This window comes from Myotis yumanensis, unplaced genomic scaffold, assembly GCF_028538775.1.
Source record: "Myotis yumanensis isolate MYYU_CA2020_CCGP unplaced genomic scaffold, mMyoYum1.0.hap1 SCAF_10, whole genome shotgun sequence".
NCBI lineage: Eukaryota > Metazoa > Chordata > Mammalia > Chiroptera > Vespertilionidae > Myotis > Myotis yumanensis.
This window is the reverse complement of record NW_027223761.1, coordinates 125473-393177: the sequence shown is the minus strand read 5'-3', so window position 1 is coordinate 393177 and position 267705 is coordinate 125473. Positions and strand designations below refer to the sequence as shown.

Here is a 267705-nt window from a genome sequence, read left to right as displayed (position 1 = left end):
AGCTGCTCCACCTGGGACTCATGTCACCTGCCCCGGCGGACACTCGACCTCGCCCCCCAAGACAGGCGAAGCCGATGCCACTGGGAGCCCCTCCCCTGCCCACTCTGGCCTTTGGGGGTCCTGACTGGGGCTGGTTCCCCTGCTGCGTGCACCCCTACGGCGAGGCTGGCACCCAGGGTGCTGGAGGCCTGACCTGCCCCTTCCCACCTCCGGCCTCGGCTGGTGTCCCCACTGTGGGGAGAGGGGCAGCGGGGGCGGGACCAAGGCAGTGGGGGCTGTACCCGGGTCCCGGCAGCTTTGGGGGGCTGTGCCCCTTTCCAAGCCAGTCCTCTGGGGTCTGGGGTGACATCCACAGGGGCCGCCATGTTGCTGCCTGGAGGCGGTGACGTCAGCCTTCCAGATGAGGGGCTGGAAGGGGGCAGAGAGAGTGGGGGGCTTGTGCAGCTCTTGGGCCAGGCAGGGGCCTGACAGGCGAGGTCTGGGGGCCGGGTGGGCGAAGGGCCCTGGACCCAGCAGTATTGGACCCCCCCACCCCCCGTGGGATGATCAGAGGCACTTCAGGGGCGTGGGCCCAGCTCAGGACCCTCTGTCCAGCCCTTGGACCAGAGTGGAGCTTCTCTCCCACACGCCTCATGCAGGACCTGCCCTCGGAGGCCCACCGCGGCCCTGCCCCCTCCCAGGACCCCCGATGCTGGGCTCGGGGTCTCCCTTCCTCTCAGCTCTGTGCCAACCACACCCTCTCCAGCACCAGCACCCGGCCCGCCTCACCCAGGGCCTCCCCTCACCCAGGGCCTCCCTGGGCAGCCTCCTCACCTCGCTGCAGCCCCCACCGCCCCCCTGATCTCCACTGGTCCCCAGCAGCCCTGGGCATCGCTGTCCCCTCGCCAGCCCTCCTGCATGAGCCTGGGTCCCCGTCAGGCCGCTGCTGCCCCACCCCCACTCTGCTTGGCCCAACGGTATCCCCGATATTCTTCCTCCTTCTCCCTGCCCTGCAGACTCTCAGCTCACCCCGAGCTCCAGCCAGCCACCCGCATGCGGGACGGGCACCCCCACGTGCAGGGCGCCGCAGGCTCAGTGTCATGGAGGGAAATCTTGGGGTGCTCCTCTTGTTCGAATCCTCACCCGAGGATACGTGTTCATTGGTTTTAGAGAGAGAAAGGGCGAGGGAGAGAGAGAGAAACCTCCATCAGTGGCCTCCGGCAGGCACCCCTCCTGGGCATCGAACCCACACCTGGGCATGTGCCCGGACTGGGAATCAAACCCACCACCTTTTGGTGCACGGGACGAGGCGTTGGGGTGCAGGCTGCAGGGGGTGAGGGCCGTGAGGTCTCTTGGAGGGGGGACGAGGCAGGTCCCGGGGACCCTGAGCAGAGGCTGCAGCCGGGGGGAGGGGGCCAGTGTGGGAGACGAGGCCAGAGTTGTAACGGGGGGCCCCCCAGGCCATGGTGGAGAGCTGAATGGAGGCTCCCCACAAAGACGTGCCCGTCCTACCCCTGGGACCTGCGGCTGTGACTTTATTTGGGAAAAGGGTCATTGCAGATGTGACCAGCTGAAGGATCAGGAATGTCATCCTGCGCTTGGGGGGGGGGGGGTGGCTTAACCCAGGGACGGGTGTCCCTATAAGAAGGGAGCAGGGGCTGAACGTCCACCTATGAACCAGGAGGGCACGGTTCGATTCCGGTCGGGGCACAGGCCCGGGTTGCAGGCTGGATCCCCAGTGCGGGGTGTGTAGGAGGCAGCCGGTCCATGATTCTCTCTCATCATGGATGTTTTTAGCTCTCTCCCTCTCCCTTCCTCTCTGAAATCAATAAAAATATATTTAGAAAAAAGAAAAAGAAAGAAAAGAAAGGAGTGGGGCACACAGGCAGGACCCACCAGCCCGGGATGGACCCTGGAGCCCCGGAGGGTAGCGGGGTGGCAGGACCTGCCTGGCACCTGCAGCCTGGGCACCTGGACCTCAGGCACGCGCCTCCGGACGGGGAGACAGCGAGCTTCTGTTGCTTAAAGCTGCCCAGGCCCTGCCCGTTTGGAAACGAGCTACAGGAGGATGCAGCCGCTCGGCCGGCCCTGCTCCAGGTGCTGAGCGGCCTGCAGTGAGCTGAGCAGGAGGCCACACCTGGTCCAAAGCTGCCATCCGGCCTCGTCCCAGCACCTCCCGCCTGGGAGGTTCTTGTCTGCTTGTGCTGCTGACCTCCACGCCGAGCCAGGTGGGCCTTTGAGACCTCAGGCCGGGTCCGGCCTCTGCTCTTCATTCTCCTGGAGACAAGTGAAGTCCTTGCGACGGCCCGGAAGCCACCCTGGCCTGCTCGGCCCCGGGTCCGGGCGGACACACTTGCGCGGTCCTGCCCCAGGGCCTTTGCACGGCCGCCCCTGCCCGGGTCACTTGCCCTGTAGGCTGCCTGGGTCGCGCCCTCGTCGCCTGAACGCTTTGCTGAATTGCAGCACCTCAGGGAAGTCTGCCCTGAGCGCCGCCCACAGGGCAGCCCACGTTTGCGTGTCCCCAGCGACGCGCTGAATGGCCAGGTCCGGGGAGGGCAGAGGGTGACACCGAGGCTCTGGCCATGAGCGACTGGAAGGACAGCTGCCGCTTGCTGAGCTGGAGGCGCTGGACTCACCTCCTGGGCTGCTGACACCCACGTGGGTCTCCGTCTGGCTTTTTTATTTTCTTTAATACATTTTTATTGATGTCAGAGAGGAAGGGAGAGGGAGAGAGAGATAGAAACATCAACGAGGAGAGACAATCATTGATCGGCTGCCTCCTGCAGGCCTCCTACTGGGGATCCAGCCTGCAACTCAGGCAGGTGCCCTGACTGGGAATCAAACCGTGACCTCCTGGCTCATAGTTCGACGCTCAACCACGGAGCCACGCTGGCCGAGCCCATCTGGCATTTTCACCGGAGCTGCAAAACGGCACTGCGGCGGCCTGGCCAGATCCCTCGGACGGACGGGCGGACGTGCTCCAGGCCCCACCCCCGGAGTTCTCACACCCGCCTCCCCCAACAACGGCTCCAGGTCCTTCCCCTCCTCCTTCCCACAAGCAATTGGCCCACAAGCTCCGCCCACCACCAGACCTTGTTGCCCTCTGGCCGGCCTCCAGTCTGGGCCCTCCGGCCCAGGTGAGCTCGCTCTCCCACTCTCCCCCTAGGACTCTCCGTGGCTCCCGTGGGCCTCTGGGGAAAGCAGAGATCCAGGCCAGGCTTTCCCGGGCGCTGCCGCACCTGCCCCCTGCCTCCCACCCCACACTCCGCCCTTCCTTCGCTCCTGGGCCCTCGGGCTCTGCGCCCACCCTGGCACCCCCACACCCCCCCATCGCTCTGCCGTCCTGACCCCCAGCCTGGCTCTCTGGTCTCAGGAGCCGGTCCTCCCACGTGCACCGCACTGGCATCCAGGCCCTGCTCGGCCCCTGGCACGTGCCCGTCTCCACAGGTGCACTGCCAGCGAGGGAGAAGGCCGGTGCCTTGCCAGAGGCCTCCCACCTGGGCACGCTCACCTGGACCCGCTCTCCCCCTCCCCCCTAACACCCCCCGGGGGTCCCGTTCCTCCCAGCTGCCCCAGCCTGGCCCCCGCTGGTGCTCCTGTGCAGGTGTGGCCAGAGTGGGGGCCACCGGCCCAGGGCCACCGGGAGGCCCGGCCTCTACCTGCCCAGCCTCCCCTGGCCAGGCGGGCAGCCTCAGGCCTCTCCCCTCCCAGCCCAGCCAGCCCAGGCCTCGGCCGGCCAGAAACCACAGAGAAAATGCCTGTTTGTGCCAGTTGTGCCGAAAGCAAAACAGTTTGTGGTTTGTGACCCAAATTTTTTGCCTTTTTTTTTTTTTTCAGAACATAACAAAGCCCAAGACAACTCCCTCCCCCAGCCCCCACCCCCCAGGCAGACAGAAATGATCTGTTTACACTGGCAGAAAGCAGCCCGCCAGCCCGAGCCGGCCTCTCCCCAGGCTGTGCCCTCCGCCCCGGCCTCCTGGCCAAGGGGGAGACAGGAGGGGCACGGGCTGGGGTGTTGATGACCGGAGCACCCTGGGGCCTCTCCATCTGCTGGAGGGCCCTGATGGGGCGGAGGGGTGGCGCCACCCCAGATGCTCCCCTCCGGGGGAGCCCCCCCGAGTCTGCCCTCAGCCCCGCAGGCCCACCCCGTCATGGTCACAGGACTCAGTATCCCCTAACTCCCAAGGCCCAGCGGAGCCCGGGAGCCCATCAGAGGAGGGCGCGTCCCCTGCCCTGGGGGCGGGCACCCAGAATGGCCGGTCTGTGGTCTGGTAGGTGTGGAGCTGAAGGTGCCAGCCGAGACGGGGCCAGAGCAAGGCGGGGCCCCTCCTCGGGCTGGGGGCTCAGGCACTTGTTGGAGCCCAGGGGGGCGGACAGGTGGGGTGGACAGGTGGGTGCCAGGTGCCCTGGCCTGGAGGAGGGACAAGGCCCTTTCCCTTCAGACCGCGGCCAGGCCTTGGCCCCCAGGTCACACGCAACGATCCCATGGTCCCCCGGGGCCTCCCTGCAGCCCCCTCTTCACGCCTTCCTCTGCCTCCCCGCTGTCCCTGCTCCTCTCCGCATCCCCGCGCTGGCCCTGCGTGCGCGGGTTCTGGGAGCCAGAGCCGCAGAAGGAAGCCCGGGAGCTGGCAGGGCTCCGAGCTGGAAGGGCGTCCGGGAGAGGGAACAGCCTGCCGTGTGCACCAGCAAAGCCCAGGCGGGTGGACAGGACGCCAAGGGGCCGGGCAGCTGGAGAGCCAGGGCCCTGAGCGCTCAGCGGAGCAGCTGAGCTTGACCTCGAGGGAGCTCTGGGCAGCCGGGTTCTCAGGGGAGGGCAAGCCCAGCGGTGGGGCTCAGGGGTTGAGCGTCGACCTATGAACCCAGAGGTCACGGTCCGATTCCGGGTCAGGGCACGTGCCTGGGTTGTGGGCTCCATCCCCAGCGTGGGGTGTGCAGGAGGCGGCCCATCAATGATTGCCTCTCATCATGGATGCTTTTCTCTCTCTCCCTCTCCCTTCCTCTCTGACATCAATACACATATCTTTTTAAAGGGGGAGGCCGAGCAGCTCTGGTGCGAGAGGGTCTGTGTGGGGGCGCGCTGCGGCCGGGGGTCAGGCACACCAGCGTCTGGAGCCTGAGGTGGCGGGGGAGCCACTGGGAAGGGCTCCACATGCCCCAGCGCCCCAGCTGCATGCTCTGGTGTGTGTGTGTGTGGGGGGGGGCTCCTCACCCCTCTCCCAGCCCGCAAGTGGGCAGGGCTGGCTCCCCAGTGGCGGGGTGGGGGGCAGTAGAGGCAGGGGGCTCAGGGGCCCTGGAGACAAGCCTGCCCTGCTCACGGCTAAGGGGCAGCCCCCTCGCCTGGCCTGGCCACAGCATCACTCTGGGGCGGTCTGCCCCCCCCGCCTGGCCACCCCGGCCTCCCTCCATCAGGACCAGCTGTGCCTGGAGCAGGAACGTGGGCGTCCACCCCTTCAGCTCTTGGTTAGTCTCCCATCCATGGGCCCAGCACCTGGGCCTACAAAGGGGACTCAATGCAGCCCATGATGGACAGGCAAATGGCGGGCTGATGGGTGGTGTAGAGGTAGGTGGACAGATGGGTGCATACATGTGTGTAACATGTATATACACATGTACACATGTATTAATTAGGGGTAGATACACTGTGTGCAATGTGTACACATGTACTTATGTATGGAGAGATGGGCGGATGTGTGTGTGACGTGTACATATGCATACACACATGTATGTGTGGGTAGATATATATGTGTGCAATGTGTATGCATACATGTGCACACGCATGGGCAGATGGGTGGCTATAGACAGGTAATGTTGTGTAATATACACATGTGTGCCATGCATGTATGGGCAGGTGAGTGGGTGGTTGTGCGTGTAACATGTATGTGTGTTTGTACATGTGTATGGACAGACACATAAATGGGGCAACGCACCTGCAGGCCCACAAGTATCTACCCGTGTTCTCACCTGAGCCGGTCCCAGTGGGGATGAAGGATGAGCAACGGGACTGAGAGTCACTGCGTGTCTCTCCTCCTAGAAACCCCAGGTGCCGAGTCAGCTTGCAATGCCCTGCATTAGAGTCCGGCGCGTAACAGCCGTAAGCAGCACTTGTTGGTTAGCGGGGACGCCGAGGTCTTAGTGAGTGCATCTCTGGGGATTGTCTCTGGAGGACCCAGCGCGTCGGAACCTGTGGACACGCAGGTCGCCGAGCAGCACCCCATCCTGGAGAAGGCATGGGCTCAGGGCGTTTTACGAGCAAGTTTTGTGGGGTTTTTAATGCTCATGGTCATTCCTGTTCTCTACACAAATGCCCCACATCTGGAAGAGGGACAGCACTTCCGTTCCCTTCCTGTGCAGTAGAACCCGGTAACAGAGCCCCGTCCTGACAGCAGAAAGGAAGGGGAAGCCACAGACCAGGGTTACGTGCGAAGATAGATGCTCAATGGTCAATAGAAGAACCAGCAAGTTAAATCCAGGGGCTTTTATAATATAGATGATAGAAAAAATTACTGGATGATATTAGTAGCACAAGGTGTGTGACAAAGAAAGTCTGTGAACCTGAAGACAGGTCCATAGGGTTATCCAACGTGAACAAGAGAGAGAGAGAAATTTTTACAAGAACAGACTCAAGGTCATCTGGATGGTATTAGTAAGTTTAATCTACACTAATAAAAGAGAAACATGCAAATTGGTGTCACTCCACTATGCCCACCAGCCAATCAGGATGAGCATGCGAATTAACCCAACACAGATGGCGGTTAATTGGCATATGCAGGCATGGAGCGAAGACTGAAGACTGAAGAGGCTTGGCTTCTCCGCCGTGGCGAGAGCGAAGGCCTGGGTGCCGAGTCTGGAGGAAAACCGGTGCCGGCAGCCAGGGGAAGGGAGGCCTATTGCACGAATCTCTTTGTGCAACGGGCATCTAGTATATTCATAATAGGGGTCTCAGAAGGGGAGGAGAGAGCAATTGGGGTGGAAAAGATTGAAGAGATCATGACTACAACCTCCCAAATGGATCGAAAACACAGACTTCCCAATTCAAGTTCAGCAAAACCCACAGAGGACCAACTTGCAGAACATCACGCCCAGACTCCTCAAAGTCAGCGTGATGAGGAAGGAAATCTCGGAAGGAGAGCACAGCACACGATGCAACAGGAAGCCGTGCCTTGAGTCCTCATCGCTGACTTCTCACCAGAACCGTGGAGACCGGCCGACGATGGAACCCATCTTTCAAGACCGCCAACGGGCTCTCTCCTTGGCTGCTGGGCCACCTGTGGTGGCGGGGAGGGTTGGTCTCCCTTCCTCCAGGGGTGGTGGGCCTCGCCCTGACCTGGGCATCTTCTCCCTCCCCTTCCCCGGACTCCTCCTCCTGAGTGAGGGCCGCCGCTCCCACGGCTTAGTGATCACGCACGTCCTGAAGAGCCCAAACATGGATCCCTGGGGCCCCTCCCTGAGGTCGGGAACATGGACCCACGTCTGCTCAGTTCACCCACTGGCACCCACAGCTCTTCACGTTTCAAACATGGCTTCCCTCCAGGGCTCCCATCTTAGCCACTTAGGTGCCCGAGCCGGGAGTCTGGGTGCCGACAACCCCCCAACCCTTCTACCTGGTGCATCCCAGGCACCTGTGACCGGCCAGTCTTGCCATTTACAAGGCGACCTCCACCCCTAAGTTTCCACCGATTGGGGGCCATCCCGCGCTCCCTGCTGTGCACCTGTGTGGTCATTTCATCCCCCACGTGCAGTCTCCTCCATCGCAGATGGTCACGCCGGGTGCTGGCACTGTGCTGGGCATCGCCCTGAGGCTGGCAGGCTGCCCACCCTGCAGCTCACCGTCTGGAGGGAGAGATGACTAACGAGGCGTCTAATGAGCTGATTGCATCATGACGGCCGTGGAGAATCACAGGCTCACAGCCAGAGTCCACCCCCACCCCGGGCCAGTGTCTTCCAGGGAGTCCCGGACACAGCTCAGACCGCCCTCCCCCCAGCAGAGGTGCAGCGGGCAGCCCCCTCTCCCCCTGCCCCGGCCGGAGCCTCGGGAAGGTGCTCGAGAGGCCAGTCTCCCTCGTGGGGGCATTTCTGGGCCCTGAATCTGGGAGACGCTGGGGGTGGGAGTAGGAGGAGCGTGGCATCATGTCCAGGGTGTGGGGCACGTGCAGGGGGGCCGGAGGAGCAGCCCCCGTGCCAGGCCCGTACGGTGCGGTCAGGTCCGGCCATGTCTGTCCTCTCTGCTGGACCGAGGCCCTCCCACAGCCCTGGTGCCCCCACCTGGATGCATCGTGAGCCGGGTCCCACGTGCCGGTGTCTGGGAGACGCCCTGCATGCAGCTCGGGGGCGAGGGGCAGGCACTCAGCGTGTTCTCTTCCTGGAGGTGACGGGGCCTGGCGAGGAGTGTTGGCGGCCCTGCCCTGGCGAGAGCCACAGCCAGGCACAGCCGGGCCCTCGTGCAGAGAAGGGGCTCCTTTGGGCCCGGAGCACGAGGCTCCCTCCGCGGCTGGGGCTCCCCTGTGCAGGCACCGCCCTGGGGCCTCCTGGGAGAGGCAGGCGGGGAGGCAGGGCTTTTCACCCAGCTCGTTCCTACCCCCTCAGCCCCGTGGGAGCCCTCCTGCGGGGGGTGTCTGGTCCGATTCCTCGGGACATTCTAGGGAGTTCATTACTGAGCCGGGTGCTTGAGCAGAAGCCTGGGCGGGGCCCATGGGGCACTGGGTGCTCCCACCACCCTCTGCTTGCAATTAGCGCTCAGCGGGTCACCAGGGGGTCAGAATTCCCAGAACCGAAGCGGGGTGGGGGGCACTGCCAGGCTGGTGAAAGGGCTCCGGGGTGGCCCTGGGCTGCAGGAGGGAGCTCAGGGGGCACTTCCCGCCCCAGTGATGGGAGACCTCTGCCCCTGACAAGTCCACACCCTGGTCTGGGGGACATAGGACACCATGGGATGGTCAAGGGGGGGGCTTCAGGGATTGGGTTCCTCTCAGTGGGCTGGTCAGGGAGGGCTTCCTGGAGGAGGAGAGCCCCAGAGAAAGCCTGGAGGATGCAGGGTGATTGAATCAGAAGGGGGGAGAGGGACGAGAAGAGGGCAGGTCTACCGGGGACCGGGGACTGGGGCAGCTGCCCCCCGGGACTCTGTGCAAAGGGGAACTTTGGTTTGGGGCGCGGGGTGGGGCTGGGGGAGTCTCCCAGAACGTGGGGTTCCATCCCGAGAAGCTTGCACCGCGAATGTCCCTGATGAAGCAGAAAATGTTCCTCCCGCGAAATCTCGACCCCGGAGAGCACCTGGAATGTTCCGTGAGGAACGCGGGCGCGTGAGGAAGGCCCGCGGACTCTCCGAGCCTCAAGCTCAACCGGCTGTGGGCACGAGCGACCGGCAGACACGCGCTGGGTGTTTTCTGGAAGGAACAATGCTGTTGCCTCCAGACGCCGATAGATCTCGTCTGTTCCAGCAAAAAGCAGAGCCGTTGGTACGTGCACGCCCGCCAGCCGCCCCTCACGGTGACGACAGCGCGGGGCTGGGGCAGGGGTTGCACAGCGTCACGCTCAGAAAACCCACCTCCGCCCGGCCGGCTGCCCGGTGGCTCAGGGGCTGAGTGTCGACCTAGGAGCCAGGAGGTCAGGGTTCGGTCCCCGCTCAGGGCACATGCCCGGGTGTGGGCTCGGTCCCCAGTGTGGGGCCTGCAGGAGGCAGCCCATCCATGATTCTCTCTCATCACTGATGTTTCTCTCTCTCATTCTCCTGTTTTCTCTGAAATCAATAAAATACATTTTTTTTAAAAAAGAAAACTCACCTCGGTGCCTACAAGACGGACCAGTGAGTCTCCCTCCAATAACCCTCTGGTTGGGAATAATTTTGTTTACAGACAAGTTGCAGGGACAGGGAGTCCCCGATGGCCGCGCTGTTAGGACCCGGCATCGCGGTGGCGCTGTGACGATTAGGAGACGGACGGACGGACGGACGGGGGCCCCTGACTCAGCTCCGGGCGTGTGGAGGCCCCCGTGTCCTACGTCTGCTCCCAACCACGCCGCGCCCCCAGTGGGCTGGGCTGGGGTTTGCTGTCACGGCCCCGGGAGGACCCGTCCGTGCGGCCGCAGAGCCCAGGGCACCTCCCGGCTAGGCAACTGCCGCTTGCCGCCTTCTGGTGGCGGATTAAGAAGAATTCCAGGCGCATCTGAGAAGTCCATTATACGCCCTCCTCTGGCCCCGGCCGGTGTGGCCCAGTGGATAGAGCTCCAGCCTGCAGACTGAAGGGTCCTGGGTTCGATTCCTGGCCCTGGCGGGGGGTGGGGGGCGGGTGCATGTGGGAAGCAACCAATCGGTGTCCCTCTCTCACGTTGATGTTGCTACACCGTATCTGGTCGCGTCTTTTAAATTCGTTCAAAACGTCGATTCCGTTTCTAAAACTTTAAGCGTGGAAGGAAGTGTCATGTCTTCGCTCTGACTGCTCAGGATGAACCTCGCTCGGCAGGTGCAGCCCCGTCCGCGTGCGCACAAGCTGCTCGGGGTCCTCAGTGACGTTTAGACCCTCACGGCCTCCGGGGTGAGGCCACAGAGAGCGGGGGGACACAGAGCCGGGCTCGGGCGCCGCAGCCCTGGGTCCGAACGCCGGCTATCACTCCGACTCTCCGGGCCTGGCTCTCCGGCACCGGCAGGCCCTGTCCCCTGAGCCCGGGGCCGACCCCTCGTCCGAGCAGCCTCTGTGCTTTTTAACCTTTTCAGTGACGCTTGCCAGACCCGAGGTGTGCCTGACCCCCCCCCCCCCCCGCACCCCCGGAGCCAGCCCATCCCGGACTCAGAGCCCATCTCGGGGGGGGGGGGGGGGGGGGGGGACTCCGGCGCCCCTCCCCTCGGGGCCCAGTCTCCCATCTGCCTCCACTTCTGAGCCCCATCGCTGCCAGGGCTGAGCCAGGAGTGCCGGACGGGCACCACATCTCGAACGCTGTCCCCACCACGGGGGCCCAGTCCATTTCTCCGTGGGGCTGTGAGGGGCCTGTGGGGGACTGACAGGTGGTCCCCAGAGCCCAGCCTGCCTGTCCGCTCTGCCCAGGGCCCCCGTGTGTGAGCCTCCCTTTGCACACGCCCATTGCAGGGACCTCACTCCTACCCACGGCGGACAGTTGCCTGCCAGCCCCAGCCCCTGGCTTTCCTCCCGAGACCCCGCTCCTCTCCCCTCCCCCTCGGTGGGAGCCTCCTCGGGCGACCCCGGCTGGGCTGGGCCGAGCAGCCTGCTCCTCACTGAACCCACTTCCCTCCGAGTTCCCTCCAGCCGCCCTCGCTCAGCCTGGGGGCAGCTCTTCACCCCAGTGGTGCTCCAGGGGCCCCGGGGGCAGCCGGGCCCTGCCAGGACCCCGGGGTGAGGGCGGACATGCAGGCAGGTAGGAGGGGCTGTCTGGGGGAGCAGCCTTTCACAGGCCCGGCTGGCTGTGCCCCCCTGCCACCCGCACCCCCGTCTCGCCCCCAGAGGAGCCCCTGCTTCAACTCACTCGCCCTGGGGCGGGTCTCAGCCGCCACCCGGGGAACTGAACCCCCACACTGGGTCTGCTGCGGGCTGGGAGCCCCATCCTCCTTCCCCGGCGCCTGGCTCCAGTCCCACCGGCCCGTCCGCGGCCCATGCTCCGGGGACCCCAGCCCAGCCTCGTGGGGGAAGAGCCGCTCCTGTGGGTCAGAACGGCCTCTTCTCCCGCAGCCGGAGGCCCGCGCCCAACGCTCCCGCCTTTGCGGGGCCTGCTGTTGCGAGGAGAAACTTAATCACTTTGTTTTCTTGTTTTAGGTTTTGCTTTTTAATAAAAAAATGACCCCACTCAGCTCTGGCCCCGGGGCCCTGTGACGTTCTCTGCACAACAGGCGTCCCTTTTACGGGTACACGCTCTGCTGGGTGGGCCGGCCGGAGCTCCCGGTGGCGGCGGCCTCGGTGATGCTGTGCCTGGCCCTGGGCTGGCCCTGCCCCTGGGGAGGCTGGAGGAGCCAGACAAGCTCTAGCCCCCCCCCCCCCCAAAGCCACGGTCAGTGCTGGGAGAAGGGCCCCCCAAGGCCAGGTGGGGACCCTGGACACCCGACTTACAGGCCAGCCCCTCAATGAGTCAGCCTCTCCCCTCCTCGCCTTCCTCTCCCAGGGGCCTGAGCCCTCAAAGGGTAGGGAGGGACCCCCAGCACCCCACTCTCCCTCGACACTCCTCCCTCAAAGGCCCTGGCAGTGGGGCCTGGGTCCCTGGGGTCCTAGCTGAGGGGTTTCCTCCTGGCGTGACCCCCGGGCCTCAGACGCCCCCTCTCCCTTCTGCCATTGCACGGCCTCCCAGCCGAGCCCTCACCCACCCAAGGGCCCCGGACTCTCCCTCCCCGTGGTTGGCGAACCCACAAAGTGCTTGAGCTAAGACAGCATCGAAGGGGTTCCGTGTCCGGGGCCCCTGAAGCCCCCCTAACTGAGCTCCTGGCACACGTGGCTCCCGGCACGAGGGTGTGGCCTCTCCCCCAGGTGCGGGAGAGGTGGGCCCATTGCAGACAGAGGCGGGTGGCGGGCTGCCCCGGGCTTGGGTGATGGGGGAGGTGGGCTCCAGGGGCCGGAGGGGCAGCCCCAGATGCCTGGCCCACGGCACCACCCTCCTTGTCGCATCAGCACCGTCTCACCCCGCGTGGCCCTGCCCAGGCCGCGTCCAGCTCTCCGTCAGGGTGAGACCAGCAGGACCCCAGGCTCAGTGTAAGCTGGGTGGGTGGGAGGGACTGGGTGGCAGGAGAGCACGTGGGGGGCCAGGCCCCGGGCGGCCATTGACCTGCGGCGGCTGGAGAGGCTGGGACCGGGCGCAGAGGAAGGGGCGTGTGTGGCCTGCGGGGGGGCAGGGGCCACGGGGTGCTGTGGGCATGGAGGCCCATCTTAGGAGGTTGGGCTTTGTCTTAAGGAAGTTCGAGGTTTAGAAAAGGGTGGAGCAGGATAAATGTGTATCTTTCGAAGGGCTGTCTGTGTGTGTGTGTGCGAAGACGGGGGTTACAGGGGGTCTAAGTGGCCAACCTGGCACCTCCTAGACCAGCGGTTCTCAACCTGTGGGTCGCGACCCCCTTGGGGGTCGAACAACCCTTTCACAGGGGTCGCCTAGGACCATCGGAAAACACATATATAATTACATATTGTTTTTGTGATTAATCACTGTGCTTTAATTATGTTCAATGTGTAACAATGAAAATACATCCTGCCTATCAGATATTTACATGACGATTCATAACAGTAGCAACATGACAGTGATGAAGTAGCAACGAAAATAATTTTATGGTCGGGGGTCACCACAACACGAGGAACTGTATGAAAGGGTCTCGGCATCAGGAAGGTTGAGAACCACTGTTCTAGAGGTTAAGAAGCCAGGTGGGTGGGTGGCTGAGGAGGTGGGAACTGGCCCTGAGGGAAGCGGGAGGTCAGGGCCAGAGGCTGGGGAAGAATGCGTCCACCCATCCGTCCTTTGTCCTTCATCCATCCATCCATCCATCCTTTACCCGTCCACCCATCTGTCTGTCTCTCCGTCCATGCACCCATTCACCCACCCACCATCCATCTATCCCTCACCATCTATCCACCTCTTCATGCATCATTTACCACCCATCCCTCTTCATACACTCGTCTCCCATCCATCCATCCATCCATCCGTCCATCCATCCCCAGCCAAGTACCACGTGGACTTCTGGGGAGAAGGTGCCGTGGCAGGAGCACCAGGTGCCAAGGTTCCCATGGAGGCGGCGGGTGTCGGGTGGAGACGAGGGAGTGGGGGGAGGCAGCATGAGAAGGAGGGGTGCTTGGGGGACCGTCCGAGAGGCCTGGGGACCTGGCACCGGGAGGGCCCAGGAAACTGAGGAGGAGGTGGCTTTTGCTCTGAGGTGGGAGCAAGGGGACATCTGAGTGTGTGTGAATGTGTGTGCACAGTGAGTACACACGTGGCCAAGGGCCCTCTGGCTGTGAATAGACTGACAGGGGCCCGGAGAGGTGAGGGCACTGAGCAGGGGGTAGTGGGGGTCGGTCGGTCTTGAAGGGGGGCTGGAGGCTGAGCTGAGAGCATTGGCTGGGGGACAGGAGGGGCCCAGGATGCTGCCGGGTTGGTCCCGAGCCCCCAGAAGAACGGAGTGGCCGTGACGGAGTGGAGCAGGAGGAGGTGGAGAGGGCGGCAGCTCAGGGGGGTCAGGGGGGCTCAGAGGGGCGCAGGGGGGTCAGGGGGGCTCAGGGGGGCTCAGAGGGGCTCAGGGCGGACATGGCAAGACGGCCTGGGACACCTGTGAAGGGACGAGAGGTAGACAGTGCTGCTGGACAGGCTGGGCCCAGCCGGGGAAGGGGTCAGGCCCTGGCTCCCGTCAGCCCCCACCGCCAGCCATGGGCACCCCACCTTGGGCCAACCTCTCAAAACCCCACCTTGACGCCCTGTGTCCTGGTAGCTGCCCCTGAGGGCTGACCCGTGTCCGGCCAGAGCAGAGGTGGCGGGCGAGGGGCCCAGGAGAGGGGTCTGGAGTGGCAGCCCTCGCTGGGCTGGGAGGCCCCCGCTCCAGGCTCTGGGGGAGGTCGGCTCAGCTGCTTTCTGCATTATTGGGGGCGGGGCTCTCCCCACTTTCCATCCAGGCACCGAGGGATCCGAGCACTTGTTTTCATGCCAACCTATGGAAAGTAGCCGGTTCTGGAAGCCTAAGCCTTTCCTGGGCAGAGGGCTCTGTGGAGGGGCACACGGTGCTGGGAGGGGGGCTCCGACCCACCCAGAGGCCAGACCCGCCTTCCAAGAGCAGCCAGGTTGCCATGGCGCCTGTGAACCAGCGTGGGGTTCTGGAAACTTGCTGGCTAATCTGGCGTTAATCCTAGCAACCGGGGGGCCTGGGCATGGCAGCCTGGGGTGTTGAGCGGCACCAAGACCCTCCTGGTGGGGCCGGGCCAGTGCAGGGGCTGGGCCCTCAGGGTTGCAGCCCGAGGTGTCCCCTGGACCCCTTCCTGGGCCCCCTCGGAGCTGCCTGGGGTCCCTGCAGCTCCCTCCCCTTGAGGTTGTCAGGATCAGAGATTAGCAGGTGTGGGGGCCATGCACAAGGGCAGCGTGGCTCCCTGTGGGCAGGGGGTGGAAACCCCGTGCCCTGGGAAGCTCAGGGACCTGGGCATGCTCACTCGGGCCCTGGGCTCTGGGTCCGCCTGGCCCCCGAAGGATTGAGGAAGGACAAAGCTCTGGAGGCTCTACCAAGGCGCTTGCTGCACGCTTAACTGTGTGTGTGAGTGTGTGTGCACACGGGAGTGAGTGCACGGTGAGAGTGTGTGCGTATGAGTGTGTGTGCACACGGGAGTGAGTGCACGGTGAGAGTGTGTGTGTGTGTGCACACGGGAGTGAGTGCACGGTGAGAGTGTGTGCGTATGAGTGTGTGTGCACACGGGAGTGAGTGCACGGTGAGAGTGTGTGCGTATGAGTGTGTGTGCACACGGGAGTGAGTGCACGGTGAGAGAGTGTGTGAGTGCACGGTGAGAGTGTGTGTGAATGTGTGTGCACACGGGAATGAGTGCACGGTGAGAGTGTGTGTGCATGTGAGTGTGTGTGCACACGGGAGTGAGTGCACGGTGAGAGTGTGTGTGTGTGAGTGTGTGTGCACACGGGAGTGAGTGCACGGTGAGAGTGTGTGTGTGTGAGTGTGTGCGCACACGGGAGTGAGTGCATGGTGAGAGTGTGTGAGTGTGTGTGCACACGGGAGTGAGTGCACGGTGAGAGTGTGTGTGTGTGAGTGTGTGCGCACACGGGAGTGAGTGCATGGTGAGAGTGTGTGCGTATGAGTGTGTGTGCACACGGGAGTGAGTGCATGGTGAGAGTGTGTGCGTATGAGTGTGTGTGCACACGGGAGTGAGTGCACGGTGAGAGTGTGTGCGTGTAAGTGTGTGTGCACACGGGAGTGAGTGCATGGTGAGAGTGTGTGAGTGTGTGTGCACACGGGAGTGAGTGCATGGTGAGAGTGTGTGTGAGTGTGTGTGCACACGGGAGTGAGTGCATGGTGAGAGTGTGTGTGCACACGGGAGTGAGTGCATGGTGAGAGTGTGTGTGAGTGTGTGTGCACACGGGAGTGAGTGCACGGTGAGAGTGTGTGTGTGTGTGTGTGTGCACACGGGAGTGAGTGCACGGTGAGAGTGTGTGTGTGTGAGTGTGTGCGCACACGGGAGTGAGTGCACGGTGAGAGTGTGTGAGTGTGTGTGCACACGCGAGTGAGTGTGCTGAATGTGGATACATGTGGGTTAGTGCACACACACGTGTGTAAATGTGTGCACGTGTAAGTGATGTGTGTGTGCACAGGTGTGTGCACAAGTGTGGGAGGAGAACTGGGGGGAGGGCTGCCCCCCCGGCCGCTTTTCCACTGCGCGCAAGTGCAATCCGAAGGCTCTGGTCTAGTCCCCCTCACTCAGCCTTCCCTCTCTCCCCCCGACTCATTCAGCAGGAGGTAGGCAGTGCCGCTGCCTGGCTGACGGGCCTGTGGTCAGCTGTCCGCCTGGCGGTGTGTCTGGTGGCAGGGCGGGTGGGGGTGTCTGCCGTGCCCCTGCCCCCCTGACCGCTCTGGGCTGGGCACAGAGGCCTGGGCGGCGGAGGTGGACCGCACTGCTGGCCCCGGCGCGGGCCAAGCTTCCCAGCCGGGCGAGTAGGCCCCAGGAGCCACTGTTAGGAAGCTACGGGCAAGACACTGACTCCGTTTCCCTCCTCCCATCCACTCTCCCCTGGCGTCTGGGGCGGGGAGGGCAGCCTGACTCACTCTACTCTTCCACTAACTGGTGGTCAGCAGGGGAAACCACGGATTGGACTGGCCATGGTGGGAGTGGGCAGGGGTCGGGAGGGGTGGCGACCTTAGGACGAGAAGGAAGGAGAGAAGAGGGTCGTGTTGGGCCTTCAAATTAGTGACTCTGAGAAGAAAGACACAAAGGACCCAAATGAGGACCCAACACCGAGCCCCAGACAGTGGGGGGGGGGGGGGGGGAGGGTGTGTGTGGGAGGCCTCACCTGTCCCCTTCGGTACCCCGCGGGAAGGCCGGTCTCTTCAGGGGCCTGGGCTGGGAGGGACGGCCCCTTCCCCACAGCCCATGCCCTGCAGGCCGTGCGGGGCCCTGGTGTTTGCTGCCCTCCTGACCCCACCCGGCTCCCTGGCATCCAGCTCTGAGGGCCCCAATGCCCCACTGGTGGTGGAGGCAGCTTGGGTGGAGCGGGTGGTGGGGGAGAGGCGTGGGCCAGGGCCATTGTTTAGAAAAGAAGGAACTGACTTCAGCTCCGGGAGCGGGGCCTCCCGCTCCCCCCGGCTTCCTGCCCCCCGGCTGCCAGAGCAGACTTTGTCCACCTTATTTGGGGATCGAGAAACCACACTGCCTGTGTGTCCCTGGAAGTCACAGCGCGGAACCCCAGACGCACGGGGTGGGGGCACCTTCGCAGCCACTCTCCATGACTCACTGTCACATGAAGGGTCCCCTTAATCCTCCATCTCACAGCCCATCTACCCTCCCCTGTGCCCACCAACCATCACCCATCCCTTCCTGCCCGTTCATATGTCTACACCTGTTCTCATATCTACACTCACCCACCATTCCTCTGCCCCTCTCTCCATCCATCCATCCATCCATCCATCCATCCATCCATCCATCCATCTATCCATCCATCCATCTGTCCATCCATCCATCCATCCATCCATCCATCCATCCATCCATCTATCCGTCCATCCATCTGTCCATCCATCCATCCTTCCATCTATCTTTCTATCCATCCATCCATCTGTCCATCCATCCATCCATCCATCCATCCATCCATCCATCCATCTGTCCATCCATCCATCCTTCCATCTATCTTTCCATCCATCCATCCATCCATCCACCAGTCTGTCCATCCATCCATCCTCATCCTTCCTTCCATCCATATATTCATCCATCCATCCATCCATCCATCCTTCCATCCATATATTCATCCATCCATCCATCCATCCATCCTTCCATCTATTTGTCTGTCCATCATCTGTCTCTCTGTTCTTCCATCCTTCTGTCCATCATCCATCCATCCATCTATCCATCCATCCATCCGTCCATCCGTCCATCTATCTTTCTGTCTGTCTATCCGTCCATCCATCCATCCATCCATCCATCCATCCATCCATCCTGTCATCCTTTCTTCCAACCATCCATCCTTCCATCTATTTTTCTGTCAGTCCATCTGTCTATCCATCCACCCATCCATCCGTCTATCCATCCATCCATCTGTCCATCCATCCATCCATCCATCCATCCATCCATCCATCCATCCTTCCATCTGTCCATCCATCCATCCATCCATCTGTCCGTCCATCCATCCATCCATCCATCCATCCATCCATCCGTCCATCTGTCCATCCATCCATCCATCCATCCATCCATCTATCCATCCGTCCGTCCGTCCATCCATCCATCCATCCATCCATCCATCCATCCATCCATCTATCCATCCATTCATCCATCCATCCATCCATCCATCCGTCCGTCCGTCCGTCCATCTATCCATCCATCCATCCATCCATCCATCCATCCATCTATCCATCCATTCGTCTCTCCATCTGCTTTTCCATCTAGCCAGCCACTCATCCATTCACCCATTCACCTACCATTTTTTCCATCACCATTCTGAAGCATCTTGGTTTGACACCTGGAAGCTCGTTGCTGAGAAAACCTCCTGAATAAATTCCGTGGCACGAATCACAGTGCCGCCTCCTTCTGTCCTCTGCATTCGTGGCTGGTGGGTGTTGAGCCCTCACACAGCCTGTCTGAGACGAGGGCCAGGACAAGGGACGGTCCCGTCAAGACTCTGATTTCCCAGGACACAGATGACGGAAGCAGGTGGGGCCCCGGGGGCTGGGGTCCCAGCGAAGAAGCTCTCTCCTGGCTCTGCGTGACGGGGAAAAGCACCCCCTCCTGTGGTCCCAGCCGCTCCCCTGTGCACTGGGCCACCGAGATGCTGTGTCGTCCTGGGAGCAGGACTCTGCCGACTCAGCATTGTCAAGGTGTCCAAGCAGAGGCTGGGATGGCACCGCATGGCGGGCTGTGGGACGCTCTGTGCGGCCCTGTTTCCCTGGAGCCCATTCCAGAAATGGCACCTGCAGCCCTGGCCGCGCAGCCCGTGGCCGGCCCCTGGCATGAGTGTTAGCGGGAGACAGAGCCTCAGACCGCAATGGGGTGGCCACAAGTCCAAGTTATGTCTGCTTCCCAGCACCAGCATTCATAGGCCCCTCTTAGCTTTTAAGAATCTTGGACAGTGAATTGTATGTGGTGGTACCCAGAGCTCATTCCATCTAAACAGAATTTTGAAGGATGAATAGGTGGTGGTGGCAGAAAGGGCAGGGGCAACGCAGGTGGGAGAGGCCCTGGCAGGGGTTTCCAGGAGGTTGATAACGGCCGGAGCTGGCAGGCAGCTATGCCCAGGCCTGGAGCGGCAGCTATGGCGGGCAGAGAGGAAGTGGGGGTGGCCAGTGCAACCCAGGGTCTCCTCGGGCAGCCGGAAGGTTCCACGTGGCTGGAGCCCGTGCCGGCGATGGAGGGCCGATGTGGCTCCTGGGGGAAGGGGCATGAGCGGGCCCGCTGGCCAGCAGCAGCTGGCTCCTTGCGGTGGGAAGCGGGGGGGGGGGGGGGGGGGGGGGCGGGGAGGGCAGTGAGCCCCAACCTCCGGGGCTGCCGAGGGGGCCCGAGAGGAAGGGCGGGGAGCCCGGAGCCCCGCTCTGAGCACCCGCACCGCTGCCAGGAGGCCGTGCCAGGAGGCGTCTTCTGGGACGGGCGTGGAAGGCCCGATTCTCCTCCCCGCTCTCCCGAGTCTGGCCTGGGCTCTGTCTCCGACTCCAGCCGCTCCCGCCAGCCGGTCAGGCCACCCTGACCCTCCTGCCCGCCCACCTCGTGTCTGTGAAGCCGGGCCCTCCCACCACACCCTCCTCCCAGCTCCGTCCCCCGGGCCCTCCCAGGAGCTGCTGGCTGCAAGCAATGCCCTGCAAGCCCCTGGTGCCCAAGGCCGGTCTCCACGTGGTGGGCACGAGCATCCAGGCCCGTGGTCCAAGGCCAACTGCCCCCCACACCTGGGCTCAGGGGGCTCCACAGAACCCGTGGGGCCAGCAGCTCCCTCTAGGCCGTGACGGGAACGGCTGCGGGAGGCTGGCCCGTGGGACCAGGAGCCGAGCAGGTGGGGCCCGGCTGCCCTGAGGTGACTCCTGCATCCGTGGCTCTGGGGCTGAAATATGGGCCTCCCACCGGGCAGGGCGGGCTTCCTGTCCGGCCTCCTGTCGGGCCCAGGAAGTGACCCCTGCTGCCCCTAGCAGAAGTGACGTCAGCCACTGAGGTGACCAGGCCTGGTGCTGGCACCTGTCGCCCGTTCGTGCAGTGACCTGCCTGGGCCCCGCGGGGACAGTGGCCGCCCGGGCGTGGGGAAGGCCGCCCTCAGGGCCGGCTTCTGGTTGGGTTGCAGCAAACACGTGTGCAGGTGCCTGGGTGGGGATGGCAACCTGGGCTCTGTCATCCGTCACGGGCACACGGACCTGGGTGGGGCCCAGCAGGTAGGTGCCTGGTCAACGTGTGGATGAATGAATGAAGGACCGGACATGGTGAGTCCCAAGTTACAGAAAAGCAGGACAGTTCGGGGCTGGGAGGGGTCGGAAGGGACCTGGGGGCCTGGGCCCCTCTGTGGGGGGTGGGCTGGTGACACCCAGGGCACAAGGGTCTGGGGAGTAAATGCCCGGAGTGGGTGGGCAGGGCTCTGTCCCTCCATCCCCCAGGCCAGCTTCCCGCCGGGTCCAGGCCGGGCCAGCTGGTGGACTGTCAGGCAGTCACACCTGACCTGCGGGCCCTGGTCCCCCTTCCCCATTGCCCACCCCCTGCCCCTGCACTAGCCAGGGGGAGGCAGAGGCTGGGGGCACCTGCTGGCACTATGGCCAAGCAGGCAGCCTGGTCCCAGCCTCCAGCAAGATCAGTGTGTGGTGGCCAGGCCTGGCACTTGGGGCAGGTGCTGCAGTGAGGGTGTGGCTGGCAGCTGTGTGGGCAGAGGATCCTGCTGAGGGCCGGACCAGCCCAGCAGCCACGCACCGGAGGGCCCTGTGGCACCCAGAGGCCACTCCCAGGAGGATGCCCCCTGCCAGCGGGCAGGGTGGCGTGGGGATGTTTAGTTACAGGTCCCAATAAAAACGCGGGAGTAGGAGCCCTTCCCCTGGGGACCGGGCAGCCCCGAGGGTCCTGATGCTCCCAGATGGGAGGGCGCCCGGCAAGCGTCCCAGGCGGGGGGCACGGAGGCCGGTCCAGACCGGGTTCTACTCTCAGGAGGGGGCGGCTCCTCTGAGCTGCCCCCCCGAGTCCGGGATGCTCGTAAGGAGGGGCTGCTCTGGAGTGTGTGGTACTGAGCCCAGCAAGGACAGAGTGACGACAGGGGGCAGGGGGCCTGCAGGGGGGCACAGCCCCCAGGAATGGGTGGGGAGCTGGGAGGGGCTCCAGGTGGAGGGCTGCCGGGCAGGGGTGAGGCATGTCCATGTGAGGGTCAGAGCGGGCTCCAGGCAGAGGAGGAGTGTCCTGCAGGCCGGGGACCTCAGCGAGGGCGGAGGGACGAGCCAGGAGCCGTGACACAGCTTGGCAGGGCAGGGACATGAGGAGTTGGCTCGGCTGCAGGAAGGCGGCGGGGGAGGGGGGGTGCAGAGGAGAGGCGGGCAGAGGGGAGGGCTCAAGGCGGGCAGGGGTGCCATGGCCCCATGCTCTTACTGGGGACAGCCACTTGGGGACCCGTGTGTGACCCGCTCGGGCATGTGCCGTGGACTGTGGGTGTGGTGCCGACCACCCCACACACACGCCTCCTTTTTGCACCTGCAGATGACTCTTCAAGGTCCAGCTGTTCCGGGGCTCCCCAGGCCAGCCTGGGCCACTCTGTCCCCTGTGGCACGTGGAGTCCGCGGCCATGGCCAGGGCCCGGGTTCGGACCGTTTCCGGGCATCGTGGCGGCTTTCTGAGCTGCCTGGGCGGAGCGGGGCCCTCGGGCTGCCTGGAGGGCTGGGCTGGGCTGAGCTGACCGCAGGGCCGAGAGAGCAGGAAGCCGCGGGTCAAGGAGAGGAAAGGGGTGTCCGGCAGCAGCAGGGGTGCCAAAGATCCACTGGGCGCTGCTGGGCTGTGGCCCGGAGCCAGCCTCGGCCGGCGGCAGCTCCCGCCCTCAGCCCACACCCTTCGGCCCACGCCTTGCCCGCTCTCGCTCGCTCAGCTCCGCGGAACTGGGTTGCAGCCACACGCAGCAGGGCACACCATATGCCTGGAGGGCCTGCCCCGTCAGCCAGCCCAGCTCAGCCCAGCTCAGCCCAGCGAGGGCAGCCTCCTGCAGCCCAGTGGACCCAGCGAGCTTGCGCCTCCTCTGCACCAAACACGGGGCAGCCCACATTCCCGGGCCCACGCGAGCAGCCGGAGGCGTCCTGGGGATGCGGGAGGTGGCAGGACGGGGTTTGGCAGGCTGGGCCCTGGCACTGTGCGGGGGGAGGAGGGGGTGACGCTGGGCGACGGAGGGGAGCCCAGGTGAGCGTGCACCCCTGTCCCATGAGCACTGAGCCCCAGCTCTTGGTGCAGAGCCCGAGAGAATCATCACATGAGCAGCCGGCCTCCCGCCCCAGCCTGGACCAGCCCCAGCGAGTGTGGGGTGCTGCGGAACCCCGGTTCCCCTCGCCCAGCCGGCAGGGGAGCCTCCAGTGGGGTGGCCCATCAGGGCCATGGGTGTCCCCTCGGTTGTGTGATGGGGGCTGCTCGGGGCCGTCGCCAGCGTCCAGGGTCTGGGTGGGGCAGGGTGGGACACAGCCCTGTCCTCGGGCCTCCGCCTGACCCCACACGTGGCCTGTGCCCCGCGGGCCTGGCCCTCCCGCCCCCCCAGCCGCAGGGGCTGACGCGCCTGGACTCAATTTGTCCCGAGGAGCGTGTGTTTATTCTTCGTCACTGAGGCCGTGCGCAGTGGATTAATTTCCTGGTGTAGTAAACATTTCGGACGGCCAAGATCCTCGCCTTCCTGCCTCTGCGCCAGCAAGTTCCCCACGCGCCATCCTTCCCCAGCGGCCACTTGTGCCCCGGAGGGCAAGCCCGGCTCCCACACCCTCCCGTCGCCCCAGAGTGTCCCCACCCAGACCTGGCCCCACCCCTGCTCCCTGTGCCCCCGGGGCTCCCCCTGCTCCCTGCACAGAACGTCAAAGCCGGTTGTCAGGCCACAGGCAGTGCCTGGGAGGATTGGGCACAGGAAGGCCTGAGTTCAGTTCTAACTCAGTTTCTGAAAGCTCTGTGACCTCAGCGGGGACCTGTGCCTCTGGGGTCGGCTTCCCCGGGCAACGCCGCTCCCTGACCCCCACCCCAAGCTATTTCTGCTTGTAGCCAGGACAGGGGAAGTTCCCCCCACAGCAGTGTGTGCTCACGTGCATGCCTGCATGTGTGTGCATGCCTGCATGTGTGTATGTGTGTGCATGCCTATACATGCATGCCTGCATGGACGTGCACAGATGTTTGTGAGTACATGTGTGTGTATAGTGCATGTGTGCACACATGTGTGTGCATATACCCATGTGTGGTGCATATACCCATGTGTGTGCATGGGTGTGCGTGCCTTTGCATGCATGTGTGTGTGTGTCCGTGTGTGTCTATATGTGCATCTGTGTTTGTGTGTGCAGGCACATGGGTGTGTGCACGAGTTTTCAGATATACACACGTGTGTGCATGTGTGCACACGTATCTGTGTACGCTTGCTTGTTTGTGTGTGCATGTGTGTGCGTGTGCGTTTCGATGCCCCTTGCCCAGCTCTGCTCACACTGCTGTTTTCTTATACATGTTTGGCATTTTTTGGTGCTGAGTTGGGGGGCAGTGGTTTGGGGGAGGCCGGGTGGGGGGGGTTGTTTATGCCAGCCATCCAGCCAGGCTACACATTCTTGTGGTTGTGTCTTTAACTTGGTAAAAATTTGGGAAATTTCTAAATAAAACAAAACAAAGGAAAAACATTTTCAGAAGGATTTCAAAATCGGTGCCGTTTCTTCCCCCATCACCAGACCGGTGGGGCCAGGAGATGCCCTGCGTGGGGCGTCGGGGAGCGAGAACTTTCTAACAACGGAAAAGGTGTGTGCGGAGGAGTGAGCTCCCCGTCAGAAGTACACAAGCTACTCTGACACCCAGCCTTCTCCGGGGCAGGAGTCCAAAATGCCAGGATTGGGGGGAGAGGCTTGAGGTCTTCCAGGACAGGGGGTCCTGGACCCCAGTCTCTCTGAGGCTGATGGGGGCGGCAGGGTGGCTGGGCGGGGACGCTGTGTCTGTCCGGGCAGCTGAGAGCCAAGAGGGCAACGGGGAGGAGAGAAGGGGGTGTTGCTGAGGTGAAGACCCCAGGGGTGGACGTGCCTGGCTGAAGAGGGTCTTTGTTCAGGGGAGGTAAAGGGGGTGTGGCCATGGGCTGCGGGCGGGCCCCAGGTCAGGAGGGGGGCTGGCTAGCACACAGCAGGACCCCACAAACCTGTGAGCAAGTTGGAAGCTCCTCAGGTGGGTGTATGGGGACTGGAGGCTGTCACTGCCGGGGTGGGCAGAGGTGGGGGTCTGGCTGGGGAGCAGGGGCTGCAGAGGGGTTCGGGGGTAGTGGGATGGCAGGACCCCGCAGGACGGTGCGTGCGGCCAGTCGGTGTCTGGGATGGTTGTGGGGGCGGGCGCCCAGGGCGTGGTGATTGTGGGGCCTGGATGAAGGTCTCTGTAGTAAGACCAGACACGTGGGCCGCTGGCGGGTAGAGGTGGACAGGGAGGCTGACGGGGCTGGGCCTCCCTGGGTGACATGGCAGTGACAATGGGGACTCCCAGGGTCCGGTGGGCCCTGAGGGACAGCCACGCAGGGCACCAGCTGTTTGTGGGGCCGGCGTGTGCAGGCGAGGATCCCATCCCTGCCCTGGCCGGTTTGGCTCAGTGGGTAGAGCTGTGGACCAAAGGGTCCCGGGTTCGATTCCCATCCAGGGCATGTACCTTGGTTGCAGGCTCCTCCCCTGCCCAGGCCCTGGTCAGAGCGTGTGCAGGAGGCAACCAATCGATGTGTTTCTCTCACATCGATATTTCTCTCTGTCTTTCCCTCTCTCTTCCGTACTCTCTAAAAATCAATGGAAAAGTATCCTCATCTGAGGATAAAAAATAAAATAAAATAGCCCGACCGGCGTGGCTCAGTGGCTGAGCATCGACCTATGAGCCAGGAGGTCAGGCTTCGATTCCCGGTCGGGGCACAGGCCTGGGCTGTGGGCTCGATCCCCAGTGTGGGGCGTGCAGGAGGCAGCCGGTCCATGAGTCTCCCTCATCATGGGTGTTTCTATGTCTCTCTCCCTCTCCCTTCCTCTCCGATATCAATAAAAAAAAATATTTATAAAAAAAAGAAATGAAATAAAGTAAAAATAAATAAAAAAGAAAAATGCAAGGCTGGGTACGGACAGCCTCGGGGGAGTGGGCGATGTTCTGGGGGGACAGCGGCTGTGGCAGGGCCAGGGCCATCTGTGGGTGCTGGGGGGCTGGGGCGCCGGGGCCCACGGCGGGAAACCCGTCTCGCTCCCGGTGGACCCCAGCCAGACAGAATCCCCCAGAGGCCGGCGACTGATTAGATCTTGCCCGGCCTAAAATAAGGCCTAATTCAATTTCTCCCCCAAATAAATGGGCCTTTTGTCCCCAGAGAGAGGGACCGGCTGCCGCGTCTCCGGGCCCGCGGGCTCCGAGGGCACCAGCGTTTGCTGTCAGGACAGACGGCCGGACACGCTGTCCGGGTTCAGCGCCCCTCTGCTCAGTGGCTGCCCTTCCCCGGTGACGGGAGACAGGGCCCAGCCGGCGGCCACCCCGCCACCCACCCCTCCAGTTCCGAGTCCACAGGTCTGAGCGGGAGGGAGGGAGCTGCCCCCGGTCAGAGGCCCCTGCTCACCCTTCCTCCTGCACTTGGGACTGGCCAGAGGCCCCTGGGACAGTCCTGCCGGGGACCCTTCCCGGAGCCTCCCAGCTCCCTCCTCACGCCCCCTCCCCTTGGGGCCACTCTGGCCTCTGACCCTGCAGTGAGTGGGCCCTGCAAGGCCCGAGGAAAGGGCCTGGCCCCTGCCCCTCCCAGGTCACCCCTTTCCCAGGCCTTGCTTGGGGGCCAGAACAGGTGGCTGCCCGGCGCCCCGGCCAAGGACACGGAGGACAGCACAGAGGCCTGCTGTGAGCCAGGGGTCGTCTGGCTGCAGCCACTCGGGACTCGGTGACCTGTCAAGCCCCCCAGACAGTTCAGGGGGCCCACACCAGGGGCCGGTCCTGGGGTTCACAGAACAGGGTGTCCCCTGGACCCGCTCAGACAGGGAGGCCCTTGCTGGCCCCTGGGGCCTGCCCAGAGGACCTGCTCTGCTCCCGCCTGCTGGGCGCCGACCCTCAGACAAAAGCCGGAGCCCGAGGTGAGGTGCAGGCCGCCCCCGGCCCCCCGAGGGGCTGGCTGGCAGCCACAGTCAGCGCAGCGCGTCCCAAAGCAAACACGCGCGCAGGGCGCACCACGCGTCTCAGAGCCGCTTTAGGACAATATTGCTTTTAACCCAAACCCCTCGACCCCAGCTGGGCCCAACCCCCAGCGAGACCCCTCTGTGCGCACAACACACCCCGGACCCTGAGACGGCTAAACGTGGGGGGCCTCTCTGGGGTCCAGGGCGGGACCCTCAGACCTGTGTTTGGCTGATGCGTTGAGAGGAGGCGATGGCTTTATTCTAGAAGGTTCTCTCTCCTGCTCAGGGCCTGTTGTCTCCCAAGTGGGCGCCTGCTAGGGAGGAGGTGTGTGTGGTGGCCGGGAGCCCAGCTTTAGGGGGTTTGGGATGGTGGGGGGATTTCTGCACTGGTCAGCTTCTTTCCCCTCGAGGGCCTCCCCCGCTGGCCCAGCCGCCGCTGGGTCTGACTGCCCAGGCCCCACCAGGCCTGAAGCAAAGGAATGTTCTGGATCTTTGGGGGTCAGAGAGCCCTGGGGAGCCTTGCTGACTCCAGCCAGCTCAGCCCTCAGAGACTCCCACGTTTCCAGTGCTCAGGGCACCCCTCAGGGCTCCTGTGGGCACAGAGAGACCAGTGGCGCAGAGCAACATGTCCCTGTCCGTGTCCGTGTCCCTGTCCGTGTCCCTGTCTGTGTCCGTGTCCCTGTCTGTGTCCCTGTCCGTGTCCGTGTCCCTGTCTGTGTCCGTGTCCCTGTCTGTGTCCGTGTCCCTGTCTGTGTCCCTGTCTGTGTCCCTGTCTGTGTCCGTGTCCCTGTCCGTGTCTGTGTCCCTGTCTGTGTCTGTGTCCCTGTCCCTGTCTGTGTCTGTGTCCATGTCCCTGTCCATGTCTGTGTCCCTGTCTGTGTCCCTGTCCCTGTCTGTGTCCCTGTCCGTGTCTGTGTCCGTGTCCCTGTCCGTGTCTGTGTCCCTGTCCCTGTCTGTGTCCCTGTCCGTGTCCGTGTCCCTGTCTGTGTCCGTGTCCCTGTCTGTGTCCGTGTCCCTGTCTGTGTCCCTGTCTGTGTCCGTGTCCCTGTCTGTGTCAATGTCCCTGTCTGTGTCCCTGTCTGTGTCCATGTCCGTGTCTGTGTCCCTGTCCCTGTCTGTGTCCATGTCCCTGTCTGTGTCCATGTCCGTGTCCCTGTCCCTGTCTGTGTCCCTGTCTGTGTCCATGTCCGTGTCTGTGTCCCTGTCCCTGTCTGTGTCCCTGTCTGTGTCCATGTCCGTGTCCATGTCCCTGTCCGTGTCCCTGTCCGTGTCCCTGTCCGTGTCTGTGTCCCTGTCCCTGTCTGTGTCCCTGTCCCTGTCCGTGTCCCTGTCCCTGTCCGTGTCTGTGTCCCTGTCCGTGTCTGTGTCCCTGTCCCTGTCTGTGTCCTTGTCCCTGTCCGTGTCTGTGTCCCTGTCTGTGTCCCTGTCCCTGTCTGTGTCCCTGTCCGTGTCTGTGTCCCTGTCCGTGTCCCTGTCTGTGTCCCTGTCTGTGTCCCTGTCCGTGTCTGTGTCCCTGTCTGTGTCCCTGTCCCTGTCTGTGTCAATGTCCCTGTCTGTGTCCCTGTCTGTGTCCATGTCCGTGTCTGTGTCCCTGTCCCTGTTTGTGTCCCTGTCTGTGTCCCTATCCCTGTCCCTGTCCGTGTCCATATCCGTGTCCCTGTCCGTGTCTGTGTCCGTGTCCCTGTCTGTGTCTGTGTCCCTGTCGGTGTCTGTGTCCGTGTCCGTGTCTGTGTCCCTATACCTGTCCCTGTCTGTGTCCGTGTTCCTGTCCATGTCCGTGTCCGTGTCCATGTCCATGTCCGTGTCCATCCGTGCTCAGGGTTGGAGGGCCTGGCTGCTCCCACCCAGCCCCAGGTCTGTCCGTTCCGCGAGCTGGAGCCCCACGGAGGGGCGTGTTCTGGGGGACCCATGGCATTCCTGGGCTCGGCCCATTGAGAGCAGCCCAGGGGGCCCCGGGCGCTTCTCTGAGGGGCTGCCGATCCAGGTGGGCCCAGGCGCTGCCCCCGAGGCCAGCGGCTGGGAGGGCTGGGAGCCAGGGGTGCTGTGGTGGCAGCTGCCCCCCCAGGAGCAGGGGAAGGTGCGGCCGCTTAGTTCCATGACTGGGTGCCGTGGGCACAGGTGGTGTGACGTCCCCTTTGCTTCCAGGGAAGCGCAGAGGCGGCCGTGAGACGGTTCGTCTTCAGCACGTGAGGGCCGGGACCACGGGACCCGACACGATTCAGCGCCAAGCCTCCCGCACACCATGGATCTCAGACCCAAGCGCAAGGCCCCAACGGTAAGGTCCGAGGCGTGTCGTGCCTTCATGCCCGCGGACGGGGTGACTTCTCAGCTCCGACGGCGCAGCGAGGGCCGTGAAAGGACCGGTGGACACCTGGCCGTGGTCAAAGGGGACAACCGGTGCCCTAGGAGGACACGTGGATGAGGCCTCCACCACATCCAGCACCGCCGCGGGGAGCGGACGGATGGACGCCCTCCCCCCCCGCCCACCATCTCCCCGCTCACAGCCGCCTCCTGCCTGGGACAAAGAAGATTTGCCCTTAAGACGACTGAGCTCAGCAAACAAACAGAGGACCCTTGGCAGCCCCTCCAACACCGTCCCAACACACCCCGACCTGCACCTCCACCTGCTCGGACCTGGCGTGCAGCGCCCTCCCAGTCCACAGCACGCATCCCCCCCCCCCCACCCCCAGCGCACAGCTGGGCCTGCAAAGAAAGCCCTGGCCGGCCTGGGGCTGGGGAGCTGCTGACAGACGGGGCAGGTGCCCCAGCCTCCCTCCCCCGTGGCCCCCCAGGGCTCCAAGCCCCCCTCAAGGTGCCAGAAGTGAAGGCTGCTGGGGGGGGGGGGGGTGGGGGGGGGCATGTTGCACAAGCCGGGAAGGAAAGGTGAGCGGAAAACAAATGGATGAGGCGGCGGCTCTGACCCCTTTTCCACGAAAGGAACCCCCTCCCCACCGCGGCCGTGCGGCCAAGAGGGAGGCGGCCAGGCTGCCCACCCTCTGTCCCAGCCCTGGGGTCCTGGCCCAGTTCCCCTCGTCTCAGCCTCAGCCCCAAGGACCACCTGGCAGGGAAGGGACCCCACGGACCTCCTCCTTCCCTGTGCTGCCTGCCTGCCTCTCAATGAAGAGTGACAGCTGGGGAGTGGCCCTGGGGAGCCCAAGGGGTCCTCCCCCGGTCCCTCCACGCCCCTCCCTCCACACAGTGCCAAGACCACAGGACCACAGCTCAGGGCCCGCCCCGTGACCTGGACCCCAGGCCTCGGTTTCCCCTGCTGTGCCCGCTCCCAGCGTGTGGGAGGGAGCCGGCGTGGGGACGGAGCCCACTCGGCTGGAGCTTATTGGGCTTGGCGGGACAGCCGTGCACGTGTGTGCGCTCAGGACTGGCCTGCGACGACGGGTCCGAAGGGGGCGGTGGGCTGGCGGGGAGTGAGGCCTGGCGGGGGTGCTGGGGGGGCGCCAAGCCCTCGGCTGACCCTGTCCTTGAAGTTCCTCCAGCCGGCCTCCCTGCCTCCGGCCTCTCCCCTGCCTTTGCCCAGCTCCTCCCATGGCGCTCCGGTACCTGGAAGAGAAGGGGCGCCCCTGTCCCTGCCCCTCGCTCCTATCCCCGGGGGGCGTCCTCCTCCCCACCTTCCAGGGGCCTCCTCTGAGGGCCTTGGGCATGGCAACCCCTGTCCTGGGTGCCCTGCTGCCCCTCCCGGGGACCCCAGGATTCCTGTTTCTAAACACGCTGCAGCCCCTCCCCCAGGCCTGCCCCTGCCCCATTCCTCCCTGGGCTCTGCCAGCATGTCTCACGGCCCCCTCCCCACCCAGGGCCTCACGGGCTCTGGGGCTGTGCCCGCCCAGCCTCTGCTCCTTCTGCAGGAGGCCTGGCCCTGGAGACAGGGAGGGAGACAGGGGAGGAGGAGGGAGAGCAGCTGTGGGGGGAGGGGGAGGGCCGAGGGGGGACATGGTCAGAGACAAGGGCAGTGGGGGGACTTTTATCAGCAGGCCCTGGGTTTGGGGAGACGCTGCGGGGCAGCCTTGGAGGGAGGGGCAGGGCTGCTCATCTTGGGGAGAACGCTGGGACCCCTCGGCTGGCTTGGCCTCCCGGCTGCCTCAAAGGGTCTCCCCATGAATGCGGAAATTTTGTTGTCTCCTGCGCCCCCTGGAGGTTGGCAGGTATCATGACACCCACTTTGGCACTGAAGTGGGGTTCAGGCCAGAGGTGACCCCAGCCCTCCTCCCTGCTGCCCCCCAAGTTGAGCCCTTCCCTCTGGCCCCTCTGCCAAGGCTGCCCCGGGGCCTGAGAGGAAGGTGGATTTTTGCAGGCAAGACCCTGCCGCCTCTCCCTTTCCTGGGACGGGGACCCACATCCCAGCAGACGGGGGCGCCTCAGCTCCTGGGCCCCCCAGACCTGCGGCTCGGGCCCAAAGGAGGCCCCAAATCTGGCCTCAGCAGGACCCTAACTCCAGCCCCCGCAGCAGCCCCTGCCCTGCCCTGGGCTCTCACATTTGCTAAAGGTTTCGGGGGGCTCGGCCCAGCCCCTGGCCTTGCTGGGGTGGAGCCTGGGGTCCATCTCCCTCAGTGCTGACCACCTCCAGCCAGGGCCTCCCCAGCCCCCGGCCTGCTGGCGAGTCTGCCCAGAGACACAGTGGAGAGGCTCCTGAGAAGGGAGGAGGAAGCGTGTCTGCCCCCCACCCTCCCCACAGCCTCCCTGCCCCCCGGCATTCCTGGTCTCCGTGGCAGGGGCGTCCAGGAGGCGCTGCCCAGCTGGCGAGCAGGCTGTGCCTGGAGGGCCTGGGACCAGGCCCAAGGTTCAGCTCAGAGACCTGCAGGCTAGGTCCTGGGTCTGAGGGTTCACCGGGAGAAAGACCAGTGGGTGTGTACCCCAAAACGCAATGAGTTCCTTCTGGAAACGGCCTGAGAGCTAGGGGTCGGCATCCTGCAGGCCCAGGGGGTGGGGGGTTCGAGAGGGCAGAAGCCAGCGCCGGGTCTCACAGGACAGCCGGTGGCTCGTGCGGGGCAGGAGGGGCTGAGAGAGGGTGGAGGTTCTGGTTGGGGTGCTGGTCACAGGTCAGCCCCCCGCAGGCACAAGGCAGACGGAGAGAAGCTCTCCCCAGAGTGGGAGACGCGCAGTCCCTGCCTTCTCGGGGTCTCACCAGAAGAGGAGACTGAAATCGCCCCCCCAAGCCCTCCTAGCTGTGCCTGGAGGTGTGGCTGGTTAATGGTGGCGAGGAGGGGGGTACGACAACCCCAGCCTCCCAGACACCCCGAGAAGCTGGGACCCTGGAGGCCGAGCCTCTCCCGGAAGAGTGCTCTGTCCCTGTCCCAGGCCTGGCTGCTGGGGGGCTCTGTGCTCAGATATGGCAGGGCCAGAGCTGGGACAGAGGGGGGGCGGAGGGCTGGGCAGAGAGATGGACTTGCTCAAGCCCAGCTGAGACAGCAAACAGACCTGGGGTCTCCCCTTTGCCTTCCTGCCCACTGGGGGGCTGCGGGGGGCTGGCCAGGCTGGGGAGACTCCCCCCTGTTTCTCTGCGGCGCGTGCTCTCTGGAATCCAGGGGTCAGCCCGCGTGTCCGTCCCTGCTGGGAGCCCCCAGCAGAACACGGCCCGGCTGCGTGGGGCAGAGAGGGCACTGAGAGAGCTCAGCGGGGGGACCCCCGGCTGCACCGCCGTCCCTCCCGAGGCCAGGCTGAATGTGGGGACCTTGACAGGCAGGGGCTCAGGGGTGCCCGTGCAGGGGAGTGGGCACTGGGCTTCAGGGACTCCCAGCAGGAAGGGGGGCCCAGGAGGCCCAGGGCCGGCTCCACCCTCAGTGCCCGGCACACGGGCAGCCCCCAGGCCTGGGGACACTGGGTCTGCGGAGCCCATGGTCAATGGCTGGACTCCCCGTGGCCCCAGGTCTGCCGGCCGGGTGCAGGGAGCCAGCTCAGCACAGAGGCCGCGAAGGGCCCGCGGTCCAGGCTCCACCCTGCGGCCTGTGGAGCAAGACCCCAAGCCCACCCACAGCGCCGTCCGGCCCAGGGACCCACGCTGCGAAGCCAGCGCCTGTTCGCCATGCGGAGTGGTGACCTGGAGCCCTCTCCCCACAGGCCAGGGGGTGGGCAGCTCTGTTCTGCTGGCCCTGGGGACTTGCAGGGAATGTGGATGGGCTCGGCTACCCTCTCGCCCAGGGTGTGCGGCAGCTCCCTGCATGGTGGGCGGGCTGGGCCGCCACCAGGAGAGGGTCTCCCTGGCCAGGCCGGGCAGCGCCCCCAGCCCAGGGCCAAGTCCGGGAAGTGTAACTCCAGGCCTTCCCATGGCCCATCCCCCCAAATGCTCGGAATTCTCTCCAGGTGCCCTGGGTCCGGCCAGAGTCCAGGGCAGGGCTGTCCCTCCTCAGGTGCCCGCGGCAGAGCCCTGAGCCGGCGAAGGGTTCTGAGCCCTCTGATGAGCGTGCCTCCCCTGTCAGATGCTGTGGCGTCCCCCGCCCCCGACAAGGCCCTCGTCTGTCTGGAGCCGGGAGCGGCGAGCCCCACGCCCCTCGAATCTGCTCCAAGGGGAACGGCGGGGTCTCGGGTGGCATCTGGAGAGAGGTGCCTCCCCGCGGCTGCCCTGGATCGGACCCCTGACCAGAGGCCATGAGACCCCAGGCCCCTGCCCCACACCCACGTGGAGCCTCGGGGGACTCCCCTCCCCTGGCCCCCAAGGCCACTTCCTCTCAGCCCAGCAGGAAAACACAGGAAGCAGCTCTTTCTCTTCTGACCCTCCTCTGGGCCGGCCAGTCCCGCCGGTCGCGCCGTGTGCACCCCACTCAGCCTGGGGACAGCACGAGTAGGGGCGAGGACGAGGGGGAGCAACCAGAAGTGGAGTTTGGGGTTGCCCCGCTGAGGCGTGGCTTGGGGAGCCCTGGGGCCCAGAGCCAGTGTGGGGTCCCCGAGAGTCTGGGTCTGGCTCGGGGCTGGAGGCATCTCTGCCCCCCAAGGCCACCTGCTCCCCCCTCCTGCCGGCCTTGCCTCCCTGCAGAGGACGGGGAGGGTTTCTTAGAAAGAGCCACGGACAGAACCGCCGGCAGTGAGGGCAGGCGCCTGAGGCCGTGGCCGCCCCGCCAGGAGCTCGGGTCCCCGGGAGCCACGGACGCAGGCGGCCAGGACACAGGCGCCTCTTCCCCCAGCTGTGAGGGCCTGCGTGGGCGCCCCCAAGCCAGAGCCCCGTAGACCAGAAGCCCAGGTCAAAGGGGACTTCACTGCCCCCCATCTTGGCCGGCCACTTCCTACGGCCCCAGGTGTCCGTGGGGCTCAGGCCCCGAAACCTGCACTCCCTCCCCTCCCTCCAGCTGCATGCCCAGCCCAAGGGGCCTCAATGGCGAGGTGGCCACTTTAAGAAAACCTAGCGTTGCCCTGGCCGGTGTGGCTCAGTGGATAGAGAATCCACCCGTGAACTGAAGGGTCCCTCCCGGGTTTGATTCCAGTAAAGGCACGTACCTTGGTTGCAGGCTCGATCCCCGTGTGGGAGGCAACCAATGGATGTGTCCCCTCACATCGATGTTTCTCTCTCTCTGTCTCCCCCTCCACTCTCTCTAAAAATAAGTGGAAAACATCCTCGGGTGAGGATTAACAACCACAGAAAAAGAAAACCTGGCAGAGGAACCCCCGTGTCTAAACACACAGGCGCCCTGAGATGAGTTATTTCGCAGGAGGGTCCCGGGTGCCCCCGTGCTCCCCCACCTCCGAGGCCCTTCCAATGAGGGCTGAGTGGCACCGCCGTCGGGGGGCACCGGTGGGCACTGCCCAGCGTGGCCGGGGTTTGGGCGCCGTTGCTGACACAATGGGCCGTTTCAGCAGCCGCCAGGGGAGACGGGCTGGGCACTCGGGTGAGGTGGCCGCTTCCTGAGGGGACGTGCCTGCACCACATTCCTGGGGTCCTGGGGCCGAAGGGAGCCCGGCAGCGGGTGGTCCTGCCTGAGACCGTGCCCCCCCCCCCCGGCCTCGGTGCCGGTTCTGGGGTTCGGGGCTGTGTGCCCCACAGACTGAGGACTGAAGCCCACAGGGCCCCGAGGAAGGACTCCTAGGAGTGTGCCCCTGCCCACCTCTGCCAGAGTCATCCCCGGGGGCCCAGCTCCCCCAGCCTCCTGCCTGCCCACCACCCAGCCAGGGTCTCATCGGCTGGGGCAGGTGGCTGGTGGGGTCCTTGGGGTGGTGGCCACGTGCCTGTCCCGCTGAAGGCCCTGTGGGACCCTCCTTCAAGTCGTCACGAGTGGAGCCGGCACAGAGCACCGGCTGTGTGGGCTCCAGCCCTTCACGGCGCACATCTGCCCCAGGGGACCTGGCATAACCCCAGGGCAGAGGGGCTGAGGGCCGCGAGGTGGGGAACCCCTCCGCCTCCACCCCTGCAGCCCCACCTCACACCCCTTCCCAGGCCTCAGGGCTGAGCGTGCAGTCAGCCGGGCCCGCCCCGCCCCGGACCCTCCGCTCGCCGTCCCTCCCGTCCCGGCCCCTGGCCCTCTCTCTGGCTTTATCATGTGAGGCTGGTCAGCCAAAGCCCCCCACCGGGACCCCCGCCTGAGGCCCAGAACCCAGGCAGGGAGCTGCGCTGCTCGGCTAGGCGTGGAGCCTGAGACCTGGCGTCCTCCCAGACAGACCGCAAGCTCCCTGCGGGCAGAGCCACCAAACAGCAGGCTCCCCAGCGCCGCCTGGCACCAGCTCTGAGCTCACAGGGCCCTCGATGCCCCCTGCACCCAACCTCCCGAGCCCCCACCCCGGCTACAGCTCCCCAAGAACTTCCGGCTGGTGGGCAGGCTGTGGTCCAGCTCCGAGTGTGCAGGCAGATGGAAGTGCTACCGTCTGGGTCCGGATCCGGCCGATGGACCGAGCCTCTCTCTGTCAAGCCGGCTGACCCCACGCCCCCGCCCCCGCCCCCCACAAAGGCTGAGCTGATGGCCCACTCACTGGCCAGGGAGGGCCTCCGCCTCAGGTCCCCATCGCCCAAGGTGGGAGAGCGCAGTGCGCATGGCTGGAGCAGCTCAGGGCTTGGCGGAAGCTCCTCCCGGACATGGCCGAGGCCAGCAGCCCCCACTGTTTCGGGGGGGGGGCTCCAGCCGGGGCCGGGGTGACCCGTGTCCAGGGCACGGGGGCAGGAGCGGTCTAGCCGCCCCTGTGGGCTCTGCCCATCTGCCCGGTCCCGAGCGGGAAGGAGGACCTCTACAGGCATGTTCCTGGCGTGTTCAGCCGGGGAAGCACCGTGTAGGTGTTTCCGTGGAGGACACAGGAGGTCGGCCGAGCCCTGCCCTCTGCCCACTGGGCTCTGGGGTGATGCGCTCACTCGGCCCTCCACCCTCCTCAGCCAGGGACGCCTGCCCTGGACCGGACCGGATGTGTGGGGGAGGGAGGCGGTCTGGCCGCCACTGATGGCCGAGCTCCCTACGTCTTCCCGGAGGCAGAGGGCAGGTGAAGAGAGTGGACACAGGAGTGGGCAGGGGATGCCCACGTCCTCTCGCCGGCGTGTGAGGTGCCTGCCACACATTCAGGACCCGGAGCTCGGCCTTGTCGGCGCCAGCCCGCTGCCCGCTAGCTGGCAGATGAGGGCATCTCACTGCATGATGGGGCGCCAAGAGCCAGGGGGGTCCCCAGAAGGGCCTGGGGACCACGGGGGGCTGTTGGGGGGCTGAGGCCTGCTGGGTGCCCCCTGACCCTGGGGGTGGGGAGAGTGTGCCAGCCCCGACTGCTCAGCACCTCAGTTCCTGTGCCCCAAACCCTCGGGGACACAGGGTGGGGAGGTGGTGATGCTGGGGGGCCTTGAAACTGCCGGCGGGAGCCCATGAGCTCATGAGCGCAAAGGAGGCGGATGGGCCGAGCTGACCTCCTGTCCTGGCCCTCGCCCCCTATTGGGGTCTCCAAGTGCCCAGCTGGCGCCTGCGAGGCGGGGTGTCCACATTCCTTCCTCTTTGGGAAGAGGACGAGGAAACCGACCCCGGTCTGAAATAGCCGCTGCCCGTGGCCTCGTGCCTGCCCGGTGGCGTGCGGATCGGCCCCCTGGGGGCTCAGGTGCCCGCGGCGGGCAGGCCCAAAAAAGGCCACAGCGCCTCTGAGCGCCCCGCGTCCCGGCCTGAGCGGGGGAGGCTGGCGGGTCCCTGGTGGAGCAGCAACTGGCGCTGCCACTCACACTCGACAGAGATGGACGAGGACAGCTGGCGAGAAGGGACCATGAGGACGTCCGGGGAGGGCAGGACTGGGGTGAGGAAGGAGGTGCCAGGCGAGGCTGCCAGGTCCAGACCAGCCAGAGCCCACCTCCCTCTGTCCCTGTCACCAGATGAGAACGGGGTGGTCCGGCTGGGCCGAGGGGCAAGGGGGCACCCCAGCGTCCAGCACCCCAGTGCCCCGCTTGGACCCACGCACAATCTGTGGGCAGCTCTGCTGTGCCACCCTGCCCGAGCTCCCAAGCCCCTCACCCTCCCCGGTCTGAGAGCCGAGGGCAAGGGGGAGGGTGCAGGACAGCGGGGCCCCTGGAGGGGGTGCCCTGGGAGGAAACCCAAGCCTCTGCCCTTCCATTTTCACTGGCACCTCAGCCGCCCATGCCCTTCCTGAGTCTCAGCTGTCCCTGCCCGCATTCCCGGCCTCTGAGAATTGGGCAAGTGAGCCCTGTGGCTGCAAATAGCCGTGCCCTGAAGTGGCCCTCAGCGACGGTTGGGGGGGCCGGCTGTCCCCACCACCAGGCCAGGGTCCCCCAGAATCCTCCGCTGTCCCTGCCTATCCATCCGCCCCCTTCTCCCCAGCTGGGGCCTGCGGGCAGGCAGACGCTAGGTCCCCCACCCACTTCGGTTCCCCAGCCGGCACTGGGGTGGAGGGGCCATGCCTCCTTACTCCCCAGACTGGCAGGGGCCTCACGGTGCCGGGCTGGGGGCCGAAGGTGGGAGCCAGTGGTGGGCAGGGCGTGCCCAGCACAGGGGGTGGCGGGGAGCAGCTGCGGGAATGGAAAGAATTTCCAACACTTCCAGCCACGGCAGGCTGGTGGCCACGGCAGGGGGCAGCCACAATAGGGTGGCGGTTATGGCAGGGGGCAGCCACGGCAGGCTGGTGGCCACGGCAGGGGGCAGCCACAATAGGGTGGCGGTTATGGCAGGGGGCAGCCACGGCAGGCTGGTGGCCATGGCAGGAAGGCGGCCACGGTAGGGAGACAGCCACGGCAGGCTGGTGACCATGGCAGGAAGGCGTCCACGGCAGGGAGACAGCCACGGCAGGCTGGTGGCCATGGCAGGAAGGCGGCCACGGCATGGAGACAGCCATGGCAGAATGGTGGCCGCGGCAGGGAGACGGCCACGGCAGGGGGCAGCCACAGCAGGGAGACGGCCATGGCAGGAAGGCGGCCAGGGCAGAGTGGCCTTTCTCCCAAAGGGGTCCCCTCTTCGGAGCCGCTCCCATGCCACTGCGTCTCCCTGCACCTCCCCTTGCCGGCCCCCTAGACCTCCATCCCCCAGCTCCGAGAGACCCCCAAGGCCCACATCCACGACACCCGCAGGCTCCAGGGCGGCCCCGGGGGCCTCACAGGAGCCCAGTGAGCGGCCCCTGCCATCGTTTGCACGTGGTGGCTCTCCGAGCAGCCCTGGCCTGTGCGCTCGCACTTGCTAGCGTTTCTCGATTTCCGCGCTCCCTTTCCCGGGTCTGCGTTCCCTGGTCCGGACCAGTACCCGAGTCCACAGTGCGCAATGGCTCCTCCCAGGAGGCGCTCTCCGGACGCCTGGCTCCTGTCCCGCCCCCCACGCTGGCCCTGCGAGAGCACGGCCCGAGGGCCCCGGCCTGCCCCGCGGGGTGGGGGACCCTGGGGACACCTGGGGGTTCTCTGGAGGCCCAGTCGGGGGTCAGGAAGAACCAGACACAGATGCCTCTCGGGGAGAACGCAGTGACGTGGCTCCACGTGGAGCTCCGTCAGCCCTGTCTGGGCCTCTGTGTGCCATCTGCCGACGAGGGGGAAGACGGGCCCCCGTGGTCTGGGGACGAACCCGCTGGCCTCCAAGTGGACACCAGACCAGCACCCTCCTCTCCTCTCCTCCTCGCTCACGGTCCCTCCCCTGGGGCACCCAGCCCCCCAGGACCCAGTTTCACGCCCATCCACTCATCTGTCCTCCCACAATGGCCAGCCTCCCACCCCTGCCACTCTCTCCGGCCCCTGGATCCCACGGGTACGCCCTCAACAGAACCTCCTCCCAGGGCCGCCCCCAGGAGCTGGAGCAGGTCAGAGTGAAGGGATCCCCAGGATGTGCTCTGTCTCCCCACTGCCCGCCGGGCACCTCTCCCCTGCCCCGGCCTGTGGAATCTGGGGGCTCAGGGATACAGCCGCCTGCACCCTGGGGGCCCAGTAAAGGGCCTCCCCTGGGCACCCACAGGCCCGATGGGGGCCTCCTGTGTGCTCCCCCTGCATGCTCCCCCCTGGAGTGGGATGGGGAAACCAAGCCTGGAGGTCAGGATGTGCCACGCAGAGGGTGCAGGACCACGGAACCACGGGCCACGGGGGGGGGGGGGGGGACCACGGGCCACAGAAACACAGGCCATCACCTGCCCTCGGGGATTTGCCACGGGGGCCACGGCCTGGTGTGCCCAGAGCCACATGGCAGAGGGTGTCTGTCTGGGGTGAGGGTCCTCCTCTCTCAGCTCCCCGGCCCTCCTGGTCCCCAGTGCCCTCCGGTCCTGAAGAGCATCATGCCTGTGGGGTGGGCTGTGCCTGTCCCTCCGCCCTTGGGTGGGCCAGGCGGCGAGTGTCAGGGGCCGTCACCCCCCTTCCCAGCCATTCCCACCAGCATGCCGAGGGACCCCGCTCACTGCAAATGTCATTATTACCAGGAGCCATTTATAGGGCGCACTCTGTACACACACGGGGTTTACAGCCCCTTTTATTAGTCGTAAAGGGAAGGCGAGGGGCTCCCTCCCTGTCGGAGCTGCAGCTGCCTCTTCTCCCTGAGAGCCGGAGCCGCCTGGAAGCGGGCCTCTCGGCCTGCGTGCACCCCCTGGGTGCTCCCTCCTGTGTGCTCCCCCTGTGTGCTCCCTCCTGTGTGCTCCCCCCTGTGTGCTTCTCCCTATGTGCTCCTCCCTGTGTGCTCCCTCCTGTGTGCTCCCCCTGCATGCTCCCCATGGGTGCTCCCCCTGTGTGCTCCTCCCTGTGTCCTCCCCCTGTGTGCTCCCTCCTGTGTGCTCCCCCTGTGTGCTCCCCCTGCATGCTCCCTCCTGTGTGCTCCCTCCTGTGTGCTCCTCCCTGTGTGCCCCCTCCTGTGTGCTCCCTCCTGTGTGCTCCTCCGTGTGTGCTCCCTCCTGTGTGCTCCCCCTGTGTGCTCCCCGTGGGTGCTCCCTCCTGTGTGCTCCCCCTGTGTGCTCCCTCCTGTGTGCTCCCCCTGTGTGCTCCTCCCTGTGTGCTCCCTCCTGTGTGCTCCCTCCTGTGTGCTCCCCCCTGTGTGCTCCCTCCTGTGTGCTCCCCCTGCATGCTCCCCCCTGCGTCTCCCCATGGGTGCTCCCCCTGTGTGCTCTCCCTACGTGCTCCCCCTGTGTGCTCCCCCATGTGCTCCCCCTGTGTGCTCCCCCTGCATGCTCCCCGTGGGTGCTCCCCCTGTGTGCTCCTCCCTGTGTGCTCCCCCTGTGTGCTCCCTCCTGTGTGCTCCCCCTGTGTGCTCCTCCCTGTGTGCTCCCCCTGCGTGCTCCCCCCTGCGTCTCCCCGTGGGTGCTCCCCCTGTGTGCTCTCCCTACGTGCTCCCCCTGCGTGCTCCCCCTGTGGGCTCCCTCTGTGCTCCCCCTGTGGGCTCCTTCCTGTGTGCTCCCTCCTGTGTGCTCCCCCCTGTGGGCTCCCTCTGTGCTCCCTCCTGTGTGCTCCCCCCTGTGTGCTCCCTCCTGTGTGCTCCTCCCTGTGTGCTCCCCCTGTGTGCTCCCCCTGCATGCTCCCTCCTGTGTGCTCCCCCCTGTGTGCTCCCTCCTGTGTGTTCCCCCTGTATGCTCCCCCTGTGTGCTCCCCCCTGTGTGCTCCCTCCTGTGTGTTCCCCCTGTATGCTCCCCCTGTGTGCTCCTCCCTGTGTGCTCCCCCTGTGTGTCCCCCTGTGTGCTCCCTCCTGTGGGCTCCCTCCTGTGTGCTCCCCCTGTATGCTCCCCCTGTGTGCTCCCCCCTGTGTGCTCCCCTCTGTGCTCCTCCCTGTATGCTCCCCCTGTGTGCTCCCCCCTGTGTGTTCCCCGTGTGCTCCTCCTGTGTGCTCCCCCCTGTGTGCTCCCCTCTGTGCTCCTCCCTGTGTGCTCCCCCTGTGTGTCCCCCCCTACGTGCTCCCCCTGTATGCTCCCCCTGTGTGCTCCCCTCTGTGCTCCTCCCTGTGTGCTCCCCCTGTGTGTCCCCCCCCACGTACTCCCCATGCCTGCTCCCCTGGCCCTGGGTGCTTCTCCAGTCCCTTCTCCTGGGGGACGGGGCAGGGTTAGCTGAGCTGCAAGACAGGCCCCACCGTGACCCTCACCTGGGGGAGAGTGAGAAGGGCCCTCCATCGGGCGTGAGCGAGCTCCCCGGGGCAGAGGCCTGGACCACAGTGTGGCCTTTCTCCCAAAGGGGCCCTTCTTCTGAGCCGCTCCCATGCCACTGCGTCTCCCTGCACCTCCCCTTACCCCTCCCCCCTCCTCCATCCCCCAGCTCCGGGGAGACCCCCAAGGCCCACATCCACAGACACCTCAGGCTCCAGGGCTGCCCCAGGGGCCTCACAGGCCAAACCTGCAGATAGAGGAGCTGAGCCCAGGGTCAGACCTTCCCAGGCCCAGCCCTGAAGCCTGGCTACAGCCATGGACACGGCCACAGCCACGGACACGGACACGCCGCCGACATCCCCCCACGCTGGCCACCCTCCACAGCCCGTGGCCTCTACGGTCACAGGGCCAGGCTCCCAGGGCAGGGGCTGCTTCTCTCACTCGGGGCCTCCCAGACCAGGGCTTCTCCTATGGTGGGGCTGCCTCCCCCTCAGATGGGGGCCTCTGGGGCAGGGGGTGCCCCCCTCCCAGGGAGCCTCCCGTGGGCGGCAGGGGCCCAGACTCCAGCGTCTGCCCAGAGGCGCCCGGCGGGCGGCCCCCAGGCCAGAGATTCCTGGAGCGGCTGCCTCCCCCTCCTGTGGAAAGTTGGCCTGATCAATAGGCAGCTCCTAAATAAATCACCGCGGGGCCGGCGAGGGTTTCCGCAGCGGCTGCAATAATAACACTAATCACAATGCTGCTCAGAACGCTGGCAGGGGGGAGGGGGGCACCCCCAGCCTCTGCCCACCCACAGGCCCCGAGGCCACCCAGGGCCGGCTGGGGCCTTGGACCAGCCCCTTCCCCAGGCAGTGCACATGCTGGGGGCACGGGGCGGGGGTGGGGGGGTGGGGGGCAGCCTGGAAGACACAGAGCCGCAGGGGACGTGGCAGGGGCGGGGGACAGTGGTCAGGGCTGTGAAGGGAGAGGGTGCGGGCAGCTCGGCCTTGGTGCCTGCTCTCCGGCCCGTCTCCCCCTCTGCTGGGTGACGGTCCCTCCCCGTCTCTGGGTCTCTGCCCTCTCGCTTGACCTCCTACCTCCTCTCTCTCTAAGGCCTCGACCCCTCTGAACACCGGCTCCCCGTCTGCCCCTCCCTGGGTCTCCCCCACCTGACCTGGAGCTGAGACCAAGGGTCCTGCCCGTGCTTCGGTCTTGAGGCCACAGATTTGGGGGTTCCAGTGTGGGGAGGGGAGGGTCCACCTGAGGCCCCAGAGCCCACACTCAGTGCCGGGAGGGAGAGCGGGCAGAGCAGAGCTCTGGGGGAGCGGGGGTGGGGGGGTGGGGGGGGAGGTGCAGAGAAACCCCGGAAACATGCCGGACCTGGACAGACCTGGACAGAGGAAGGGAAGGGAGGAGGTACAAGGCTCCCCTTCCCCGGGCCCACCCTCCTCGGAGTGGGGCGGCCTGGGGGGCCTGGGGGTCTCCACGCCAGCCCTCTGCCCTCCTCTTCCTGCAAAAGCAACAGAAGGCAAACACCCTGCCCCCCCCCCCCCCCCCACAGCCCAATCAACCCCAGACCCTGCCCGCTCTGCCCCTGCTCGAGGGACCCTGGAGGGGCAGCTCCCCTGCCCCCGGGCACAACGAGAAAAAGAAATGTCTTGTTTTAGGATGAGAAGGAAGAGGGGGTGGAGAGAGAGAGTGAGAGATCTATTGTTTCCCTCTCGTTTTCTAAGGCGCTTTTTCCTGGGCGCCAAGGCCCCCACAGCCACCGCCCTAGGATACCCTGACCCTGGTCCGCTGGCGGCAGGCAGAGAGGAGGAGGGGGAGGAGGGGGAGGAGGGGGAGGAGGAGGAGGGGGAGGAGGAGGAGGAGGGGAGGGGGTGGAGGGATGAAATTTAAGCTGCCTGCCCACCCAACCGCCAACCTGAAACACAAGGCCCGGGCAAGGGGCCTGCGGGCGGGCGGCTGCCCAGCGGGGGGAGGGGGAGCTGACAGCCATGTGGGGTCCTCAGGGGGGAGCAGAGCCCCCGGCCCCTGGCACCAGCCCTGCGGTGGGCTTGATCCCTGGCTCCAGGCAGGGGCCCCCCATTCTTGGTACCACACAGACCACAGGCCCGATAGATGGACGGGGCCCTCACACGACGGTGGGTCCCTGAGCCCGGCCAGGCCCTCCACACCGGAGGTTCCAGGAGGGTGGGGTCCGTGCCCAAGCCCTCACCCAGCACCCGGCCTCCCTGCCCACGTGGACACCCAGAGCTGCACCCCCTGCGGCCCATGCTGCCTGCTGGCCTCCGAGGCCCCGCACTCACGCCTCCCCCAGGGCTTCCCTGTGGCCGGGAGCTCGGCCCTGGGACCATTCCTCTGTCTGGAGCCGGCAGGACCCTGCCAGCCGGTCACTTCACAGGGGCCCGCTCCCCACGGTCGACCCACAAGGAGCTGGGGTCCCCGGGCTGGAGGCTCAGGGTGTGTGGGGCCCCGGCAGCAGCCCAGACACAGCCGAGGGGACCCCAGTCCTTCCGCGGCTTGGGCAGTGGAGGGGACTTTTGGGGTTGTCCCACTAAGCAGGCCTGGACCCCTCCTGGGACCCACGGAACAAGTTTGGCCCAGGGTTTGGGGGGGCAGGGGGTGGGCAGACCCAGGTCGTGGTGGGCGGCAATCCAAGGCCAGGAAGACCTCGGAGCATGGGGGAGCCCTAGGGGGCTATGAGGTGCACTTGGTCACCCCAAAGCAAGGCTCCCCAAGAGCCCCCCCCCCAGGGCAGGGGTTCCTGTGGAGCAGTGAGTCCTATACTTTCAACCTGCCTGGCAGGGGGATGATGGGCCAGGAGACGGCGGGGAAACTGAGGCAGGGCAGGACTGTCGCTGGACAAGTCAGCTCAGCGGCCCTGACGGTCTGTCCTGGAGGCTGGGGCCCGAGACCCAGGTGCCGCGGGGCTGGCTCCCCAAGGCCTCTCTCCTGGGCCTGTGGGTCCCTCTGTGGGTGTCTGTGTCCTAATCCCCCTTCTTATGAGGACCCGGGTCACGCTGGGTTAGGGCCACCCCGAAGTCCACATCCTGAGGCTCTAGGGGTAAGGACTCCAACCTAAAGTGTGGGGGGCAGGGATGGGGGGGCAGAACACCCTTCCAAGACGCGTCAGCAAGGAAGACCCGGGTGCCCGCCGGCGTGGCTCAGTGGTGAAACGTTGACCTATGACCCCTGCGACTCCCAGTCAGGGCAGAGGCCCGGGTTGCTGGCTCCATCCCCAGTGGGGGGCGTGCAGGAGGCAGCCGGTCCACGATTCTCTCTCATCACTGATGTTTCTCTCCCTCTCCCTCTCCCTCCCGCTCTGAAATCAATAAAATGTATTAAATTTTTTTAAAAAAGAGAGAGACCAGGGAGGCTGCTGCAGGGACATGGGAGGGTTGGTGGGGGCACATTTGCGAAGTGGGGAGCTCAGAAGTTCCCCAAAGAGAGAAGGGCTGACTCAGAGACCTCGGTGCTGGGCAAGGGAGGGCAGCCCGGGGCCATGGCCCCCACAGTGGGGCCGGGGCTGGGGGTGGAGGCCGCTGGGCCTGGGTGGGATGACAGCCGGGCTGATGGATGGGGCTGGGGGCCCAGTGGCTGGAAGGCTGTGAGGGAAACAGCTCCGCCAGGGCCGGATGAGGGAGAGGCCACGGAGGGGCCGGAGGGGCTGCACGTGCAGGCGCCCCCTGTGCATGGACCCCTGGCCTCGGGGACCGAGACCCCTGGCCGCCGTCACGCGGGCGTCCGGGCAGGAGGGGGCCCGGCGGGGGTCGCGGTGAGTGGTGTGTGGCCAGGCCGGTGGGCGGCTCCCCGCTTCCTGCCCGCATGGCACTGCCTCCCCCAATTGTCCCCGCAGGAGCTTGGCGAGGAGAGTGAGTTAACGCAGAAGTTCCCTCCAAAATAGCTCATCGCCCGAGCCCAGATGGAAACGCCTCCCTCCGCGGGGCGATGATTTCTTCCTGGAAATATGTGGTGTGAGGGGTGAGCAGGAGGACAGGTCCTGGGTGTTCCTACGACCGAGGAGTCCACGTACCACCACCCCCCTCAGGACCCTCACCTCCACCCCGCTCTCTCCTCCCTCGTCCTCTCCCTCCTCCTCTCCCTCCTCCTGGCTGCCTGGCATTCAATGCCCAAAGCTCAGTGCCCGATGCCCAGGGGGATGGAGGGCCCGTGCTGGTCAGTGTCTGAGGTGGGCTTTGGACCCACAGACCTCCAAGCCCAGCGGTCCCTTGGCTGCTCCTCCGGCCCCGTGTGAGCAAGTCCTGCCCCCACGATGCTCTCGTGGTCACTGCGCAGGGAGGGTACACTGGGCGGGGCTCTGTGCCTGGGCCCCCACCGTCCACTCTGCACCCCCAAGAGTGCTGACCCCCTCTCCTGGCAGCGGGGTTGGGGACGCGAGAGGAGGACCCTCAGGGGACGGTCGTGGCCGGACCCCGAAGTGGCACGAGTCTGCTCCCTCCTGCGGCCACAGCCACCCTGCACGGGCCGGAAGCCGTGTCCCCAAGCCTGCTCCTCGCTGGCCCTCGTCCTTCCCTCTGCCCTCTGCCCAGCCCTCTCCTGACCCCACGATGCAGCTTCCTGGTCTTGCAGGGGGGGCTGTGCCTGCCCTTGGCCCGCCCTGTGGGGCTCCTGCGGGGTCCCCTCTCGGCCTCAGGAGCTTGTGGTCTGGGTGGGAGAAAAGACTCAGAGAGGGTCATGCCCAGTGCAGCGCACCCCCAGGACCCGGGGGAGGAGAGAGGGTAGGAGGGAGGCCGCCCAGCCAGGAGGTCACGGTGATGGGGCCTGGGCTTGCCAGGGCAGCTGTGGTGCCCCCCGAATCGCCCAGAGCTCACGTGCTGGGTCTCGGGCAGAGAGGGGCCACAGCGGGGGAAAGACCAGAACAGACGGGCCCTGGCATGGGCCGTGGGAAGGGAAGCAGGACAAGCTCCCCATCTCCCAGACCAACACCAAGGGGCCGGGGAAGAGGGAGGACAAGAGGCAGAAGCGTCCTCGAGACAGCCGTGGCCTCGCGGCCTCCCAGCTCCAACCCCCGACGTGTAGCCTCAGCTTTCAGGAATGTCCTGTCCGTGGCGGGAGCTGCCAAGGAGGATGGACGGGGGCCCAGGAGCGGGGGCCCAGGCAGGTGGCCGGCAGCTCTGACACTTTCCTGGCGGAGGTCTGCGTCCCTGGTGGACACTGCTGTGAGGCCGTGGTGGGCTTGTGCATCTGGGGGTGTGGGAGAGCGTCCAGGCCTCTGGCCCGTCTCTCAAGCTCCCACTCAAGGGCCTGAGTTGGGAAGTCTGAAGTCTTTGTTTTATAAAGGATTCGCTGCCAGAGGATTCTAGAAGGGCCAGGAACCATGGCCGTGGCTGGAGCAGGAAGACCTTATCCCCTCTCAGAACCTGAACCAGGAAGGTTCTCAGTCCCTTGGAAAGATCAGGCTACTTTCTCCCCATTTCTTTAAGCACCAGCCCATTCATATATCCATCTACCCACCCATCCACCCATCCACCCATCCATCCACCCATCCACCCATCCACCCACCCATCCACCCATCCACCCACCCATCCACCCACCCACCCATCCATCCACCATCCATCCACCCATCCATCCATCCATCCACCCATCCATCCATCCATCCACCCACCCATCCATCCATCCACCCATCCACCCACCCATCCACCCATCCATCCACCCATCCACCCACCCATCTACCCATCCACCCATCCATCCACCTACCCATCCATCCATCCATCCACTTATCCATCCATCATCCATCCATCCACCCACCCATCCACCATCCACCCATCCACCCACCCACTCATCCATCCATCCATCCATCCACCCACCCACCCACCCATCCACCCATCCATCCACTTATTCATTCATTCATTCAACAGACATCTCAGCTATGAACCAGACCCGTAGCCAGGGGCTCAAGGACCAACCCTTTCTGGCGGGTAGAGAGAGAGGCAGCTACGGTCGGAGGGTTGGGACCGCCTGGTCCTGGCACTCACGGCTCTCCCTCCTCCCGTGTCTCTGTCACGTACACCCCTGGCCTCCTGGTGCCTGTTCCCATGGGTGTCAGCCCATCTCATCCAGTGGTCCCTTAGGGCCTGGTGGAGAAGGGGAGGAGCCTGCCACACCTGCTCAGGAAGCCGGGAAGCTGCCTGAGGAGGGTTGGACAGTTCTCCGTGCTTTCTTGGTCTGACCGCTCACGGAGATTCAGGGGGCGGTGGTCCCTGGGGGTGGGGGACGGGCTCATGGAAAGGAAGCCTGCCTGGGCCAGCCCCGTGGGGCCAGTGTGCTAGTGGGGTGGATGCTGGAGCCCTGGAGCCCTGCAGCCCAGGCTGCACGACCGGGGATCATCTTGCTGGAGTCCGAGTGAGCCTGGGGGGCTGTCCAGGGAGCCCTGAGGGAAATGGGGGGCAGACCAGCTCCGGGTGCAGGAAGAGGCAGCTCCCAGAACAAGAGAAACATCCTGAAGAAAAGGCTGGAAATCGGGGCTGGGAGAGGCAAAGGGCCCAGGGGTCCCTGGCTGGCAAGCAGGACCTGGTGGCTGGGAGACGCCCCACAAACCGGAAAGGACCCACACTTCGTCCCTAAGGATGTCCGTGTGCTGGGTCCCTACCTCGCTGCCGTGGAGGATTTGACGTGAATATTTGTTACGGGCAGTTAGACCGACAGGAGCCGAGCAAGGACCAGGGCAGGTCAGAAGCTCACCAGGGCGGGAAGCCCGGGTGCCTAGCAACGGACAAAACTGGGAACACCAGGCCGTCGCCTCCAGGGTGACCTTCCTCCCCAGCACATCCCTGGTCATGCGATTGGACCCCCTGACCTTTCCTCCCCGGAGAGAACATCGAGGCCTCAGCTGCATTAGCCCCAGGCCCAGAGAAGCAGCAAAACCAGGCAAGTGACCCCATGGCTGCCCCAGGACCGGCTGCACGGGACAGTGGCCCCTGCCCTGGTGCCGGCCAATCAGTGGAGGCCACGCCCCTGACAGAGTGTCCCTGGAAGCTGGTGAACATTCTATTGAGATCCTCCCCTGAGATTCCCACCTGCAAGAGAGAGACATAAGCTCAACGCAAAGGACCCGGCGAGCTCTCCCCCAGGGGAGCCCGCCCCCCCTTCCCCCTCAGGCACGCATCTCCTAAACTTCAAGGGACCCCACGAGACTTGCTCCCAGGGGAGCAGCGGGCAGCGGCAGCTCGTCCCGGGCTCACCCCTGGGCCTGACTTCCCAGTGAGCCAGAGCAGCCCGGCCTGGGCTCACGGGCGGCTTCTTCTATCCTAAGCCCTTCGTGCTTCCCTGTCCTGAGTGTGTTTCTGCTGCAGCCAGTAAGGCCTTGCTTGCTTTTCTACACGTTGTCTCTTCACTGAACTCTTTCCTTCCAGAAGACAAGGACCGAGGTCTCCTGGTCTCGCCAGCGACATGCTGGGGGACACACCTCAGCCCACGACAGGCAAGCAACACCCCCCAGTGGCTGCCTCCACTAGACCCCCACAGGGAGGGGCAGGTCGGAGCGCATCAGGGAGTCCTGGGGGAAGCATTTCAGCTTTGTTCGCGGGCGCAGTGCCAAGCCCCACCCCGAGCCGGCCACGGGGACCTGGGCCCTGGGTGGTGTGGAAAGTGAGAGCTGCGCACCTGAGAGGTGAAAACAGGTGACACCTGCCCGGAGGAGCCCTCAGGGCCCGGCCTCAGGGCATGGTGGACACTGGCCACCTGCTCCCCCCAGCCCCCTCCTGTCCCAGATTCTGCCCCAGGCGAGGATGGTGACACACCCTCACTGAGGGAGAACCAGCCTTCCAGCCACCAAGGCTGGCGAAGGGTGAGCGTGGGCCAGAGCAAGGCCCCAAGTTCGTCTCCAGTCCCCGGTCTTGGGGTGTTGTTGAAAGTTGGGGTTCCTGAGGGGCCAGGGTGCTGAGAGGGTGCAACGCCTCGCCCCGCGCTCTGGGGTCTGTGCGTGGAGTGATACCTCCCGACTGGCGGGCTGGGTCTGCCCTGGGCAGAGGAGCACAGGGGGTGGCCACCAGCCCCGAAATGCCTCAGGTCCTCTACTTGCTTTGGGCACAGACCCCGGTGCTGGTCACAGCCCCGAAAGTGCCAGATCAGTTGGGTGTGTGGAGACAGCTGTGGCCGCGAGGTGGCAGCTGCAACTCACATGTGGCGGCAAAAGTTGGGGTTCACCGGTCCTGCGACCCAGGTCGGCACAGGCCTGAGACAGTGTCCACGAGGGACATGTGGGAAGCGGGGCACTCCCCCGAGACCCCACTGAGCCCCGGATTCCCATCCCCGCAGCCCCACGGTCAGGGCCATACCTCCGTGGCACTCAGTGCCGTGGCGTGGAACTCGTATCTTCTGTGTTAGGTGACAAAAGAGGACGTGCCACCAAGTCCTGGGATGACCCCCCACCCCGCAACTCTGGGCCTCTGGTTGAACCTGCTCCTGCCTCCACAGGGAAGACTCAGCCTCAGGCGCTAAATGGCCATTAGCATCTCCATGCTCAGGTGTTTGAGATGCTAAAGACCTGGGCGTGCCGCCTCCTCCCCCTGAGGGCCGCGCAGCTGCCTAGGTGGGCTCATCGGAGTCCTAGGTCTTGGAGTGTCGTTAAAAGTTGGGGTTCCTGAGGCGCCAGGGTCCTGAGGGGGTGCAGTCCCTGGCCCCGCGCTTTGGGGTCTGTGCGTGGAGTGGCACCCCCAACTGTTGGGCTGGGTCTGCCCTGGAGCCCACGCGCTGCTGGGAGTGGAATCCCCAGGGCACCCGAGAAGCGTGGCTCCGTGGCCCCAAGGCCAGGGAGATGGTGACACTGGGAATCGCGGGGCCGTGTGCTGGGGTGACGAGGGCAGGACAGTAGCCCGCGTGGCAGGGAGCCCGAGCTCAGCAGGTAGCCGACCGCATCGCCCCGCGGCAGCACCGGGTCTGGGGGCGGCATGGCTGAGCGCAAGGGCATTTCGGGCTCGTCCACCAGGGTCCTGGACGATGCCCACGGGCCCTCTGCACGGCCACACGGCGCCCAGCCAGCGGCGGTTCTGCAGCCGGCGGTGACCGCGAGGTGGCAGTGCCGACTCAGACATCGGCGCCGCGGGCTGCAGAGGTGCGGCCGCGGAACGTGCCGGGTTTGCCGCGCTGTGTCCTCTGGTCGCGCACCCAGTGTCCCACGGCCTCCCACCCAGTGTCCTGGATTCACCCACACAATGTCCCGTCCTCCTGCGTGGTGTCTCGTGTTCAACCACGAACTCTCCGGGTCTGCCCAGGCCAGATATGCTGGGGTTCACAGGGGTCGTCAGGGAGACGGGTGCCCTTCTGAGCCTCCCCAGGCTGTGCCCTGAAGATGGGGAGCAGAGGAAATACTCGGAGCCATGAGGGGTCCCCACGCCTGGACAATGTGGCGCTCGGTCACGAGGGGCGACCCACCCCATAGCGCCTTCGGCGGCACTTGTCCTGGGGGTGCCCCGTCCAGCACAGAAGAATCTCAGGTCCTCTACTGGCTTTGGGCATGGACCCCGGTGCTGGTCACAGCCCTGAATGTGCCGGGTCAGTTGTGTGTGTGGAGACAGCCGTGGCCGCGAGGTGGCAGCCGCGACTCACACGTGGCGGCAAAGTTGGGGTTCACCGGTCCTGCGACCCAGGTCGGCACAGGTCTGAGACAGTGTCCACGAGGGACATGTGGAAAGCGGGGCCTCCCCCGAGACCCCACTGAGCCCCGGATTCCCATCCCCGCAGCCCCACGGCCACGGCCACGCCTCCGTGGTACTCAGTGCTGTGGCGTGGAACTCGCAACTTCTGTGTTAGGTGACAAAGGAGGATGTGATACCAAGTCCTGGGCTGAGTCCTGCTCCCCAATCTGGGCCTCTGGTTGACCCAGCATCTGCCTCCACAGAGAAGACTCAGAGCCTCGGGCGATAAGTGGCTATTAGCATCTCCATGCTCAGGTGTTTGAGATGCTAAAGACCTGGGCCAGCCGCCTCCTCCCCCTGCTGCCTCTCAGGGTCCTGCTGAGAGCCGGGTGCAGCCGCCTAGGTGGGCACATCGGAGTCCAGGGTCTTGGGGTGTCGTTAAAAGTTGGGGTTCCTGAGGCGCCAGAGTGCTGAGGGGGTGCAGTCCCTGGCCCCGCGCTTTGGGGTCTGTGCGTGGAGTGGCACCCCCAACTGTTGGGCTGGGTCTGCCCTGGAGCCCACGCGCTGCTGGGAGTGGAATCCCCAGGGCACCCGAGAAGCGTGGCTCCGTGGCCCCAAGGGCCAGAGAGATGGTGACACTGGGAATCGCGGGGCCGTGTGCTGGGGTGACGAGGGCAGGACAGGAGCCCGCGTGGCAGGGAGCCCGAGCTCAGCAGGTAGCCGACCGCATCGCCCCGCGGCAGCACCGGTCCCGGGGCGGCATGGCTGAGCGCAAGGGCATTTCGGGCTCGTCCGCCTGGGTCCTGGACGATGCCCACGGGCCCTCTGCACGGCCACACGGCGCCCAGCCAGCGGCGGTTCTGCAGCCGGCGGTGACCGCGAGGTGGCAGTGCCGACTCAGACATCGGCGCGGCGGGCTGCCGAGGGTGCGGCCACCGAACGTGCCGGGTTTGCCACGCCGTGTCCCCAGGTCATTACCCAATGTCCCGTGTCCTCCTGTGTGGTGTCCCGTGTCCGACCACGAACTCTCCCGGGTCTGCCCAGGCCAGATATGCTGGGGTTCACAGGGGTCATCAGGGAGACGGGGGCCCGTCTGAGCCTCCCCAGGCTGTTCCCTGAAGATGGGGAGCAGAGGAAATACTCGGGGCCATGAGGGGTCCCCATGCCTGGACGACGTGGCGCTCGGCCACGAAGGGCGACCCGCCCCACGTGGCACTTGGTTCTCGGGGTGCCCCGTCCAGCACAGAAGAATCTCAGGTCCTCTACTGGCTTTGGGCATGGACCCCGGTGCTGGTCACAGCCCTGAATGTGCCGGGTCAGTTGTGTGTATGGAGACAGCCGTGGCCGCGAGGTGGCAGCCGCGACTCACACGTGGTGGCTAAGTTGGGGTTCACCGGTCCTGCGACCCAGGTCGGCACAGGCCTGAGACAGTGTCCACGAGGGACATGTGGGAAGCGGGGCACTCCCCCGAGACCCCACTGAGCCCCGGATTCCCATCCCCGCAGCCCCACGGTCAGGGCCATACCTCCGTGGCACTCAGTGCCGTGGCGTGGAACTCGTATCTTCTGTGTTAGGTGACAAAAGAGGACGTGCCACCAAGTCCTGGGATGACCCCCCACCCCGCAACTCTGGGCCTCTGGTTGAACCTGCTCCTGCCTCCACAGGGAAGACTCAGCCTCAGGCGCTAAATGGTCATTAGCATCTCCATGCTCAGGTGTTTGAGATGCTAAAGACCTGGGCGAGCCGCCACCCCCCCCCCCCCCCCCTGCCTCTGAGGATCCTGCTGAGGGCCGCGCAGCCGCCTAGGTGGGCGCATCAGAGTCCTGGGTCTTGGGGTGTTGTTGAAGGTTGGGGTTCCTGAGGGGCCAGGGTGCTGAGGGGTGCAGTCCCTCGCCCCGTGCTCTGGGGTCTGTGCATGGAGTGGCACTCCCGACTGTTGGGCTGGGTCTGCCCTGGAGCCCACGCGCTGCTGGGAGTGGAATCCCCAGGGCACCCGAGAAGCGTGGCTCTGTGGCCCCAAGGGCCAGGGAGATGGTGACACTGGGAATCGCGGGGCCGTGTGCTGGGGTGACGAGGGCAGGACAGTAGCCCGCGTGCCACGGAGCCCGAGCACAGCAGGTAGCCGACGGCACTGGCCCCGCGGCAGCACCGGGTCCGGGGGCGGCATGGCTGAGCGCAAGGGCATTTCGGGCTCATCCACCAGGGTCCTGGACGATGTCCACGGGCCCTCTGCACGGCCACACGGCGCCCAGCCAGCGGCGGTTCTGCCGCCGGCGGTGACCGCGAGGTGGCAGTGCCGGCTCAGACATCGGCGCCGCGGGCTGCTGAGGGTGCGGCCGCGGAACGTGCGGGTTTGCCGCGCTGTGTCCCGGGTCTCGCACCCAATGTCCCGTGTCCTCCTGCGTGGTGTCTCGTTTTCCACCACAAACTCTCTCAGGTCAGCCCAGGCCATATATCCTGGGGTCCACAGGGGTCATCAGGGAGACGGGGGCCTGTCTGAGCCTCCCCAGGCTGCGCACTGAAGTTGGGGAGCAGAGGAAATACTCGTGGCCATGACGGGTCCCCACACCTGGAGGACGTGGCGCTCGGCCACAAGGGGAGACCCGCCCCACGTGGCACTTGGTCCTGGGGGTGCCCCTTCCAGCACAGAAGAATCTCAGGTCCTCTACTTGCTTTGGGCACAGACCCCGGTGCTGGTCACAGCCCTGAATGTGCCGGATCAGTTGTGTGTGGAGACAGCCGTGGCCGCGAGGTGGCAGCCGCGACTCACACGTGGCGGCAAAAGTTGGGGTTCACTGGCTCCGCGACCCAGGTCGGCACAGGCCTGAGACAGTGTCCACGAGGGACATGCTGGAAGCGAGGCACTCCCCCGAGCCGCACTTAAACCCCGAATCCCCATCCCCGCAGCCCCACGGCCCCGGACACCCCCGTGGCTCTCAGTGCCGTGGCATGGAACTTGCATCTTCCACTCAATGCAGGACAACGTGCCACCAAGTCCTGGGCTGAGTCCCGACCCCCAAACTCTGGGCCTCTGGTTGACCCTGCTCCTGCCTCCGAGGGGAGGACTCAGAGCCTCGGGCGATAAGTGGCTATTAGCATCTCCATGCTCAGGTGTTTGAGATGCTAAAGACCTGGGCGAACCGCCTCCTCCCCCTGCTGCCTCTCAGGGTCCTGCTGAGGGCCGCACAGCCGCCTAGGTGGGCACATCGGAGTCCCAGGTCTTGGGGTGTTGTTGAAGGTTGGGGTTCCTGAGGGGCCAGGGTGCTGAGGGGTGCAGTCCTTCGCCCCGCGCTCGGTGGTCTGGGTGGAGTGGCACCCCCGACTGGCGGGCTGGGTCTGCCCTGGAGCCCACGCGCTGCTGGGAGTGGAATCCCCAGGGCACCCGAGAAGCGTGGCTCCGTGGCCCCAAGGGCCAGGGAGATGGTGACACTGGTAATTGGGGGCCCGTGTATTGGGGTGACGAGGGCAGGATGGAGCCCGCGTGACGGGGAGCCCGAGCTCAGCAGGTAGCCGACCGCACTGGCCCCGCGGCAGCACCGGGTCCCGGGGCGGCATGGCTGAGCGCAAGGGCATTTCGGGCTCATCCGCCTGGGTCCTGGACGATGCCCACGGGCCCTCTGCACGGCCACACGGCGCCCAGCCAGCGGCGGTTCTGCAGCCGGCGGTGACCGCGAGGTGGCAGTGCCGACGCAGACATCGGCGCCGCGGGCTGCCGAGGGTGCGGCCGCGGAACTTGCTGGGTTTGCCGCGCTGTGTCCCCGGATCGCGCACCCCGTGTCCCTCGTCCTCCACCTGGTGGTCCCCCCTGCGTCCACCGTGCAGTGTCCCCGCTCTGCCCACAGCTGACTGGGTTCGCCCGTGTAGCCTCCCGGGTCTCCCCGTCTCGTGTATCCTGCAGTGCCCCCGGTCCCCTCACACTTGATGCGGTGGTGGCCGATGAGAGTCACCAAGGAGACGGGGTGCCTGTCTGAGCCACCCCCGGACACCCCATCTGAGTCAGGGCCGGCTGAGGTGACGCTGGGGGAAAGGCAATACTTAGGCGATCGTCACTCCCCGAGCGATCCCCGGCCCGGACGCCGCGAACCTCGGTCTCCGAGGGAGACCCTTCCCACGGACCGCTCGCGGCGCGGGGTCCTGGGGGTGCCCTGCTGAGCACAGGATTTGGGGGTCCTCCCCCTGGGTGTGGGCGCCCACCCCCGAGCGGATCGCCACTCTGCTTGGTACGGACCCGTGGCAGATGTGGGGGCAGCCGTGGCCGCGAGGTGGCAGCACCGACCGAGGCTCCGGGTTGGGGTCCTCCTACGGGCAACTGTGGGGATCGGCCTCGTCCTCATGTCAAGGTCCAGCCATGGCTAAGTCTGGGGTTTTCTACAGTCAATGTGGGGTTCACCCGTGACCAAGGGTGGGGTCAGGTTTGGCGGGCGGCACTCCCACTCCTTTGCGAGGTCCCCAGGGGTTCCTCGAGTCCTGCTGAGTTTCTGGTCTCCGGCCCGGCGGGACCCTCTCCGTGGCGCCCACGCCTAGACGTGGCGGGCACGCCGTGTGAACTCAGGAGTCCAATCCCCTCCACGCGCCACGGGCGCTCCGTGCTCGGGACAGCCCGGCGGCCGGGCGGCGGGACTCAGAGCTCGGGTCTTTGTTCTGTTCCTCAACCGTCCGCCGCAGGCGGGAGGGTGTGGGGCGGTGGGGACAGAGCCGTGAGCTGCGGGGGCCGTCCCGGTGTGCCCCTGGGAGCCGTGGGGCCCCGCGGGCGTGCGCGTCCACAGGACGGAGTATGGGGGGACCCGTGTGCCCCGCAACGGGAGCCTGCCCCGCGGAAGCGCCACTGTAGCTGAAACCACGGTCAGGGAGCTGGCGCGTGAGCGGGCGACGGGCTGTCCGCCTGGCCCCGCGGAGCCCCTGGTGCCCACCCGAGCCCACCCACACTCCCCACCGCCTGCTCCCCGTGGATCCCAGAGCCTGGGGGCGAGCATGTGGTCTTAACACGGAGGCGGCCGAGCGGCTCCGAGTGCCACCCATGTCCGCGGTTCCGCCGGGAACCCTATGCACAAGCGTGGTGCCCACCCAGGGCCGGGCGGTGGGAGCGGGCCGCGCTGTCAGCCCCGCGGGAACCCCTGTCTCAACCGGAGGGGGGTGTTTGGGGACAATGCCAAGCTGTGTCGGGGCTGCCAGGGGAGGGTGCGGGGAGCTGTCTTTGGAGAATTTCGATGGGGTGAGGTACGTGCGCTGGACCGTCCCAGTTGGAGGTGGGCCTGGCGGTGGCCCCAAGAACGGTCTCCGCTTTGATTGGCTGGCAGCGCTGGGGCGGGAATTCTGGGCGGGGCCAGCCCTGTTAGAAAAAGCCCGGGCTAGAGTGCGGGACAGGGCGCGGGTGGGGGTGGGGGTAGGATGGGGGAGCCCGGGGGAAACGGGGGAAACTGGGGAAGCGGGGGAGCCGAGGGGTAACCAGGGAAGCGGGGGAGCCGGGGCAACCAGGGGAAGATGGGGAACTGGGGTGGGAAGATTGCGTGGGCCAAGGATCACCTTGGAACTCTGGAGTCTGGCAGGAGCGGCCACGGATCGGAGGGGCTGGCGGGCCCGGACGCGCCGCAGGAGTGTGGCGTGGGGTGTGAAGGGCTCAGCTAGGGGTGCGGAGGAGAGAAGGGGGAGCCAGGCATTCATCCCGGTCAATTTTGGTTTCAGGACGTGGCGGCTGGTGGACACGGGGGAGCTGGAGAGGGTTCGCCGGGCCTGGGCCGAGGAGTAGCCGGCAGCCACAGCAGCTGAGGACAGCGGTCTGCCGGGCAGGTGAGTCCCCTTCCCCTCACGGCCTCGCCTCCCCGGCCTTCTGCAACGAGGAGGTTCCGGGGAGCGAGGACCCGTGAGGAGAAGTGGCCGCCCGCCCGGCAGAGCGGCAAGAGGAAGGCAGACGGTAGCACAGGTGACATCGTCTCGGGGGGAGCCGAGACCGCGCAGGCTGGGGGGCCAGGGGCCCGCCCAGGTGCAGAGCGTGTTTCCAGAGGGCAGAGTGAGAGGAGGGGGCTGCCGGCGAGGGAGAGGACAGAGGGCCCGCAGGAGCCCACCACCTGCACGGACATTCCAGGCCCGGTCACTCAGGACAGGATGAGCAGGGGGCTCACTCAGCAGGGTCCCCAGCCGCTACCACACCCACTGTAACTCACTCAGGAGCAGGCACAGGAGCGGCTCCGGCCGGCGGGCGTCATGGCCGCGCCGGAGCCTCGAGGGCAGGAGAGCGAGAATGAGGGCGCAGTGCAGAGGGGCGTCACCAGAGGGAAAGGCGGCACAGGTGTGGACTCCAGAGATTTCCGCAGCAAGGAGGCTGCGGGGCCCCGCCGTGGGCGCTGTTTCCACGTGGCACTGCGACCCGGGGGTGGCACGGGGAGGCCACGGCGAGTTTGCAACACCGTGCATCTCCGTGCGGCCCCTGGGACGGCGTGATAGACAGTTCAGCATCCAGGGGAGTCAAGGACACAGGCAGGACCAGACTAGGAGAGGCGGGCAGGGCGGCGTGTGTGCGAGGGGGGGAGGGAGATCAGGGCGCAGCAGGGGCGCGGCGCAGAGGCCTGGCAGCGAACGAGCGAGCGAGGCGGGCGCTGGCTCTGGAGCCCATGGCCAAGGCGGGCTGCGGGCGGTGACGGAGCAGGGATCGGTGCCTCCGCGTTCGGATCGGAGACCAGGTGAGTGTCCGGTCCGCCCGCCCTTCAGCCTGACCCCCGCCGCAGCCTCTGCCCAGCCACTAACCAGCGCCCTCTGCCTCTCCCAGCCAGGTCTCAGCGGGGGTGACAACGTGCCTGCCAGCCACGGAGTCCGGGCGCCAGGAGGTGCTGAGAGCGACATGACATGGTCCGGTGTGACGGCGAGAGGGAGCGCAGCCCCCGGCCTTCCTGGTCAGTGCAGGTGCAGGGCGTGGCTCCCAGACCCTCAGCGGTGTCACCTCATGCCTGACCTGTCTTTTCTCTTGTAGAACATCGCTGGCTGGCGCCCTGGGAGCGCAGCGCCCAGCTGGTCTCTGTCCTTTGCTTTCCGGAGGAGCCCACACAACTCTGGCCTCGGGACCTCAGAACCCTCACGATGACAAGGTGAGCACCCCTGCTCCCCACCCCCCGCCCGGCAGGTGGCACGGGGCCAGGGCTGGCACTCACCCCCCCCCCCTCCCCTGCAGAAATGGTGCTACCCAGCTCACGCCTGGGCCTCGGACCCCGGACTTCTTCAAGTCCTTCTAGCTCTGACTCAAGAATATGCTGCACTCGGAACCACTAACCACCCGTCTCAGGAATCGGCTGCGAAGGTGAGCGTGGGTGCCCGGTCCGGAGGCATAGCCCTCCCAGCCTGGCCCCACCCTCAGCCCTGTCTCTCTGTCGACAGGTAGAGCAAAGGACTGAGATCGGCGACACCAGCACCACCGGACGCGAGCAGCTCCCGTGGCAGCACCTGCCCCCACGGCGATACCATCTTGGCCGCGCTCCAGCGAGGGCTGGAGACCACCCCAGCCGCCGCCCGGCACCAGCACCCTCCTCTCCTCCTTCTTTTCAGACTTTCCTGTTTTCTTTCCCTCCTTTCCATCTTTCTCTGTCCCTGGCTCAGAAGGCTCAGCGTCCGGGACTCTGCGTCCCCCCATCCCCCTGATTCAATTTGCACTATAAGTCGTTTGCACTGGTTTGGGGTCCTGGACCCACCGAGTCTCTGAGCGTGTGCGTGAGTGTGTGCGTGAGCGCGTGCGTGAGCCACTGCCGAGTGTGCCGGCCTCCTCGGGCCGGTGCCGCCCCAGCCCCCCGCCCTCCGTCACTGGGGGTGCTGGGTGCGGCAGAGTGCGTGGGGCCCTGCCCCCCCCTCGCCCAGTCTGGACGCTCCGCCCACCAGGAGCACCTAGCACTGCATTGTGCACCATCCTGCCTGTGTCCCTCCTCACCAGGCTTCACCAGAAGCCTGGCATCATCAATAAATCCGTTCCAGCACTTGGTCTTTGCGTGTCCTCCTGCGCCGTGGCAGTGGGCGGGGGCACATGAACGGGGCACATGGGCGGGGGCACATGAGGGAACATGAGTGAACATGAGGAAACAGGAGGGGTGGGGGGCCACACAGTGGTGTGGGCAGCAGCAGATCCTATGAAGTGGGTGGGACTTGGGACCAGGGGTCCCTGCAGGGAGGGGTGAGGCTAGGGGTGATGAAGAGAAGGGAGTTCTGTCATGAGAGGGTGGGGCCCCCCAAGTCTCTTGAAGCTTGATTCTGCCATACAAGTGCCTCCTGGGCGACACCCGAGGCCTCCCCCCCGCCCCCCCGCCCCCCGCCCCCCATCCTGAAGGCCTGGGCTGGGGCCTTGTTTGTACTCATCTTAGGGCAGTGGGCTTGATGGGGAGGGGGCTGGGGGGCTTTGAACTCAAAGGGACACAGAGATGTCCCTCCCGCTCACACTGCGGTGGGGGAGCTGGGGGCTACGGGGAGGGGGGGGGGCACAAAACAGACATGAGGTTCTGCTCAGCGGCCTGAGGCTCCGAAGTGGGGGAGCTACTCAATAGCCAGGTGACAGCCAGCCAAGCAGAAAGGGGGGCAGGGGATAGGAAGGGGGAGGGAGGCGGCGGGCGGGCAGGCAGGCAGGCGGAGGTGGAGGGAGGCCCACAGAGGGAGAGGGAGCAGGCAGAGGGGGAGGGAGCAGGCCGAGGGGGTGGTGAGTGAAGAGTCGAGGGAGGGGGAGGAGGGGAGGATGGGGGACAGGATGGGGGAGGCGAGGGAACCAGGAGGTAGGAAGCGGAGGGTCTTGCACTGAGGCCCTGACTGGGGCCTCCCGGCTGGGCGGGCGGGCGCTCTGCTCCGAGCCCCGGGCCTCCCAGCTGGGGCCCCTGGCGGGGCAGCGCTGGAACATGAGGAAGCAGCTGTTGGAAATGAGCCTGGGGTCCTGGGCCCCTCCCGGTGCTCAGAGCCAGGAAATGCCTTTGCTCCAGATAAAGGCAGAGAGGAAAGCCCGGGAGCCCCTTCCCCCCAGGCCCGCGGCCCGGCCCCTCCAGCCCAGGATGCAGGGGCCTGAGAAACCCACCTCTTCCCTCCCCAGGCCACCCAGGCCCTGGCCCGGACGGGGGCCACGGCCCTCCTGCTTCCAAGGACAGGCCGGCCAGCCGGGCGGTGGTCACCACAGTGCACACGGGTGCAAGGGCGATTCGGGGAGGCCTGGCGCTGATGCCCTGGGCCCCCCACGTCCTCCCCAGGCCGCCAGCCCCCACACACCTGAGCGGGCTTTGTGGGGCCTGAGGACCCCATCCCCTCGATGTCAGAGTTCGGGTGGCACATGGCCTTCACGACAAAGCTGGGCTGCCTGGCGGTGGGGGCAGCGTGGGCACCTGGAGGGTGGCCCCCATGGGTAGGGACGGAGCCAGGGGAGACATGAACACAGGGGATCAGGGCCCTAGGAAGGGGCCAGCCCTCGGGGGTCCTGGAGTCAGCAGGGCGGCTCCTGTGGGAGCTGGGACCCTGTCCTGGTCACGGGACACACACGCCACGTCACGGTTACCCTCTGGGCTTCCACCTGGGCCCGGAGGCCTCTGGGAAAGATGCATTGGGTGAATATGGGAGGGAGGGGGTGCTGAGGCCCCCAGTGTCCCCCCATCTTCCCCCTTTGGATGCACAAGCCAGGCCTACCCTGGGCGGCCGCGCTGGCTTCTGCTCTTAGGGCTGTTCAGGCAGAGGGACCTGGAGGGAGACGGAGTGCCTGCAGGAACCCTGGGTGGGTGGTTGGGGGGGGGGGGGGGGGATAGGGGAGAAGCCACAGGCCAAGGCCTCGCTCTGCAAGCAGGTTGAGCCCTGCCCCTGGCCAGGGACTGGGAACAGGCCGCCCTCCCCCCAGCAGCCCAGCCTCCACGGAGCTGGGGGCTGCAGGCTGGAATGTGTTTACCTTTGGCCCAACCCGATTTCCTGCTTTTGAGCAAAGGGGCTTAGAGAGGCTGTTAGACAGGCCCCCGGCCCCCCACCACCCGGCACTTTCAAAGCGCCCTGCGCTGAGTGAAGTGTCACGAGCAAACAGGGGCTTGAATTTCACTCCCCAACCCGCTGGCGGTGGGGGCAGGGGCCGGGGCCGGGGCGGCAGGCGGGAGTCTGGGAGGCCCTGGGAACATGGGTGAGGGGGCAGTGCCCGGGCGCCATGCTCTCCCCCCTGGGCCCCCAGCACAAAGCCCAGGTGCACACTGGACCCCCCCAGGCTGAGCTCCAGGCCGCCCGGTTTCCAAACACAGGACCAGTGTCTGTGTGTCCCTGTGTCTGTGTGTTCACATGTGCCTCCATGTATGTCCACATGTGTGTCTGTGCAGGTCATGTGTGTCCCTGTGTGTTCGTGTGTATGTCCGTGTGGCCCTGTGTAGTCACACGTGTGCCCCGTGTTTCACTGTGTGTCCATGTGTGTGTCCGTGTGTCCCCGTGGCCTGTGCACAGCCCTAACGCCCTGGTGCCCTGGGGGGAGGGTATACACAGCCGTGTGGCTGTGGCCATGTGTGGGGGTCTCTGTTCGGGTCTCTAACCTGAGGTCCCGTCGCGTGGAAGGAAGGCACGGACGTGGGTCCTGTCTGCTTGGGGAGCGAGTGGTCTGTGGGGCCCAGTGTCCCCGGGAGGGTGGACATCAGCCTGGCCGTGTGGGCCTGGTGCTTGTGTGGGTTCACATCTGGGCCTGGATTGAATGGCCCCGGGGCCCACTTTCAGGCAGGGGAGGGGGAGCGGGGGGCAGGCGGATTGGGACCCTGCTGCACCCCTGCACGGGGACAGCAAACGCCTAACAATGCGAAGGAAATGGAATCCTGTCCACAGGCCTGACCGAGGCCTGGTCTGGCTGCAGTCACTGGAGAGTCACAGCGCCCAGGGCCCGGCCCACCCTGCTCCCCTCCCCTAGAGCTGCAGGGCGCCTGAGCCCCAAGGGAGGCCAGGGGGCCTGGGCCTCAGCCGCGGGTTCGAGCCCCAACCAGACTCAGGCCAGTCTCCTCCATCTCTCGCCTCCCCTTGCTTGCAGGGTCCACGAGTGGGTTTTACCTGACAAGCCCCAGAGAGCCAAAGGTCCCCAAAGGGGAAATCGAAGGTTCTAGAAGGAGTGTGGCCAGCCCTGGCCTCCTCTCGGGCCTCGCTGACCACGCTGGCCGAGGCCCAGGCCGCCCCGTCCCTCCTTCCTGCCTCCTCTCCTGCCTTCCCCTCTCCTCCTGCTCTGGACCTCTCCCCACTGCACCTGGTGCCATGCCTGGCCCTCTTCCAGGTGGGGGGACCGGGCCCCTTCCTGGAAGCCCACCTGCGAACGGCTTGCTGGGAAGGGGCGCTTGGCGGCCCACCCCACCCGGTGCCGTTTCCTGGAAGCGGCCCCTGTGGCTATTCTGTTCCTTGTCAGCACCGTGCTGTCTGCACACACACTGAGCCCTTGTCCTCTGGGGCCCAGGCGCCATCACCGGACACCTGGCCGGACACAGGCAGGGAGCCGGGTCTGCAGGGAGCAGCCAGGGCCTGGGGCCGGACCAGTAAACAAGCGTGGGCGCCAGGCGCAGGGGCCCTCGCCCCCGCTTCTGCCCAACACCTCCGCCTGCTCCCCATGCCGGCCCCTCATGCCTTCCTCCCACAGGGCAGGGGGCACCGTGCAGACCGCAGGGTCCTGGGGGTGCAGGCCGCGGGCTCCCACGCTCTGCAGGAACACGTGCCTGGAGGTTGGGCCCGGTGGGAGCCGGGGCTGGAGCCAGACGGGGCGGGGGCGGGGGGTAGACTAGGAGAAGCGGGACCAGCGCTCCCCCTGCACGGGCCCCCAGCGTTTGGGAGGGTGGGGGTGAGGAGCCGCAGCAGCTTGGAGCCTGTGGGTCTGGTATGCAGCCCCGAGGGCGGGAGGAGGGAGGGAGGATGGCGGGAAGACCGTTCCCTGGGTTGGGGCCTGGACAAGGAGCAGAGGAAGAGGGGGGTCAGCGGTGGGATGCCTGGAACTGAGACCCGACTCGGGGTGTACAGCTGCCTGGCAGGGCTGCCGAGCAGGACGGGGGCACATATAGGGGAACCAGGACCCGGCGGGGGAGAACGGACGTGCGGGCCTTGGGGGGCCATGTTGCAGGGGTGCCACAGCAGATGGAGGCATGGGGCGAAGGGGTGCAGGGGGACAGGGCTTGGGGGCCACCAGCTGAGGGTGCGGCTGGGCCAGAGGCCTCCTCCCCTCCTGCCCCCCTGCTCTCACGCGCAGACAGTGGGGTGGGTGAGCCTGCAGGACATGGGGCCGGGGAAGAGGGGCCCTGGGGTTTATTCAGGTGGCTTTCCGATCATGCCCTGTGTGTGCAGGGCCCACAGCGCAGGAGAGGCACACAGAGCCCCCGGCGGCGCCCCATTGGCTGGTGGTGATATCACCCCTGTGTCAACACCCCAGCAGTCGACAGCTTCCCGGCCAGGGTTTATGGAGCGGGACCGACCGCCGGCCTCCGCCCCACACCCCACACACTGGCCCACTGTTCTGGGGTCTGGGGGTGGAGGCCACACCATGGCGCCTTGGTGCTGCCTGTTCCGCAGCCCCCAGTCCCAGCACCCCCACCAGGAAGTGGGGTCCGCAGGCCTGGCCTCCACCGCCTCCGCTCTCGGGAAGAGGCCTGGAGGGCCTGGGGCACAGGCTGGGGCTTTGTGGGGCCAAGTGGCCTCTGGGGGGGGTCTCAGGCCAAGAGGGTGGAGGGGGCTCCAGTGGGCCCCTCCACATAGGGGTCAGCCCTCTGCCGGCCTCGGGAAAGCCAGAAGGGCCCCCGCTTTCCGGCCCCTACACTCTGGTCGACATCCGGGGCTGCAGGTCACTGGCCAGGCCTCCCTGCCTCCAGGACAGCGGGGGGAGGTCCAGGGGGGCCAGGACAGGATGTGGTGGAGACCCTCGCTTTCCAGTGATGGGGCCTGGGAGGGGGGCCCCTCCTCAGAGGGCACCGGCTCTGCCAGGCTATGGAGACCCCGGGGAGGCCGGCAGCGGGGGGCTTGGTGGTGGGAGCCGGCAGGGTATGCTCCCCACTGGCCTCCAGGGCTTCCCGGGGCCACTCCCAACACGCCCCCGCCCCGACCCCACCCCAGCTGAGCAAGACCGCACTGGCCCCGGGGTCTGCTGGGAAGAGTACCACCCTGAGGGTAGCCCCTTTCCGAGAGGGTCCTGGGCCCAGGTGGGATCCATCAGGTACAGAGGAAGCCTGGGCAGGAGGACCGAGCGTGCGGGGGGGGGCGGGGGGGGGTGCCCCTCCAGGAACCCATCTCCTAGAGCCGCGGTTCTCAACCTGTGGGTTGCGACCCCTTGGGGGTCGAACGACCCTTTCACAGGGGTCGCCTAAGACCATCGGAAAACACATATATAATTACATATTGTTTTGTGATTAATCATGATGCTTTAATTATGTTCATTTTGTAACAATGAAATTGGGGGCCACCACAACATGAGGAGCTGTATTAAAGGTTCCCGGCCCACTGTCCTAGGGGCTCGGAACCCCTCAGGATGCCCGAGACACCGCGTGTCCCTGTGGGCTGGTGCGGGCAGGCCGAGGGAGGTCTGTGGCTGTGGCTGTGGATGGGGTGCTGGGGGGAAGCAGGGGCTTCTACTGCCCTGCCCTTCGCCCATTTTCCAAGGTGAGCTCCGTGCTCCTCAACCTCTGTCACTAAGAAGGGGGTGGGGGCGGAGGGGACAGAGCCCCCCAGGCCCTCAGGAGGGTCCCTGCGGGCTGTCCCCACCCCAGGCTGAGCTCCCTTTCCTGCCTGCGGCCCCCGCCTTTCTGCGGGGCCCCCTTCCGCAGGGCCCTTTCAGGGCTAAGTCCATGCGCAGGCCTCGGGCCCTCACCCCCACCGTCCCTGCATCTCATTCTAGCCCCTGGGTGGCCCCCGCTGGTCAGAGCTGCCCGCCCCAGCCCCCCTCCCCTCGCCCCCGGCCCCCTTTCAAGGGTGAAGGACCTCACCCTGGGACACGGGGCAGAGGGCATGTGTGCCAAGAGGGGCCCCCAGGGGACACGTGGCTGTTTGCAGTTCGGGAGGCGGCTGAGATAAAGCGGCTGTTTTCCCAGTGGGAACGGAGCCAGGGGGGCCAGGGGCCCGGGTCACGGCTGGGCCGCTGCTCAGGCTCCCCTCCCGCTGCTCCTCTCCACGGGGCCCGGGGCCGTCGCACAATGAGGCCCTCGCCGCGGGCGGTGGCGGGAGGAGGTTACCCCCCAGCCCCCTGTGATACAGTTGCCCATCCGCTTCCAGGACCCCCCCCCCCCCCCGAGGTGGCCGAGAGGGTCCCAGGCTATCGGCCTCCCACTTGTGAGACCCTGTCACACAGCAATAGCCTAATTAAGGCCGAACTTCATGGTCCCTGAGATCTGGGTGGGCACGGCCCCTGCCCACAGGCCTGCCCGCCTGAGACCCTGACCCAGACAGCGGGCGGGTCCGGGACAAGAGGATTAAGGGCTGACACGCCATCATGTCACAGTCAAGGCTGTGGGAGAAGCGAGCAGGGGACGGGGGGGGGGGGGGGGGGAGGATGGGGGGGTGGGTCTGAGGAAGTGGAACCTGAGATGGAATTTCAGACGCCTGGCGGGGGCTCTGCGGGCCTGGGAGCTCAGAGTAGCAAAGAGGCCCGAGCTGGGAACGGACCCCACCCTGCCCCCCAGGCCCCGTGGGTAGCACAAGGGGTGCTGAGAAGCCACCCAGACCCCCCATTCCCAGCTGGGTGTCGGGCCCAGGCAAGCAGGCAGGACGCCTTGCTCAGCCCTGTCCGGAGAGCCTGGGGCCGGGGAGGGTGAAGCTGGCTGGGGAGGCGGAGGCTGTGGCTGCCCAGCACAGGGGAGCCCGTGCGTCGGGGCGGCCCCAGCATCTCCGCTCCCTGCCATCCATCACAGAGCTGTCACCCAGGAATGCGCTCCAGACCTGCACTCCCTCTGGCTGAGGCCCCTGCCGCTCCCCTCGTGCACCCCTCCGTTCCCGTGATCCCATCCCCGCTGCCCCTGGTCCTAGGGGGACGCATGGTGTGCACCCAAGTCGGCTCTGGGAGCCCCAGGGGTGCTCACGGGGTGCCTCAGAAACGGGGCGCCCCCTAGATGCGGTCGGCCAGCTGTCCTGGGTGAGGAGGAGGCAGGCCACCCGCCTGGTCAGCGGCAAATGGCTGATCACTTTCCAGGCAGCGCGTCCCGTCCCGAGAGAGGGCCTGGGCCCGTTCTGTTCTGTTGTTTGTGCTGTGAATCCTCACCGAGGACATTTCTCCACTGACCTTTTTTCTTTCTTTCTTTTTAATATTTTTATTGACGGCTGAGAGGAAGGGAGAGAGAGACAGAAACATCAAAGATGAGAGAGAATCACTGATCAGGGGCCCTCTGCACGCCCCCCACCTGGGACTGAGCCCGCGAGCCGGGCTTGTGCCCTTGACCGGAGTCGGCCCTTCCATCTGCTGGCTGACGCTCTATCCACTGAGCCAAACCGGCTAGGGCCCCATCCATCTTTTTCCGGGGAGAGTGGAAGAGAGAGGAAAAGACAGAGAGAAACGTTGATGTGAGAGAAGCACATTGATTGGTTGCCTCGTGCACGCACCCCGACCAGGGCCCAGCGGGCAGGAGCCTGGAACCGAGGTACATGCCTTTGACGGGAATTGAACCCGGGACCCTTTGGTCCGCAGGCCGATGCTCTATCCATTGAGCCACACCGGCCAGGGCTGGGGTCCCCTCTTAAGAAGACCTGTGGGTTCTGCCCCCCGAGGCCAGCCCAAGCACGGGGAGCTGGGCAGCTGCGGGAGGCCCAGGTGGTCCCGAAGGTGCCCCCCCCCCCCCCGCCTCCGGGACTCTTGGCAAACGAAGCCTGCGGACGAGGAAGGCTGTGGGGGAGCTGGCAGGACGGTCTTAGGGGTCGAGTCGGGAAGAGGGGCTTTGCTGGAAGGGCTGCCTCCCTCCCGACGGCTCTCCTCCCTCAGCCTGGCTCCTGCTGGGTGGAGGTTGCCTGCCGGCCAACACTGCCCGTCTGTGCATCTGCTGTGTCCTTTTCCTCAGTTCCTCGGGGGTCCACCCCTCTGTCCATCACACATACAAGTGCCCCCTGTTGTTGTACTTTGACCCTGGAGCTGACCGCTGTCCGGAGGGAGGGGCACACAGCCAGGTCTGGGCGTCCGACCTCCATGATAGAAGCCCACAGCCAGTCCCGCAGGAGTGGCCACTGGCCTGGCCCTGGCCCTGGGTCCCTCTTGCCCCAGCCCCTGTCCACTCTGGGGTGGCCTCAGGGAGCTCCCTAGGAGAAGGCCGGGAGGCCCCACATGTGGGGTACCCTGGCCTCCAGCCGCCAAGAAGTGGGTGCACTCTGACCTTGGGGTCCCCTGCACCAGAACCGTGTTTCCTTTGTGACGAGGGTGGGACTCGGGGAGACGCACCGTAACCGGCGTTCGAGTGAGAACCACAGGCCGCTGGGCCCTGTGAGCTCGTGGCTCCGGCAGCACCTGGTGTTAGCAGTGACGCCCGGTCTGCAGACGAGGTAACCCAGCACTGAGAGGCGGAGGCGTCCCTGACTCCCGCAGCCCCGGGAACATCCCGGACGGTGGGCCAGGTGGCCGTTCAGCCCACACGTCCTCACCACCCTCGGCTTCGTGTTTGCTTGGTGGGCAGTGACGGGGCCCCCCAGGGAGAACAGCCCAGGGGGGACGCTCATCAGCGAGATTGCCCCAGACACAGGAAGAACTTTCTGGAAGGTCAAAGGCTTGCAAAGGAGGCGGGTGCCTGTAATCCCACCTCCACCGCCCACTCCCCGGCCAGGCAGGATGGAGGGGTGCAGCCGCGTGGGCTCTGGGAACACCCACCCCGGGCAAAGTCCAGGGTACTGACCTGGCGCTCCAGCCAGGCCGCTGGGCCCCGGGGGGCGGAGGCTGCGGCTCCCTGAGTGGGGTGAGGGTAAGGCGCCGGCTGGGCCAGCAGGAGGCCCCTCGATGGTTGGGGCCGCGAACTGTGCTCCGCCTGAGGGTGGTCTCCGGGCGGGCCTCCTGCTGCCGGAGCCTCGCTGTGTGGAGACAGTGGTCGGCCCCCCAGCCCTCAGGGCATTCCAGGAACGCACTGCACGCCCGCCCCCCTCACAATTGCCCCCCAAATGTCTGCAGGGTCGCTCTGGGCAGGGCGGCGCTTGGCACCCAGACTCCCAGCCTCTGTGCACAGGCCGGGCTGGGTGGGGGCAGAATGTCAGCCCGGCCTGGAGTTCCGGGGGCTCCGAGGTGGGCACAGCACGGGGTGCCCCACGGCCACGCAGCACTGGGCCCCGGAGGCCCCAGGAGGATGTGCCCAGTAGCTCCGAGGGGGATGTGCCCCAAAGCCAGCCCTCCCTTCCTCCCACCCGCCCCACCATGCCCGGGGAGAGAAGGGGTGAGTGGTGGGCTGGGGCACTGGGAGAGCTTCTGGCCCTCAGGCTGCCTTCAGGATTCCGGGGTGCATGGGGCCTGTGGGCAGGGGCAGCCGGCCGGTGCGAGAGAGCTTCCCCCGATGTGGCCCTCAGAGGCTCCGGGCTCAGGCGACCACTGGGATCTGTTCTGAGAGGAGGAAGGGCCTGCGGAGGTGGGAGCACCTGGGCCTTCAGTCCCAAGGCCGTGGGCTTGAGGCTTGGGAGCAAAGCAAAGAGCGGGTGGAAGGGGAGGGGGCCTGTGTGGGAGACTGGCCGGGAGGGAGGGCGGGGATCCCCCTCGCCACCCCGTGCTGTGCTGGAGCCGGGAGACCCCGGTGGCCTGGCCTGGAGCAGTCACCCAGGGAGGGAAGGCGGCCGCTCAGGCTCACGCTGCGTCCCCAGCTCTGGGTGGCGTGGGGTGTCCAGCCTCAGGAGCCTCTGGCCAGGGCGCGGGAGTCCCCTCAGCGTCCAGGCAGCTCTGGCCGGGGGACCCTGCGCTGGCCCCCTCGCTCTCTGGGGATCCAGGGCCGCCAGAGAAGCGCCAGCAAAAGTGTTTATTTTCAAGTGACATTTTTAAGAAAAACAGCTTCCCCCAAATGCTTGACCTTGCGTCTGGAATGCAGGGAGGCAAACAGCTGTCCGCTCCCCGGACCCTGCACAGCCCTGATTGGGGGTCGGAGCTGGCGGGGCCTCCTGGGGGACACGGGCTGTACGTGGTCAGAGCGTGGAACCCGGCTCTGGGCTCTGTTCCCAGTCGCGCTGTGTCCCCAGCAGGATGCTGACACCCCCTCCCCGGCCCCTGCAGGGACGGCTTATCTTGGCTGGGGCCCCCTCACCGGGGCCTGGAGTTCTGGACATTGGCTCCCAGCAGCACGCGCCACACTCCGGGGCAGCCCCGAGCTTCTGCTCCTGCTGGGCTCCCAGCTTGTCCCCCTCGGCCTACAGCCGGCCCCAACCCTCTCGTCCTCCGTGGAGCCCCCTCCTCCAGGAAGTCCTCCAGGGAGCTCAGCAGGGTCTGCTCTTGGTGGGCAGCGGGCAGCCCCCGTGCCTATCCCACCCACAGCCAGGGTTCCGTGCCTCTTGCCCACGGGCCCTCAGGCAGAGGCGGGGTCAGCGGATCCCCTTGGAGAGGATCATGGGGGCAGCTGGCTCGGTGACCCCTGCCCTGTGCCAGCCAGTGACTCTGCAGGACAGACCGCAGCCCGGAGGCCGGTCAGCCAGACACTTCAGCTCGGTGGGGTGCCCACTGTCAGAGGGGGGGAGCCCACCCAACTCCCGCCCCCGGCAATGGCCTTCACGTCCCGCAGAGGCCAGGCCGGGGTCCCTGACAGCCCCCAGCCCCCGGCTTCCTGTTTGCAGCTCACAAAGCACTAAAGACCGCGGTCCGACATCAAAGGCCCAGGAAGCGCCTTGTGCTGCATTAAGTGTAAATGGCCACAGGCATGAGGCTTGCATTTCCACAGGACCCGCCCCTGCTCAGGAGGCCGGGCGAGGCTGGCGGTGGGGAGGCAGCCTGAGAGGGCACCCCCCAACTGCCCCCCTTCCCCCCCAACTGTCCCCCCTCCTTGCCCCGAGGAACAGCACGGACAAGCCCCTCAAGGGGAACCTGCTTGGAGCCCAAAGAGAGTGGGCTAAGGGCCAGGATCGGGGTGAGGGCCGCCCGCGTCCTGGGCCCCTCCGCCTCCCGGTGGGCAGCCCTCCATATTTGCCAGGCCAGTGCTCTCGGGGCCGGGGTGGCCTTGAGCAGTGACCAGCCTGAGAGGCACCAGCCTCCGGGGTGTGCCCAGCCTTCACGCCTGCCGCATGTCAGACTGACAGGAGCCGGGGCTTCCGTCCCCCTGGGCTCTCGGCCCCTCGAGAGTCCTACTGGGTGGGAGACAGGTAGGGGCGGAGGGGCGAAGGGAGCCCCAGCCTCGCCGGCCCCACCTTCTCCCTCGTCTAAGTGGTGGGGCCTCCAGCAAGGGCTGCGGAAGGTTCCGGGAGAGGGTGGGCAGCCCAGCGGGGGGAGCGGGGCCGGGGGCTTGGGGCAAAGAGCGGAGGCCGGAGGAGGGGCGCCAGGAGTCGATGACCCGGGGGTTATCTTGGCCTCTGCACACAGTGTCTCGTCGGCAAAGTTGGCTGAGCAAACACGGAGCCAAGGGTCGCGAGATAGGCCGGTGCCCCCCGCCCCGCCCCGCCGCCGCCCCCTCTGCTGCACGTCCCCACCAGGCCCTGCTCTTCCGGGTCAAACTCCAGCTCGCCATCTGCCCCCTTTATGACCCAACGTTCCCGGAGGCCCAGGGGTCCCGCGGCCTTGCCCAGCCCACCGGACACGCCAGCCCCCGCTCCCTCTCTCCCCCAGGGGGTGGCTCCCGGGGCAGCTTCCCCTTGGACGAGAGGCCCCATGGGGGCGGCGGGGTTGGGTGGTTCTCCAGTGGGGAGGCCTCGCTCGGCTGGGCCTGGGTGACTCGGTTTACCAAAGTCCTCAAAGCCCCGGAGCCCAGCTCCGTCCACTTCGGGGGGAGGGGCGCCTTCCTCGGGAGAGGCCCTGAGACCCCAGAGAGGGGAGCAGGGAGAGTTGGGGCCGGAAGGAGCCCGTGGGAAGCCGTGCAGGCGGGGGGAGGGGCGGCGAGGCGAGGGGAGGGGAGGGAGGGCCGGAGGAGACACAGGGCCCCTGGCCCCTCCGGCAGCTGCTGCCTGATCCGGCTTTTTCCCTGGTGTGAGTAACCAGCTCCATCAATCATGGAGGCTTAGCCCAGGGGCTGGGACAGCTGCGACTCCAGAGAGTTCCCAGGGATCAGACCCACCAGGCAGCAAGCTCCCCCTCCCCCGAGCGGTGCCCAGGGAGGACCCAACTGGAGGGACCAGGCCCCAGAAGGCCGAGGGCCAGAGGGGATGAAGCCCATGCAAGTGGTAGCAGGGAGGGGGGCGGGGGTCCCTGCCTCTGGCTTCCCAGGAACCCCCACCCCATCTGCTCATCACATCCTGAACCCCACAGTTCTGTCTCTGGTCCCCGTGCAGGCTGTGGGTGCCATTCAGGGCCAAGAGCTGGCACCCTCGCCAGCCCAGGGTCAGAGGTCTTCGATGAGCCACTGGAACGAAGGAGGGGCTGACAGATGGGGACAGCTGCTCCCCCCGACTCCCCCGCCCGGCCGGGGAGCCCCTGCCCACCCATCGCGGCCACCCAGGGCCGTGTGCCCACCTCCCTCCTCCTAACCCTAACCCCCCACTTCTTCCCACTGCTCCAGGCATCGGACACATTTTCCAAATTCTCAGGCTACTGCTGCTTCCTCTTGAAATTCCTCGCCCCCCGCCGCCCACCCCCACCCTGGGAAAGGCTGCTACTGCCCGGACACATGCTCCGTCCTGGCCGGGCCGGGGCAGGAGCAGCTGGCTGTCCCCGCAGCTGTGACGTGTGGGGGTGCCAAGGAGAAGAGCCCGGATTATGGGGGCGTCATGGGAAAGCTGTGAGGGAATGCTCCCCAGAGCCCTCCTGCCCACAGCCCGGCCGCTCCCTCTCAGGGTCTCTGGTCTCTGGCTCTGGAAGGAGGCAGATGGGGTTCCCCACGGGGACCCCTGTGACCTGCTGGCCACGGGCTCTGCCAGGAGCGTCCATCTGCTGGGGCCATGCGGCCCCTTGGAGCTCCAGGACCGGGGCCCCCGCCCAGAGGCCTGCTCACTGGCACAGAGGGCAGGGCCCAGCCAAGCTCACACATCAACAGGCCGGCTCCACAGGCAGCAGCCAAGCTGTCCACAGCCCGTTCCTGGAAGGGGCCGGAGTGCGGGCTGCCGGAGGCCCAGGCACAGCCCAGCCAGGTGTGCACAGGCCCAGGTAGCCCAGGGGACAGAGGGACAGAGGGACCGCCCTGCGACAGAGGGCCGCTTCCCTGCTGGTCATGGACCCTGGGCCCCAGCCTCCACGCGGGTCTCCCTCCATCCAGATGGCAGCTGGAGGTGGGGGCTGCACCCATGCTCAGGGCTCCCCGTCATGGCCGGGGGCCCCTCTTTGGACCTGGCTCCTGGGCCCCTCCCAGGCTGGCGGCCCAGACCCACTCCTTTCTCCGTGCAGCTCAAAGGCCGATCCTCAGCAGCCATTTTCTCTGTCCTTCCTCCCGTCCCCTCTTCCTAATAAAAACCAGAGAGTTCTCTCTCCTGCCTGGGGAGACGGCACCCCAAGGCCACACGGCCCAGAGCGTCCAGCGGGTGGACCACGGCCAGTGCCCAGCCGCTTCCCTGGGCCCGGCCACCTGAGCTCACGTCTCGGGGTCCCGGCCCATGGCTGTGCCTCGTGTGACGGGGCTTTCTGAATCGCGTGTCCACGCTCACCCGTGCCTTCCATCATCCACCCCGGGCCCCGCGGCCCTGCTCCTGATCCGGGGCTGCCTTCCGTGTTTCCCGGGCACCTGCCCACAGTGTGGAGCCTGGTGCCTTCCTGATCCGCATCCCCACCTCGCAGGTGGCCCCTCGCGGCCATGGCTCTACCGCGAGGCGCAGGGGCAGGGGCAGGAGAGCCGGGCGCTGTGGGCTGCACAGTGAGGGGTGGTGGCAGGAGGCAGGCGAGGGGACGGCCTCCCGGTGGGGGCCGGGGTGGGCAGGCGGGTTCCCAGAGCCAGGCCCGTGGGATGCCACCTCCCTGTGCTGGGTCTCGCCCCGGGGACAGGCCCCGGCGGGGGGACGGCGGCTGCAGGCACTCCCGAGTCGGCCTGTGCATTTCATTGAGGTAAAAGGCGGGGCAGAGAATCGCCATCGTGGCGTCTGTCCGGGAAGGCCAAGGGGGGCCGGCTCATCCACACTGTGCTGTCCCCGCCGCCGTCAGTGGCGCCAACACTCGCCCTCCCGCACGGAAGTCCTGGGACCTGCCCGTCCTCCGTGGCCTCTGCTCCCGAGGGCAGACGGACAGGAGCAGCTCTGTGTCACACAGCAGCCGGCGGGGACCACGGCCACGGGTCCCTTCAGGCCCCATGGGAAGCACGTGGCAGCCGGGCACTGGGTGGACAGCTGGGCACTGGGTGGACAGACCGGGCACTGGGTGGACGCACCGGGGATGTGGTGGGGAGGTTGTGTGCCTCAGGGAGGCCACGAACCGCCCATCAGCTGCACCAGGCCCCAGCCCTGCTGCCCACCTGCTGGCCGGAGGGTCGCCCCGCGGCCTTGACAGCTATGGGGCTTCACCTTCCAGCCTCTGTTTGTCATTAGCTGCTGCTGGGCGGGAGGCGGGCTCTGCAGCCAGCGAGGGTCCATGCTTGCGAGGGGCCACCTGGACCTCATTATTCCTAAGTGGTTGGGTCTGAGAGTGTGGGGGAGGGAGGAAGAACTGCCCACCCCACCCCCACCCTCCCAGCCAGCACTCTGGGGGCTCCATAGAGCGGGCTGGACGGGGCCACCCAGAGCCCAGAAGGGGCGTCTGTCAACGCTCAGCCCAGCAGGAGGGGGACCTGAAGGACGAGGCAGGCGGTCAGACCCTGGTCCTGCCCTGGCTCCTAGGGTCCCTCTGTCCTTCTGGAAGGTGCGCTGGGGGTGCAGTCAAGGCCCCAGCGATGCCCTGGTCCCACAGGTGGGGGGTTGGGGGTCTTTCTCACCAGCCCCCCTGGGAAGGACCCTGCTGGCTCCCCAGCTTCCCCGCCCGGAGGCTGCCGGCAGGTGACGGAGCCAGGAGGGCGCTCAGGGGACGCCGGACCAGCAGGCCTAGGCCCAGGGTCCCCGGGGATGCCCTTGTGGCAGTCTGGGAGCTCGGGGTCTCAAGGACCCCTTGAGGGACAGGTCAGCCAGCAGCCTCAGCCTCCTGGAGGCCCCTGGCCCCGCGTAGAGAGGGACCAAGGCCCGCCCCAGCCCACAGCCGCTGGCCCAGGGCGCAGAGGCCTGGAGGGAGGAGCCTCAGGCCTGGGGTGGGAGGCAGGCAGCGGGCGGGGCCCCGGGAGACTGGCTTGGCACCTCCCAGAGGGTCCTGCACCCACCTCCACCCACGTGCTCAGCCCTTCACTCAGGGGCCCGGGGAGGCTCTGGCCGCCCTCTGGGCTGCCCACAGGAATGTGCAAAATGGCCCCTGGAGCGGGCGGGGGGCGGGGGGGGGGGGGGCGCCTCCAGAGCTGCCCGGAGTGATGTGAGCGCGGCCGGCCCTTGGCATCCTCACCTCCGCGCTTCTGCCCCCCGAGCAAATACACACCAAACGAAGCACCAACGAGCACCGCCCAGCAAGGGCCGACTCTGTCCCTTCTTCTTAATCCCTTTGGCTGCGGGTTCCCTGCCTGGACAGCCTCTCAGAGGGGAAGGCTGCCCAAGGGCGCGTGGGCATCCGTCCGGGGACACTCAGGCAGCGACCAATCCCCGGGCGCCCTGGCGTGCGCCCTGCACCGTGGGCCTTTTCCCAGCCGGCCGGTGGGGGAGCAGCCACTGTGGGTCCCCGAGTCTCAGTGAGATGGACCTGGGATGGGGACCGGCGTGCGGTCATGGCCGGGAGGGAAGGAGGAGCGCAGGCTGAGACAGGGGCCTCTCTGCCGGCCCCTCGGCCAAGCCAGGGGAGGCGACCTCTGCCCCAGCCCCCCGGTGCCCGGAGACCACCCTGAGCTGCCCCCCACGGCCACCATCGCGCCTCCGCTGACCGTCTTGGGACAGGTCAGCTCTCAGGCGTCCCGGCTGGAGCAAGTCCTTGAAGAGCCTGGGGGGGGGGGGGGGGGGGCCGGGCACAGGAGCGCCGGCCGGGCGAGGGCCACCGTGGGCTTCGAGGTGAGACTCAGGCTGGACACCTGCCCAGAAGGAGGCAAAGCCGCCCGCAGGGCCGTTCCCGGAGGCGATGGCCGTTTCCCGGCTCCGTGGGCTGCAGGGTACCAGGGAGGAGCGCCCCGACCCCCATCAGGAACCGTTCGCAATCCCACCCAGTGACAGCCTGGTCCCTCCAACATGGCTTCCCCGGGGATGGGGGCAGAGCCTGGCCCGCGGAGGCCCCGGGCCCACAGGACGGCCCTCTGGGGATCGAGGAGCTGCTGCCTGGCCTGCTCCCTGCCTGGCTGGCCTGTGGGGTAAGCGGACCCCCTGGGGACAGAGCCCGTGTCTCTCATCTGCCCCCGGCCCCATCCCATTGGGCTGGGAGCTTTGGACTCAGTGATGCTTTGCATCTTCTGGGGTGTCCTCCGGCCCCAGCCCCACAGAGAGGGGGTGCAGGGCTGTCACCCAGCAAACAGGACAGAAGCCCAGACAGAAGAGGGGTCCACGCCGGACAGGATAGGGTCAGAACCTCCTCACCTGGTCAGCTGGTGGTCCCGGGAAGGAAAGAGGGGTGTGTGAACAGCTCTGGGTTCTAGAAGGTTCTTCTGATGGAGTAACGCGATGCCATGGCCCCGTGGGATGAGGTCCCCTCACTTGGGCCATGGGGCGAGCATGGACCCCAATCCCCAGGGCCCTGCTCTCAGCCCAGCAAGGGGGGCGCCGGCCGTTGCTGAGAACCCTGCCCTCCCTGCTCCCCATGTTGCCTGAAGACACCCAGCCTCGGGGGGAGGCAGCCACAGGGGAAACCTGGCCCGGCACCCCCAGCCCCTCCACACACCTCAGACACTGGCCACCCGCCCCCCTGAGACCTTGAAATGCAGACATGTGTCTGCTCTAGCTTTGCTGCCCGCCTGCCCCCCGTCCAGCGCAGCCTGGGGGGCTGAGGGCCTGGGCACAGCGGGTGCACAAAACGGCCCCCCTCCCCTCGGCAGGGAAGAAGGGCTCTGCTACTTGGCCGGGGACACTGCACCCCTCTGTCCAGCCCCCGCCCGGCTTCCATGGCTCCCTCTGCCCTCCGTGGCCCCCACTCGGCCATGACCCCTGTGGGAAAGGCTCTCCCGCCCGAGGCCCAGCCTGTCCTCCCTCCTTGTTCTCTCCCCAGACCCTGGCCTCTTTCTCTCAACGGCCACTTTGTGGCCATGAGGTGCCCCGCCCTCCCAAGCCCCCTCACCTGCACCCTCTCCCTTCGCTCTGCCTCCCAGAGCCTCCGGCCTCCTCCCTGGTCCAGGCTCCACAAGGGCAAGGGGGACGAGGGCTGGGGCAGCTCGCACATCGGGCCTGGGGTGCTGCTGGCCGCCTCCCCAGGAGGTTCGAGGAAGTGGCCGTGTGGGTGGCCGTGGCAGGGCCACGTCCGGCCGGGGCTTCCTTGCCGGTGCCCGAGCTTTGGGCCTGACACCGAGCCGAGGGGCGCCAGGGGCTGCGGCAGGCGGTGCCCAGCCTTGGCTTGGAGTTGGCCATGGTGTGTGGGAGCTGCTGGACCTTCCCACGTGGCCACGGGTCCCCACTGTGGTCCTCAGACCCCCTGGAGCCCCACCAGGCCTCACCTGGGGCCCATGGAGATGTGCACAGACTGGTGTGCAGCAACAACTCAACCATCGGCCAAGGAGGCCAGACCTGGCTGGGACGGGCTGGCCATGGGCTGCGGGCCACCTCTCTCCGCCGAGGGCAGGCGGGCGGCGGCAGGAGGCAGCAGGGCCAGCTGGGAGGGAGGAAAGGGCACCCTGGCCGCTCTGCTCCCTGTGGGGATTGGGAGCGTCCCAGACGGCGGGGAGGGGGAAGGACGAGGGAAGGAGCCTCGGGTGGGAGGCAGCATGGCGGGGGCCGTCCCGTGGAGCCGGGCCGTGCACCACCGGCCAGTTCTGCGGAGTTTGCAGAAAGTGCTGACCTGCTGAGCCCACGGGCCAGGCTCGGAAGGGACAGGAGGGAGCTCGCGCCTGGCCTTGGGCGCTGCTGACCCAGCTCCCATTTCCAGGGTGCCGGAGCCACCAAATCTGCCGGCTCTGTGCCCGGGACAGGCTCGCTGGGACACTCAGGCTGGGCTGCTGGCCTCACGGGGAGGAGGGTGGAATGTCTGCCCCTGGCCCATGCCCTGGTGTGGGTCCCCTCCCTGCTCTTCCCCTCACCTCCTGGGCCGTGGAGCTGCCCGACCCCCTACCCCCTGCCTGCTCTGCATCCCCTCTGTCCCCGTGGAGGAAGGCCGGACATTAGGGATGACCACAGGCCACACGAGGCAGGACTCGGTGGCCCAATGCGCACGGAGGGGTGTCTGAGGAGCTGGGAGAGCAGCCCCATCTCAAGGGTCTGCCCGGGAGGGAGCGTGGGTGGGCAGCAGGGAGAACCTGGGCATGCCCCCACCGCCCCCCAGGGTCCCCACGGCCCCCCACAGCCCTCTGTGGCCACAGCCGGTCACTCTCTGGGGGTTGCAATGCCAGGAAGGGAGATGAGGAAGGCCCAGCCACGAGGCCAGGACGGCCGGCTCCGGGTCCTGACAGGGAGCCCAAGAGAAAAGGGGGCAGGATTGGAGGGAGCCAGAGGCCGGCTGGGGGGTTCGGAGACCGGTGTGGGGAAGGGGAGATCCCAGGGGGATGTCCGTGTGCCCGGCCCATGCGGGGCCCTTGGAGGTCACAGGGGGAAGGGTCTCGGGCTGAGTTCACAATGGTCTGAGGAAGGGGGTGGAACCAGAGGGGCTGAGCCCGAGGACCTGGGCTGCAAGGAAGCCCCACAGGGCAGGCGGGGGGGGGGGGGGGGGGGGGGGCTGTGGGGAACTGGCCTGGTCGTGCGGAGATGGGGGGCCTGGCCCAGAGGGCACGGGGAGGAGCTGCGGAGGCAGGAGGCTTGGGGGGCTGCGCGGTGCAGTGGCTGGGGGTCCGGGGGAGAGGAGTCTGCTTCTCACCCACAGTATTTGGGAGGCACGCGGAGGAGGGGGGCCCTGTCGGGTGGCTGTAGAGCGTGTTGCCCGACGACCTGGGCTCAGAGAGAGTGAGGGGGACGCTGAGCCAGCAGAACCTGGGGTGTGAGGGCCCAGCGCGCGGGTCAGCCCGGCGAGGGGAGGGCCAGCCTAGGCCGTGTTCGGGTGGATGGTGAGCAGAGCCGGCAGCACTCCCCCCACCCCCCAACCCCTACCCTCCCACCCTCACCCCCACCCCGGCCTGCGGCCCCCCCCACCTCCGGCCGGCCCACTCAGGGGCCGTCTGGCTTCCATCAGGAGTCGCAGCAATCTGGCTGTGACATAACGAGGCAGGCCGGGGTCAGCAGGATGACCCCCGGTGGCCCCGATGTTTGAAAATCCCCAAATCAAAATGACCCGACAGACAGGCTCAAGACTGCCTTTCCCAAGGGCCCCGCTTCAATTACCCAGAGGCACACCGCCAGGCCCAGGATTAGTGCTCCCCACGGCGGGAAAGCACCCGCCCCCGGGACCACCTGGGGCCGGGAGCCAGGCCTGTGGGGGGTGGGGTGGGGTGGGGGGCTCCTGCAGGCCCACCTCTCCTGGGGCAGGGGGTTAGGGGAGTGGGGGGGCTTCCCGGAGCCGGCCACAGGAGACAAAGGACAAGGCGTGACTGCTCCTGCTCACCCGCACCCCACCCCACCCCCACCAGGAGCCGAGGGCAGGCAGCAGGCAGGACTGGAGAGGGGCCGGGATCAATAACTCACTCGGAGGAGGGAGAGTGGGGAGGGGTCCCTGCACCCAAGTTCAAAGTCTTATGTGAACAGGCCTAACACCCGCTCGCCCCTCCCCGCCAGGTGTGCGCTGGAAAAGAATTCCTTTCAAAGTGCAGGCTGGAACTTCAGCCTGGAATTTAATGTCAGAACCCGTAATCTCTTTCCCAGAGATAAGAAGCAGCCCGGAGGAGGGGCGGCCCACCCCCTCGCCTGACTGCCGACGTGGAGCCGGAAGGCAGGGCGGGGGCCTGGCGGAGGGAGTGGGCCCCGCGGGGCTGGGACTGCGGAGGGGGCCGTGGTTGGGGGGCACGTCCTCAGCCGGCAAGCCGCAGCTTGTCTCCGGCATGGCCTGTCCCTGGGGTTGGGATGGACCTTCTGCTGCCCCGAGGTTCAGTGTCCCCATGAGGCCGAGGCCTCTGCTCAGACCCTAATTTAGGCCTCGCGGCTCCTGGCCAGCCAGAGGGTCAGGTTATCAACAGCTGAGCAGGAGAGGGACAGCTTGGCCCCCACAGCCGTGACCTCCCCAGCAGCGCCGGGCGCCCTCCTGCCAGCGGCGCTGCCCCCGGGGGACGTGCCCCCCGCACAGTGAGGCCCACGGTCCTCGGGGCCACCGTCCCCTGCACAGGGCCCTGGCCCGGGTCCACACCGGTGGTCAGGCCCGGAGACCGAGACTGATTGTGGAGCAGAACTGCCCTGGTGGCCCAGACACCCCGTAGGGTGTGGAGGGGTGCACCAAAGGCCCCGTCAGCGCTTGCCTCGGTTTCCCCTTGGCGACACAGACAGAACTTCTCTGTGGGTCCCCCAGAGCCCTCCCCTGGAACAAGCCTGGGCCTAGCCGGACCCCCCAGCCCAGACTGTCCCTGCCCGGGGTCCCTGCTCAGCACCCCAGGAAGGTGGGTGGGGTGCCCCTCCACCAGGCCGGACCCCGATGTCCAGGACAGCGTTCGGGGAGAGGGGGTGCTGGGAAGGCGCCTGGGTTAGAGCGCTGGCCTGGCTCGGGGCCGCGGCCGCACCGCGGGGTGAGACTGCCCCCGTCAGGCGGCCACCACCTGCCTTTGGCCTGGTGACACGCCCAGCCCTGCTCCCAATGGTCTGGGACTCACACCCTGAGGGAGGAAGGGGTTGTGGCAGGGTCACTGAGCCCCTATTTTAATGGACAGAGATGGGGGACCCCGAGAGTGGGCCCCGAGCCCTGAACCCCCACTTGCCAGCAGCCAAGCCCCTCTCTCGACAAGCCCTGGGGACCTTGCCCTGCCCCTCCCCACGCACATGCCCTTGTGTGGCGCTGGGCTGGAGCCAGGCCAAAGGTGAGCTGTGCTCCCAAACAGGCTGCCCCTCCCAGGGCCCAGCTCAGGGGCCGTCCTGCTGCGGGCTGTTTGCAGGTCCCTCCCAGGTTGCTGTGGTGACGACCTGGGTGCAGGCGGGGGGCATACCTCGGAGGTGACTCAGTGTGCTCTGCCCCCTCCCATACAGCCCCCGGCTCCCTCCCAGGCTCCCACCTTGGCCCCCGGCCCCTGGCCCCTATCCCCCGGCCCCCAGCAAGAATGTTCCATGACCCCGTGGGCAAGCATGCGTCCCAGCACGTCAGGCCGAGCGCGCCTGGCCGGCGCCTGCCCCTCCCGCCTGCGGGCCTCCCCGCCCGCCGGAGCTGCCCTGGCCATCCTGGGGTCCTTTCCTGGGGCTCCCGAGACCTGGCTTCCTGGTCGCAGAGGCTTCCCAAGTCCCCCTGCTTTCCGTGTGGTCCCCGAAACCAAACTGGCCTCCGCCCCCTCGCTGTCCCATGGCCCAAGTCTGCTGCCCAGCACACACGCCTGGACCCCAGTCTGCGGAGGGGGCTCAGGCGGGAGGAGACTGGGGGAGCGGGGAGACCAGCAGAACCGAGGCCGGGCAGCCGGAAGGCCTTTGAGTGACCCTCTCGTCCGGGGCTGTGGGGGGCCCTGCAGCCTCCCTGACCCGGGAGGTCAGGGCAGTTCAGAAACGGCTCCTGGCCGGTCGTCCTGACCGACGGAGACAGCTGTGTCCCACCGCCCGGGGCTATTTCGGCTTCAGAGGAGCAGCGAGGGCTGGCACAGGCTCGGCATCTAGGTGGGCAACCCGATAGCTTCAGATGGAGGGCATTCCTGGCGCCCACCTCACCCTCCCGGGCAGCTGTCGCTCCCCTCGCCCGCCAGACCCTGGAGGAGGCTGGGAACACATAGCTTTCCCGTTTTGTACCAGCCGAGGGCCAGCGCAGGTTTAGCCGGGGTGAGGCGGGGGGACAGGCCTGGCCGGGAGGACCCTGGGAGGTGAGGGCAGGCCAGGACGGGAACCCCAGCTGCTTCTCACCCGGCGGGACCCCCTCAGGACCTGCCCGCAGGAGGCACCTTCTCAAACGGGCACTTTTCCTCCCAGGGGCACAGGGACAAGCTCGGCATGGCCACGTGCCAGGCGGTCCCAGGGTCCAGGGAGACCTCCACTAGGGGAGGGCCCCCAGGCCTGGCCCTGGAACCGGGGTGCTGGAGTTCACAGTGTGTTTCCCCACACCCTCGGCCACACCTCCCCCTAGCAGGGGCCAGGGTGACCCTCCAGCCCCGCCCCTCAGGGCTGAGCCTGGCCGGAGGGGCAAGACGCTGGCCACCCCTGCCTGCACACATCTCTCCTGGGCCCAGGAGCACCCCGGGGCCACCTGCAGAATGTTGGGCGCTCTTGAAGGGGGAGTCTGAGCTGAACCGACACTGGGGAGCAGGGAGCCCCTGGAGGAGCCATGCCACAGGCTGGCTCAGGGGGGACGAGAGCCTCAGTCCACCTTGCTACCTCCTGACCTCACTGCTGTCCCCTCAGGGTTCGGGGACCAGCGCGGAGGGAGGGTTCCCGCCCAGACCAGCAGGCTCCACGGCACCTCTGTGGACGTGCCTGACTAGGGGCCACACGGGGCAGCAACCATGGGGATCGCTCCAGGGTGTGTGGGGTCCAACCCAGCACCACCTGCCGAGCCTGGACAGTCACATGTGGGTGGACGCTGGGCCCCTGGACCGACATCTGGAGGCCCTGCCTCGCACGCTGCCACACCGCGGCTGGGCGGAAGCTGGTCCAGGCCCCGGGCTGGGTGCCACACCCAGCAGGGCCACAGGATGTGACAGGCCACCCAGGGGCAGGGCATGGTGATGGCCAGGAGCCCCCAGGCCTTGCCCAGCACTGGGACACATCTGGGTGGCTAGGAAGGCGGGCACCTGGCACTGGGATCCTGGGGGTGGCCGCAGAGAGCTCGGCGCCCTCCCCCGCCTGTCTCGCCCCGACCGCCTTTATCATGCCTGCACTTTAGACAACAAACACAGTCAAGGCTGTAGCCCACGGCCTCACAGTTGCAAGGCCAGCAGCAGACGCCCTGACTCCGGGACGGCCTCCGTCACCCTAACCCAGAGACAGGGCCTCACCCCCCAGGTCCCGATGGCCCGCTGGAGGTCCGTGTTCCGGCTGCGAAACCACAGTCCAGCCTTGGACGGCCACAGTGGCAGGAACCCACCAAGGCCCGGCCCCACGGGCGACTCTGACCGAAGCATGGGGGTCCCGGGGCGGGGCTGGCTTCCCAGCAGAGCCCCCCGTGCCCCTGTCTGCCGGCCCCGGCCGGGCCTCCCTAATGACCCGTTTCCAGGGCCCTTTGATCTGATCTAGCCTTTAATCACCAGCCCCTACAGGAGCCGACACCGTCACCCCAGGCCCCCGGCCCACGCACGGAGCATGATCCAGACACCACACAGAGCGGGCAGCCCGAGCTGGGTCCTTGGGGGCTCTCGTCCGGATCGGGGCCCAAGAGGACATTCCCGGTCGTGTTCCGGGCAGGACGTGGCTGTTCCAGGGGCTCTCTGCTCCCCAGTGTCTGGGGTCACCCGCCTCCGCCCAGGCCCGACGTTGGGGGAAGCAGCAGCAGGAGAAAAGCAGCCCCACCGTTCTGTTCCTGGGACCAGTGCCGGGCAGTCATGCTGGGCAGCAGCGCCCGTCAGCAGCCTCCGTCCACTTCCCAGGGTTGCCCAGGGGGGAGGGTGCACCCTCCGTCAGGCCTCTGTCTCGCAAGGACGTCGGGCCACCGCTTGGTGACAGGCACCAGGTGGGGTGTGGGTGGAGGGGACGGCTTCGGGGCTCAGGGCGGGCAAGGAGCTGCAGGAGCCCTTCTCTCCCTCTCCCACACGTGCACACGCACACAGACGTGCACACACATGCACACATGTGCACACGCACCAGCGGGACACGAGGCCTCTGCAGCGCCGGCTCCCGCCGCCCCTGCCCGGGCAGCAGGCGTGGGTTATGACGGCTACAAATCAGATACCACACAGTGCGGGGCTGACATGGGTTTTATAAAAGTTATTGAGGGCCCGGCCGCCGCAAAGTCCCGGGGAGAGCCCGGCGGGGAGCATCCAGCTGCTCGGCCGTCGGAATTCCAAACACTTCGTAAAGCAGAGGTATGGGGCCCGCACCTTGTTCTGTTTAAGGGGTGCTTCACCCCTGCCCTGGGCTGCAGCACAGGCTTCTGGGAGGCACCTCCCCCAGCCGCGGGGAGGGCTGCCTGCAGCTGTGAGGGGCGGGGAGCAGGGGTCCCCATGAGCGCCCGCCGCCACTCCGGACGCGCCACCCAGACCCTCTCAGCGGCCATCACACTTTCTGGAGTCTCTTTTTTTGTTTGTTTTAAATATTTTAAATTTTATTTTTATTGATTTCAGAGAGGAAGGGAGAGGGAGAGAAACATCAATGATGAGAGAGAATCACCCATTGGCTGCCTCCTGCATGCCCCACAATGGGGGTCAAGCCTGCAACCTGGGCCTGTGCCCTGACAGGGAATCGAACCATGACCTCCTGGTTCATAGGTCGACACTAAACCACTGAGCCACACCGGCCGGCCAGGCAGGAGTCTCTTCAAGCTTCCCCCGCCAGGGGGGCAGTGGGCAGCTCCAGACACCTGCCCAGGGACCGCGCCCGGGCATTCACAGGGGCCACAGCAGCCGCTCGGGGCTCTCCTCCTCATGCCACCCCCTGAACCTGGCAGCATATGGATTGTCACGGGGCTGGAGGAGGGATGGGGGGAGGACAGCCCAGGGCATGGGGACATGGGGTCGGGCCTGCAGGGCTGAAGGGACCGACGGCTGGCAAAGGGGGTCAGAGAAGAGGGCCTGTGCTCCACCCCCATGGCCGTCCACTGGGCCCCCCAAGCTAAGCAGAGCAGGGAGCTGCCTCAGGGACCCTCTCGGGGGCCCATGGAGTTGCACCAACGTGCATGAGCCCATGTGGGAAGGAAAGGAGGACGGGAGTTCCTGTTGGAACTGACAGACCAGCCGTCTCCAGCCTCCAGCCTCCCTGACCTCTGACCTCCAGGCCCTGCTCCCTGCAGGGGACACAGACTCCACACAGAAGGGTGGGGGGACTTAGGGAGTCCTCCTGTGTCCAGCTCTTGATGAGAGGGAATGGCCAAGCTCCCAGAGGGCGAGAGGGAGCTGCCCGCTCCGTCCCAGGGCGAGAGGTGCAGGAGCTGGGATGTTTACCACATGTCGGGGGCCTTGGGCTGACCCCCAGTTGCTGAGGGTGTGGGGCGCCTGTCCTATCTTTGCAACTGACCCTAAGTCCCTTCAGGGCCCAGAACCCACGTGCATTCCTGGGAGCTCTGTGGAAGGGGAGTCCCCAGCCCCCAACTCTGCAGAGGCAGAAGCAGGGCCCTGCAGAGCGGGGGGGCAGAGCGCAGCTGTGAGGGGAAAGCAGGACCGCCACCCCCACGCCGCCTGTGCGGGAAGGAAGGCAGGCGCCCCTCTCCCCTCATCATAACGTCAGGGCTGCAGCATCCACCCCAGGAGGCTGGGGCCAATCAAAGCCAGATGTGGGAGCAACACAAAAATGCTGATTATTTTGACTAGGAAAAGCCCTATTTACAAAGAAATAATGAAGTGATTTGGGGGGCTGGGGGCCTCGGGTGATCTCAGCTGGGAGGAGTGAACGCAGATGCTGAGCAGGTCACTGCTGGACCCGAGGGGAGGGTCCCGGGCCAGCCGCCTCCAAGGCCAGGGGCCCTCCCGTCCCCACAGGCATCCTGCTGAGCCCTGTGGGGTGCAGCGCCTCCGGCTGAGCTGGATGCAAATCTGAGAGGTTCCTGGGATGGAGACCAGGCTCTTGCCCCTTTTTCCCGGGAAGCAGAGGCGTCCCAGAGCCCGGGGGGAGCAGAGCGCTGAGCTGGCAGGAATGGAGGGGTGTCCCCGCAGTGGGTCACCCCCACACAGGGCAGAGGGGCAGAGCACACTGTTTGGCATGGAGGGGGTCCCAGCACGGCTCAGAGGGGGGGTTCTATGCTCCAAAGGGACTTCGAGTTGGTTGCAGGAGCCCGGCCACCCCACTCGGGCACTGGAGGGTTTCTGAGGGTGAGAGCTGAGTGTCCTCTGAGGGGAGCAGGACCTGGGGTGCAGGACTTCGAGGGGCACCGGGGAGTGGGGGGAAACGCAGGGCAGCCGCACAGGTGGAGGCCCCCCTCCAACTCCTGACCCAGGTGGGCGCTCAGGGACCCGCTGTGGATATGGGCCCTTCGGGACACCCTCGGGAGTGGGGACTGTCGAGAAGGCACCCCACCTCCCCGCAGCCTTCGGGGACTTGGGGGATTGGAAAGACCCTTCCACGGAGGGCAGGCAGCTCCAGCCCCGGTGGGACCTTTCGGGTGACGTGGCCTGTGGGGTGGAAGTGGTCCACGCCCATGCGGACACGGCCCTCGAACGTGTGCACACCCCACAGAAAATCAGTCAGCCTGAAGCGATGGGCCCGGAGGGCACCGCGCAGTGAGAGAAGCCCGTCACCCAAGGCCACACGTGTGATCCGTGTTCTTAGAACCTCCTGAATCCACGCGGTGGCAGCAGGTCGCGACGGGGCCGGGTGGGTTGGGCAGGGGGCAGGAGCAGGGTTGTTGCCGGGGCAGCGTGGGAATGTTCTGAAACGGATCAAGGGGACGGCCACCTGACTCAGGCATCGATCAATCGAAGGCGCGGGGACTGCAGGCTCTGGCGGCTATCTCAATAAAGCCGCTGAAAATAGACGCAAACAGCCCGGCCAGCGTGGCTCAGTGGTTGAGCATTGACCTGTGAACCCGGAGGTCAGTTTCGATTCCCGGTCAGGGCACGTGCCCGGGTTGTGGGCTCGATCCCCAGTGTGGAGTGTGCAGAGGCAGCCAATGGGTGCTTCTCTCTCTCTCCCTCTCCCTTCCTCTCTGAAGTTAATAAAAATATTTTAAAAAAAGATACACGAATGCCCACACCTGCCCTTCCTGCCTGTGACGGCTGCCACAGCCTTGCACCAGCCAGGCAGGAGCCCGGCCCCCAGCTCGAGAGGGTGATGACGGTGACGGTGGCAGAGGTGCCGGCACCACCCAGCACCTCGCTGCCTGCCTGTCCGGACCTCCCGCCCAGGCCAGACCCCACTCCCAACCCCACCTCTGCTGGGGGAGCTGCGCTGGTGACCATTCACCCTCCATTCACTCAGGACAATCGACAATCGCATTGGACGGTGGGAGGGGGAAGGGAGCCCAGACACGCTCACTCCCAAGGGGCCTGATTTCTCCAGCTTCTGCTGTTTTAGGACCTGCCGGGGGTGGGGGGGGTGAGGGGAGCTGACCGGGGTCCCTGCTTGAGGCTGGGCCTGAGGGAGGAGGGCAGTGGGGAGCAGAGGACAGTGGGAAGCGGAGGCCAGAAGACGGGTGGACACCCTCACAGGGGACTTGAGGCTCTTTCTCTGCAGAGGGGCTGGCTGGGCGGGTGGGGGCATCCCCTGCAGGGAGTCACTTAGGGACTCAGCTGAGCTGGGGTGACAACGTGAAGTGGCCCAGGGAGGACTCTGCTGGCCTTGAAAGGAGAACCAGAGGCTGAGGACACCTTGGCCAGTGGGTTCCTGCTCCGAGAGGCCTGGGCGGCTGAGACTGCCTGGGGCAGTGGGGGCCTGGATGCGTCTGCGGCCCTGGAGCCGGGCCTGCGGCAGCTCAGTCATCACAGACTGAGGAGTGAGGAGTGGGCCCATGGCACCCCAGGGCGGGAGGCGCTGGCCCCAGTCCCCACAGCCCCATCCCTGCAGCCTGGGTCTCCCTCCCTCCCACCACGTAAGCACCACCGAGATGCTGACAACAGACGTCACGGGGACTGGGCAGCGCTGCGGGCTGGGCTGCGGGCTCTGCTCTGCCTTGACATCACGGGGCCTGGGCTGCGGGCTCTGCTCTGTCTTGACATCACGGGGCCTGGGCAGCGCTGCGGGCTCTGCTCTGTCTTGACATCACGGGGCCTGGGCTGCGGGCTGGGCTGCGGGCTCTGCTCTGCCTTGACATCACGGGGCCTGGGCTGCGGGCTGGGCTGCGGGCTCTGCTCTGTCTTGACATCACGGGGCCTGGGCAGCGCTGCGGGCTGGGCTGCGGGCTCCGCTTTGCCTCAGCCGTTTCCTCTCCCCCAGGAGCTGCCCACCCAGCCCCCAGCCCCCAGCCCCCAGCCCCAGCTGGAGGCTTTCACGGGGAGGGGAGCCGGGCCCACTGGGTTGGGTGCCTGCGAGGACTTCCAGCAGGACTGGGCCCTCGGCGGAGCAGACAGGCCTGTGGGCCACATGGGGGTCTGGTGGGGAGGCCCTCCTCTGGTCCCCATGCAGGGGGCACAGGGGGGAGGCAGCTACGAAAGAAAAGGGAAGAATGAGTCACAGAGAAGCAGGGCCCACGGTCTCCAGGCAGAGGTGACCTCCCTCCCCAGCCTCCGCAGGGAGGGTCTGAGCGGGGAGGGGGCAGCGCCCAGCTCCCTGCCTGGGGTGCGGCCCAGCAGGCCCCCAGCTGAAGGCCCGTTTCCTGGATTCCCTGCCCCCCGCCCCCCCACCCCCCGCATTCCCACAGGGGCCCTGCTGGCCTGGGGCGCCAGAGGACCCTGAGGTTGGGGGGCCTCCTCCCTGGGCAGCAGGGAGGGCCTGGAGGAGCCTGTGGGGGCGGCTGGGCTGGAAGGCAGCGGTGAGGAATGAGATTCCCCTCCCAGCCTTGAGTTGGGGTCTTGGGGCCCCATGAGTTATTTCTCTAAGGAAAACACCGGTGCCTGGTCTCCGGTTCACTTCCGGACCCTCCCGTCACTTTAAATCAACACTGAAGGCAGAGCTTGCCCGGACCTTCACCCTGCAGGCTTGTAGTTGGGGGTGGGGGAGAGGAGGGGGCGTCCCCACTGGTGGAGGGGGGGTGGCCAAGCCAGCTCCCCACTTCTGTCTCCCCTGAAGCCCCCGCAGGGGAAGAGTGGGGCGCAGACCGCACGGGGCCGGACGGCATCGTAGCCCATTCTCTCACTGCCCAGCTCGCGGCCCGACCCCTCAGCACCAACCCTGCACGCAGACATGACCCCCCCCCCCCCCGCCCTCCGTCCTGGCTCCCAGGCGGCCAGTGCTGGGGGCAGCCAGCTGCCCGTGGGCTCCGGGCAGAGCTCAGGCTCACAGACCAGCAGCGAGGCAGCCGGGCAGGAGCCACTGGGGCCCAGGACACACATCCACGGGCTGCGGGGCTGCAGGGCTCTCCCCTCCCGAGTCGTCCCCCCAGGGACGGGCCACCCCTGACCATGCTCCCTTCCTCTCTGGGGCGCTGGGCCGAGCACCCTTCCCAGACCCGGAGCCGTGTCCGCCTCCTGCGCCAGCTCCATGGCCCGGCTCTGCGTGGCGTCTCCTACACACCCAGCCCCTTGCAGCCCCTGCCCCCTGGGACCCACCCACCCTGCGGAACTGGAGCCCCTGCCCCTGCCGCAGGAAACCCCCCCGCACACCCGCCAGAGGCCAGCTCCTCAGTGTGGACGCTGAGTTAGTTTCTGGGTGCTCTTCCCACACTGCACGGGGGTCCGGGCCTCGCCCCTGTGCCGTGGGGCCAACTAGCCGTGTGACTGGGCTGCTGTGCGCGAGGGCCGGGAGTGGGGTGCCCGGGACCAGCGGGAGGCCCTGTGGAACAGAGGGACCAGCCAGGGTGCTTGGTGCACAGGCGCTTTTATTTACTTAGGCGGCAGGCGCTGCGCCCTGCGGCCGTCACAGGCCGAACCACTGGGGGACGCCGCCCCGCCGGGGGTCCTGGCGCTGCCTCTGCCGCTGCTCCTCCATCACCGCCTGGAGGTCGTCCTCCGTGGAGCCGTCTTTGGGGCTCGGCTTCTCAGGGAAGAGATCTGGGAATGTGAAGGTCTGTCCGTGTGCCTACGGAGGGGGAAAGAGGCTGCAGCCGGCCGGCGCCTGTGCGGCGGGGGGCCCCCCCCCGGCTCCGTGGACAGGACCTTCCCACCTCCCCACCCCCCCACCCATCTGCCCACCCGGGTCGGCGGGGCTCCTGCTTCTGTCTGACCCACAGGGAGGCTCTGCGACTCTCCCCATTGCAGTCTCTTTAGGTGTCTGCGGGCCGCCTGGGGGTGCGGGGCTGGAGGGAGGCTCAGGCGAACACGGCTCCACCGTGTGCGGTGTTGCCTGAAACCTTTTCCATCCAAAATCCCTGACGGCCTTCACCCCACTGAGGACACCCCTCCCGGCAGGGCCCTGCGACCCAACGCAAGCCACACACGAAGGGAAGCACAGGGCAGCAGCCTGCATGGCCTCGGCCCAGCTCTCCCATCTCACGCACGGCCCCCAAGTCCACCCGGACCCCCAGGCCTAGTGCCAGTGAGCCGGCCCCCAAGTCCCTAGTCAAGGGCGGGAGAAGAGGGCACCCCAGACAGGTAGGGAGTGGGGGGCGGGGGGGGGGCACCGTATCTGGGAAATTCTAGTCGTGAAATCAGCAAAGTGTGCTTGGTTCTTGCAGACCCTTGTTTTGCAAAGAAATCTGGATTGTGGGCGGCGGCCAAGGACAGGCTGACCCGGCCCCTGTGCCCCCCGAGAACGTGAGGTTCATGCCTTCGGGTCACGTGGCGAGGGCGCGGTGGTAGCCAGCCCGCGGGAGGATTATCTTACACGTTTCAAAACCTTTTTTTCCCTTTTATAAAATACCAAAGGGCAATAGTTTACATGCAAGGCTGACGGCTCAGAGCGGGGAGGGGGGTATGTTTAATATATCGAGGTGATTCTGCTGGTTTTCTGAGGTGGGGAAACCCAAAATGACATTTTAAATATAAATACAAAGATGGCAGTTTGCAACAGCTTGGGAGAGAACAGGGGCTCGGTGAAAGGAATCCTGTTTCTCACCAGCGACGGCATGTGGGTGCCGACAGCGGCCCCCTTTCCAGAGAATTCCCTGGCCCTTTCACAAGCCCCCCAGCCCGCAGAGAGGAGAGGGCGGCCAGACTGCAGAAAGTACAGGAGAGCAGGGGGAGGCCATGGAGCGAGGGGACCAGCCCGGGCGGCACCGGAGCCCCGAGCCATTGTCTGCAAACCCGCGCCTGCAGGGCCCGCAGCACCCGCAGCACACGGCGGGCCACTCATTCCTGTGCGCTGCGTCAACAGCAGGCCCCGCGGCAGGTCAGCCGCCGAGGCCCTGGCTGGAGCTGGACTCAGAGATGTTTATCAGGTTGTCAGAGGAGGAAAACATGTGGGTTGCCCACCCGGTGGGACCGGCTTTTCCCAGCAGCCGACTCAAAATAAATCTGGTGACTTGATTTGTCTTCCTGATTGACCCTCTGTGTGCTTCATAACCGCTCTGTTTTTAGAAGCCCCGAGGGGGACCCGAAGGGACAGGCCGGTGAGGATGGGGGGCTGCGGCCGGGGCCCCATCCGGGCTCCCTACCCAGTCGGGGGACTGGACCGAGGAGGAACCCCTTTGGAGGGCACGGCCCCCCCTCGCGTGTTGCAGGCTGCGCCTAGCGCTGCAGGCCCTGGGGTGGGCTGGGGGCTGCACAAATGTAATTTGGAGCATCAGGGGCTGTGCCCGGCAGGGACCCTGGGATCCCAGTTGGGCGGCCTGTGCTGCTGCCTGGGGCTCACAAAGGCGTCGGAGCGGCAGCTGCAGACCCCAGATCTAAGTGCTCAGTTCAGTTTTCATGAGTGGGGGTGGGGTGGGGGCCCGGGCAAGAATGCGAGGCTCGGATGACTCAAAAGCCACTTGTAACCATAGCTCTCCTGTGAAGGGCCTCGTGGCGAATGTGGACATATGGGCCGTCCACCCGCCGCCGTGACAAAGACGGATGGCCGAGCCGACGCAGAGGACACAGGCGTCTTTATGAGCCCAGCGGCGCCCCCCCCACGCGGGCTGATTTTATGCACGGCAAATATTAGGCCAAATAATTACGGGGGCCCCGTTCAGGACAACAGCTGTGACTGTTTTTCAGAAAAGCTGCCACGCGGACGGGTCCCCTCACCGAGGGCCTCCCGGAGCAGCTAGGCCTGCGGCCGGCTTCACCACAACGCTACTGCCATCTAGCGGCCGGCGCCGCGGCTCCACGCGGAGCTCTGACACAGAAACAGCAAACTGGAGGCCCCCCACCCCCCAAACACAGGGGGCAGCTCCCGGACCCAGCGAGCAGGGCTGGCCCGGGACCTCGCAGCCTTGGGGTCGGGGAAAGCACCTCTGCACAGGCGGCCGGCCTGGGGCCGTCACGGGAGAGGGACGGGGAGTGAGTGTGTGACTGTCCACAGCCCTGGGCTCGGTCAGTAAGGCTCGAGTGGCCGGATCCCCCTGGCCAGGCAGGAGCCACTGGGGGAACCTGGGGGCTGTGCAGGTGCCCACAACCCGACGTGCCGGGGAGGGCTCTGGGCCGGGGGCCCCCCAGGGACGGGCACCCGTGGCAGGGCTCCCTTCCGCCCGGGAGCTGTCCCCGTGCAGGCCCCGGGGGCCGCGGCTCTGAGGCTCGGCGTGGTCTGGTTTCTGTCAGAGCCCAAATCCCCGGGCCTGGGTGGGCCTGCTCTGCCCGCAGAGTGTTCAAAGTTCAAAGGCTCCACAAGGGTGGCCCCCGAGAAGCTCCAAAGTGCCCCGCCCCGCCCCTCCCACCAGCTTAACTGTGCTTTGAACCCCAGCTCCTCACGGATCTTGTGGATTAGAGCGAAGGGCAGTGGACCTTGAGATCCTGCCCCTCAAGGCCTTCCTGGGCCCTGGGCAGTGGCTGCTGCACAAACACGGCCGCCCCCACCCCTGAGAGGTCACTGCCGGTCACGGCGCCCCCCCGCCCCCCGCCCCCCGGGCCCCCGGCCGCCGCCAGGCACGCACTCACCAGCTGCACATAGGCCACCTTGTGGTCCGGCTTCTTCACCCTGACGTTCCTGTGGTCCCTCTTCCTGTTGGAACCTGTCGGGGGGAGAAACCCTTGACTGCCAGCACGAAACTTTAAGTCCCACTAATCCAGGCGCCCACTTTCTAAAGAGACGGACCGGAGAGACTGGGTGCACGGGTGCCGGCAGGGCACACCCCGCAGGCGGCCGTGCAATCTGCGGGCCAGACCCCTCTCTGCTAAAACCCCGACGTGGCTAAAACCCCCAGCACAGGGCTTCTCGGTCAGCACAGTGGCTCCCGCCGGCTCCTCGCCTCGGACCGAAGGCCTTCAGGTCCCCGGGGAGGAAGGGGGCCAGGAAGGAACGGGGCAGGCGAAGGGGTGCAGCAGCGCTCGAGGGGCCTGTGGGGCCGGCCGCCAGCTCTGCTCAGGCCCAGACCCAGCTCTGCCCGTGAGAAGTGTGACCCTGGAGGTCAGCCCGGCGCCCTGTGCCGAGAACTAGACCCACGGAGTGGCCGCAAGGGCGAGGTGGTCAGTGGCACAGGGGGGCGGGGGGTGACCCCAGACGTGCACCAGGGAGCAGCCCCGCCAGGCACCCACCATGCTGCACCCTGGTCCGCACGGCGGCCACGGGCACGCTGTAAATACGCTCCAGGTAGTTCCTCAGGTCCACCCTGGTCATCCTGGGGAAGAAGGACAGGGACGTGTGAGCGGGGCAGGTGGACAGCAGCCGGCCTTTGGGTGAGAGTCGCCGGGTGGCGGGGAGGACGGGGGCACGGCCTCCTCGGCCTCCTCAGGGAGAAGCCACGCTGTGGCTAGGCTGGACCCCCCCAGGGCCAGCGGCGGGCCCCTCCCATCACTCCCACTGCCACGTCAGCATGGGGGTGACGGAGGGACCAGGCCCCGGGCCCCTGGCCAGTCCCACGCTCACGAGAGGCCCAGCGGCCTCGCTGAGGGGAAGGCTCCCGGGGGAAGTGGCGGTCTGTGGGTGCCCCCTGGCTGCCGGGAGCCCAGCAGGCCCAGCGTCCAGCCCTGGGGGGACCCCCTCCCCCAGTCTAGCTCCCACCCCACCTCGAGGTCCTGACCGGCCCTTGCAGAAAGTGACTGTCCTTGGTGGGTGAGGCCCGTTCCCTTTCGCCTTGAGCACATCTGAAACTCGGGCCCCAGCCTCTCCTGCCCCTGCCAGCTCCCACGGGAGCGCGAGCCAAGCCTGGGCCCACCCCTGGGGCAGGCACACCCTGCCGTTCCCAGCAGCACCCTGCAGCTGTGGTGACAGGAGGCCCGGAGGAGCCACCTGGAGGAGCCGCTCTGGGGACCAGGCCTAGCCTCTGGGGAAGAGCAGTGACTCCATTCGGCGGGAGGGGCAGGAGAGAAGCCCCCAGGGCTCGCCCCCAGCTCCCCCAGGTACAGGGGGCTGGCCAGGCTCGGCCTCGCACACGCAGGCCTCCGTCAACATTTGCAGAGCCTCGTGGGGCTGCTGCAGGGCTTTCCGCGTGGCAGGAAGCCTCGCCCGCCCGTTCCTGCGGACTCACTCCATGGGGATCCGGAACTGCACCGTGTCCTCGGGCTGGGCTGTGCCCGGCCGCACCAGCTGGATGAAGAAGTTGGTGCGGAAGACACGGAGCTGCGGGTTGCCCAGCTGGTACAGGGGGTACCTGTGAGGGGGAGATGCGTGTCCACCGCGGGCCCAGAACGCCCCGCAGGCCCCCATCTGCCCACCAGGCCAACGGGGGCGGGAAGCGAAGGGGGCAGCTCTCTGCAGGCCACTGCCCCACGGCCCCTTCACTCACGCACACGGGCCGCTGACCTCTGAGGCCAACCTTCGGAAAGAGCCACAGAGAACAGGCCCCAGCCCCCAAACAGGCAGGCGGCCCCAGCATGGCAGTCGCCATCCCAGGGGTGGGCCCCCGTGGCCGGCCAGTGTGCTGGGGTGAGGTGGGATGGAGTCAGCTCACGGGCACAGGCTCAGCCCCGCAGCGGGGACGGGTCCCTGGCACACCCCCTGGGGAGGAGGACGCCAGCTCCTCCGGGATGAGAGTGAAGACCCGGGGTTCGGGGTACACGGTGTGTTCAGTTCCCCGCCCTGCCTCCTCCACCCCGAAATCCCCCAGGGTGGGCAGAGACCCACTGCCATCACTAAATGGACCCGGGCTCCAGGCCACACGGGCGGGCTGGGAGCCCAGGGGCAGAGCGTGGTGGAAGGTGGGTGCTGGGGGTCTCCCGGAGGGTCCCACCCATGCCCTGGGACCATCTGCAGCACCCAGCACCGCAAGGGGCTCCGTGGGGCCGAATTCCACGCTGGCTCTTGCTTCCCAAGTCTGGGGGCGTGAGGAGGCCAGGGGGTCAGAGGGCCTGGTGGGGTGTCCTGAGGGGGGCCTGGCTGAGGCAGGAGCGGTGCGGGCGACTCCCCAGGGCAGGGCTCGGGCCAGGACACCTGAACTGAACGGCGGGGTGCCATCCGCCGGGTGAGTGTGCGGGTGACCGGGTCGGCCTTGGTGCAGGGCTGGGCACCGGCAGGGGCGGGAAGGGAGCAGGTCTGAGGGTGCGAGGCCTGCTTGTTGGACCCCGAACTCCTCACCGGAGCGCAGGCTGACAGCGGGCCCCTCGTGGTGACCAATGGCAGCACTGCAGGGGCCAGCGGCTGGCCCCCGGGTCACGTGGGAGTGCGGGGGGGCCCTGGCTCAGACCCCCACCCTCGCCTGGGGCCGGAGAGGCCCCCCAGGCTGAGCACCAGGCCCGACCAAGGCCCCTGCCCCCGGCTCAGAGCAACTCCTGCGCTGACCACCCTCCTGCAGGCCCCGCACCCGGGGGGCCCACCCCGCCCCCCTCCCCGTTTCGCAAGCACCTCGACCTCCCATCGCTCAGGCAGCGCCTGACTCTCCTCTGCTCCAAACAACGAGCTGGCTCCCCGCCAGCGGCCCTCCCGCCCGGGCCCGCGGCTGACTCATCCCCATCCCACCCTCTCCCTCTCCCTCGCCCCCGGCCCCCCGGCCCCCCCGGCCTCCCCTCCGGGGCCCCCGCCAGCCAGGCAGCACGTGCGCGCCAGCGGGGCCGCCCGGCCCCTTCCCTTCCCGCCTGCACGTCCCCGGCCTCCGGGCCTGGCTGGCAGCTCCCCTCCGCGGGCCCCGCGCCTCCAGGCGCCTCCGGAAAGCAGCCCCTCCCGGCCCCTCGCCGCCCGCACCCGCCCCCCGCCCCGCGGAGACTGCTGGCGCCTGGGCCCGGGGCGGGGGGCGGGGGTGGGGGCGCAGAGCGGGGCCGGGGCGCGGGACCGACCCGCACCCTCCTCCCGCGCGCGCTGCACTCGGTCGCGCCTCTGTCCGCGCGCGGGCGGGCGAGCGAGGCCCTCGTGGCGCGGGCCCGGGGCGCCCCGCGTGCACTTGGGGGGCGGGGGGCGGCCAGGGCGGGGGAGGGGCCGCACTCGGGGCCGCGATCGAGGGTGCGCGCTGCCGGCCCCCCCCCTCCGGCCTGGGCCCGCGTCCCCTTGACCGTGACCCCCTCCCCGTGGGCCGCCCCACTCACAGCACGTTCCGCGCCATCGCCGGCTTCCGGTCCGCGGGCAGAGAGGCCGCGCGCGTGGCCCCGTGGCCTCCGCACAGCGCCCCCTGGTGTCCGGAGGGCGCGCCCCGCCCCGCACGGCTGCTCTGAGCCTGGAGCTCCACACCTGAGCCCCCCCAGCCGGCCAGGGGTCCCCGCCGCCCCCTCGCCTGTCCCCAGGCGGGCCTGGCCCCCTCTGCACCCTGCAGCCTGACACGCTCTGCAGGGCAGGGAGGGCAGGGCAGGGGGTGCCCAGCAAGCACCGGGTGGGTGGGCATGCGGCCGGAGAGGGGCAGGCGCTGGGCCTGGTGGCTGCTTCTGGGGGGGCAGGGGAGCCCCAGGGAGGCCCCTGGGTGCATGCTGATGGGAATGGCCCGAGTGGGTCGCCCAGGATGAAGGCGCAGTGAGGACGGGCCCAGGGGCAGGGTCCGGGGACTGGGCCCCAGCCTGCTGCCTGCGGGGACAGCAGGGCTCCCGGAGGGACCGAGTCAGAAAAGCCACCGTGGCCCTCGCCGGCTCGGCTCAGTGGGTAGCACCTCGGCCTGCTGACCGACGGGTCCCAGGTTCATTTCCGGGTCAAGGGCACAGGCCTGGGTGGCAGGTTTGCTTCCCCCTCCCCCTCCCTCCCTCCCTCTCCCTACAAATCAATGGGAAAATGTCCTCGGCTGAGGATTAACAAAGGAAACCCACTCTGGGGGCCAGGGGGAGGGGAGGCCCGGAGGCCCGGCTCCGTTTACGAAGTGTGGCTGAGCCCTGCTCCAGCTGGAAGGTGAGATGTTACTTGCGGAGATGTGGCCGGAAATTGGGTTCGGCGTCGTGGGTGGCTGGCGGGGCTGGTGGGGGACGCGGTGCTGGGTTTGGGGGCTCTGCTACGGTGTGGACCCCTCAACACTCAGCCCTTGCCTCTCTGATGATCTGTCAGCCGAGCCTCCCCCCGAGGCCTGGCGTTTCTGAGCACAGAGTTGGGTCCCAGCAGAGGCAGCGACGCCCCGGGAAGCTGCCCTCACTTCCTCCTGCCCCGCGGCCCGGGGCTGCCCCCTCCGTGCCGGCTCCCCCAGGAGAGAGGTGCCCGCGAAGCCTGACAAACACCGGTGGTGCTCATGGCCGCCAGACCTGCCCCCGGAGGGGGGGCTCCCTGGGTTTCTGGCCCCGGGGGGCTCCGGCAGGAAGCCAGCCAGCAGGGCCCGGTCCTGCGACCCCGTGCCGTGGGTGGCAGTCCTGTCTCCGCGCCTCCCTCGGGGGCGAGGTGGTCCCCTTCTGGTCTGAAGGTGCCGTGGACGTCAGGCGACCCTGTGTGTGGCTGGCAAAGGCCGGGCAGCCCAGGCCAGGGTGGCAGGGCGGCCCCTCCCCAGCACCACCCCAGAGTGGCTTTGGCATTCCAAGCAGGCCACGCCCCCAGAGCCGGGTCACCTGCAAGTACCATGGGTCCGAGTCGCGGCCATGCTGACTGAAGGAGTGTGTGCCATCCCTGTCCGGATCCAGGCCCCGGCCGAAGACACCTGCCTGGCTTCCCGAGGCACGGTGGCCCCCGGAGGGCCTGGCGCACCAGGGCCGATGGTCCTCCCCGGTGAGCAGCCTGTGGAGACCCGGAGGTGAGCCCGGCACCTCCTTCACGGCGACACGTATGTGCTCACAAGTGTTGGCCCTTTTTTGTTTTTCTGAACCTGTGACTCGTCTATTCATGTGTTTTGCTCGTGTTTTCCCTCTAATGAGGAGATGCCATGAGCTGAATGGTGTCCTCCAAGCTCATTGCTGAAGTCCTAACCCCGGGACCTCAGAAGGGGGCTGTAGTGGAGTTGGGATCTTTAAAGCCGAAATGGGGTCACGGTGGGTCCTGGTCTTACAGGTCTGGGGTCCTTCTGCGAAGAGGAGACGCAGACACACACGGGGACCACCCTGTGGGGACACAGGATGGAGACGCAGCCACAGGCCCAGGAGAGGCCTCGGGAGCCAGCCCTGCGACACCCGGGTCTCCCACCCCGGCCGCCAGGACCCGACGGTGAGTGTCTCTGGCTTAAGACGCCGTCCTGGCACTTGGTGGTGGCCGCCCTGGCAAACCTCTCCTGGTGTTCGCGTTCCCTGTGGGCTCCCAAGCGCATTCACTGTGTTCACGGCGTGACCCTCTGGTCATATTTGCTCAGCACATTTGCTCAGTTGGTCCTTTGCCTTTTAATTGTTCAAACCAGCTCTAGTGTTGTCCCCTGGACGTACAGCCCCAGCGCGCACACCTCTCCCCCACAGCGTGAGGGTGAGCACGGCCCTCCCCCCTGAAGGGCCCCGGGGCCTCTGCCATCCCTTCTCCCTTCCCTCCCCTCCCTTCCTCCCCCCCGTTCCCCAGCGCCCGTGACCTGGTCAGCCTGCACGCTATAGAGTTTTCCATAAATGGAAGTACAGTATATACGCTCTCTTGTTTGGCTTCTTTCCCCGGCATAACTATTGTGGGACTCATTTGTGCCTCGCGTGCGCCGGCCGCATTCCTCTGGCTGCCATGGCACGGACACACCACAGCCTGTTTATCCATTCCCTGTTGATGGACATCTGGGCTGTTTCCAGTTTTCGACGATGAAAAACAAAGCGGTATTTACATTCATGTGAAAGTCTTTACAAGGACAAACATTTCCTTTTCTCATGGGTAAATGCTTAGAAGGAGAATGACTTAGATCACATGGGAGGTTTATGTTTAACTGTTTTAAGAAAAAGAGACATTGCCAACTGATTCGTTTCACATTTCTGCTGGCGAGGTGCGGCCCCCACCCCCCGCGGACCCTGGTGTGCTGGGCTTGCAAGCGCCAGGGTCCTGAGAGCCGGGCATCCTGTGATCTTAGTTCCTGCTTCCCCTGTGACCGGTGACCCGGGGCCCCCCACCCTGCAGTTCTCACATGGCCACTTGCCGTCTTTTATCTTGTTAATGAGGTATCACTTCTACTCTTTGGCCCATTTTTTGAAAAAAACCCGGTTGTTTGTTTTCTCATTATTAAGTGTCTGCGCTTTTTGGTACAGTTCTTGTTCGTTTCCCCCCTTTTATGAGAGGACTTTATATCTTCTGGGTCAGAGGCCTTGGTGAACCGTTTGCTTGGCAAAGATTTCCTTCCACCCAGTGCCTTAGATTTCCATTCTCGTGATGAAATTCTCTTAGATTTCCATTCTCTTAGATTTTCATTGAAAGAGCAAGCGATACACATGTTTGAGGCCTCGTAACGCACCAGCTTGCTTTCCCGGGGGGCTGTGCTTTCGGCCTGGCGTCTGGGCGATCTTGGCCCGGCACGTGCTCCGAGGCGGTCTCCCGCATGTCCGGTCCTCGTCTCGTATGTGGGCCTGTGATCCATTTTGAGTTCATCTTTGGCTACAGGGTGGGTCTGATTCCAGATCGTTGCTATCTCTAGTGTTGCCCGTGGATGGTCCACGTCCCCCATGATGCCCCGGACAAGGGGTCATCCCTGCGGATGTGGGAGCGTATCTCCGGGCCTTTATTTTATCCTCCGGCTCTCCTGGAATCGCTTGACACCGAGACCAGTCTCTTTTTGGTTACCCTCATCCTGGGCTGATTCTTAGGACGCTAGCTCAACTTCGTTCTTCTCTCTCGGGGTTGTTTGGACGGCGCTGGGTCCCCCGCACGTTCACGGGAGTGGTGGCCTCGGTCGTGGAGAGCTGCTGGGACTCTGACTGGGGTGGGGTTGCACTGAACCTGGAGACTAAATGGAGGGATGGCCGACGTCCTCACAGTCTGGACTGACCCTCCCAACCCACGGGTCTGTCGCTCCCCCTCTCTCTGTCACCAATGTTTTATTCGAATCCAAGCGCAGCTCCTTACACCCTTTAGCCAGGTATCCCTCTTGGGGGGACACTGTTGGGAAGTGGTTTTGTTTTTAAAGGTCACCGTCCCGTGGCTCACGCCTGTCTTGTAGAAACACTCGGAGACCAGCGTGTGTGCAGAAACCTTGCTGAGCTCACTCTGGTCCTCGTCGCTCCGCCCGGAGGCCCCATGAGGTTGGCTGTGCGGGTTGTCAGTCACTCCCACCCGCACCATCTTTTTCTTGTCTCATTGCGGTAGCGGGCACCTCCAGTGGGTAGTAGCGGGCACCTCCAGTGGGTGGTAGCGGGCACCTCCAGTGGGTGGTAGCGGGCACCTCCAGTGGGTGGTAGCGGGCACCTCCAGTGGGTGCCCGGTGGACTCCCTCGCCCTGGCCCTGTTCGCAGCGAGAGCACTTCCACGCGTGTTAGAGTGAGGGAGCTCCTCATTCGCCGAGAGCCTTTGTGTGTGTGTGTGTGTGTGTGTGTGTGTGACTTAGGAACGCGTGTTGAATTTTGTCAAAGGCTCTTTCTGCGCCTCTCGAGCTGATCATACGGGATTTTCCCTTTTTCGGTTTGTGAACGTGGTGAGGTGCTCGGATGGTTTGAGCGTTATACCTGCCCTGCGTCCCTGGGAGAAGCCACGCTAGGTCCGGACGGGTCACCCGCTCACCCGCTGCTGGGCGCCCTTGCCTAGCGTTGTGTTTGGAATGTGTGCGCCCAGGCGTCTGAGGGCGGCCGGTCTGCAGCTTCCTTCTCTCGTCCTGCCTTTGGTGCTGGAGTCCGGGTGATGCCGGCCCCACAGAATGAGCCGTAAGGGGGTCCCTCGCTCCCTCGCTGGGAAGAGTCTGCCTGTAATTGCTGCCATTGCTCCTCCTCCTCTACGTGGTGGGTAGGATCCACCCGTGAAGCCGGTGAGGCCTGGAGTTTTCTTTGTGGGGAAGTTCCTTTTGTTGTTGTTTTATGTTTTCTAATCCTTACCTGAGGACATTTTTTCCATTGGAAGGGAGGGGGAGAGAGAGAGAGAGAGAGAGAGAGAGAGAGACACCCCCGTGAAGAGAGGCACATGGACTGGTTGCCTCCTGCACATGCCCCAGCTGGGGATCGAACCTGCAACCCAGGTCTGTGCCCTTGACCGGGAATCGAACCCAAGAGCCTTCGGTGCTCGGGCAGGCGCGCTAACCACGGAGCAAACGGCCAGGGCTGCTGCTTTTTCCGTGGGAAGTTTTTCCCTGCACGAGCTACGGGTGTGCTCGGGTTCTCCCTTGCTTTCTGAGTGAGCTTTCTTAGGTGGTGTTTTATACGAAATGTGGCTGTTCCTTCGCACCCATCCAACCGACTGGCATGAGGTTGCTCACACTCTGCCCTCCTGGCTCCTGAATGCCTGCCCCACCGGGTCGATGGCCCCCTCGCTCCTGAGGCCGGCACCGTCTGCTCTCTCTCTCTGTCCCTCTTCTGATCAGATGGATTCGAGGGTTGTCAGTGTGTGTTTGTCAGTGTGTGAAGTTTGGGTTTTATTTTTATGTATTTATTTTTAAAATATGTTGTTTTTTTCTTTAATTTCAGAGAGGAAGGGAGAGGGAGAGAAAGATAGAAACATCATTGATGAGAGAGAATCATGGATCGGCTGCCTCCTGCACGCCCCACGCTGGGGATGGGGCCCGCAACCCGTGCCTGTGCCCCGACCGGGAATCGAACCCTGACCTCCTGGTTCATAGGTCGACACTCAACCCCTGAGCTATGCTGGCCGGGCTTGGCTTTATTTTCTTTAAGTTTTTCTATTGTTTTTGTGTTTCCCACTTCATCTGTCTCATAGCCTTTCTGGTGCTTTCTTAGGCTTTCACTTGCATTTCCCCGCTCTGTTCCTTCAGGAGGGAGCTGGGATCGGGGACCGAGGCCCCTCGCTCCCCCTCGCTCCCCCCTCTGCCGGCGCTGGCGGGTGGACTTGGCCCCAGCACTGCCTCCGTGGCACTCCCCCGCCCGCACTCGTTCTGGCGAGAGTCCTTCCTGAGGCCCCTCTCTGCTTTCCTTCCCCTCATGGATCATTTAGAAGTGTGTTATTTCGATTCCAAATACTTGAGCGTTTTCCAAGGATCTTTCTGTTATTGATTTATAATTTAATTCCTTATGGTCCAAGAACATAATCCGTGGGACTTGAACCCTCCTCAACTTATTAAGTCTTGTTTTATGGCCCAGAACGCGGTCTGTATCCGTGAGCGTCCCGTGTGCACGGGAAGGAATGTGCTTGGTGGAGTGTTCCATGAGCTCGCGGGCGGGCGGTGGGCGGGCGGGCTGGCAGCCGAGAGGCCCCCTCTGTCCTCGCTCGGTTTCTGCCTGCACGTCCCGTTAACCATTGCGGGGGGCTCTGCCCCACTGGAGCTGCGCCCCGTTTCTCTCTCCTCTCAGAGCACCGTTGTCGGCTTCATGTATATTTTGAAGGGGCCGTGTGTCTTCGTATTTATTTTTAATCTTTAAATATATGTATTTGTATTGATTTCAGAGAGGAAAGGAGAGGGAGAGAGAGAAGGAACCCTCCATGAGGAGAGAGAATCATGGATCGGCTGCCTCCTGCGCGCCCCACACTGGGGATGGAGCCCGCAACCCGGGCCTGTGCCCTGACCGGGAATCGAACCCTGACCTCCTGGTTCATAGGTCGACGCTCCCCCAGTGAGCCCCGCCGGCCGGGCAGGCTGTGTCTTCACATTTAAAGTGTGTCCCTAGGCGCCAGCTAGACCCTTCCCAGCCATGGCCAGTTTCCTCTGAGCACAGGCCGGTCAGTCGGCCCTCTCCTCGCGGATCCTCCGTCCGAGGAGCTTTCCTGTCTGGTCTCCCTACACCTCCGTGCTCTCTCATCAGCTCAGGGGTGCAGTGGGGCTCCCCCTCCGTGCCCCCTTCCTGCACCCAGGCCCGAACACTCCCCAGGAAGCGAGCCGGGCAGCTGTGGGACGCGCCCCGACCCTTCTCCGCCTCCCGGCGACCTCGCTGCTCACTGCCTAATGGCCTGTGTGGTTTTCACCGGTTTGTCTTGCTCGCTGCTCGGTGGGGTGTTGCGGCCGGAGGATGAATGTGCCCCCGTGACCCCACCTCGTCTAGCAGCGATGAACACTGTTTGATGTACGGCAACTGGACCGTTTTAAGCAGAGAAATTTACGGAGCTCGCCGTGGCCTTCCACGGCCGGTGAGCTCGGAAAGCCGATCTGCCGCCTCCTCTTTCCTCTGGTTTCATTTCTGACAGCTTTCTCCCACGGCGAACTCTCTCACCCTCCCGGCACGTGCTGGTATGTGCTGCGGAGGGAGGGACACGCTCCTGGCCTTTGTCCCCCACACACATGTGATGCCCTCAGCCGCCTTTGGTAACCAGCCCGCCACCACCCCGTCCTTGGTGGAGACACCCCAGATTCTTGTGTACCCGGGGATCACGCCGGTGGACACTGTGGCGCAGGGAGAAGCTGTGCAGCCTCCAAAGCAGAGGTGTTGGGGTTGTGAGTCCCGGCTGGTAGCAGCGTCCACGGGGCAGTGGCTGTGTGGCCCCGTGGCCCTGTGGCACACACTTGCGCCCCCGTTGGCCCCCCTGGAAAATGCAGATGTGAGGGCATCACCACCTCGGGCAAAGGCACAGAAGCTCGGCCTGACCCTGGTGCCGGGCCCCCAGCACCCGCCTTCGAATCCACTCTCCATTCCCTTCACATTGAATGGGCTCTTGGTTTTCCCCTCGGTCTTCGCGCTTCCTGCCTGTTCTCCCTTCCCAGGCGGCTGACATCCATCCGTCCGCTCCCGCCCCCCCAGCCTGGCCCCAGATAGATCTCATCAGAATCTGCCGGGGAAGCTGGCAGCTCTATACATTGATCGGGAAGAGCCGATTCTCTAAACTTCCTGCCAGAGCAGGATGTGTGCGTTCCCTCCTCTCCCGTTTGTTTATACGTTTCTCATTAGCGGGTGTCCTGTCCCTCCTGCTGGCCCGGTCCCCGGAGGGGGAGGGCCGTGCCGTGTCTCCCTGCGCCTGGCCCCGCTGGCTTTTGTTTGGGAGTGAAGTGTGTGTTACCCACTTTATCTCTGCGCGGGCCCTGCTGGGAGGCAGGCCGCGATATGGACGTGAAATATGTGTGCTGCGTCTGGCGGCTTTCCTGCGGCCTCTCATCATTCTGAAAGCTCTTCCGCTGGCGCTCGGGCGGGAAGGGCTGCGGCCCCCTCCTCCCAGGCCTATTGGTCTGATTTCCGTTTCACGTCGCCCGCATTGTCTCTGGTTTCCAGCCCCGGCCTGAGCCCTAATGGTAAAAGCAGGCGTCCTTGCTGGGTTCCTGTCTCGGCCTGGAATGCGCCGGCCGGTCGGGCCGCACAGGCAGATAGCGGAAGCGCCTGGCCGCCGCCTTCCCTCGTTTCTGCAGGTTTTGTGCTCAGAAGCGAGGGCTGACCCTCAGCAAAGGCCCTTTCCCGGTGGCTCACTGCGAGCTGCTCCGGGAGGGAGGGTGAGAATAGGAAGGGACTGCTGCACCCCAGCCCCCAGCCCCGGGCCCCCAGCGCCGGGCCTACGAACATGACGTGACGAGCCCTGTCCCGCGCCCGCTCGGGCGAACCCCACCCGCCCGCCCGAGGGGCCCATCCATCTGAGCCGTGTGCTCCTCACATCCCAGGCGCCCATAACTCACTGTCAGGCTGAGAAATGGTGTGTCAGGGAGAGCACGCTCCCCTGTCCTAGCAGCTCGCTCACCACCCGGGGCCCTGCTTTCAAGATTTTGGCAGAGGCTGGGGGAGCTGCGGGTCCTTGTTTTAACCCTGCAGGCCCCGGGAGGAGCACGGCACGCAGGAGGTGGCGGCTGCTCGGACCGTGTGAGGGGCAGCAGCCACGTGGGCCCGGCTGGGAGCCCACAGCCCCCTGACCCCGGCGCCGTGTGCCGGCTCCCGCCACCACGGTTTTCTTGCGCGTGTGGCTCTTCCCGGCCACGGGCACTGTCGAGGCCCAGCCCAGGCCCCTTGTCGTGGCGAGGGGCCCGTGGTCAGGCGTTTCGGGCGGCGTCTTCACGGGTTTGGGGCCGGAATATCGCTCGGTGGCCTTTTTCCTAACGGGCCCCTGACCTTCCCCCTGCAGGCACGGAGGCCGACCCTCCGGGGGGGCCGTGCGGATGCCCCCACCACGTGGCTGCGAGGTCTTCTGACCCAGAGAAGCTCTCGGTCCGTAACCGTGTTCTCCTGGCGTCGGTTCTTCTCGGTTCTGTGGGCTGGGGCTCTGTGTCTGGTCCAGGGAGGGTCCCTGTGAGCAGGGCCTCTCTTTCCCGAAGGCCCGATGCTCTCCTTACGGATGTCGGTCTTCAAACGGCCAGGGGTCGATGGGGCGGGGGCGTGGACGAGGGCAGCGCTTTCACTTTCCCATCCTCGACCCCACGGCCGATCCAGCACCATCTCTGTTGCAGGCGCCCGGCCCCTCACCCGCATCTGTGGGGTGTTCCCATGTCCCTGGGGACCCCACCTTAGAGGCCCAGAGAAGAGTGTGTTTTTCTTGCCTACGAGTGGTTTTGTTTTAAGTTTTTTTCTTGTTCCACAGCTCCGGCTGGGACACCCGGGTGCAGGCGGGCAGAGCTGGCCACTCAGAAATGTGCCTCTTCGGGGGAAGTGACTGTTTGAAGTGGATAGATCTGAAGAACAGCAGTTCTGCGAGAATCTCGCCCAGCCGGCGTGGCTCAGGGGTTGAGCATCGACCTAGGAACCAGGAGGTCACGGTTCGATTCCCAGTCAGGGCACATGCCCAGGGTTGCGGGCTGGATCCCCGGGAGTGGGGGGCGTGCAGGAGGCAGCCGATCCGTGACTCTCATCATGGATATTCCTATCTCTCCCTTCCTCTCTGAAATCAATAAAACTGTATTAAAAAAAAACATATTAACAAAAAAAGACTCTGAGCCCCGAGTGAGGTTGGCCTTGGTGAGCGGTCATTGACGTCTGGGAGGGAAACCTCCCCTGGGAGGGTCCCCCTCGGGGGCCAGGGCGGGCCGATGCCCAAATGCACAGCCGCTGAGCTCAGGAGAGGGCTGGACACACACCTGGGGACCTCGTGTCCTGCCCCAGAACTGCCCCCCCCCGTATCCTCGCGTCTTCAGGGGCACATGGGGGTCACGGGGCAGCCTCCGCCATCACGGCGCGTTGCTCAGAGGTGCCTGCCCGTCCGGGCCCAGCAGGCACTGTGTGAATGCACACGGACTCGTGCTTCTCCCACCGCCTGGCCAGTCGTGTCCACGCGATGGTGAGAGCGTCCCGAGAACCTGGGCGGGTAAAGTTCCTCCCCAACAGTGACCGTGAGGTGGGAACTGGGAAGCGGACAGTCCTGCCTCACTCCTGATTTCAACGGGAATCTGCTAACATTTCCCCCCTGAGAGGTTTTCCGTAGGTTTTGGGAGCTGCCTTCCTGAGGCCGAGGAGCTTGGCTGGGAATTTTCTTTGCTGTGTTCTGCTTTATCCCATCACCCGGCCCCCGTCCTTTCTACGGTGTCTTACATGGATGGCCACAGGGTCCGTTTGCTGATACAAAGCCATCTCGGCGTCCGAGAGGCACCCCGCGGTCAGGACGTGATTTTAAAAAAGTCCTCAGTGCTTTGTGGTGGGGAGATATTTAACTGCTGGTTCAGCGTCTTTAAATTGAAATCAGTCTGTTCCGGCTTCTCTCCGCCTTCACTTTGAGTCGGACCGTAGTCACGTTTCCCGGGGAAGCTGGCCATTTTATCTAGTTTTGCCAGAGATTGTCCTGGAGCCGCGTGTGGCGCCCTGCGACGCCTTCCTTCGCCCCTGCAGTGTCTCGGGGTGCCCCCTCTTCACGCTAACGCTCGCGCCTTCCCTTTCTGGCTAGTTACCGCGGTGTGAGCTGGTTTGCAGAACCCATTTTAACGTTGTTGGTCTTGTCCGTGAGTTTTGTGCGTTTTTTTGTTTTGTTTTGTCCCCTTTTCCTTGTCATTGGCCTGCTGTTGTGTTTTTTTTAAACCTGGGGTGTTGGGTTCATTGTCTGGTGTTTTGCAGTCGATGATGAACTTGTTAAAACCGGGGGCCCTTCCCCCCTTTCCTGCCATGAGCCCCGGGCCCCGGTGTTTCCCGCCCGCCCAGCCGTGCGGCCCCAGCGTGTCTGATCCTTGGGGTCGAAAGTGCTTCCTACTTTGCGTTCGAGTCTGTCCTTGACCCTGGAACCACCCGGCCGTGGTTTTGCGTCTCTGAGCATCTGCCCCCCATGAGCGTCCTCCGGTTCCCCCGGGGCTGCGGAGCGGGGACCGTGGCTGGGGCCCGCCTGTTAGAGACCCAGCTTCCTCTGCATCCTCGTCTCCACGGCACACGCTCCCAGGCACGGCCCTCGGTCAGCGTCTGCGGTCAGACCGCCGTGGCCCGGGGCCTCCCGACTCGCAGGGACTCCCAGGTGGCTTTGCAGCCCCCCTCTGCTCCCAGCTGTCGCTCCCCCAGGGCTCTGCCCTTCACCACGAAGCTCACATCACCCTGAGCCTGCGGAGCCCCGGCCAGCCGCCTCCGCTCCTGGGTGCCGCGGTGCCCCCGGGGCAGCGTCTGCCTGCTGTCAGCACTGTGCTGCTCAATTGCCTTGTCACACAAGCCGGGGCGCACGGCCTGGTGGTGGCACAGGCCGGGGGCCTGTCACGTATCACAGCGCCGTGTGTCTACCTCGCTGCGCCCCGCGCGTGCTGGTCACGTAGTGCCTCTGCACCGCGGCACGTAGCCCAGTGTGTGGGGAGGGGGCCCGGGCGGGGGACGGGGTCTGAGTGTGCCTGCGGGTATGCGTTATGTGGGGGGTGTCCACACACAGGAGGCAGTGTGGGGAGGGGGCCTGTGTTGGGGTGCTCTCTGGGGTTCGCCTTGGTGGTGGGGTCCTGGCCCCCCCCCCCCCCCCCCCCCCCCCGCAGGGCCTTCCTGGAGGCCGTTCCGTGAATGCCTGGCTGTGCAAGGCTGTGCGTCTTGATCCAATTTCTCTGATTTATATTTTCCATAATTCCGTTGGGTCAGGATTTTCAAATTTATTACACAGTACGCACTGTGTTCTCTTATAACATAGAAAGAGCCGTCTGTCTGCCGGCCGCTCTCCCCGAAACGTGCCTTTCCGCTGCTTTCCTCCGGCTGCGCCCCCCACCCGGCCCCAGCTCCCTCAGCCCCCGCATTTCTGTAAAGTCTCCCACTGTGTCCGGGCCCCTCCTCCCAGAGCCCCTCCAACGGCCAACACAGCCGCCCCAAACCGGTATAGAGCTGCCCCAAACCGGCCTCAGAGCCCCCCAAACCGGCCTCAGAGCCCCCCAAACCACCTCAGAGCCCCCCAAACCAGCCTCAGAGCCCCCCAAACCGGCCTCAGAGCCCCCCAAACCACCTCAGAGCCCCCCAAACCAGCCTCAGAGCCCCTCAAACTGCCTTAGAGCCCCCAAACTGCCTCAGAGCCCCCCAAACCACCTCAGAGCCCCACAAACAAGCCTCAGAGCTTCCCCAAACCACCTCAGAGCCCCCCAAACTGCCTCAGAGCCCCCCAAACCACCTCAGAGCCCCCCAAACCCTCCTCAGAGCCCCCAAATAAGTCTCAGAGCCCCCAAACTGCCTCAGAGCCCCCCAAACCATCTCAGAGCCCCCCAAACTGGCCTCAGAGCCCCACAAACTGGCCTCAGAACCCCCCAAACAAGCCTAGAACCCCAAAACTTACTCAGAGCCCCTCAAACTGGCCTCAGAGCCCCCCAAACCACCTCAGAGCCCCCCAAACCAGCCTCAGAGCCCCTCAAACTGCCTTAGAGCCCCCAAACTGCCTCAGAGCCCCCCAAACCACCTCAGAGCCCCACAAACAAGCCTCAGAGCTTCCCCAAACCACCTCAGAGCCCCCCAAACTGCCTCAGAGCCCCCCAAACCACCTCAGAGCCCCCCAAACCCTCCTCAGAGCCCCCAAATAAGTCTCAGAGCCCCCAAACTGCCTCAGAGCCCCCCAAACCATCTCAGAGCCCCCCAAACTGGCCTCAGAGCCCCACAAACTGGCCTCAGAACCCCCCAAACAAGCCTCAGAGCCCCAAAACTTACTCAGAGCCCCTCAAACTGGCCTCAGAGCCCCCCAAACCACCTCAGAGCCCCACAAACTGGCCTCAGTGCCCCCAGACCGCCTCAGAGCCCCCCAAAACTGCCCCAGAGCCACCAAAACTGGCCTCAGAGCTGATCCAGGGCCCAGGAGCTTCCTGTAGGGCCCACAGACCCACTGGGCATGTGAGGGGCTTCCAAGGGCAGAACGAAGGAGCTCAGGGGATGGAAGCTGCTGCAGAGCCGGGGGGCTCCCCGCCCCGCCCCGCGCCCGCGTCAGAGTGTGGCCACAGCCCCGTGGCCTCTGGAGCTGACCCCCGAGGAGAGCACCCAGCGTCTCCTGGGCCCTCGATGCTCCTGCCCCTCCTCACCCCCAGTGCCCCCCCCCCCAAGCCAGCACACACCTGGTGGAGGGGAGTCTGACAGCTTTATTCACAGACCCCAGGGGAGGGGGGCCGAGAGGACAGGGACGTGGGGGGTGCTCGGGAGCCAGCCCCCCGCCCCCAGGCCTGGGGGCCAGACGCCACCACGGGGGCTGCCCTGGCGCGTGGTCTCTGCCTCGGGGGGCCTCTCTGGCTGCTCTACTTCCAGCGCCCGCCGACCTTGCCCTTGGCCGTGGCCCCGGCCTTCTTGCTGCTGTAAATGGGAAGCGAGTTGGCTTGAGCGTCAGGGTGTCCAGGGCCCTGGCCGAACCCCTTCCCCATTGTCCGGCCGGCCCCCGGCCCTCACAGCTCTGCCACCCAGGCTGCTGCCAGGGCGAGGGCCTGGCTCGGCCCGAAGCCCCCGCACACATTCCTGGCGCCATCCAAGCAGCGACTCACCTGTGCCGGCCGGGCCAGGCCTGGGCGGCTTTGTGCCGAGGCGGTTAGAGTGTTAGGAGAGGGGCTGGCACAGCACTGGGACCCCCCCCCCCCAACTCCCTCTCTGCCCCAGGGGCCTGACTTGGGGCCGCCCGGCCCGCCCGGAGCTCTCTGCAGAGGGCGGCGGGCTCCCCAGTGACTTTGCTCTGGAAAGAACAAACCGCCTGCGTCCTGGCTCCTGGGGCAGCTGATGGACAGGTCTTGGGCTATGGACTCGGGACCTGGGAGGCCTCTGTCTCGCTTTAGAGCCTCAGTTACTTGGCCCCTGGTTAGACCTGGTCCTGGGGGTCAGGCGGTCTCCACTGCGGGGGGTCCCCAGGGCCCTGCCCCCTCTGTCCGAGGCGCTCTGCCTGCCAGGGAGCCCGGGGCGAGGACGCCTGGCTGGGGAAGGCAGCGTGGTTCGGAGGCTGGCTTCCGGAGAAGCCGCGCCCTCGCTGCCATGTCCTGCAGGAAGCAGCCCGGGAGCTCCTACATGCATGTCCCCGCATACACACCATGCACATGCACACACACACACGTACCTGCACACACAGACACACACACCTTGCTGAGTGGCCCGCTCTCGGGGGCCTGCATCAGCCCCTGCCCCACACGGCAGAGCTAGGGAGGGAGGCCCATCCCAGGGAGCAGCAAGGGGGCAGAAAACACCCTTAAATCTCCACCTCCAAGCTGCCTGCACTCCCTGGAGTGTGGCTGCTCAGGATCCAGAGCCCAGAGCCGCGGCCGCCGGGCCCAGGGTGGGCACTGGCTCTCCGGGGCCTCCCAGCAGTGTGGCCATGGGTCCCAGGGACCTTGGGGGCCAATCTTACAGACAGAGGCTCACTGTCCTCAGGAACCAGGGTCCTAGAGGGGCTGGTGACAAGGCCCAGGCCTCCTCATTCCTGTCCCCGGCCACCTGGAAGGGACACACTGCTTGGGTGTCCAGGAGCCCAGGCTGCCTTGCCAGGCTCGCTGCTGGCCTCCCCCATGCTGTCCTCCCGGGCTGGGGCCGTGTGCACAGGAGGCTGGGGTCCAGGGCGTGGGCCCCACATGCTAGCTCGAGCAGCCAGTTGGTCCTGTCCCTGCTCTGCTGAGGGCCGGCTGCCCCTGGGACTGGCGTGACTCGCCGGGCCCCGGGGGGCGGGCAGCCGTGCCCTGGGGTTGTGTGCCCGTGCAGAGCAAGGCGTCGGCAGGCTACTCACTGCTTCTGGGCCTGGTCGATGCGGCTCCTGAGGTTGGTGATCTGCGAACAACACGGACGACTTACCGTGGCGAGTCGGGACAGGGCCACGCGGGCACGGGCTGCACGCGGGCACGGGCCGCACGCCCGCCCGCACCGCAGGCTTCTCCGGGGCCCCGGCGGCCTCAGTGCCCACACGGGCCGCGCGCTCCCTTACTGTGCCTGTGGCTGGAGGACGCCGGCCGTGCCATGGCCCTGGGGCTCTGACTTACTGTCGCTGGTGCACTGAGACCCGGGCCGTGCCACACTGCAGCTCCGGAGCTGGCACTTACCTTCCTGCCTCGGCAGGATGTGGCCACGGGCATGGCGGGAGGGAGGCTTGCAGACGGAGCCCCCGCCTCTGGTGGCCGCCAAGCTCAGAGCCACCCTCCGCTCCCTGACCCGGTGGCTCCCTCCTCCTGACTGCCCGGGGGGGAGGGCAAGGCCCGTCCCCATCTGCCCACAAAGAGGGCAGGTTCGCCTGGGAGCAGGGTGCAGGCGGAGGGAGAGGCCAGGGCAGGAGAGGGGAGGCCTCCGTCGCCTCCATGCCCGCTGCTGCCAACATCCTCTCTGACCCAGGTTTTGCCATGCGAGAGGCTCACCGTGCACCACATACCAGGAGCCTGGGCCTGGGTGGCCCGGCTACTTACAACTTGGCCAGCATCTCCACTCTGGCCCGGGCAGTCATGATCTGGAAAGACCAAGACAGTTACGGGCTGGGTGGGTGGGTGGCTGAGGCCTGGGCCCCGCCATGCACTGGGCTAGCCCGGGCCAGGACCCTCCTGCCTCTTCCCGCCCCGGGACCCTCGAGGGCCGTGCTCGGCACGTCAGAGGGAGGGGCTGGGCTGGCTCTGGGAGCGTGAAGCCGTTCCTGCAGGCAGCCCACGGGGGAGCGTGGAGAGAGGGCCGCGCTGCCCTGGGCCCGGCCCTGCTGGCCTGCAGGAGTGTGAGCTCTGGGGGTGGGGGTGGGGGCAGGAAGGGTAGGGTGATCCTTCTGTTGTTGGAGGCGAGGAAACCGGAGCCCGAAGGACCGGTGACTTGCCCAGGGCACAGCGCTCCTGAGAAGGAGCCAGGATTCGCCCAGTTGTGGTTCCGGCCCCCCAACACCCTCCGGCTAGTCGCTGGTGGAGATGGCAGCCTGGACTGGTCTCCCCAGGGGCCCGGGGAGAGCGAGGGGCAGGCACCAGGCCTGCTGGTGAGGCTGGATGCTGCTGGGTCTGCGAGCGGCAGGTGAGCCAGCGGCACCAGCACCCTTCCCGGGTCCACGCCAACTCGGGCCAGGGCCGGGGTCGGCACAGGGACGGCGAGCCCCTTGCAGGAGACTCAGGGGCCGCCCTCCAGGGAGCACAGTCCCAGCCCCGGGCCCAGCTGCAGGGTGGGGCGCAGGCACTCTGCCTGCTCTGGGCGGGGTCCCCAGGGGCTCTGAGGGAGCAGATTTGGGGGTCGGTGGCTGGGACTTGGGTTGGCAGAGAAGGCCTCGTGTGGAGGAGTCAGGGGACCTCATGATTCAGAAACTGGCCTGAGGCCTCTGCCCGCTCCCCCCGGGGCCACCCTCAAGCAGGCGCATCGCTCAGGGTCCGAGCGTGGGGCCTGCCCATGGGGACGTGGGCACTCGGCTGGCGGGAGAGCCCTGGACGGCCCAGGTGCCTGCACTCACGTCGTATTTCTGGCGCTTCAGCTTCTCCGAAAAGTCGTACTTGTCCGTCTCCAGTTGGTACAGGGTGTCCCACAGCTCCTTGGCTTTGTCCCTGGGAAGCGGCCAAGTCGGGCCAGCTGAGCCCCGGCAGGCAGGGCCCTGGCCACCCTCGGTCCTCCTCCGGCCTCACCGAGAGCCGGCCCCAGCGGCCCGCCGAGACCCCCAGGCGGTGGGTTCAGAGAGGGGCTCCCCCCTTCCCCCCCCCCGCCGCCCTGGGCGCGGCCCCCTCACCTCAGCTTGTCCTCGCTGAGGTGGTCGATGTTGAGCGGCTTGCGTCTCTCGGCCAGCACCTTCTTCTTCATCTCCCGGGCGGTCTGCTTCTTGCCTCGCTTCTGGTCAGCCTGGAGGACACGCCGAGGGGCCGGACTCAGGAGGGGGGGATGCTGCGCGGCTCAGCCCAGGGTCCGGAGGTCGGGGGTGCGGCAGCCAGGCCGCCCGGCTCTGCGTGCGCGCTCACCTTGGCCAGGTAGCTGCTGTAGTTGGCGCCCATGGAGGACAGAGCCTTCTTCTTCTTCAGGTCGTCCTCGGCTCTCCTCTTGGCGTCCTCCTCCTCCCTGCGGGCCTTCTCCTCCTGCAGAGACCCCGTCCCAGGACTCAGGGCCGGGCCAGGTGCCCTTCCCGCAGGCACCGGGGCCCCCCAGACCCTCCCTCTCTAGAAGCTCCCGGTCCTGGGCAGGGTCTGCCCTCTCCCAAGGGTGCTGCAGGGCTCTGGTCACTGGCCAAGGCTGGGGACCCTCAGCAGCAGCAGGAGCAGGGGCCCTGGCGTGCCCGTGGGCCTGTGGTTGGGGGCAAGAAGGGCACAGGCCTCACCGCCAGCCTGTTCTGGCGCTCCCTCTCCTTCTCAGCGCGGATCCTCTGCTGTTCCGCCCTCTCCGCACGGCGCTTCTCCTGCGGCCGGAGGAGTGGGTCAGCCCAGCCCGGCTGACCCTGGCCCCTCGGAAAATGACCGCCGCCCGCCTCCTCCCGGACTGCCCACGCACGATTCTCTCCTTGAGCGCGATCAGCTCTTCTTCCTCCTTCTTTCGGGCCTCAAAGTGGCTGTCGATGAGGGCCTGCAGCTCCATGAGATCTTTGTTCTGCCGCTTCTTCTGGATGTCCTGTGGGCGAAGCAGCCGTCAGCCCCACCCTCCTCGCAGCTCCGTCCTGCCTGGCCCCCCTGTGCTCCAGCAGAGCAGCCCTGACTCCTCCAGCCACCACGAAAGCAGAACGCAGCAAGGGATCCCCGAGTCACAGGGTAGGAACGGGACCCCTCCACACCCGTGGATGAGTCCGGGCCCTGCACAGCTGTGAAGTCGTCAGGACCCTGGGATGAACTAGCTCTGACAAGGCCCTGTCCCCATTCTGAGATAGATGTCCGGCATGAGCCAGGCAGAGAGGAAACTGGTGAGCAAGATAATTTGTTGGAGGGACTTATGGATGGTGGATGGATGGATGATGGATGGTGGATGGGTGGATAGGTGGATGGGTAGATGGATGGGTAGATGGGTGGATGGATGGATGGATGGATGGGTGGATGGATGGATGGATGGATGGGTGGATGAGTGGTAGATGGATGGTGGATGGGTGGTGGATGGATGGGTGGTGGATGGATGGGTGGATGGATGGGTGGATGGATGGGTGGATGGATGGATGGGTGGATGGATGGGTGGATGGATGGGTGGATGGATGGGTGGATGGATGATGGATGGTGGATGGGTGGATGGGTAGATGGGTGGATGGATGGGTGGTGGATGGATGGGTGGTGGATGGATGGGTGGATGAGTGGTAGATGGATGGTGGATGGGTGGTGGATGGATGGTGGATGGGTAGATGGGTGGATGGATGGGTGGTGGATGGATGGGTGGTGGATGGATGGGTGGATGGATGGGTGGATGGATGGGTGGATGGATGGATGGGTGGATGGATGATGGATGGATGATGGATGGTGGATGGTGGATGGGTGGATAGGTGGATGGGTAGATGGGTGGATGGATGGGTGGTGGATGGATGGGTGGATGGATGGGTGGATGGATGGGTGGATGGATGGATGGATGGATGGTGGATGGTGGATGGGTGGATAGGTGGATGGGTAGATGGGTGGATGGATGGGTGGTGGATGGTGGATGGGTAGATGGGTAGATGGGTAGATGGGTGGATGGATGGGTGGTGGATGGATGGGTGGATGGATGGGTGGATGAGTGGTAGATGGATGGTGGATGGGTGGTGGATGGATGGGTGGATGGATGGGTGGATGAGTGGTAGATGGATGGTGGATGGGTGGTGGATGGATGGGTGGATGGGTAGATGGGTGGATGGATGGGTGGATGGGTAGATGGGTGGATGAGTGGTAGATGGGTGGATGGATGGGTGGATGGATGGGTGGTGGATGGATGGGTGGATGGGTGGTGGATGGATGGGTGGATGGGTGGATGGGTAGATGGGTGGATGAGTGGTAGATGGGTGGATGGATGGGTGGTGGATGGATGGTGGATGGATGGGTGGATGGATGGGTGGATGGATGGTGGATGAGTGGTAGATGGATGGTGGATGGATGGATGGGTGGATGGGTAGATGGGTGGATGGATGGGTGGTGGATGGATGGGTGGATGGATGGGTGGATGAGTGGTAGATGGGTGGATGGATGGGTGGTGGATGGATGGGTGGATGGATGGGTGGATGAGTGGTAGATGGATGGTGGATGGGTGGCGGATGGATGGTGGATGGGTAGGTAGATGGACGTGTAGGTGGATAGATGGGTAGGTGAGTACATGGATTGGTGACTAGCTGAGTGGATGGGTGATGGGCAGAAGGACAGATGGAGAGCAGGGGAGAGAGATGTCATTAAGGGAGAGGTTCCCTCTGGTCCAGGAATGAATGAAAGGAAGGGCCAGCCTGGGGTCAGGAAGCCCTGGCTCTGGATAACTGAGAGATGACCTTGTCAGGCCTGTGGCCTGGGGTTGGGAATGGAGACGTGTTGATCCAGGTTCCACAAACTTACATCGAAGTCTACTTTCTCCCCTTCCGGGATCTTAGGAGCAGTGAGTCTGGAAAAGAGAGAGGCTCATGAGCAGGGACAAGTGGGGGCCCCCCAGGAGAGCTGGCCTGGCCCCAGGCTGGCCCTCCCACCCTCTCCCCCTGCCACCTGGCTGCGGGCACCGCTGTCTTTTGTTTTTTAAGTTTTTAAAATATGTTTTTATTGATTTTAGAGAGAGAGGAAGGAAGAGGGAGAGAGAGAGAAACATGGATGGGAGAGCAACATCGATCGGCTGCCTCCTGCACGTCCCCCCCTGGGGATCAGGCCTGCAACCCGGGCCTGTGCCCCGACGGGGAATCCAAACAGTGACCTTTTAGTCCAGGAGCTGACCCTCAACCAACAGAGCCTCGCCGGCCGGGCCCTGACCTTCGTCTTAACAGATGTATAACCCACTGTCCCCGGGGTGGCTCGACCCCCTGGAAAAGGTTTCAGCCTCTTAGTGTCCCTCTGGGTGGCCACCTCCTGTCCATCTCAAGGGCTTTTCCACCCCCGTCTGTCCAGGGGGACACCCTTGCTTTCTTCCTCAAACAAATAAACCAATGCCAGGAGGTCAGGCCAGAGGCAGGGTGGTCACCGCAGGCGCCGAGGGGGTCACGAGTCTCCGTGGCCTTTGCCTTTCTGCGGCCCCGCTTTCATCTTTCTTTCTGGGGACCCGGAGGGAGGGGGCTGGGCAGAGAGCAGTTTGAAGAAGAAGCGAGCCCCCCGCCCCCCAATCCGGCGGCCGCCAGCCTCCCCTCCCCCTCCTCCAATGCATTCCAGATGGAGCAAAGAGTTAAAACGACAACAACAATTTTTTAAAACAAGCCGTTGAAGAAAGTGGAACTGAATATCGATCAAACTGCTGGACCGGGAAAGGGTTTTCTGAGCTCAGAAGGTCCCGCTGAGGGAAAGGTGGCCAGATGACTCCACGCAAATGAAAAACTTATGTATGTGAAAAAAGGCAGAAATGGGAGAGGGGGGAAAAGAGAGCCCAGCCCAGACTAGAAAAATATTTTCAGCAAATACAGAGAAGACTTATACCCTTATGCAAACGGATGATTAAGAAAACAGAGAGCTGCCTGCGTTAGATAAATGGGCAGAGGCCATAAGCCACCAATTCTCCAAAGGAAGAAAGAGGACCAGTTTAACAAACAGAGGGGAGCTTTGCCTGCAGTAATCAAAGGAATGCAGGGAAAGCAGCCCTGAGAGGCCCCTTCTCATCCATCAGCGCTCCCTGGGCGCAGCGGTGTGGGGCGCAGGCCCTGCTCACGTCCACGTCGGAGACCGCGCTGGCAAGCCCCTCTCGGAAAGCCATTTGGCAGGGATGTCAAAAGCCTTAAGAGCGTTCATACTCTTTGACCCATTAATTCCAGTTCTGGGAATGGGGCCTAGGGAAATAACCAGAAAGACAGAAAATGCTTTCCACCCAGCGTTATTTATGATAGTAAAATATTGGGCGCAGCCGGCACGTCCTGCGCTGGAGGAATGGTTAGGAAAATTATGGTTTGTCCGATTGATGGAATATTATGTGGCCATTCAAAATATTTAAGAAGACTATGTAAAAACATGGAAAAATACTTATGAATGGTGCTACATTTTTTAAAAAAGCAGAACTCAAGGTTCTATAGACAGTCCGGGGTTTGAAAAACAGCTCCGGGTTTAAATCTTTTTTTCCGAGCCCAATGCATGGAAAGAGTAGGAAGAAATAAGCCTTTTTATTTCTCTCCCCTTTCCCGCCCGCAGGCTGGCTGGCTGGGTGGGAGTTATAGACGGACTTTTCTCTCTTCTTCTTCAGTGGACTTTTATGTATTTTCCAAATTTTCTCTAATGAGGTGTTTTATTTTCATAATGAAAACACAAACATTTTTTTAAAACTAGAAAATATCTTGTGATCCGGCAGCTTTACTTAAAATTGCTGACAAATAACGTGGCGGGGACGGGGAAGGGCTGGCTCCGGGCGCCGGGCGCCCCCGGCGGAGGCCGCGCGGGCGGCGGGCGTGCGCGGAGGCCCGCATTCCAGCCCCGCCGAGCACACAGGCACGGACGTGCAGTCACGTACCGCGGGCTGTGGCTGACATGCTTATCGCCGGAGAAGTCAGAACACTCGGATTAAAAAAACATCCCTGAAATCTCACAAATGCGATAAAGGCGGGAGGGACCCTCCCTGCCGGGGCCCTGCTTCCAGCCGGAGGGGCGCGCAGGCCCAGGGCAGCTGGAGGTCACGGAGCCTGGTCTGGGCCCGCCGTGGCTCCCAAGTGGGTTTGGGGACGAGACCCTCCTCCCGGGCACCCCACTTTTTGCCTCTTTCCTGTCTCAGGTGCTGGGAGACCCCACAACGCAGGGGAGATGTGAGGGGGGCCCAGAGAGGGTACGTGGAGGGCCATGGCCCCCTCTCGATGCTTCTTCTCCCCCAACTCCCGGTCCCCCTTTCTTCCTTGGGCTGCCCCCCCCCCCCCGCCCCCACAGTAAGTCCTCCTGGCCTGCACTGAAAGAGGGGGCTGAGCCGACCCCACTGGACCTGAGTCTGTGCCTGTCCCTGGGGACAGAGCGCCCAGGTAGAGTCTGGTCCCGGGCTGTGGGGGAGGCACCGACTGCCCCAAATCACCCCGTTCTCAGAAAGCCTGCACGGGACAGCTGGAATGTTCCACTGCAGGTCCAGGAGCGACGGAAAGGAGGCCACTTTCTCTCAGGGTTTGGTGCCAACGCATCCCCCACGGAGCCAAATGCAGCGTCTTCCCTGGGGGCACCCGGGCCCCAGCCCCGGGGGTGGCGGTTTCCTGGGTGACCTGGTCCCCAACCAGCCTGCACACTCGGCTTCCTCCCACCCGGCTCCAGCCTCACACCAGCCCGCGCCTCCCACCCCGGCGTCCAGCCTGGCCTGGGCCCCACACTCACTTGGGTCTTGGCTTCTCCTCTGGTCACCACCGCACCAGCCAGCATGGGGAGAGGGGAGAGAGACCACGTGAGACTGGGGTCCCCTCCTGCCTGCAGGCCCCTGGGGTCCCCCGGCTCCTGCTCTGCAGCTGAGCCCAGCACCCACTCCACCAACCACCAGAAGAGAGGGCTTGTCCCGACTCTGGGTCTGAAGAAATCCCTGTGGGTTCTGGGGAGGGAAGTTCAGGGGGGACCAGGACACAAAGAGGGGGAAGGGGTGAAAGGGAGAAGGAGAAGCAGAAGCACTTGGGGGGAGGGAGGGAAAGGGGCCGGGGAAGACCAGAGAGGCAGGAGGGGATGGGAGCTGGATGAGGAAGGAGAGGGCGGGCGACACGGGGAAGAGGGGAGAGGAGAGAGCACCCCTTGCCCCAGCTCCTGCCTGCTGGCTGGTCCCCACGACCACCTCCCCGCCCCCCTGTGCCTGCAGACGCTCGAGGGGACAGCGCCTGCCCCTGAGGCCCCAGCCTGGCCTGTCCTTGGAGGGAGAGGGATGGAGAGCCGGCGAGACGGAGCGCAGGCGGCCAGCGGGCAAGCGCGTCCTCCCCTCTCGCGGGCACCATCACAGCACCGAGGCCCTTACCTTCCTCGTCCTCCCGCTCCTCCTCCGCGGCGTCTTCTGGGCAAAGCGCACATGCAAGAGAGAAGCCAGCGAGGCTGCGGAGCGTTGGCGGAGCGAGGACACGGGCAGAGACGGGAGGCAGACCCGGGACAGTGCCTGGACCCCATAGTGCCTCCAGCTGGGGCCAGAGAAGGCTGTCTGGGGGTGGGAGCGGATGTGGCCATGCTGCGGGCCAGGTGGCCTGGGAGACACCCTCCCCACTGGGGCCTGAAGTGAGAGGCGACCCTGGGCGGCTGTGGTGCCGGCGGCTGGCTGGGGGGCACCTTGGGAGGCCGAGCTCCTCCCCACACGGTACCCTTGGTTCTGGGGGGCGGCTCTGGGGCCCGGCTTCTAGGTTTTGCTGGGTCCAGAGCCATCAGGTGAGTGAAGCCTGCTGGTGCTCGGGCCTGTGCAAGGGCTAAACCCACCAAGCTGGAGCGTCCACCACGTGCCCAGGGCCACGGAGCCCAGGCCTGCCCCTCCTGGGGTGGGGGGGCTGCCTCGCCGGGGAGCCTGCCCCTGACCCGAAGGGCCTCTCCTTCCTCCTCTCTCTGCCTCCGCTGTGCCGGGGCCTGCAGACCTGAGCTGCCGCCCGACCGGGTGGCCCTCGCATGGGGCTGCTTCTTTGGCCCTCCACACCCACCACCTGGGTCTGCAGCTGGCCCGCAGCCCTGGCTGAGAAGCCAGCTCTGACCCCCCAGCTCCTTCCTCTGCCCTTGGCTGCAGCCAGCAGGCCCCCTGGGAGTGGGTGGGGGTCCAGCCTGGGGTGCCCTCGGCAGGTTGCCCCTCGCGCGCCCCCAGCGCAGAGGCCGCCATGGTTGCTTAGGAACCAGCAAACAGCCCTTTGCAGGGGCTCCAGCGTCCCCCTCACCCAGCGCCTGGGGCCGGTGAGCCATGAGCCTGAGCCAGCGGTGGGTGCGCTTTGCGAGCCGGAAGCTGGTCGAGGGGCAGAAGGAGGGCTGCTGAGGGGCTGGGCATCTGTGGGGGCCCGGCTGGGGGAGCGGCTGGCAGGGCCGGAGTCTGTGAGGGCAAGGCAATGCCAGGCCCAGAGCTGGGGGGCAGTGGCCATGCTGCAAAGCCCTGGGCAGTGGGCAGCAGGGACCTGGCGTCCCATCCCCTGCCTGTCGTCTCTGTCTGTCTGCGGCGGGGCTGGTTCTGGGGACCCGCAGCCCCTACAAGCCTGGCCCCTGGCACCTCTGCCTGCTCTCCCACCACGCAGGTCCCTTTGTCTCACGGGGGCCTCTCTGAATCCAGGGAAGGGAGGACAGTTTGGGGGTCATGCTTGGGGTTCACTGAGGCGTCATGTGAGCGAGGGAGCTGAGGAGAAGGCCACCTGGGCCCCTGGCTGGAACCCTCACCCCAGGGGATTCCTCACACCCGGGCACATTAGGCTCTGACGCCGGCGACGGGTGGGTCCCTGGGAACTCACGCTGCCTCTTTGCATGCGAAGGCCCGGCTGCTCTGGTGCTGCTGTGCCCACTCGGGCTTCAGCCCCACGTGCGGCTTCACTCACTCGCCCCCCCCCCCCACGCCTCACGCCCTCCCTCCCCGCCCCCCGCCTCATGTCCCCTCTCCGGTTTGCTGTCTGGGGCAGGGTGTAGGCCGCCCGCCCTGCTCTCCTCCTTGCTTCTCCACCCCACCCTGGAGGATCCCGAGGGTCTAGGTGGACCCCAGCACCAGCATCCAAAGACCCTACCCTAGGCTTGGCCTCCAGAAGGGCCACCCCCAACTTCCTGCTGGCGGCCTGGGAAGGGCCTCACCACATCCCTGTATGCTCCCTGCTGGGATGGGGGCAAGAGGAAGGCTGCACCCCACCATGAGCCCCACCTGAGCCAGCACTCCAGGTCTAACCTGTCCCCACTGGGTCCCAGCCCAGAGGAATGGGGCGAGAGTCACACAGGCAGGCAATGAGGGAGGGAGGAGGGAGGAGGGAGGAGGGAGCAGGGAGCGGCTCGGCCTCAGACGGGGACAGCATACCTTCCTGGACCTCCTCTGTGGATGGACGGACGGATGCAGCGCATGTGGGGAGAGAGGGGAGAGAACGGCTGTGACTGGGGGCAGAGGCGGGCGGGGGCAGGGACAGGCAGGGCAGGGGTCAGAACACGCTGTGAGTAGGTTACACGGCCTCTTGTTCCTTCGGAGCCAGGCTCCTGCTCCACCCACACATGGCCACGTGTGCACACGCACCCACACGGGACTGAAGTCACGGCACATACCTGGTTCATGAGCTTCAGGGGCTAAGGAGGGCGCGGAACAAGAGGCAAGACCACGGGTCAGAGGTCAAAGGAGGAAGGATCCGAGGTTAATGGACACAGCCCGTCACCACGCGAGAGGGTCAGTGGCCGCGGCCGAGGGGTGGCATGCAGGAGGCGAGCAGGACACGGTCAGTGCTGACCCCGGTGCGGGCACCCCAATCCTACCCCTGCCTCGCACACGGGGAAACCCAGACTCAAGGGGAAGCGTCGGCCCCCGGCTCTCGCTTTTGTCCTGACTCCAATGCTCTGGCCATGGGACAGGCACGGAGGCTCCGGCCAGTCCTCAAGCCCCTGGGAGGACGTCCATGTGGGGCCCAGAGGCCACCTTGGGGGTACACTGCGGTGGCACCAGGAGCCGGGACGGACAGGGCCTCCTGGGCAGGGTGCAGGGGCGGCCAGGGGCCGATGCACGGGCGGGGGCTCAGCCCTCACTCTGAGGCACGGCCGGCTGCAGGGGCGGTGCCCCCATGGCCCTCTGCTCACCCAGATCTGGCCGGGGGCCCTGACCCTGACGAGGGGTCAGAGGTCGCGTGGCCTCACCATCACCCACCTCGGGCTCTTTTCAGGGATGAAGAGGCCAGGCCTCATCTCACATCTGGTCCAGCAGCCCCCTCGCTCGGTGTCCCTCCCAAGGGAGTGCCCAGTCCTCAGGGTCCCCCCAATCTGGTCAAGCGTGGGGAGTGGTTAGTGTGTTATGTGGGGGCCACATGTGGGGCCCCTTGGCTGGCTGGTGCCTCGCTGTGTCTGGGCCCTGGCCCCCTACCCTCACGTAGGCTCCAGCCAGGCCAGGGCCCCACATGGGGACCAGAAGTCCTGTGTGCTCATACCTTCCTCCTGGACTTCTGCGGCTGAGGGGCGGGCGGGCAGAGGAGAGAGGAGAGGGTTAGGCCAGGAGCACACGCAGCCCTCCGGGTGGGTCGCTGTGAAGCCCCGCCCGTGGGCAGGTGGGCTGAAGGGAGGGTGTGAACCAGGCCCTGGACCCGTGTACTCACCTTCCTCCTGGGCCTCCTCTGAGCCGGGCAGCGGGGGCAGCGGGGGCAGCGGGGGCAGCGGGAGAGAGGGAGAGAGAGGCAAGGACAGTCATTAGTGGCGAACGGGGCTGGCGGGGAAAGGAGGCGGCACGGACAGGGGCTCAGAGCCCTGGCCTCAGCCTGCTCTGCAGGGCCACCTCCTCTCGTCTCTGGGGGACCCCGAGTCCCTCTGCCCTCCCAGGGCCTGCCGCCCACCCCGGCCCTGAGGCGTCTGCGCACCGAGGGTCTGGCTACGTCTTGCTCTGCGGGTCCCAGAGGTGAGGACAGGGGACGAGACCCACGTGCTACGAGAGAACGCCGACCCAGGAGAAGGCCGCGCGGCGGGCGGACTCTGGGTGTGCCCGAAGGCGACCCCGCGAAGGATCGGCTCCCCAGGCCCACGTTTCCCGCCCCGAAAGTCTCTACTTTCAGCAGAAAGAGAACTGTTTCCCTCGTGTTGTTAGGGGAGCCAAGTGTTTTCAAAATATTTTCAAAACAGAGCATGCGGAAGGCCTCCCAGGAGAGCCCCGCTGGTGAGGGTGCATGAAGCGAGCGTTCCCAAGGCCCTGTGGGTGCCAGGCTTCCGCGGCCTCCCCTCCGAGCCTGAGAACCGCCTCCCCGCACGGTTCCCAGGTGCGTGCCCAGGCAGGGCCTGGAGGTTCCCACGGAGGCAGAGGCCGGGCGGGCAAGGGAGGGGGCTCAAGAGGATGCCCCGAAGGTTACCCAAGGCTTGGGGTGGGGGGAGGGGGCGCTGAGCCAGAGCGAGCTGGAGACGGAGGGACCGAGGCCGGGCCTGCGATGCAGACCCTGAATGTTAACGAAGGTGAGGGTGTTAATGGCCGAGTCCCAGCTAACTGCACACAGCCGGGCGCGAAGAGGGTGAAGGATTAATGAATGATTAATGCGTGTGCGTCTATTAATCAGTTAAAGAGATGGGAAGTCAGCCGTGGCCGCAAATGGGAATTAATGGTGAGGAAGGAGGATGGCTAATTGTTGGGCTCCAAGGGGCCCAAGGGTCCTCAGGCTGAGCGGGTGGAGCGGACGAGAGGTCTCGTTCAGGGGGAGGCCTGGGCGCGGCCTCCGGGGTTACGCACTCACCTTCCTCCTCGTACTGCTCTGCAATGGGGAGAAGAAAGGACAGGAGCCTGTTAGTGGGGCGACCCCAGGGCTGGCCGGGCCCCAGAGGAGGAGGCGGCTCTGGGGGTGACAGTGGCTTTCGGGGGGCCGGGGAGCCTGGGCATCTCTGTCCCACTGGGGAGCATGGCGGAGAGTGGTGGGACCTGCAGAGCTCCCTGGGGCGGGGCTGCCCGACTGCCTTGGGGTGCAGGCTGGGTGGGGTGCAGGCTGGGTGGGGTGCAGGCTGGGTTCGGAAGGGCCCACATCTCGAGGATGTCACCTTTCAGAAGAAGGAAGCCTCGGTGCAGGCAGGGGGGTGATCTAGGGCCCACAGAACGAGGCCCATCTGGGGCTTGCAGGCAGGGGTCCCCAGGGGAGCCCCGCCTCGAGACACGCATGTCCCCAGGGGCCTCGCAGGGAGGAAGCAGCAGGACACTTACCCTCCACCTGTTCACTGTGGGGAGAGAGAGGGGCAGAGCGTGAGGGCTTTCGCTCAGTTCAGGGGGGTCTCACCAACACAGTCAGGGCCTGGGGGTCCCCAGGCAGGCGGGGGGGGGGGGCTCTCTGACCACTACTCACACTTCCTCGTCCGACATGGTGGCGGGCTGTTTCTGCGGGGAGACCAAGGCCAGAGTTAGGACTGCCTCGGTCCAGAGGGGATCAAGTGGGGAGGGGCCGGGGGTGTGAGGGGCATCTGCGGGCAGGGTCAAGGGCCGCAGGTCTGGCCTCGGGCAGGCCCACTCCCACCCTGGGGGCCGCCTCCTGAGGCCTCTTGCTTTCTCCAAGGCCCCAGGCTGAGACCGACCACCCCGTCTTCCTACCCTGGCTCCAGCCTGGAGCTGGGACTCCCAGGGATGCTGGGATGTTGGGAGGTTGTGCAGCCCACCCCGCCCAAGTGGGTCCTGCCGTCCAGGCTGCTCTGGGTGGTCTTGCCTTTGGGGCAAGGTGGGGGCTCCTTGGCCCTCCCACCCACCGTCCCCACTGAGCCCATGTTCCTGGCATAAGCCCCCAGCTCCCTTCTCTGACCCATGGGTTCCTGCAAGCACCCACGTTATCCCACGCGCGCCCTGAGGTCCCCCGTGTGCCCCACAGCCCCCTGCGGGTCCCTCTTCCCGAATCACAAGGTGCCCAAGCTGTCCTCTGTCTCTCCCTCATCCCATCAGGCAGCTGCCCTGCGCCCTGAGCTCAGGGGAACAGATGGGGGCCATTTCCCTATGTGTCCCCCCCCCACACACACACGTGTTGCTGGACTGAGTGGACGGCCCCATCCCGCCAACGCCCCCCCGCCTCCCCCGGCTCACCCCCCGGCTCTCCCTCTCCCGCCCGCTTTCCCAGGCCCTGTGCAGGCTCTTGAGTTTGTCAATGTCTGCGGGGACGCTCTGCGTCCGGGCTGCACGTGCCCAGGTGCGGCCGGCGCCGGGCCAGCGTGCTCGAGGACCGTTTTCCGGTGAGCTGGCCACCGCTCACGCCCGGGGCGGCCAGGGCCTGGGAACGCTGGAGCAGCTGCAGGAGATTGCCGGCCTGGGGTCTGAGACAGCCCAGCGCCTGACAGCCCATTACAGCTCACTTGAAGACAATAGTTATGGCCCCCCCGGGGGAGCTTTGTATAAGAAAAACACGCGTTCATCATCGAAAAATGCATGCACGTCGCATTGCTAAGGTGGGAGCAGCTCTGCAAAGCTGGGTCAAGAATGTTGCTTTTCCCAGAGCAATTTCAGCGCCATGCATCATTAAGCAGCCGCTCCGAGAGCCTCCAGGCAGCAGAGGCCCTTCCCATCCCCAACGCTCTTCCTGGAATCCGCTGCTCCCCCAGTTCCAGCCTCCGGCCACGTCCTCGGTGGGAGGGGGGGTCTCACGGCTCCTGAGCCCCCACACCCTCCGCACCAGCCTGGACCCTAGGGCCACTCTCAGGAGGGTCAGGGGGAGCCGGGGCCTGGCCCTGCCGTGCCCACCTCTCGCCCTGGCAGCACCCAACACCTGTCAGCCTCCTTCGGGGGTGGGGGGGGCACAGCCCCAGCCCAGACGTGGGTTATTTTTAAGGAGCCGGTGGCAGCTGAGGTGTCTAGAAATAGGCACCAGGGTCAGCCAAGACGCCTCTGCCCAGAAACACAAGATGGTGGGAGGGGGGCTGCGGGGCAGCTGCCCGCTCGGGTCTTGGCCAGGCCGGCCCTGCTCCGTGTCCCGGTAGGTCTCCCAGGCCGCCCGAGTTCCTCTGTCCTTCTGGGGGGAGCCCCAGGGGCACCGGGGAGGGCTCCAGAGCTCTTGGGGGTTCCTGGGTGTCGGAGGCAGCAAGACCCACTCTGCATGTGGGAAACTGAGTCTCTCCGGCTCCTGCTCCTCCACCTCGTGAAGTGGCAAGGTCACCCCGCCGACGGCCCCGTGCCGCTCCCCCCCCGCCCCCCCCCCGTCCATCGAGGAGGGGCCGAGGAGGGTGCTCGGGGCAGGGGGCGGCGCGTCCACAGCTGAGGAGGAGGCCAGCTGGCCCTGTGGTCCTGCCCTCAGAGGGTGAGGGTGGAAACGGCCTCTGAGGTCAGCATTCCTTGGGAGACACACACCCTCCTTCCCGGGTGACAAGACGTAGCTGGGGGGGGGGCAGGGGAGGGGGACACAGGAGGCCCTGCCACTCACTGCCGTGGGCCCTGACCCGTCCCCCAGCACCCCCCGCCCCGGGCCCTGTCCGCTCCCGTCCTTGGCTGCCTGGGTCCCAGCCACCCCGCCCGGCGGCCATTCCCGGTGGCCTGGACACCCCGCCTGGGTGTCGTCTGTACAAATGGCGGCATTAGAGCCACAGCCACTCGGAGCCCAGAGCCCCAGGAGGCGCCCTTCTTGGCCACTTTGTCTCCGATCCCTCAGCTCTCTCCAGCTCCAGCCTGAGGACCGTCCTCTCACCCAGGACCTTCCAGAAGGTTCCCTTCCTCCTCGGGCCTCCGCTGCCTGGTGGCATCCCAGTGTGCCCCTGTGGTGCTCCCGGCCACTACACTTAGAATGGAGACTCCTGGGCCGTACCCACCTGGCTGAGTCTGGAGAAAGGGCTGCAGCTCCCTGTGGACAGGACCGGCTCGGGCGCTGCCCTCTCGGCCCCACACCCTTATGTTATAGTGACATTCGATCTTTCCCAGCAGCCCATTGGCCAAGGCTGGGTGGCCGGGGCCGTGCCCACGCGGGTCCCTTACCAAGTATAGGAATAGCCCAGGAGGAGGCCCAAGGAGGTGAGGATGGGGCGCGTCTGCTGAGGAGCAAGGGCCCTCCGCCCCCAGGAGGTGTCAGCTTCTATTTTTATGCCCCGACAGCAGGCACATTCTTAGCGGCTGAGGAGGATGAAGGAAGGGATTAGGTGGCCCCGGAGACACACAAGCGTTCTCCTTGGGCCAGCCAGGTGTGGGGTCCCCAGCCCAGGTGCCCCTCTGTTCCTGGTGACCGTGGGGTGCACATGACACAGTGCCCTGGCCCACCTACCGGCCCCTCAGAGGAAACGGCCAGGGCTTGGAGATCCCCGTGGAGTGGAGGACCCCGAATCCTCAACGAGGCCCCCCTTGCAGGCAGGCCACAGCCAGGCCTGACCTGATCCTCTGGGCACAGGCCACTGAGGTGTGGGGAGGACTCAGGTGAGAGGGACAAGCGACTGCTGGGCCTGGCACCCCCCGTCCCCAGGCCAGGGGCCACCCTCTGCCGTCAGCCCAGAGCTCCCGGCAGGGCTCGGTATGCCCCTCACAGCGGGCTTGGCCTCGTGCCTGTGGGTCCCCCCCTTTCTTTTCAGGACTCCAGGTGGCACCATCCAGCCAGCACACATCTCGCTCCAACAGCGGGCACATTCTTAGGGCACAGGGAGGCCACAGGTCCCCATGGCCCTGCCCCTTGAATTAGGGAGACCAAGGCACGGAGTGGGTGAGAGCAGCCTGGCACCTCCGTCCAGACCCCGGCTCAGGGGGACAGAGGAGGCGGCTGCCCTCTAGACGTTGGCGGCAGGGGTGGCAGGGGGACCTGCCTGGGAGCTGGCATGCCCGGCCCTGCCCCAGTCTGTGCCCACCCCGGGCCTCAGAGGCCCTTGGAAGGCTTTTGCTGCACCCACCCACCCCTGCAAGTTGGAGATAAGGCCAGGGTCCCTAGGGAGGCAGGGAGTACCCGTGGTCCCTCGCCAGAGGCAGCAGGTGGAGGCCCTCCCTGCCCACCTCCCCGAGGGCCGGCAGTGGGGAGCCCCAGAGGCCGGAACTGGGGGGACGTCCCTACCCTCCTGGGCGGAACTCTGGGCCCCTCTGGCCTGGCGTTCTCCCCTGCACCGGTCCAGGTCCTTGGTGGGCAAGGGTTTGTTGGGCCCCATGCAGCCCTGACCCTCGGCCACTTTGCACCCACGCTCTGCCCAGTGGGCTCTGTAATCCCTGAGCCGCCCCCTGCTGTCACCCCCGAGGTGGGGGTGCTTCCCTCCTCAGATGAGCTCCTCTCGCTCTGCCGACAGCCCTAGGACCTCCCCAAGCACCGAGGCAGGGACACGCACGGGATAGCGTCGGGGACAGCTGGCTGTCTGTAGGCCCTGCTGGAGCGTGGCCTGGGAAGCCCCGTGCACCCAGGGAGCTGCCCGCTGCCCCTGCCCCATGCTGGGCCCAGGGGGCTCCCAAGGGCTGCACCTGCAGTGGCCCCGCTCGGCCAGCAGAGGAGGGTGGCTGCCCACACAGCGGCGTGGCCCGTGGCAGGTGCTCTCCGTGAGCGGGCTGAGCCAGAGCGCGGGCGCTGAGGTCAGAGGGACGGGACAGGTTTTATTTTGGGCATCAGCGACCTCCCCTCAGGCGCCAAGCCCATGGTACGGCCGGACACACCAGCAGGCACTGCTGGCCGGGCGGCGGGACACAGAGGGCCTCCAACAGGTAATCCACACTCGTCCCCGGGCCTGGCTGGGCCGGGGTGGGCGAAGAGGGGCAAGGCAGGGCAGGGCCTCGGGGGAGCTGGAAGGGCACCGAGGCAAGGGAAGGGGTGGCCCGGCCCGGGTTGTGGTGGCGACTGGTCCTCACTCCAGGAAGCGTGTGAGGGCTGACTGCAGGGCCTCCACCCGGGGATGGTGTGTGTGTGTGTGTGTGTGGGGGGGGCTGAGCAGAGCCGGGGAGGGGCGGCTCCCAAGTGTCTTGGTGCCAGCTGTCCTTGGAGTGACCTTGGGGAGGGCAGGAGTCCTTAGATCTTGGCCTGGCCCCCAGTGTGCGTGGTTGGGGGTACTGGGGCCCGAGAGCCCTGAACTGACCTGGGTGCCAGCTGGGCTGCATCTGCCAGGCCTTGGGCTCCGGCTCTACCAGGCCTAGGTGCCAGCTGCTGACATGGCACTTCCTCATCCCCATGCATCTGCCGCCCCACATGCCCGGGTGCCTGGGCGATCTACAGATCGGGCTCCTCTTCCTCCCACGCGTGGGGCCCGGGTGCCCGGAGCAGGGGGGTGGGATGAGGCCTCTCAGGTAAGAGAACGGATGGTGGGGCCTCACTCTGGATGGATGATGGATGGATGATGGATGGATGGATGGATGGATGGATGATGGATGGATGGATGGATAGATGGGTGGATGGATGGATGGATGCACAGACAGATGGGTGGATGGATGGATGATGGATGGATGGATGGATGGATAGATGGGTGGATGGATGGATGGATGGATGGATAGATGGGTGGATGGATGGATGGATGGATGATGGATGGATGGATGGATGGATGATGGATGGATGGATGGATGGATAGATGGATGGATGGATGGATGATGATGGATGGATGGATAGATGGGTGGATGGATGGATGGATGGATGGATGAGGGGGTAGATGGATAGATGAATAGATGGATGGATGAGTGGGTGGGTGGCTGGGTGCCTGGCTGGCTGGATGGATAGATGGATGGACAGCCAGCTACCCCTTGGGCAGTGATCCCTCTGAACCTCTCGGCCTTAATGGTGGACAGGTTCTGACCCCCTGGTCCTGAGACACTCCAGCAGTGGGCATCAGCAATACTCAGACTGGGCCAGGTGTGGACAACCCTGACGGGCTGAGAGGGTCAGAGCAGTGTGGCTGGTTGCCTCCCTGGCACTGTCCACCCCACCTGCCTCTCTCCCCTTAGGTGGTCCACCTGGTCCCGGCACACTGCCCAGATGTAGACCTGTGCTGCCCCCGCTATCCTCAGCTCAGGCCCCTTCCAGCTGTGGGAAGGGAGAGAACACCGTGTCCCCAGACACGGCCTCAGAGGTGGGCCAGAGTGAGAGAGGTGCCAGGACTTTTTTGAGTTTAACACTTCTGCACCGACATGTTTACTCTGTCTTGGGAGGCTGGCAGATTTTGACCATGAAGACTTTAGCAACGGAGGCTCTGAGCAGAGCCAACCCAGAACACCCAGGTCCAGGCCAAGGTCCTGCCAGCTCTGCAAGGGGCTCCCCGGATACGGAGGGCGCAGGGCCCAAAGTCAGGCCACGTGCAGGCCCAGTGAGAGGAGGGGGAGCAGGGCGGACCCCCCCCCCCCCCCGCCTCCCACTTCACACGTGTCCACTCACCCACCCACCCACTTACTTTTATACATCCATTCTCATGACCACTGTCTATCTCCCTCCCTTCTTCTTTGTCATCATCCATCCATCTATACCCATCTTTCCACCCATGTATCTACCACCCACCCAGCCAGCCATCCACTGTCTGGGCAGCATGTGTTTATCTGACCAATTCTTCTCCCATTTACTCTTCACACAGCCATTTCCTGCCCATCTAGCTCTCATTCCTCTACAGGCCCATCCATCCATCCATCCATCCATTCATCCACCCATCATCCGCCCACCCATTCATCCATCTCTTCATGCACGTATCCATCCATCTGTCTGTGCATCCATCCATCATCCATCTGTCCATCCATATATCCACCCATCCATCCATCTATTCACCCACCCATCATCCACCCACCCATCCATTCACCCACCCATCATCTACCCATCCATCCATCCATCATCCACCCATCCATCCATCCACCCACCCACCCACAGGTCTGTCTGTCCATCCATCCATCCATCATCCATCATTCAGACATCTGTCCATCCATCAAACCTTCCCTGAGCAACTCCTGGGTACTAGGATGGGGCATGACCCCAAGGCAGGTCTTGTCCTCAGGAGGTGCACAGACCGGAGGGGCGCACTGTTTTGGGTGCTATGAAGTTTCTCTCAGGCCAGTCAAGGGGGAGACATCACAGACACTCTGGAAGAGGGGGGCTGTCCCGCACCCATCATGTGTGCTGGGATTTAGGCCACCACATACCTCAGATCCAAGGGTCTAATCCCCGAAGCCAAGGGACAGGACTGGGTGCCTGAACCCAGAGGCTAGAGGCCTGCGTCCCACCACCATGTGGGGGGTGGCCCTTGCCCCCCGGCCAGCCCTGCTCCCGTGTCCCTCCCCCCAGTTAGTGAGCAGCGAAGGGCCAGCGTGTGGGGACAGAAAGAGCTTTATTGCACAAATGAAGGGGCTGCAAGCAGGAGGCAGGGAGGGACGCAGGGCCGGAGTGTCCTGCACAGGCATCGGTGGCTCCTGAAGGGGATGTCCCCTGGCTTGTGTGCTCTCTGCACAGGGCACCCCTGCCTCGTGGGGGTGTGGCCTCTGGGGATGGTCCCCTTAGCCAAGCACCAGTGAGAATCCCATTCCTCCCGGGCTGTGAGAGGCAGAGCCGGTGGGTCAGGGAGTGGAGGGGAGAGAGGCCGGAGGTCCAGGGACAGAGGTGGTGGCAGTGGCAGGTGTTGGAGGGGTGTGGGCAGCCAGGCAGGCAATGGGAAGCGGCTTCTTCGGCAGGGCTGGGTGGGCATCTGGCTGGACTCCCCGGGAGCATGGGTGGGGAGTGTGGAGGGAGCCCCCAGCCTGCACCCGGCTCAGGACAGCTGAAACACAGGCGAGGGGGTGTTAGGCTGCAATCCCAAGGGGCACCCTGCCCCACCCAGCCTCCAGCCCCGCTCTGGTGGCCACCCTGGTCTACCCACACCCCCTCCCACCAAGAGCAGCCCCTGCTCCAGTCTCTGCCTCCCCGTTGGAGGTCTGCTGCCCGGAGGCTGAGCGTTTGAGCCCTGGGCCTTGCTGGGGACTCAAGGCCCAGAGTATGTTGCCCATCATGGCTGGCCTGGCAGCCCCCCAGACATAGATCTGGGGTCCCTGTGGTTGCTGGGGTCCCAGCCTCTCAGAGGCAGACAGCAGCCCAGATTGAGCCCCCGGCAGACCCCTCCCCGGGCCCATCCACTCCTGCCTGGCGGAGCCAGCAGCCCCCAGGCCTCCCTCCTCCCCCACACCAGCGGCCTCTGGCTCGGCCCAGACACCATTTGTCAATGTCCTTGCTCCCACATGGCGCCCAGAAACCAGGGCGGGTGGCTTGGCCGGGACCACCCCAGCCAGGAGGTCTGCGGGAAGGTCCGTTCAGCACAGCTCAGCGGAAATCGCTCCCACCTCTAGGCCCCTCGACCTCTGATGCAGCCCCTCACTCAGAGCCCCTGGCCGCCACCCTCACCGCTGGCTCGCGGCGGACGCGCCTGTGGTCGGGCCGGCGACGGCAGGGCGCCCCTCACGCGTGTGCGGGCGGTGCTCTTCCTGCCCTCACGGGCGCCCGGCCCAGCACGTGCCCCCCACTTGGAGCTGGCCGGTGGGTCTCCCGGCCCCAGCTGCGCTCCAGCCCTCGTTCGTCACCCACCGGCGACGGGGCCCCTGTGGGCTCGTTCCTAACCCGAGTGACGGCACAGCCGCCCACACAGAGTTGCTGATGCAGACGGACGTGCCTAGAGCGCACCTGGCGGGGGCCCAGGGCTGGGAAGCAGGGCCCCGGTGGTCCTTCCGGGGGTGAGGAGGGCTGGCTGACTGCTGTCCCTCCCCACCCAGAGTGCAACCATGCTCATCTCTGCTGCCTTGACGCCCCCTGAAGCGGTGGGCCTGTGCCCCCAGGGGCCCCCTACGCCCCCACCGCCCCTGCTACCGAAGCCCGGGAAGGACAACCTGGTTCTGCAGAAGCTTCTGAGAAAGGCGGCCCAGAAAAAGGGGGCCGGGGGAGGGCCCTCGGCCACCACAGGGGCGTTCCGCACCTCCCTGTCCCCCGTGAGCGAGGCCAGCCACGACCAAGAGCCCACAGCCCCACACCCCGCCCAGGCCCCAAGCATGGCGGCCACCCTGCCCCGCGCCCCCCAAGCCCCTGTCGCCCGCCATGTGCCCTCACCCCTGCAGAAGTCCACGCTCACCCTCAGCTTCCCCCCGCACAGGAGACGAACCTCTCCCCTCACCGCCCCGGGGCCCCTGCTCACAACCCCGGCCCCAGCCCGGGGACCCAGCAGCTTTGCCCGTGTCTCAGCACCCGCGGTGGGGGACACCCACATCAGCCGCGTGCACATCCAGCTGGTGCCATCCCCGGGGGCCGGGGCCCCTGAGTCTCCCCCGATGGCCCCTGATGGGGGGTCTGGCGGCCAGGACCGAGACACAGCCCCTTGCCCTCCTGGAGCCCAGCCCCGGGTCCCGGTCGCCCACATCCGCCCTCTTCCTACTGGGGCCCAGGCGGCCAAGCCCTGGCCGGAGGCGGCCCCTGTGCCCAGGCCACCCCCTGGCTTCCCGGCTGCGGGGCCCAGACAGGCCAACACCCGGGTCGTGGTGCCCATAGCGCCTACCTACCGCTCGCCGGGGCCCTTGCCTGCCAGGCCAGCCCCTGTGGCCCCCGAGGCTGAGCACCTGGAGGAGCCCCCGACTGCTGGCCCCACCGCGGAGCCCCAGCAGGTCTCCAGCCCTCAAGGGGCCTGGTCGCCCGCCTCAACCTCAGGCCCCCACCCCTGCCCTGTCCCCAAAGTTGCGCTCAAGCCCCGGCTCAGTGGGTGGATGCGCCTCAAGAAGCAGCTGATGGAGGAGGTGGAAGAGGCCCCGTTCCTGAGGCTGGAGCGGAGCCCCGAGCCGATGGAGCAGGAGAAGACGGCCCCCGCCGACCCAGCCCCGCAGTGCCTCGCCGACCCAGCCCCGCGGCCTCCCACTGACCCGGCCCTGCGACCTCCCGTGGACTTGGCCCCTCGGTCCTCCGTGGACCCGGCGCCCCGGCCCCCCGCCTCCCGGGCCTCCAGGCTGTGGGATGCGGTTCTGTACCGCATGTCGGTGGCTGAGTCCCACAACAGCCAGGCAGGGCCTGGGGATGGGGTGTGCACCCCGCCCGGTCTGGGCCGCCTGCCCTTCTTGTGCCGACCGCGCTTCAACGCCCGGAAGCTGCAGGAGGTGGCCACCCGGCCCCCTCCCACAATCCACTCCGTCCTGGAGCTGAGCGCCCCACCCAAGAACTTCAACCGCACGGCGGCCGGCTGGAGGCTCCGGTGAACGGCCGGCTGGGGCGGCCCCAGGCCTGGGACCACGATGGACAGGCGGGGCCACAGCCAGTGAAGAGGCTGCATGGACCTGGGGGCGGCGGGGCTGTCAGGAGGGACAGGGGCCTGAGGATGGGGAAGTGACGGGGCTGGGAGCAGGGGGCAGGGAGGAGGTGGTTTCCATGTGTGGAGGGGCAGGGGGCTTAGGGTAGGAAGGAAAGGGCCCAAGTCCACGTGAGGCAGGAGTTGGGCAGGCTGACCTCACACTAGTGCCTGCCCAGTCTCCTGGGAGGCAGGCAGGGAGGGAGGAAGGAGGGCCACAGGTTGGGCGACCCACCGAGGTGGACGGGAGAGGGCCACAGAGGGACTTGGGAGGCCTCCAGCCACAGCCCCCGGAGAGGACTCAGGAGGGGAGTGGGGGGGGGGGGAGGAAGCCCCACTCACCCCAGGACATCGTGGGTGCTGTACGTGGACCCTGGGACCCAGGCCACCAATAAAAGTGTGTCACTCCATGGCAGCGGGTCACCTGTCTGACTGCACCGCTGGTGGGAAGGTCAGTGGACACCAGGGAGGTCGTGGCTGGGCCCCGTCTCATCATCCCATCGGTTTCTGCAACACCAGCCTCGCAGTGGCCGGGCCAGCTCACCTGCCCAGGGAGCCTCGCAGGGACCTTACGGTCTCTTCCCAAGAGGGAGTGTGAACCCTCCTTGGAGAACGGCCGAGCAGGCCCGAGGCCACGGGGTCTGATGTAAGGCGGGGCGGGGTGGGGTGGGAGACCCAGAGCGTCTGGGTTCTGGCCAGTTCTGAGGCTGGGCCTTTGGCACCCACAGGCACCTTTGCTACCTGTGACATGGACCCGCAGGCCCTGTCTACTCCACCACGTTCCCAGAACAGCCCACTTCACATAGGACTCACCCGCGAAGGCCGCTGCCCTGGACTCACCGAGAGGGAAGGCTTAGGGCGCAGAGCCCTCGTCCATCAGCACCTTCTCGTACTTCCCATGTCCGGTGGCCACAAACTTGTATCTCTTCCCAGATGGGGTGCTCTGTTGGGGAAGGAGCCCGAGAGCAAATGGTGAGCATGGCAGAAGGGAGATGCTGCTGCCTCCGGGAAGCCCTCCTAGATGAACTAAGAATGGTCCCTTGTTGCTCTCGGACCCACTCTCCCCGCCACCACTACAGATAGACTCTACCTTAATGGTCGACGAAGTCTTGGAGCCTCCTTTCTGCTCCCAGAGGCTTTTCTTGCTCATGTCTCCAGCTACAATGTCCTGGGGACAGAAGGAGGACACACCACCACTGCAGACAGTGACCGGGGGCCTGAAGCCCTGGGCCCTTCTCTCCTGCCTACCTGCTTCCTGAGGAGGGCTGAGAGCCCAGGGAGAGGCAGGGCAGGGCAGGTTGCACCTTCTGCCTTCACTCTGCCAAGCACCCTTCTCCCGGCGGCCGTCCACGCCCAGGGCCAGCCTGGAGGTCTCAGCCGGGATGGCCTTGCCCAGGGAGGGGGCCTACCTTGCAGGAGGGGCTCTTGGCAGCAGACTGGGCCTGCACCTCTCCCGTCTCCCACCGGCTCTTGGTGCTGGCCACGGCCATGCTGGGCAGCTCGATGGAGGGCTGGCGAACCAACTTGGAGTTCCGGCCAGCAGTCTACAGAGGAGACAGACCCCAATGCCACTTTAGTGGAGAGCCACATGGGACCCATCAGAGAGCCCAGGGAGCACACAGGGGACATCCTCTGTGTCTGCATCTCCCCAGCGATGCATTCCCCACCCAGGGCAGGAGCAAGGCTCTGAAAAGGTGTGTGCTCCTCCATCCAGGGCACTTGCGAAGCTCCCCTTGTTCTGTAGAGCACAGGTGATGTGGTGGGATATGAGACAGACCTGGGGCTGTCCTCACGCTGTTCATGGCATAGGGCTGGAAGAGGATGGGATGAATGGAGGGTGTTGGCTGGATGGAGGGTGTTGACTGGATGGAGGGTGTTGGTTGGATGGAGGGTGTTGTCTGGATGGAGGGTGTTGGCTGGATGGAGGGTGTTGGCTGGATGGAGGGTGTTGGTTGGATGGAGGGTGTTGGCTGGATGGAGGGTGTTGGCTGGATGGAGGGTGTTGGCTGGATGGAGGGTGTTGGCTGGATGGAGGGTGTTGGTTGGATGGAGGGTGTTGGCTGGATGGAGGGTGTTGGCTGGATGGAGGGTGTTGGTTGGATGGAGGGTGTTGTCTGGATGGAGGGTGTTGGTTGGATGGAGGGTGTTGTCTGGATGGAGGGTGTTGTCTGGATGGAGGGTGTTGTCTGGATGGAGGGTGCTGATTGGATGGAGGGTGCTGGTTGGATGGAGGGTGTTGGCTGGATAGAGGGTGTTGGTTGGATGGAGGGTGTTGTCTGGATGGAGGGTGTTGGTTGGATGGAGGGTGTTGTCTGGATGGAGGGTGTTGGTTGGATGGAGGGTGTTGCCTGGATGGAGGGTGTTGGTTGGATGGAGGGTGTTTTCTGGATGGAGGGTGTTGTCTGGATGGAGGGTGCTGGTTGGATGGAGGGTGCTGGTTGGATGGAGGGTGTTGGCTGGATGGAGGGTGTTGGTTAGGTGGAGGGGTGTTGGTTGAATGGATGGGTGTTGGTTGGATGGAGGACTGTTGGGTGAATGAAAAGAGCTGCATGAACAGAGTGGAGACCCAGCAGAGCAGGAGGGCTAAGCATACCTCGATGGCCTGGGTGTACTGCTCCAGCCGGTCATCAATCTTGGAGATGGGAAGGGCTGGCTGGGACCTCTTCACACTGTTGCTGGAGGGTAGGAGAAGGGTCACACCCTGTGTCCCCTCACTGGGCTTGCAACCCCACCCTGAGCCCCATGAGAGCTCTCTCAGGCCCCCCATCTCCACCCCCTCTCTCGAGAACCTCGAGTCCTAGCCTGGGAACCCATCAGGGTACACACCTCTTCTTGATGGAGCGGCTCAGGGACTCGGTTCTGTCGATGAGCTGTGCCGGGCGATAGAGAATGAGCCTTGGAAGCCGAGCAAGGCCTACCCTCTACCCCTGCCTTGATGGTGTTCTCTGGGATGCTGGGTGGCGGGAAGGGCAGGGGCCCGGGGGACGGCAAAGAAAGAGCAGCAGTGCTCTCTGTTTGGGCTGATGTGGTTGCTTCTGGGGCTGGGAGGAGGGAGAGGCAGCAGCCTTGGGGCTTGACCTACTTTGGTGCTGGGGCTCAGGGGAGGCGAGCTCGGCTCGGTGGTCTCCTCCAAGAGCAAGGGGCTGGGCGCCCTGGGCCGCTGACGTTGCTGGTGCTGGAAAGGAAACATCTGAGCTTATGGGACCTGGATGAGCACCCGCTTTGCACCCCTCCTGCTCCACGTGGAACCTACTCTCTCCCGTGCCTGGGCCTCAGGTCCTTCCCAGCCCTGACATGCTTTGGTTCTGGAATTCTCTGCAGCAGGACTGACCATGCAGAGTCACCAACCCCCCTCCCCCCGCCCCGAGGATGTGAGGGCTACACACTGCCAGCTCTCTGGGGGCTGGTCCCACAAGGCCGCGGAGTGAGCAGGTAGCAGAGACGGACGCCACCCGACCCTGAGGGACACCACTGTCACCTCCTCAGCCTCCTCAGCCTCTGCTGGGTCCGGGCTGGCCCGGCCGGTCTCCTCTAGGCCCACGGGCTCTGCCTGCTCTGGCCCTGGCTCGTCCTGGGGCTCGGAGTCGGGGTGCAGATGCAGCTCCTCCAGGCTGACTCTGGCTGGACGCAGCTCGTCACCATCCTGGTGTCCACAGGGCCTGTGGGAGGGAGAAGGGTGCAGGCTGACCAGGAGTCATCTGATGGCTTGGTTCAAGTCCCTTCCCACTTCCCAGGCTGTTTCCTCATCCGTAAGACGGGGCCGGTCAGACCAGCAGAGTGCTAAGGATCCCCGAGACCCAGGCCCTGGGTGAAGGGGCTGCAGGGACCTACGAGCCAGCCCCGCTCCCCAGGCCCCTTGGGAAACAGCCCCAACTGCCACAGCCCCACTGAGGGCCACCCCATAACGAGGCTCACCCAGTCTCATTCTCTCTGGTTGGGCCCCTGTCTCGTGTCCTGCTTCCCCTCGCCCACCCTGGAGCCTAGAAGGCCGGTCCCCGCGGCCAAGGTGCCCTGCTCTGAGCGTGGCCCATGGGCCTTGGGGAGGCGGCTGTTGCATGGAGTGAGGTGGGGTCTGGGGGTGGTCTAGGGGTTGGTCAGCTGGCGGACAGGCCAGGGCAGGCCCCAGCAAGGACGCATCCCTGAGGAGGGGGGCTGACCGAGCTGGCCACAGGGGAGGGGGGGCCAGCCTGCTGGCAGCCAGTTGCTCTGCATTTGAGCGGGACTGAACCTGGAGAAGAAGGTGGGAAATTCTCGAATTTTCCATGATTTCAGGCCCCTTGGTGTTGGTGCCAACCAAGACCCAGACCCACCGCCCAGGGTGGGCCGGGGTCCAGCCAGCGGCAGGCACACAGAGGGCCCATTCAGTTGCAGTGTGTTGGCCGCAGGTGTGGGGTGCAGGGAGGCGAGCCCGGGGTTCTACGGAAGAGCCAAAGCGCCCCCTGCTGTTGAGAATGCCGGCCTGTTGCTGGCTGGGGAGGAAGGAGCCAGGCCGTGGCCGCCCTGCAGACCCCAGCCTCATTTCAGAAATGCAGAATGTGCCCCAACTCACAGAGGCAGATGGGGAGCGCTGGGGCCCGGAGGGGGTGGTAGGCAGGAGGCTGAGGCAGGACCAGGGACCCAGCTAGGCAGGCGGCTCGTGAGGGGAGGGAGTCTGCTTGTGGGGACGGGAAGGGTTCTGAGCCACAGCTCGGGCTGCTTGGAGGCCCGGGAAGAGCTGGGGGTCTGGTGATACTCGGGGCGAAGGGAGATCCTGTTCCCCCACTGAAGCTCCTAAGCAGAGCTGGGACCCTGAGCACATGGGGGGCCTTGGGCACAGCTTGCACAGCTCAGAGAAGAGCTCAGAGCCTGAACTGGGGAGGGGGGCAAGCTCGGGGAACAGCCCCCAGCCCTGGGCCCCGGGGAGCTCGGCCCCCACTCCCGTCCGCTCCGGTTCAAACCGGCAAACACGTCTGCACATCTGGAAAGCTTGTCCCCCAGGCCGCCTCGCGGGCCCGCACATCTGGAAATACCTGCTCCCCTCCGTGGGAATGGAGGCCAGCCAGCCCCGAGGGAGGAAGGGGCGGGCGCGGGGGCCAGAGCCTCCATTACGTAAGTGGGCTGCAGATGTGTGCTGATGTGGCAACACCGCCGGCCGCAGCTGGTCTGGATGGGGCCCAGGGCCCTGGGGAGCCCAGGAATGAGATTTCCTCACCGCTCCCGCGGCCCCTCGCCGCCGCCTTGCCGTCTCGTTCTCTTCCTCCCTTTCCCCCATTCCCCCTCCCGGTCGTGGGGCCTTTTCGGGGGGCTGGCTGGGAAGGGGAGCAGAGGGCTATTGCTCAGGCATGTGTTGGGGGGCTTGCAGAGCCCTGCCCGAGGCCTCTCTCCCGGCCTTAACCCCTACTTGCCTGGCCTCCTGCTCCCCCGCTGGGCTCTCTCCCTGCAGGGGCTGCCGCAGCTCTGGCTTCTGGGCCCAGTCACCGAACCCCTCGTCCTCCTCCAGTTCTGGGGCCTCCGAGGCCTTCAGCCTACGGGGGTGGGGGGGTGGGAGGGAGAGCAGAGAGGCTGAGCTAGGCCAGGGTGCAGGGCAGGCAACCTCTACCCACACCTCCTCCCACTCAGACCATGTGCCACGGAGGCGCTTGCAGGGCCGGACCAGATCTGCCCAACATCAGTGTCCCTAAGGGCAGGGCTGTGTCTCCCCACAGTCTGCAGCTGCCTGAGGCCAAGGCTGCACCTCACCCCATTAAGGCAGGGTTCCCCAAGACAAGGCTGTCTCTACCCCATCAGTTTACAATTCCCTAAAAGCTGGGTTCTGTTTCCCCCTTCGGTCTGGGCTCCCTGAGAGCTGGGCTGTGTGTCCCCCTTTGGTCTGGGGCTCCCTGAGCACTGCGCTGTGTCCCCCTTCGGTCTGGGGGTCCCTGAGCTCTGGGCTGTGTGTCCCCCTTCGGTCTGGGGCTCCCTGAGAGCTGGGCTGTGTGTCCCCCTTCAGTCTGGGGGTCCCTGAGCTCTGGGCTGTGTGTCCCCCTTCGGTCTGGGGCTCCCTGAGCTCTGGGCTGTGTGTCCCCCTTCGGTCTGGGGCTCCCTGAGAGCTGGGCTGTGTGTCCCCCTTTGGTCTGGGGGTCCCTGAGCTCTGGGCTATGTGTCCCCCTTCGGTCTGGGGGTCCCTGAGCTCTGGGCTATGTGTCCCCCTTTGGTCTGGGGGTCCCTGAGCTCTGGGCTGTGTGTCCCCCTTTGGTCTGGGGGTCCCTGAGCTCTGGGCTGTGTGTCCCCCTTCGGTCTGGGGGTCCCTGAGAGCTGGGCTGTGTGTCCCCCTTCGGTCTGGGGGTCCCTGAGAGCTGCGCTGTGTCTCCCCATTGGGTCTGGGGCTCCCTGAGTGCTGCGCTGTGTCTCCCCCTTCAGTCTGGGGGTCCCCGAGCTCTGGGCTGTGTTTCCCCCTTCGGTCTGGGGGTCCCTGAGCTCTGGGCTGTGTGTCCCCCTTCGGTCTGGGGCTCCCTGAGAGCTGGGCTGTGTGTCCCCCTTCAGTCTGGGGGTCCCTGAGCTCTGGGCTGTGTGTCCCCCTTCGGTCTGGGGCTCCCTGAGCTCTGGGCTGTGTGTCCCCCTTCGGTCTGGGGCTCCCTGAGAGCTGGGCTGTGTGTCCCCCTTCAGTCTGGGGGTCCCTGAGCTCTGGGCTGTGTGTCCCCCTTCGGTCTGGGGGTCCCTGAGCTCTGGGCTGTGTGTCCCCCTTTGGTCTGGGGGTCCCTGAGCTCTGGGCTGTGTGTCCCCCTTTGGTCTGGGGGTCCCTGAGCTCTGGGCTGTGTGTCCCCCTTCGGTCTGGGGGTCCCTGAGAGCTGGGCTGTGTGTCCCCCTTCGGTCTGGGGGTCCCTGAGAGCTGCGCTGTGTCTCCCCATTGGGTCTGGGGCTCCCTGAGTGCTGCGCTGTGTCTCCCCCTTCAGTCTGGGGGTCCCCGAGCTCTGGGCTGTGTTTCCCCCTTCGGTCTGGGGGTCCCTGAGCTCTGGGCTGTGTCCCCCTTTGGTCTGGGGCTCCCTGAGAGCTGCGCTGTGTCTCCCCATTGGGTCTGGGGCTCCCTGAGTGCTGCGCTGTGTCTCCCCCTTCAGTCTGGGGGTCCCTGAGAGCTGGGCTGTGTCCCCCTTCGGTCTGGGCTCCTTGAGAGCTAGGCTGTGTCTCCCACCTCAGCCCAAGTCCCTGCGTGTGGGTAACCAGTGTCCGTCTGCCCTCCTAGCTGTGCCCCAGGGCCCTGCCCGGCTCCTTCCCTGGGTGCAGGGGGAGCCTCTGCACCCCGATCCCCTTTGCAGGCCGGGATCCTGGTGCAGGTCGGCTCCCCCTACCCCCAGCCTCTGGCAGCTCTGCCTAGAACCTGGCCCGGAGGCTCTGACCGCTGCAGGACCCCACCCCGCCCAGAGCTGCTGACTCGGAGAAAATGGAACAAAACAGGCCTGGGAAAGGGGCGATATTGGAAAAACAGCCCAGCCCAGCCCAGCCGGGAGGCCTCCTGGGCCTCGGGCCGGCCAAGTTGGACTCGGTGTATGTGAGTCATCGGCAGCAGGGCGTGTGGGCGGGGGGCTGGGGGCCCCGGGCCGTGCAGCTGGGGTCAGGATCAGTCCACGCAGGGCTGGGACCACTCGCGCTGGCCAGCGCCTGCACCCTGGGAGGAGGCTGTGCGTGACTCTGCTGGCACCCGGCTGGGGAGCCCCTCACCCAGAACACGCCACAGTCCTGCTGCGGCTCTGGGTCTGGCCCCCCAATCGCATCTCTGTGGGACCCCGGGGTAGAGCCTGACCACCGTGTCCCCTCTGCCTGGGGTGCAGGACCAGGCCAGCCGCTGGGCAGCTTACAGCTTCTCCTGCTCCGGGGGCTCCGGGGTCGGGCTGCCTCCATCCTGGTCCCGGGCCCTCTGTTGCCTGTCTCGCTCCCGCCGACGTCGCTCCCTCGCAGCCTCCTCCTCGTCTTCCAGGCTCCATTGCGAGGCGAGCCTGGGGACACGGAGACATGGTCACCCCTCGGCCCACAGCTCGCATCTCCTACCCAAGCGAGCCCCCGGGGCTGCCTGTGGGGGGCTGACGGCCCAGGCCCTTTCCAGGCCTCAGTTTCCCCATCTTCAAGGCAGAGGCCATGGGAGGAGGTTGAGAAGTTGCCCTCGGCTGGAGGGAGATGCCAGGGTTCTGCAGGCATCAGGCATCTGTGTGGGCCTTGGTGGTGGAGGGGTCCTGGGGTGCAGCCTGCAGAGCCCCAGGGCCCCCTTCCAGCAGCCTGGACCCCGGGCCTGAGCAGAGCCGGGGACAGGCCAGTGTGGCTTTGATCCCAGGCAGGGAGGATGTGGACAAGGGTCCTGAGGTTCGGAGACTTGGCTGTGGCCACCAGACAAGCCCTGCCATTGCCCCACCTGAGTCCGGGGCTTAGGCCTCGCCAATCGGGCCCTGCCAGGTCGGGCCGGGCCGGGCAGGGCAGAACCAACTAGGCAGCCGCCTCGCCCTTGTCCACCCTGCGGGGGCTCCTTCCTGTTCCCCAGGAGCATGCTGACTGGGGAGAAAGTGGCCCACCCAGGGCCCAAGGCACAGAGGAGGGGGTGTCCCGCGGGGTCCGCTCACCAACACCACCCCACCGCTCTGAGCCCCCCATGGAGTTGAGTCTCCCTGGGTTGTTTCAAAGATGGAAAACAGACCCCTGCAGCACCAGGCACAAAAGAGCTGCCCTCACTCAGGGCGACACCAGGCTGGCCTGGGACGTGGGTCCAAAACCCACCGCCTCTGCCCTGGCCCAGCAGACCCAGACCCTCAGTGTTCAGCTGGCATGGCCCTGCCCCCCCACCTTGTTTCCTTGCAGCCTGGGGAGCCCTGGGTCCCCAATTCTGCAGGGCGCACTGCCCCCCTCCCCTCTGCCCCACACCCAGGGTCCCAGCCCCTCCTGCCTGTGTCCGCTGCCTGACCCCGCAGCTCTCAGCTCGCTATCTTCGGGCCTCCGCCCCTGGGCCTCCGCCGCCAGCGTGATCTAATCTCTCCTAAGTCTCCTTGGAGCCTCTCAGACAAAAGCCAGGCCCTCCACAGCCTCAGCTCGGGGGCCCACTCCCCCCTGCGGCCGTGGGATTCTGGCCTCCGCACCCCCATCCATCCGCCTCCCACACTCCCGCCCCAGGGCTCCAGGGAGCCCCTGATTCCCCACACCTGGTTCCATCACATGGCGCCTGGCCCTCCAACCCCCCTCCCCGTCCCCCGCTCCAGGCCTGGGAAGGGGCTGCAGGCCCCTTCTGTGTGGAAGGCAGAGCCTGGGGTGCTCTTGGGGCTGTTGGGGACCTGGAGTCCCGGGTCCCTCCCCTCCGTGCAAACCAGCAGCCCCTCCAAATGGTGGTGGGAGGGCTACCCTGGCTGGGGGGCTATCTTGAGACGGCTCGGGGCACCCCAGGAGGACACCTGGGAGGGGTGAGGCAGCCACTCTGCCCCCCGGCTCCGTGTCCAAGCTGCCGCGGGCCTGGTTGTGTTGCGGTGCTTTGGCCAATACGTGCTGTTTGGGGGTGTGCGGGGGCCCGGGCAGGGTGTGTGCGAGGCCCCCTCCCACACAGGGCCATTCTGCTCCCAGACCTGTGCACCCAGCTCTGAGGGCTGGGACCCGCAGGGCACAGAGGCCACTCCGGTGAGGTCCCTCGGTTCACCCCGCTGGCCATGTGTCCTGGCCGCAGAGCCCCAAGCAGACCTGTGATTGGCTCCCAGCACACATGGCTGGGCCGCCTCACACACAGACCACACGTTCTCCATGAGCCCCACACAGACACACACATTCTCCATGAGCCTCACACAGACACACACATTCTCCATGAGCCCCACACAGACCAAACATTCTCCATGAGCCTCACACAGACTCACATGTTCTCCATGAGCCCCACACAGACTCACATGTTCTCCATGAGCCCCACACAGACTTACATGTTCTCCATGAGCCCCACACAGACCACATGTTCTCCATGAGCCCCACACAGACCACATGTTCTCCATGAGCCCCACACAGACCAAACATTCTCCATGAGCCCCACACAGACACACACATTCTCCATGAGCCTCACACAGACCTCACATGTTCTCCATGAGCCCCACACAGACACACACATTCTCCATGAGCCTCACACAGACCTCACATGTTCTCCATGAGCCCCACACAGACCACATGTTCTCCATGAGCTCCACACAGACCACATGTTCTCCATGAGCCCCACACAGACCAAACATTCTCCATGAGCCCCACACAGACACACACATTCTCCATGAGCCCCACACAGACCACATGTTCTCCATGAGCCCCACACAGACACACACATTCTCCATGAGCCCCACACAGACACACGTTCTCCATGAGCCCCACACAGACCACACGTTCTCCATGAGCCCCACACAGACACACACATTCTCCATGAGCCCCACACAGACCACACGTTCTCCATGAGCCCCACACAGACACACACGTTCTCCATGAGCCCCACACAGACACACGTTCTCCATGAGCCCCACACAGACACACACGTTCTCCATGAGCCCCACACAGACACACACATTCTCCATGAGCCCCACACAGACACACACGTTCTCCATGAGCCCCACACAGACACACATTCTCCATGAGCCCCACACAGACACACACGTGCTCCATGAGCCCCACACAGACACACACGTTCTCCATGAGCCTCACACAGACCTCACATGTTCTCCATGAGCCCCACACAGACCACACGTTCTCCATGAGCCCCACACAGACACACACGTTCTCCATGAGCCCCACACAGACACACACATTCTCCATGAGCCCCACACAGACCACATGTTCTCCATGAGCCCCACACAGACACACACATTCTCCATGAGCCCCACACAGACACACACATTCTCCATGAGCCCCACACAGACCAAACATTCTCCATGAGCCTCACACAGACACACACATTCTCCATGAGCCCCACACAGACCAAACATTCTCCATGAGCCCCACACAAACCACACGTTCTCCATGAGCCCCACACAGACTCACATGTTCTCCATGAGCCCCACACAGACCACATGTTCTCCATGAGCCCCACACTGACCACACGTTCTCCATGAGCCCCACAGAGACCACACGTTCTCCATGAGCCCCACACAGACACACATTCTCCATGAGCCCCACACAGACCACACGTTCTCCATGAGCCCCACACAGACACACATTCCCCATGAGCTCTGCACACAGGCCCGCATAGACACAGAGCGTAGATACTTCCCATGTGGGCCTGGACCCCCTCGCTGTGTACACACACACACACACACGCACGCACACACACATGCGCGCACACATGTGCACACACATGCGCACACACAGACGTGCATGTGCAGATCAGACGTGGGAACAAGGTGAACACGGAGTGGCAGGTCCCAGCACTGTTTACTGTTTGCCTGCTGTTGCCCTGACAACGGCCCTGGGAGAGGCCAAGCCTCATTTGCTGGGAACATCCTCCCTGAGGCCCCTCCAAGGGTCACCCCCCATTCCTGCCACTCCATGGGACCCCCTGAGCCCTCCTGAGGGGCAGAGTGAGGGTGCAGGGTAGGGGTCTCCCCGTGTCTTCCCAAAGCCCCACGCTGGGAGAAGCCACCCCAGCCGCAGCCCCTGACCCACAGCCCAAGGACAAGGAGCCTGCTGGGCCCCTTCCCTCCGCCTCCTCCCCCTCTCCCTCCCCGCAGCCCCAGGATGTGAGTAATGCGGCCCCTCCTGGCCCCTCCCATGACCTCAGCCCCTCACTGATCCACAGCTGGGCCCAGTTCTGGGAACTGAGATGGGGGTGGCTCTCTTGGGGTGGGGTGGGGGCCCCTGGCCTGGGAAAGGCGCCCCCGGCCAGAGGCCCAGACCCCTTGGCACGCTCAGCGGAGCTGTCAGGACGCTGGCGACAGCCGGCCGCCTGTGGCCCCAGCTCAGCCGCTGCAGCTGCGAGGGATTTGCTGTTCCGAGCAGATGCAATTAGGCGATTTCCTGTGTCTGTGCTGGCTCCGCGCTGGAGGCCCAGGGTTCAGCCTGGGGGGCGCGGGAGTGGGCTTGGCCCCCCTCCCAGTCAGGCTCCACCGCGGGGGCCCAGCCCCACCGCCTGCACAGACCCAAGGCCCTCAGGCTCCAGGCTCCCGGTCTGAGGGGGGTCCCTGAGTTCAGGGGTTGCCCCTGCTGGCCGGGTCCATTGCCTACTGGGCCCCAACTCAAAGCACGGCCCCCCTCCTTCCTCCACAGCCCCCAGTCCCCACCAACTGCTGACAGTGCCCGTTCTGGGCCAGGCCTGGCCCTCCCAGCTGTCCCACCCCCTCCCTCTCCTTCCTCCCCTGCCCGCAGGGCTGGTTCCAGAAGGGGCTTTGGGCCCTGGTCCTGTCTCGACTCTGCCCCCTGCAGGCAGCTAGTGGGCTGCCCCCTGCCTCTCCGAGGCCAAGGTCCGCTGAGTCCTGGGAGAGCTCGGGGCTTGAGTGCAGGCGGGGGCCACAGGGAGGCCCACCAAGGAGGACCGTCTCCTTCAGGCCCACAGGGACCCTCCTGGCCACAAGGCCCCTGGCATCACGGGCTGGGGGGCCGGAAGGACTAAGGAGGTGGGCTGGTCCCCCCTCCCTCGTGCCCAGCCTCCCTGGGGGCTCACCCCAGGGTCTGAGTGGACACTGCAGAGCAACAGGCACGAGTGAAGGGACAGTGGAGGGAAACGACCTGTGAGAGGCCTTCTCAGGGCTGGTTCTGGGGGTGGCGGCCAGCAACCACCCCCACCACGCAGGCCGAGCAGAGGGCAGGCCCTCTCGGGGAGCACAGGAGAGGGCGCCCCTCACTGGCTGTGCAATGCCGGGTCCTGGCCCAGGCCGGGGAGGGGTCTGCGGGAGTGGCACTGCCAGGGGCTGGCTGTCACTGTTGTGGCAGGGGCAGCTGGTGAGGGGGGTGGAGGGCGGTGGGAGCAGAGCTCTGAGCCAGCTAGGGAGCAGGTGGGTGGCAGGTGGGGCACAGGAGCTCGAGGTGCTCTAGGCGGGGGGTGTGGGCACGGCTGCAGCTGCTGGGACCCACCCCATTCCCCTGGCGCTGCTCCAGGCAGCTCCCCCCAGCAGCACCTTTCGGAGGGTGCCCGCGCCTGGCCGGCTGGGCGAGGCGACCCTGTGCTGGTGATGGCAGCCTCCTGGGCCAGGCAGATACCCTGCTGGGCGCCCCACTGCCTGGGGAAGGTGACCTGAAACTCGGGTCTGAGAGCTGAGCAGGGGTTTGTGGGCCAGGGAGGTGGGGAGAACTAAACACAGGAGGGAGGCCAGAGGCCCGCAGACCCCAGGGTGCTGAGGCAGGTGGGGCTGCTGTGGGGAGATGGGCAGAGGTCCCGTGCCCCCCCCCTGCCCCCGGGGTGGAGCTGGCTGGCAGGTGGCATGCTCACACAGGTGAGCGTTCTGGAAGGAGGCCCAGCAGGGATGAGGAGGAGGGGACGGGACAGGCCCAGATGCCCGCCCCCCACACCCTGGGGAGCCTGAGGGGGTAGGTTTGGGGGAGGCACAGAGTTGAGCTGGGGCTTGCAGAGAAGGGGTGTGTGGGACCCCCTGGAGAGGTCAATGGGGAGGGACTGCAGGTGAGGAGGGGCAGAGCTCTGGGGTGAGTCCCCAGGAGCAGGGAAGGCCTGGAGCCCCGTGCAGGCCCGCTCCTCCCGCCTGGGCTCTCGGTCCCGCCACGCGCCTCCCGGCTGGAGCTGAGGCCGCCCAGCGGGTTCCTGGACCGTCATGGTCCCACCACCCCTGGGCCTGCCTCCGTGTCCCCACATGTGAGGCCCAGGGAGCTGCTAGCTCCTCCTGACCCCCGCCCCCCCCTCCCCGCCAATTGCAGTCACTCCCAGGGTGGCTCCAGGATTTGGGAAGATTCTAGGCAGATCCGCTGAGCTGAGGCTCGGGGTCCCAGAAGGCTCCTAGCAAGGAGGGGTGTGGGTGGGTGGTGACTGGAGGGGGACGTGAGGTGGGTGGAGGGTAGAGGGAGGCTGAGAGCAGGGGGCTGAGGGCCAGCCATCCCTCGGTCACCCCGGGAGGGAGGGCACAGGAAGGCCTCCAGGGTGGACGGGAGCTGGGCCGTGGTCGGGTTGTGGGCTCTCGGACCCACCCCTTCCCGGATAAGACCCCAGGCCCGGCCTCTAGCTCCTAGTCGGTAAACAGGGGCCCCGACCTCGGCTGGGTGACCCTGAGACGGTCCTGGCAGGCCCACTCCAGCTTCCCCACCTCTGCTGCTGGGGGGCGGGGGGCGGGGGGCGGCCTGGGCCAGGAGGAGGCTGGAGCTTGGGAGGGGCAGGCCTGCCATGTCCCACCCGCGTCCCTCCTGGCCCTGAGGAGCCTCCTGGAGGGGACCTCTGTCTGCAGAGCGGGATCCCCCCAACCAGAGTGACGCACTCCAAGGCCCGGCGGGCACAGGCTGCCCACAGAGCCGGGCCCTGGCTGGAGCACCCTCCAGGTCACCAGCCCCAGGCTGGGGGCGACAGGGGCACAGTCCAGGCCTCTGGGAGCCCTAAGCTCAGGGGAGAGAGGCTGCAGACAAATGGGGCCTCATCTCTGGTTGTCGGGGAGCCTCCCAGAGGAGGGTCGGGGGCATCAGCTCCTTCCCAGTCCCCAGGGGAGGAGGGCGGAGTGAGCTCAGAGTCGCGCCTCTGGGAGAGGGCTCGGCCGCCTGTTTGTGGGTGTCTTCACACCCACAGGGACTCAACCCGTGTGGTCTCTGTGGGGCTCTGCTGGCCCCTCTACCCAGCACCCCCTCGTCTTCCCAGCAGGCAGCCCTTGGGGGCCTCTTGTTTGGGGGGTTGCCCTACCCAGAGCCACCAGAGCCAAGGAACCTCCTTCTGCAAGTCCTTCCTGGCCACCCCCAAGAGAATACCGGGGGGCGCCCCAGCTTTCGCCTCATCTGGGCCTTGACCCCATCGGCCTATGGTGGCTCCCGACCCCACTATGTCCAGAAAGGCCCCCCATCACCCGTCTCCTGGTTTCTGAACCCTCTTTGTGGGGGCTACCGCCCCAGCCCCTCCCAGGCCAAGCTCCCCGCTCTCCCCAGTGACACCCGATATTGCCACCTGCTCCGTAATCTCGTTAAGGTCCTCAAATCCCTCCTCCCCAGGCCGGTCCAGGCAGCACCTCCCTCCGCCCCGCCAGGTGCAGGGACCCAGAGGGGTGAGGTTTCCCCCCGCACCCTGCAGGTTAGTTTCTGCCAGGAAAACCCCACGCCCTCAGGTGGCTCCGGGGCACAGAGGAGGCCCCGCTCTGGGCGTTGATTTGCCAAGGGAGTAGCTGGCAGGGCGTCCTCTAAGCGGCACCCGGGCCTGTGACCGGTCTGGGGGGACAGGGGACACGACGTGAACAGGAAGGGGCATCAGGTCAGCGCTCGGGCATCTGGGAGACCTTCCGAGGGGGGCGCAGCCAGGGGAGACCGAAAGGAGCCCTCGCCACAGCCCCCCCTCTCCCCATGCTCCCCAGAGCCCAGGTGTGAAGCCCCTGCACCTCCTATGGGGGGCGCCCTGGGGAGGCAGTGGTGTCGGGGGGGGGGGGCACTAGCTTCTATGCATCCCTCTCGCCCACATCCTGTCTGCCGCCCCTGTGAGCTGCCCTCAGGGACAAGCAAGACCTTATCCCGGACTCTGGGGCACCAGGGTGCCTCCCACGTGGCCGTCCCCCGAGCCCCCACAATGCACCTGGCCTTTGGTTCCTGCCGCAACCTTCCCCCCACACCTGTGACGAGGTGGCCTCCTTGGGACCCACGCGAGTCCTGGGGACCAGACTCTGAAATACTGTTGGGGTGACCACTGCCTGCGCCTGCCTAACCTCCCCCCGGCCCCGCCTCCGCCAGCCCAAAGGCCTCCCGGTGGCCGGCGGACCCCCACCATCCGCCCAAACAGCCCGAAGGGAAGGGTACCTCCCTGGAGCAGCCGCCGCCCAGGTGGCCACAAGTAGGTCCAGCCTTAGGGGGTCTGTGACCCCGAAACCTTCCTCAGAGGCACTTGGCCCACTTGCAGGCCTTTCTTTACAACGTGGATCCCCAAGGGGAGCCTGGACCCGGGAAGACCCTGCGGAGACTGGAAATGGGCCCTCGGGCCTCCCGCCCCTTCACCCCAAGCTCCCCCTCAGAGGGGGCCTCAGAGGCTGGGTCAGGGACCGTCCACCTCCGCCCAGAGCAGGGTCCAGCGTGCAGCCAGGCGGCTGTCACACGCTCCGGCCGGGAGTCCTACCTCTCGTGGTGTGCTCCGTGGTCAGCCTCTTCCACACCTCAGCCCCCGTCTGCCCTGACCAGCCACCCGGCCGGGCTTGGGGTCGGAGGTCAGGCCTCCCCGCTTCGGGTTCTCCGGCCTGCAGGCTCTGGCAGGGCTGTGCAGGGCTGGCCCGGCTTTCGGCCCTCCCTCCGCCCTCCACACTGTGCACAGGTCTCTCCATCCCCTCCGTGTCACTGACCACGCGCTGCGGGGCCGAGGCCAAGTGCCACGCAGCCCCGAGACCTCCCAGCGCCCCGCCCCTGCGCTCAGCATCCTGCGCACCAGACGTCGCCCCTGCCCCCCGGACACCCACGCCCAGCGTCGCTCGGCCCGACCTCCCGGGACTGGACTGGGGGCTGACCGCACGGCCCCCGACGGACCGGCAGCCCCGGCCGCACCTCCAAGTCCAGCCCAGCCTCCAGGAGAGCCGGGCGCTGCGGAGCCGGCTGGGACTGCCTGGCACGGCTCTCGAGCGCTCACGAGGCCAGGCCTTGGCACGTTCCCTGACACGCGACTGGTGGCTGGCACCGGCTGGAGCCTCTCCATCCCTCTCCCCGTTCTGCCTGCCCAGTGCCCAGACCCACCGCACACCCCGAGCCCCACGCGTGGCTCTGCCCACAGTCACTGCCGAAACGCTTCTCCCGTGGGTCCTGCCCCGGGGTCTGTGCACGGGACCCAAACCTGGCTGCCCACCTGGCACCGGACCACTTGTCTGTCTGTTCCGCCTCTGCCCTCCCAGGGAGCCCTCGACCCCCAAGTGCACGAAGCAGCCAGACCCTCTGCCGGATGCCTCCACATGGCATCTGCTCCCAGAGCCCTGAGCACCCTCCTGGCCCCCAGCCTCTCTTTGAAGCCATCCTAGCTCCTCGGTGCCTCAGCTGATTGCTGGGGGGCGGGGGACAGAAAGATCGGGGCTTGGCCACCAGCTCGGCCCTCGTCAGGTCTCCATCCTGCCACCCCCTGTCTGTGTGTCCTCGTTCTGCTGAGCCCGCTGCCTGCCCCACCCAGAGAGGAGGCAGGCCCCTGACTCCCCTGGGCCTCGCTTCCTGGGAGCACACATGGGGACGTGGGGTGGACAACAGTGGCCCCATGTCCTACCGGCTGAGGTCAGGTGGACACGCCCTGGCCCTTGGCCCCGAGGTCCCGGCTGGAGCTGAAGGCCAGCATGTGGCTCCTATGGCCACCCTCCCATCAGCCCGTCACCGACGAGGAAACTGTGGCTTAGAGGTGCAGCATCTTCCTGGGGATTCCAAACCCACAGCCCCCAGGAGCAGGTCGGGGGCCGCAGGCAGTGGCAGGCCAGGTCCCCACTCGGGGCTCAGCCCAGGTGCAGAGACTCCACGCTGTGCCCCCCCTTCCCTCCACCCTCTCTCTGTCCCACCTGCCTCCACCACCGCCCCCCCCCCCCTCCCACCGGCCCCGAGGTGCAGGAGCAGGCACTAGACAATGCTGCCCACCCCCTGGGGTCACCACCTCCCCGCCTGCCCCTCTGGTCTTTCTCGGCTGTGTGGGGACAACGTGGGGGGGCCGGCCAACATTGGGGGCACCCATGGCCCCTCAAGCACCCCATCTCCTGCCCCATCCATCCCTTCTCCTCGTTGCTTTCACTTGGCCTCTCCCTCCTCCTGCCCCTGTCCTGGCCCGTTTTGGGCCCGTCCTGGCCTTGTCATTCCAGTCTGTACAGTCGGTCCCTGTCCCCAGAGTGGACCCCTCTTTCTGCCGTCACAGTGGCCCCCCGTCCCGACCTCTTCCCTTCTCTCACCCCCTGGACATGCCCTGCAGAGCCCGCAGGGCACAAGGCCCCTGCCCCCAGCCTCACCTCAGAACCCGTAGGCAGCAGCCCTCCCTCCGGCCACGCTCGCACCTTCTGGGATGTGCCGGGGTCGGACCCCACTCAATGCCCAGGGCCCTGCCCCTTTCCTGCCCCCGGGGCCTGCCGAGGGCCTCTCTCCCCTGAGCTCCCACCTGCAGCCGGGTGCCCGCCTGCCCCGGGACACCTGTGTGGGCTAAGCCCTGGCCACCAACCTGAGCTGAGCTGCTCTGAGGGTGACGAGGGGGTCCTGGGGGCTGGGCCCCTCCAGCCATTCCTTGGGGCTGGGAGCCCCGGGGCACCCTCTCGGCGCTCTGGCCAGGGGCTGGGGCAGCTTCAGGTGCCCGGAGCACCCTGGCGCCGCATGCCGCTCTGCCCTGCTCCTGTTCCCAGGCTGCAGCTGGAGCCCGGCCTGAGCCTCAGCCGCTGGGCTCCTGCCCTGACGCCCTGCCCAGGGGGCTGGGCCACTCGGTCCCCGTGCCCCCTGCTGCTGGCTCACCCCGCTCCTGGGCAGCACCCACTCTGGCTGACAGACCCCGGGTCCCGAGGCAGTGCCGCCCACCCAGCGCCCGGCCCTGCCAACGCGGGGGGCCACCCCACCCCCGGACCCAGGCCTTGGGTGGGCCCGAGGCAGCCACGCCCCTTTGGACACTGTGGTTTGGAGGCCTGGCTCCCCCAGCCCCTTCGGCAAGCCCGGCGGACTGCCGGCCCCGTCCTTGCCCTGCTGGCCACTTCGGGCTCCCCAGAGGGCTCCGGCAGGGCGGCCAGATGAGAGCCGGGCACGAGATCACCCTGGTGCTCGTGGAGGACGGGCCCTCGGGGGCTGCAGAGAAGCCCCCACCAGGGCTCCTTCCGCCGGCAGAGCCTCCCCGGGGACCGGGAGCCCGAATGCCATAAGAACGCCAGCCTCCTTGCTCTGCCAGCCCAGCCCCCACCGAACACAGCCAGGCCCCACGGACGGGAGGACCAGGCAGGAAGCCCAGAGTTCAGTGACTTCGGGAAACAGCAGTTGGGGTCCCCTGCCTCCCTCTCAGCGTCCCTCACAGTGGCCTGGCCCGAGGGAGCCCGAGGGGAGCCTCGAATCCCTCAGGGGTGCAGGGGGCGGAGGGAGATGCCTGTGCGGCAGGGGGCACTCCTGGGGTGGGGGCAGCCAGAAGCGGCCAGCTTGGCAGATGGTGAGGAGCTGGAGTCTGGGTGGCCACATGACTGGCCGCAGCCCCAGGAAGAAGCCAGATTTAGACGAGAAATAGCTGCTGGTGCCTGGCTTGTCCCAGAGAGAGTCCACGTCCCAGCTGGCGTCCCCTCCCTGCCCGGCGCCGAGGCGTGGGTTCTGGGGAGCCCAGGCAGCCCACAGTGAAAGACAGGGTGATGCCGTGGGCCGGGAGGCACTGCCCACTCCCCCCGCGGCCCTGGGCGAGGGCAGCCCCTCGGGTCCTGGCTCTCACCTGTCAGCCGTGCTACCCCCCCGTGAGGGCGCGGCGCGGAGGGTCCCAGCCTGGCAGGGCTTCGCGAGTCCCTGTGGGTGTCACCGGGTCCCGACCTGGAGGGTGTGGGCTCCGCACCTGCCCGTGGGCACCTCCGCACCGCTCAGCGGATCTGCTCACAGTCGCGGGGCAGACATGGTCTGTCTTCTTTATAAGGGACTCTCCTGCTCCCCACATCCCACAGGGGGAGTTCCCAGGGAGTTCCCAGGGACACTTCCTGTGCCCCAACCCACTGGCCAGCCACCGCAGGCCCTCCTGCCTCGTGCCCACGCTTGCCCCCACCCTCAGCGGAGCCGAAGGTGTACCATCCGCACCCTGTCCGTGCCCCCTGCTCCCCCAGGCAGCAGCCTGGTGCTGGGCAGGGAGCTCCCTGGAGGGCTACAGGGTGACTCCTGGAAGGACACATCCTGGCCGGGCGGACTCTGCAAAGGGCTCAAGGGTCCCCCGAGGAGCAAGCACATGGGGCTGTACGGGAGCCGCCCGGCAGGGCCCCTCAGACCCCGGCCCGGTCCCGCCTGGTGGCAGTCCTTGGGCCATGCCGCTGTGGGGCTGGGAGAGAGCCGTCACCTGGTGTTTTCAGGGGCCTGGAGCCGGAGCTGCTGAGCCCACGCTCACCCCGTCCCTTCCTCCTCCCAGAGTCCGGGCTGCGGTGGACCTGGGGATGCCCAGAGATGCCCATCCGGGAGCTCGCCAGCACGCTCCATGCCAGCACAGGAGGCAGGGAGCCGGCGCGTGGCCTGGCACAGGAGGACAGTCCTCCCAGCCTGGGGGGAACCTGGCAGGCACCTGGAGGAGGCAGCATTTCAGCTGGGCCTTGGATGCCTGGAAGGGTTCAGGAGGAGGAAGGGCATTGCAGGCGGCTCAGAGGGAGGTGGGGATTGTGCTCTCAGCCTGCCTCCCGCCCAGCCCTGCGGGGTCCCTGGCCTTGGCCTCTGCTCTCTCTCCGCAGCGCTGCGAGGCAGGTGCCACCGCACCATGACTTTACAGAGGAGGAAACTGAGGCCCAGAGAGGACAGGGCACTGGCCCGAGGCCCGAGCCGGCAGGAGCCAGGATTTGAGTCTGGAGAAGTGCTGAGTTCGAGGCCGGGGCACGCCCCAAGGCCCCGGTGCTGCCCACGCAGAGCTGGTGCTGAAGGGGCACGGCTGCAGGGCCCAGGTCCACCCTCTGTAAAGTAAGGGTGCCCGGGGGGTTCCCGAGGCCAGTGGGCTGCAGGCGAGGCCTCGGAGCTGTGCGAGGAGGAGCCCTTCCTCCTGGGAGCACTGGGCAGGCAGAGACCGGGGTGCCTCTGGGGCAGAGTGGCACCTCCTGAGGCCCAGGGCACAGGTGGGAGAGGTGGAGCCCTGGTGGGTGCACGCACCTGCACACAGCCCCGCCGGCTTGGCACCCCTCACCTGCCCACAGCGCAGGGGCAGCTCCTGCTGGGAAAGGCTGGGAGAACCCCGCCCAGGGCTGGCCTGGCACAGCCACCTCGGCCCGGCTCCGTGGGTGCCAATCGTCTGTGGGTGGTGCCGGCGCGGACATCCTGCCCTGCCCTCCGTGCCCGGTCTGGGCCGGGAGGGACCTACCTCAGGAGGGTGTCCAGGCCCTGTCTGCTAGGGTTCCTCCTCAGGAGCGCCGAGCTGCTCGTGCTGCTGGTGGCCGCCGCCTGGCCGGCGACCTGGCCTGACCCCCGCCCTGGGGACGTGTGGCGCCTTCTTCAAAGGCCTGCTGGCCCTGGTCTGCTGCCCTCCTCCTGCTCCTCCTCCTGTAGCTTGGACCCTTCTCTCCCCCTTCTCCTTCTCTTCTCTTTTCCTTGCCTGCCTTCCCTTCTCCTCCTTCACACCCTCTGCCCCTGTCCCTCCATCACCAGCTGTCCCTCCCCTGTCTGCTCTCTGTCTGCTGGTCTGTCCTGGGCCCTCTGGCCCCTGGGGGGCTCCTGGGCTGGCTCCCTGTGGGCTGTCCAAATGCCCCCTGTCCCCCCTCTCAGGGCCTCTGGACTCTGTGGGTCTCTGGGTCCCCTCCTCCTTTAGGCTTAGCAGCTGCTTCCTCTTTGTTCCCCCCCCCCAGCCCCCCACTCTGCCCACCTCTGTCTCTTCCACCTCCAGGGCCCCCTCCTTCCCAGACGAGTAAAAATGTCAGAGAGGAGCCCTCCCAGCCCAGCAGCTGGGACCTGGTGGCCCTCCTCTCCGTCCCCCTCGGCCATCTTGCCAGCTGCCCCCGGCCTCACTTGCTCCTCTTCCTCGTCACCTCTGCTCCCCTAGCTCAAGGGGTGCCTGGTCCCACATCTGCCACCCATCCCTTCCAGCCTTTCTCCTCGCCTGGCCTGGCCCGCGTTCTGGCCTCCTCTCCCTCCCTCCTGCATCTGTCTTTTGGGTCCAGCTCCCCTGCCTGCCCGCTCTCCCCCTGCCTCGCCCTCCCCTGCCCTGCCTGCTCCTGGGCCTTCGGCACCTTCCCTCTCATTCCCTGTCTCCCTGGTCCCAAACGCAGCCCCTGTCTCCTCTTTTCCCTGTGGTGTCTCTCTGTCCCTATCTCTGTCTCCCTCCCTCCCTCCCTCCCTCCCTCCCCCTCCCTTCCTCCCTCCCTCCCTCTCCCTCCCTCCTCTTCCCTCCCTCTGGGTGCTCCATTTTCCTTTGTTTATTCCCAGCCCTCAGCTCCTTTTATCACCTCAAGGGGGAGGCCGGGCACCCCAGGGATCCTCTCTGCTCCCCAAATGGGGAGGCTCTGCTCTCCCCGGCCCCCACCCCCAGCCTGCCCTGGGCGGTCAGAGCAGTGAGACCCCTAGGGGCCACCACCAACCAGCCTCTCTGGGTTGGTGTCCACGCTCCTGAGAAGTGGCCACTGGGCACAAGGTCAGCGCGGTGCCCTGGCCAGCCGGCCGTGGCCCCTGGCCCTTTGGCCAAGGCCCCGGAGAAGCAGCCCAGCCCACTGTTTGTCTGGTTGGGCTTAGTCACCCTGACTCACTGGAGGCTAGTGGCCGGACAAGGCGGGGACGGGCCCACTCGCCGCGGGGAGGCTCCGAGGGAGCCGCCTCCCACCCGGGCTCACCCGCGGGCCAACATGCACATGGCCACAGAGGTGGACACCACTGCGCCCACGGCTCAGATGGGGAAACCGAGGCTCAGACTGGATTCCGAGGCCTCAGAGCCAGGGCCCGGCGGAGCCAGAACCACAAGCCAGGTCTGCGGACTGCTGGCTACCTCGGCCTGGCCCTGAGTCGCCCTCCTGTGCCTGAGGCCCGGCCTGCCCCTCCAGGCCCAACGCCACTCCTAGGGGATATGTGAGTGGGCAGAGGGCAAGGCAATGACCGCCCTGGCAAGACGGCAACAGGGAACGGGTCCCTGTGTGAAGGCAGTTGTGTTGAGGCGGCGGCAACAGCCGGAAAAATTCCACATGGGCCCGTAGCTGGGTCCGCAGTGACTCAGGTGGCGGCGGCGGCTGGTGGAGACTCCGTGGGGGTCAGGAAGTCCGTGGGGGTAGGGAAGTCCCCCAGCGCCCCCCCGTCCCCCCCCCCCCCCCCCCCCCGCCCTCACGCAGGCTGGGTCTCCAGAGCGTGGAGACCTCTGGCTCTGGTGGAATGGGGCGGGGGGGGGGGGGGGCGCAGGGCCAGGACCCAGCAGGTCGCCCGGGAGGTGAGCCGGGGCTTCATGTCCCTCTCAGCCGGCCTACCACCTCCTTGCCTCCTGCTCTCAGTTCTGGAACCGCAGTCGCCGCCAGGACTGAAATCTGCCAAGGCATATTTTGGTTCAATAGCAGGAAAAATATTCCCACAGGGGAAGGCGCCTTGGGATTATGGGAAGTCCCTGACATTCAGAACTCAGAACGGACTCACACAGCTTCCTGTCGGGAATATTGGTGAGTGAGAGGTGTCAAGGACAGATCTTCACGTGCAGTGGCCATGACTCATAGTTCTACAACCAGGGCAGGTCCTCACAGGGACAATAAGGTAGAGTATTTGACCTCAACTCCACTATTATTTGTCCATCCATCAATCCACTCATCCTCCCATCCATTCACTCACTCACCACCCATTCATCCTCCCGTCCATCCTCTATCCATCATCTATCCTCCATCCATTTACCCACTCATCCATCTATCCATCTATCCATCCATCAATCCATTTATCCATCCTCTCTCTATAGCTATCTGTCTTTCCATGTATTATATATTAATCCATCAATTTTTCAATATATCCAGATATTCAATTATTCATATAAACACAACATATCCTTCAAGTGGGTACATATGTATTAACGGATGCTTGAAAATAAGAACAATATATCATTTTATCAATCTATTCATTCAAGTGTCTATCAATACATATGTACCTATGTTCATCTATCTCCCTCTCCAAGTCTTTATTGAGCGAGTATCCATCTATCCAACTATCCATTCATTCATATACACATACATGCATTCATGCATACATCCAGCCATCTATCTACATGTCTTAATACATATAAAACACTTATAAGAAGCATTCAAATTATCCATCAATTTGGAACATAATAACCACTCAATATATGCCAATTACTATTATTTATATGTTCATCCATCAATTTGTGTATTTATTTGTCCAGCTACCCAACCAGTGAATTATCTGTTTATTCATTAATACATCCTTCTATCTCTTCAAATACCTCCTATCTCTTCATATATTCTTCTGTCCTTACTTTTATTCAACTCTCCAAATATTTTGGTGTTTATCCATCCCATTCCTACATCCATTCATATATCTGTCCAGCCACCCCTATGTCCACCCCTCTTTCCATCTAGCACCTCATACACCCTACTGTGCATAAATACATGCACGTATGTCCTTCCTTGTACGTATTTGCCCATCATGTTACCCATGAAGCCACCCCGAAGAGCTAATGCTTAAAGCAGTTGCTGATACATAGTAAACCTGAATCAATGTTGCTTACTATTGTTTTCATCCATCCATCCAGTAACCCATATCTCACCCAACCATTTATCTCCACATAACTGTCCATCTATCCATATATTTTTCAACAAATTTATTAAACACTGTGTTCATGTTTAGGTGCTGGGAATGCAGCATTAACTAAGTCCCTGTTCTCTCACAAGGCTGACATTTTTGTGGGAACAAAAAAAAAAGGTAGATGTTTACCGTAATAGATCAGATGATGGTAGGTGCCATAGAAAACGTAATCCAGGGTCTGAGGATATGGAGAACTGGAAGGGATTGGTATGTTGTATATAATAGTCAAGAAAGCCTCCCAGGAAGGAGCTGGCCTTTCCTTATTGGAAAAGAGACTTGCCCGTTGGTGGGTGAAAGAACAGTTTGTGCAAAAATTCTGACTCAGCTGTGTTTGTTCATCACTCTATCTCTTAAATAGTTTACCTAGCATCAGCCATATGTGCATTTATTCTCTATCTATCTTTCCATCTGTCTCTCTTTCTAATTTGCCCATCTCTCCACCTAAAAATCCATTTGTCATTCATATCCATCCATATGTCTAACTCGCCCACTAACCTTCTATTCATCTGTCCAGTTATTTATCTGTTTACATTTCATCTATCAGTTCACCCATCCTTACTGCCAGCCCATGTCTCCGTTTACTAATCCATCCATCCATCTATACACCCACCCATCCATTTGTTCATCCATCCCTCCCTCCCTCCCTCCATCCCTCCATCCATCTATACACCCACCCATCCATTTGTTCATCCATCCCTCCCTCCCTCCCTCCATCCCTCCATCCATCTATACACCCACCCATCCATTTGTTCATCCATCCCTCCCTCCCTCCCTCCATCCCTCCATCCCTCCCTCCATCCATCCATCCATCCATCCATCTATACACCCACCCATCCATTTGTTCATCCATCCCTCCCTCCCTCCCTCCATCCCTCCATCCATCTATACACCCACCCATCCATTTGTTCATCCATCCCTCCCTCCCTCCCTCCATCCCTCCATCCATCTATACACCCACCCATCCATTTGTTCATCCATCCCTCCCTCCCTCCCTCCCTCCATCCCTCCATCCCTCCCTCCATCCATCCATCCATCTATACACCCACCCATCCATTTGTTCATCCATCCCTCCCTCCCTCCCTCCATCCCTCCATCCATCTATACACCCACCCATCCATTTGTTCATCCATCCCTCCCTCCCTCCCTCCATCCCTCCATCCATCTATACACCCACCCATCCATTTGTTCATCCATCCCTCCCTCCCTCCCTCCATCCATCCATCCCTCCCTCCATCCATCCATCCATCTATACACCCACCCATCCATTTGTTCATCCATCCCTCCCTCCCTCCCTCCATCCATCCATCCCTCCCTCCATCCATCCATCCATCTATACACCCACCCATCCATTTGTTCATCCATCCCTCCCTCCCTCCCTCCATCCCTCCATCCATCTATACACCCACCCATCCATTTGTTCATCCATCCCTCCCTCCCTCCCTCCATCCCTCCATCCATCTATACACACACCCATCCATTTGTTCATCCATCCCTCCCTCCCTCCCTCCATCCCTCCATCCATCTATACACCCACCCATCCATTTGTTCATCCATCCCTCCCTCCCTCCCTCCATCCCTCCATCCATCTATACACACACCCATCCATTTGTTCATCCATCCCTCCCTCCCTCCCTCCATCCCTCCATCCATCTATACACCCACCCATCCATTTGTTCATCCATCCCTCCCTCCCTCCCTCCATCCCTCCATCCATCTATACACCCACCCATCCATTTGTTCATCCATCCCTCCCTCCCTCCCTCCATCCCTCCATCCATCTATACACCCACCCATCCATTTGTTCATCCATCCCTCCCTCCCTCCCTCCATCCCTCCATCCATCTATACACCCACCCATCCATTTGTTCATCCATCCCTCCCTCCCTCCCTCCATCCCTCCATCCATCTATACACCCACCCATCCATTTGTTCATCCATCCCTCCCTCCCTCCCTCCATCCCTCCATCCATCTATACACCCACCCATCCATTTGTTCATCCATCCCTCCCTCCCTCCCTCCATCCCTCCATCCATCTATACACCCACCCATCCATTTGTTCATCCATCCCTCCCTCCCTCCCTCCATCCCTCCATCCATCTATACACCCACCCATCCATTTGTTCATCCATCCATCCCTCCCTCCCTCCATCCATCCATCCCTCCCTCCATCCATCCATCCATCTATACATCCACCCATCCATTTGTTCATCCATCCATCCCTCCCTCCCTCCATCCATCCATCCATCTGCTCATTCATACATCCAAGGCTGATTATTAGCTTGATACACACAGGTCCAAAACAGTACCCATTTCATAGGCTAATGTTTGTGTCATATATGTTGTTAAATATTCTAAATATTATGTCTGTGCTTATCTATCTATCCACCCATCTATCCACCCATCCATTTATCCATGTCTATGTCTATTTATATATACATCCAGCATTCTATTTATCCACTCAGATGGCCAAACATCTATCCATTTGCCTACCTAATACTGCTACTTCTACTACCACTACAACCACCACCATCACCACCATCACCACCACCACCATCACCATCACCATCACCACCACCACTAGCTAAAATTTATGAGGAATTATGTGCCAGAGACTTTTTTAAGTGCTTTTCTTTATTATATAATCTTCATAAAACCCCAATGGGGTAGGTAGTATACTATTTTAATGAGGAAACTGAGGTGCAGAGAGTTAAGCAACTTGCTCAAAGTCACATACATCCATTTTAATTCCTTTCATAAGTCAATCATATATATTTTATCACTACTTTCTGCCATCAATTTATTACCTGTTTTTCCATATAGTCAACTGGCCATTCACCCATCGATCTATCCATTCATCTACCCATCCATTCATTCATCCAAACATATCCTATCCCTCCATTTATTCTTTATCCATCCATCCATTTATCCAGCCATCATCACCCATCACTCATCCACCTATGCATCCATTCATCCCCTTACCTACCCATCTATCCATCCATCCACCCATCTACCTACTCATACTGTTCTCCATCATTGAGTCTCTTATTTTCCTTTTTTTCTTTCTTTTGTGACTAAGCCATGGTTCATAAGCTTGTGACCCAAGATGACCAGAGAGCAGACCCTTATGGCCCAGCAGACTGAGTGCCACAATAGAGCCTAAGCAGGGACTGGAAAAGCAAAATGTGTCCGCTTGTTTAGACATTGTCATCACCCCTCACCCCCATACCCACTCCCACATACATGCTCACAGAACGCTCACCCAGGGAAGGGGCACAGCAGTGAGGTCCCATGCGGGCGAGGAGAGTGGGTCGGGGCTGGTGGCCTCCGTGGCTCCTGGGGGACCCGGACAGAGAGGTGCTCTGACTTTCAGGGGAGACCATCTGTCTCACGTGGGCCTCGGTCCAGCAAAGGGAGAGGGCAGGGTGGCAGGCGGTAGAGGGAGTGAGGCGCTGGGGTTCGGGTTAGGGCTGGGACCAGGAGGGGCTGAAGGCTTCTTCCTGGATTCTTCTGAATGAACTGGCTAGATCCCTCGGTCCCAAGTCCATTTCGTTTCTTTTCTTTTTGGTTAATCCTCACTCAAGGACATTTTCCCATTGATTTTTAGAGAGAGTGGAAAGGAGAGGGAGGGACAGAGAGAAACATCAATGTGAGAGAGACACATTGATTGATTGCTTCCTGCCTGTGCCCCGACCAGGGCTGGGGAACGTGCAACCAAGGTACATGCCCTTGACCGGAATCGAACCTGGGACCCTTCAGTCCACAGGATGATGCTCTTTCCACTGAGCCACACCAGGTAGGGTGGCCCCTAATCTTTAAGACACCCTTCCGAAGCCCTGGGCAGAGCATCCCTGATGCAGTGGGCGGGGCGGAGACAGGGAGGGGCGGGGCTAGGAGAGAGCCAGTGTCATTTCTGCTTTCTGGGCAGGTCCCTGGGGGCCTCCACGCTGTGCCCTAGTCCATGGGCACCCCCAAAGCGCCGCCCTCACCCCAGTGGCACTGCGTGGGGTCATCGAACACCTGCCAGCGGCCGTCCAGCCACTCCTGGGTCCCCCCGAGGCCTTGCTGGGTCCCTGGCATCCCAACCTGGAGCCCACAGAGCCTGTAGGGCAGCGGAGCCAGGGAGCACCCTCCAAGCCAGGGCCCCGCAGGGCCTGTCCAGAGCCCCTGCTGCCCAGCTGCCTAGATGGCAGTTCGGCCGCGAGGCCAGTGTTCCCACCTGTGAGATGGGAGGTCTGGATGTGCCTGACTGGACTCCACAAGGGCCACCTCGGGTTGAAGAATCGGGGAAGCCTGGCCTGGGGAGCGAGCTCACAGTCCGAGCAGCCAGGATCCCCGCTGTGCAGATGGGGAAACTGAGGCCTCCGGTGGGGGGCTTATTTGTCCAGAAAGTCCTGGCTCTGCTGTCAGCTCTGATGCCAGTCCTGCCCCCAGGCTCTGCCCATCCTTCTCCTCCCGCTGGCACTTGGGACTCAAGGCCGGGAAAGCAGGGCCCCTGGGCTCGACCCCAGCCCTGCTGGCGGGGGCTCCAAGGGCCTCTACCCACTGCCACCCACGGGCCCAAGGCTCCGGCTCCCTCGGCTCCCTCGGAGGGAAACGAGGCAGAGGCAGGCCAGTGAGTATGGAGGGCAAGACAGCACTGTGCCAGCCCCATGCCACCCAGGCGGGGAGAAGTCTGCCGGGCACTGCCCCGGGCCAGGGCTGTTGAACGAGGAGGCAGATGGGCCCCAAGGAAAGGTGGGGTGTGGGGAAGGATTTTTCACTTGCTGAATCAGCAGGGGCGGGGCTGAGCCATCTCTCCCTCTTCCCACCCACGGAGGGAATGTGGAGGGTCCAGATGGAGGGTGGGGGAAGCCAGGACCTCCACAGCCTCGCAGGAGCAGCACCCAGAGCCTGGGCTGAGCTCCACTTCCCACCCTGAGACCCCTCCAAGGCCCCAGGCCCCTGACCAGGGGGAGGAGCGAAGTGGCCCACCTGGGGGTCCCCAGGCCTGATCCAGCTCAGACTGGGCACGAGCCCCTGCACCCAGGCCCCCGATTCTTCCAGCCCAGCGGCCCCTGCCAGGGCGATTCTGCCCAGCCCTCCCTCCTGCCTAGTGGCCCTGGCACTGCCCGTTGCTCCAGGTCCTGTGCCCTGTTCCAGGTGGTGTCTGGCCCTGCTGAAGGCAAGGGGGTGAGAGGCCACCGGGGCAAGGAAGCATGGGGGTTCCCACCCAGGGGCAGTCTGAGGGAGGAGGCCCTGTCCTGAGCAGTCCTAGGGGGCAGCCCCTGTACCCCATTGGAGGGCACAGCCTGCGTGGGGCCGGCGTGCAGGGTGAGATCTGAGCCCTAGGCAGGTCTTGGGGGCAGCGTGTGCAAGTTGGGGAGTAGCCCAGCAGACCCAGCCCATGGGGGCTCGGTGGGGCTTCCCAGGCAGCACACCCTCTCCTGGGCATGGGGACTCCCCCGCCCCCTAGGAAACCCCCAGGCACCAAGTCACCTTGTGAAAGGAGAACCCATCACACCCCGAGTCTCGGTTTCACTCTGAAAGGTCGGGGTTGCACACGCACCACACGGAGCCGGGGGTGGGGGGGGTGTCTGCGGTGCCACCCTCTCAGGGCGAGGGCCCGAGGGCCAGCTCTCCAGCCCAAGACCCCACAGGTGCAGCCTAAGCCCCTAGGACAGGCACCTGGACACCCCGGGCTCAGCCTCAGGCCCCTGCTGTTGCCTGGGCCTGCCCTCCACCCTCCCTCAGCTTGAGTGACAGCTGGGAGGAGGGGCCAAGGATGGGCCAAGGAGGGAGGCAAGGGTGCCCCGCCAGGCAGCTCCAGCCGTGCCCTTCTATGGGCATGAGGTGCCCAAGGAGCACGGGGAGGCCAGGGTTTGGATGGCGCTGACGTGAGGAGCCATTTCTGAGCAGGACACAGCTGTCCCCACTCACCAGCTGGGCGTCTGAAGGCGCACCCTGAGCCAGACCCCCGCCAGGGGCCGCTGCTCAGCCTCCCGCCCCACCCCACACTCGGCCGCAGACCCTGCACCAGCCCCTCCCTCACACACACACAGGTACCTGCACATCCACACCTTTCTTGTGCTCACACTCATGCACACTTGTCATTTCCCCGTTGTCAGTAAAGGCATCCGCACAGCGGCAGGTACTGCAGCCTCCAGCCTCCAGAGGAAGAGTGTGTGTGTGTGTGTGGGGGGGGGGGGGGGTCATAACCCAGCAAGCCCGCCCTGAGGCTCCGGGCCCTGCCCTGCTGCCCTCTCCTCCCTCCTGCAGGTCTGGGCATTTCACTCCCTCCCTCTGAGCTGGGGCCTGCTCCGTCCCTCCTGCTCAGCTGTTCAGCACCCCACTGGCCTCCTCCTGGGCTGGTCTCCACCCCGACAGGCCTCCGCATCCCCGTCAGACATCCCCTGCCCCTGGACGCCCCACTGTCCCCAAGCTTGCCCACTCCCATCTCTTCTGGGACATTCACCCTGGGCCATGGGACTCAACTGAGCTGCCCTTCCCCCCCCCCCCCCGAGCCCTTCCCCCAGGGCTCTGCAAGCACAGCTGCTTCCAGGGGGGCTGCGGGCATTCTTGGCCCAGCCTGGGGGGGGCGGGCAGCCACGGCACAGGGGCCCTTTTTGCTAGCAACCCACACACAGCCTCTGCCCATGGCCCTCACATCTCACCCCAACCAACAGCCCTGCATCTGATCGGGGACCTGCGGCCTTGCCAGCCTCCATCACCCCAGGAGACTCGGCTGAGCCCCACACATGGGCTCGGAGGGTCCCCAGGTGAGCAACCCCTTTCCTTCAGACCTGGCCCAGCGCCCCCCCCCCCCCCCCCACCTCCAGCCCTCCCAGCACCAGCCCTGCTGGCCCAGGCCTCAGTCCGCGTCCCTGCGCCTGGCGGTGGGCGTCCAGCCCTCCTGGTCCTGGCCCTGCTCTCGGCCTCTCCCGGGGAGGCCCAGCCGCCCAGGCGGGTCCCAGGAAGGTGCCCCCAGGGCCGTCGACCTCAGGATCGAGCGTTACCCCCACGGAAACACCAACGCACGGCCTCCTGTGGGCCCTTACCCTGCGCCTTCTTCGTCCACCAGGAGTTCCTCCTGCTCCTCGAAGCCAGGGTGGCCGGCCGCCTCCGCCATGGCCTGGTGCTCAGCGGGACCGGGACCGCTGTGTGTGCCCGGCTCTGGGCGCTTCCTGGGGCGGCGGCTGAGCCCCCCCGCCCGGGTTTCACTTCCCCTTCACTGCAGGTTGAGGTTTGGCTGAGGTTGGGTGTTGTTTTCAGTCTGTTGCTGCAACAGGAGGGACACACAAGCCACCAGGAAGCGTGAAGCAAGTCGTAGGGCCTGGGGGACAGGCCCAGGAAGGCGGGGGAGGGGTGCGGGGCTGGGGCACCCTTGCGTGCTCCAGCGTCCCAGGGCTGCACAGGAGCCCCCACGCACCTCCAGGACCCCTTTCCCGGGCAGCCGTGGCCTCGAAGGGCCTGTGTACATCCTGGCTGTCCCCAGCCCCAGCGCGGGGGCTGTTCCGGTCCCTGAGCCACCACACTCAGCGTCTTACCACCCAGTGAAATCTGGGCAGGTCCAGTGGCGGAGCTAGTGGCTGAGTGTCAACCTATGAACCAGGAGGTCACGGTTCGATCCTGGTCAGGGCACAGGCCTGGGTTGCAGGCTTGATCCCCAGTGTGGGGCATGCAGGAGGCAGCCGGTCCATGATTCTCTCTCATCATTGACGTTTCTCTCTCTCTCTCCCTCTCCCTTCCTCTCTGAAGTCAATATGTATATACTAGTGGCCCAGTGCACGAAATTCGTGCGGGGTGGGGTGGGGGGGTCCCTCAACCCGGCCTGCACCCTCTCCAATCTGGGACATCTGGGACCACTGGCTCCTAACCGCTCACCTGCCTACCTGATCACCCCTAACCACCCTGTCTGCCGGCCTTCTCGCCCCCAACTGCCCCCCCCTGCCAGCCTGCTTACCACCAACTGGCCCCCCCTGCAGGCCGGCTCACCCCCAACTGCCCTCCTCTCCTGGCCCCTGATCACCCCTAACCACCTCTGCCTCGGCCCCGGCACCATGGCTTTGTCCGGAAGGACGTCCGGAAGGTCTCCCGGTCTAATTAGCATATACCCTTTTATTAGTGTGTGTATATATGAAAGAGACATCGTCCAGGTATGTGCCCAGAGCCAGGCCCACGTCCTTCCCAGGCTGGGGCCATCGCTGGCACCCTGACCTGCACACCACGCCCCACGCTCTGCATGCCGCTGGTCTTAGCCCTGCAGGTCTCCCTGTGGCTCCTCCACGACCCTGCCCTCATCCTCTGCTCCAGGAGCCCAGAACTGACCAGGTGGACAGATAGTGTCCCAGGCTCTGGGTCGTGGGGGGTCCCTCGGAGGCACAGGCAGGATTGAGGGGACCAGCGGAGCCTGTGTCCACCCTTTGCTGACCTCCTCTGACCAGGAGGAACCTGGAGAGTGGCCAGACTAGGGCTCCGAAATCCGAGCCCGGCAGCTGTGCCACGGCAGGGACGTCCCCCCCAAGACCAGGGCTGACCTCTGGGCCCATGAGCCAGGAAGAGGGGAGCCCTGGGCCATCTTGTCAAGCCCTGGCCGCCGTGGGCTGAGGAGTCCACTGGAAGGGGCCTGGAGGAGCCCCGAGGCCAAAGGGGCAGGACCGAGGCCCAGGGTGGGGAAGGCAGTGGCCCTGGGGGTTCACCCACTATTAGCAACGTCAGCCTGGCCACGTGGGGCGTCATCCTGCACCCAAACGCTGAGGCTTGATCCCCAGGCAGGGCCACACAGGAGGCAGCCCATTGATGTTTCCCTCTCAACCCTTCCTCTCTCTCTCTCTCTCTCTCTCTGTCCTGGGGTGAGGATTTAGAAAACTAAATTTAAAAAAATGTTCAAGCCGGACACAGGGGAGTGAGACCAAGCCCAGTCCCCAGGCCCAGGGATCGGCTCTGCCCAGGCCAGGCCGGAGCGCACCCTGTGGGCAGGCAGCCCCCGGGAGGCAGCAGGACCTGTGGTGCTTTTGGATGGGGACTCGGGACCCTGGTACGGGGTCGTGTCAGCCAGGGCAGGCGGACCAGCTGCTGTGACAAACCCTCTGCCTGCAGCTCCGGTCTCCCTCCAGCAGCCAGCAGGCCCGTGCAGTGGGGAGGGGGCTCGGTGGCCTTTCTGGGCCCCCCGGGTCCTCCTCCCCGAGGAGCCAGAGTCCCGGCTGGTCCTCTGTGTCCAGCGGGCAGGGCAGAGGGCTGAGACCTGAGGATGCAGAGGCCCAGGGGCCAGGCCTAGACACGGTGCCATTGGGACTCAGCCTCATGGCCTCACCTCGGGCAAACATCCACCCCTGCTTCCTGCCTCCTCGGCGGCGTCTGGGCCTGGGCAGCGTCCAGGGCGACGGCAGGAGGAAGGACCTTGGTGGCTAGGAGACGGGGGCAGAGACAGGGAGGGGAGAGGCAGGGGCTGGGGTGTGGTTGCCAAGGGGCCGGGTCTCCTAGGGGCAGCAGGCAGCCCAGCGACAGGGAAGGCTCGTCTGGGAGGCCCGGTGTGTGCGGCGCCTGGGGCACCGTCCGCTCCATAGATGGTGATGGAGGCCCAGTCGCTCCAAGCCCTCGGGGCTAATGGACATCATAGGAGGCTTCCTGGAGGAGGTGACTGTGGTGGGACTTGAAGGTGGGGCGGACGGGCTGCAGGAGAGCCCAGGCGACACTCCAGGCCTCGGCTATGGTGGGCATGGCGTGCCCATGAGGGCAGGGACGAGCGCCTCACTCCCAGGAGGTGCCAGCGGTCCCTCCTCACCGGTCTGTGCCCTGAGGCAGGTGAGCTCATCTCCACACCCATTTTATCGTTGGGGAAACTGAGGCCCAGCAGCCCATCGAGACGCCACGAGGAGCAGTGAGTGGGGGTCAGGGAGGAGGGATCGGGACAGCAGGGTGACAGAGAGGCCGTGGGGTGTCGGTCACGGGGCCCCCACGGAGCTGGTGCTGGGTCCAGAGGAAGCAGAGGGGGGCAGGTTGCTGTTCTGTTTGCTAAATCGAGAGTCTCCCACCACCTGAGCCCACAGGTGTGCCTGTCAGCCCCTTTCGCACGGAGCAGCTCCTTATCTCCCCCCGCCCCCCGTGTCCTTGTCACCTGCGCTCACCGGGTTTGTTTTCTTTATTTATTTTAATGTTGGTATTGATTTCAGAGAGGAAGGGCGAGGGGGAGAGATAGAAACATCAGTGATGACTGAGAGGCTTTGATCGGCTGCCTCCTGCACGCCCCCAACAGGGGATGGAGCCCACGACCCGGGCCTGTGCCCTGACGGGAATCGAACCGGGACTTCCTGGTTCCTAGGTTGACGCTCAGCCCCTGAGCCGCCGGCCGGCTCCCAGGCTTGTTTTACTTACTTTCGTTCTTTTGCCCACTTGTTTGCTTCCAGGCACCCAGGACACTCAGGTCCCCGTCTCCCGCCCAGACTCCTGCACCCGCTTCCCTCGCTGGGCCCTGCGGCCACCAAAACACGCTCCTTGAGTTCAGAGTCTGCCCTGCCCGCCCTGGCCTCCTCTCACGATGAGCCCCAAGTGCCCCTCAGCCCTGACATGTGCCCTGCGCCCTGGAGGGCGAGGCCTGGCTGCACCCACTGTGCAGGGACATGGCCGTCATCTGTGCCTCCCGGCCCCAGGGGAGGGCAGGGGCTGTCCCCCGAGGCCTGGCCTTCCCCTGCGGTAGCTGGAGCCGCTGCCCGGGCAGCAGGCCGCAGGCCGGGCCCAGGGGTGATAAGCCGGCCGGAGCCGCAAGGTCACCTGGTGGCAGGGCCTGTGGGAGCTACTCAGAGGACACGGCGGAGCCCAGGCCGCGGCGGCGGGAGCGCAGCGTGGTGAAGGCCATCGGGCGCCGCGGACGTCAGTCTCCTGTCCCGGAGGCGGCCAAGGCTGAAGGCAGCGGCCTCCCCATCTCTGGCCCCGGGCAGATCAATCGCGGGGACCTCTGGAGGGCAAGGGCGGCCGACAGCCCCTCCATCACGGCCGTCTGGGCCTCCCGGGCTCCCCCCGGGGATCTGAGCGAGGGACCTTGGCGGGCGGCTGTCGCCCCATCTATCACGGGGGAGGCTGACAGCCCTCATCCGGCCGTCAGGGACAGTCCCTTGATGTAGGAGCTGGGCCAGGGCCTGGGGCTGAGCAAGAGGGGCCCGAGCCCTCCTGCTGGGCCCTGTCCTCTGTCTCTGGGGGGAGCTGGGCCCCCGGCCCCTCTGAGCCTGAACCCCCTGGCATAAGCCATCTGGGGGGGCCATCGGACCCAGGGCTGCCCCACGGTGTCCCCCAGGGGAGGCTGTGGGTCTGAGGAGGGGCAGCCTGGGAGGAACGGGGAGTGGCCCCCGGCCTGGACTTGTGGTGACGGATTGAGACGGTCTCTGGGTGGACAGGACCTCTTGTGATGGCTGTGCACCCCGACCACGGGTCACACTGTGAGAACTGCTCACACATGCATCAGCCACCGTCCCCAGCGCCTAGGGGTCGGGATCGCCCAGAGCCAGCCGGGAGCCCTGGGAACGGGCGGTGAGCACAGCACCAGCCCTGGGTGCAGGCCGGCCCAGCGGAGTCCACTTTCCGGGCCTTCCCGGTCTGGCCCGAAACTCCCGAGGCCCCTGATGGCTCCCCCATGCCCTCACCCCGGGCTCCCCTGGCACACGGCCGAGGGCACCGGCTCCCCTGCCAGCTGCTGGGCCTTTCCGGGGCGCAGCACCCAGAGGCTCGGGCGGCCTGTGGGCGGTGAGGTTGCAACAAGGCCACGGAGACCAGTCACAGGGTTGGAGGCCTTTATTGACAGCTGCAATGAGCCCGCCCTCCCAGCGGCTCCGTGGGCCCGTCCTCTGCCGCTCTGCCCGGAGCCGGGGCGCCCGCCAGAGTGAGGCGGGGGGTGCAGCGGGCAGCCTAGGACTCGGACTCGAACATCTTCTTCCGGCCCTCCATGCCGGACTTCTCCTCGATGTTCTTCCTCCAGTCGCCCACGTCGCGCAGGTCCCGCTCCTGGGGGTGGGGCCAGAGGAGGCTCAGGCCGCCCGCTGGGTCGCCCGGCCTCAGTTTCCCCGCTGGGCAAGGGCTCCCGGGACAGGGCGGGTGGGCCCCGCAGGGACGGGAGGCCTACCTTCTCCGTGTCCTCCTTCTTGACCTGCTTCAGGTTGGCCCGCAGGTCCATGCACACCTTGTGCTTCGAGCCCAGCAGCGCCTTCAGCATGGCGTCGGCCGACATGCGCACCCTCCTCAGCGGCGGCCGCTTGAACTTGCCTCTGAGGTCGAACAGCTTCTGGTTCATGTCCTCCAGCTGCAGGGGAGCGAGGGCCGGGTCGGAGCCGCAGGGCCAGGCCGCCCGCCGCGCCCGCCACCCCCCCTCGCCCCTCGCCCGCTCACCTCCTTGCTGCTCTTCTGCACCTTCACCTCCATGTCGTACTTCTCCTCCTCGGCCGCGTCCACCTTGGCGTGCAGCTGCTTGCAGAGCTCCTGCGGCGGGCGGGGTGGGTGGGGGCGGGTGGGTGGCCATCCTGACGCTGGGCCCCGCCCTGACCCCCACGCTTGCCTTCTTGACCGGTGGGGAAGCCGAGGCGGGCGGGGGGTACCTGCAGCTCGGCCGTGGAGCTGGGGATGTGCAGCGGGGGGCAGTGCTCCGACAGGTAGTTCTGCTTCTCCGACTCCTTGCGGCTCTCCTCCTTCTCCAGCTCCGTGGCCGCGATCTGCAGCATGACGCTCTGGCGGGCGGAGGGGGAGGGCCGGTGAGGGGCTGCTCGCGGCTGCCCGGCTGGTGCGGACCCCCACGGCCCTCCCCGGGGTGGCACCTACCTTGAGGTGCTGTCTGCGGGCCGTCATGGCCCTGTTGCGCTTCTGCAAGGCAGGGGAGGGGGACAGAGTCAGGGCTGGGCCCCCACACCCGTCCACATCCCTCCCCACTCGCCGCCCGGCCAGGGGTCCCGCGCAGGGGACAGCTGGGCCTGGGTAGTCCGTCGGGGTGTGGAGACCAGGCTGGGCCTCAGGGGCGGGGGACGGGGTGGGGGGACCTGCAGGGCCGGGCGTGGGGTGTAGTCATTTGAGAGAAGCAGCCATTTCCAGGGTGACCAGGCCGCAGGCCCACTTCCCCTGCCTGTGAGGCAACGGCAGCCACTTCCTCTGTGTGTCACTGTCTGCGGGGAGTGGGGGTGGGGGGACCTCTTCCTGGGCCCTGAAACTCTGACCTCTGACCTATCCCAGTTGGGGCGGGGGCTTCCCTCCCCTCCATGTTTCACCCTCGAGAGATACTCACCTCGTCACTGTCCCAGGAGGGCGGGCGGGCGGGGTGGGGGGAGAGAAGAGAGAGGTTAGGGGCCTGTGATGGGGTAGCGGGGATGGGACGGTGTGGCCAGGGCGGGCAGAGACCCCTGCCTGGGGGTGGGAGGAGGAGGTGGCAGGGGCATTGGGACTGGGACTTCACTTACTCCCCCATCTTGAAGTCCTGGGCTTAGAGCCTGTGGGAGAGAAAGATGGGGTGTCAGGGCCTCGGACCCAAAGGGGAGCAGCACCTCACCTTCACGCAGCCCCCTGGTGCCCCGCCCCCAACTCCAACCTCCTGGGGGAGTCGTCTTGGAATTCCCTGGGAGAGGAGTTAGAGGAGAAAGTGTTCCAGAAAAGTCCCTGGCGGGCGGGTGTGCAGCTGTCCCCGCGGGGGGTGCGGGGGGGGGGGGGGCGGGCGGGCCAGGGCAGGTGCTCCGCTATCTTTAGCTCTGCTCCTTCGGCTTTGGGCCCAAGTGCCTGCGGGAGGCTGCTCCCCAGTTCAGCCTGGGGTCCCTGATGCATAAAGACCTTTCCCGTGTCCCAGAAACAAGGCCTGGTCATCGAGGCCCGTCCAGGCCCCCCACCCCGACCTCGCCCACCTCCCGCTGTGTCTCCATCTCACTCCCAGCTTCAAGGAAGCCCCCCGGAGAGGGCTGCTGGTGGGGGTCCCCAGCGCCCGGGCCCCCACCCAGGGCTGTCCCACGGGCTGGCCTGAGCAGTGCCTGCGCCCGGCCCCAGCTGCCCGCGGCCTCACCTAGCGTCGGGCTGCGTGGGGAGCGAGGTCGGCTGGCAGTGTCGCCTGGGCTGGTGGGCCCGGGAGGGGTATAAATGTCCTCCCCCAGGCTGGGCCCCTGCTCAGAAAGGACATGGAGCCCTCCTCAGACCAATGGGGGCACAGGGCCCTCCCCACCTGCCCAGACCGCCTGGCCCGGCCCAGCCACATGCTGCCGTCCAGTCCAAGAAGTCTTGGGGGGGGGGGGGGGGTGCCGAGGTTGGGTTGCTCTATTTAGGGATCAGTGACGAGTTCGAGAAGCTCCTGGTTCTTGCAAGGAGCCTGCAGGCAGCTGTGCGTGGCCTGGCTGGGCTGTGGGGGGAGCGCGGCTCAAGGGTCAGCCGAGGGGCCCCTGGACTCAGGCCCCCCTGGGTCCTACATCGGGATCCAAGGCACAGCGTCCCCCTGGCCCCCCACCACCTCTCCTGCAGCTCTCTGCTCCCCTTTCAGCCCAGGGACATCGCTGCCACAAGCTGGCCGGGCCCCCCTTTCTCCAACCCGGCTCCGAAGCCGGGCCTGGACCCCAAACAGGCCTCTGGGCCTGCAGCAGCACCAGGGGTCTCAGGCGGGGACGTGAACCCGCCTTCCCGCCCGGAGCAGGCACGGGGGCGCCCTGGACGTGCAGCCATGCAGGGACGCCCCACCCAGGGCTGTTCCCACACAACTCAGAACACTCCCTCCCAGAAGGGGTGGTGGGCCCCTGCCTGGAACGCTCCGGCCCGCGGGCTGGGGCCCAGGCAGCCCCCACCCAGCTCAGGCATCCGGAGGACCATGACTTGGCTGCCTCAGAGCTGGGGGTGCGGCCCAGCTCGGGGCGTGGGGAGGGTCAGGCAGAGCTGAAGCCCCAGATGTGGGGGATTAGAGCTGCATTCTTTCCCGCCAGGCTGAGGCCCCCAGAGACCCGAGAGGCTTCCGAAGGCTTCTGCTGCCCCCTGCTGCTCGCTCAGGGCGGCCCTGCAGCCGCCGCCCCAAGGTTTGGGGGCCGAGAGGAGCCGTGCGGGGTCCCGGGGGTTGGTTCCCTTCCTTCCCGCAGCGCCCCCCAAATGCCTCCCGAGTGCCCACCACGTCCTGTGGTGCCACCTCCAGCCCATCTCCCCTCACTCACACTGTCTCTAACGCTGCAACCCCAGACAGGAGGGCTCCCCGCTCCGGCGTTGTCCTCCTTGGGCGTGGAGGGACCCCCTCACCGCCCCCAGGGGTCAGGCAGAAGCCGCAGGGCCTGGATGAGTCTGGAGAGGGGACCTTCTCCTCCTGGCCCTTGGCAGGTGTCCCCCCCACATGGTCCCCGAGGGCACAGGCAGGACACACGGAGGTGGTGGGGGAGACGTTTATTGCAGGCCCACAGCTCAGTGCGGGGAGCTCACGGCACGGGGTGCTGTCAGGAGCCAGGCAAGGGCAGGCGCCGGCGGAGCTGCAGGCCCAGGGCCTGGTCCACCTCCTGGGTGGGCCGCAGGCGGTGCCACTGGGCGATGGCCCTCCGGGGATGGGCCAGCACGTCCGCCCAGTGCTGCAGGGGCTGGCCGGAGGCCCGGGTTCCCAGCGCCACCTTACCCACGGGCTCAGCCCGAAGCCGCGAGCCCCGGGCCCAGATGGCCAGCACCAGGTCCACACTCTGGGCAGAGATAGGCAGAGGTGCGGTGGAGGGGAGAAAGACAGCGGTCAGTTTGGCCCCCAGGGGAACCTGCCCCCTCCTCCAGGCAGCCTACCTGGATCTGGCTGAAGGGCACGAGGAAGGTGAAAGCCTCGTTGAAGTAGGGGGCGGCCGTGCCCTTCCGGGCAGACGTCCTTCTCGTCTTCCACTTCCTCCGGTTCAGCATGAGCTGGACCTTCACGTAGGGCTCTGGGCAGGTGGAAAGGGGTCGCGGGGGTCGCGGGTCTGACCGCCGAGCCCTGTGCTCCCCCTGAGGGGACGAGGGGGGGGGCTCTCACCTGCCAGCTCCAGGCTCAGGCCCCGGGCCTCCAGCACGACCACCGTCAGCCGGCCCGAGCCGGGCACGTACTGCAGCGAGAAGCACAGCTCCCCCGTCTGCTCAGCCTGCGGGCACGACAGGGGCTCGGTCTCCCTGCTGGCACCCCAGGCAGGCCCGGGCCAACGCCAGGCGGTCAGCACCCTTACCTCGGCGGTGCCCGGGGGGCCCAGCTGGCACCAGAGTTCCAGGAGGTGCTGCAGATCCACGGTGCCCAGCGGCAGGTGGAGCTCGCCCAGCGGCTCGTGCCCGGAGAGGCGCTTGAAGTCCAGCACCTGCACCCACAGGGTGGTCCGGGGCAGCTCCGCCAGCGGCACCTGCAGGCGGGGGTGTGAGCCGCGCCCCTGCCGCCCCCGCCCCGGCCCCGCCCGCCCGCTCGCCCGCTAGGCCCAGGCTCACGCGGAAGCAGCAGGTCTCGTCGAACATGGGGCAGAGCGTGCCGCGGTGCACCTTGGTCTCGTGTGTGTGCCCGGCCTGGGTGGACAGGCTGATGCGGGCGTAGGGGTCCGCTGTGCCCCCCGGGCCCCTGGCCCTCAGGTCCACTGCCTGCTTGAGGCCCACCCGGATCTGGGAGCCAAGGGTGACTCAGCCGGGGTCCCCCTGGTCAGCCCCACACCCGGCCCCTCTCCGAGCCCGCAGATTCCCTGGGCTTGCCGTGCGGGGCCCTCACCTCCTGGCTTCCAAAGTCGTACTCCAGGGACAGCTGCAGGCGCCCCCACTGCTGGGCTCCCCCCGGGCCGGACTCCACATCGTCCACCTCCGGCTGCACCTGGCGTGGACCAAGCTCCCATCAGAACCCTAACTGCCCACCCTGGGACCAGGCCACCAGAAGGGCTCACCCTCAGCTCAACTGACCGGCCAGAACTGTGGCCCTGCCCCAGCCCATTGCTGGCACCACTGCCTCCCCCGAACATGCCGTGGCCCCACTGGTGCAGGGCCCACTCTGGGGGTGGCATTCCCGGGCCCTGGGCCCTGGCCTCCCCCTCCCCTCTGCTCCCTGCCTCCCCTGCCAGGAAGGCCCTCTGGCCTCCTCTCCTGGGCAGACCCGCTGCTGGGGGCTGAGCCTAGACCTTCAGCTGTGGTCTGGGGCTGACCCAGCCGGGTGCTGAGCATGGGAGCGCTGGTGCCCGCTCCTCACCAGGTGGGTGGTCGTGGCGCCCCGGACACTGCCCAGGCCCACGGCCTCTTCATCTCGGGGCTTCCTCCTGCGGGCTCGGCGACAGCAGCAGCAGACGATGCAGAGGAGGCAGGAAGCAGTGAGGATGGCGGCGGCGACAGCGATGGCCACCAGTGCCCATCGGGGCCCTGGGGTGGGCACAGAGATGGGCCTGAAATGCCCCTGTGGACAGCACTGCCCCCCCCCCCCAGCCCGGCCAGCCCCAGGCCCCTCCCGGGTCCCACAACTCACAGGGAATCCTGGCAAGGAGGCCCGGAATGAGCCCGGATTCAGCCGTGGTGCCCACGGGGGCCGGGGCACTGGGGGGGCCTGGGGGCTGCCCCATCTCCACACCTGCTGGCTTGGAGGAGATGGCCAGGGCGGCCGGGTCACCTGTGGGGATGGCCCCTCGGGCCCCTGCCCACCGCCCCACCTGCCAGCAGCCAGCCTGGGTGTGCCTGGGCAAGGAGGCAGCCCGGGGTGACGGGGGGGGGGGGGGGGGGGAGGGGGGGGAAGGTTCTGAGTGGAGCCAAGGGGAGGGAGGTTCTGGGCTTTGGCCAAAGTGCCGGCTTAGCTGCCACAGGCCTGGCCTCCTGGCCGCCTCCCCGCCCCCAGCCCTGGCCGAGCAGGCTGGGCCTCCCCGGGCCTCCCTGCAGACCCCTCTCGTCGCAGAGCCTCCTCCTGCAGGAGCCCCGCGATCCCAAGGGGGTGTTGCCTGGGGACCCCCTTGTCCCCCCATTTCCCCGGTCTGCATGTTACACAGGAGCAGCTTATTCCCACACGTGAACCGGCCCTGGGTCACCTGAGAGCATGGTGAAGGGGGCTCAGTGGGGTCATGGGGGGAGCAGGTGGGGGGAGCAGTGGGGTGGCTGCCGGTGGGAGCTGGTCTGAGCAAGCTGGGGCTGAAGGTGCGTTCCTGGCACGGGCGGGCGCGGGGCCAAGGCACCTGGGAGGGTGCGGTGGGGCGGGCAGGCTAGGGTGTGTCTGGGAGCGGCCCGAGCATTCCTCGCAAACTGACTCAGCAGCTCACCGCCCAGACCTGCCTATCTGCCACCCTCAGGCGAGGGGGTAGGAAGGAGGGCGGGCGGCGCAGCCACCTGCCGAGGGCCTGGGGAGGGAGCGCACCTGGCCAGGCTGGCTCCTCCCACCCAGCATTCCAGCTGGGGGCCCTTTGCCCCGGTAGTGTGCGCCCTGACCCTAGGCCCCTCTCCTCTGGGGAGCCCTGGCAGCAAAGAGGCACCCTTCCTCCAACCTGGGGCTCCCCCTTTTTGCCCACAAGAGCCTGGCACCCCTCTTGCCACCCCCTCCAGAAATAACCAGGCATGTGGGCCAGGTCCCCTCCTGCTGCAGCCCCACCAGCCTGGCGCTGAGCTTGCTGAGGGACCGACAGGGGCCCACGTGGTCCTGCGACGACCCCCACAAACGCTCATCAATGCCTCGGTCCCCGATGGGCTGGGCAGAGGCAGCCCCACTCCCAGCGCCAACCCAGCCCCTGGACGCTGAGGGGGGGCGCCCAGGCCCCGTGTCCTGCCTCCCGGGCCTGGCTCCGCCACCCTCAGGGCTGGTCCCGGTGGTCACAGCACAAAGAGGGGACACGGAGGGGCTCCGTGCGATGCCTGCCTTGAAATTCTAACCATCTTTGAACAAGAGGCTACATGTTCTCCACACGCCCCCCCTCCCCGAGGCAGAGTGCCCGGTGGCCCCTGTGGGCCTGGGGCTGGCCCGAGAGCCGGAGGGTCCCTCGGGGTCCCTGCAGCCGCACGGTGGAGGCCACAGGCAGAGGCACCAGCTCCCTGTGGAGTCCCAGTCTTTCCTTTAGAAACCGTCAGATCCCATGTGTGTCCTGGAGTCAAATAGCTGCCTCCAGGTTTTTACGGCGGAGAATTCGGGATCAGTGGTCAGCACACTGTGTGCGCACACGTGCATGCGTGTGTGTGGGGGGGTGTGCATGCACGTGTGTGCGTGCGTGTGCATGCCTCCCCCCTGCCCTGTCTTGAGGGCGTCCTCACTGAGGTTAGGGCAGGGGCGGGGCGGGCACAGCACAGGATCTGGTGCTGCTGGCCCAGGAGGGTTCCTGAGCTAATTCCTGCTGAAGGCTGCCCCCTCAGGACCACAGGAGATGCCTGGGAGCTGGCCCGAGAGGATCATGGGACCCTCGGGATCCTGGTCACAAGCCCAGAGGCGCCCGGAGGCCTGGGGAGCCGCAGGGTCCCTCAGGACCGCAGGGTCCGCCTGGTGGTAAAGGTTCAGGCAGGACCAGAGCCACCAGGTGGCGCCGTCTGCTCCTTGGGCCCGGCTCGCGGCCAAGGTCCTGCCTCTGGTCCTGGGGCTCCTCTGGGGGGAAGCGTGCAGGTGCCCGGGCAGGCAGGCAGCTGGAGGGGACCCTCACAGGCTCGGTGAGGTCTGCTGGGGTCGCCCCTTCCCCAGCCTGCCATGCTGGGCTGCCTCGGGGTGGGGTGGGGGGGTCCTCCCTTCTGGGAGGCAAGAAGGCCTCCCTGCGGCCTTGCTCTGGCTGCGATCGCGGTGGCCTGGCTGGGGAACCCTCGCTAGGGGCTCCCACCGGCTTTCCCGGAGAGGGAGGCTGGCACCTCCTCTCCAGTCTCCTTCCAGCCGCCTCTGGAGGCTCCCTGAAGCCCCCGCAGACAGCGCCCGGCTCTCTCCTCCCGGACCCTGGCGGTGTGTCCGCACGCAGGCCCGTCTGCTCCTGCTGCCCGTGCCGACCCTCCCCCTCCCATCCCCACCCCACGGGACCCTCAAGGGCGGCATGAGCTCCACCTCCGGCAGGAAGCCCTCTCTGGTCACCCCTGCGCTTGGGCCGGCCCTGACGTTGGTGCTGGATTCCTCCCCGGGTCCTCTCCCAGGCGCCCGGCAAAGGGCTGTGGGGTGCCCTCCCATGGACACCCCGGTCAGCCTGGATCATACCTGTCAAAGCCACGCTAACTGTCCAGCTGGGACTCTGCTTTGATAGGAGTGTGTTCCTGTGGGCCTTCCTCGGGAAGAGGGAGGTTCCCCCAAATGTCGAAGTGGCAGCCCCCAGGGGTAGTGTGCTCTCACCTGGCCCCTGGCCCTGTGGCCGCCCGACCTCCAGGCTTTCCCCGAGCCCGGGCACCCGCAGGCGGTGCTCAGAGGCTGCGTTGGAGCCCTCGCTCTCCGTCTCCAGCGATAAGAGTCTTGGTGGGTGAGAGGGTGTGGAGGCCGGGCTTTGGGGAGCCCCACCTCAGGCCAGAGCAGCTGGCCCTCAGGAGCCAGAACTCCCTTGGGAGGAGGGCACCACCCGAGCCCCAGGACCAGGCATCTGGGCCCACCCCACCCCCAGGGGCCCCCGGGGGCACCTCCGGTCCTCCCATGGGACTTGCTGAGGGGCGACGGAGGGGGTCCTGAGTCGGGAGCACGTCAGTGTTGGAAGGACGATGGCTTTCTGGTGCCGCTAGAACCACGCACACAGAGCCTGGTGCCAGCAGGTGAGCTGCAGGCACTGCTTGCCGAGGCCGCCTGGTGAGCGGGCAGGGCTGTGGGTGGCACCCGCCCCAGGCCACTTGCAGGGCCTCCTGGTGCCCAGGCTCCTGGAGCCCAGAGAAGCCTCCCGAGGCCTTTTGCACGGAAGCCTCCCCCGCTGGCTGGGCTGGCCGGGTCCCCAGGGGGCGTCACTGGGCCCAGCTCCACCTCGGGCTCTGGCCAGTTTCTCTGGTCCCGTCACTCTGGGTGAGGTCCCTCCCCGGGCCCAGCACTGGGCACCTCCCGCGCCAGGGTGTCTCTCGGAAGCCATTTCGGGCTGGTGGCCAGACGAGGGCTGGCTACTGTCTCACCGGGCCCGGGCACTGCAGGCTGCCGGCCGGGCTGGGCGGGCAGCGCTCCCTCTGCCTGGGCTCTGAGGCTGCTCTGTGGCACCGCAGGTGGCATGGGCCTGCCTGTGCCCATGCCAGTCACGAGAGGCTCGGGGCACAGGGCACGGGGCACGTGGGTGTCCCTGCGCACGGCCGGGCTCCCTCCAAGTCCCGCCCAGTGATGCGGTTTGGAAGCAGCGCCTGACAGCAGAGGGGCCGGGAGCGGTTGGCACAGCTCTGGGTCCTCAGAGGAGGCTTGTGGGGCAGTGGGGCACGCCGGGAGCCGGCACGCTGCTCCGGGGGAGGCGCGTGGGCGGGCACGATGCCAGGCCCCGTACGCAGGGCCCTAGAGTGCGGCCGCATACGTGTGCCCGCGTGAGCCAGCCGCCGCTCTGTACCGTTCCCAGGAAAGGGGCGCCCCCCTGGCGAGACGGCGGCTGAGGTTCCAGGGCAGGAAGGGAAAACCAAACAGAGCTGGCGGCCTCGGGCCGGTGGCCCCCAGCGGGCAGCTTGGCAGCGCCTCACGGAGACCCTGGCGGGCGGGGCTGCTGGACGGCTTCCTCTGGGTGGTCTAGGGGATGTTTGAGGTTGGAGTTCGGGGCCAACGCTGGCTCAGGGAGTTGGGAGCTGCTGGCAGGGAGCCACGGGACGTGCAGGGGCCGCACGCAGGCCCTGTCCACGCGGAGCCCGGCCACCAGCACCCAGGACCACGGAGGACGGGGGCTCTGCTTGCCACAGTCCTCGTGGGCTGAGGAGCCCTGTGCCCATTTGCTAGGTCTCAGCCTGTGGGTGCCTGTCTTCCTCGATGACTAAACCCCTTCACCTGGGGAGCCTGCACCCCACTATCTGAGCCTCTGGGGAGCCCGCGCCCCTCTCTCTGGATGTCCGCATCGAGGTGCTAGGCTCTGGGTTTCACGCACCATCTTTCCAGTCTGTGCTCTTGTGTCTGTGAGTTTGGATTTCTGGGGGATGTGAGTCCCACTCTTTGGAGTTTGGGGGTGAATTTTAACCAATTCACCTGGAAATTGAGGGGACGTACCCCACCTCTGATTGCACTGCAGTATGTAACCCACCCCCCAAATGCTGGTGCTCCAACCCCCATGTTATAGAAGTGAGGTTCCCTGTGGCCCAGGGACTGGGGTCCCTCCCAGGGTCTGTACCCCACCCTGTCACTGCATCTCCAGGGGCCTATGAGCCCCTCTGCAGCTCTGGGGGGTCTAGCTCATCCAGGGCACCCTGGCGTCCGAGCGGCTCCCCCACTCCTGTGAATGCCTGGGGACACGCCTGACCCCCGAGTCCCCGTGCAGCCTTCTCCCGTCCCACCCCAGGTCTGGGCTGCACGCTCCCAGTCTGGGCACGGGGACGCTGCTCTGTGGTCACCAGGGCCCTGGACAGCCTGTCCCCACGCGCTGGCCCCAAGCTGCCTGAAGGCCCAACTGACACGTCTCGCTCGGCCCGTGTGCCAGGCCAGGCCGGTGGCCTCCGCCTGCGGTTTGGACGCCCCACTCCACCCGCCCCTTCGCCTGTGTGGGTCCCATTCATCCCTGTGTCTAGCTCTGTGCGCTATTCATCTGCGTGCTGGGCGCCTGCCCTCCCGCCACCCAGGTGTCTCCAGAGGGGCGTCCCCACCCAGACATGCCTTGGCCTGGACCCCACGAGTCAGAGTGTGGGGTCCTGTACCCCACAGGGTACCTGGGGTCCTGAAACCATTAGTGTGCGTGTGGGGTTCTGAACCCCGCTGTCGGAATGTCAGAGGACCCCACCCCACTCCGCTGGAGAGCTGAGTTGGGGTCCACAGCCAGGTGCTCCTGAGGCACCGAGCACTAACAGACTGAACCCCATTCCCTGCAGAACTGGGGTGACCTCTATGTTACCTGTCCTCTCGGCCTTTCTGTAGCCAGGATGAGGGGTGCTCTGTTAGACTGCAAAACTGAGGACCTGGTGCCCCAATAGTACGGGCAATACAGCCTCACACTCTGAGGGTCTGGGTGACACTCAGTATGGCACCACTGGAAGCCACCACCTGAACCCCGAGAGGGTCGGGTAGCCTGGTTCCCCTGAGCAGACGGGGCTGGTCCCTGTCACCCCAAAGTCCTGGGTGCAGAAGCAGGTCTGGACCGCCCGGTCCGTCCTCCAGGTCCGAGGCACCCAGCCTCCTCGCGCCAGGCTCCAGCCTCCAGTCCTTGGCTCCGGGCCTCACCGTCTGGTCCACAGTCCCCGGAGCTCTGCCGCCCTCATGCAGGGGCCTCGCGACCCCACTCCTGACCGTGAAGAGCTGACCCTGAACCCCAGGCCCATGTCCAGGCAACACGCCTGTGACCACCACGTGCAGATGCTCCCCGAAATGTCCGGGGTCCGGACGTGGCACCCCGTCCCTGAGGGCCTGAATCACACAGAGGTCTACGTTGTGGGGTGCTCTGCGCCCCACTCACCGGGGACATCAGCAGTGTGTCCCCTCAGTGCCTGCACCCACCCCTCACGGCGGCTCACGCCCAGGTCTGGGGCCCCCGCTGGCCAGTTCCAAGCCCGCCTGGTGCTTGGACGCTCGGCGCCCATTCACGGGTGTCCGGCCTGTGTGAGCCCATTCATCCCCCTCCCCCCGCGCCACCGGCTCCTGCGTGACTCCGGGCAGGCTGCAGCCCGTCCGCCCCCACCTCCAAGACAGTCTGTGCTTTGTCGTCCCTGTTCCAGGAACAGCCGCCGCAGGCCAGCAGGCACATTCCAGGGTTTGGCGGAGCGCCAACGCAAACCCGTTTGCTGGCATAGCAGTGAGAGGGGGCAGGGCGGGAGGCCGTGGCGGGGAGAGGGGGACCCTCCGGGTGGGACATGCGATCAAAGCCTTCCCTACATGGAGCGTGTCCTGGACGGGCTGCCAGCGGGGAGGGAGCGGCTGCGTGCAAATTCCAGACCCTCCACCGCCGCCCCTCCACCCCTCCACCGCCCAGGCAGCCCCTCCGCCCGCCCATGGCCTCCCCAGCCGCCAGACTTGTCCCCGTCAGCTCGGCAGGGCCCAGGGCCAGGCCAGGGGTGGGGGGCAGAGGTGGAAGGTGGGTTTTCTACCTCGGGGACCACAGACAGACCCTGCTCCCCACTGCCACCCTGGCCGACCACCTCCCCGCCTTGGCCCAGGGAGACGGGGCCGGCTCCAGCATGCTGCCCCGTCGGGGCGGGCCGCGCTCTGCCTGCACTGTCTCCCGCCTCTGCCAGGATGAGGTGGTGTGCCCCTGTGCCCCTTCCTGCCCGGGGTCCCTGGGGTGCAGGGAATTCGTTGTCCCAGCTCCCCAGAGCTGCCCTGTGAGCCAGGACAAGGGCCCCCTCTCTCGGATTCTCTGGGGGGGCTGGTGTGTAGTCTCTGGAGGGACTGTCCCTCGGGATCTCCTCTGGCCGGTGTCCCCACAGGTGAGAGGATCCCTGACCCCTCTCGCTCTCCTTGGCCCTGGGACTGCCCACCTCCTGGGCCCTGCGCTTCCTCCACACTCGGAGCTCGGGGCCTGGCACCAGCCTGTCCCTCCACCCCCGCCGGCCACCCCTCCCCGGCCCCAGGGCCGTGCAGAACGCCCAGGAGCCCCTCCAAGCAGGCGTGAGGGCCGTGGGGCGGTGAGGCTCTCCTGCCCCCGTGGGCTGGGTGGGCTGCGCTGAATCTGGCCCGAGGGACACTGGGCCCCAGCACCAGGCTGGACCGTGGGCTGTGGGTGTGGACAGGCCCTGTAGGGGGTCTGGAGGCCGCTTCCAGGGCCCCCCATGCAGCAGACGGCCCATCGGGGTCACTCTGGTGCTCGTGATGCAGGTGAAACCTGTCAAGTGGGGACGGGGGCACCCCGAGCCTACAGTGACTAGACAGCTCCCATTTGCCAGGACCCCAAGGGACCACGTGTGGCCCCTGAGCAAGCGCTGGGGAGCTCACCACAGAGAACTAGGAACAAGCCGGGGCCACCCCAGTCCCCCCAAAGAGTCCCCAAAGCTCCGGAGAGGGTGTCCCGTTCCAGGCCTGCAGCTCTCCCCACTCAGGCTAGGGGCTCCCCCGGGCCCTGGCGGGGCCCCCACTCTGCTGCTGGTGGTCTGCAGGTGACAGCTGAGAGCCGGGGAGCCCAGGACCCAGCCCCCGACATGTCCCCTTGGTGGGCCTTTCTCACTCCCGGTGGCCACCCCCAGGGCAGCCAGGGGCCTGGGACCCTCGACCAGCCCATCAGCATGCCTCGGCCTCGGAGGCTGGCACCGTAGGGCCAGGGCTCAGGTGGCCAGGTGACCGAGCAAGAGGAAGACAAGATCAGCCAGGTTCCAAGCTCCCCCTGCTGTCCGCCGGCTGCTGCTAGAGGCGGCTGACCTGCTCCCACCGACCCCACTGCCTCCCTGCCAGCCCGCCCGGCTCCGCCCGCCCTGCCCAGCCCCGTGCAGCCCACCTGGAGGCCCTGGCAGGCATGTGGGCGCTCCCTCTGCACACGAGCTTTCCCCTGGGCCCCTCCGCAGCCCCCAACCTGGCCTCCTCGTCCTGGAGGGCCCATCCCGGAAGCCCTGACTCCAGACCTTTCTGACCGAAGCCCCTCTCAGTGGAGTCGCCACGCTGACCCCCTTCCTGGATTCGGGGCCCCTCCTGGCACCTGGTCAGCACAGTAACCTCCCCCAGGCCCCTCTGTCCCCTCACTTGTCCAGGAGGGAGGGCGGGTCCTCGGGAAAAAGCTACAGCTTCCTGACCTCACACCTGCCCCGACCCCACCCCAGAGGGTCACCTGAGTCCTGGTCGCAGGGCAGCAAAGGCCCCTGAGGGAGGCACAAGGACATCTCCCAGCGCCCAGGACAGGCCGGGACAAGGGGGTCCAAGGGCCAGGAGCTCCCCGACGCCCTGGGGAAGCAGGGTGGGGCCGAGAGATGGAGAGAGAGGTGACAGGTGGGGCTGGGGACACCTGAGCTCCGGGCACCAGGGGACACCTGCGTTTCCGTGGGTCTCAGCTGGGTGCGTGGCGACACGGGTCCCTCCGCCCGTAGCCAGGCAGCACCGAGCAGCTTGGCTGTGCGTCCCCCCCCACCTGCACCCTCCTCTGTCCCTGGGTCACAGCAGCACTACCTGCAGGGCTGCTGGGACTCAGGGGCTCCCGTGACGAGGGCACGGCATCTCTTGTAAAGAACATTCCTGTCCTGCCCGGCCAGCGTGGCTCTCGGGTTGAGCATCAACCTGTGAACCAGGAGGTTTGACTCCCGGTCAGGCCACAGGCCCGGGTGGCAGGCTCGATCCCCAGTGTGGGGTGTGCAGGAGGCAGCCGATCCATGATTCTCTCTCACCATTGAAGTTTCTGTCTGTCCCTCTCCCTTCCTCTCTGAAATCCTATACAATAAAGGTCTAACATGCTGTGTCCGACCCTTCATTCTACTGTTCTATCAGTCGCTATGACGCACACTGACCACCAGGGGGCAGACGCTGCGACCAGTAGGTTAGCTTGCTGCTGGGACCCAGCGGATTGGGACCGAGCGAGACGGCCAGACCCGCCCTGGAGCCCTCCTGTGGTCCCTCCCCGGCCTCTAAAATATTTCTTCTAATTAATTTCCGTTTAATGTGCATGAATCATTGAGGTTTTTGTCTCTCTCCCTCTCCCTTCCTCTCTGAAATCAATAAAAATATATTTTTTTAAAAAAGTAATGTCTCCAGACATTACCATCTGTCCTTGGGAGACAGAATCTCTCTCTCTCTCTCTCTCTCTCTCTCTCTTTCTCTCTCTCACACACACACACACACACACACACACACACATGTGCGCGCGCGCCCAGACCGCTGTCCTGGAGCCGCTAGCTCACCTGGGCTTACAAATCGACAATTTCCCAAATCTGGCCTTTCCGCAGCATTTATTTCTAAGAATCCTCCTCCGTGCCCCACGGCACAAATTCGGAACAAGGGGAAATGCTGACTCTCAAACTCGTATGTATCTCACCAAGAACTTGTGAATTCAGACATTTGTCTAAATATAGCTCCTGTGTGTAGTCCTTTTCCGCGGCCGTGCAGCACTGACCAGAGGCCGGAAGGCATTTCTGGCGTCCAGCGTTCGGTGTGACTCAGTCGGTCCTCTGCCCGCCACCCAGGCTGAGCTCAGGAGATTTGGGCCGGGTCCTTGTCGGGACGCCCCACCCCCCAGGGGGTCCGGGCAGGGCGTTGGCAGAATTCATTTCCACACAGTTGCAGAGTCCTGGTCTGATGTCTGCAGAGAAGGGCCTGCCTGAAGGTCACCTCTACCAGGAAGCCCTCCTGGACTCACTCAGCATCCACAGATGAGGGGCGGCACATCACCTTCATTTTTGTCCTCGTCTTTTTTTTTTCCTTCTTTCTTTTTAAAAATTTTTATTGATGTCAGAGAAGAAGGGAGAGGGAGAGAGAGAAACATCAGTGATAAGAGAATCATGGATCGGCTGTCTCCTGCACGCCCCGCACTGGGGATCGAGCCTGCAACCCAGGCCTGTGCCCTTGACTGGAATCGAACCGTGACCTCCTGGTTCCTAGGTCGATGCTCAACCCCTGAGCCATGCCAGCCAGCTGCCCTCGTCTCTTAGTGAGAAGTGAGTCACAGGCGCCACCCGCACCAAAGGGGAGGATGCGGGCTGGGTACCGGTGACTCTCGGGGGCACTTGAGGGTGCGTTCGCCACGGGGCGTGTCAGGCCGGCACAGTACTTGTCCCAGCGGCGACCGCCGGCAGTCGTGAGCCGGGCCTCTGGCTCCAGAGCCTCACTTGCACCCGTCTTCTGCCCTGTCCCCCACCATCAGCGGATTCTGTTCAAACCCCACGTTCTGCTGTTAAATCGTGGGTCTCTCTGAACGATTTCGCATGGGGTACCAGGTAACTCATCTCCCCCCGGCTGTGAATTAATCTGACATTTTCCTCCTCGCTCCCCTCCAGGGAATGCCACCCGCACTCAGCCCGCCGGCTCTTCCTGCTCCGTTCCCAGGGAACTGATTTATTCCCGTGGCTTTGAATGCCAGATACGCGGCCCCCACATCCTGACCGCCCCACCCGGACCCGCTCTGCCCTCACAGGTGCCCCTCTGCCCTCAGATGTCCAGCTCGGCCAGGGGCAGCCCTGCCCCCTCCCTTCCCTCACAGCCACACCGAATCTGCCAGCAGACTGTGTGGTAGGTTCTCACTCAAAACACAAATGTGCCGGCCGGCGTGGCACGGAGGGTGAGCCCTGACCTAGGAACCAGGAGGTCACGGTTCGATTCCTGGTCAGGGCACAGGCCCGGGTTGTGGGCTCCATCCCCAGTGTGAGGAGTGCAGGGGGCAGCCGGTCCATGATGGCCTCTCATCCTTGATGTTTCTATCTCCCTTCCACTCTGAAATCAATAAAAATATATTTATCAAAAAAACACACCAAAAAAGAACCCTGCAAATGTGTCCAGAGTCTGCTGGCTCCCTCGACGAGCTGTCTACCCCTTGCGTCCCACCGGGTGTCCAGGGAGAGGGGAGAGGATCTCACCACTGGCCTCTGAGGCCGAGATCGGGGTCACGGGGCCCCCAGGAAGCCCGGGGCTGTGCTGCGTGATGTTGCAGAGACAACAGGGTCTCTTGGCTCTGGTGAGGTTTGCTCTCCTCTCCTAGGGCCGCCGCTGGGAGCCGCTGCACAAGCCGTGCCGCTGCCGCTCCGTCCAGGTGATGCCGACTCACCCAGGCCCACGGCTGCCACACTCCTCTTCCCTCAGGCTGAGGAGGTGCTGGGGGGTTGGGGTGAGCCACGCAGGATGCATCGAGGTGGACGTGGGCCCCAGGCCCCGCTGCTCCAAACACGTGCTGTCCACCTGCCCCGTCTCCTCCGTGAGAGCCCATCTCCTGTGCTCGCTCCCCGTAAATCTCCGAGGCCCGGAGGCAGAGCCAGACAGATGCCGGGGTCTTTGTTCTCAGAAGAGTTGTGGCCAGAACTTCAAAACGTCCTAAGGAAGTGAGAGCAGGAAGAGAAACATCTGGGAGACGGCTGCTTCCCCGACACCCCTCCATCCCGAAACCAGCGGGGAATGTGGGGAATAAAACACATTGCGTGACATCAGGCAGCAGGGCAGGGGTCCCTGGGATGGGGGGTGGGGGGTGGCGCACCCATCCGCATGGAGAGGGTTTCCAGGCGCAGATGGCGCCTGACAGTCGGCTGAGCTAAGCCGACCTCGGAGCCCAGGGAGGTCACACGCTGGAGGTCACACAGTGGAGGTCACATGGTGGGTCCCGGGGCGGGCAGAGCCGCCGGGAGAGCCCCAGGCACCGTGAGGATCCCTCGCAAGTTTTCAGCTGCTAGGATGGTTGAATGCACGGGAAAACCACCCTGAGATGAAGACAGATGCCTGACAGAGTGGAGGGAACAAAACTCAGAGCACCCAGCACTGGGAACGCTCGGCCCTCAACCCAACAGTGGGAACCTCGGAGCTCGCAGGGGCTGGGCAGAGCCCCCAGGAGGCCTGGCCTCCTCGGAGGGAAAGATCAGCTCCGGGCGAAGGCTGCGCCGCTTCTGCTAGCGAGGCTCCTCCACTGAGACGCGGGCAGCCCGGCCGGTGTGTGAACCGGGAGGTCAGGGTTCGATCGGTCAGGGCACATGCTGGGGGGGGAAGGGGGGGCTCCATCCGCAGTGTGGGGCGTGCAGGAGGCAGCCGATCCATAACTCTCTCTCACCACTGATGTTTCTCTCCCTCTCCCTCTCCCTTCCTCTCTGAAATCAATAAAAATATATTAAAAAAAAAAGACTGAAATAAAGAGGTTCTTGGTCACTGAGCCCTGGAGGGGCCCTGGAGCAAGAAGCTGAGAGTAACTGCACCAACCGCACCAGGAAAACACCCTCACTCCCAGGACGGCAGGAGCCGAGCGCTCCGTCCACAGGATCCCGCTGGGAGAGCAGCCTGAGCGCCAGGGGAGGGGGCAGCCCGCCGCTCCCCGCATTTCAGCCTCAGCCAAGAACTGCGGATGCAAACGGGGCCACGGGCTGCACCCGACAGGCCCGGGGAGGCCTGCATGGCGGCCCCCCACCTCAGAGACCGAAGGAGCCCACAGGAGGGCGGGAACGTAAACACTCCGGGGCAGCAAGCCCCCTGCGGCCTGCAGCCTCCTCGACACGAGCCAACCTCTACCTTAAGAGAGTCCTTGCCTGTCCTGTGCCTGGACGGTGACCTGCCTTTGAGATGTCAGAGACCTCACCAGAGCAGGAGCCCACAGGGCCCTTGGTCGGGGCAGACACAGGACACCAGGGACCAGCTACAGTTCTCAGACACAAATCCTGCTCTGTTCACCGCGATGGCTTTGTTCTGATTAAAGAAGGCGCGTTCTAACCCGGCGGGAGCTGTGCACCCCGGGGACCTGGGAGTCAACCTCGGAATGTGGTCCCTCTCTTCCTGCCCAGTATCCTGGGCAGGTTAACCCCTTGTTGCCCACACGATGGAGCCCGCCCACATGGCCTGTGACCTGGAACCATCACACCCATTCTTACTCCCTTTGCCGGCTGCCCCAGGAGTCCTTGTCCAGCCCCATGTAAGCAGCTGGCTTGTAGTGGGCGCAGGGCAGCGGTTTGTGGATGGCCTGCTGCCGGCAGGATTGGAACACACGCTCATGGATGAGCTCATAACTGGCCTCAGGCAGTGACAGCGCCCGGACCCCCTGCTGGTGTGGTTTCACCCCCGTTGGTATCTTGCTCCCTGCACACCTTCCCCATGTGCAGGAAATGTTAGTAACTCCCCACCCCCCGGAAAAGAAGTGCTTCTCGGGTTTTCTCTTGTTTTTGTTAAGCCTCACCCGAGGATATTTTTCTGTTGATTTTTAGAGAGAGTGGAAGAGAGAGGGAAAGACAGAGAGAAACATCGATGTGAGAGAAACACATCGATGGGTTGCCTCCTGCACGCACCCCGACCAGGCCCCAGGCCAGGGAGGAGCCTGCAACCGAGGTATTAGGTGTACTGGTTAATAATGAGAATTTTTTTCCAATAGATGGAGTTACACATATAATGATATATATGCGATTTGATATGCATGCTATTTTGTTGTATTGACAGCAAGCTTCAAAACTTCAAATTTTCTGAAGGCGTTAACATCAGATATTTTTACGCTTAAAAACGTCAAATTTCCAAATGCCAAAAGAAGAGCACTTGCGGGAAGTTTTAATTCATTCCTTTATTTTGAAGAAAAGTGCTGCTGAAAGTGATCGTATACTTCGGGAAGCTTATGGTGAACATGCTCCATCTCAAGATGCTTGTGAACCCTGGTTTAAACGCTTTAAAAGTGACGATTTCGATGTGAAAGACAAAGAACATCCAGGTCAACCGAAAAAGTTTGAAGACCAACGATGACAAGCGTTATTGGATGAAGATGCATGTCAAACTCAGAAACAACTCGCAGAAAGATTAAGCGTTGCTCAGCAAACAATTTCCGATCGTTTACAAGCAATGGGAAGGATTTTAAAGGAAGGAAAATGGGTGCCACATCAACTGGACAAAAGACAAATGCTCTTTTTTGGCATTTAGAAATTCGACATTTTTAAGCGTAAAAATGATGTTAACACCTTCAGAAAATTTGACATATGAGGTTTTGAAGCTTGTTGTCAATACAACAAAATAGCATACATATCAAATCGCATATATATCAACATACGTGTAACTCCATCTATTGAAAAAAATCCACATGAACCGGTTCACCTAGATGTGCCCTTGACCGGAATCGAACCCGGGATCCTTCAGTCCACAGGCCGACACTCTATCCACTGGGCCAAACCGGCCAGGGCTCTCAGGGTTACTCGTGATCCAGTCCCAGAGCTTTGCCCGCTCTGCTTTCTCCGCCCCCTTAATCTACCACCACGGATTGCACGTGACCCCCCTCGCGCCTCGGCTTTTATTCTAATTGCAACAGTTTTCCAGAGCGTTTTCTCAAGCCGCAGAGTTTGGTCGTCAGTCTGGCTCTAGTGAACACACCGAAACCCTGCAGGTTCGGGTGTTTCTTACCTCGAAGGACCGGCCGCGGCCTCTGGGTCTGCCCAGAACTGGTGAGCATGATCGCAGCTGTTGGGCGGCTGCACTGGTGCTTACATTCGAGCAGGAGGAAGTCCTCAAACCAATTGCCTCGATTCCCACCCTAGGAAATCAGAAAAGAGAAACACAAATCAAATCTACAGTGAGAGGAAGGAAGAAAGGAAGGAAGGAAGGAGGGAGGGAGGGAGGGAGGGAAGAAAAAGATGATGCAGGAGTAGAAACCTATGAGGTAGAAGACAGAAAACCAATGAAACTATCTAGTCAGATTTATTCAGAAAGAAACGAGAGAAGATATAAGTCATCGACATCAGGAATGAGGTAGGAGTGATCATCGCAGATCCTACAAAAAAGGAATAAGAGAAGTCAGCCCGGCCGGCGTGGCTCGGGGGTTGACTGTGAACCAGGAGGTCACGGTTCCATTCCCGGTCAGGGCACAGGCCTGGGTTGCAGGCTCCATCCCCAGTGTGGGGTGCGCAGGAGGCAGCTGATCCATGATTCTCTTTCATCACTGAAATTTCTACCACCCTCTCTGAAATCAATAAAAAAATATATATTTTTTTATAAATGAAGGTTTACAGGGCAAAAGTGGGGCCTACAGATTGAGAAGCTGGACTGCTGAGGGGAAATCACCTCCCCTTGGGGAAGGCAGGGGTCTTATCAGCCAAAGATCAGACGGATGGGCCCCGCCCGCCCCTCTCCCTGCCCCTGAGTCACTGCTCCAAAGAGGGGGGCGTCACGGCCCCCAACCCGTTTATCCAGCTGCCCGGGAGGGGCTGGGTGCCACGGGGGAGCTGGCATCGCTGAGAGCCGGCGGGCACTGACCGCCAGCCATGGGCCCACCCCTGGGCACAGGCCCGCGTGGCCGTGGGTGGAGGGTGGGGAGCTGCGGGGAGACTGATAAGGTCAGTTCCGGGAGCCGAGGCAGAGCAGGTTCTCCCGGGAGCGGAGGCCTCCCCTGGGCTCACGGGCACACCTCTGCACCCCCTCCGAGAGGTCGGGACAGGGTCGCTGGGCCCTGCCTCTGGGGGCCAGCGATGTGGGCACCCCTCCCCGTGGCTCTGCAAGGACATCTCTGGGTCGAGGCGGGCACGGAGGCGAGATGGCCCGGCCCAGCACGGCCGGCCGTGTGGTGTGGAGCGAGGTCAGCTGTGGCTGCAGCGGGTGAGGTGAGTGCAGAGGCGTGGGTGGTGCCCTCTCCCCAGGGGCCTCCAGCTGCCAAGGCACAAGCCGTGCCTTTGTTCTGTGGACACGTGCAGGGCTTGGGAGCACTTAGGCAAGGCCACCGCATTGCTCAATCCCCGCACTCACCGAGCCTGCTCGCTCGCAAAACAGGCCACCAGCGGACCGGCCGGGTGAGTCGGCAGAGCAATCTGACCCCACAGGCTGCCTGGCCCGGCAACTTACCCGTCCCCGGGGCCCAGCTCACTCAACCAGCCCCACGGCCTCCCCTCCCACAGCCCTGTGAGCCTCCCCAAGTCCAGCACCCACCCATCCTACCCCAGCCCCCCCCGCTTAACCCCCGGGTGTCCCCCTCGGATGCTGGGCTCCGGATGCCTTCCCCTCCCCGCTTCTCACCCTGCCCACCTGCCCTGGCCTTTGTGCAGGTTCCAGGCCAGGCTCTGGCAGCTGACTCCATCCCTCTCCCTCCCTTGGCCTTGTCCTGACTTTGCCCAGAGGTACAATGTCCTTGGGAACAGCTCTCTCTGCAGTCCAGCCACCGGCACCGCCCATGCTCTGGGCCCCCAACCGAAGTCCTGTCCTCTCCCTAATGTTCTGTGTCGACACAGGGCACCCACGTTCCAACCCCCAGGCCTGTGCCCATGTGACCTCACAGGGCAAAGGGGGCTTTGCAGATCCGGCTGTGGACCCTGAAAGGCAGGAGGACCCTGGGTGACCCGGTGGGTCCCATGGAATCACAGGGGTCCCTGGGAAAAGGAGGCAGGCGGGGCGGGGGGGTGGGGGGGGAGTCAGAGAGGCACGGCAGGGCCATGTGCCCAGGACGCAGCATCCCCAGGAGCTGGAAAGGCAGGAGGTGAGGTCTGCCCTGGAGCCTCCGGAAGGACCGGCCAGCAGCACCTTGGTTCCAGCTGGGAGGCCGATTGCGGACGTCGGCCTCCAGACCACAAGAGGATGACGCCGTGTTGTTTTAGCCACTCCACCTGTGGTCCTTCGTCATGGCAGCCGCAGGGCCCTGGCAGGCAGTGTTGTTTGCCCAGTGACTCACTCCTCTTCCTCACCTCCCCGTGCCCACACTTCCTAGTATGTTGTCACTCCCTCGTTCCCATTCTTGTTCAGGTCCATCCCCTTCCACGTGTCACACTGAGGAGAGGGACTGCTCGGGGTTTGGGCCCCTGTCCTCCTTTCTGTCCATGTCCCTGCGGTAACTCGGCCCTCACCCAGGGCCTGCACACCAACCTCAGCCACCTCAACCCTCAGAGGCCTTCGCCCAGCCCTCCTCCCTGAGTACCCTGAACAGTCACCAACACCCCTCCGCTTGGCCACCGCCACCTGGCTGGCTCACAACCCCCCACAGCACCTCTCAGGGAAGCCTTTCCCGTACCTGCCTGTATTGGTCAGGATTCTCCAGAGAGACAGCGTGCTTATCTATCTGTCTGTCCACTCATGCTTCCATCATCCACCCATCCATCTACCCATCATCCATCCCTCTTTCCATCCATCCATCATCCATCCATCTGTCTATCCATCCATCTATCCATCCCCCTTTCTATCCATCCCTCTTTCTATCCATCATCCATCCATCCACACATCATCCATCCATCCATCCATCCATTCGTCATCCATCCCTCTTTCCATCCATTCATCCATCATCCATCCATCTAGGCATCCACCCATCCATCCATCCATCCATCATCTATACCTCTTTCTATCCATCATCCAACCATCCACCCATCCATCCATCCATCCATCCACCCATCCATGCACCCACCCATCCATCTATCCATCATCTATCCCTCTTTCTATCCATCATCCATCCACCCATCCATCTATCCGTCCATCCATCCATCATCCATCCCTCTTTTTATCCATCATCCATCCATCCATCCATCCATCCATCTATCCATCCATCTATCCATCCCTCTTTCTATCCATCATCCACCCACCCATCCATCTATCCATCCATCCATCCATCTATCCATCCCTCTTTTTATCCATCATCCATCCATCCATCCATCCATCCATCCATCATCTATCCCTCTTTCTATCCATCATCCATCCACCCATCCATCCATCTGTCCATCCATCCATCTATCCATCCCTCTTTCTATCCATCATCCATCCATCCATCCATCCATCCACACATCCATCCATCCATCATCCATCTATACATCTTCCATCCATCCTTCCATCTCTCCATCCACCAACCCACCACCTATACACCTTCTATCCATCTATCTTTCCTTTCATCTATCCATCCATCATCCATCCATCCATCCATCCATCCGTCCATCCATCCATCCATTCATCCATCTATCATCCATCATCCATCCCTCTTTCCACCCATCATCCATCATCTAGAGAGATAATTTGAAGGGATTGGCTCACGTGACTGTGGGTCCTGCTGGCTGGAGCCCCAGGAAGCTGAGGTTGCAGCTCCAGTCAGAAGGCGTCTGGAGGTAGAATTCCTTTGCCCTCGCGGATCTCAGTCTTTTCTCAAGGCTGCAGCTGACTGGCTGAGGCCCACCACGCAATGGTGGGCGATCTGCATCAGTCCAAGCCTGCTGACTGGAACTGTCAATCACATGTGAAGGTCACCTTCACAGAAACACCCAGAACGTTTGACCAAGTAGCTGGGCACCACGACCGGCCGAGTTAACACCCCGTGGCTGCCCCATCCTCCCCTCATCTGCACTCGCCTCGGGCACCTCTGTCCTCTGCCACTCAGAGCAGGGCAGCCTCTGTGCTCGCACCCGAGCCTGTCGCCAAGTGTCAGAAAATGCAGGACACAGGCCCCAAGGGCAGGGGCCGGGCTGCACCTCGAGAGCTCTCTGTGCAGCTCACCCAACCTCAAACCCGCCACCACAATGTGCCCCCTGAGCCCCAACACCCCCCACACTTCAGGCTTCAGGCCTCGTGGGGCCCCGAAGAGGGGTTCCCTGCGTGCCCAGTTTGTCTCCCCAGTGAATTGGGGTAGAGGCAGCAATGCCCTCCCGGGCCCCCCACAGCCTGGCCAAGTGTATGTCTGCCTCAGGCATTCCTGGGGTTCCCCATGTGGCTGCCAGACCCCCCAAACCACTTCCCAAGGGCAGCCATGATGGAGGAAGGCCATGGCTCTGAGCTCAATCCTTGGCCCTGGGGTGCCTACTCCAGAGGGCTTGTGAGCCACTAGGACCCTGGTCTCCTTTTCATCAGCATCTAGACCAGGGGTGGGCAAACTTTTTGACTCGAGGGCCACAATGGGTTCTTAAACTGGACCGGAGGGCCGGAACAAAAGCATGGATGGAGTGTTTGTGTGAACTAATATAAATTCAAAGTAAACATCATTACATAAAAGGGTATGGTCTATTTTTTTTTTTAGTTTTATTCATTTCAAACGGCCGGATCCGGCCCGTGGGCCGTAGTTTGCCCACGGCTGGTCTAGACTGAAGCCCTGAGATATGGTTCTGTTCTCAAAGCCTCTGAGCTTTGTCTCTAATTCAGCACAATCCACCAGTGTGTGCGTGTGCGTGTGTGTGTGCCTGTATGTGTGTGTGCCTGTATGTGTGTGTGGGGGGGGGGGGGTGTTGAGGGGGTGGTGACTTCACAGCTCAGCAGGTCCACCCACCGACTGAAGAAAGCAAGTGTCCCTGCAGCACCTGGGCTCCTCTCGATGCCCCAAAGCGCCAGGCCCGCCGCAGCTCCCTGCTGGCCAGGAGTCGGCCCCACACTGGGCACAGGACTGGGACGTTGGTGGCTGGGGCTCAGGGGAGAAGCCAAGGCCCAGTGGAGAGGACACGTGGACTGGGCTCCAGCCCTTGTGGGCCTGGACGCTGGACCTCCCTGCCGTGCAGAGAGCTGCACTGAGGTGTGGGGCAGTGGCCCGGGTGGGAAGCCCTGAGTGACAGTGGGGAGGGGGTGGCTGACCCTTGTGGGGAGAACCGAAGGGCACGAGGCCAAGCCGGGTCCTGTCCGGCAGGGCACCCAGAACGCCCCCTCCTGGACCAGCCGAGCCTGGCATTCCTCCTGCTCCACCCCCTGTGCCCGTCACCTTCCCCCTGCCCTAACGGTGCCAGCCACTCTCAGCCCACCCTCCCCCACCAACTCAGGCCCCGTCCAAGGCAGCTGACCCGAAGCTAATTCCCTCAATGGCCTCCTCCACAGCAGAACTAATGTCCTGGGCCTGTGGCTGGGGCCCCAGGGAGCTGCACCCCCACTTCCTCCTGGCTCCGAGGGCTGAGGTGGGGTGACTCAGGCCCAATTGGAGGGCAGGGCAGGGAGGGCAGCCCAGCAGGCATGACTCAGCTTCTTAGCCGTTCCCCCACCCACCTCCTGGGAGGACCTGTCACGACGACTTCCCACCGGGCACCCAGCGCAGCCCCGGCCCCGGCCGCCCTGCAGCCCAGCCCCCTGTGCACCCACAGACCTTCCTCACCTCGGGGTACCAGGAAACCAGGAAACCACAGGCTCAGCGCTGCAGCTGAGGGCGTGGCCAGCACACGCTCCTCCCGGGCTGCTGGGGGTCTCGGGGCCTCCGGGTGACACCCAGGCCCAGGGCAGGGGCCCAGGGCAGAGAAGAGACTGCCACCAGCCCGGACCCCTTCCCTCCTCCCTGAGGGACAGAGGGACAGAGGCGAGAGAAGGGCCAGCAGCCGCAGCCCCAGCTCCGCGTCCACTGTGTGTGCTGGGGTTTGGTCCTTCTCAAAGCCTGTGGCCTCCAGTTGTGTGAACCTGATGAATGATTAACCTCGCTCCGGGCGCCTTCCGCCTTCCGTCTGGGGCCATTGTCAGCGCTGCTGCGCGCACATCCTCGTACCTGACCCGGTAACTGGGGACACTGCGCTGTGGGTGTCTATCCCTCGAAGAGGTGGCGCTGGCTGGAGGCAGCTCGGGACCAGCTTTCGAGGATGGGGCACACGGGCTCCCAAAGTGCTTGTGCCAATTCTCCGTCCAGCCGGCCGCTCGCCCCGTCGCTCCGTCCGACCATGTGCTTCCCAGCGTCTCCACGCAGCGTCCTGGCGGGTGTGCCAGGCGAGCAGCTCCCGTCTGCACCTCCTGAGGACGAATGCAGACACCTCCACACGCCACCGGGCGCCTGGCTTCCCTTGCCTGTTGCTTTTTTGTTTTTTTCTTTTTCTATTGGGTTGTCTATCTTTTATGACCTTGCGGTTCTTCTTTACTTTACATGCTATTGCTGGTCGGACACCTGAGGCGTGTTCTCCATCCCGTAGCTCGCCTTTCACTCTCCTGTCTCGCTGTTTTCTGAGGGACAGGAGTCAGTCGTGTTAGCACAGTCCAGTTCCTCATTCTCCCCTAGAAGAGGTGGGTGCTGCTTCCCCCGCCGATGGCAGACTTCACAGTTTACACGTGCAGAGAAGTTGGCGGACAGCACTCGGTCCCCTGAACCCACCCACACACACGCAGGGTCTCCTGCTATCAGCATCTCCTGGCTGTGGGCCATTTGTTACAACCGACGAGCCAGTATCGATCCCGTTACCAACCAAAGTGCACGTTTCCCCAAGTTCTTTCTTCAGGGGCATCTTGTGGGTTTCGGGGAATCTCTAACATCACGTGTCCCTCATTCTAGCCGCACACAGAGCTGTCTCACTGCCCTAGAAATGCTCTGAGCACCACCTGCCCGCCCCCCGGCCCCCGCACCACAACCAGAGCTGTCACGTCCCCACACCCTGCCGTCCCCGGAGTCACAGGCGGAACCACACACGAGGTGACCTTTGCAGTGTTTTCTTTCGCGTATGAAGATGCATCTCCGTTTCCTCCGGTCCTTTCGGGACCCGAGAGCTCATCTCTCCGTAGTACTGAACAGACCCCACCGCTGGGTGGACCACTGTCTGTCCATCACGTGTGGCAGGACAGCGTGGCTGCCTCCAAGTGCCGGCGGTGACGACTAAAGCTGCTGTGAACACTCACGTGCAGGTTTCCAGGTGGACCTACATGTTCTGTCTTTTTTAAATACATTTTTATTGATGTCAGAGAGGAAGGGAGAGGGAGAGAGAGAGAAACATCGATGATGAGAGAGAATCATCCATCGGCTGCCTCCTGCACGCCCCACACTGGGGATCGAGCCCACAACCCGGGCTTGTGACCTGACCTCCTGGTTCATAGGTCGACGCTCAACCCCTGAGCCATGCCGGCCGGGCTGGACTGTTTTCAAGGAGCGTGGTTACTGGATCCTGTGGTGAGACTCTGTCTGGTTTTGTAAGAAACCACCAGCCCGCCTTCCAAAGCGCCCCCTGCCCTCCTCCTCAAGCCGTGAGTGCGATTCCTGCGCTCCGCCCGCCGGCGCGTGTTCTGTTTGGATCCGGGCCTGCTGGTGGGTGTGCAGCGAGGTCTCACTTGTTTCGAGGCACACTCCCACACGACACAGGTGTCTCTTCACAGGCGCACGTCCCTGGCACCTCCTCGTCCCTGGCACCTCCTCGTCCCTGGCCTGTGGACTGAGGTCTTTGCCCATTGCGGTCGGCTGTGCACGTCCTCATGGCTGAGTTCTAGGAGGCCTGGCACGTTGCCGACAAGTCCTGATCAGACCCTCCTTCCCCACGGGGCTTGTCTGTCGTTTTCACAGGCACCTGGTGCCCTCGTGGCTTCCTGTTTAAACAGCACATCTGTGCGGATGGCGAGACCGCGCAGAGGGTCCCCTGGGCCCTTTCTCCTCAAGGAGTCTCCGTTGGCATTTCTCTCTCTAACCCGCCGGGGCCTGAGAGTGTGCGTGGTGCGAGGGAGGACGAGACACTTCCATCCAGCTGCACGCATACCGAGACCCCCCTCAGGTTAGGGGGAGACTCTTCGGCTCCACCTCCCCGACTGCTATCTGTCCTCGCACCAGCTCCCCACCCTCCACACTACTGGCCCCTCTAGGAGCCGCTCTCCTAGACTTCACCCCGCCAGGCCCGGGCTGCTCTCCACAGGGTCAGACGGTACACGCCGGGGTCAGTGCGGAGCCCCCTATTCCAGGGACAGCTCCCGGCACCCCGTGTCCCAGCGGCCACCCCTCCTTGAGCCGCTCTTCGCGGGGCCCCGGCACCCCTCTCCTGGCCTCTGGTCCCTACAGCTCCGCTCCGCCCCCTCTGCCCGCCCCCCACCATCTTTCACCTCCTGAGGTTGGGAGGCCCTGGGCCTCCTCTAGTCTCTGCTCCGGCCCTGGGTTGCGTCCAGTCTCATCACTGAGCTGCCGCTGACCGTTGAGGAGGGCACATCAGACTTGAGTCCTGGGGGGTCCTTGAAGGTTGGGGTTCCTCAGTGTGCTGAGGAGGTGCAGTCCCTTGCCCCGTGCTCCGGGGTCAAAGTGCATGGAGTGGCACCTCCTAACGAGAGGGCTGGGTCTGCCCTGGAGCCCACGCGCTGCTGGGAGTGGAAACCCCACGGCACCGAGGAGCGTGGCCTAGTGTCCCCAAGGCAGAGAGACGGTGGCCCTGGGCATCGAGGGGCCCTGTCCTGCCATCTCCGCTTGGCTCTGTCCCCTCCACTCCCAGTTCCAACAGCTGCTGCCCTTCAACAGCCACGGCAGGTCCCCTGGGCGTCGTCTCCATGGCACACCCCAAAACTGAGCTGGGCCTCCTCCCAGACCCTCCTCCCGCACGTCCGTCTCCGCCAATGGCACGCCATCGTCTGGCTATCCTGGACAGACCCCTACTGAGTATGGACCGTTCCATCGCCCTCCATTTGTCCCGTTGTCGGAAACCCTACTGGCCGTGCCCCAAAGCTGACCGCTCCACACAGCCTCCTCGCCCGGCCAGCCTCAGCCAGGCCCCCAGGCCCCCAGGCCCTCAGCCCCCCAGCCCGCTCCCGCTCCCTCCTGCATCCAGCACAGCGTTCAGTGAAGCTGCCCAGGCCCCTCCCTCTCAGAGACAAGCCAGGGCCCTGCGCGGGCTCCTCTCTGACCTCTACGCGCAGCCCTTCCCCTCTGCCTGTGCTCTGCTCAGCTGACTGCTCCCCACCAGGCGGCCCCATCTCCGGCCTCAAGCGTTGACCCATCACCTCCTCAGGCTGCTCACATGAGGCTTCTCCATTGCGACACCCTCCTTCCTGTCGCCCGTGGCCCTTTCAGGCCCCGTCTCCTTCCAGGAGCCCCGTGGTGTCTGGTGCCGGTCTGGAGGGTGACCTCCATGAGGGAGGGAGTCCCGTGTGGGTCCCGTGATTTCCCAGCGCCCAGAGCACGTGGTGGGTGCTGGACTAGTAAGTGTGGGAGGGATGGCCACCCAGGGTCCAAGGGGAGGTCAAGAGCCATGGCTTCCAACCCCATCTTGTCCCCTGACTCACCCAGCAGCCCCCCTCCCGGGCCTTGGCTGTCCCCCTGGAGTCCCTAGACCCTGGCCTGCACCCACTAGAAACCAGACCAAGAGTCATGCCCTGGGTGCCCTGCAGGACCTTCAGGCCCCGCACCTGCCCAGCTGACGTGGGAGCCCTGTCCCCACCAGGCCTGCCAGGCCCCTGGGTCAGTAAACGCTGAGCATGTCAGGGGTCAGAGAGTTCCTGGGGCTTTGCTGGGCCCGTGGCCTTTGGCCTGAGGGACGCCTCTTTCTGGGCCTGCTCCACCCTGGGCAGGGCAGCAGGGGAGGGCCCTCTGGCCAATCACACCAGGGAGGGACCCCGAGCACCCCTTTGTCCCTCCACCACGTGCCAGGCCGTGCTCTGGGTGCTGAGGGGTCCTGGGAACAGCATGGAGAGAGGGGCGCTCTGTCCTGAAGGGACTGACAGGTGTCGGGGGGAGTGGGCTCCCCAGCCTTTGGGCCGCCAGAGGTCCCTTCTCAGCTCTGTCCCAGGGAAAGCCCAGAATCTCAGCCTGGCTCGCAGCAGCCCCAGCCAGACACGACCGGCTGCCTCTGCCCCCCACCCCCCAAGCTGCCTCGTCGCCCACACCCTCCAGTGGCCGTGCGGCCTCCTGAGCGCCTCTGGGCCAGTGGTCATATCCGAGCACATCCCTCCACTTCTTCCCCTTCTGGACGTGACCTCCAAGATGTCCTGCCCAAACTCCTTACCGCCTCGAGGTGAAGGCCGGTCCCTCCTCAGGCCGTGAACTCAGCTCCAGACCCCAGATGGGGCAGGAGGGGTGCACAGTGAGGGCCTGTGGGCAGCGTCACCGTGGCCGCAGCGGAGGGCTCGCTCCCCCAGGCCCTGCGACCTGAGTCCTCATGAGACCTGAGGCCTAGCGAGGCCGTGGGAGGGCGGACCGGGGGTCCCGGAGGAGGGCGGACCGGGGGTCCCGGAGGAGGGCGGACCGGGGGTCCCGGAGGAGGGCGAGCCGGGGGTCCCGGAGGAGGGCGGACCGGGGGTCCCGGAGGAGGGCGGACCGGGGGTCCCGGAGGAGGGCGAGCCGGGGGTCCCGGAGGAGGGCGGGCCGGGGGTCCCGGAGGAGGGCGGACCGGGGGTCCCGGAGGAGGGCGGACCGGGGGTCCCGGAGGAGGGCGGACCGGGGGTCCCGGAGGAGGGCGGGCCGGGGTCCCGGAGGAGGGCGGCCGGGGGTCCCGGAGGAGGGCGGACCGGGGGTCCCGGAGGAGGGCGGGCGGACCGGGGGTCCCTGAGGAGGGCGAGCCGGGGGTCCCGGAGGAGGGCGGACCGGGGGTCCCGGAGGAGGGCGGACCGGGGGTCCCGGAGGAGGGCGAGCCGGGGGTCCCGGAGGAGGGCGGACCGGGGGTCCCGGAGGAGGGCGGACCGGGGGTCCCGGAGGAGGGCGGCCGGGGGTCCCGGAGGAGGGCGGACCGGGGGTCCCGGAGGAGGGCGGGCGGACCGGGGGTCCCTGAGGAGGGCGAGCCGGGGGTCCCGGAGGAGGGCGGGCGGACCGGGGGTCCCGGAGGAGGGCGGGCGGACCGGGGGTCCCGGAGGAGGGCGGACCGGGGGTCCCTGAGGAGGGCGGGCCGGGGTCCCGGAGGAGGGCGGACCGGGGGTCCCGGAGGAGGGCGGGCGGACCGGGGGTCCCTGAGGAGGGCGGGCCGGGGTCCCGGAGGAGGGCGGCCGGGGGTCCCGGAGGAGGGCGGGCCGGGGTCCCGGAGGAGGGCGGCCGGGGGTCCCGGAGGAGGGCGGACCGGGGGTCCCGGAGGAGGGCGGGCCGGGGTCCCGGAGGAGGGCGGCCGGGGATCCCGGAGGAGGGCGGGCCGGGGGTCCCGGAGGAGGCCGGGCTGGGGGTCCCGGAGGAGAGCGGGCTCAAGAGGAGGGCGGGCTAAGGTGGGGGCCAGGGCCAGGCCTGCCGTTGCTCTGGGAGGTGGAAGGTGCGCAGCGGGTGGGGGCGGGTTGTGGACGCTGCACAGCGGGGCTGGGGGCCTGGGGCTCCCCGCGAGGGTCCCTGGAGATTCCCAGGGCAAAGGGGGTGCGGGGGGGGGGGCAGGGCGCCGGCGGAGAGCGCAGTGGGCGGGGGGCCAGGCGCCCTGGGGAGGGGGCTGCGGGGGCCTCATTGCAGCACCGCCCGCGGGCCGGGGGGAGGAGCCGAGACTCGGGGTCCCGCCCGCTGGAGGCGGCCAGGGCGTCCGGCCGGGACCCTCCGGCTCAGGCCCGCGGCCGTCTGTGCGCCCGGGACACGCAGGCCCCGCCGGTGGGTCCCCGCGATCCGGGAGCGAGGGTCGCGCCCCGCGGGGACGGGGACGGGGACGGGGACGGGGGAGCTCGCTCAGGCCCGTGGGGCGTCCCGGGAGCCCGCCCCTTCCCGCCTAGCCCCGCCCCGCGCACGCCGCCGGGCCCACGTGACCCGCCCGGGCGCAAACAAGCCGGTCAGCTGACCCGCGGCTGCGCCGTCATCCCGGCTATAAGCGGCGACCTCGGCGTCCGCCCGCTGCCCGCCGCCCGCTCCGACCCGCCGCCGCCATGCAGCCCCCGCGCCTGCTGCTCCTCCTCGGCCTCCTGGCCGCGCCCGCCGCCGCGCTGATCCGGTGAGGCCCCCGGTCCCGGCCCGCGGGCCCCGCACCCAGCGCCCTCCGCGCACCCCGAGCCCCGGCCTCCCGCGGGCCCCGGGGGTGGGGCGGGCTCGGCAGCTGCGGGGGTCGCTCCAGCCCCCGCGCCCCCAGCCGGCGCCGCCCTGCCTCCCTGCCGGCGGGTGGAGCGAGGGTGCTGGACGCCGGGCGGCCCCCTCCCCGGGACGGCGGGGTGCGCGCCGGTGCCCGGCCCGTGTGTGGACGGCGGGAGACCCGGGGTTGGCTTCCAGGCCCCTGAGCCTGGGCGAGTCGCTTTCCCCGCTGGGGGCCCCCAGTTGTGGACGGGGCTTGCCTCCCCCGGGGTGGTCACCTGGGATCTCACCACGGGCCACGGGCTGGGAGACCTCGGGGCCGCCCCAGGGGTCCCCCCTGCCCGAGAGACAGGAAGGGTGTTAGCTGAAGGAGAGGCCGGGGTGGTGGCCTCAGGCCTGGGGACCTGCACCCCGTGCCGGGCCGAGGGGCCCCTCACCCCCATTCTCCTGCCCTTGCCTGGCTTCCTGCGCTCCCAGCCGCCCACTCCCGATGCCTCTAGGCGCACCCAGCCCTGGGGGCCTTTGTATCAGGCCTGGGCCCGAGCTGGTCCTCCCGGGCTGTGGGCCCCGTGCCCGTGGGAAAGTGGGTGAGGTCATGGGCTGGGAGCTGGCTGTGGGCTGAGCGGGGCTGGGCCTTGCCAGAGGGCTGCCCTGCGTGGGCTGTGACCGGGGGTGAGGAGCCCCCACCGGAGCAGTTGTGGGGGGAGCCTGCCCCTGCCCCACCCACAGACCTCCCCAGGGATGAGAGCCTTGGGGGAGGGAGCCTGGGGCTCTGGGTGCCACAGCTGCACCCACCCAGGTGCGGTGGGGCTGAAGGCTGCTGGTTCCTGGGTTGCTGCAGGGCACAGCCCCCCCAGGCAGGAACCTCGGGCTCTTCCCGCCTGCCTCCTCTGAGGCTAGAGTCCCACCTGCCCAGGGCAGCCCTGGCCTTGCTGGAAACAGCCAGCCGTTACCTGGAACTCCTGCATCCCCGGTGGTTAACCTTGCTCAGTGTGTTCTCCTGCCCCGCCTCCTCACCATGGCAACGGAGCCAAGCTCAGGCCCAGGGGATCCAGGGACCCCTTTCTGCTCTGATGGCCGAGGCCCGTGCACAACACAACCAGGGGCACCTGTGCTGGGAGGCGGGGCTCCTGTGAAGGGGGCTCCCAGTGGGGTACCTCGGGGCTGCAAGCGGAGACCCCGCTCTCCAAGTGCAGTCCTAGGCCCCCCTAGTCTCTGCATCGTGGTGAGGAGAGAGTGACAGGTCAGCAGGGCCTGACCGAGGTCACTGCCTTGTGGGATGAGAGCGATGGAAGGAGACCGGGTGATGTGAAGGGCAACAGGGTGGTCAGGGAGGGCTCCTCAGAGGAGGTGGCATTGAAGTCCAATCTGATGCCAGGAGGCGGCCACCCCAGGCAGGACATGCAGGGCAGGTGGGAGCATGGGGCCTAAGGCCTGGGTGGAGCCACGACCAGAGGGCCAGGTGAATGGGGCTCAGAGCAAAGGGGTGACAGGTGGCGGCCGATGCCTGACAGGTCCCACCAGAAGAGATCACAGAAGAGATCCGGGTGGGGGCAGAAGACGAGGGGGGGTCTCTGAAGGCCCTGGTGGCTGAGGAGGGGGTGGAGCAGGTGCTGGCTCCCTCCGGCTGGGATGCTTGGATGTGGGTGCAGAGGGCCCAGGAGGGAGGCAGAGGCCAGCCCTGCCCTAAGGAGCCCGGCCCTCTACCCCCTTCTTGACAGAATCCCGCTGCACAAGTTTACGTCTATCCGCCGGACCATGTCGGAGGTGGGAGGCCCCGTGGAAAAACTGATCGCCAAGGCCTCCACTTCAAAATATGCCCAGGGGGTGCCCGCTGTGACCGGGGGGCCCGTCCCCGAGGTGCTCAAGAACTACATGGACGTGAGTGTGGGAGTGGGGTGTCCACTTGGCGTGGGGGGGGCAGTTGGCTGGGCTGACCCAAAACATGGCTTTAGGGAAAGGTCTGAGTAAGCCCTACGCATTTTGGAGGGATGCTCTTGCTTTCAGCACCAGCCTTTGAGGGCTTACCTGTCCTGTGTGGGAGGAGCTTCCACTCAGCCACACCCCCTCCCTAATGGCGGCTCTCACCTCTGGGGTCTGCACAGCCCGCTCTCCTGCCCAGCTGAGAGCCAGGGTTGGGGTGACCGTGGCACCTGAGACGCTGGCCTCTGCGGGCCACTGACCGTGGGCTCAGAGCTGGGCGGTGCCTCCTCCTCGGGGCCAGCCTGTGGGGAGGGGGGGACAGCGTCACCCTCCCAGACGAGGAGCTGGGCCCAGGGCCACTGGCCGGCATGGGGAGCCCAGGGTCAGGCACAGGCCCCCCCGCGAGGGAGGCTGGAGAGCAGGTACCGCGGGGCCTGCCTGCTGGGGTGTAACTAATGCCGTGGAGCTTGTGTTCCCGCCCACCTGCTGGCAGGCCTGGGGCAACCTGTGTCCCAGTCTGTGCCTGCTGCCTGAACGGGACAGAGGCTCAGGGTCAGAACATTCTGGAAGCCACACAGCAAGCTGGGGCCTCTCACGGTGCCCCACCCGAGTCTTAGGGAGCCGGCCTCTCGCTGCCCTCGGCCTTGGGTCCACCTGGGGTTGGGACAGTGGCTGAGCACTCTGTCCTGTCCATCCCGAGCCCCGGCCATGCCAGGAAGCTGGAGCCTCAGGCATGTGATCCGGCCGGTGGAGGGGGGCCGTCTGCCCAGGGTCAACTGACCAGTTCCTGATTTTTCTCAGTGCCCACACGCTCGGGTATTTGCTGAGTCATTCTCCATCCCCCCCATCCGGACACTCCATGAATCAGCAGCTCTGGTGCTCACTGGAGCCAAGCGGCCAGAGAGAGATGCCCAGCGGGGAGGACCGGTGCCAGAATCCTGTGGCGACTGGTGTCCCAGGCTCCTTCCCCGGGGGGAGGGGATGCCCAGGCAGGCAGGGCCCAGGTGACCACAAGCTCAAGAAGGCCCATGCCCTCTGACCTATGAGAGGGCCAAGGATTGAGGTTCATAGGGGCACATGCCCCCTTATGCTCAGTGGAGCACCCCAGCGGACCCTGCTCCCTGTGTGAGATGGGGGACCGAGGCCAGAACAGTGAAGGCAGAGAGGCTGGGCCATATGGGACTCTGAACCTCCAGGGTGTCCCTTCTCCCCTAAGCCACCGGGACTCCTCTGCCTGGAAGCCCTCCAGGCTTGGCCCTGTAGGGCAGGAGCAGGGGCAGGGTAGCAACTGAGGCCCAGAGTCGGGCCCTGACTTGGCTCCCATCCTGGAGAGGCAGTCTCTCCCTTCAGGGCCCTGGACCTCGGCGGTCCTCCCCGCCCGAGGCTCCGGTGGCCGGCAGAGCCTGTCCTGACTGACTGGACCGTGATTTTATTTTTCAAATGGGGGTGGGGTGCGTCTTCCCTCCTCTCACCCTGGCCAAGCAGGGGGTGGGGCTCCACCCCAGGGTCTGGGGGTGGCGGATGGAGGTGGACAGCCTATGGCAAGTCTAGACCCCGAGTGCCCCTCCCCTGGCTGACAGACCCTTCGCTCCCCCAGGCCCAGTACTACGGGGAGATCGGCATCGGGACGCCCCCACAGTGTTTCACTGTCGTCTTCGACACTGGCTCCTCCAACCTGTGGGTCCCGTCGATCCACTGCAAGCTGTTGGACATCGCCTGCTGTAAGTCAAGCCGTCTGTCCGGCCCCAGCGCCGCTTCCCAAGTGGCCCCCTCCCCAACCCCTCACGCCCCTCCCCGCGCTGCACTGCCCCCCCCCCCCCCCCCCCCCGCACTCAGGCTTGGGGAGGCAGGGAGGTCGGGGCCCTGGGGAGGGGGCGCGCGCTCTCCCCACCGCATTGGGGGCTGCTGCCCAGCTTCTGGCCGCCTCTTCCAGGCCTGGGAGGTGGCTGTGGGCTGGACGCTGGGGAGGAGGGAGCGCGGCTCTGCCCCAGCAAGTGGGCAACGTGCTGCTCCCAGTTCTTAGACACCAGGCAGGCTGGCCCCAGGGCTCCGCTTTCCGGGTGAACCTGTCCTGCCAGCCTTGTTTCTCGTGGGCTGGGCCCGTGGCGGCCGGGATGGGGCAAGACCAAGGCTGGTGCCAGCCCACTGTCCCGGGCCCGTGGGAGGGGGGCCTGGTGGGGGGAGCCTAGTTTCAGGGTGGGGGTCGAGGGTCAGAGGCCACAGCGGGCGGCAGGCTGACGTGCTCCCGATGGCATAGGGATCCACCACAAGTACAACAGCGGGAAGTCCAGCACCTACGTGGAGAACGGCACGACCTTCGACATCCACTATGGCTCGGGCAGCCTCTCCGGGTACCTGAGCCAGGACACCGTGTCGGTGAGTCCTCCCTTCTCGGCGCCACCGTGGAATCAGGCTCGCTGACCCCACCCCCACCCCCCCACCCGGGCCGGGGCCTTGGTGGCTCCCTGGAGAGGCTGCCGAGTTTGGGCGGCAGCAGCTGTCCGCGGGCGGAGCTGGGGTCCCAGCTGAGCGCAGGCCTGGAGGGAGCGGGAGAGCTTGCGGTGCTGGCAGAGGACAGCGAGTGGGGGTGGGGATGGGAGCAGCCGGACCCAGTGCAGGCCCCGGGGTCCGCCAGGGGGTTCGAAGGGCCCGTGGGGCAGAGTGAGGGTTTCAACACCGAGGCGGCGCTGAGGCCGGGTGCACAGGTGCAGGTTTGGGACCAGGGCCCGCCGAGTGGATAACGGGGAGGCCTCCGCCCTGGCTCCCGGCAGGCGGGCGGGCAGGGGGGCCCGTGGGAGGACTGGGCTCATTCTGATGCTTGGGTGTGAGGTGCCTGCAGGTGCTTGGGGCTGGTCCTGGGGGTCCCGCTGCTGGGGAGGCAGAGGTGTGGGGAGCCCCTGAGGCAGCTGACAGGGCTCGCTACAGAGGACACGGGGTACAGAAGGGCTGGGGTGCTTCCTGTCCCCACCTCCGGGGGGGGGGGGGCATGCTCCCCCTCAAGAGGAGTCAGCAGGCCGTTGGCGGTTTATGGGTGTGGAGCTGGCTCAAGGCCTGGCCCGGGAGTTGTGGGGGGATGAGGAGCAAAGGGAAGATGGTCCCTCCCAGCCCCAGCCCTGGCCCCTGAGGTACAGGGAGGCAGCAGCCTCCTGCTGGTCTGTCCCTCATCGGCTGCAGGTGTCTCAGGCAGCCCCACGGCGGTGGTGGCACCTGGGCCATGAGGACCGGCAGCCCTTCCCGTGGCGGTTCGGCTTCTCACGGGCCACCCTCCTCCCCACCCCAAGTCTGCTGGGCACCCTCCCCCCGCTTCTCTCCGGGCCCAAAGCAGGATGTGGCCCAACACGCTCCCTCCTCCACTGTCACCCGCACAGCCTGTGTCCCCACATCCTGCTCTGTCTGCAGCCTCAGCCGGGGTAGGGGTGGGGCAGCATGGCCTTGATTGCCAGTGGGTTGGGTTGTGGGGGCCCAGTCCCCTGGGCTGGGCTGAGGGCAGGAGCTGCCCAGGTGGGAAGGGGTGGGGGCTAGAGCTGAGCAGGGCCTCCATCTGTGCTCCCCAATCCCTGTTAAAGCTCTCCTGCCAGAGTGGGGGCCCCCCTTGCCCCTTGTCGTGCCCCACCCCCATGTTTCCAGCCCTTCATTCCAGCCACCTGCCCTCAGTCCCACATGCCAGGTGATGGGCAGTGACCCAGCTGGATTTTGTCGCTGTGGCCGCCCACACGCAGGGCTGGCAGGGACGGCCCACCTGGGGCCCAGGGACCGGCTCACTCCATGTGGCCCACTGACCCCCTACGGCCTGCAGGTGCCCTGCAGTTCGGGTCTGGCATCCCTGGGCGGCGTCAAGGTGGAACGGCAGGTCTTCGGGGAGGCCACCAAGCAGCCGGGCATCACCTTCATCGCGGCCAAGTTCGACGGCATCCTGGGCATGGCCTACCCCCGCATCTCGGTCAACAACGTGGTGCCCGTCTTCGATAACCTGATGCAGCAGAAGCTGGTGGAGAAGAACATTTTCTCTTTCTACCTGAACAGGTAGGTGGGCGGGCCATGTCTCCATAGCCCAGCCGTGCTGAAACGCGGGGGTGAGGCGGGGGAGCGGGTTCAGCTGCGGGTCCTGTGTCCTCCTTGTGGGCCCTGGGCCACGCCCCCTACGTCTGCTGGAGGCAGCACGGCCGTCCTTCCAAGGGGGAGCGGCAGCCCCCTAGAGAAGGCCGTGCCTCCCAGAGCTGTGCCCGGGCCATGTGTCCAGTCTTGGTTGGTGGGCCTTGCCTCTGTGAGAACCAGAGCCGGGCCTAGTGAGGGGCAGATGTGGCCCAGAGTTGCTGCCTGCCTGGAGGGTACAAGGCCATGAGCCCCAGGGAGGAACAAGCTGGCTCAACTCTCAGGGTTCCCCCCTGCCCCCCCGCCCCTGGAAGCCCTCCTTGGGCACCTAGCATTCCCATCTCTGTCTGCCCACTGGCCTGACCCTGTGTCCTCAGCTGGCAGACCAGGAGGCCCTGAGCATAGGCAGTGGCTGGGCCTCAGTCCACTCGGGGTGTGCGAGCGGAGCCCCCCTTGGGGAGGGGAAGGCAGTTCCATTCCTTCTTGTGCCCCTTCTGGATCCTTCCATCCCTGCGGGCTCAGGCAGGTCCCCCTCTGGCAAGCTCTCTAAGATTGCCCCACCCACCCCTGGCCTCTGACCTGGCCCCGGCCTATGCCTGTCCCACCCGGCCCTTAAGCTGGACATAGGGTGGGCAGGGGGCTGACTGCCCCTACCTCTCCTTGCAGGGACCCGACCGCACAGCCAGGGGGCGAGCTGATGCTGGGCGGCACCGACTCCAAGTACTACAAAGGCCCCATCGCCTACCTCAACGTCACCCGCAAAGCCTACTGGCAGGTCCACATGGACCAGTGAGTACTGGCCGAGCCTCGTTCAGGACAGCGGGGGGCCCTCCTCCAGCTGCCGGTCAGCAGGCCCCCGAGGAGCGACCAGCGGGGCCCTGGTCAGTTCGGGAGGGGCTGTGGCCATAGGTGGGCCTGGGTCCCGGGCCCTGGGCTCCGCTGGCCCTCGGTGCCCCTTGTCACCTCCTGCTGCCTCTCCACACGGCCATGGAGTGGCCACGAACCTGCTCTTGGTTTCTGGGCTCTGCTGCCCGACTGCTCACGGCCAAGGCCTGAGAGAGGAGAAAGCCTCCTGCCAGGGCTGCCGCTGGGCACGGTGGGGGTGCCGGGCGGCCCTGGGAGACACGCCTGTTCCCCTGCAGGGTGGACGTGGGCAGCGGCCTGACCCTGTGCAAGGAGGGCTGTGAGGCCATCGTGGACACGGGCACCTCCCTCATTGTGGGCCCCGTGGACGAGGTGCGCGAGCTGCAGAAGGCCATCGGGGCCGTGCCGCTCATCCAGGGAGAGGTGAGCATGGCGGGCCGGGCCGGCGGGGGGTCGGGGTCGGGGGCCCAGGTGGCTGTTCCCCAGGCCGCTGTCCCCCCCACACACTGTCCCCCACACACTGCCCCTTCTGCTTCAGTACATGATCCCCTGCGAGAAGGTGTCCAGCCTGCCCGAGGTCACCCTGAAGCTGGGGGGCAAAGACTACAAGCTGCGCGCGGAGGACTACACGCTCAAGGTGGGCGCCGGGGAGGCGGCCTGGAGGCGGGGAGCTGGGCGGGCGGGCAGGCGGTAACCTCGCTCCGGCCTTCCCAGGTGTCACAGGGCGGGAAGACCATCTGCCTCAGTGGCTTCATGGGCATGGACATCCCCCCACCTGCGGGGCCGCTCTGGATCCTGGGCGACGTCTTCATCGGCCGCTACTACACCGTGTTCGACCGCGAGGAGAACCGTGTGGGCCTGGCCGAGGCCGCCAAGCTGTAGCCCCTGCCCACCGGCAGGAGAGGAGGAGAATCGGAGGAGGCAGCGCCCGCCCTCCCGCTGCCCCGCCACAGACACACACACACACACTCGCACACTCACACTCACACTCACCTGCAGCGGCTCGGCTCTCCAGGCTCCGTGTGGCAGGCGCTGTTTTGTGGTTTTCCCTTCCCTGGTTGCAGAAGCCGCCTGTCTGTCTGTCTGTCCGTCCGATGGAGGGCGGGGCTGGGGCAGCCAGTAGGCTCATTTGTGCTCAGAGCCCTTTCACTCACCTGAAGACCCAGCTCGGCTCCGTTGTGCATCCCAGGACCCCCCCCCCCCCAATCCCGTCCCAGCCTGGGCCTCGGGGCTGGCTGCCCCCAGAGGAGCGAGGAGTGTCTGGGCTGAGCCTCTGCTCTGCACCCAGCTGCCTTCCTGGTCCCCTCTCCACCCGGCCTGGGGCCCAGAGCTGGGCAGTGCCACCCCCCACCCGTCCATTCATCTCAGGCCCAGCGAGGAAGGGCCCCCTGAGGGCCAGCAGGAAGGAGACAAGAGCCAGCCCTGTGAGGCCTGTGGGTCTTCCTGGGGCCTGATCCCACCTGGGAGGGCATGGGCTGGCCCGGGGGGGGGGGGGGGGGGGTGCCTTCTCTGAGGCTGCCCCTTCTTGAGTGGCCAGGAGCCAGAGTTGACCTGAAAATAAAGTTGTGGATCTGTTTGTGGGGCCTGCTTTGTGCTGGTGGGGTAAGTGGGACGGGACCAGGTGGGACGCCCGGGTATGAGGAGGGGCTGGGGAAGCTGGTGTTTGGGAGGCTGACTTGGGGGGTTTGGGGGGAGGGGTGGTTTGGAGGTGCTCTGCACCTGGGATGCTGGAGGCGGGGGCCGGCTTGTGCTGAGGCCTGGAGCAGCGGCCAGCGGGGTGCGGCCTGGTCTGCAGGGCTGGTGAGCACCGGCTTTCTTGGATGGGACACAGTTTCCAGTGGCTGCCACGCTTTCCTGGACCGTGTTCCTGCCGTTGGAGGAGACCTCAGCAGCAGGGCCCCCGTGTTCCCCAGTCCCCGCACACCCCACTTGGGCTAGGAAGGGAGCCGCGCAGGGCTGGTGGCGAGTGGGCAGCCTGCCTCCCGTCTGGGCGACCTTGTTGACCGCTCCGGAAGTGGCCTCGCCCTGTGCTGGCCAAGCAGGCCCACCTGGGGTCACTGAGTCACAGGGTTCAGGCCACCAGGACACCCACCCCTTCATGGCCTCTGTTGAGGGGTGGGAGGAGGAACATTTTCCAGGAGGTTTTGAGGGATGGGTAGGAGTTTGTGAGCACCTGGTGGTGGGTAGGACTCCCTCAGGGACTCAGCCGCCCCGACAGGTGTAGGGTTTGGCACATGTGGCGTCTGTCACTGGCCTGGTGACTTTCCAGCCTGCAGGGCCTTGGCTGCCATTGGCCTGGCCTCGGGTCTGGGGCCCCAGGCCAAGCCTTGGTGGGCACCTCTACAGAGTGCAACCCGCATGGCCAGGAGGCCGGCCAACACGTGCCCCGTGTTCTCTGCACCTGAAATACGAGCAGGAGCGGGCAGACAGCGCCTGGCAGGGCTGCCGGGGAGGCCGTCATCCAAGCCGTGTGCGCTGAGGCACCAAGGGCAGAGCCTCCAGGAGCGGCCGGCCTCTGCTGGCTCAGGTCACGCCCCGGCTGGCGAGGTCGCAGGCCCAGGGCGTGGACTCGCCGTGCACGTGACCCTCCCAGCTGGCATCTCCAGCCTCCGGAGGGAACCCCTGTCCTGCTCTGGAACTTGGGGACCAGCAGGCGGGCCCAGCCCCAGCCCTGGTCCAGGCCCTGCGGCCACCCTGGGCCCAACGCCTGCCTCCCGACCCCACCCTTAGCCTCGTGTCTCTAGAAGGTGGGTAATAACAGCTCCTCACTGCGGACCTGCTCTGCCCCAGCCCAGCGGGCCCATGGCCAGGGGAGGTGGTGGCCTTTCCGGCCCACACCCCTGCCTTGAGTTCCCCCCAGGTGGAGGCCAGTGGGGGCCTCAGTGAGGCAGCTTCATGGTGGTCTGCAGGAGGGGTCTGACCTGCTGGGACCTGGAGCAGACCCTTGTGGGCCAGTGCCCCTTGCCTGCTGCCTGGGACCTGGTGGGCTGTGTGCAGACCAGGCCCTGCTGGTCACCCCTGCAGCCCCTGCCCAGAGAGGGCCGGCGAGCCTGTGGCACGCGGGGCAGTGCCTTGCTGGGGGAGCCTCGCGCAGATGCCAGGGAAGCCCAGGCCACACTCAGGCTGGGAGGGCACCTTCGGTGAAGGCTCAGCCCCCGAGAGAGGTCTGGATGCCCCACACCAGGCCTCTGGGAGGGGCAGTGGGTGTTGGGTGAGGGGGACCTGAACCCTGGCTCCCCGCTGACCCAAGTGCCCTCATGCCTGGGCCCTGGGCCTGGGCTCCTGGGGCGAGGCCAGCATGGGGCAGTGCGGGAAGCTCTCCCACACACGTGTCACCAGCGTTGAAGGCTGACTTTGTGCCCCAGGTTCCTGACAAGCCTAGAGGAGGCTGTGCCAGGGCTGGGGGGGCGGGGGGAGGAGGAGGACAGGGGAGGAGCTTGGAGAGGGGGTGGACCAGTGTCAGGCTGGGGAGTGGTGCATGGAGTTCCGAAGAGAAGGGGTTCAGAGGACCCAGCAGAGGCAGGCAGGACTCTGAAGCAAGAAGGGCTCCCTGAGAAGGACCCAGGCTCAGGGGAGAGAGGGTCCAAGGGGAAGGGAGTTTCATGGGGGAGACGCTCTGAGCACAGGCCAGCCTCTGGGTGACAGGGCTTGAGGGGATGAGAGGCAGACGGGCCGCCATGCTTCCCGGCGGGTGGGGCCAGGGGACGGAAGAGGACCCAGCTCAGAGGCACCTTCGTGGTTGGAGGTTTCCCCATGATGGAGGGGATCACTGGTGCTTTTGCAGGGTGGGGGGCAGCTGGGACAAGTGAGAGGGACAATGAGGTGGTGGATGGATGAAGACAGGCTGTGCCCGGCAGGCACTGCTTAGGGCCCGTGACCTGTTGGGACAGCACCTGCAGGAGATGGGACCCAGGTGGGCAGGACCCAAGTGGGATGGGATGCAAGTGGAATGAGATCAGGTGGGACGGGACCAGGTGGGATGGGACCAGATGGAATGAGACCAGGTGGGATGGGACCAGGTAGGACGGGACCCAGGGGGAGGGAACCCAGGGGGACAGGCTGGGCTCCTGGAGAGGCGAGGGCTGGTGAGTGGACTGAGCTCCAAGGAGAAAGTGCCACTAGGTCTTGGAGAAGGACATCTGGCCCCATGGGCAGACGGACCACCTGGTGAGAGGACATGGGCTCTGAGACCCCAGTTTGTGAGGGAACGGGATTAGCGAAGGTGAGTTCAGAGGCTCGGCCGGCGGAGTGCGGGGTCAGACTTGGGGAGAGGAGAGGCTGGGTGGGCTCAGGGGGCTGGTGCTGTGAGGGTCGCCTCTGGTTAGGACAGGATCCTGCCCCCAGAGGGACTGCAGTTGGGGGCTTTCGAGGGTCAGATTCCCAGAGGACATGGGCCTGCGAGGGGCTAGTTTGGGGACAGGGGTGTGCAGAGGAGGAAAGGGGCTCTTTGGGGAGACCGCTGGGAGGGGTCAGGGCGGGGTCAGGGGCTCAGCCAGAGGGTGGGGCAGGGGGCGGGCTGGGGTACGGGAAGACAAGGGGCGCTGGGGGGCCCATCCCTGGCTAGTCTTCACCCCCTGCTTCCGGCCGCGCCGCCGCTGCCCCCACCCTGCGCGGGAGGAGGCGGAGGTGGCTGTGCCCCCAGCGGCCGCCGCCGTGAGTCGAGCTTGGGCTGCAGCCGCGCCGCCCGCCCGGCTGGCGCTGCGGAGGGAGCGCAGGCTCCGGGGATCCGCGCCAGCCCCCGCCAGCCCCGCGCGCTCCCCGCCCCCCCTGCTCCGCGCGCTCCCTGCACCGAGGTCGGGACACTGGGAGCGGAGCGGCCAGACAGACAGCGGCCGCGGGACGGAAGAAGGACGCGCGGACCGAGCGCAGGGTCAGGCCGCCAGCGCAGGAGCTGCCCGTGAGTGAGAACCTCGGTCCTGGCTGCGGCGCTGGGACCCGGCTTGGGAAGCGGGGCCTCGCCGGAGACCCCCAGGGTGGCCAGGGCGGGGCGCCTCCTTGGCGAAGTGCGCCTTTCGCAGTGACATTGCCTGTCTGTCCGGGGTGGGTGGCACTCGCGAGAGCGAGTGCGCGGCTTGGGGTCCCGGGCGCCGCTGGGGCGGGGTGGGGCGGGGGCGTCGTGGCGCCAGGTGGGAGCCCCCGCAGCTCCCGTTCGCCCTCCGCGACGTGTCCCAGCCTGTGTCGCTGCGTGTCCGCGCTGCGCGTCATGGTGTGGAGCTGTTTGCCTGGCGCATCTCCGAGCGAGCGCACAGGGTGGGCCGGGTCTGGGGCACCGAGATGTGTCAGCGTCTCCGCTGCAGGTGCCCAGGCAGCTCCGCTGGCTGCCACTCGGCAGAGGCCGGCATTGTGGGTCCGCCGCCCTGGGGCCGGGCCTGGGTGCTGGCCTCTGTGTATTGCGACGCCAGTCAGCCGGGCCATGTGGGGGGGTTGCTGGCCTGTCAGTGGGTGAGTGTTTGTGCGCAGATGGCAAAGCGATGAAAAGCCCCCAATGTCCGTGCCAAGGCTGCTTGAAGGGCTTTGGTGTGACTGGGGAGGCAGGTGGCCGGCGGGCGGGCAGCTGGCCGCCTCCCCAGGGACGTCCATGTCCTTTGGGGCTGCCCTGGGGCTGCAGGGGAGACGCTGTGGGCAGCCAGGGTGCACCCAGTTCCAATTCCTCTTCCCTCCCTCCAGGCCCAGGGCCCCGGCCGTGCCCAGCCCTGCTGGGAGCCCTGGCCAGCACCACGGACGGCGCCCAGGAAGCCCGCGTGCCCCTGGACGGGGCCTTCTGGATCCCCAGGCCCCCGGCAGGGTCCCCCAAGGGCTGCTTCGCCTGTGTGTCCAAGCCCCCCGCCCTGCAGGCGCCCGCAGCCCCGGCCCCTGAGCCCTCGGCCTCTCCCCCCATGGCGCCCACGCTGTTCCCCATGGAGCCCAAGAGCGGCCAGGCTGACAGCGTGCGGGGGGCCGGCGCGCCCCAGGTCTGCAAGCACCTGGCGGAGAAGAAGACCATGACCAACCCCACGACGGTCATCGAGATCTACCCCGACACCAGCGAGGTGAACGACTACTACCTGTGGTCCATCTTCAACTTCGTCTACCTCAACTTCTGCTGCCTGGGCTTCATCGCCCTGGCCTACTCCCTCAAAGTGAGCGGGGGGGAGGGTGCGGGGGGCCAGCAGGGGGGGCAGGAAGAGCCCTGGCTGCACCACTCTGCCCCTCCTCAGAGAAGCCGTGGTGCAGCAGGTGCAGCCAAGGGGGCTGAGGACTAGGATGGGGAGGCCAGCGAGGAGGGTGTGGGGAGCTCTGGGCCCCCCCCCCCATGCTGAGCTGGGAAGCTCCCGGGGGTCTTGATTGGGCTCTGGGTCCACAGGGCCAGGGTCTCTGTGCTGCCAGCTTAGGGGGCGGACTCAGGGCCCAGGGCCTGTCCTCTGGGTGGGGGTGGGGGCATTAGACCTGGACAGCTGCCCTGGACGGATGGGGAGGTGGAGGGGCCTTGGAGTCCTTCCCCCCTGACAGGAGGAGGAGATGTCAGGGCAGCTGGAGACCTTGCCAAACCCCTCACTGGGGAATCTGACACAGGGCAGACACTCGGAGGGCGGCCACACAGACTGGTCACCAGTCCCGGCCCTCCCCCTCCCCCTTCTACACGCGGTTCTAGACAGTCTGTCCAGTGTCCGGGAGCCAGGGAGAGAGCCGTGAGCATGTCCTGTCCCATCCACTCTGAGCCCACAGCCTGCCCGGGGGCACGGTCCCCAGAGCCCCTCGCTGCTCTGAGAGGAGCTGGCCAGGAGCAGACAGGCCCCCGCCACGGGCAAGGTGGAGACGGGTCACAGGAGGGAGCTGTGACCGCTCACGCCTGGGGTGGAGAGAGCGGTACACGTGTGTATAAGGACAGAGGGCCCAGGGCCGCTGCAGCCCTGCCCCAGGAGGCGGCCCCCATCTCCCCGTGGCTCAGGAAGGGCTTGGCCTGTGTCTCGCCAGATCACCCTCTTCCCAGATATGATGCCCAAGGTCGGTCCATTCCATTGGTTGCAGCTGACCAGCAAGGCAGGGACAGAGTGGGTGGGGAGGGGCCCCTGGGGGCTGCAGCGAGGGGAGGGGCTGGGCCAGAGAGGCTGGGGGGGTGGAAGGACGTGGACTGTTCTGTCGCTGTGCCTCTGTCAGCCCACCCGCCCGGGCACCGCGCATCTGACCACCTGGCTTTCCCTCCTCCTGACTCACCCTCAGCATCAGCATCGCTGACCGCCATTCATCCCTCACATTCTGGCCTGTGTACCTGGTCCTGGGCTCCACCACGTGGAACCATGTTATGTGAGTGAATGTGCGTGAGCGTGCATGCATGTGCACAAAGTGTGTGCATGCATGCAGGTGTGCGTGTGCATGCGTGTGTGAGTGTGTGTGAGCACATTGAGTGTGAGCATGAGCGTGGACATGCATGCAGGTGTGCGTGTGCATGCGTGTGTGAGTGTGTGTGAACACATTGAGTGTGAGCATGAGCATGGACATGCATGCAGGTGTGCGTGTGCATGCGTGTGTGAGTGTGTGTGAGCACATTGAGTGTGAGCATGAGAGTGGACATGCATGCAGGTGTGCGTGTGCATGTGTGTGTGAGTGGAATTGCATGTGTATGAGCATGTGTGCATGAGTGGTGTACGTGTGGGTGTGCCTTGTATACTTATACATGCACGACCATGTGAGTGCATACGTGTGCATCTACTTGGAAGTGTGCATGTGTGTGCCTGAGTGTGGGCATGCATATAGGTGTGTGCTCGTCTGTGTGTGCATGCGTATGTGCACTGAGTGCATGAGGTGTGAGTGTGTGTGAGTGTGCGTGTGTGTGTGTATGTGTGCTGCAGAGGCAGCAAAGGGAAGGGTCCCTGGGAGCTGGGGGCGGAGACTCCCAGGCCAGCCCCTGCTCGGCCTCCTCTGGTGCCCACAGCCTGTGGCATGGGCCGGCAGCAGGGGCTCCTGTTCGGAAGCGTCCCTTCCTTCCTCGGCCTGGCTGTGGGCGGCCGGCTGGCGTGGGGCAGGCCCATCTGCTGCGGCTGTAGGTAGGTCAGGACTTGCGTGGTGCAGGCTTTGCGGGGTGGGGGGCGGGTCGGAGCTGGTGCTTCTGAGGGGCAGGAGGAGCTCGACGCCTCCACCCGGGGCTGCTCCCCTGCGTTCTTCCTTGTGGGCAGCGAGGGGCCGAGGCTCGGGGCTCCCCTGGGAGGGCGCGAGAGGTGAGCTGCCTCCGCACGGGCGGGGAGGACAGAGCTGGTGGCTCGGGCTCTCACTCTGGCGAGTGCATCCATCTGTCCACCAGCTGCACCTCCCCGCCTGCGGCACCCACAGCATGTGCCGCGGTCATGGCCCCTCCAAGGGCACCCTCAGGCTTGGGGTCCGGAGGCCTTGGCTGCGTTCCCAGCTGGTCCCTCCGAGCAGCGAGCTCTTGAGACGCCCCCTTGCTTCCCTGAGCCCATCCCTTGATCGCTCACAACCAAATAGAAACATCACAAGGCTCACGTCAGCCCACGTGGGCTGGGCAGAGGCTGGCGTCCTGTGGGTGTCCCTGCCTCACACATCTGTTTATCCACCTTCACGCCACCCGTCCGGCCCTCCCCCGTCGCCGGGCAGCTCAGCTCACTGCAGGCCGGGTCTGCCATGAGGGTGCAGCCTGATTTTGCTCAGCCCAGTGTCCGGGGGAGGCAGACAGGCATCAGTTCTCCGTCCATGCCGTCTGCACAAGCTGCCCATCATGACCACTGCCCCCCTCAGTACCCCCTGGCTTGGCATTGAAAGCCCCCTGAGATCCATGCTCACCCTCCCCTGGCCTCGCCAAGCGCCCCAGCCCAGCCGTCCTGTGACACCTCGGTTTGCAACATGCTGCTCCCCCAGCCCGAGGGCTTAGGTAAGACCCGGTCTCTCTTCTACAAATACTCCACTGACTCCCTCTGGCCGAGCCCCTCCCCCGCAGACACCCCATCCCAGCCACGGCTGTCCACCCACCAGACCCGTCCCTTCTTGCTGCCATCAGTGCCCCAGGCAGGGCTGGCCAGCCTAGGGGTTCAGGGGTGCTGGGTTGGGGGTGCATGGACAGGATAGGATGAAATGAGCAGCCCCGTGTTTCAGAGAAAGAAGATGAGGGTGAGGTTGGGGTTGGTGCGGGACGCTGCTCGCAATGAAGGACAGATGAGGGGACAGGTGTTCCTGAAGGAGAAAACAGAAAGACACGAGGGTGAGGCAGTCGGGGAACAGCCAGGCCCTTGTGCTCTGTGGGGAGCAGAGGAAGATGGTCCAGGAAAGGCAGGCAGGAGGCGCCCAGTGAAGGATGGGGACCACCGGTGATGGTTTGCCATTCATCACCTGTGAAACGCAGAAGGGAGCGGTGTGAGCAGAGCTGTCAGTGAGGAGGAAGGCGGTGGGAGAAGCCCAGAGGCAGAGAGGAGGTAGGGGCCTGGGGCGGGGGTCCAGGCGACAGGGTATGCGGCTAGACCCAGCACAGGGATGGTGACAGGAGAGCAGCCGATGTGACGAGGGCGTGACAGCAGCTCAGTGGGCCCAGGAGGCTGTGCGACTTCTCAGTGACAGGAAAGCCAGAAAGGAAGATGGGGGAGGATGCTGTGTCAGCTTTTGTACGTACATATTTGCTCATTCCCTCCTTCGGAACATCAGCACCATCCATCCACACCCACCCTCCATCATCTGTCACCCACCACCCATCTATTCATTTATTCATCCACCCATCATCCATCCATCCATCCATCCATCCATCATCCATCCATCCATCTCCCATCATTCATTCATCCATCCACCCATCATCCATCCATCCACCCATCATCCATCCATTCATCCATCCATCCACCCATCATCCATCACCCATCATTCATCCATCCATCCATCCATCCATCCATCCATGTTTTTACATGTTCATTAAGCGTCTCCTCCCTTTCCCACCCCATCTCATCCCCTCCTTACACATCAATTCACTTAACTATTCATCTAACCTCACTTTCGCGGTAACTTGTTCCCCTTTACTTACCAGCTCCATCCCACCCCCATCCACACGTCAGTACATCTGTTCATCCTTCGAGCCGTCTACATCCCTTCTCTCCGCTGCTCTTCTAGCTGCACCTCACTTCCCAGTACCCGCTCATCACGCTCACCTTTCCATGCGTCTTCACTCATCTGCACCCTTTGACCCCACCCATCCATCCCCTATCATTTCTGTCTGTTTTCCTTCCCTTCTCATCCACCCATGTATCCAACTGCTCATGTACCCATTCATCTCGTTTGTGTATTCTCTTGCCTTTTTCTTTTCCTCCTCTCCTTTCACTCCACATGCTGAATGCATCAATTTACCAATCCATCCATCCTCCATCCGTTCGTCTATCTATCCACCCATCCTTCTGTCTATCCATCCTTTCATCTGTGCTCACCGCAGCCATTGATGCCATTCGCCCATCCACCTACCTGCCCTCACACTCACCCATTTTTCGTTATGAAACTTTATACTGATCTTTCAATTCATCCCCCCGCTTTCCTCCCACCCTCCCTCTGGACCCTTTGTTTATTCAGTTCATCCCAGAGTACCGTCCGTCGCACCCCCGTCCTGCATCCATGCCCAGCCCACCTCCCACACACCCATCCATCTCCCCAGCCTCACTGGTCTTGTTATGCCTGCATCTCTCCTTCCTCCTCCTTCCCATGTCTCCGCACCAGGGACCCATCCATCCGACTGCCCTCTCTGTTCTTCCTCTCCCTGCTCTCCCTCCTCTGTCCACTGCTCCCACTTTCTGAATAGACCACACAGCCACGCACCCCGCTGTTGGGGCGCCTCTAGTTTACAGCAGGGGTTGAACCCTGGGCCTCCCATCTCTCCGCGAGAATCCTGCTCCTGGTGAAAAGGGGGACGTACCCCCTTCAAAGTGTTGTTGAGAGGATTCACTGAGCGAAGACCAGGTCACGCCGTTAGCCCAGCTCCATGCCTGTCGCCATTTCTCTTATTATCACTGTCTCTGTTACTTCGCCCACCATCCTCCTGCTCCATTCTTACCGCCATCACCTCCACCCCTTCTCCTGCTGGTGTGCTGTGCCCATCCCTACATTCGTCAGGACACGGGTCCGGCGCCTTCGTCCACACGGCCGTCCCTTTCCCAGCTTCGTGTCTCTCCAGACACCTCCCTTCCACTCCCTCTTCCCTCGCTTCCTCCTTCCCTCGCTCACTTTAACGATGTATCAGTTTATTAATCCACATAGTGATGAAAACATACTTGTCTGCCCTCTCTTCTTCACAGTTTTTCTTCCTTTATCCCATTTTCCCAACTTTCTATTTCATGCATCATGTACCCTGTTTTCTCCCCACACACGTAATGATGTGTGTGTGTGTGTGTGTGTGTGTGTGTGTGTGTGGTGAGAGCACTTCAGATCTCCTCCCTCGGCCACTTTCAAGTACAGAACACTATTACTAACCAGGTGTTTTATATAAACACTAGAGGCCCGGTGCACAAAAATTTGTGCACTGGGGGGGGGGGGGGGTCCCTCAGCCCATCCTGTGCCCTCTCGCAGTCTGGGACCCCTCGGGAGATAATGACCTGCTGGCTTAGGCCTGCTCCCGGGCGGCAGAGGGCAGGCCCAATCCCTAGGTGCAGCCCCTGGTCGGGCTCAGAGCAGGGCCGATGGGGGAGTTGGGGCGCTGCCCCCTGTCATGCATAGAGCAGGGTGGATTGGGAGGTTGTGATGCCACCCCTAGTCACGCTCAGGGTACAGCCGATTGGGGGGTTGGGGCACTGTCCCCTGTCACACTCAAGGCAGGATCGATAGGGAAGTTGCAGCACCACCCCCTGTCATGCACAGAGCAGGGCCCATCAGGGGGGTTGGGGCTCTGTACCCTGTCACACACAGAGCAGGGCTGATCAGGGGGTTGAGGAGCTCCCCCCTGTCACTCACAGAGCAGGGCCGATCAGGGGGTTGGGGCTCCATACCCTGTCATACACAGAGCAGGGCCGATCAGGGGGTTGAGGAGCTCCCTCCTGTCACACACAGAGCAGGGCGGATCAGGGGGTTTGGGTGCCGCCCTCTATCACCCACAGAGCAGGGCTGATCAGGGGGTTGGGGCGCTGCACCCTGTCACACACAGAGCAGGGCCGATCAGGAGGTTAGGGCGCTGCACCCTGTCACACACAGAGCCGCAGGGCGATCAGGGGGTTGGGGCGCCGCACCCTGTCACACACAGAGCCGCAGGGCGATCAGGGGGTTTGGGCGCTGCCCCCTGTCACACTGATCCCGGTGCCGGGAGGCCTCGTGGCTCTGCTGATCCCGGTGCCGGGAGGCATATTACCCTTTTACTATATAGGATAGAGGCCTGGTACACGGGTGGGGGCTGGCTGGTTTGCCCTGAAGGGTGTCCTAGATCAGGGTGGGGGTCCCCACTGGGGTGCCTGGCCAGTCTGGGTGAGGGGCTGAGGGCCGTTTTCAGGCTGGCAGGTGACTGAAGTTCCCAACTGCTCCTTTTTTTCTTTTTTCTTTTTTGTTCTGGGCCAGCTTTAGCTCTGAGGCCTCGGCTGCTGAAAGCAAGTTTCTAGCCTTTGTTTACCTTCTGTATTTGATACAATGTTGTGGTCCGGCTGGCTGAAGCCCGGCTGACTAAAGCAGGTTTCTGGGGTTTTGTTTAGCTTCTATATTTGCAACATAGTTGCTTAGAGTTGCAGCTAAGAGGCTGGCAAGTCAGGCGGGGAACGTTGGAGTCCGCAGTCACTGGAGCAAGCAAGCCTCCCTGTTCGCTTCAGTGCAGGGCTGCCGGCCACCATCTTGGCTGGAGGTTAATTTGCATATCGCCCTGATTAGCCAATGGGAAGGGTAGCAGATGTATGGCTAATTACCATGTTTCTCTTTTATTAGATAGGATTTTCAGACTAAAAAAGTACAAAGCACCCGTGTGCTTTCCGCAGCCGCCTCGCCAAGGGGGACACTGCACCGTATCCCCTTTCCTCGCCTCCCTCTCGAGAGGCGCTGTTAATGTTGTAGTGCCCACGGCAAGGACTCGTCCAGCGGGACCACAGGCCGGCGGCAGGGAGGGGGCGGAGTGGCCCCGGCTGCCCCGGCCCCTGCTCTCCGCCTGCCCAGCAGCCCGGGCGCACCTGGCTCACCTCTCCTCTGGCCGCAGGTCCGGGACAAGAAGCTGCTCAATGACCTGAACGGTGCCGTGGAGGACGCCAAGACCGCCCGGCTGTTCAACATCACCAGCTCCGCCCTGGCGGCCTCCTGCATCATCCTGGTCTTCATCTTCCTGCGGTACCCGCTCTCCGACTACTGAGGCGCCGCCTGCGGTCGAGGGAGCAGGAAGGGCTCACTTTCAGGACGGAGGATGCCATGGTGGCGGCAGAGCGGGCCGTCCGCCCTGGGCCCCGGAGCTGTGAGCGGGCAGCCCGGCTGGCAGAGGCTCCCACAGCTGGGGGCAGCGAGCTCGTGCAGGCCCCTCGCCTCCTGGCCCTCCACCTGCTTCCGGCCCCTGATCCTCCTGGGCTGCTGCACCCTGGCTTCCAGTGGCTGCACCCCCACCCGGGTCCCTCCAACCTGACACCCAACAAGAAGGGCTCTGAGGGAGCTTCCCCCTGTGGGGGCTGCTGGCATCTGGGGACTCCCTCCACCCTCCCGACCCAGTCTCCAAGCTGTGACCCCGCGCCCCTGCTCAGAGCTCCTGTGTCTGTGAATTTTCAATAAAACTCCTGCCCAGCGCCAGCCGGCTCAGCCTCTGTCCCTGCCTCGCGGGTGGGTGGGGTGCGAGCTGAGGCTTGGGCGGGGGGGGGGGGGGGGGTGCGGGGGGGTGCGAGCTGAGGCTTGGGCGGGGGGTGTGGGGTACAAGCTGAGGCTTGGGCGGGGGGGGTGGGTGGGGTACAAGCTGAGGCTTGGGCAGGGGGGAGCGGGGGGGGCGGTGCGAGCTGAGGCTTGGGTGGGGCGGGGGGGGCCATTCAGAGGCTGCTTGGTGGGCCAGGCCCAGGGGCACATCCCCGCGAACTCTGCCCGGGAAGTTTGCTCCCTAACCTGGGGGTCTGTCTGCTCTGCAAGATGGGAAGCAGCCCGGCCAGCGTTGCTCAGTGGTGGGGTGTTGACCTGTGAACCAGGAGGTCGAGGTTCGATTCCCGGTCAGGGCACAGGCCTGGGTTGCAGGCTCGATCCCCAGTGTGGGTGTGCAGGAGGCAGCCCATCGATGATTCTCTCTCACCCCCCTCTCCATTCCTCTAAACAAACAAACAAAAAAGATGGGGGGCCAGAGGCCTTTTGGTGAGGTGCCCCGGGAGGACCAGCCGCCCCGCTGGAGAGGAAGGAAGGGGAGCAGCAGGAACACGCTGCCCACGGGGCTAACGGTGAGAGCAGAGAACACCGGCAGGTGTGGGGCTGGCACCTGGCCGATCCCGTCCACCTGGGGGCCTGTTTGCTCACCTGCAAAGGAGGGAAAAGGCCTTTGCTTTCTGAGCTGCCGTGAAGGTCAGCCGAGGGGAAATGAGGTAACAGTTGAAGGTCGCTGGTCCGGGGTCAGGTCTGCTCGCCCTGCTCCCCAGGCTGAGCTGCTCCATGGAGATGAGCTCGGTCCTCTGCCCAGGGAGTGGGGTGGCGGGGGAGGGGGCTCCTGGGGCTCCTGGGGGCACGGGATTCAGCCCAGGAGGAGCCGGGGCGCAGACGAGGGACCCAGGTGCCCCGAGCCCTGGCAGTGAGGGGCACGGCCGTGTGGAAACCCGAGGGGGTTTGTGCAGCCGGGTGTGGAGAGGGAAGGCCTCATGTTCCCTAAGGTGGGGCCCACCCCAGGCCCAGGGACCTGCAGGGAGACTCTGCTGCGGCTTTGGGGGCGGTGGGCGCCGTCTGGAGGGTCGGACCAGCCTGGAGGCTCGAGGGGAGCAGGCGCCAGGGACACGGGTTGTGGGTCGTGAGGATTTAGGGTGTTTGCTCATCTTCCTTCCCCTTAGAGGCCAGCAGCTGGCAGCTGCCCCGACAGGTACCCGGAGGGAATGCCCTCGAACCAAGGGGCTCGGGCCTCTCCTGAGACGTGCCCAGCAGCTGGGGCTTTCGGGCTCACACCAGAGACCCGTGCGTTTGCCTCCCAGCCAGCGAGTCCGTCTGAGCTCATACATATCCGTCCCCTCCTGGCAGCGGGCACACGCCAGACCCCGGCACCAGCCTCCACCCGCGGGTGCAGGAGGGTCATCACCCCCCACCCAAGGGGGAGCTGCACCCCTGCAGGCCCCCCTCCCCCCTCCCCATCCTCACTTGATTTTGCTCAGGGCCTGGCCCTGTCAGCCGGTCGGTAACTTCTCGTGAATGAGTGACCGGTCGCCTTGCTGCCCCCTGTCCGCGCCTCCGGCCCCGTGGTGACGGGAGGGGACAACGCTGAGCTGGTCCAGAGGGTAAACACCCTAAAGCTACCGGAGCCGGTGACAGACGGGAGGGACGAGACGAGGACCTCACTGGACAGGGCTGGAGGGACCCTTATGCCCCCGCCCCCACCACGAGGGCTACTGGCTGCAGCCCCCCAACAGCGGCAAGCCCCCCCTCGGGATCGTCCTCCCGTCCAGTCGCCCACGCTGTCCACGGTCACCTGGTGAACAGGCTCGGCCCAGGGAGCAGACACACAGTGTCCTTGATTGTCCCTCACAATCTCTATTGTTTTGCTTTTCGTGTTTAGCTACCTTGCCCGCGCGTGTGTGCAGAAAGGCAGGGGTAAGGCCCTGGCCGGTGTGGCTCAGTGGATAGAGTGTTGGCCCTCGGACTGAAGGGTCCCAGGTTCAATTCTGGTCAAGGGCACATGCCTGGGTTGCCAGCTCACTCCCCAGTAGGGGCCGTGCAGGAAGCAGCTGATCGATGCTTCTCTCTCATTGATGTTTCTAACTCTCTATCCCTCCCCCTTCCTCCCTGTAAAACTGATTTTTTAGAAAGACAGGGGTAAGTTTCGTCTCTTCCTCTGGTTTTTGAAAAGCCGTCCTTGGTTGCGTTGCGGGGCCATCGCTGTCACCTCCAGCATCCCTGCCCCTGCTGGGCTGTTTCTAGCTCCCGGTTGGGTCTGTCTGTCCCTGAGCCAGTACCACGTGGTCTGGATTACGGTGGCTTTTCACGAGGTCCCAGGATCCACTCGACTCTCACACTAACCTTCAAGAATTTCTTGATTATCCTACTTTTTTTTTTTAATCCTCACCAGAGGATATTTTTCCATTGATTTTTAGAGAGAGTGGAAGAGAGGGGGAGAGACAGAGAGAAACATCCATGTGAGAGAAACACATCGATGGGTTGCCTCCTAGACGCACTCTGACCAGGGCCTGGCCGGGGAGGAGCCTGCATTGACTGCAATCGAACCTGGGACCAATCCGCAGGCCGATGCTCTATCCACTGAGCCAAACTGGCTGGGGCCGGGCCGGCTGAGCCATTTCAGGTGACTTTGCTGGGGGTATTGGAGCCAGAATTTATTAGTTTAAGGCGCCTCCCTATTATTCACAGTATGCTAATATCGACATTTTTTACGATAATGCCGTAGTTATGCAAACCTTTGCCTTCTGTGACATCGTGGGCTGAGAGGGCAGCGCTGACTGAAGTGATGGGGGCAGACTGCGCAGACCTGGGACTCCGGCTGGAATCAGCGACCGACAGCAAGTCCCCCGCCCCCTGGGAGAACTCAGCTCCGGAAACGCCACGTCGATCAGGTGACATCAGCAGGAGCCTCTCCCCGGGCTTCACCCCTGACCCCCCAGGGGCTGGGCAAGGAAGAAGGAGGCCTGGGATGTGGGGGACACGGGACTCCTGGGGCCAGAGAGACCCGCCCCCTCGCCCGTCCTGTCTCTCAAGTTGGAGTTGCTGGCCTTTCATGTGGGCTGTTGCTTGTCTAGCATCTGGGACCTCCTGGCAGCCCTGGCAGCAACGGGCACAGCAACGGGCACAGCAACGGGCACAGCAAGGCCCGGCTCGGCCCGCCCCTGCGTGGGCCCCGGCCGCGTGCGGACCTGCTCGGGGTCAGTGTGGAGCTTCTTCCCCAGGACTGGCCAGCGGAGCCCTCGGTGTCCTGGGGGCGCCGGGAGGGCCTGGCGCCGCCGGCTGGGGGCCACGCGTGTCGGGGGCCTGTCCCACGGCCATGGGTCAGGGCGCTCGTCCGACTCTGCAGAGAGAGCCGCAGAGCCAACAGGATGTGAGCAGAGAGAAAGGGGCTTATTTTAAGGAACTGACCCCGGCCATCCGATGGGGAGGCTGGCCGGAGCGGGAAAGAGTTGCAGTTTGTGTCTGGAGGCCGACTGCGGGGACCCCCTCGCCCCCAGGGGGCTCAGTCTGTAGTTCTGCTCAGGCCTTCAGCTGGCGGGCGAGGCCCACCCACACCCAGAAGACCACCTGCGTCTCTCAGAGCCCTGGTCGACGTTGCGTCTCTCCCAGAAACACCCGCACAGAAACGCCCAGAGGAATGTCTGACCAAGTGTCGGCAGCGTGGCCCCACCAAGTCGACAGGGAAAACCGGCCTCCGGGGTCAGGAATGTAGCCAGTCGTCCCCTTGTCCACGCTGGGCCAGGACGCGTCTCTGGACGTCAACTTGAACCCGTCGTCAGTGCAGGAGAGAGCGGCCTCCTCCCCCACCAGCCCCACCTCTGGGTCCAGATCCACCCACGGGAGTGAAATGTGCATCTCAGAGACGCATCTCCCCACGTCGACGCAGCACCACCCGTAACGGCCGCGCAGGGAGCACCAGGCCATCGACGGGTGAGGGGGTGCGGTGCCTGCGGACAGGAAGTGCTGTTCTGGGGGGCCCACGGCGAGTGCCGTCGTCAGACGATGAAGACAACGCTGTGCGGCATCACCTACGTGGGGATCCAACAGACAAACAAGTCAAACTGAAACAGCCTAGGAGAGTGGCTGCCGGGGCTGGGGACGGGGACGCGGGAGAGGCTGGTTAAAGAAAGAGGCCCGGGTGGCGGGGCTCAGCGGGTGAGTGTGGACCTATGAGCCAGGAGGTCAGGGTTCGATGCTGGTCAGGGCACATGCCCGGGCTGAGGCTCGATCTCCAGGGTGGGGGTGCAGGAGGCGGCTGATTCATGATTCTCTCTCATTACTGATGTTTCTATCTCTCTCTCCCTCTTCCTGACTCTCTGAAATCAATAAAAATATATTTTAAAAAAATAAATAAAGGTGACAGGAGAGGAATGTTAAGTCGCTTCGCAGGCCCCGTGAGAGCACAGCCGTCAGCTCACCCTCCCTGCGCCCCCTCCTGGGAGCAGGCGCTCTGTGCAGGACAGGGACCTGGTGAGCAGGCAGGACGCTGCTGGGAAGGCCGTGGGCGCCCCCTGGTGTCTGTGAGGGTCCTGCTCGTGGACAGTCTGGGGACACCACCAGCTGTGCCAGGGCTCAGAGGCAGGGACACCCGGCAGCCTGGAACCAGCCCTGGGCCCCCCGAGGGACCCTGTACAGGCTGGCCCACAGCGAGGGCTGAGGGGGCCCCACGGGGCCTGTGGGCTCAGGGCAGCTGGTCCCCGTGGCCCCTCTGCCCAGGCGGTCCCCCCACCCCTCTGCGCATTCGCCTTCTGCTCAGCCTTCCAGGGTGCGTGCCTGATGAGACCAGGGGCCTGCCCTCGGGTCAGATGCCACCGGCCCCGTCTCACTCCCCTGCCCTCCCCTGGTCTGAGCCACCCTCCCCGTCCCCTCCGCGCTCAGGGCCTGGGTCCGGGCACTGGGCCACAGGCCGCGAGGAAGGTGCCCGCCTTGGCTGGCTAGGTGCCCCGTCCCTGTCCCCCTACCAGCACTTGCGTCCTTCCAGGTCCCGGCTCAATCCCTGTCTCCATCCCTCAGGGGTCGCCTGTGTCCTAGGGAGACTGCCCCCCCCCCCATGACCGTCCCCAAGTCACATGATGTCTGCGCCTCCTTCTCTCGACTCTAGGCTCCTGGTAGTCACAGGGGCCACCCCACGAATGAGAAAATCAAGTGGGAAGACACACCTGGGCTCACAGGTGCCACAGGGAGTCTGCAGGACGGAGAGGGCGCCACCTGGTGGCCGCGTGCGCACCCAGCGGAGGACCAGCCACCAGAGGGCAGTGGTGCGCAGGAGGCAGCTGATGGATGTCTCTCCTGGATGTTTCTATTGCTCTCTCCCCTTCCTCTCTCTCTAAAAATCAATAACAACATTTTTTAAAAGAAAAGAAACGTCAATGATGAGAAAGAATCATGGATCGGCCGCCTCCTGCACCCCCCACATGGGATGGAGCCCGTAACCCGGGCCTGTGCCCTGACTGGGGATCGAACCGTCACCTCCAGGTTCATAGGTCGATGCTCAACCACGGAGCCAGGCCGGCCGGGCCATGGCTATACCTTGTCGCCCTCACTGAGCACGGCTCCCACCCTGCCCCTCCTCCGGGGCGGACGCACTAGCTCATGACCCCCGGGTGGGCGACAGGGCAGAGGCTGGGCCACCCTGGGCTCCCCCTCATGACCTCATCCAGACGTAACTAGCTCCTAAAGACGCCCCTCCAAAGGCCACCACCCTGGTGGTTAGGGCTTCAACACATGAATGTGGGGGGCGGTCACCAGTCACTATCAAACCCCCACTCAGCTCACGATGAGACTAGCTCTGGCTGCTGGCCAGACGGCCCCTGCCTTGGGGTGCCCAGTCCGGGAGTGGAGCTGGCTGAGGGCCTGTGGTGTTGGAACGCTGGCCCCCTCTCCAGGAGCCCCCTTCTCACGCTTCCCCCCGCCGGGGCATATGTGCACACTCGGGGCAGTGGCTGAGGGGCCACGGGGGACACGAACCCCAGCAGTGACACGGCCCGTGGGCTCGGCCAGAGCAGGAGAGGTGCTGGCGTTCAGGGCGGACACCTGATCCCTGGCCTCCAACACCAACGGTGTCCTGTCCACCTGTGTCCCTCTGCTGCTCATCCCCTCCTTGCATCAAGCATTTATGTGGTGCCGACTGTATGCAGAGCCAGGACGGGAGACACAGGGAAGAACAGGAGGAAGGAACCCGGTGTGTGCGGTGGGGCCAGGCCGGGTCCCAGGGACCCGCCCAAGGAGCTGCTTTTGTCCTAGACGCTGGAAGGAGGGCATTCATCTCCTTTATCTGCTCGTCATCCGAGAGGTAAACCACTAATCCCTGTCTCCTCATCAACACTGTCCCGGGCCAGCCCCCGTGACCAGTGGGAGCACCATGGAAGGTTCTGGAAATGGGCCATGATCAGAGGTGCACTGGGCGGTGCGTCCTGGGAGACGGTGGCTCAGGGCGTAGGGGCTGGGACTTCAGAGATGGGGCAGCTCTGGCCTCTGGGCCCTGGGACAGGATCCTGCCGGGGGGTGGCGGGGGGAGGAGCCAGCGAGGACAGGACGACATGGCTATCGGCAAGGATGAGGGGTGCTAAGCACTGCGGGGACCCCATGAGCAGCACAGCCGCGGGATGGGCTCCCTTGCTGAGACCCAGAGGGGGTTCTGCAGGAGCCCCAGTAAGAGACCCAGCTCCTGAGACCCCAGGACACCCAGGAGGTGGCAGCCAACCCTACAACCATGGTGGCCTCATGCACCCCTCATCCACCCACCTCTTCCAGCCTCACGGGGGGCCAGGAGCTCTGCTCCCCAGGAGGACTGTGCCCCAGCCAGGCTCCGTGCGACAGAGAGGGTCAGGCACAGAGGTCCTCGTCCCTGTGGGCGGGCAGGAGCACCAGCCAGCACATGGGCATCGCCCCCCTGCCCAGAGCACCCAGCAGTGGGCACAGTGACAGGGCCCAGGCCACACCTGCACAGATAGCAATCGTTCAACACGTAGCAAACGTGTAGCCACCAGCAACCTTGTGGCTTGAGGACAGCGAGCCCTGAGCAGCAGGCAGCCCATCCCAGGCCTGGGGGCCCACAGCTGCAGGCGCCTGAGTGACCAGCTGCAGACGGGGCTCCGTCAGGGGTGCTGGGCAGCGTCTGGAGCCCATGGGGGGCACACGCAGGCACCCGGGGCCCCCTGACCGCCTCTCCCACACTGACTTGGGCTGTGAGCCTGAACCTGAGATCAGCTGAGTGAGATCCCATGGGCTCTGCCTCCTGGGCCAGGGCCCCATGACTGTATGGAAAAGGTCTGCAAGGACACCGCTGTCCAGCAGGGGGCAGGTGTGGGCGTGGGCTGGGCTGAGCTCCCCTGGCTGCAGGGCTGGGCTGGGCTGGGGCTGCCTCAGGGACAGGGGAGTGGGCCCACCGGGGCCTTGGGGTCTCCCCTGCAGCATCGAGGATCAGCCCACCTCCCTGTCCTGGAGGTTAACCTTCATTCTAAGCTCGTCACCCGGGGTGAAGCCGTTCGTCTCCCACTGACACCTGGGCTCACGGAGGCCGGCAGGGCAGCCCCTCCCTCTCCTGGGCCCAGGACGGCCTGTCCACGTCGGCCCAAGTGAGGGCTCCAGGAGCCCCTCTACTCTGTGAGGAGGAAGGGCCCCTTCTCAGCCGGGACGGGGAGACGGGGGTCGTGACACAGCTGTCACCTCCTGCATCTGCACAGCCTCCTCTTCCCACCGGCGCCCGGGACCCTCTGCCCCCACACACACAGAGCCCAGGAGAAAGGACAGGGCACTTCCCGTCTCACTCGGACACGGACACACTGCGTGTGGGTGACTCTGAGCACGTGGCCCTTTGTCATTAGGAGAAGCAGGGGCAGGTGTTTCCAAACCCACAGTGTCACTGAACACTCACTCCACCCAGCCTGTGGGGAGACACCTGTGACCACAGGGCAGAGCTGGCCCATGGTTCCTGGAGGACGGCACCATTCACTCACCACCCACCCATGATAAAACGGGCCCATAAGACGTTCACCCTGAGTCTGAAATTGTTGAACCACATCATGAAAAAGCAGGAGAGAAATGCAGGGGAGATGAGAGGGAGCCGGGGGCCGGGGGCAGGTGGGAACTTTCTGGACACAGACCCCAGGGCCCCGAGCCGAGCTGCCCCCACGCCCACAAGGCCGCTCCCTGCGGCTGTTTATCTGCAGAAGCACCAGCAGGCGCTGCGGGAGGAACGCTAGTTAAAGGTCCCGACGTGATCACAGGGAAGGCACCGCCGCCTTGGAATGCTGCGAGCCAGCGACCGGCGTCAGGACAGGAATGTCCTGGACACACACGCACGTCCTGCACAGCTGGCATCGCCGGGGCTTTGCCCGGAGACGTCAGGGCCTGGAGCCCACGCTGGAGGCCCAGGAGGAGGGAGGCGGGGGACCCGGCCCTGGGACCGTGTCCACTTCAGTCCATGGGGATTTTTTACAACAAAAAGTGTTCTCATTTCTCAAAACCCACTAGTTGTTGTTGAAAAGCGAGTCTGTCACAGACCACCAGCAACGACGGCTCACACACAGCAGAGTCGTGCTTCTCATGCCCGGTGTGAGGTCGAGAGGGAGGGCCGTGGAGGCTGGTGGAGGAAGCCCCGACACACACCGGGCGCCCAGCCCCTTGGTCTCTGCCCCCTGATCCTGGCGGGAGGGAGGCTCCCTTAGGTCTGACCAGGCTGCTGGGCGCCTGCCCTGTCCTCACGCCCGAGGAGCCTGGCGGGGAGGGGGCCCGGGGGGACAAGGATGCCCCAGCCAGCCCAGGGCGTTTCTGTTAAGACACAGAGTTACACGGCGTCTCCATGTGACCCCCCACCCGACTCCCACGAATGTCCCCCAAACGACTGAGAGCAGAGCTTCCAATAGGTCGCTGCTCACCCATATGCACAGCAGCCAAAAGCTGGGAGCAGCCACGTGTCCACAGGCAACTGGAAACACAGACGTGGCCCCTGCACACGGAGCCTCACTGGGCACCAAGAGGAAGGACATTCTGACACCTGTGCCCGGGGAAGGCCCAGGGACACTCAGCCCAGGGACACTCAGCCCAGGGACACTCAGCCCAGGGGACAGGAGGGAGGAGGACAGGAGCCTGCCTGAGGGAACACACACCTGAGCGGCCCTTTCTCCGTGGCCAGGGGCAGGGATGCGGCCGAGGCTGTGAGGGCCAGGCAGGGTCAGGGTGGCCTGGAGGAAGGGCAGGGGACACGGCGGCCCAGCCACCGGGCCCTGGGGTGACCGCTCACAGCAGCGAGCGGAGGGGGTGCGAGAGGGCCGGGGCCCCGTCTCGGAGGGAGCAGGGCTCAGGCATTCGGGTCGGCACCCCCATGGGTGGAGGGGCTGACTTTGTCCTGGGGGCTTTGGGGAGCAGGTGGGGCCTCCCGGGGGCAGAGGATGGACCTACAGATCTCACCCCCTGGGAGGGAGCTGCCGGCCCAGCCAAGGCCAGAGGGCCGGGCGCTGACCTGCTGCTCAGAGGGGCCTGGGAGCCTGTGGGCACGGGGCCTGGGGGCCAGCAGCCTCTGCCCGGACGCTCCCTGGGTGCTGAGGCCCTTCACCAAAACCGGTCACAGTGGTCAGGAGGGCTCAGGGTCGGACAAGCCCTGGGGCGTGTGGGGGTGTGGCTCCAACAGCGTGTGGGGGCCATGGCCAGAGTCAGAGGACAGGGACCGCAGGATGCCATGTTGTCCACGCGGCTCTGGGGGCTGAGAGGAGGAGGAGGGACCCAGGCCAGTGGGGAGAGCGGGGTCGCGGCCCCCAGAACAGCCCCCAGTCCCCACAGCTGGAGCCACGGCCCCACAGCTCCTCCAGGGCCATCACCGACCCCCACCAGCTCCTGCCCACCAGGGTCCGCAAGCTCGGTCCCCATCCAGGGGGCCCCTCAGTGCATGGACAGTCCTAGATCCTGGGCCCCTCTCGGGCTCTGCTCCCAGAAACCTCCAGAGGTCCAGGCATCCCCTCCCACAGGCCGGTTTGGGGCAGAGAAGGACCCTGCCTCCAGCTGAGGTGCTGTCTCAGGCTGAAGTCACCTCTGTCCCCCTCCCAGGGCCCCTCACCTCCCCCAGGCACTGCCCACCCAGCTCAGGCTGATCCTGGGGGCCAGGCCCAGGGCCGAGGGGTCCCAGAGGGGGTCGTGGGGAGATGGCGTGACTCGTGGGGAGCCCCCATCGTCCCGGGCCCCCCCCCGCCGGTGAGCCCTGCACAGCATTACTGCCACATGAAAGGGAAGGGGGGTGGGGGGCGGCCTTGGTGTCCTGTAAACAGGCTGATTTCTCAACGTAAACCAGATTCCAGCCCAGGACACGGATACACATCTGCGTCAGCGCCCCCGCCCCGGGGGCCCGGGCCTGGTATCGCCGCCTCTGGGGCCTGTCAGAGTGACCGCTGACACGTTTCACAACCAGGCAGGACTGGTCTCGCATTCCTTCCCCAAATCCCCCTGATCTCTGCAATGTCAGGTCTTCTCAAAAACACAAATATTTGGTAACTAAACGACCAAGTGGAAAAAGCATAGGATGTTTTCGCAACTGGAAAATGCCAACTAAGGAAGGGAATTCTGCGTTTCGCCCACCTTGGGCTGAGCTGGGAGCTTATCTCTCTGGGAAGAATCTGCTGAGGCCAGGGCCTGGGGCGGGGAGGGCGGGGCGCCCTGAGCCGCCTCTGGGAGCTTGGGAGCTTGGCCTGGGATGGGGATGGGGGGCAGCAGCGAGGGCCTGGAGAGGGGCCCAGCGACCCCGACTCTGGGACCCCAGTTTTGGGGATGGCGGCCCCGAGGGTGTGAGCAGCTGTGGCAGCACCAAGGACAGTGGCCTGGCTGCAATGTCAGTGATGAGCTGAGCCTCCTGCCAGCGGCTGTCCCCCCTCTGCTCCCCTGTCCCTCTCCTGCGTGGAGCTCGGTCGTGTGGGGAGGGAGCAGCTCTCCGTACAGTCAGCCTGGCTCTGCCCCCCTTTCTGGTCGGGGGCTTCCTTCCTGCCGCACCAGCTGAGAGTCTGGGCCTGTGGGGGCCTGGCCTGGGGTCTGCGGGGTGGGGAGGTGTCAGGGCCTGCGCGCTAACATGGGTGCCCCTCTGCTCCCAGGGCAGCCCGACGCCTCCTGTGCTCGAGACGAGTCTGTAGGGAAGGGTCAATCTGCCGGGGGGACCTGACCCAGGGTTGGGCCCAGATGGAGTCCCAGGTGCCCCTTCTTCTCTGCAGCCACGAGCTGAGAATGACTGTGCACTTTACTGCTGAACAGAAATCGGAGAACAATACTTTGTGCCACACGGACACCACGGGATGTTCACATTCCACTGATTGCTTTCTTGGGGCGCAGTCACCCCTCCGTTCCCGAGGGCAGAGCAGAGCCCTGGCCACAGCGCCGGGGCGGGAGCATTTGCCACGCCCTGAGCCCACTGTGCACAGAAGTCTCAGGTCCCCACCGCAGGGCCAGCCTCTGGGGTCTCCTCACGCAGCCGCCTCGGCCTCGGCCAGGGGCCGAAGGAACAGGGTGGGGAGCCTCTTTTCTGCCAAAGGCCACCCGGATGCTCTCAACCTTACTCGGGGCCACACACAGTTACCCCCTTGAGCACCAGCCTGCTCTCCTGGGTCACAGGTAACTCACTCCTCCTCAGGCCATGGCAGGGCCAGCCAGACCCAAGGACTTCGGTCCACGGGCCGGACGGCCGCCACCCCTGGCTTAGAAAGCGTCCCCAGCGTCTGAGTGGTGATGCCTCTCCAGACCCTTGGGTTCCCAGGACTCTGGCCAATCCCCACGTGCATTTCGGAACATTAGCTCCGGTGGTTCGTGTGAGGGACCCATGGCAGAGGTGGTCCCATCCCTGAGGGTGTCCCAGTCAACCGGGCAGGACACAGCAGGGACGCCAGCTGGTGCCCTGGGTACTGGGTGCAGCCCAGCCATGGCCTCGGTGCCAGGAGGGCCCACAGCCCCCCAAGGAGCCAGAGCACAGGCCCGCAGGGACCCCCCCGGCCTGGCTACTGTGGGAACACACGTCTGGATTGGAAACCAGGGTGCCTTGTGCTCCCTCTGAAGGAGAATGAACCCCACAGTTTGGTTCCCTGGCCTAGGGCACCGAGGGAGCCACAGAGAGTGGGGCTCTGCGCGGGCCGAGGGGGGCAGGGGACTGCTCGGTGGGGAGGTGAGGAGCCCCCCCTCGGAAGGGCTGAGCGAGCCTGGTCCTGCCGTGGGAGAGTTATTTCCTAGGAGTCTCCAGGGCAGAGGCTGAAATGGCCTTGTTTACCGTTTGCTGGGAGCCAGAGGCCCTGCTGACTTTCCTGATAAGGCACGTCCTCGCTCTCAGTTCAGCCGCCTGCACATTCCAGGGGGCGGGGGGCGGGGGGCCCAGCAGATACCGCCTGGAGCCTGGAGCCGCTGGGATCAGCGCTTCCTGCCCTCCTCACGGCTGTGACCTTGTGCCTGGTGCTCAAGCCCCCGCTGGGGCCCTCACGCTGTCCATTTGGGGAGCAGGAGTGGGGGAGGGGAGAGCAGAAGGGTCCCCCATTACCTGTGTGTGACAGGCAGCCCCCAGACATCTCTGCAGGGCCTGTGCTGTCCCCCTGCCCCCCGCCACCCAATTCACAATTGAGGCGACTGATGCTCAGAGGGATTGGGAAGCTGGCCAAGGTCACCTGGACTGAGGGCCACGCCGGGGCCAGCACCCCAAAAAGTCTCCGTGGCCTCAGACAGTGTGTACAGACATCAGCCAGAAGGATGAGCCACAGAACTTCCTTCCCAACTAAAGTCACTTTCTCCCAGGAGAAGAGCCGCGTCCCGGGACCGGGTCGGGGAGCCCCTGCCCAGGCCTTGCTGGCGCCGGCCCCTCACGTCAGCAGGCCCAGCACCCCTCGACGGCGCTGGGTTCCTCGGTGCTTTCTGCCGGGGCTGCCTCTCCACAGGGGCGCTGTCGGGCATCACAAGTCCCTGGGGCTGAAGGCCACTTCCCTGTGGAGCCGGTTCCCTGGGACCCTGGGCCTCTGGTCCTGTCAGCGGTTCTCGTGAGACAGACCAGCCAGCGTGCCTGTGCGGGTGCCTGTGTGTGAAGGGTTCCCCTCAGGATGGGCTCGGGAGATGATGGGAGTGAGCCCAAAATCTGCAGGAGGCCCAGCAGGCTGGAGGCCCCAAGAGCAACTGGTGCCCCTGAAGTCGGGGGCCGTCTGCTGGGACTCCCTCCCCTCAGGGGGCTCAGTCCTGGCTCTGCTCGGGCCTCAACTGATTAGATGAACCCACCCAGCTCGCAGAAGACCATCCGCTTCACGCCCAGTCCAGAGAAGTAAATGTTAGAGGCCCAGCCCCACACCCCCTGAGCGGACACATACAATTAACCAACACAGACAATAGAATTCATCTCGCTTTACTCAATCTAGGATTCCCACCCCGGCTGGCATGGCTCCATTGGGCGGAGTGTTGTCTGTCCCGGGCACTGAAGGGTCTTCGGTTCAATTCCCAGTCAGGACACATGCCCAGGTTGTGGGTTCGATCCCCCATCGGGGTGTGCTCAGGAGGCAGCTGCTCAATGTTGTTTTTCTCTCTCTATTTCCCTCTCTCTTCTTCTCTCTCAAAAAATAGCCCCGGGACACACAGCCTGGGACACAGCCCAGGACACACAGCCCAGGACACACAGCTCAGGACACACAGCCCAGGACACACAGCCCAGGACACACAGCCCAGGATACAGCCCGGGACACACAGCCCAGGACACACAGCCCAGGACACACAGCCCAGGACACAGCCCAGGACACACAGCTCAGGACACACAGCCCAGGACACACAGCCCGGGACACACAGCCCAGGGACACACAGCCCAGGACACACAGCCCAGGATACAGCCCGGGACACACAGCCCAGGACACACAGCCCAGGACACACAGCCCAGGATACAGCCCGGGACACACAGCCCAGGACACACAGCCCAGGACACACAGTCCAGGACACACAGCCCAGGACACACAGCCCAGGATACAGCCCGGGACACACAGCCCAGGACACATAGCCCAGGACACACAGTCCAGGACACACAGCCCAGGACACACAGCCCAGGGACACACAGCTCAGGACACACAGCTCAGGACACACAGCCCAGGACACACAGTCCAGGACACACAGCCCAGGACACACAGCCCAGGGACACACAGCTCAGGACACACAGCCCAGGACACACAGTCCAGGACACACAGCCCAGGACACACAGCCCAGGGACACACAGCTCAGGACACACAGCTCAGGACACACAGCCCAGGACACACAGTCCGGGACACACAGCCCGGGACACACAGCCCAGGACACACAGCCCAGGACACACAGCCCAGGGACACACAGCCCAGGACACACAGCCCAGGATACAGCCCGGGACACACAGCCCAGGACACACAGCCCAGGACACACAGCCCAGGACACACAGCTCAGGACACACAGCCCAGGGACACACAGCCCGGGACACACAGCCCAGGACACACAGCTCAGGACACACAGCCCAGGACACACAGCCCAGGACACACAGCCCGGGACACACAGCCCAGGACACACAGCCCGGGACACACAGCTCAGGGACACACAGCTCAGGACACACAGCCCAGGACACACAGCCCAGGACACACAGCTCAGGACACACAGCCCAGGACACACAGCCCAGGACACACAGTCTGGGACACACAGCCCGGGACACACAGCTCAGGACACACAGCCCAGGGACACACAGCCCGGGACACACAGCCCAGGACACACAGCTCAGGACACACAGCCCAGGGACACACAGCCCGGGACCCACAGCCCGGGACACACAGCCCAGGACACACAGCCCAGGACACACAGCCCAGGGACACACAGCCCAGGGACACACAGCCCAGGACACACAGCCCAGGACACACAGCCCAGGGACACACAGCCCGGGACCCACAGCCCGGGACACACAGCCCAGGACACACAGCTCAGGACACACAGCCCGGGACACACAGCCCGGGACACACAGCTCAGGACACACAGCCCAGGACACACAGCTCAGGACACACAGCCCGGGACACAGCCCAGGACACACAGCCTGGGACACACAGCCTGGGACACACAGCCCAGGACACACAGCCGGGGGGACAGAGAGCTCACAGGGGTTTGGGGCTGAGTCTAACATTCACTTTTCTGGACTCTGAGGGAAGCAGAGGGTCCTCCGTGAGGTGAGTGGGCCTCATCTAACCAGTTGAAGGCCTGGAGAGCATGGGGGGCCGACCAGTCCTTTATGATCATTAAAGTGCACTGGACGGGCAGTGTCTGTGGACGGTGGGGCGTGAGCCGCACTCCGCGCTGCCCTCGTGCTGGGATGGGTGCCCTGTGGTCTCCACCACAGAACGTGCATCTGTGGCGTAAGCCTCCTGAGGTGCAGTTGGGTACAGTTACCTGCACACGTGTGAGGGGCATCGCTCCATCCACTTGGACCAGGACCCACCCCGATAACGTCACCCCCTGAGGGAGCACCCCTTGCCCCGTCTGCCTCCCACCAGCTCGCCCTGCGTGCTGCCCCTCCGCATGCCCACACGGCCCGCTCTCAGTCTCGGTGCTTTTCAGGGAAGAGCCTCATGACACAGGTGCCTTCGGGGTCTGGCCTTGTCCCTCAGCACGATGGTTTGGGGACACCCCATGTCCTTGCTGCGTCCATGGCCCCCTCCTCTGCTGCTGAGTGGGACTCTCTACAGGAAGAGTGTGGGCCATGGGGGGCTCTCAGCTCATGTCCCCCAGCTCGCAGGCCTCACACCGGGCTCTCCCTGCCCCCCCCCACCCCCCCCCCCCGGGCACATAGCTATGCGGCCGGCATCTGTGGAGCGTCTGCTATGTGCCAGGCACCGACCGGCCTGAGGGATTCCGGGAAGCCGAGCGGCCACATGGGCTCAGGTGATCCTGGCACGTCAGCCGGGAGCTGCAGAGGCTCGCGTGCATCTCGGTGCCAGTCCTGAAGGTCAGAGCCCTGAAGGTCAAAGCCCAGAGCTGCTGAGAGAAGAGAGGAACTTGAAAAGCTAGCAATGCCCGCCCTCCTGCCAGGCGGCCTGGGGAGCTGGACTTAACCATCTTGTGGGGGCCAGGGCTACGCCTCCAGGTGTGAGTTCACACGGCCGTGGGTGAGGGTGGGGGACGAATAAAAAGTGCGATGAGAAATGTTTTTTAAATATATTTTTATTGGTTAAGAGAGGAAGGGAGAGTGAGAGAGAGAGAGTGAGAAACATCCACGATGAGAGGGAATCATGGATCGGCTGCCTCCTGCACGTCCCACACTGGGGATGGAGCCCACAACCCGGGCGTGTGCCCTGACCGGGAATGGAACCCTGACCTCCTGGTTCATAGGTCAACGCTCAATCACTGAGCCACGCCGGCCGGGCCTAATGGGAAATATTGAGGAGGAAGGTGTAAGCCCAGCAGCACCGTGACAGCTCCGTGACACAGCGCCCACAGCCCAGGCTCTGTGCCTGCAGACACCTCGTGTGGGAACATCGATCCCTGCAGCAAACCCCTTGGAGAAAATGACAACCAATGAAAGAACGTTTAGTCCAGTGGCTCTCAACCTTCCTCATGCCACGACCCTTTAACACAGTTCCTCATTTGTGGTGACCCCCAACCATAAAATTATTTTCGTGGCTACTTCCTAACTGTCATGTTGCTACTGTTGTGAATCGTCATGTAAATATCTGATATGCAGGATATATTTTCATTGTTACACATTGAACATAATTAAAGCATAATGATTGATCACAAAAACAATATGTGATTATATATGTGTTTTCCGATGGTCTTAGGCGACCCCTGTGAAAGGGTCGTTCGACCCCCAAAGGGGTCGCAACCCACAGGTTGAGAACCGCTGGTTTAGTAGAAAGAAGAAAGGTTTACTGACCAGAGAAAAACGCCGTGCCTGGTGGGAAGACGTGGGGTTTCCAAGGGAGCCTGCCCACGTCATCGCACCGGCTGCGATAGGGGCTGTTTTTACCCTCGAGCTCTCTCTCTGAACGTCTCATCAAAGGGCATGTGGGCAGAGCAGCTATTAAAGTTTTTAAAAGCAAAATATGCAGGCAGAGGCCCAGATTTCCCAGAAGATAGCAGAGCGGTGACTCAGCCTGCGGACAGGACTGCAGATTAGAGCGGGGACAACGAGGGCCCCTGCACGTCCACCGCCCGGCGCCCGCAGGACCTGGGACAGAAGGACAGACGTGTAGGCTGCGGTCAACAGGAAAAGGAGAGACGACACGGCCACCCCTGCCTAACTCAGCCGCGAAAATAAAGAGCGATCGAAAGCCAAACAGGAAAATAAAATGTAGCGTTTCTGAGGGGACACCTGGGGGTAGGGTGCGCTGACCACGCCCGCACCTCAGAACTAACACCCGAATGTCTCCGAGTCTCTTTCCCAGTGAAACACCCCAGGGAAAGTCACGGAGGAAATGAAGGAGGGCAGCTTCAGAGAGAACATTTCTAACGAATACAGCACTAAAGAGCCATGTCCAAGCCGCCGCCCCAATCAACAAGCAGAAGGCCAGCCACAGTCGAAAGCCGGCCACACGGGCAGGGGGTGGGGGGCGGGGGACTCGGAGGGGCTGGGGGCGCGGAAACAGCTCAGGGGCCCGATGTCTAACTGCATTAATGTAGTTGGTCATGCTGCTTGCTTCCCGTTTCCACGTCCCCTTCCCTAACCTGATTATGTGGCTTAACACAGTCCCACCAGAGCACCAGACACTGACGCTAAAGTGGTCGGAGGCGAAAGGACTAATGGGAGTCCATTTAGAGACACAAAGAGCAGGAGTCACGCGGGAGGAACCAGACCCTTCAGTTCTCAGGCTTCCTGTGAGGCTCTGGTGGCCGGGGGTGGGGGCCCTGGGGAGGGGCAGAGGGGACCCCGCATTTGCAGAAGGGACCCCACAGGGGCCCCACAGGAGGCTCCTTACAGCAGACTCGCTAGAGGGGCTGCAGCGGTTACACATTCTGGGGACCCCTTGACTGAACCTCACACCACTTTATGCAAAAACCAGCTCAAACCGGATCATAAGATTTAAACAAGATATAAAACTTTCCAAAGGACACACAGGACAAAACCTTCAGGGCGTCTTAGCTGTAACATGAAATACAGGATCCACACAATTTTAAAAAATGAATAAATAAGATTTCAGCCGAATGACGACCTTTGGCCTCAAAGAGGCCCCTGGGGAGAGAGGAGGCGGCAAACCCAGCCTGGGAGACGGGTTGCTTGTAGGCAATTCAACAGACTGTCAAAGCTCAGCAGCAAAGAGACCAACGAAAGGGCCACAGACACGAGGGGTCCTGTCCCAGAAGAGGGGGTGCAGGTGGCCAGGCAGCACGGAGAGTCTGATGGGATGGGCTGCCAGGGGAGCCACGGTGGCCACAGGGAGACGCCCGGGAGCCGGCCCTGTGGGAGCCGAGGAGTAAAACGAACAGCCCAGCCCCAGGCTGGCCACTCGGGGCACGGGAGGGTCACAGCGCAGCTGCTGGGCATGGAGAATGTCCGTCCCACCCAGAAAACGGTTTGACAGTTTCTTAAAAGCCTCCCACGCGCTTCCCAGATGGCTCTCGGGGCACCCCGAGGCCGAGCCCTCCGACGTGAAAACTTGTGTTCACACAGGAAAATGGCTCTGTTTGCAGCAGAGAAAAACAAAAAACAGCTCAAACATCTTTCCCCAGGACAGTGGCTAGACCGACACTGGTCCGTAGACGCGCTGGGGTCTCCTTCCCCAGAAAGAAGGCCCCACGGACAGGGAGACGTGGGCCCTGGAGAGCTTCTGGGAAGCGCTGGACTACTTTCACAGCTTCCTGTGACTACACCCATTTCACATAAAAAGCTTGTTTTCATAGAGCGCCACGAGCTTCCCCCAAAGCTATCCTGTGTGGGGAAGACGGAGAAATAAATCTGCGTGTCCCTCTGGCAGGCAAAACCCAGGAAAGATCCCCCGGCGGCGAGACACCAGGGACGGGGACGGGGACGGGGACGTTACAAGCAGCCAGGGCTCCTCTGTGCTCCATCTGGTCACAGACATAACGAAGGAAACAAAAACTGAGAAGAAAGGGGAGCAATTGACACGGACCCAGAAATACACCCACATTTTCTATGAACAAATGACTGGACGAGCAGCGGCTCCACACGACCGAGCTCCACGCAGGAGAGGGACAGGGGAGCAGAGGGGGGACAGCCGCTGGCAGGAGGCTCAGCTCATCACTGACATTGCAGCCAGGCCACTGTCCTTGGTGCTGCCACAGCTGCTCACACCCTCGGGGCCGCCATCCCCAAAACTGGGGTCCCAGAGTCGGGGTCGCTGGGCCCCTCTCCAGGCCCTCTCTGCTGCCCCCCATCCCCATCCCAGGCCAAGCTCCCAAGCTCCCAGAGGCGGCTCAGGGCGCCCCGCCCTCCCCGCCCCAGGCCCTGGCCTCAGCAGATTCTTCCCAGAGAGATAAGCTCCCAGCTCAGCCCAAGGTGGGCGAAACGCAGAATTCCCTTCCTTAGTTGGCATTTTCCAGTTGCGAAAACATCCTATGCTTTTTCCACTTGGTCGTTTAGTTACCAAATATTTGTGTTTTTGAGAAGACCTGACATTGCAGAGATCAGGGGGATTTGGGGAAGGAATGCGAGACCAGTCCTGCCTGGTTGTGAAACGTGTCAGCGGTCACTCTGACAGGCCCCAGAGGCGGCGATACCAGGCCCGGGCCCCCGGGGCGGGGGCGCTGACGCAGATGTGTATCCGTGTCCTGGGCTGGAATCTGGTTTACGTTGAGAAATCAGCCTGTTTACAGGACACCAAGGCCGCCCCCCACCCCCCTTCCCTTTCATGTGGCAGTAATGCTGTGCAGGGCTCACCGGCGGGGGGGGGCCCGGGACGATGGGGGCTCCCCACGAGTCACGCCATCTCCCCACGACCCCCTCTGGGACCCCTCGGCCCTGGGCCTGGCCCCCAGGATCAGCCTGAGCTGGGTGGGCAGTGCCTGGGGGAGGTGAGGGGCCCTGGGAGGGGGACAGAGGTGACTTCAGCCTGAGACAGCACCTCAGCTGGAGGCAGGGTCCTTCTCTGCCCCAAACCGGCCTGTGGGAGGGGATGCCTGGACCTCTGGAGGTTTCTGGGAGCAGAGCCCGAGAGGGGCCCAGGATCTAGGACTGTCCATGCACTGAGGGGCCCCCTGGATGGGGACCGAGCTTGCGGACCCTGGTGGGCAGGAGCTGGTGGGGGTCGGTGATGGCCCTGGAGGAGCTGTGGGGCCGTGGCTCCAGCTGTGGGGACTGGGGGCTGTTCTGGGGGCCGCGACCCCGCTCTCCCCACTGGCCTGGGTCCCTCCTCCTCCTCTCAGCCCCCAGAGCCGCGTGGACAACATGGCATCCTGCGGTCCCTGTCCTCTGACTCTGGCCATGGCCCCCACACGCTGTTGGAGCCACACCCCCACACGCCCCAGGGCTTGTCCGACCCTGAGCCCTCCTGACCACTGTGACCGGTTTTGGTGAAGGGCCTCAGCACCCAGGGAGCGTCCGGGCAGAGGCTGCTGGCCCCCAGGCCCCGTGCCCACAGGCTCCCAGGCCCCTCTGAGCAGCAGGTCAGCGCCCGGCCCTCTGGCCTTGGCTGGGCCGGCAGCTCCCTCCCAGGGGGTGAGATCTGTAGGTCCATCCTCTGCCCCCGGGAGGCCCCACCTGCTCCCCAAAGCCCCCAGGACAAAGTCAGCCCCTCCACCCATGGGGGTGCCGACCCGAATGCCTGAGCCCTGCTCCCTCCGAGACGGGGCCCCGGCCCTCTCGCACCCCCTCCGCTCGCTGCTGTGAGCGGTCACCCCAGGGCCCGGTGGCTGGGCCGCCGTGTCCCCTGCCCTTCCTCCAGGCCACCCTGACCCTGCCTGGCCCTCACAGCCTCGGCCGCATCCCTGCCCCTGGCCACGGAGAAAGGGCCGCTCAGGTGTGTGTTCCCTCAGGCAGGCTCCTGTCCTCCTCCCTCCTGTCCCCTGGGCTGAGTGTCCCTGGGCTGAGTGTCCCTGGGCTGAGTGTCCCTGGGCCTTCCCCGGGCACAGGTGTCAGAATGTCCTTCCTCTTGGTGCCCAGTGAGGCTCCGTGTGCAGGGGCCACGTCTGTGTTTCCAGTTGCCTGTGGACACGTGGCTGCTCCCAGCTTTTGGCTGCTGTGCATATGGGTGAGCAGCGACCTATTGGAAGCTCTGCTCTCAGTCGTTTGGGGGACATTCGTGGGAGTCGGGTGGGGGGTCACATGGAGACGCCGTGTAACTCTGTGTCTTAACAGAAACGCCCTGGGCTGGCTGGGGCATCCTTGTCCCCCCGGGCCCCCTCCCCGCCAGGCTCCTCGGGCGTGAGGACAGGGCAGGCGCCCAGCAGCCTGGTCAGACCTAAGGGAGCCTCCCTCCCGCCAGGATCAGGGGGCAGAGACCAAGGGGCTGGGCGCCCGGTGTGTGTCGGGGCTTCCTCCACCAGCCTCCACGGCCCTCCCTCTCGACCTCACACCGGGCATGAGAAGCACGACTCTGCTGTGTGTGAGCCGTCGTTGCTGGTGGTCTGTGACAGACTCGCTTTTCAACAACAACTAGTGGGTTTTGAGAAATGAGAACACTTTTTGTTGTAAAAAATCCCCATGGACTGAAGTGGACACGGTCCCAGGGCCGGGTCCCCCGCCTCCCTCCTCCTGGGCCTCCAGCGTGGGCTCCAGGCCCTGACGTCTCCGGGCAAAGCCCCGGCGATGCCAGCTGTGCAGGACGTGCGTGTGTGTCCAGGACATTCCTGTCCTGACGCCGGTCGCTGGCTCGCAGCATTCCAAGGCGGCGGTGCCTTCCCTGTGATCACGTCGGGACCTTTAACTAGCGTTCCTCCCGCAGCGCCTGCTGGTGCTTCTGCAGATAAACAGCCGCAGGGAGCGGCCTTGTGGGCGTGGGGGCAGCTCGGCTCGGGGCCCTGGGGTCTGTGTCCAGAAAGTTCCCACCTGCCCCCGGCCCCCGGCTCCCTCTCATCTCCCCTGCATTTCTCTCCTGCTTTTTCATGATGTGGTTCAACAATTTCAGACTCAGGGTGAACGTCTTATGGGCCCGTTTTATCATGGGTGGGTGGTGAGTGAATGGTGCCGTCCTCCAGGAACCATGGGCCAGCTCTGCCCTGTGGTCACAGGTGTCTCCCCACAGGCTGGGTGGAGTGAGTGTTCAGTGACACTGTGGGTTTGGAAACACCTGCCCCTGCTTCTCCTAATGACAAAGGGCCACGTGCTCAGAGTCACCCACACGCAGTGTGTCCGTGTCCGAGTGAGACGGGAAGTGCCCTGTCCTTTCTCCTGGGCTCTGTGTGTGTGGGGGCAGAGGGTCCCGGGCGCCGGTGGGAAGAGGAGGCTGTGCAGATGCAGGAGGTGACAGCTGTGTCACGACCCCCGTCTCCCCGTCCCGGCTGAGAAGGGGCCCTTCCTCCTCACAGAGTAGAGGGGCTCCTGGAGCCCTCACTTGGGCCGACGTGGACAGGCCGTCCTGGGCCCAGGAGAGGGAGGGGCTGCCCTGCCGGCCTCCGTGAGCCCAGGTGTCAGTGGGAGACGAACGGCTTCACCCCGGGTGACGAGCTTAGAATGAAGGTTAACCTCCAGGACAGGGAGGTGGGCTGATCCTCGATGCTGCAGGGGAGACCCCAAGGCCCCGGTGGGCCCACTCCCCTGTCCCTGAGGCAGCCCCAGCCCAGCCCAGCCCTGCAGCCAGGGGAGCTCAGCCCAGCCCACGCCCACACCTGCCCCCTGCTGGACAGCGGTGTCCTTGCAGACCTTTTCCATACAGTCATGGGGCCCTGGCCCAGGAGGCAGAGCCCATGGGATCTCACTCAGCTGATCTCAGGTTCAGGCTCACAGCCCAAGTCAGTGTGGGAGAGGCGGTCAGGGGGCCCCGGGTGCCTGCGTGTGCCCCCAATGGGCTCCAGACGCTGCCCAGCACCCCTGACGGAGCCCCGTCTGCAGCTGGTCACTCAGGCGCCTGCAGCTGTGGGCCCCCAGGCCTGGGATGGGCTGCCTGCTGCTCAGGGCTCGCTGTCCTCAAGCCACAAGGTTGCTGGTGGCTACACGTTTGCTACGTGTTGAACGATTGCTGTCTGTGCAGGTGTGGCCTGGGCCCTGTCACTGTGCCCACTGCTGGGTGCTCTGGGCAGGGGGGCGATGCCCATGTGCTGGCTGGTGCTCCTGCCCGCCCACAGGGACGAGGTCCTCTGTGCCTGACCCTCTCTGTCACATGGAGCCTGGCTGGGGCACAGTCCTCCTGGGGAGCAGAGCGCCTGGCCCCCCGTGAGGCTGGAGGAGGTGGGGGGCTGAGTGTGTTTATTTCCCCAGTGACCAGTCACAGGCTGAGGTGTCGCTTGTTACCTGTCACCCAGCACAGGTCTGGCATCAGCATCTTCAACCACGAAAGGTCACTTTCCATTCTCATCCTCTTGGGGCCCTCAGCCCCCTGCCTGTCCCGGTGTGTCCCCCTGTCTGTCCCCCTGCCTGTCCCCCTGCCTGTCCCCCTGTCTGTCCCCTGCCTGTTCCCCTGCCTGTCCCCCTGCCTGTCCCGGTGTGTCCCCCTGTCTGTCCCCTGCCTGTCCCCCTGTCTGTCCCCCTGCCTGTCCCCCTGTCTGTCCCCTGCCTGTCCCCCTGTCTGTCCCCTGCCTGTCCCCCTGCCTGTCCCCCTGTCTGTCCCCTGCCTGTCCCCCTGCCTTACCCCTGTCTGTGAGACCCTGAACTCCCTCTGACCTTCTCTCTCCTCTCCTTCTCCCCCCCTCCCTGCTCCTCCTGCTCTTCCTTCTTCTCTATCTCTATCTTCTCTATCTCTTTCTCCATCTCTCTCTCTGTATCTTTATCTCTTTCTCTGTCTCTCTCCATGACATCTGTATGCAAGGCATTCTCAAGTGACCCTCCGGCCACAGTCCTGGAACCCACTGCCCAGACACGTCCTGGCTGCCTCGCAGGCGCCTGCCTGCCAGCTCGTCCCTGCATGGACTGCGTGACCCCCACTTCCCCACTCAGGGGGTCACCGTCCCCCGGGCTGACCCTGACAGTCCCCATCCCACCCGCAAGGGGTCCTGTCTCGGCCACTCAGAACCCTGCCCTTCCCGTGTCAGCTGCCAGCCTTTGTGCTGTGCCCAGGGCTTTCCTGTCCTGACGGGCCGTCCTCCATCTGTCTCCCTGCCCACCAGCCTGTGGCCATAGGAGGCGGCGGTGGTCTCTCACACCCATCCTAGCCGCTGCCTCTTCTGAGCCTTGGTCGCCGCTGCTGCGCTCAGGACAAAAATGAAGGGCCCTGCAGAGTCTGGGACTGGCCGCGTCCGGAATGTCCTGGGGGTCGTTCGAGACCACCCGTGAGTGCAGTGGCCCTCGGGACACCCTGTCTCTGGGACACAGCTCTCTCCCCCGTCTCACAAGTATTGTTGTTCAATCGAGGCAGCGAATTCAGTTTTATAGCTTAGGCCCATGTGTCTAACCCTTTTCCATTTCTTCCTGGTTATTCTGTGAGCTGGCCCCGTGTCCCTGCTGAAGCAGGCTGCCCCTCCCGTGTCAGCGGTCGCCACTGGACGGGACCGCGCGGTCTCCCGTTTGGGGCCGGGGCACAGGGGTCCCCTGCACACACTGCTCTTCTTCCCCGGACCCCCCCCCCCCCCGCCAGTTCTCATCAAAGACCAGCCTGGGGTGCAGTCCCATTAGGCTTCCTGGGGTCTTTCCTCTTTTCCGTTTCTTTAACTTATGTTTTTATCTTTACGATTCCCTTCTCCTGCTTCCTTCCCGAGGTTTATTGGACTGGGAGGTTTGTCTCTAATTCCTGACAAGTTGTTGTCAGTGATGTGCAGGCTGTGCTCTGTGAGGACATGTTTCTTAAGCTGCTCCTTCCTCCCATTGTGGCCGGACCCTCGGGCCAGGGTCACTGTTGCCAGGACCCAGAGTGAGGGAAGCAGGTCAGCATCAGCACCTTCCTGGCCGGATGGCAGCCTGCTGCCCGGTGCTGACGGGGATGCGTCTGCAGGCGCCCCGCTTCCCCCAGAACAGGGCTATCTTGACGTCACCAGGTGAGCAGCTGCGCACGTCCAGGCGCCCATCATGGCTAATTATGTTAAGCAGCTGCCCTGCGGGTGGACACCTGGCCATTCCCAGGCCGTTTCCATGGCGCCTATCTCGGGGGCAGGCACCCTGCTGGCGACGGCCTGTGCGGGCGCATGTCCCTGTCACAAGGTATTTGCAATTCAGATGAAAACAGCCCTCCCGCCTGGGGCCGGCCTGCATGGCTCAGGGGTTAAACGTTGACCTGTGAACCAGGAGGTCAGGGTTTGATTCCTGGTCAGGGCACACGCCGGGGCTATGGGCTTGATCCCCAGTGTGGGGTGCGCAGCTGATCCATGATTCTCTCTCATCATGGATGTTTCTATCTCTCCATCCCTCTCTGAAATCAATAAAAATGTATTTTTAAGAAAAAGATGAAAACAAAAAAGACAAGTAGAAAAACGGGCACCGTAACTGGGAGTTGGTAGATGAAGGACACACTGACGGTGGGCGCACGTGGGCAGACCAGTGCAGTGGGGCCAAGCAGATGCCCAGGGGCTCCCCGGGCCCCGGGTGGGAGCGGGGCCTGCCGAAGCCGGGTGGCCGTTCGTCCTGTGAGCCCAGCCTCATCAGGTCTCTCCCTGAGCGTCCTGCATCCCAGGCACCCGCTCTGCCTGCCACCCCCGCCCCCAGCCCATGACCTGAGCGGGTCTCTGAGGAGCGGTCAAGAGCCGGCACTGCCCCTCCCACATGCGACCCCCCCCCATCTATCCCGGCCTCTGTCCCCCACGCGGGCAGCACTGCCCCTGCACGGTGCTGGCGAGGGAACTTGTCTTCACTGTGGTGACCGGCCTCTGGGTGTCACATTTTAGATTCTGTTCCCGGGGCCTTTGGGAAACGGCCGTTTCCCTGTAAGGCAGTTTCTATCTCTGTTTGACAGGGTGGTTATGAATGGCTGCCGGCCTTATCTCGGGAAGCGTTAAGCCACCGGGGCTGGGGTGCCTGGGAAACTCATGAGTCATGTTCCAGCCCCGGGCAGAGCGAGTATGGTCATCTTCCACCCACTCTGATCACCAGCCAGGAGGGAGGGGGCTGGGCCCAGGCCCCCCAAGAAGCCTGTGGGAGCCAGGCCTCCTTCCCAGGCCCAGAGGTGCCCTTCCCGGTGCCCAGACCTCACAACCCTGACAGCGTGTCCCTGCCCCACCCTAGGGTGGCCGCAGCCGCCGGGGCAGCTGGGACCCCAGCGCCTGAGTCTTTCCACACGGCACACGGGCCGCCAGCTCCTCCACGTGAGGGCCCCCCAGCGGGACCCCTCTCTGCCTCTGGTCTCGGGGTCTATGCTGCTGCCACACTGCAGGGCACCACCCTGGCCCCCGCTGGAAGGGGGGACAGCCCTGCTGCCATCTGCTCAGTCGGGTCACAGGCTGGTGGCACTTAGGACACCAGAGCATCTCCTCCAAACAGAGGCTCGGGGACTCAGCTCTGCTTGTCCACTTGGGAGTTTTCCCCTTCCATTGATGTAGGAGAGAGGGACAGAGACAGAGAGAGAGAGAGAGACCACAGACAGACACACAGACACACAGAGAAGGACAGAGACAGAGACAAAGGACAGGCAGAGATAGAGAGACAGGGACAGAGAGAGAGAGAGACGGAGAGAGAGACACACACCCAGAGCAGGAGGCAGGGAGGGAGTCTCAGAGGCGGCAGCTGTGAGCCGAGGATTTGGAGCATCCGTGGAGTCGGCGGACTTTAATGGGCTAAATTCTGCCTTTTGGGCTATTTTTTAAAAAATATTCTTTTATTGATTTTTAGAGAGAGAGAGAGAGAGAGAGAGAGAAACCTCTGACTTGACAGGGAGATGGCTGTGGGCTGGCTGCCTCCTGCACGCCCTCTGCTGGGAGCCCAACGGGCTGTCACAGTTCGAGTTTATGGGGACTTTGGGGCTAAAAAGCAGTTGGGGTTGCCGCCCCGCAACCCCCCCCCCCCCCCCCCCAGGAGGCTTGGGCTGTTTCCTGACCATCACAAGGTCCCTTTCCTGTGAGTTTGGTCCATACGGGTAGCTGTCCAGTGCCCAGGCAGGTCCACCAGGAGAAACAGGGGGTAGGAAGGGGGGATCCAGCAGCTGTGGGAGCTCCGGGGCCCAGGGAAGGGTCCCTTTACCTGCCTTTTGCGCTAACTTCTCTTTCCAAGTCCCAGGCAGGACCGAAGGCCCGGATGTGTTTGGTTCTCTTGGGGGAATGGAAGCCCTAGGCCAAGCTGTCCCCCAGCGTCCCAGGGTCCCAGGGTCCCAGGGTCCCAGGGTCCCAGGGTCCTCTGACTTGAGACAAAGGAAACAGATGAGCGGGTGAGGAGCTGTCCCTTCACCAGGGACCCCTTGCCCAGGTACTGGTGCGTTTGCTGCTGTGGGGCCAGAGGGGTGCACGGCGGGGGGTCCTCGGTGGCTGAACCTGTCCAGAAGGATCCATCCAAGCTGCTGACCACTCTGTCCCCAGTCAGACTGGTCCTAACAGCACCCAGGGCAGCCAATCTGAGCTCAGAGGTCAAGCTCCTGATGATGGCCGCTTGCTGACCACCAGCACCTCGGGGCAGCAGAGCCGGTGGACAGGAAGTCCACAGAGCCCACGGGCTGCAGGCGTGCAGGGGCAGGGCGGGCTGGGTGGGCAGCTTCTTGGTGGGGCTGCCATGTCCTGCACACAAAATGCAAACAATGAACCCACAGGGAGAGCTGGGCACCCCGTCCCATCGGCCTTAAGGGGCCTCCACACACAGAACCAGTAACACTTTGTCCCTTAAGGGGAGGCCCGGCAGCCTCTCCCCCAAGCATGCCCCCTCGTTCTCAGTGACTCCCAGGCCAGGGCGAGGACTCGCGGTCCCCAGCCAGGCACCTGCTCTGCCCTGCGGGCACTGACAGGGGGTCCCTGCACTTTTCCTTCCCCTGGAATGGGCTGCATTCGCCATCCGCTCGCATTTCCCGGGCAACACTGCCCCCTGGTGGCCAGCTCTGCCTCTCCTGCCGGTCCAGTCCTCTGGTGGGAAAGGACATTTCAGAAAACGGACAAAGTGACTTTTCAAATTGCCTGTCTTGGACTCAAGGCAAAGAGCTAAAGGCTCTGGAAGCGCAGTTTACAAAGCGACCCCTGTTCACACACAACAGGTGCAGCCCGATGAGGGGAGGCGGGCCTTAGACTCACGGGAAGGCCGCTCTGCACAGGGGTCTGCGCATCGGTGGTGACCAGACCGTGTGCTCTCCAGGCCAGGGCTCCGCGCCCTGGGAGTCCCTGACGCCCTTATCCCTGCTCTGGGGACACCCGTCCCGGCCTCCCGACAGCCAGCGTGGGTCTCCGCCGCAGGCCGAGGGCTCAGGCTCACACGGCCCGGGGTCCCACGTCCATGATCAACAGGACGGTTTCCAGCATCTCCTCCGAGGCAGCTCAGGTGGGGCCTCCCGGGGACGCGGGGCAGGGACACTTACTCCGTGTGGCCCAGGTTTAGCGGGGACCAGGCTGTGCTGCCGCCTGAGTCTGGGGAGCCCAAACCCCAAGACCAGCCTGCAAGGTTGCACGGTCCCAATCCCCAAAGCAGCACAATCCAAACATGACCGAGGCACCAACTCTACGGGCCTCCAGGGGGCTGACAGGCGTGTCTCCCTCACCGCCCCCCCTCCCACCCTCTTCCCAGCTTCCTGCATTCAATGAGATTAGAAAATGCAAATACATTTTTGTATCATTTTAAAAGCAGCCTAAATTTCAAGCTAAAAGATGGTCATGTCGCCTCGACAGCATAGCTCAGTGGCTGAGCGTTGACCTATGAACCAGGAGGTCCCGGTTCGATTCCCGGTCAGGGCACAGGCCCGGGTTGTGGGCTCCATCCCCAGGGTGGGGCGTGCAGGAGGCAGTGGATTCATGATTCTCTCTCATCATTGATGTTTCTGTCTCTCCCTCTCCCTTCCTCTCTGACATCAATAAAAAAATTACTTAAAAAATAAAATAAAAGAGGATCATGTGTGATGCTTTCACACTCACAAATCAAACTTCAGAAATGTCACCTGCTCCGAGCAGAAGTGGTGCCTGCAACTGGCCGCATGCTCTCTCTGTGCAGAGACCCCGCGGCCTGGCTCAGGAACACGCACAGCTCCGTGCCCAGCCCCCGGTGAGCTCCTCCGACAGGCACAGCAGATCTCAGCACAGGCAGCCACTGCAGGAGGCAGTGCTTCCTAGGATGAGCTGCATCTCAAATCCTTTCACTTACTAGTGAGACAAAAACGTTTGAAATCACAAAGTTTCAAATAGACTGTAATATAAGCACGTCAAACTCACAGCCCACAGGCCACATGCAGCCCACAAGGAATATTTTTGTGGCCCAGCCAACATAATGGTCTGTAAGAAACGTTTTAATAAAAATCTCGTAACTTAATTTTTACAATATTCTGTCATACATAGTTATTAATAACGAACTACAACATTCGCTAGTGACCGATGACTATAATCGTGTTGCATTCATGTCCCTTACTCGCAGGCGCACCATTTCTCTCCTCTAGCAGCAAATATTTCAGCAGCCAATGGCCACATCATTAGTCTCGGACTGACTTGTTGGGTGTGCGCAACAGGAAATATTTCGCTTTCGGAGAACAAGAAAAAATAGTTTTATTTGTGTGACGCTTATTGATTTGTGCAGTTATTCAGCTTCTGGTAAGTGAATGTTCAAGAAAAAACATTAATTTGTATTAAAATGTTCTATTATTTTAACGATGACTCATTTGTTTCAGCCCTTTGTATTCAGCATGTCTCCATCGGAATAAATAGACGTTTCTGTGAGAATGGAAGCTTTTGTCTCTGCAGCCACATACTAGCCCACTTAGACCTGTTTGTTTGCCCGTGTGAGCCTGTGAGGGTCACGTGCTCGCTGTCACTTCACGGGAAGGTATTTTGGCCGCGTGGCTCAGCGCCTGAGCGTCCTGGGCGGCTGTGGAGATGGGCCGGGAGGGTCGCAGGAGAAAGAGCCAGTGGCCTTGCCAGCGCCTGGACCAGCCCGCAGGACCTGCACACACTTCATGCTGAGACCTGAACAAAGTGAGGCCGCCAGGCTGCTCCGCAGCTGTCCAGCCACATGCAGAGCAACGGCCCGGGATCCCCACAAAATAGCCACCTACCCCCCTGTAGTGGACGACTGACTTCCTCCTGGACCATACACATCGAGACACCCAATCGCCAAATCCCCTGCTTCCTCAGAGCATCCCGTCCCCTGTGAGCCCCAGACCACCAACCAGTCAGCCAACCAGAGCCCCAACCCCTCGCCTTCCCCGAGGGCCCTGAACTGCTCCCAGTGACCAGCCGACGGTTCAAGGCAGGTGGGTCCCGGGGCCTCTGCATTGCTGGGCGAGGTGGTGGGGAGCCTGGCGGGGTGGCCCACCCGGTCAGAGAAGGTCAGGGGTGGCCGGAGCGGGACAGGTGACTACATGCAGATAGAGTGAGGTAACAGTGCCACCGGGTACCATACACCAGCACCATATTCACCCCCCGAACCACTCACCACATCCCCACAGCTCCATCCAGCACCTCACTGCCTCCAGCCCCACTAATTCCAGCTCCGTCACCTCCATTCCTGTAACTCTGTCCTTTGCTCCCTGAGCTCCAAACACACCAGCCTCCAGCTTGTTTGAGCCTCGGGACCTTTGCACGGGGTCTGCGCCTGGCTCTGTATAAGACGATGATGCCCTGGCCAGTTTGGTTCAGTGGCTAGAGCGTCAGCCTGTGGACTGAAGGGTCCCGGGTTCAATTCCCAGTCAGGGCACATGCCCAGGTTGTGGGCTCAATCCCTGCAGGAGGCAGCCGATCAATGATTCTCTCTCATCATGGATGTTTCTCTTTCTCTCTCCCTCTCCCTTACTCTCTGAAATCAATAAAAATATATATATATTTCAGGGGGGAAATTTAATAAAATAAAATGATGACAATAACGTCCAGTTCACCTACTTCTACAACAAATATGTCAAACTCAAAGGCTAACACGGGCCAAATAGAGGCATGAGGCCCGCAGGCCGCGAGTATGACACGCTTGTTCTACGAGAACCAAACTGCATTCTTCCCTGAGAGCCACTGACAGCCACAGAACCTTCTGGCACTCACTGTGCCAGGGCTGCCCGCTCCCTGCAGGCGGGAACCCAGCGGAGCCCGGCCCATGGCCAGGAATCTCCCTTTGCCCGCAGAGCAGCGACGGCTGGGCCGCGGTCAACAGCGCCCCCTGGTGGCTCCTCCAGGCGGAGCCGCGTCTCCAGCCCTGGCCACAGGCTCCCACCTGCAGCCCAGAAGCAGAGCGAGTTCTGGAAGCCGGGCAGAGTGAGGTGAGGCCGCGCAGCCGCCTGCGAACATGGACTGAATGTCCACTACGTGCTGGCCCTACCGATGGCGCAGAGCAGGGAGTGATCGAAACGCCAGAGGCGCTGTTCCCGCTGCTCATCCAGCCGGGCCGGAGAGGAACCGAGGAGGGCCCTCGGGTGGATGCAGAGAGAAGCCCTGAGAGCGGGCAGGGCTGCGGCCCTCGGACACCCTGGGCGCAGGTGTCTGCGTTTACCCAGGAGCAGGGAAAAGGCAGCACGCAGCGTCCACGCCCACGTGGCCCACACCTGAGCCGGCAGCTGGGCCCGGCTTTACCTGGGCACCCACTCGGGGGGAGATGAATCAGGTGGGCGCCGCTCTGGCCTCTGCTTTGCACCAACTACGGACCACAGGTGTGTCTCTGTGCGCTCTCCTTTACCTCTTATAATGTTCCTTATATGTATTTTTAAAAAGTGTGAACAGCCCGAGCCAGTTTGGCTCAGTGGATAGAACGTCAGCCTGTGGACCCAAGGGTCTCGGGTTCGATTCTGGTCAAGGGCACGTACCTCGGTGGCAGACTCCTCCCGGCCCAGCCTGGGACCTGGTGGGGGTGACTGCAGGGGGCAACCAATCGATGTGTTTCTCTCACATCGATGTTTCTCTCTCTTTCCCCCTCCCTTCCACTCTCTCTAAAAATCAATAGAAAAATATCCTCAGGTGAGGATTAAAAAATAATAATAAAACAAATAAAAAGTGTGACCACCCGGAGAATGTCTAGTGCCTTTCGAGCAACGTCCACCAGTGCGGGCTCGGCCCCGGAGCGCACTTCTCGGCCCAGGAGGGAGGCGTGGGCAGGGCAGCCCTGGTGTTGCCTGGAGAAGAGCTCCAGGGTCCGGAGGGGCCGTGAGGAGCCGGGGCTCCACGGGGGAGAAGCATCTTGAGGTTGGAGCCCCGATGCCCACGGGACGACACCCCTCCCACTCAGCCGCAGCCCTGTCCCTGGAGCGCTGACCCGGGGACCTGACCTCCCCGTGCAGGGATTCTCCCCTCTCCCGGGTCCCAGGATGTGCATGGAGGCCCGTCCAGGATCATCCACCAAACGGACGCTCTGTATCAGCACTTAGCGAACCCTGGGGACTTCTGTCAGCACCGTGTTAGGAACGAGCAAGTAATGAGACGCCTTTTCCCTGTTGATGCGGCGAAGCATTTGGTAGATTTATCTATATCACGCACGTTTGTGTACTTTTTAAAAATATTTTTATTGGTTTTATTTATATATATTTTTTTATTTCAGAGAAGGGAGGGGGGATAGAAACATTGATGATGAGAGAGAATCATTGATCGGCTGCCTCTTGCACGCCCCCTGTGGGGGATCGAGCCCGAAACCCGGGCATGTGCCCTTGACCGGGAATTGAACCGTGACCTCCTGGTGCATATGTTGACACTCAACCACTGAGCCACACCGGCCGGCAGAGATGAGAGTTTTATAGCACAGACATGAGAGAGAGAAACGGAGCTTCCACACTTTATCTGGAGGACCCAGGGTGGGTCTGGAGGCAGAGGAACCTGAGGGCACTCCACCTCGGAGCAGGGCCAACTCTGGGTCCCAGCAGTGAGCTGCCCCGTGGCCTCTCTGGGCCCGAGTGCATGTTCGATGAGGTCGGGAGCAGGAGGGACGGTCCGGGAGCAGAGGTGGGTGATGAGCCACAGGGTCCCATGGGGAGAAGGTGGTTCCAGGTTCTCTCCATCCCATGGATACATTTCAGAAGCTCGGGTGGGAGACGATGGAGTCAGCGACTAAAGTCATGGAGGCATGAAGTCACGAGGCCCAGATACAGGGCTGGGAGCCTGGGCCCTGCATTCCCAGAGCCACCTGAGGGAGGAGGTCAGAGCCTCAGATCTTGCACTGGCAGCAAATGGGGGCACAGCAGCTGGACTGGCAGCAGCAAGGTTTGCAGCAGCTGGACTGGCAGCAGCAGGGTTTGCAGCAGCTGGACTGGCAGCAGCAGGGTTTGCAGCAGCTGGACTGGCAGCAGCAGGGTTTGCAGCAGCTGGACTGGCAGCAGCAGGGTTTGCAGCAGCTGGACTGGCAGCAGCAGGGTTTGCAGCAGCAGACAGGCACACAGCAGCTGGAGCCACAGCCCCCCTTGCAGCCCCCACAGGAGCCACAGCCCCCCTTGCAGCCTCCACAGCTGGAGCCGCCACAGCCCCCCTTGCAGCCCCCACAGGAGCCACAGCCCCCCTTGCAGCCCCCACAGGAGCCACAGCCCCCCTTGCATCCCCCACAGGAGCCACAGCCCCCCTTGCAGCCCCCACAGGAGCCACAGCCCCCTTTACCGCAGCTGGAGCAGGAACAGGCTGGCACACAGCAGCACACGGGCTTACAGCAGCACACGGGCACACAGCAGCTGGAGCCACAGCCCCCGGAACAGCCACAGCAGCTCATGGTTCTGGTGGTTGAGGGTGGAGCAGGTCAGAGGAGCAGGTGGAGAGGAGGTGGTCAGGTGTGGAGGCTCCTGGGCCAGGGGCCTTTATATACCTGCCGGGACCCCCCCCAGTCCCTGGTCCGCACATCCTGCTGTGCAGGGTACTTCCTGGTGTGCCTGTTTGTTTGCTGGACGTCAGGCTCTCATTGGTCCAGGCTGACATTTCCTTTGTCAGATTCCTAATGTTGCCACTTCCCCTGCACGGGACCCTGTAATTATCTGAACACCTGCCTTCGCTGCTCCCCTCAGGTGACCTTAGAGGACAGTTTCTACAGCTGCCACCCCCACCCCAACCAAGCACCCCCCTGAATTGGCCGCAGCCTCTCAAATATGATTAATAACACCCATTGCTTCCGGCTCCAAACACAAGGGTCTTGTGCAGAAAAAAGAAACTCGGAAACCCAGCTTCCAGGGATGCCGGACGGCTTGTCCTCCACCGTCGCGATCTATGGGGACCCCGTGGGCCTCGCTGAACTGTCATCCACGTCGAGGTCTGTGGCCTCGCCCCGCTTCGCCCACGCAGGAGTGTGGCTACCTGTCCCTTGGCCGCCAGAACCTCAGCTGCTCCCGCTCTGGGCTGGGACACACAGCCGCCGACAGTGTCACCGTGTGTGTTGGAATCTGCGTGACTTTCACAGCTGGAACGCCCATCTCTTCCTTCCATTCCTTCTTAGTGAAGGTGTTTTTTAAGTGATATTTTCCCGAGGCCTCTGCGGCCGTTCAGAGTCATTTACAGGTTGAGGAAATGCATTCCTAGTCTCCAAACCAGGCCATTTGTTTTGCTCCGGTGTTTACTCAGGAGCAGCGCTGATGATGCTTTTAAAGCCATTTTCAGTTTCCTCAACGGCCGTGTTTGTTTTGTGCTGCTGCTGGCTTCCCCGGCCTGGCCAACCTCGGTCACTGGTGTGAGAACGTGTGTTGGAGGGATCGAGCCTCGTCTCGTTCGGAGAGGTGATTCCAGCTAATTCGCAAGGCTGAGGGGGTGGGCGGGCAGAGGCGGAGAGAAACAGGGAGGGGAAGGGACCATGTGCTCACCTGTCACCCAGCAGGTCCCCTGTCTGCCTCCCCACCTGAGGCCAGTGCCTGGAGGGCTCATGGGCGACACCATGTGGCCGCAGGAAGAACAGCACGTGTCTGTCCCCTGAACGTGGGCGTATTGACACCAGGCAATATTTGGGACCTATTTATAGTTAAACAGCATTTGTTGTCTCTCTGAAACCCAGGTTTCGCTGGGCGTCCTGAACTTCATGTGTCAGCTCTGCCACCTGGTTGATGGGCCAGGTAGACAGGCCTGCAGGGCCCTGAGCAAGGCCTTTGTGAGGACAGGAGACACCTGTATGTGGCGCACAGCACAGTCCTAGGGGTGACACCTGACACCCACATCTCAGCCAACCCCCAAGATTTCAGGGAAGCCGTCCCAGGTGAGGCCCCTGCGGACCAGGAGGCAGAAGCCCCGAGCAGCCTTGCGGATGACGCAGAAGAGGCCCAGGCTCCCCCAGAGCAAGAGAAGGGGCAGCAAAGATGACGTCAAACAGGAGCGAGCAGGGCCTCCGGTTCCAGGCGACTCCCAAGGCCGAGTCTGAGGGAACCTTGGTGCTGCTCCATGACCAGGGGACCATGTGTCGAACGCGGGTCAGTGCTGACCGAGGAGAGCGTGGCAGAGAGCACAGGCGCCCAGGTGGTCATTAGAAAACCCGAAGGTTCTCAGGGAGATGGCACAAACAGGAACCCAAACAGGAAGCGACCATGTGCCCAGCATCTCACCTGACCCCTGACCCCGGCAGGTATATAAAGGCCCCCGGCCCAGGAGGCTCCACACCTGACCACCTCCTCTCCATCTGCTCCTCTGACCTGCTCCACCCTCAACCACCAGAACCATGAGCTGCTGTGGCTGTTCCGGGGGCTGTGGCTCCAGCTGCTGTGTGCCCGTGTGCTGCTGTAAGCCCGTGTGCTGCTGTGTGCCAGCCTGTTCCTGCTCCAGCTGCGGTAAAGGGGGCTGTGGCTCCAGCTGTGGGGGCTGCAAGGGGGGCTGTGGCTCCAGCTGTGGGGGCTGCAAAGGAGGCTGTGGCTCCTGTGGGGGCTGCAAGGGGGGCTGTGGCTCCTGTGGGGGCTGTGGCTCCAGCTGCTGTGTGCCCGTCTGCTGCTGTAAGCCCGTGTGCTGCTGTGTGCCAGCCTGTTCCTGCTCCAGCTGTGGTAAAGGGGGCTGTGGCTCCAGCTGTGGGGGCTGCAAGGGGGGCTGTGGCTCCAGCTGTGGGGGCTGTGGCTCCTGTGGGGGCTGCAAAGGGGGCTGTGGCTCCTGTGGGGGCTGTGGCTCCAGCTGCTGTGTGCCCATCTGCTGCTGCAAACCCTGCTGCTGCCAGTCCAGCTGCTGCAAACCCTGCTGCTGCCAGTCCAGCTGCTGCAAACCCTGCTGCTGCCAGTCCAGCTGCTGCAAACCCTGCTGCTGCCAGTCCAGCTGCTGTGCCCCCGTTTGCTGCCAGTGCAAGATCTGAGGCTCTGACCTCCCACCTCAGGTGACCCCCGCTAATCCAGCTTTCCCAGCCGTGACCTCTCTTCCATTGCTAACTCCAAAATCTCACTCAGGCCCACCTCCCACCACCCCACGCCCCACCCCCTGTAGAATGAACCCTGATGTGGCTGCTTGTTCCTAAGTAGAAGCCACCCTAATGCCATGTATCCTGACACATCTCCTCCTGAGTCACACGCGAGCCCGTCTCCTGGTCCCCTGAGCCCTGTGCAGTGATGCGGAGCCTGTGCCACTGGGGGGAACTTCGCTGGGAACCTGTGGGTTGAAGAGACATTCTCAGAGCTGCTTCGAATGTCACATGCTCTGCTTGACCTTCAATTGTTGTTTCCACTCAATAAAGAAATCATTGATGCCCTAACCAGTTTGGCTCAGCGGATAGAGCGTCGGCCTGCGGACTGAAGGGTCCCGGGTTCGATTCCGGTCAAGGGCATGTACCTTGGTTGTGGGCACATCCCCAGTGGGAGGTGTGCAGGAGGCAGCTGATTGATGTTTCTCTCTCATCGATGTTTCTAACTCTCTGTCCCTCTCCCTTCCTCCCTGTAAACAATCAATAAAATATATTTTAAAAAAGAAAAAAGAAATCATTGATGAGCTGAAGCTCCTGGAACTCTCGGTCGCGGCCTCCTCACTACGGCTCTGGGCGCCGTTCTTTTCCGGTGATAACTCAGACTTGGGGGTTGACAGAGACGTTGGTGGGAGGTGCTGAGGCCTCACCTCCAGGACAAGGCCACATTCCTGGGGCCACCTCCGCTTCTGGGCCCCTCTCCCCTCTCTCGGGACCCCCCTCATCCCACGTCCTATCAGCCATGGATCTGGTGGAGACAGACTGTCCCTGGGCCAGGCCAACGGAAACTGTTAAAAACTCCTGGGGTTCAGATGGCGCCTTCCCCTGGCCCAGCCTCTGCCATCGACCTTCCCGGGTGAGGGGCACTTTTCCTGCAGCTGCCATGGGGGCAGTCCCTGCCTTTGTCTGTGTGGCCAGGGCTGGGAATGGAGGCAGATGCACCACTGTCCACGTCTGAGGACTGCTCACACCCAGCCTCCTGGGACAGACACTCACCTGCTCACCGGCCCAGGGAAGAGGGTCGGGCCTGGCATCTCCCCGTAGCCCTCCTCCTGTCTGACCCAGTCTGGGTGACACGTGGGGAACCATCGAGAACGTGAAACCCGGACTCAGGATCAAGGAACAGACCCTGAGGGCTCCTTGATACCTGAGACCCTGACAACATCCATTCCAATGCCTTAAAGGGCAGTAGGAATAGAGATGAGTCACTTCACGTCATTTGAAAACACTCATTTCCTTGTGAGATGTGCCGTGAGCACAAACAACAGGAGACATCGGAGCTGTTTTCAGTGACAGAGCCTGGTGTTCGAAGACGCCGGGGGGAGGGGGCAGCATGTGGAGAAGCGGGTGGACGATGCTGGTGCCGGGATCCGGGGCTTCTGGTGGGGGGTCCCTGAGGTCAGGGAAGATCCTAGGGTTCTGCATTTGATTCAATAGCATCAAAATGAGCCTGGCCGGTGTGGCCCAGTGGTTGAGTATCGACCTATGAACCAGGAGGTCACGGTTTGATTCCCGGTCAGGGCATGGGCTCCATCCCCAGTGTGGGGCGAGCAGGAGGCGGGCGAGCAGGAGGCAGTGAGCAGTGACTCTCATCATGAATGTTTCTCTCTCTCTCCCTCTCCCTTCCTCTCTGAAATCAATAAAAATATTTTCTGAAAAGCATCAACATGAAATTGTGGTGCACGTTCTCTAAAGATTTAGAGAGATGACCAGCCGGTGGCTGAGAGCACTCCTAGCACTGAGACTTCCTGCTGAGCACCATTTCTGTGTCTACATGGAGACTGGTTCTCTGGGAAGCAGGACTGGAAACAGGCGGATGAACCTGGCGCGTCCTGTGATCTGGACAGACAGGAGGATTCAGAGACCACACCTCATGGCAGAGGGACCAAGGGCCCAAACTCAGAGGGACACCCCTGGACACAGTCCCTCAAATGCACGGCTGCCCACAGACATTCCTGGAAGATGGAGGGAAAGCCCTGACTTTGGTCTTGGCCATAACTGTCTGGCCCTGGCACCAGCAGAGGCACCAACAGCAAACAAGTGAGCGGGGCCACCTCACTACCAAGTGTCCTTCCGCTCAGCAAGGAAGCACCCGAGTGAGAGGCACCTGGGGAATCAGAGACAATATCTGCCAACCACACAGCCATGAGGAGCGAATGTCCAAAACATGCATGGAGCTCACACAGCTCAACAGCGAAAAACAAACCCATTAACTCGGTTTAAAAATGGGCAGAGGTCCTGACAGACATTTTCCCAAAGGTGACACATGAACAGCCAACTGGTCCATGAAAAGATGCTCAGTGTCACTAATCATCAGGGAGATGGAGATCCCACCTGTCGGGACGACTCCCTTCTCACGTCCACCAACAGCGCTGGTGAGAACGTGGAGAAAAGGGAGCCCTGTGCATGCCAGGGGGGTTGTAAATGGGCGCAGCCACTTTGGGAAACAGTATGGCGGTTCCTCAAGAAAATAAAAATAGAGCTACCACGTAACCCAGCAATCTACTTCTGGGTATAAGCCCAAAGGAAATAAAATTAATATCCAGAAGGGAGACCTGCACTTCAGGGTTCATTGCAGCATTATTCACAAGAGTCGAGATGTGAAAACAGTCTAAATGAGTGTCAACAGACAAACGGATAAAGAAAACGCGGTATCTACACAACAGAATATTAGGTAACCTTTAGAAGTGCCCGGCCAGTGTGGCTCAGTGGTTGAGCATTGATCTATGAACCAGGAGGTCACGGTTCAATTCCTGGTCAGGGCACATGTCCAAGTTGCAGGCTCAATCCATGATTCTGTCTCATCATTTATGTTTCTATCTCTGTCTTCCTCTCCCTTCTTCTCTGAAATCAATAAAAATACATTTAAAAAATAAAATGAAGAAAATCCTGCCATTTGTAACAGCATAGATGGGCCTGGGAGACATTACATAAAATAAGCCATAGGAACAAAGAATAGAATGGTGGTTGCCAGGGGTTGGAGGGAGGGAAGAATGGGTAGAAAGTTTCAGTTATAAGAAGAATAAGTTCTAGGATCTATTGTTAACTGGTGACTACAGCTAACAATATTGTACAGAATATGTCAGTTTTGCTAAGTGGATAAACCTTGTTACTCACAAAGAAGGGTAACTGTGTGAAGTGATAAATATATTGATCGACTTGATTGTTGTGATCATTCCTCAATGTGTATATATATCAAAACATCACACTATACAACCTAAGCAGATACAAATTTTCTTCATGAGTCATAATTTAGCAAAGCTGGCGGGTGGCGGTGGGGGGGGAGGGTGGCGAATACACAAAATGCAAACCTCATCAGTTGCCTTGGAGGATCCTGGGAATCAATTCATCATTTTGAACATATGTAAATACAGGAAAGACTCGTGCATTTATCCTATTTTTTACATAGAAACTTTATCTTATAACAACCGAGGAATGAGTCGAAGTACTCAAGCTTATAAATAAAGGAGAAATCATAGGACTGGAATCTCACTATTGTGTAACCCTAATGAAATAATGGATCTATGCGATGACAATGAATCATTACATGTCAAATTTACCAAATGCAACCCAATTTGTGCTGAGAGGAAAACTCATACCGTCAATGCATATGGAACAGGGGCTACAGGACTCTCAGCCTAACTGGTAACTATTTAGAAGCTCTTTGATCAGCAGAAGACGATGAAAACTCGATTCAAAACGTCCCCACTCTGCCCAGCTGGTTTGGCTAAGTGATTGAGCTATGAGCCGGGTTGATTGCCCAGTAGGGGGCGTGCAAGAGGCAGCCGATCATTGATTCTCATCATTGATGTTTCCATCTCCCTTTTCCTTCCTCTTTGAAATCAATAAAAATTTATTTTAAAAACAACAACAAAAGCACAGAAAGTACCCAAGCTAAGTGTGAGGTTTCACAAAGATGGGCCACAGCGCAGGCCGGGGATCGGCAGTCACGCCCAAATAGCAGGACATGCCTCAGAGGACGCTGCAGTGATTATAAGGAGCTGATGTTTATAAAGGGCATGAAAGAGCAACAGGAGTAGAAAGCGCTGTTGACGGCACCTGATCCCCAATATGTTTCAAAGGTGGAACCCCTGGGAGCGGGGACCCAAAGGAAGCCCAGAGCCCGTGCTGTCCTGGCCTGCCCCTCAATCACCCGTGTTTCAGGGGTGGCTCCCGGCCGCTCCGAACCTTCCTCAGAACCCGGGCACGGAGAACCACTCCTCCCGGGTCCCTCTGGCCCAGGTGTGCTGGGTTCTGCCAGGGCAGGGCCGGACGCCCAGCACAGGCACCGAGTCCCGGGTGGAAAGGGCCACCAAACCCTGGAAATATTCAAAGGCAGCTGAGGGCCCTAAACCACCTCCCCGCCGGACAGCGCACCTGCTGAGGGCGCCGTGTACCCCGCCCCACCTCGGCTCCTCTGCGCAGGCCCGGCTCTGGCTCGTTGCTGCTCAGCAAGATGAGTGTTGGGAAAGTGAGGCCACCCCACACACGCACGAAAACACGCTCAGAGACAGACGGGCCGCCACCCCCACCCCCACAGGAGCTGGAGACCCATCACAGCATCCAAACCAACGCAAACCCCAATCGCTGAGGCTCCTGGAGGAAGCACCCCCGTCAGCCAGAGTTAAAAACGTGAGGCTGGACGTCATGAAAACATGAAACGTTCTTTCCTACTTACAGACGCTATGAAACCCTGGCCGGGTGGCTCAGCTGGTTGGGGCATGGTCCCCTGCACCAAAGGTTGTGAGTTTGATCCCAGTCAGGACACATATGGGAGGCAACCCATCGATGTTTCTGTTTCTCATTCTCTCTCCCCCCGCCCTTACTCTCTCTAAAATCAATGAACATATGCTCAGGTGAGGATTTTTTTAAAATGCTATTAAATAACAATGAGACAAACCAAATACTAGGAGAAAATTGTATGTAACATTTGTGTAATTTATGTAATTACATATAGTATCTATATATATAAAAGGCTAATATGCAAAGTTCCCCTTGGGAATTCGACCTGAAGAATGAGAATTTGATCGCTCATAAGGTGTGTGCTGACCACCAGGGGGCAGCGCAGAACATGGTGAGCGACCAGCGGCAGCTGAGGGAGCAAGGGAAGGAGGAGGCGGAAAGGCCGGGCACCTGATGGGCCCTGATCGCTAGCCAGGCCTAGGGACCTACCCATTCATGAATTTCATGCACCGGGCCTCTAGTGCTAACATAATAGTATGTAATATATATAATATATATAATATATAACATGTAGAGAGCAAAACACGTTATAGAGTCAGAAAATATAAAGAACTCCAGAAAATCAATAACAAAAAGACAAAAATTCGGAGGAAAAATGGGGTGGTGGCCACATCAGTTCACAAGTATCAAAACTTGTGGGACTGTGTATTTCAAATATGTGCATTTCACTGGGTGTAATTTTTTTAAATATATTTTATTGAGTTTTTACCTAGAGGAACGGAGAGAGATAGAGAGTTAGAAACATCGATGAGAGAGAAACATCGATCAGCTGCCCCCTGCACACCCACTACTGGGGATGTGCCCACAACCCAAGTACATGCCCTTGGCCGGAATCGAACCTGGAACCCTTCAGTCCATAGGCCTACACTCTATCCACTGAGCCAAACCGGTTTCGGCTGGGTGTAAATTTTTATCTCAAAAAAAGGTAAAATTTATTTCCCAGAGAATAAAAGTTCATGAGAGACTATGGCTCATCAAATTGTGTCCGATCCATTCAAACTATTTTCATGGCTTTGAAGGAAATAACTTTCACTTCTGTCTGTGACTTGCAGGGTTTTTACAGAGACAGACAGAGAACCAGCGAGTGCCCCGGAGGCAGTGTGAGCCCAGGCCTGAGAGAGCAGCGTGGACCTGTCTCAGGAAGACGCTGACCAGAGGGAGGGGCTGGAAGTGAAGGGCCTCAAACGGTTGTTTCACAAATTTAACAAGATGGTACTGGTAGCTTTTAGGTGGTGGAACTACAAACCATCTTATCTTCATGCCCGATTCATTTATTTACAGAAATAATTACCAATGGATTTTCAAGTCAGGAACGAAACTCTAGCGGGTGATGAGGATTCGAACCAATGAGCAAAGACAGGAGAACCCAGCACGGGCCCAGGGGTCCAAAGGAGTTCAGTCTGTCTTTACAGAGAAAAGCACCCAGAGGAAGAGGCCAAATTTAGAAACCTAAGAAAACTGCCAGTGGACCCAGGAAATGGGAACTCACGAGGAAAAGGGACACAAACACAAACATGACCTTGAGGAAATAGCCCAGACACAAGGAAGTGACCATGTGCCCAGAATCCCACCTGACCCCTGACCCCGGCAGGTATATAAAGGCCCCCGGCACAGGAGGCTCCACACCTGACCACCTCCCTCTCTATCTACTCCTCTGACCTGCTCCACCCTCAACCACCAGAACCATGAGCTGCTGTGGCTGTTCCGGGGGCTGTGGCTCCAGCTGCTGTGTGCCCGTGTGCTGCTGTGTGCCAGCCTGTTCCTGCTCCAGCTGCGGTAAAGGGGGCTGTGGCTCCTGTGGGGGCTGCAAGGGGGGCTGTGGCTCCTGTGGGGGTAGCAAGGGGGGCTGTGGCTCTATCTGTGGGGGCTGCAAAGGGGGCTGTGGCTCCTGTGGGGGCTGCAAGGGGGGCTGTGGCTCCTGTGGGGGCTGTGGCTCCTGTGGGGGGGGTGGCTCCTGTGGGGGCTGCAAGGGGGGCTGTGGCTCCTGTGGGGGCTGCAAGGGAGGCTGTGGCTCCAGCTGCTGTGTGCCTGTCTGCTGCTGCAAACCCTGCTGCTGCCAGTCCAGCTGCTGCAAACCCTGCTGCTGCCAGTCCAGCTGCTGTGCCCCCGTTTGCTGCCAGTCCAGCTGCTGCAAACCCTGCTGCTGCCAGTCCAGCTGCTGCAAACCCTGCTGCTGCCAGTCCAGCTGCTGCAAACCCTGCTGCTGCCAGTCCAGCTGCTGCAAACCCTGCTGCTGCCAGTCCAGCTGCTGTGCCCCCGTTTGCTGCCAGTGCAAGATCTGAGGCTCTGAACCCAGACCTTTGGTCTCAGTGTTTGGGGATCCCCTGAATCAGGTTCTCCCTGCAGCACCCCAACCTCCTCCTTCCTGTCATTCATACTTGGCTACCCCTCTGCACTCAGCGCTCCCAGCCATCTCTGTCCTTCTCCCACAAGAGCAGTGTGTCCTGGTCACTGGAGGTGCCTAGAGGCAGGTGCCAGCTGACAGCCGAGACTGGCCCTCTGGCTGGTGCGTGGGTCATTCTCTGCCCCTCCCGGGCGGCTGAGATGCATGAACAACCCTGCACAGCCAGGGCATGTGTCTGAGTGATGGCCCAGGGCTGCTGTCACCTGGCTCCTCAGCCACCAGGGCCCTGGCTCGTCCTGGCCACGCCCTCCTTCTCCGAGACCAGCCTCCCCTATGAGGCTTTCCTTCCCCCTTTGCTTCCACTTTTTCTGTAAAAAAATAACTGAATTTCCCTTTAATAAAACTTCTGAGTCCCTGTAGCCAACTATATACTTGGTGCGATTCTTTCCTGGGGTGACGCATCACTAAGCTCTTCGTAGATGTGACTCTGGTCCGTCCCCTCTGCCCGGGGTCCATGCAGCGTGCCTGGCACATCCCCAGGAACCACCCACTGGCTTCTGTCCTCCCAGTGGCTGCCAGACCCACCGCCCTGTCCCCTTCCAGGGCGAGAGTCCTCAACCGGAGGCGTGGGCATTGGGTGCCCGCGGGGAGGCACCATAGGGCCGGCCAACGGGTATGGGGTGCCACAACGTCCAGCTGTGCACCCACGTCCTCCTGCCTGGGGTGTCTCCTCTCAGCAACGCTCTGAAAGGAATAAAGTTCTGACACCTGCCGCACACAGCCCAGCTCTGAGAGAATGATATCACGTAAAGGAAGATAGTCACAAAAGACATGTAGAACTCCATTTATTTTATGTTTTAACATATTTTTATTCATTTCAGAGAGAGGAAGGAAGAGGGAGAGAGAGAGGTAAAAACATCAATGATGAGAGAGAATCATTGATCGGCCACCTCCTGCAGGCCCTCACTGGGGATCAAGCCTGAAACTCGGGCCTGTGCCCTGACCAGGAATTGAACCCTGACCTCCTGGTTCCTAGGTGGACGCTCAACCACTGAGCCGCACCAGCCGGGCTATCACTCCATTTAAAAGGAGTATCCAATGAGGTGGACAGAGCCAAAGAGTATTTCCTAGGGGCGGGGGGGATGAAGCAGCCTGCCAGGTGTGCTCAGTCTCTTAGGGCTGGAGGGGGAGCAGATGCCCTGGAATCAGACGACAGCGATGGCTACAGCTTGCGAAAATGCCAACACCCGAGGGTTGTCACTTTGAAGGGTATGTTTATGGCACATGAATTCTATCTCAATTTTAAATTCAAGTCATGATTTTTTGGGGGGATTAATTGTATATGTTTAGATAATTTTTAATATTAAAGATTTTTTCCTGGCTGGCATGGCTCAGTCACTGAGCACCCATTTGTGAACCAGGGGGTCACAGTTCAATTCCTGGTCAGGCACATGCATGGGTTATGGGCTTGGTCTCCTGTAGGGGGCGTTCAGGAGGCAGCCAATTAATGATTCTCTCTCATCATTGGTGTTTCCATCTCCCTCTCCCTCTCCCTTCCTCTCTGAAGTCAATATCCTATCTAATAATAGAGAAACATGGTAATTAGCCGTACAGCCGCTACCCTTTCCATTGGCTAATCAGGGAGATATGCAAATTAACTGCCAGCCAAGATGGCGGCCGGCAGCCAGGCAGCTTGAAGCAAACATGAGGCTTGCTTGCTTCAGTGACAAAGGAAGCCAAGCTTCCCTGCCTGCCTTGCCGGCCTCTGAGCTACAACTCTAAGAAACATTGTAACAAATATAGAAGCTAAACAAACCCCCAGAAACCTGCTTTAGTCAGCCAGGCTTCAGCCAGCCGGACTGCAACATTGTTTCAAATACAGAAGGTAAACAAAGGCCAGAAACCTGCTTTCAGCAGCGGAGGTCTCATAGCTGGAGCCGAGCCTCAGAGCTAAAGCTGGCCCAGAATAAAAAAAAAAAGGACAGGTTGGGAGCTTCAGTCACCTGCCAGCCTGAAAACAGCCCTCAGCCCCTCACCTAGACTGGCCAGGCACCCAAGTGGGGACCCCCACCCTGAAGGGGGTGTGACCAGATGCAAACAGCCATCATCCCCTCATCCAGGCTGGCCAGGCACCCAAGTGGGACCCCCATCCTGATCCAGGACACCCTTCAGGGCAAACCAGCCGGCCCCTACCCGTGCACCAGGCCTCTATCCTATATAGTAAAAGGGTAATATGCCTCCCAGAACCGGGATCAGCGGAGCCGCGAGGCCTCCTGGCCCCTGGAGCAGCATGACAGGGGGCAGCGACAAAACCCCCTGATCGCCCTGCGGCTCTGTGTGTGACAGGGGGCGGGGCCACAACCTCCCTATCCGCCCTGCTCTGTTCATGACAGGGGAAGGCACCCCAACCCCCTGATCAGCCCTGCTCTGTGCCTGATAGGGGGGAGCTCCCCAACCCACTGATCGCCCTGTGGCTCTGTGTGTGACAGG

General features: G+C 64.4%; 9 protein-coding genes and 1 long non-coding RNA gene across 25 annotated transcripts; 4 read left to right on the top strand and 6 right to left on the bottom strand.

Annotated features, from left to right (window-relative positions):
- Window positions 1-55871: 55871 nt before the first annotated feature.
- Window positions 55872-58346, top strand: LOC139018543 (uncharacterized). Of its 2 annotated transcripts, none has more exons than XM_070427093.1 (5): window positions 55872-57068; window positions 57159-57278; window positions 57356-57470; window positions 57554-57679; window positions 57757-58346. In XM_070427093.1, exons 1-4 carry the CDS (start codon window positions 56630-56632, stop codon window positions 57612-57614), a joined length of 735 nt encoding a protein of 244 aa, XP_070283194.1. In that variant the 5' UTR covers window positions 55872-56629; the 3' UTR covers window positions 57615-57679; window positions 57757-58346. The 2 variants fall into 2 exon arrangements, with proteins under 2 accessions (XP_070283194.1, XP_070283195.1); XM_070427094.1 differs by having other exon boundaries at window positions 57155-57278.
- Window positions 58347-88075: 29729 nt separating this feature from the next.
- Window positions 88076-94843, bottom strand: MRPL23 (mitochondrial ribosomal protein L23). 4 transcript variants are annotated; one of them, XM_070427100.1, is made up of 5 exons: window positions 94743-94843; window positions 92756-92878; window positions 91824-91906; window positions 91227-91300; window positions 88076-88293 (listed from the first exon to the last, which is right to left on the bottom strand). In XM_070427100.1, exons 1-5 carry the CDS (start codon window positions 94757-94759, stop codon window positions 88132-88134), a joined length of 459 nt encoding a protein of 152 aa, XP_070283201.1. In that variant the 5' UTR covers window positions 94760-94843; the 3' UTR covers window positions 88076-88131. The 4 variants fall into 4 exon arrangements, with proteins under 4 accessions (XP_070283201.1, XP_070283204.1, XP_070283203.1 ...); XM_070427103.1 differs by lacking the exon at window positions 94743-94843 and adding an exon at window positions 93658-93795; XM_070427102.1 differs by lacking the exon at window positions 92756-92878 and having other exon boundaries at window positions 94743-94770.
- A 13132-nt stretch (window positions 94844-107975) lies between these two features.
- TNNT3 (troponin T3, fast skeletal type) lies at window positions 107976-122226 on the bottom strand. 2 transcript variants are annotated; one of them, XM_070427091.1, is made up of 14 exons: window positions 122209-122226; window positions 121093-121110; window positions 120928-120948; window positions 120062-120082; window positions 119823-119837; window positions 117209-117227; window positions 114299-114344; window positions 112302-112418; window positions 112132-112209; window positions 111779-111892; window positions 111553-111662; window positions 111283-111373; window positions 110276-110316; window positions 107976-108203 (listed from the first exon to the last, which is right to left on the bottom strand). In XM_070427091.1, exons 8-14 carry the CDS (start codon window positions 112383-112385, stop codon window positions 108149-108151), a joined length of 573 nt encoding a protein of 190 aa, XP_070283192.1. In that variant the 5' UTR covers window positions 112386-112418; window positions 114299-114344; window positions 117209-117227; window positions 119823-119837; window positions 120062-120082; window positions 120928-120948; window positions 121093-121110; window positions 122209-122226; the 3' UTR covers window positions 107976-108148. The 2 variants fall into 2 exon arrangements, with proteins under 2 accessions (XP_070283192.1, XP_070283193.1); XM_070427092.1 differs by lacking the exon at window positions 110276-110316 and adding an exon at window positions 109609-109649.
- Window positions 122227-122665: 439 nt separating this feature from the next.
- Window positions 122666-164341, bottom strand: LSP1 (lymphocyte specific protein 1). Of its 3 annotated transcripts, XM_070427088.1 has the most exons (12): window positions 164135-164341; window positions 140440-140577; window positions 138013-138132; window positions 136107-136287; window positions 135711-135803; window positions 135455-135498; window positions 135222-135303; window positions 134038-134172; window positions 133719-133796; window positions 133469-133571; window positions 122806-122837; window positions 122666-122680 (listed from the first exon to the last, which is right to left on the bottom strand). In XM_070427088.1, exons 1-10 carry the CDS (start codon window positions 164203-164205, stop codon window positions 133482-133484), a joined length of 1032 nt encoding a protein of 343 aa, XP_070283189.1. In that variant the 5' UTR covers window positions 164206-164341; the 3' UTR covers window positions 122666-122680; window positions 122806-122837; window positions 133469-133481. The 3 variants fall into 3 exon arrangements, with proteins under 3 accessions (XP_070283189.1, XP_070283188.1, XP_070283190.1); XM_070427087.1 differs by lacking the exons at window positions 122666-122680; window positions 122806-122837 and adding an exon at window positions 129654-130096 and having other exon boundaries at window positions 164135-164340; XM_070427089.1 differs by lacking the exons at window positions 122666-122680; window positions 122806-122837; window positions 138013-138132 and adding an exon at window positions 129654-130096 and having other exon boundaries at window positions 164135-164340.
- On the top strand, window positions 131026-132713 carry PRR33 (proline rich 33). Its single transcript, XM_070427086.1, has one exon. It carries the CDS (start codon window positions 131088-131090, stop codon window positions 132537-132539), a length of 1452 nt encoding a protein of 483 aa, XP_070283187.1. The 5' UTR covers window positions 131026-131087; the 3' UTR covers window positions 132540-132713.
- A 4501-nt stretch (window positions 164342-168842) lies between the features above and the next one.
- On the bottom strand, window positions 168843-169985 carry TNNI2 (troponin I2, fast skeletal type). Its single transcript, XM_070427108.1, has 5 exons — window positions 169878-169985; window positions 169658-169786; window positions 169452-169541; window positions 169189-169365; window positions 168843-169070 (listed from the first exon to the last, which is right to left on the bottom strand). Exons 1-5 carry the CDS (start codon window positions 169902-169904, stop codon window positions 168975-168977), a joined length of 519 nt encoding a protein of 172 aa, XP_070283209.1. The 5' UTR covers window positions 169905-169985; the 3' UTR covers window positions 168843-168974.
- Window positions 169986-170025: 40 nt separating this feature from the next.
- On the bottom strand, window positions 170026-180734 carry SYT8 (synaptotagmin 8). 7 transcript variants are annotated; one of them, XM_070427084.1, is made up of 9 exons: window positions 180716-180734; window positions 174490-174598; window positions 174220-174386; window positions 173752-173850; window positions 173481-173648; window positions 173231-173398; window positions 173044-173149; window positions 172821-172954; window positions 172427-172726 (listed from the first exon to the last, which is right to left on the bottom strand). In XM_070427084.1, exons 2-9 carry the CDS (start codon window positions 174581-174583, stop codon window positions 172493-172495), a joined length of 1170 nt encoding a protein of 389 aa, XP_070283185.1. In that variant the 5' UTR covers window positions 174584-174598; window positions 180716-180734; the 3' UTR covers window positions 172427-172492. The 7 variants fall into 7 exon arrangements, with proteins under 7 accessions (XP_070283179.1, XP_070283185.1, XP_070283181.1 ...); XM_070427080.1 differs by lacking the exon at window positions 180716-180734 and adding an exon at window positions 177570-177694; XM_070427083.1 differs by lacking the exon at window positions 180716-180734 and adding an exon at window positions 177292-177500.
- Window positions 180735-183877: 3143 nt separating this feature from the next.
- On the bottom strand, window positions 183878-199431 carry LOC139018553 (uncharacterized). Of its 3 annotated transcripts, none has more exons than XR_011472918.1 (5): window positions 199179-199431; window positions 192592-192777; window positions 189001-189130; window positions 185705-185967; window positions 183878-184372 (listed from the first exon to the last, which is right to left on the bottom strand). It is a non-coding gene; the product is annotated as an uncharacterized lncRNA (long non-coding RNA). The 3 variants fall into 3 exon arrangements; XR_011472916.1 differs by lacking the exon at window positions 199179-199431 and adding an exon at window positions 194618-195808; XR_011472917.1 differs by lacking the exon at window positions 199179-199431 and adding an exon at window positions 194618-195808 and having other exon boundaries at window positions 183878-184368.
- Window positions 199432-200915: 1484 nt separating this feature from the next.
- CTSD (cathepsin D) lies at window positions 200916-209588 on the top strand. Its single transcript, XM_070427076.1, has 9 exons — window positions 200916-201059; window positions 202855-203014; window positions 204654-204777; window positions 205314-205432; window positions 206853-207079; window positions 207815-207937; window positions 208291-208435; window positions 208551-208649; window positions 208727-209588. Exons 1-9 carry the CDS (start codon window positions 200995-200997, stop codon window positions 208892-208894), a joined length of 1230 nt encoding a protein of 409 aa, XP_070283177.1. The 5' UTR covers window positions 200916-200994; the 3' UTR covers window positions 208895-209588.
- A 2601-nt stretch (window positions 209589-212189) lies between these two features.
- On the top strand, window positions 212190-221695 carry IFITM10 (interferon induced transmembrane protein 10). The gene is made up of 4 exons (XM_070426262.1): window positions 212190-212211; window positions 212577-212909; window positions 213680-214131; window positions 221130-221695. The coding sequence occupies exons 1-4, from the start codon at window positions 212190-212192 to the stop codon at window positions 221277-221279; spliced, it is 957 nt and encodes a 318-aa protein (XP_070282363.1). The 3' UTR covers window positions 221280-221695.
- The last annotated feature ends 46010 nt before the right edge of the window (window positions 221696-267705 follow it).

Excerpts from the sequence above, each read along its gene's own strand:
- LOC139018543 (XM_070427093.1), top strand. The coding sequence starts at position 56,630 with ATGAGGGCGCAGTGCAGAGGGGCGTCACCAGAGGGAAAGGCGGCACAG. Across the intron at positions 57,069-57,158 it reads GCGTTCGGATCGGAGACCAG|GTCTCAGCGGGGGTGACAAC; the intron begins GTGAGTGTCCGG and ends TCTCCCAGCCAG. Across the intron at positions 57,279-57,355 it reads CGCAGCCCCCGGCCTTCCTG|AACATCGCTGGCTGGCGCCC; the intron begins GTCAGTGCAGGT and ends TTTCTCTTGTAG.
- MRPL23 (XM_070427100.1), bottom strand. Across the intron at positions 91,301-91,823 it reads GCGGACCAGGGTGCAGCATG|GTTCCAACAGGAAGAGGGAC; the intron begins GTGGGTGCCTGG and ends TCCCCCCGACAG. Across the intron at positions 88,294-91,226 it reads AGGTGGCCTATGTGCAGCTG|GCACACGGACAGACCTTCAC; the intron begins GTGAGTGCGTGC and ends CCCCCTCCGTAG.
- TNNT3 (XM_070427091.1), bottom strand. The coding sequence starts at position 112,385 with ATGGAGCTGCAGGCCCTCATCGACAGCCACTTTGAGGCCCGAAAGAAG. Across the intron at positions 111,893-112,131 it reads AGCGCCAGAACAGGCTGGCG|GAGGAGAAGGCCCGCAGGGA; the intron begins GTGAGGCCTGTG and ends GGGTCTCTGCAG. Across the intron at positions 111,663-111,778 it reads ACAGCAGCTACCTGGCCAAG|GCTGACCAGAAGCGAGGCAA; the intron begins GTGAGCGCGCAC and ends CGTGTCCTCCAG.
- PRR33 (XM_070427086.1), top strand. The coding sequence starts at position 131,088 with ATGCTCATCTCTGCTGCCTTGACGCCCCCTGAAGCGGTGGGCCTGTGC.
- LSP1 (XM_070427088.1), bottom strand. The coding sequence starts at position 164,205 with ATGGCGGAGGCGGCCGGCCACCCTGGCTTCGAGGAGCAGGAGGAACTC. Across the intron at positions 138,133-140,439 it reads CCCCCGGAGCAGGAGAAGCT|GCTGAAGGCCTCGGAGGCCC; the intron begins GTAAGCTGCCCA and ends CCACCCCCGTAG. Across the intron at positions 133,797-134,037 it reads CCAAGAGCCCCTCCTGCAAG|GACATTGTAGCTGGAGACAT; the intron begins GTAGGCCCCCTC and ends TTCTGTCCCCAG.
- TNNI2 (XM_070427108.1), bottom strand. The coding sequence starts at position 169,904 with ATGACGGCCCGCAGACAGCACCTCAAG. Across the intron at positions 169,366-169,451 it reads TGCAGAAGAGCAGCAAGGAG|CTGGAGGACATGAACCAGAA; the intron begins GTGAGCGGGCGA and ends GCTCCCCTGCAG. Across the intron at positions 169,071-169,188 it reads AGAAGGAGGACACGGAGAAG|GAGCGGGACCTGCGCGACGT; the intron begins GTAGGCCTCCCG and ends CCCCACCCCCAG.
- SYT8 (XM_070427080.1), bottom strand. Across the intron at positions 173,399-173,480 it reads ACGAGACCTGCTGCTTCCGC|GTGCCGCTGGCGGAGCTGCC; the intron begins GTGAGCCTGGGC and ends CCCCGCCTGCAG. Across the intron at positions 172,727-172,820 it reads TGCCCTTCAGCCAGATCCAG|AGTGTGGACCTGGTGCTGGC; the intron begins GTAGGCTGCCTG and ends ATCTCTGCCCAG.
- CTSD (XM_070427076.1), top strand. The coding sequence starts at position 200,995 with ATGCAGCCCCCGCGCCTGCTGCTCCTCCTCGGCCTCCTGGCCGCGCCC. Across the intron at positions 201,060-202,854 it reads CCCGCCGCCGCGCTGATCCG|AATCCCGCTGCACAAGTTTA; the intron begins GTGAGGCCCCCG and ends CCTTCTTGACAG. Across the intron at positions 203,015-204,653 it reads TGCTCAAGAACTACATGGAC|GCCCAGTACTACGGGGAGAT; the intron begins GTGAGTGTGGGA and ends TCGCTCCCCCAG.
- IFITM10 (XM_070426262.1), top strand. The coding sequence starts at position 212,190 with ATGGGCTCTGAGACCCCAGTTT. Across the intron at positions 212,910-213,679 it reads CGCCAGCGCAGGAGCTGCCC|GCCCAGGGCCCCGGCCGTGC; the intron begins GTGAGTGAGAAC and ends CCCTCCCTCCAG. Across the intron at positions 214,132-221,129 it reads CCCTGGCCTACTCCCTCAAA|GTCCGGGACAAGAAGCTGCT; the intron begins GTGAGCGGGGGG and ends CTCTGGCCGCAG.